The following is a 255,750-nucleotide window of genomic DNA, read 5'->3' on the forward strand; positions in this document are numbered from 1 at the left end:
AACAATGACAGGTATGTACTACAGTTGCGACTTGGTAAATTGCTTGAACTAATATCTCCATGGCTTAGATTTGTATTTGTCACTTCATGCTGCCAATGAATCCCGTCAGCTGGGAGCTCTCTCATAGGTACATCTTTTGGGCCACCTTCTGTGGTCCCTAAACCATTCTTTATGGAGCCAAATCTCTGACTTCCCAGTGATAGCTGTTTAAGCTTTGGTTATATTTCTTTGTATTTTTCTTTCCACATTCACCCAAATAGATTAATTATTACGTACCTTTCTTACTTTGTCCTGTCTGCTAGTGATAACACTGTCTATACTGGAGCATTCATGCCTGCTTCATAGGCAGGGCAAGGCATTTATAAACCACTGTGTGCAGGGCACAGAGGCTCAGATAATCTGTTACTTAAATAATAAAATGAAACAAGAAGCATTTTTGGAAAATCCTGAAAACAATTTAATTGCTCTAAAATAATTTACATGTGGTATATCTTCCATCTTGAGATTTTAGGAAGTCAGTATTCCCCAGTGAAGACACATATTACATAAATGATCAACTACCTAAGGATATCTCATTTGTATTTAAGATTCTTTGGGCACAACTGCAAGCGGAAAGGACTCTATCCCATGGACACAGGGTGTTTCTCCCCACCCTGGGCAGCTGGGCTTCAGGGAGGATGAAAATGGACCCAGGACGCAGGTGGCCTCTCTTTGGTTCTCATCTCTTTCTGCAGATCAGCGTTCTGTTTCTCAGATCCATGTGCTGGAATGTGGCTGCCCCACAGCTCCCAGGCGTACACAGATTCCCCTTTCAGCAGTCAACTTGCCTTTCTTTTTTTTCTTTTCTTTTTCTTTCTTTTGAGACAGAGTCTTGCTCTGTTGCCCAGGCTTGCGTGCAGTGGCATGATCTCAGCTCACTGCAACCTCCGCCTCCTAGGTTCAAGTGATTCTCCTGCCTCAGCCTCCCAAGTAGCTGGGATTACAGGCACGTGCCACCACGCCTGGCTAATTTTTTTGTATTTTTAGTAGAGACGGGGTTGCTTTTCTATTCCCAAGTCCAAAAGCCTATGAAGAGGGCCAGCGCAATGGCTCATACCTGTAATCCTAGCACTTTGGGTGGCCAAGACAGGAGGACTGCTTGAGGCCTCACGTCAAGTTCAACATCAGCGTGGGCAACAAAGTGAGACCCTGTCTCTACATAAAAGTAAAATCAAAAGTCTCTGGAGAGAATTGTGTTGGTCCAGCTCGGGTTAGTTGTCCATTCAACCGGTGATACAGGCAGAGTTGGGGAGTCATGGCTTCTGAAGCCCACAGTATCGACTGGGAGCAGGTCTCAGAGAAGCAAGAATCACTGTGAGCAAGGAGTTGCTTCAAATTAATAGCCTTACAAATCTATTAGAATACATCGATGGCAGAGAGCTTCTAGGGTAGAAGTTTGTACATGCAGGCCAAGGGGAACTAGAGAGGCTGACAAGACATATCTCTGGGGAGAGTACCGTAGCTTTCACCAGTGTTAAAGGGGACCCCAAACCTTGCATTAACAACCTTTAAGCCAGCACATGTGCGTGCATGCGTGCACACACACACGTAACTCGTTTTTTATAATACACAACCATCCTATTAACATGAGCTAAACAATCTAAACCATTTAGTTGTTGGGTAGTACAGAGTTATAGAGGACTGTCTGATATAACAAAATGTGGTTAAAGAAGAACTGAGAAATCTAACCTTTCATAATAAACAGCCATGAATCCAGCTCTAAGTACATTATATTTTATAAGACCTGATGATTTAAACAGATTAAATTATAAAAAACAACAATTGCCAAACTCAGAGAAAACTTAAAGAAAAATTTATTCTTAGAATTTGGGAATGTTTGTTCCATATAGATTGTTTAATTAAAATGTATTTGTTTCTTGATTCTGTTACAGATTGTTTAATTAAAATTTGTTTCTTGATTCTGTTATATACATGGAGAAACCATGTGAAAAGGGATGCTAGGATCTGAGTAAAAGACAAGGGTTTATAGTAAAAACTAATCTTTTATATAACTTTTGGGACCACCTTGAACCCTACTGAAATGTTATAGTTCTTCAACAATTCTAAATTTCATAAAGAATGTCAGGCCAGGTGCAGTGGCTCACGCCTGTAATCCCAGCACTTTGGGAGGCCGAGGTGGGTAGATCACCTGAGGTCAGGAGCTCGAGATCAGCCTGACCAACATGGTGAAACCCTGTCTCTACTAAAAATACAAAAAATTAGCTGGGCGTGGTGGCGCACACCTGTAATCCCAGCTACTCAGGAGGCTGAGGCAGGAGAATCACCTGAACCTGGGAGGCAGAGGTTGCAGTGAGCTGAGATTGCACCATTGCACTCCAGGTTGGGCAACAAGAACGAAACTCCATCTCAAAAAAATAAAACAAAATAAATGCCAGTTTTTCTGTGTGTATTATATTTAATATGCATTGCATTTTGAAATATTTTTTTAATTGTACAGGTAACACATGCTGATTGGTAAAATATCTTGCAATCTGCAAGACACATAGGCATAATCTTTCACATCATAATCTCCTCTCCAAAGGAGCTACTTTAAAAGTTTAGTTACATCTTTTTCTTCTAAAACTTTTTTAGAAAAAGTAAATGGCTTTACTAAAAAGCCATTTTTAGTAAAGATCTATCATATGATTTATAAACAATTTTAAAAATTCATCCATTACATTTTCAGGCTTTAGCATAATTTTCAATTCCTCAAAAACATGTCAGTGTGATTTTATTTTATCTATGTCTCATTTACTTTTCTGTAAGTAGATATAACTTTTCAAAAAGACAGTCAATTCCCCAACTTTTATGTCGTTCTTCAAAAGCATCAACCTTCTCAAGACAACGTATATTGCATATTTTACCTGAAACAAGAAAGAGTAACATGTTAAAATACTATGAAGAATGACATCAGGGATTCTTTTAAAAATACTCAAAATTGGCTGGGTGCGGTGGCTCACACCTGTAATCCCAACACTTTGGGAGGCCGAGGCAGGTGGATCACTTGAGGTCAGGAGTTCATGACCAGCCTGGCCAAGATGGTGAAACTCTGTCTCTACTAAAAATACAAAATGAGCTGGGTATGGTGGCACATGCCTGTAATCCCAGCTACTTGGGAGGTTGAGGCAGGAGAATCGCTTGAACCCGGGAGATGGAGGTTGCAGTGAGCTGAGATTGCACCATCGCGCTCTAGCCTAGGCAACAAGAGCGAAACTCCATCTCAAAACAAACAAACAAAACCTTGAAATTATTTTAAAAACAGTGTACACTAAACATTTTTCTCTTCTTTTTAATCAAAACAGAGGAATGCTAAGGGCAAATTTCCTGAACTCTGAATTGTTATTATCACTTTTAACTCCCAAGAGTAAAAATAAATACACCACTGGGCATGGCGGCTCATGCCTCTAATCCCAGTACTTTGGGAGGCCAAGACAAGAGGATCACTTGAGCCCAGGAGTTCGAGACCAGCCTGGGCAATGTGGTTAAACCCCATCTCTACAAAAAAATAGAAAAATTAGCTAAGCATTGTGGTGCATGCCTCTGGTCCCAGAAACTTGGGAGGCTGAGGTGGGAGGATCACTTGTGCCCAGGGAGGTCGAGGCTGCAGTGAGCTGTGATTGCACTTCTGTACTCCAGCCTGGGTGACAGATCAAGATCCTATCTCAAAAATAAACAAATAAAAAAAAATATACCATCTCTCTAGAAAAGTTCAAATACCTTTAACATAGAGCATATAGCATATATACAGAGCATATTTACAGAGATTAGTTCCTTTTCTAAGATAAAACAACTTTCAATAAAATGGTCTTTATCTTTTAAATTTTATAGACATACTCTAGATACTAATATACTAATAGTTCACAATAGGTTTTTTTTTTTTAGATGGAGTCTCACTCTGTTACCCACGCTGGAGTGCAGTGGCACAATCTTGGCTCACTACACTCTCTGCCTCCCAGGTTCAAGCAATTCCCATGCCTCAGCCTCTCAAATAGTTGGGACTACAGGCACATGCCACCACACTGGCCTAATTTTTGTATTTTTGTAGAGACAGGGTTTCGCCATGTTGGCCAGGCTGGTCTCGAACTCCTGGCCTCAGGTGATCTGCCCACCTTGGCCTCCCAAAGTGCTGGAAATACAGGCATGAGCCAGCACGCCAGGCCCAAAAGAGTTAACTTGACTTTGTTTAAAAAGTTACAGCATAAGTCCACAAACTTACCAAACAACCTTTCAATTTCAGCATGTGGAACATAAAATGGTGGACCTAGGTAAAAGAGAAATAAATTCTGAGTTTATTTCCAATGACGTAGGTGTACTTGTTCTACATACAACTTCATTATCCAAATAGGTGATGATGTGGCATGTTCTTCTCATTCTTCTTTTGCAAATCTCATACTAAAGAAATAAATTGACTTACTGAGAGGATGGCAATGTTACATCCCCATCATATCCATCTTTAGCTTAGATGAGACAGCTAAACCGGTCAAGGGACTTAGGCTCATTGAAATCAGAGTGGATTCCATCAGCAGATTCCTTGGGGGTTTCAACCATCTTCTAGCATACTGATTTTCTACCAACTCCTGCACTCACCCACATTTTATACACCCCTCCCGCTCTGCTGCAGGATATAGAGTATAAGGAAGCTGAGCTTCCGCCCCCTTCTAAGAGCAGTATCCTCAGACTCCACCTCCAGACAGGGCCTGCTGTATTTTCTTCCCAAAGGTTCTTTGTTAGGGCTTCTGTTCATTAATGGAATTTAAATCAGATTAGCAGAGCTAACTTCTGCCTCTATTAATTTCTATTTCCATTTGATTGTCTCTGATTTAATTAGGGACACTAGGTCTCATCTTTTAATGAGTTTTTAAGACCCCAATTTATTCAAGCAGAAACAAAATACTAGCTGGGAACGGTGGCTCACGCCTGTAATCCCAGCACTTTGGGAGGCTGAGGAGGGCGGATCACCTGAGGTCAGGAGTTCCAGACCAGCTTGGCCAACATGGTGAAATCCTGTCTCTACTAAAAATACAGAAATTAGCTGGGTGTGATGGCATACACTGTAATCCCAGCTACTTGGGAGGCTGAGGCAGGAGAATCACTTGAACCCGGAAGGCGGACGTTGCAGTGAGCCGAGATGAAACCACTGCACTCCAGCCTGGGCCACAGAGTGAGACTGTGTCTCAAAAACAAAACAAAACAAAAAAACCAAAATACTAACATATGTAAATATTTACAAAACAAGCATGTTAAAAAGCTCAGTTGAAAATCAAAAAGGTGACTCTTACAAATTAAAAGTCTATGTATTTCTCCAGCCATGACAAAGGTTAAGTTTCAATGTTTGAATGCATTAAAATGAGTCCAGGAGAAAACATACCCCCAACAGATTCAAAACAAATAAAAGAATGCAATAGATAGATTATAAAACTTCAGAAATTAAAAAAGGACAATAATTTAGAGTTTTTCCTGCACAACTTCTGCATCCCCATATTCACTTCTCACCCCGTGCTTGTGTATGTGAAGGCATCTGTCCAACACATCACTACCACTTGGGTGATACGGATATGCAATATCCAACCACATTCCTCCTTCTTCCCAATAGGACTCATGAGATTTCTCTTCTGTATCAGGATCATCCATTTCCCCGCTCTTCTCTAGTCTGAATTGTGAATGGTAAACAAAATGGGAAAGGAATACAAGAAAATCATGTACAATATAGAAGAGAAAAACATGCTTATAGTTCCCATTAGTCAAAACTGGAATTATCTCCATGTATATATGCAGTATGCTTCCTATGAGATAAATTAGGAGAAAATAATTCTTATCCATGTCATAGAATTTATATCAAGAAACTAGGCAACTGGTAAAAGAAAAAAAAAAAACCCAACAACTTTACCTGGATGTTTAGTTGGATCATAAGAAAGAACACACAGGAGATACTGAAACTTCTTTCCCAGGAGGGAAAACATTGTATCTGCATAGCTACAAAGAACACAAGAAGGTATTTGTTACATTTCTCTACACAGGCAAAGGCTGGAGGGACAAAAGGCAGGGAAGGAAGCCAGAAGTTACTTTCGCTGATACTACTGAGTTTAAATTCTCCTAATAATCACAAGAGGTTGATTCTCATTTTAAAAGTGAGAAATGGGTTTAGCAAATTATGGCCCCTGCCTAAGCTGGGAATTGGTCCAGATGGGAATCAAATCGAGGCCTGCTTCCAGAGCTGATCAGAGCAGAAGACATTACATAAGGATGGGTAGAGACTCCTTCTGGCCTGATGAGGTACTCGAGGGCCTGCTGACCTTGGATGCCTGTGTGCTTGAGGACAGTGGTTTCTAGACCAGGCTGGGTGTCAAAATCACTGGGGTGCTTGTTGAAAGAAAAGATGCCTGAGCTCCATCCCCACAGACCGATGCAGTTAGTTTGCCATGGGGCCTGGGATGCTGCAATTTAACAAATATCCTGGGTGACTGGGACCCCTCCAGGGGCCTTATGTAAGAGAAAACACAATTTTTTTCCTCTATTTAGTTAGAAATGAGAGTAACAAGCAGGCCAAAAAAAGGTGGCATGAAATTAAAGCTCTGCAAGTGTGGCATAAACCATGAGTGCAATGGAACTGTCCTTTGAGTAGGTGCCTCAGGGAGCCAGGTCTGATTGGCTCAGAGTGGGAAGCTGATGCTAACAGGACCCATCAATAGACTGAGCAGAAGCCAGGGCTGGACCAGGTACAGACGATGAGTTGACCAATCAGATGACTGACTTGGAAACTGAATTAAGAGACCAAAGAGGAATTGCTAATTAGCTGTGGTCCTACTGAAAGTTGGAGCTTTTGTATTGTATGGTGGTTGGAGCAAGGAGGCTGACCGTTGAAGGCAAGTCAGCTATGTGGGAATAAAAATGGAGGAAGCTGAGGGATAAGGAGAGGACAGGAGACGCATGCAGGGTGGTAGAGAGGCCATGAGAGACAGGCCAAGGACAAAGATGGACACCCTTCCCCACACTGAGGAAGGAGCCTGGGCTCTTGGCACTCCAGTTTCTATGGAGCCTGGCTAGACTGTGATCTATGTCCAGAGGTCTGCCAGAAGTTGGGGAGGCAAGTGCAGACTCTATGAGATGCCCAGGCTCAAACCCCAGCTCCTCTACTGACTGGCTATGTAAGCTTGACAAATTCTTAACCTTTCTGTACCTCAGTTTCCTCACCTGTAACATGAGGATAAGACTAATAACCACCTCACAAACTGTGAGAATTCACCAGTGGATCACTCTTCCTTGTAGGTGAAAGAACCACATCAAAGCAAACTTTTGAACAGAAACTGTTACTTTCTGATTCTCATTTTTCAGAAGAAACTTGCTGTCCCCATGAGGGGGATGTCAGACTGGTTTGGTAGGGTTTCCTAGGACTGAAAGACTTCATTCCTCTTAGAATGTGAAGTTTTTCTCTCTCAACCAGTCTCAAAAAGTCCAGAAAAATGAGGTCTGCCCTACTGGTTTACATTAGGCAAGAACTCGAGAGTCACAGCAGAAAATACATCAGTACTTGACAATGTACAATCTAAGGAGAAGACACCCAGTCCTAACGAAAGCACCAATATAATGTGCTAACATGGTAAGTACTGAGTACCAGCATGTAGATAAAGAACTAAGATACTAAGTACCAGCACATATATAAAATACTAACATAAGGCTGGGCACGGTGACTTACATCTGTAATCCCAGCACTTTGGGAGGCCGAGGTGGGCAGATCACCTGAGGTCGGGAGTTCGAGACCAGCCTGACCAACATGGAGAAACCCCGTCTCTAGTAAAAATACAAAATTAGCTGGGTGTGGTGGCGCTACTGTAATCCCAGCTACTCTGGAGGCTGAGGCAGGAGAATCACTTGAACCCAGAAGGCAGGGGTTGCAGTGAGCCGAGATCATGCCATTGCACTCCAGCCTGGGCAACAAGAGTGGAACTCCATCTCAAAAAAAAACCCTAAGATACTACCAGTACATAGTAAACTAATATCGCCCTTGCTCAGAGTGCAGTTCACTTCTTCCATTCATTTATTTAAACAACATTTATTAAGCTCTTACTAGGTGCTAAATATATATTATATCAGACACTGGGGAAATAACTGACCTCAGGTGATCTGCCCACCTCAGCCTCCCAAAGTGCTGGGTCCGCTCTTGGTCTGCACGTGGTGACTTTTAGTTTGCTTCCCACTGCTTGGTGGATTTTACCATGCCAACCAGAGCCTGTAGAAGGACTAACCTCTAAGGAATGGATGATCATCTTCAGGGAGTGGGAAACACCTACAAATTTAGACATTAGCAGATGGGGTTTCATATACAAATGTGTCTCACGGAGACAGAGGTCTCGGTGATATTTTGAGTTGTTAAAGGACACTGATGTCACATGGGAAGTGCAAAGCAGACACTGGACATGTGATGTGGATGTTTGGGAGAAAGAACAGAGCTGGAAATGTAAAGACTGTCAGAGCGAATACCATGTATAATCTGTTCAGTTACTTGCCCCGCCTCTGGCATACTATCTATTTGGAACATCACAGGAACTTAGTAAATATTTGTTGAATAGCTGAATGAAAGTAACAGAATTGATCTTTAAAGATTTGATTTTTCAGCCAGGCGTGGTGGCTTACACCTCTAATCCCAGCACCGGGTGGCCGAGGCGGGTGGATCAGCTGGGGTCCGGAGTTCGAGACCAGCCTGACCAACATGGAGAAACCCCGTCTCTACTAAAAATACAAAAAAATTAGCCGGGTGTGGTGGAGCATGCCTATAATCCCAGCTACCTGGGAGGCTGAGGCAGGAGATTCGCTTGAACCTGGCAGGCAGAGGTTGCGGTGAGCCGAGATAGTGCCATTGCACTCCAGCCTGGGCAACAAGAGCGAAACTCTGTCTCGAAAAAAAAGATTTGATTTTTCTCTCATAAAATTTTTTTTTCTTTCTGGTAGGACAAATATTGGCAATTTTTGGGTGAGAGCATAAGGCTGAGGATGGTGGTCCCTTGGGGAATCACGACTTTTAGGCATGCAAGGAGGATGGGAGTTCTGGAAAAGAGATAAAGGAGGAGCAGTGAGAAAAAGAGGGAAACAGGAGCATGAAAATTAAGATGCGGCATGGTCTAATTTAAAAAGATTAGGTTTGGCAGTAAGCCTTACTGATGAAACAATTTTTAAAAATAAAAATCTTATTTCACTGATGTGGAGCCTAACCTGTTTTTTTTTTGGTTGTTTGTTTGTTTTTTTAGATGAAATCTCACTCCGTTGCCCAGGCTGGAGTGCCGTGGCACAATCTCGGCTCACTGCAACCTCCACCTGCCGGGTTCAAGCAATTCTCCTGCCTCAGCCTCCCAAGTAGCTGGGGCTACAGGTGTGCGCCACCAAGCCCAGCTAATTTTTGTATTTTTATAGAGATAGGGTTTCACTGTGTTGGCCAGGCTGGTCTCGAACTCCTGACCTCATGATCCACCCACTTCAGCCTCCTAAAGTGCTGGGATTACAGGCGTGAGCCACTGCGCCCAGCCTCCTTTTTGGCCAAGTGATGAGTCTGCTCCATACAACTAAGTAATTCAATATTTCCATGCTATATCCAAGTAAGCACATAAATGACATTATTTTAATTGAAAGAGTATACAGATGTGGTCACATTTTACTCAGTATGCTTCCTCACTCATATTTTAATTTTATTTTCTAACAAGACTCGGTATAATAAGAATGGTCATCAAAAACATCAATAACAATGCTTCAATAATAACAGCTCTCATTTATACAGTTCTTTAGAGATGACAAGGTATTTCCTACATATTTCATTTCTTTCAATTCCCACAAAAATCCTTTGAGGTAGTCTAACAAAGGGATCATGAGTGTGGACTTTATTTTATTTCATTTTTTTGAAATGGAGGGTCGCTCTTGTCGTCCAGGCTGGAGTGCAATGGCGCCATCTTGGCTCACTGCAACCTCTGCCTCCTGGGTTCAAGTGATTCTCCTGCCACAGCCTCCTGAGTAGCTGGGATTACAGGCCACCACATTGGGCTGATTTTTGTATTTTTAGTAGAGATGGGGTTTCACCATGTTGGCCAGGCTGGTCTCGAACTCCTGACCTCAGGCGATCCGCCCACCTTGGCCTCCCAAAGTGCTAGGATTACAGGCGTGAGCCACCACACCCGGCCACAAGTATGGACTTCAAAGCCAAACACTCTGGTTTTGAATCTCAACTCTGTCACATACCAGCTGCTTAACTTTGGACAAGTAACTTAATCTCTTTGACCTCAGTTTCCTCATCTGTATAATGGAATAGTAGCTTATACCTTACAGAATTAAATGTTAAACCACATGAAATATTTTGATTTTTTTGTTTTTTTTTTTTTTTAAATATTTTACAGACAAGGTCTTGCTCTGTCATTCAGGTTGAAGTGCAGTGGTACGATCATAGCTCACTGCAGCTTTGAACTTCTGGGCTCACCCTCCTGCCTCAGCCTCCCAAGTAGCTGGGACTACAAGCACATACCACCACGGTCGGATAATTTTAAAAATATTTTGTAGAGGTGGCGTCTTGCTTTGTTGCCCAGACTGGTCTCAAACTCCTGGGCTCAAGTAATCCTCCTGCTTTGGCCTCCCACAGTGCTGGGATTACATGTATGATCCACCATACCCAGCCCACATAAAGTATTTTGAACAATACCTGGAATAGGCAAGTGACCAGTAAGTATTACCTGGTAATATTAGTGGAGGTGGTGATGATTGTGTTAGTATTACAGAAATATTCCCATTTTGCAGGAGTAAACCAAAGCTTAGAGAAGTTGAATACTTGGACCAAGGCCACACAGCTTGAAAGTGATTGAGCCACAAGCCTTATAGCCTTACACCCAGGTCTCTGTAGTCAAATCCTATACTTTTTAGACAAAGCTAGTATTGGATTTAGGTTTTTATAAATTCCAAACATAATAACCTATTTCAAACTCATAGAAGTCTAAGCTGATTTTCTAGAACCCAGAAAAAGTATAGTATACTAAAAAATTAAGACAGCTAAACAAAAAAAGAAAAATTACTTACCATTTGCGATCACCTGGATTGATGGCAACTAATGCTCCTCTATCCCAAATCATGTCAAATTTGCCAATATTTGTCCTACCAGAAAGAGAAAAAACATTTTATGGGAGAAAAATCAAATCTTTAAGAAGATGAGCAGCGTCCCCCATGGTGCATGCTGGTACTTCAACAATCGTCAAGGTATTAGGATCTCACGTCTGCGTTTCCTCCTAGAGGAATGTGTGGACCTGGGTGTGGAGAGCTGTCCATCCCCTCATGGTTTTAGGAGCCTGTGGCAGCAGCCTCCCCACTCTGTTATGATTTGGGGACATGAAGAAGGAACAAAGGACAGTGTGCAACAACTCTGCCCCCAGCCTCTGGCTCAGGTATCAGGGACTTTCAGGAGATGAGCTCTTATCTCCCTTGGCTACTTGAAATTCATTTCTATTACAGGCCCAGGTGCAAGGTAGAAGACACTGTCTTACTCACCTTTCTTTTTCCCTAGCTGCCTCAGTTTCCCATAGTTTGGGAGCTAACCAAAGACAAAACACATTAAAGTGTGCAGACGAGTGTGTAATAAAAATATCTGCAGAACAGACATTCAAAAAAATGCTTTGTGGATGTTACACAGGAGGAAGAGAGTGAGGAAGACACCTCCACTCCCATGCCTGCACTGCCTGGCAAGCATTCAAATTTTTTAAAGTGCAGATGTAGTATTCAACCTACCTGGGAAGATCAAAAATACTGCAACAGTACAATGAAATGTTCCCCGAAGAACTCTGTAATGAAATAATGAAAAAAAAATTTTTTTTTTTTACTTAGTAAGTACTTGAATAGTCAAGGAAAGAGGGCCAAGCAAAGCAAAAGTTCTAGGGAAAGAATGTGTTAATTAAACATAATTAAAGTAAATAATTTTACTGCACTTTATTGGCACCTTATTTTTTTCTTTTAAAACCTGTGCGAGGTTCTTTTGGGCCAACTCAGAGGAATATCACAGAGGACAACTTTGAAGATCAGTTGGCTGTTACTCACTTCAGAGCTTGCTATAAAATTCTAACAATGTTTCCTCGAGCAGAGTGATATTTTTACTCTGCTAAAGATAAATCTGCAGGTCAACCAATTATCAGGCAGGGTGGTACTGAAAAGTCAGGTATTTTAAGTTATTCCAGAAATGTGCAATTGTGCTGATTCTTCCATTTTTGCTCATTCATTCAGCCAATGAGCATTTATTTGCTGAGTACCTAATAGACAAGACATCTATCCTGGGTTCTTGACAGTAGATTTGAATTCGACACAGTCTCTGACCACAGTGAGGACAGACTAGAGCAGAGAAGCGTGGGCACAGAGAACATTACAATCCAGAATGGCCTGCTCTGTTGTGGTTCTGTGCCTGCGAACTATGTGAACACAGAAGGCAGAGCAGGGGCCTGCCTGGGAGCATCAGGGAGACTAAACAAAAGGTGACTTTTGGCCAGGTGTGGCAGCTTACACCTGTAATTCCAGCACTTTGGGAGGCTGAAGCAGGCAGATCGCTTGAGCCCAGGAGTATGAGACCAGCCTGGGCAACATGGCAAAACTCCAACTCTACAGAAAAAATTAGATGGGTGTGGTGGCACACACCTGTAGTTCCAGCTACCTGGGAGGCTGACATGCGAGGGTCACTTGAGCCTGGGAGGTCAAGGCTGCAGTGAGCTGTGATTGTGCCACTGCCCTCCAGCCTGTGTGAGAGTAAGACCCTGTCTCAAAAACAAACACTTGGAGCAAAATAATCCTAAAAAATAAACAACAACAACAAAAATCAAGAGAATAAAACAAAAAAAGAGGTGACTTTTGAAAGGGTGACACTCTAGGGTGTGGACTGGGGGCACACTCCAAGAGGGGGCAATATAACATAGACTTTAGGATCCTGGGAGCTGGGGTGAAGGGCAGTGTAGGAAAGGTGTGTCAGCACACAAGACTGCTAGATTTTATTCTGAAATGAGGTCCCCACACAGGTTTACAAGTAGAGGAGGAAGGGTCTTTGACAACCAGCCTGGGATCACTGGGTCAGCCCAGAGATGGGTGGGCCTGGAGGCAGGAGAACAGCTGGATCTCAACTTTGCCTGCAGATTGGAATCAAGGGGAGCTTTAAACAGTACTGATGCCAGGGCCCTACCCCTATAGATTCTGATATAATTGGCCTGGGGTAAGACCTTTGGATTGGGAATTTTTATAAGATCCAGAGATGATTTCAAATGTGCAGCCTGGGCGGGGAACTGCTGCTCCAAGAGGGGCCTGGAAGCAGGACTAGCCCTTTTTGGACTGAGTAAACTCCTTGGATTCTTTAATGCTTTGAGAATGAGGTGGGAGGAAGATGTGAAATAAAAAATACCATCAAGCTTCCTACTGATCTGAGCAACAATTTTTTTTTTTTTTTTTTGAGACAGAGTCTTACTCTCTTGCCCAGGCTGGAGTGCAGTGGTGCGATCTTGGCTCGCTGCAACCTCCACCTCCCAGGTTCAAGCGATTCTCCTGCCTCAGCCTCCAGAGTAGCTAGGATTATAGGTATGCACCACCACAGCCAGCTAATTTTTGCATTTTTAGTAGAGATGGGGTTTCGCCATGTTGGCCATGCTGGTCCTGAACTCCTGACCTCAAGTGATCCACCCACCTTGGCCACCCAAAGTGCTGGGATTACAGGCATGAGCCACCATGCCCAGCTGAGCAATTAATTTCAATATTTAGAAAAGAGTACTTTGTGAGACACTGAATATACAGATGGACAATAGATCCTATATGACAATACAACTCTGACCCCACAACTGATTCAGGAGTTAAGAAGAAATTACTAAGGCAGATAGGGAGGATACGGAAGGTTTTCCTCTTAATGAAAAGCAGCCTCAAATCATTTTTCCTTTCTAACAAAGAGCAGCCTATAAAATCGAGCTGCAGACATAGATGCCGGCAGTTTGTGCCAATCATGTTCAAAATGGTGGCTCTATCTTCCCTTCTCTGTCAGCCACCTGTAGAGTAAGAAGCAGACAACATGGTGCCAGCGAAGGGAAGAGTTCATTTGCATAATAAGATTAGGGTGGGGCGACCAGCCTTCCCAGCACGTTATGTAAACATCACACTTGATCAAACCAATCTGTGAGCCCTATGTAAATCAGACACTGACTCCTCAGGCTGCACTATAAAATCCGGCGCTTCTACACCTGGCAGGTTTTTTCCTCTCGGAAGTCCCCTCTCTCTCACTAAAGAGAGAGCTGTTTTATTTTCTCTTTCTCTTTTTTTTTTGCCTATTAAACCTCCACTCCTGAACTCCTCATGTGTGTCTCTGTCCTAAATTTTCCTGGCACAAGACGACGAACCTGGGGAATTTACCCCAGACAAGGTAGCCACTTCACAACCTCTGCAGTGACTTGGTCAATGACTGCCAGCTTCCCTGATTTTTACTACCACACTTCTTCCAATTTAGGATCAGCCAGAGAAAGGCAAACATGCTCCCCAAACCAATCACATAGGATGCCCCGTTCCTAGTTGCCCACCTCCAGCTTCCCTGTGCCAACAGCCTCGCAACAGCACATGCCGGGAGCTTTTACTTTTGTCCACTTTTAAGCTTCCCCACTCCTCTGCCTGCCTTTGAGTCTCTGCCAGATTCTCTCTGCTTGTTCCCACTTGGGTAGTGTTTGTTTATTTACACTGGCTCATTCTGCTCACAGCATAAAGACCACTCCCAAACCTATCATTTTGAGCCCAAACCTCACTCCATGCTTCAGACATAAAACCTTCACCACTCCACAGGTCCCTTAAACTCATCATCTCTAGAAAAAGATTCATTCTTTCTGCCCTTCTCATTTATTCTTGACCATCCAGCCAGTCATCTGAGCCAGAAATGTGAACTCATCGCTCCTTTGGTCCTCATTCGGTCACAGAATCCTGCGGGTCTATCGTAAATGTTGCTTTAATCCATCCTAACCACTCTCTATGCCCCATCACTCTCCTTGCTCAGGGATTCATGATGTCTTTCCTGGACCACTGCCATAGCCTCCTGTCTCTCTGCCAGGAGGCTACTTCCCTTCAAATCACTTCCTATGAGGCCTCATGGGTGATTTAAGTAGTATCTTCCCGAGGTGTCCAAGACCATGGACCCAGGCCCTGCCTGATTCCAGCTCTATCTGTCACCATGCTTCAGGAAGCACCGCCAGGTTGGGCAGGTAACTCCCATCTCTTCCCTTAATACCCTGTGTCTTTACACTTAGCTCCATGCATTACAAATAGCTTTGTCCCTGTTTCTCTTCTCTCCTAAACTAAGAGATTCTTTAGGGGTGGGAGTGAGGGGGGTGTGCTGTGTTATCTTTATCTCTTCAATGTCTTAGGCAGGGTCTGGCACATGATGGGTTCTCAGAAAATGCGTGTTAATAAAAATAAAACAAGCCTAAAAGCTTGAGTACAGAGAGGCTTTGACCTCAGCTTTTATATACATATGTCTATACCTATTTAGGTAGCTATCACCTATATTTTTAAGCCCTTGCTTCTTATACTATATAGTATCTACAGTGAATCTGCGTGCTAAATAGGAACCATCGGACACATGAATGGTATCCTCATAATACTCACACTGAGAAAAACTTTTGTGGGGATATGGATACAATTATTTACCCAAATCAAAACAAACCTTAAATACTTTGGTTCCAGGAATTTCGGTGATTGGTTCTTCTGAGTAAGAAAGATTCTGCTCTGTAAAAAATTCTTGTATCCCAAGTTCACTGATTTCCACACCAACTACACTGTGTCCCCGGTCTGCAAACCTGCATAAAATCATACATTTACACTTAAATTATGTTTTCAAATGACTAAATAGAGGGTTATATTAGAGTAAGCATATATTTTCTTTAATTTAGAGGAATTTATATGAATTCAGGTTCATAGGGTTTCAAAGAACATGCAGGAAAGCAGATCTATATTATTTTCAAACCTTATAAAAATTCTGAAAAACTGACTTATATGAATTCAGGAAACAATAAAAATTTGGAAAATTATATATATCTTTTTTTATGTATGAAACAGTTGGAATGTAATTATAGATATATAACAAAATACTGATTTAATACAAATTGATTTGACTAGAGGAAATGCTTTTCAATTTCTCTAAATCAGCACTGCCCATTAAAATTTTCTGCATTGATGAAAATGTCTATATCTGTCGCTGTCCAATAAAATAGGCATTAGCCACATTGGTTCCTCGTGATTGAGGAACTGAATTTTACATTTTATTTAGTTTACATTTAAATAGCCACATGTGGCTAGTAGCTACTGTACTAAAGTGAACAGGTCTAGAACATTAGCACTCATTTGTATACTAATCTTGTAGTTTCCATTTGCTTAAAATAAACACTATCCAAAAATTTGTATATTTTATCATATACAAATAGCATTGTCCTGGTAATTTTATTTATTTATTTATTTATTTTTGAGACGGAGTCTCACTTTGTTGCCCAGGCTGGATGGAGTGCAATGGCACAATCTCGGCTCACTGCAATCTCCACCTCCTGGGTTCAAGCGATTCTCCTGTCTCAGCTTCCTGAGTAGCTGGGATTACAGGTGCCTGTCACCATGCCTGGCTAATTTTTGTATTTTTAGTAGAGACGGGGTTTCACCATGTTGGCCAGGCTGGTCTCGAGCTCCCGAACTCAGGTGATCCACCTGCCTCAGCCTCCCAAAGTGCTGGGATTACAGGCGTGAGCCACCACACCCGGGCTTTTCCTGGTAATTTTGAGGAAAAGAGGAAAATTTTTTCCTCAAAAAAAATTTTTTTTTTGAGACAGAATCTCACTCTGTCAGCCAGGCTGGAGTACAGTGGCACAATCTCAGCTCACTGCAACCTCCACCTCCCGAGTTCAACCAATTCTCCTGCCTCAGCCTCCAGAGTAGCTGGGATTACAGGTGTGCCCCACCATACCCGGCTAATTTTTGTATTTTTAGTAGAGACGGGGTTTCACCGTGTTGGCCAGGCTGGTCTCGAACTCCTGACCTCAAATGATCTGCCTGCCTCAGCCTCCCAAAGTGCTGGGATTACAGTCCTGGTAAGTTTTATAATGAACAGAATTCAGTCTCAGGATCTTGGACTCAAGAGAAAACAGTACCAGTGGTACAAATATCTAGGCACAGTTATGATTTTATGTCAAGTGAAATAAAAACATAGTTCTGCTATAATGTAACAAGTGCCTTCCTAAAATCACTGCACTATGCTAAATCACGCACTAAAAATCCCCAGGCTGGTGGGGAAAGTGAGGGCACAGCATTTAAAAACTTGGTCAGTGCCACATTAAAAAACAAAAACAGGAACCTAATAATAACAGTTTTATACATGTTAAATGGTTGAGAAATAGATAAATACTACAATATGGCACTTTACGGTGAAAAAGACCTAATGCTCACTAAGGTAGCTGGGGGATGTTGGTGCATTCCATCTATTCATACCTGGTTTAGTTCAACTGGGTGCAGTTTTCTGCTTTTACCTAAGGCTTCTTATAGATGAAATCACACACAAGCAAATGTGAAATTTATTTCATGCTCAAATTTTTCCCTAATATATCAATTGAGTTAGAATTCAGTTTTGAAACAAGTATAGCAGGACTGACTGTACCTTTTATCTACAAAAGAGTACGTACTTTCAATGTGGGCAGAGCATGAACTGTTTAGTTGTAAAATGAAACATATAACTTGTCTTTCATCTTTCGTATTTCTTAGGATATCTGTAAACATACAGGGAGTTTAAAAATTCTCCCTACATTTTTTAAGTTATAAAATGTAAACAAAAACATTATTCAAATTGGCTGTATGTGTTTTTATTTCCCATTCAACAGATGGAAAAATGAAGCATAGCCTACTACAACCTGTAATAAAAACAAAATAAGACCAAGTGTGGTGGCTTATGCCTGTTATCCCAGCATGTTGGGAGGGAGGATCTCTTGAGCCCAGGAGTTCAAGGTTGCAGTGAGCTATGATCATGCCACTGCACTCCACCCTGGGTGACAGAGTGGGACTGTCTCAAAAAACCAAAAACCTAAACCTAAATATCTTAAACATTTTGTTTTAATGCTTTTTGGCCTTAGCTCATGGTCAGTTTTTCTATTCACATCTCATGTCTGTATAGACCTCAATACATAGATCAGTTACATAAATGAAAAATCATCTACTATCATAACTTCTTAACTTCTTACATGTAATTACAGTAGCTCAGTTCATATATATATATACATAAAAATAACTGTATTTACGTATATATACATATATATATATTTTTTGGAGACAGAGTCTCACTCTGTCACCTAGGCTGGAGTGCATGGGCTCATTGCAACCTCCGCCTCCTGGATTCAAGCAATTCTCCTGCTTCAGCTTCTCAGGTAGTTGGGATTACAAGCGTACGCTGCCATGCCTGGCTAATTTTTGTATTTTTAGTAGAGATGGGTTTTCACCATGTTGGCCAGGCTGGTCTCGAACTCCTGACCTCAAGTGATCCGCTCACCTAATTAAAGGTGTGAGCCACCGCACCTGGCCAGTTCTGATATTTTTTGTAATGTCTTTATTACAAATGGCTTTAGACCCCAAATATTCAACAATCACATTTAATTGGCTATTTCATACCATTTTCCTAATGTTGCCTCAGAACCTGTTTGTACTACATTGTTACCATTTATGGTGACATCACATGACAATCTGTTTATAGAGTTAATTTTTTTTGAGGGTAATTTTGAAAGTAACTATCTCTTCTGGCTCAATGAATTGGTTAAAATATATGTCATAATATAGTTTAAATATTCTCAATTTCATGACCACACTTGAATCTTAAAGTCATAGCAGCCCTCTAACAAAGGCTCTCAGCTACAGTTGATTGGTTGCTGGCTGCAAAAATTCTATCATCTCTACTTGAAAATCAACTCCCAAAAAATGCATGCATACTCTGCGTTAGTCACCGATATTTATATTCAGAATAGACCATTTTTTAGGTTATTATATTTTACATTTATTAATATTTTATTTTAAATTTATTTTTTGAGGCAGGGTCTATGTTGTCCAGACTGGTCTCAAATTCCTGGGCTCAAGAGATCCTTCTGTCTTGGCCTCCCAAAGTGCTGGGATTACAGGCGGAGGCCACCACACCTGGCGCATTTACTAACCTTTTCATACATTCTTTTTTCTTTCCTGCTCAGTGGTCAAAGTTCTCAACATTCAAGCTTATAAATAAATGCATATCTTGGCAGGTATGATTGTATCTGTATATTATCATTACAAGAGAGTTCAGTATAGAGAATGATGTCGAGGTGACTTTAGGGTAACTCATAGTAAAAGTGGCTTGTTAAAGTGAATTCTCTTTGTAGAGAATTACTCACAAGAAATACTTTCTTAATCACTGGTTTTATAACAATGATTCACGATAACAGAAACTCCTGTGTTCCCTGGTGGGAGGGGAAGGTTGAGCTGAACTGTGGACTATGAACATTGTCCTGCCAAAAAGCTGTAATTCATTTTGAATTTCTCTGTCCACCACCATTTCAAATATCTAAAAATTAACTTAGCTAAATTCCTAAACCACCTACAAAAACTGAACCACATACAAGGATCCAGGAAATGTAAAAGGGAAGGCTGTTTTTTCTCCCCCCATTGGCTCCAAACTGATTTTTTAATTTCAAAACTCAATCCAGAAAGACTTCATACCTGTTTCTGTTGTTTCTTACTGTTTGAGAATATTATTTCCAATTATATACCCATCACTAATAGAAAAATAAGGAATTTCTGTGTATTTCCTGAAAATGGAGTTTTAAAACTCACATCCTGTTAAATCACCCAAAGAATTCATCATTAAGGCAAGATAATTCTGTTAATGTTTATCTGCTCATACCATTTCATCTCAACCGCTTTTCCGCAAAGAGGAAAAAATACCCTCAGTCCACTCTTGCCTTTAAGGAAAGTATCTAAATGCTTCTTTAATAGCCTGAAGAGGAAAAAAAAAAAGGTTTTAGGACAATTGTATGGTAGGTGAACACTTTTCATTCATTATCTCACTTAATATTCCCAACAACCTTAATAAGCAGTTACTATTAATTATTATAATCTCCAGCTTACATATGAAGAAACAGGTAACTTGCTCAGACACACACCCAGTCAGTGGTAAATCTGACTTACACCCAGGGCTTTCCTGATTAGTAATTAAAAATAATTTTTTTTTCTTGGGGATGTTTTGAAAATTCTTTATTAATTCTCTAAATATGTACTATTTTGGGGGTGATGGAGCCTCTGGAGCCATGGATTTTTCAACATTAATTTCATGGTACGTTCTCTAAACGTGTACTCAAGCCTCGGAAGTAAACCTGAGAAGTGTAACTCCTGTAGTTTCTTGTAATTCCCTCTGTGGAGATGTGGCTCTTCTAAGGCCATCCACATGACAGAAATAACCCAGTGTTTCTGGTATGATGATGATGATGATGATGATGTCATCTCCTGGGGAGATGGGCGTGGCTGCCCAGAACAAGGAATGTCTCTAACAACCACTTTACTCAGCACTGGTCCCATGATTTATTGCTGCTATGAAGACTACTACTACATTGCACAACATCCTAACTCACTTTATAATTTCTCGCAACTTCTTTTCTCCCACCATAGAGATAATTCTTTAACATCTGAACACATCCTATTGGAAAGCAAAGTCAGACACCACTGATTTTCAGTATGAAGAATTGTAAGCATAAACATTGCTTGAGCACCTGTTGTAGGTATAAATATTCAGGGCCAATACATAGGTGCCGTAGGGATCAAAGAACATATTTTATAAATCTAAGATGTCATCATTTGTAAGCCACACCATTATTTACACACTGTGGGAAGAAAAGACTCTGCCAATTAAACTACATCATGCCACAGATGCACTGTGACTCGGGAGACACAAAAATGTGAAGAATTAAATGTGCATCCTAAAAGTTAGTCAAATAATGTGTACTTTTATTATTTCTATCTCAAAGTCACTTTTTGATAGAACATTTCTCTATTGTATACCAAATATTTCTTACTGATGTCCTTGTTCCTGATGAAAAGCAGTCTTGCCGTTCACCCACTTGTCTTGCCATTCTTCCAGAGTTAGTACTTGGTTTTTCTGTACCTCAGTATCCGAGTACTCTTCAATGTCAAGTGAAGTTCTTGTACCATCCATAGTTTCAGAGACACCTTTGTCTCACAAGCATATGTCTTCCGTGCCTACGTGGAAAATATTTGCAATGTTGTCATTTAAGGTCATTGGAATTCTATTGATGAACTAAATGAAAACCTATTATTCTTAGCAGTATGACTTTTTAAAAATATTTCTTTCTTTTTTTATTTCTGGTTTTATTTTTGAGATGGAGTCTCACTCTGTCTCCCAGCCTGGGGTACAGTAGTGTGATCTTGGCTCACTGCAACCTCTGCCTCCCAGGTTCAAGCAATTCTGCTGCCTCAGCCTCCCAAGTAGCTGGGACTGCAGGTGTGCACCATCATGCCCAGCTAATCTTTCTTTCCTTGTTTTTTTTTTTTTCAGAGACAAGGTCTTGCTCTGTCACCCAGGCTGGAGACCCTGGCTTACTGCAAGCTTCAACCTCCTGGGCTCAAGCGATCCTCCCATTTCAGCCTCCCAAGTAGCTGGGACTTCAGGTACACACCACCACACCTGGTTAATTTTTGTATATATATATTTTTTAATAGAGATGGTTCTCATTTTGTTGTCCAGACAACAAAGAACGCCTGGGCTCAAGGGATCCTTCTGTCTTGGCCTCGCAAAGCACTGGGATTACAAGTGTGAGTCACTGCACCTTGCCATTTCAACATCCAATAAGAAGTGATAACAAAAAATTACTTTCAGTGCGTCTGGTGGTAGAATAATACCCCTTAATACACATTACAAGAGATCATTAAATAAACTGAATTCTATCTTAATATTAGTGTTTCCTCTGCTCTCACACCCCAATCATCAACACACAAGATTTCTGTGACCAAATGTGGGGGTTCTTCCCCCAGCACACCAAATATTGGACACCAGTTGGGTATCTTCTGATTTAATTCTGACATTACCTACCTGGAGATAGTGTCAGATTCTATATGTTGGGGGCTCAGTCCCTAAGATTTCCCTCCTCACTTAGACACCAGTTGCAAGTCCAGGCCTCCACTGGCTTCAAGTTGGGGTTCCCACACCCTCCACTTTGGGTTTGCTTAATTTGCTAGAGCAACTCACAAACCTCAGAGAAATACTTAGTTATCTTTGCACATTTATTATAAAGGATACTGCGAAGAATATACTTGAAGAGATGTGTTAGCTACAGGACCTTCACCTGTTGAGCTATTAGGAGGCTCTCCAAACCCCATCCTCTTGGGTTTTTATGTAGGCTTCATCACGTAGGCATTATTGTACTTACTCCTAATTCAACTCTAAATTCTGCCAATTGTCCCAATTTCCTATCAGTACACAGTCAGTCTCTCCAGTCATCAGCTATACTATCAATATCATCTTGGAGAATTCTCTCCTGGAATCTGCCCTGATTATTCTCTAATCTTGGTAGACAGCTAGCTTTCTGGGATCGCTCTTCATCATCATTCTGGAGATTTCCTTCTTGTCTGAATCTCCAGCTTTATTTCATGTCTTCCTCTTTTTTTTGTTGTTATTTTTTAGTGACCACGCTTATATTGGTGAAGCCTAACCTCCAGAGCTTCCTGAAAGAGCACAAGGAAGAAAAAGAATGTTTTTCCATTTTGCATGTATAAAACACGGTTAGACTATTCCTCATCCTTGATGCATAGCTCTGCTGGGTATCAAATTCTTGGTTAGAAGTGTGGGGGCCATAGGGGGTTGGGCACCCTAAAGGTTTAGTGAAGAATCACGCCCACCTCAGCCTCCTGAGTAGCTGGGATTACAGGCATGCACTACCAGGTCCAGCTAATTTTTGTGTTTTTAATAGAGATGAGATTTGACCATGTTGGCCAGGCTGGTCTTGAACTCCTGGCCTCATGTGATTCACCAGCCTCGGCTTCCCAAAGTGCTGGGATTCCAGGCGTGGGCCACTGAGCCTGGCCATCCCTCTGCTTTTTTTATTTCTCCTTCTGGGACCCCTATTATTTGTCTCTAGAATCTTCTGACCCGGTATGGTAAATTTCTCATTTTTTTCTATTTTTCTATATCTTCATGTTTTTGTACTATTTTCTGAAAGATTTACCTTAATTCTCATTTTTTTAACTTCTTCTCTCTTTTTTTTTTTTTTTTTGCTATCAATCACCCAGTGCTTTGGGCGACCAAAGTGGGAGGATGGCTTGACGCCTGGAGTTTGAGACTAGCTTGGGCAACATAGTGAGACTCCATCTCTACAAAAGCAGTTTTAAAATTGGCCAGGCATGGTGGTGCATGCCTGTAATCTTAGCTACTCAGGAGGCTGAGGCAGGAGGATGGCTTGAGCCTAGGAGTTCGAGGCTGCAGTGAGCTATGATGGTGCCACTGCACTCCAGCCTGGGCTACAGATCAAGACCTTGTCTTAAGAAAAAAACAAAAAAAAGAATAGGTATAAAATGAATGAAGGCAAAGAATGTGGGTGGGGCTTATAATGTAGGGTGATGTGAGTGGATTTCATTTGGAAACCTAGATTTATTTATTTATTTATTTATTTATTTATTTATTTATTTATTTATTTGAGGCAGGGTCTCGCTCTGTCACCCAGGCTGTAGTGCAGTGGCACAATACAGCCTCAAACTTCTGGGCTCAAGTGATCCTCCCGCCTCAGCCTTTAAAGTATCTGGGACTGCAGCTGCACACCCTCATGCCTGGCTAATGTCTTTAATTTCCTTGTGGTAGTCAGACTTTCCATAGATGGATCTCCCAATTCCTGTCTTAAGGATTCTGTCGTTGGAGCCACTGTCATATACTCATATAAGAAAAGAAGAGAAGTGGGCGAGGGTCCCAGCATCCAGTTTGCTGTATTCAATTAATCCTCACGTTTCCTGTATACTCCCATGCTCAACTGTGTATCATATCTTCTCAGTCTAGACAGACACTCTTTGTTTTACCCTTTCCAGAGAATAAATCCCCAAAGCCTGCTGGTGTGGTGAGATGTACACACTTGGTTGCAAGAAGTTGAGAAAAGGATCTGGGGATTTGGCCTGTTCTGAACCAGCATTTCAAGCAATCCTCCTTGTTTCAACCATACTCTCACACTTTATGGAGGTACCTGGTGCTGCTAATCCTGAGCATTTGGGGATTCTGTATTGCAAACTGGGCTGCTCAATGGCTTTTCTCATTGCTGGTTTAGAATTCAGCTTCCTTGAAGTTGCAAAATCCTTTCCCACTTGTCCATTTGCCTTTCCAAAATTTTACTAATTTTGTCTCTCCTGTCCTGGCTATCCTAGTACTTTATGCCTTAAAAAAAAATTCTGTTATTTTCAGGAGACAGCAAAAACAGATTAAAGTAGATACTGAACCATAGTTCAATATCCTATCTCTACTCCACACATTTGTATTTTCAAATAATTTTCTACAGCTTCTTTTTTTGCATGGGAAATGCACACTAAGGAAACTGAAAAAAGACATGTACAATGTAAACTAACAATAAAATTCAAAGCCTCTCAACTGACTGAAGGCACACTTTCTTTCCTTTTCTTTCTTTCTTTTTTTTTTTTTTGAGATGGAGTTTCGCTCTTGTTGCCCAGGCTGGAGTGCAGTGGTGCGATCTTGGCTCACTACACACTTTCTTGGCTAACGGGACCCCAGAGTAACCTTGAAAACTGAGTTCTGGGCCAAGAGTAGATAGAGCGTCAGATACAACTCTATACCTCCTCTCTTGCTAACCACAATTAGGCTTTGTTCTATAAGGACTTAAGGGAAACCAGCCCTTTCAAAAGATTCTACCACTGATATCAACCAACCCCCTGATGCTGCCCCTCCTTTTGTGCCTGATAAGAGATCACAGACCACAGAATGGTTCTGGCCAGTCTACTGAGAATGCACAGTAAGGGTTTTTCTGTCCTCTGCTTCACCTTTTGATATAAGAGGGCCAAAAACTCCATCCTGTGATTGTGGTAACACCGCCATTTTTTGTGCATGGTACCCATGAAGCTCAATTACTCATGGGTACTTTCCTCCTTTCATAAATATTCATGAGTCATCCTACAGCTTACTGAATATGTATATTTGGCCACCTTCCTCAGCATAAATTCCTGTTCCCTTTGCCCCTCCCTGGAAGTGTCAGTTTCTGGCTTCTGGCCTGCGGCTACACTTCTCAGCCAGTCAGAATGGCTGCTCTACAGTCTGAAACCATTCATGAGAAAGAGTTCTCCTTTCTAAATTATGAACTTCTCATTCTTCAGCTGACAGACCATAACTGCAGATCCATCTGAATGTATGAGGAAAATGCCTTTCCTTTCAATGTCAACTCTGCAATATTAAGGACAATATAACACCATTATTCTAACATTCCCTTTAAATCATTAGTGAAACTAGTTTGGATTATACTAGCATGCTATTATTGGTGGTTCTAATTTAATGATTAATCTGTGAAATAGCAAACATTGCATAAAAGCATGTATTTCAGGCAAATTTCCCCTTTTGTTGCCAAATTTGGCCTCAGTATGCTTAGGATATAGGGAGGAGGCATTTCTCTCATTACCTGGGAACATGAATTCACTTCTTAGCAAATATTTGTTGACAAATGGCTTCTGCAAGACCCTGATGGTATCAGGAGGTGACTCTGAGTTTTCTGAGAGGTCAGTAGAAAGTATCTGATTTATATTGGGTACAGAAAAGCAAAAGAATGTTGCAGTTTTCTCATTTTCATTCAGAAACTCTGGAACCTAAATTCAAGGCTTCATAAAGCAGTTCTCTACTTAAAAGAGAAGCATAATCTTTATCAGAGTTCCACAGCAGCCTGGAGTAGCACAACTCTATTCCTTTCACACAAACTTGAACTGTCTAACAAAATCATGCACATAACTTAATCATGTCTTAGTTGTTTGTTTTTGAGACAGGGTCTCTCTCTATCCCCCAGGCTGGAGTGCAGTGGTGTAATGACACTTCCGTCTCCAACACTGGGGCTCAAGCGATCCTCTCACTTCAACCTCCTGAGTACCTGGGACTATAAGGGTGCACCACCATGCCTGGCTAATTTTTAAATATTTTGTAGAGACAGGGTCTTGCTATGTTACCCAGGCTGGTCTCAAACTCCTGGGCTCAACGTCTTAGCTGTTCTAACAGTTTCTCAGCATGGACTCCACTTGTATACATCATTTCTAGAGAAATAAAGTTTATTTCTATAATACAAAAAAAGTGCACATTACAAGAATTAAGGAAGGGAAATTTCACAAAAATTTCTGCCCACAAACAAAGTCCTCAAGTTGTTCTAGTCTCCATTCTCACCTTTTCAAAAGCTTCTGCTATAGTTTTGTTTTTAAATTTCATAAAATTGAGAAGAAACTTTCCTAAGGTGCACACATCTTAAAAGAGTATGACTCGGTGAATTTTTTACATATACATACACCTGTGTAACCACCGCAGAGCAAGACAGAATATTTACAGCACCCCAGTTTCCCACATCACCAGGGATCACTCACTATTTGGCAGTACTTATTTTTTCCCAAAAATCACTAATACACCAGGCTGGGGAAAAAACCGAGAGTCCGTTTCTATAAAAAAAAATTTGAAAAATTAGCCAAGCGTGGTGCAGCGAGCCTGTAGTCCCAGTTACCGAGGAGGCTGGGGCGGGAAGATCACTTGAGCCCAGGAGTTCCAGGTTACAGTGAGCTATGATTGTGCCACTGCACGCTAGCATGGGCGACAGAGGGAGACCCTGTCTCTAAAAGAAAAAAGAAAAAAAAATAATTAAAACACACCAGTGCTTTGGAAGCACTTTAAATCCTGGACATTGGATTCAGGTCATTTACTGTCCGACCTCGTTATTCCCAGTTTCCGCTTCTGCCCTGAACCCCACTTCACAGGGCTGATTGCTAGGCTGTCTACGCTTGTAAGAATTCCTGGGAGCCCTAGCACGGGCGCATACACTCCTAGCAAATCGTTCCCTTTCTCACCCGCACCCTCCGCGCCCGAGTGAGCCTACCTCGCTTACAGCTGGTTGCCGGCCATTGCCTCCGCCACCAATGACGTCCCCAGGGGCGGGTACGCCTCCGCTTCCACCTCCGCCACTTCTCCGCGCCCCGCCTCCGCCCGCGCCCCGCCTCCGCCCGCGCCCCGCCTCCGCCCGCGCCCCGCCTCTTTCCCGCGCCCCGCCTCTTTCCCGCGCCCCGCCTCAGTTCCCGCCCCCTCTCCCGGCGCCCCGTCTCCACTCCCGCCCCGTACCTCGTTGCACAGACTCCACCCACTTCCCCAAGCGCCGGGGTTTGCGCAGCGGCGGAAATGGGCAGGGCGGAGCGAGCGCTGCGGCTAAAGCGAAGGCGGGGACCCTACCCATCCCTAGTCCTGTCGGCTCCTCCCACCCCGGGTCACGCCGTGACAGGGGCGGAAGCGGCGGCGGCGGCGGCGGCCGAGAAGAGGCTGGGGCTCGCGGCGCGGCTGCAGCCGTCCTGTGCGCGCGGCGCGCGGCTCCGGAGAGGCGCCCGCAGTCCAGGGCGGCGCGCACCGCCTCGCTGGCGCTCAGAGGTGGGAGGCTCCCCACTCCGGGGGCGTGCGTGGGGGCCGTGGCGGATTTCGGGTGACAGCGTTGCACAAAGCAGCTTGGTTGGGGTGCAAGCCCTCCCTTTCCCCCTGTGCAGCGCCCCTCGCCGTGGTGGGAGGTGGGCGGGTGCCCCAGGGACGGATACCTCCTGCCCCGGATTAAAAGAGGGTGCGGGGTGGGTATCTGTCTGAAGAAGGGGGAATTCCCGGGCTAGGGTGTTGGGGCGTGGGGTCGCCGGGTTCGTCGCGATGTTGCCGGTCGGCTAACCCCCCTACAATGTTTCCTTTCTGTACAGCGGTGCCTTTTCCCCGAGACTCCCGGCACCTCTTCAGCGCAAAGGTGAGCCCCGGGGCAGTTGCTTCTCCGACTTCGAAAAGCTTCCGAAAGCTTCTCGGAAAGCGAGGCGGCTGCAGCTGGCACCGGGAGTTTGGGGCTCCCTCCTGGGGACTGTCAGAGCCGCGGGAGAACCCCACGGTCCTGGAGTAGGAACTCCCTCGCTTGTTCTTCCCGGCCGATAGGGTGCGGCCAGGAGCCCGCACAGCCTTGCAGGTGTTGTAGTAATTCTCTGGCACAGCCACCACGCGTTGAGACTTGATGAGCATTGCCAGGTTGCTGGGGTAACTCCTCTGGGATTGGAGACCTGGAGGAGGGGTGGCCCGATTAGGGTAGCTGTTAGTCAACGGCCGGGCAGCTGACAGGTGAAAGAGGAAGGAAGAGGCCGACCCAGCTGTAGAAAGTTGGGGTTCAGTGATGTGGAAACCAGCCACATAGAAGTCCAGTCTTCCCTTGGGTAAGCCTGCAGGACTCCCCAGTCCACTCCAGTTGGGGAATCCCCCACACCACGTATACACACATAACTCAAGGCTTTGACCAGTTTTGTTTTGTGTTTTTAAATCTATTTTAGTGGCAGAAAGGCGAGTGGGAGAGAAGGCTTCTTCAGGAGGTACATGAGAAAATTACCATCAATAATTATTTGCCTTGCTGGGAGAATCAACAAAAGATATCTAGGCAATTGGGGATTTAATATTGAATCATTGAACTGCATGTTGAATATTGAATAATTCAATATTGAATTATTCAATATTGGGAGGCCGAGGTGGGCGATCACTTGAGGTCAGGAGTACTTCAAGACCAGCCTGGCCAAGGTGGTGAAACCTGGTCTCTACTAAAAATACAAAAATTAGCCGGACGTGGTGGCACACACCTGTAATCCCAGCTACTCGGGAGGCTGAGGCAGAAGAATCGCTTGAACCCAGGAGGTGGATGTTGTAGTGAGCCGAGATCGCACCACTGTACTCCAGCCTGAGCCACGGAGGAAGACTCCGTCTCAAAAAAAAGAAAAAATCTTTTTGAATAAGCTGCTTCAGAAAAACCTAGGGATTATTATAATGAAATCTACATATTGATATATCCACTTATATATTTACCAAAAAATCCCACTTTTTTATCACATTAAAAGAAAACCAAAGCCAAATTTTAAATGCTTGAATTAAAAATTAGAAATATATGTATAATGTTGAGCATGAAACCAATTGGTTATATTTAGGTGTGTTTATTAATTTGAAAAATCAAGAAGGAAGACATTTTAGTATACTAAAAATTTTTTCTTCATTTTAAGACCTAAGGACCCAGCAAGTGGAGATATATAAATTACATCAAGTGCCAAAAGTTCTGAGAATGGATTCATATAACCCTCAATTGTATAAAGTTGAAAATATGCTATCATAAAAACCCTCGATAAGATTTAATAATGGCTTTTATAGCTCATGTTTTCATTTCCTTGTTAACCATTTCTTGAATTCTTTGTTGCATTAAGTACCTATTTTCTAGTATTCAGTTAGATTAAAATGTTTGATGAAATTTCAGGAAACTATACTTTCTTTTGAGAATGCATACCTTCCCAGGTGACAGGGTCAAATGTTGCATGAACCTAGGCTGATTCATTTATGTTCCTAAACCACACATTTGACTTCAGATATTTTTGCTATAATACTTACATATACTATACATTTACAAATACTATATATTTACATATATTTGTGGTTCATGTTATGAATAATGTCAGGTATATTTTATATATAAATGAAGAGATTTGTATATTTATGTATATAATAATTAATATTTATATGTGTCTATGAAGAGATTTGTTAGAGTGGACAGCCTTTTGAAAATAAAGTCCAAAAAGCCTTCTTTGGGTATAACAATTATAGGTAGATAGTCCTTTTTTTTTTTTTTTTTTTTTTGAGATGGAGTCTCACTCTGTTGCCGAGGCTGGAGTGCAGTGGTGTGATCTCGGCTCACTGCAAGCTCCGCCTGCGGGGTTCATGCCATTCTCCTGCCTCAGCCTCCCGAATAGCTGGGACTACAGGTGCCCGCCACCACCCCCGGCTAATTTTTTTGTATTTTTAGTAGAGATGGGGTTTCACCGTGTTAGCCAGGATGGTCTCGATCTCCTGATGTCGTGATCCGCCCACCTCAGCCTCCCAAAGTGCTGGGATTACAGGCGTGAGCCACCGCGCTGGCCGGTGGATAGTACTTTGAACATCATTAGCATTTTCTCCAACAGTATGATAGATGTTGTAGAACTAAATGGCAGTTTATTTAATGCTTAAAGAACTATAGTGCATTTCAGAATATGTAGGGATTATGTGTTCACAGCTAACATAATATTTATTGTTTCTGAGAAAGTGAAGATTAAGTCAAAGGAGGCCGGGCGATAGAGTGAGACTCCTTCACAAAAAAAAAAAAAAAAAAAAAAGTCAAAGGAAAATCATCCGTAACATTGATGTTAGGATGTGTCAAAGTCAATGTAGATGGCAAAATGAGTTTTTCCATAGGATGTTAATAATCCATGAAAAGTACTCTTATGAATGTTAATACAGCTCACAAATATGAAACAATAGGATTACAAGCTCCTTAAAGCTTTTCTCCAAGACTAAGATTATATATCTGGAATTTGTATTTTATGGTTCCACTTTTCCACTTTCAAATTCTTTATCCATAGGTATGTCCTATTTATTTTTCATTTATCATTTTCTGTGTGTATGTGTAGTTAAATCCAATAGATCAAGGAAGGAGATGAATGATAATTATAGATTCTGTATATTACTGAGTACTTATGCTAAGCATTTTTCATTCCTTAATCTAATTGAAAAAAATTCTGTTAGCTCTTAATCTTTCATAGCTGCTACACATTATTTCTCTTGTAGACTTTGGTTCTTAATATATGTTTAACCATGCTGTTATTGGACTAGTTTGGGAAATTTTTTCCAGTAGAAGATACCAGTGCTTCTATCTAATTTAGATCTGTATATTCAGTAGTGACTAGATGGTTTTCTTGATATTTATTTGTTGAGTTGTACTGAAAAGGAATGAATGAGTTTTCTTTTATTTTTTTTGAGATGGAGTCTTGCTCTGTTGCCCAGGCTGGAGTGCAGTAGCACAATCTCGGCTCACTGCAACCTCCGCCTCCCTGGTTCAGGCGATTCTCCTGCCCCAGCCTCCTGAGTAGCTGGAATTACAGGCACGCGCCTCCATGCCTGGCTAATTTTTGTATTTTTAGTACAGACGGGGTTTCACAATGTTGGTCAGACTGGTCTCGAACTCCTGACCTCATGATCCGCCTGCCTGGGCCTTGCAAAGTGCTGGGATTACAAGCATGAACCACTGTGCCCAGCCATGAGTTTTCTTTTTAAAGTGTAATAAGAGATCAAAGTGCAGGAACTGCTAAGAAGACACAGTAAAATGGAGAGGAACATAGGCAAAACTAGGTGGTTTTCCTCATTGAATTTTATAAACATAGTGTGGTTTGTTTATTGGTCATTCATGTGGCATGTTTCTCATTTTGTATCTTTTAATGTGCATAACTACTAATAGGTAATGTTTATTGAGTACTTACGATATGCCAGTTTTGGTGCTTTAAATAGGTTATCTTGTTTAAACTTCATGCCAGTGCTATAGTAAATGCTTATGGTGCCCATTTTATGTGTGAGAACACTGAGGCTTAGAGAGGTTAAGAACTTGAAAATGGTGGCTTGAGCCAGGTGGTGTGGTGACGTGCACCTGTATTCCCAACTACTTGGAGCTGAGGTGGGAGAATCGCTTGAGCCCAGGAGTTCCAGGCTAGCCTGGGCAACATGGCAAGAATGTCTCAAAAGAAAAGAAAGAAAACTGTAGCTTTGTATTTAGGCAATCTGACATACATTCTTACCTACCAAAGTGTATAATAACTTGCTCCAGACTGTTAAAAATATTTGCAGATGCTAATATTTAATGGTCTGATTTTTCTTTTGCAGATTATTTAATGTAATGGCAACTCCACGGGGGAGGACAAAGAAAAAAGCATCTTTTGATCATTCTCCGGATAGCCTTCCTTTGAGGAGCTCCGGTAGGCAGGTAGTGTTCATTTATTCATTCAACAAGCCTTTTTTGAGCATGCAGAATTACTGATTGGGACTGGAGAATTAGAGTTGAAAAGATTACTCCAGCCCTCAAGTTGCTTGTATTCTAGGGGAGAAATTCTCAGTACGGTCATAACACAGTGTGATAACATGATAGAATATACAAAATAGAAGCATTATCTGGCAGAGGGAACTGTAAGTATAAAGGCGTAGAGTGTGAATCAGCATAGGATGTTCAGAGATTCACGGCTGTGTGGTTGCTTCCAGAGTGTGAGGCTGGGGCCAGATCATGCCTGGCTTGGATGTCATTCATAGGAATTTGGACTTCAGCTTGGAATTGGTTGAATGCTATTGGAGGGTTATGTATAGGGCTTTTTGGGTAGGGCTTTTATTCTTTTAAAAGAAAAAATTGAACAATGTAATTCTTTCTCTATAATTTTTCTAGCTTTTTATTTAAAATAGAGGGGGCCAGGCACGGTGGCTTACACCACCTGCAATCCCAGCACTTTGGGAGTCCGAGGCCGGTGGATCACAAGGTCAGGAGATCCAGACCATTCTGGCTAACATGGTGAAACCCCGTCTCTACTAAATATGCAAAAAATTAGCTGGGTGTGGTGGCGGGCGCCTGTAGTCTCAGCTACTCGGGAGGCTGAGGCAGGAGAATGGCGTGAACCTGGGAGGTGGAGCTTGCAGTGAGCAGAGATGGCGCCACTGCATTGCAGCCTGGGCGACAGAGTGAGACTCTGTCTCAAAAAAAAAAATAGAGGGTATAACTGCTCTAAATAAAGAAAAAACAAATCTCAATTTGGGGAATGACTTTTTTTTTTTTGACTCATGTCACTTTTTTTTTTTTTTTTTTTCCAGACAATCTCCTCTATCCCCCAGGCTGGAGTACAGTGACACAATCGTGTGTGCCACAATGCCTGGTTGATTTTTTTTTATTTTTAGTAGAGAGGAGGTCTCGGTATGTTGCCCAGGCTGGTCTTGGACTCCTGAGCTTAAGTGATCCTTCCACCTCAGCCACCCAAAGTGCTGGGGATTACAGGCATGAGCCACCACACCCAGCTGATGTCACTTTTTTCTAAGAAAGACTCATATGAATTTAGTTCTTTGCTTAGACATCTGTTGTTAAAATGCTATTTCTATATCTCTAGCAAGTTAGTAAATTACTTGCACAATGCAGTCACCAGGAAATTGCTGTATTGTCATCCCTAACCTACTGCCATGATGTTTTTGACCTTCATGTTTAGAACTCAGCTGTGATTTCAGTAGTGAACCTTCATCCTTAGTCATTTTGCCATCATCAGTGAAATTTTAACATCAGCTGTGACTCCCTTAGGCGAAGAAGAAAGCAACAGAGACAACAGATGAGGATGAAGATGGTGGCTCAGAGAAGAAGTACAGGAAATGTGAAAAGGCAGGCTGTACGGCAACATGTCCTGTGTGCTTTGCAAGTGCTTCTGAAAGGTCTGTTTAGATGTGTGTCTTGGCCTCCCATTTCTGCTTGTGAGAAGTTCTTTGTGGAAACATCATCCTTGTAGATAGTTTTCCTAAAGATAGATACAGATACTATAAGTCATCTAATCTAATAATAGAGACATTGCCCAGACATTCTGTACACACCACACCCTCCTCAAGGCCCTCCCTACTTATCCCTAGCCTACTGGGAGAGGCCACACCCATGTCAATTTTGCAACACAGTGTCCTCAAATCCAGCCAACCATATCTACCTCTCCAAGGGTTGAGGGTGGGATGGTGTATGTCGTGGTGAGACAGTAGAGAGAACTCATGAGCTTTCTGTAGACACCAGTGTTTGTTTACTTTTCGTTGTGTTTTTCTCTCTCATATAACATGCCACCTCTTCCCATACGCACATACAGGTCTCATAGAAACTACAGCTAACTGCAGCCTTGCCATTTTTATTGTGGGGTGACACAAGTATGATCTTCTTTTTTTTTTTCTTTTTTACTTCCAGAGGAAAATATTCAATTAAGGGTTAAGGTTCAATAAAATCGAGAAAACAAATCCTATTTGTTTTTAAACACAAAGAGGGCCAGGCATGGTGGCATGCGCCTGTAATCCCAGCACTTTGAGAGACCAAGATGGGCGGATCAGTTGAGGTCAGGAGTTCCAGACCAGCCTGGCCAACATGGTGAAACCCTGTCTCTACTAAAAATACACAAATTAGCTGGGCACGGTGGCAGAAGCCTGTAATCCCAGCCACTCAGGAGGCTGAGGCATGAGAATCGCTTGAACCCAGGAGGCAGAGGTTGCAATGAGCCTGAGATCGTGCCACTGTACTCCAGCCTGAGTGACAGAGCAAGACTCCATCTCAAATAAATAAAAAAATATTAAAAATAAACACAAAGACGTGGTGATCGTGTTCATAGTGGCATGATTTTTCATTCTCTTGCTATATTATCAACTGTTTGACAAGTTATCTTTGCCAAATTGCCTGCTTGATGTTCAGATTTCAGCTGACCAGATTCCCTCGCTGTTCAGTACTGGGCCCCACGTTATTCTCTCATGTCCACATATGCAGCCTGCAGCAAGCACAGTGGCATCTGTCCTTTTGTGTCATAAAACCCTATCATTGCCCCAAGGAGTCTTCTTAAGACTGCTAAGCCCCAGGCAGCCAGCTAGGTTAGGTCCCATGGCCTAAGTCCCTGCATCCTTCCTGTGTGTTATTATCTACTAGTAATCCATTCCTGTTTCCCCTGTCCTTAAGGGGCTAAGTGGAGATAATGCAAAATGGGTTCATAGATGGTGCTTGCAAGATGTTTTTTAAAAAATGGGAGGAGAAATGTTTATTCATTACCAAAGCTATATGTTTTTCACTATTTTCAGATGTGCCAAAAATGGCTACACCTCCCGATGGTATCATCTCTCCTGTGGGGAACATTTCTGTAATGAATGCTTTGACCATTACTACAGAAGGTATGTTCACTAATTGTGTGAGGTTTCCCTGGAGAAGGGGACCGTGGCAGGGGCAGTGCGTGTGGTCAGCTGATTAAAGCTTAGTCTCGAGGCTTACTGAATTATTCAGCTCTTTCAGCCATGCCTGTGATGACTGTAACTTGGACGAGAACTTTGATGTTGTAGTTTGTGTGCATGTTTGTGTGTGTGCACACTCAGGGATCAAAAAATATCTGCCATTTCTTTTTTTTTTTTTTTTGAGGCAAGAGTCTTGCCTAGGCTGGAGTGTAGAGACATAATTTCAGCTTACTGCAACCTCCAACTTCTGGGTTCCTTAATAGAGATGGGGTCTCGCCATGTTGTCCAGGCTGGTCTCAAACTCCTGGGCTCAAAAGATCTGCCTGCCTTGGCCTCCCAAAGTGCTGGGATTACAGGCGTGAGCCACTGCACCCAGCGAAACAGTTATTTCTTGAGTCAAAGTTCTGGAACATCTAGGAGATGTTGATTCTATTTTATTGTTTTCGATTTCATTTGTGCTCTAATTTTTATTTTTTACTTGTGTTTGCTTTAGGTTTAATTTTTTATTTCTCTAGTTTCATAAATTAGTAGCTTCAATTATTTATTTTTAGATCTTTCTTCTTTTCCAATAAATGCGTTTTTAAATGCCATAAATTTCTGTCCAAGTAGGTTGTGATATTTCACAAATTTTGACAACTTTTATTTTAATTTAGTTCAAAATATTTTTAAATTTCCATTGAGTTTTCCTTTTTGATCTATAGATTATTTAGAAGTAAATTGTTTAATTTACAAATATTTGGGACACCTCCAGCAATTTTTCTGTTACTGATTTCTAGTTTAGTTCAGCAATGGTCTGAGAATATACTTTGTATGATTTCTACGTTTTAAATTTGTCAAAGTTTGCTTTATGGCCCGTAATGTAGTGTATCTTGGTAAATGTCCTGCATGCAGTGGAGAAAAATGTGTATTTTGCTATTGTCAGGTGGGTCTATCAGTGTCAACTAGACCAAGTTGATTGATAGTGCAGTTCAGGTCATATATATATATATATACACACACATACATACATCTTTCTGATTTACTCCTACCTGATCTTTCAGTTACTAAGAAAAGTGTCTTAAAGTCTGCAATTATAATTGTCTCTTAACATTTCCAACTATAATGCAGATATGTCTATTTTTCCTTTCAGTTCTATATATTTTTACCTCATGTATTTTTTTTCTTGAGATGGAGTCTCGCTCTGTTGCCCAGGCTGGAGTGCAGTGGTGCGATCTGGACTCACTGTAACTTCCACCTCCTGAGTTCAAGCCATTCTTCTGCCTTAGCCTTCCAAGTAGCTGGGATTACAGGCGTGCACTACCGCACCTGGCTGATTTTTGTATTGTTAATAGAGACAGGACTTCATCATGTTGGTATGGCTGGCCTTGAATTCCTGACCTTGGGTGATCTGCCTGCCTCAGCCTCCCAAAGTGCTGGGATTATAGCACTTTGGTGGTAGCTCGAGCCACCACGCCTGGCCGTCATGTATTTTTAAGCTCTGTTGTTAACATTGTACATCTAACATTGTTGTGGATTCTCTCAAAATTGACCCCTTTGTGTAATATCCCTTGTCTTATCCCTGATAATATTCATTATTCACATAAATATGGCTGCCTCAGCTTTTTTAATGTTAGCATGATACACCTTTCTTTGTTTCTTTACTTTTTACCTTTCTGAGTCTTTGTATTTAGAGTAGGTTTCTTTTCTTTTCTTTTGAGACAGGGTCTTGCTCTGGAGTGCAGTGGCGTGATCTTGGCTCACTGCAACTTCCGCCTCCTGGGTTCAAGTGATTCTCGTGCCTCAGCCTCCTGAGTAGCTGGGATTACAGGTGTGCGCCACCATGCCCAGCTAATTTTTGTATTTTTAGTAGAGGCTGGGTTTCCCCATGTTGGCCAGGCTGGTCTCAAACTCCTGGCCTCATGTGATCCTCCCACCTTGTCCTCCCAAAGTGCTGGGATTACAGGTGTGAGGCTCCATGCCCGGCCTAGAGGAGATTTCTCATTTACACTTATAGTTTTTTTGTAATCCCACTGACAATCTCTTTTAATCTGTATGTTTATGCTATTCATGTTTTAAGTGATTGTTGATATAACTGGATTAAAATATCTTGCTAGCTGTTTTCCATATGGTGCATTTTATTCTTTTTCCCCTTCCTCTGCCTTCTCTGATTTTTTTTTTTTTTTTTTTTTTTGAGACAGAATCTTACTCTGTCCCCCAGGCTGGAGTGCAGTGGCGTAATCTCGGCTCACTGCAAGCTCTGCCTCCCAAGTTCACACCATTCTGCCTCAGCCTCCCAAGTAGCTGGGACTACAGGCACCCGCTACCACACCTGGCTAATTTTTTGTATTTTTAGTAGAGACGGGGTTTCACTGTGTTAGCCAGGATGGTCTCGATCTCCTGACCTGGTGATCTGCCTGCCTTGGCCTCCCAAAGTGCTGGGATTACAGGCGTGAGCCACCGTACCCCGCCGCCTTCTCTGATTTTAATTGAGCATTTTTATGATTGTATTGTATTTCATCTACTGATGTAATTTTTAATGGCTGCCCTAGGATTTACTACATACATTAAAAAAATATTCTAGGCTAGGTGCAGTGGCTCACGCCTATAATCCCAGCACTTTGGAAGGTTGAGGTGGGCAGATCTCTTGAGGTTAGGAGTTCGGGACCAGCCTGGCCAACATGACGAAACCCCATCTCTACTAAAAATACAAAAGTTAGCCAGGCATGGTGGCAGGTGCCTTTAATCCCAGCTATTTGGAGGTTGAGGCATAAGAATCCCTTGAACCCAGGAGGTGGAGGTTGCAGTGAGCCAAGATTGTGCCATTGCGCTGCAGCCTGGGTGACAGAGTGAGACTCCATCTCAAAAGAAATTTAAAAAAATAATAAAAAAATAAAAATATTCGGAACTGGTTCCAGCTACTTGGGAGCCTGAGGCAGAAGGATCGCTTGAGCTTGGGAGTTCGAGGTTGCAGCACACCATGATTCATGATTGCAGCTGTGAACAGTCACTGTACTCCAGCCTGAGCAACATAGCAACACCCTGTATCAAGGGGAAAAAAAAGAAAAAAATTTAATTTCTCTTTCAAATAACACTATGCCTTTCTTAGTTTTAGATACTAAAACTGACAAGAATATACCCCTTCTGACAGCCTGTTTTATGGGTGCCATAATAACTTTCTCTACTTTTATAACAAGGCTAGTTATGTTTGTTACGTAAGATTTACTAACCTGCCTCCTGTTTTGAAAAACCTGATTGCTTATAGCAATCGATATATTAATCGATATATTAATTTTTCTTGTTTTTCAGCCATAAGGATGGATATGACAAATATACTACATGGAAAAAAATATGGACTAGCAATGGCAAAACCGAACCTAGTCCCAAAGCTTTCATGGCAGACCAGCAACTCCCCTACTGGGTAAGGAGAGTGATGCTCTCTGTCTGTGAAGTATTTGTGGAGCCAAATGCAAGAGGCATGGATGAAAATGCTGTTTAGGAAATCTCCTATTACATTTATTGTTCCTTCTATGACTATTAAAGCAAATATTTTTTATTTTTATAGAAAGCTGAGATATTTCAACATAGTATAAAAGAGGAAACTAGGCTGGGTTTGGTGGCTCATACTTGTAATCCTAGCCCTTTGGTAGGCTGAGGTGGGAAGACTGCTTTGCGCCCAGCCTGGGCAAAGTGAGACCCTATCTCATAGTAAGACCCCATCTTTACAAAAAAAAATTTTTTTTTTAAGTAGGCAAGAATGGTGGCAGGTGTCTGTAGTCCCATCTACTCATCAGGTTGAGGTTGGGGAATTGCTTGAGCTCAGGAGTTCAAGGCTGTAGTGAGCTATGATTACACCACTACACTCCAGCCTGGATGACAGAGTGAGAGGCTGTCTCAAAAAAAAAAAAATGGTTTTAAAAAAGAAAAAACTAAAGGCTCACCACCAGCTGGTGATAGTCATTGCTGAGCTTGGTACATAGCTTTTTGATCCTTTTTTTCTTTTCATATTTTTGTCTGTTTAAACACAATTTCATGCTTTATATACATATACTGATTAGGTTTAAAATCAGGCTTCAGATACGATTTTTGTAATGTTTAGCTTTTTAAAAATTAATTTGGGCCAGGGCTGTGGCTCACACCTGTCATCCTAGCACTTTGGGAGGCTGAGGTGGGCAGATCACAAGGTCTAGAAATCAAGACCATCCTGGCCAACATGGGGAAACCCCGTCTCTACTAAAAAAATACAAAAATTAGCCGGGCGTGGTGGCGCGCGCCTGTTGTCCCAGCTACTTGGGAGGCTGAGGCAGGAGAATCGCTTGAACCCAGGAAGCGGAGGTTGCAATGAGCTGAGATCGTGCCACTGCACTCCAGCCTGGTGACAGAGTGGGACTCTGTCTCAAAAAAAGAAAAAAAAAATTAAATTGACCTCATATTCTTTTTTCATTTAGTCATTCTTTGAAAATATATTTTCATTATTGCATATATTGTTGAAATATACCACCATTTAATAAATGATTTGCTATTTTTTTTTTCTGAGACAGGGTCTCACTCTGTTGCCCAGGCTGTAGTGCAGTGGCACAATCTTAGCTCACTACAACCTCCACCTCCCGGGCTCAAGCGATTCTCCCACCTCAGCCTCCCTAATAGCTGGGACTCTCCGCACATGCTACCACGCCCAGCTGACTTTTGTATTTTTTGTAGAGATGGGGTTTCACCATGTTGCCCAGGCTGGTCTTAAATTCCTAGGCTCAAGTGATCCACCTGCCTCAGCCTCCCACAGTGCTGGGATTACAGACATGAGCCACAATGCCCAATTTTTTTTTAAGATGGGGCCTTGCTCTGTCGTTCAGGCTAGAGTGCAGTTGTGGGATTATGACTCACTGCAGCCTCGGTCTCCCAGGCTCAAGTGATCCTCCCACCTCAGCCGGCAGAGCAGCTGGAACTATAGAGTGCACCACCATGTCCAGCTAATTTGTTAATTCTTTATAGAGACAGGACTCGATATCTTGCCCAGGCTGGTCTCAAATACTGGACTCAAGCAATCCTCCCACTTCAGCCTCTCAAAGTGTTAGGATTACAGGTGTGAGCCACTGTACCTGGCCAATTTGCTAATTTTAAAAATATTATAAGTAATGCTGAGCTTTGTGCACGCTTAAAGATTTTTTCATTGAAGTAAAATTCGTATAACATAAAATTAACCATTTTAAATTGTGCAGTTCAGTGGCACTTAGTATATTCACAATGTTATGCAATTACCACCCCTATCTAATTCCAAAGTATTTTCATCACGCACAAGGGAAGCCCTAATTCTTGCTACCCCCAGTTCCTGGTAACCGCTAATCTGCTTTCTGTGTTTATGGATTTATCTATTTTGGATGTTTCATATGAATGGAATCGTGCAACATGTAAACTTTTGTATCTGACCTTTTTCACCTAATGTAATGTTTTTGAGATTCATATCCATTGTAGGATGTGTCAGTACTTCATTCTTTTTTATGGGTGAATAATACTCCATTGAATGGATATGCCACAGTTTTTTTAAGCATTCATCTATTGATGGACATCTAGATCATTTCAAGCGTTTAGCAATTGTGAATAGTGCTGCAGTGAACATTCTTGTAGAAGTATTTGTTTGACTACCTGCTTGCAATTCTTGGGTATGTACCTAGAAATATAATTGCTAGATCATATTTGGTAATTATATGGGACCTCAAACTCTTTTCCATAGTTCCTGTACCATTTTTCATTCCTGTCTGTAGCATATGAGGGTTCTGATTTTTCCACGGGTTTGAAGTGGTATCTCATGGTGGTTTTAATTTGCATTTCCCTAATGACTAATGCAACCTTTCGTATGCTTGTTGTCCATTTGTATATCTTTGGAGAAATATCTGTTAACATCCTTTGCCCATTTTTGTTTTGTTTTGTCGTCTTTGAGATGGAGTCTTGCTCTGTCACCCAGGCTGGAGTGCAGTGGTGCGATCTTGGCTCGCTGCAACCTCTGCCTTCTGGGTTCAAGCCATTCTCCTGCCTCTGCCACCTGAGCAGCTGGGATTATAGGTGTGTGCCACCACCCTGGGCTAATTTTTGTATTTTTAGTAGAGACGGAGTTTCATCATGTTGGCCAGGCTGGTCTCGAACTCCTGATGTCAGGTGATCTGCTCGCCTCGGCGTCCCAAAGTGCTGGGATTACAGATGTGAGCCACCTCGCCCAGTCTTCCTTTGCCTTTTTTAAAGTTGTCTTTTTGTAGTTGAGTTGTAAGAATTATATATATATAAATTTTTTTTTTTTTTTTGAGATGGAGTTTCGCTCTTGTCACCCAGGCTGCAGTGCAATGGTGCCATCTCTGGCTCACTGCAACCTTTGCCTTCTGGGTTCAGGTGATTCTTCTGCCTCAGCCTCCCAAGTAGCTGGGATTACAGGCACCCGCCACCACACCTGGCTAATTTTAGTAGAGATGGGGTTTCACCATGTTGGCCAGGCAGGTCTCAAACTGCTGACCTCAGGTCATCTGCCTGCCTCAGCTTCCCAAAGTTCTGGGATTATAGGCGTGAGCCACCGTGCCTGGCCTTTTTATATATTTTGGATACTAAACCCTTATTAGATCTATGATTTGCAAGTATTTTTTCCTATAGGTTGTTGTCTTCCTTTGGTAGAGCCCATTGATGCCCAAAGGTTTTTAATTTTGAGGAAGTTCAATTTATCTGTTTTTTTCTTTTGTTGCTTTTGGTGTTACCGCTTATAATTCGTTGCCAAATTCAAGGTCATAAAGGTTTACTTTCTTTTCTAAGAGTTCTGTTGTTTGAGTGCTTACGTTTAGGTATTATTTTATCTATTTTGAATTAATATTTGTATATGTGTAAAGTAGGGTGTCTAACTTCATTCTTTTGCATATGGATATCTGCATGCTTTTAAAAAATAAACTTTATTTTGGAATCATCTTTTTAAAATTATTTATTTATTTATTTTTTTGAGACAGAGTCTTGCTCTGTTGCCCAGGCTGGGGTGCATTGGTACGATCTCAGCTCACTGCAACCTCCACCTCCCAGTTCAAGCGATTCTCCTGCCTCAGCCTCCTGAGTAGCTGCGATTACAGGCATGCACCCCCACGCCCAGCTAATTTTTTTATATTTTTAGTAGAGATGGGGTTTCACCATGTTGGCCAGGCTGGTCTTGAGCTCCTGACCTCAGGTGATTCACCTGCCTCAGCCTCCCAAAGTGCAGGCGTGAGACACTGCACCAAGTCTGGAATCATTTTAAATTTACTGAGTTGCTAAGATAGTACAGAGAGTTTCCATATATCCTTCATGCAGCTTCCCTTAATGTTGTCATCTTACATACCATGATTATTTGTCAAAGTAAGAAATTAACTTTGGCATAGTACTAATAACTGTAGACTTTATTTGGATTTCATCAGTTTCTTCACTAATGTTCTTTTACTGTTCTAGGATCCAACGCAGCATACCACATTGCATTTAGTATGCATGCTTTTTGACTAACTGAAAGTAAATTTCAGTTTATTTTACGCTGATTTTTTTTTTTTAGACAGGGTCTCAGTCTGTTTCCCGGGCTGGAGTGCAGTGGTATAATCTCAGCTCACTGCAGCCTTGACCTCCCCAGGCTCAAGCCATCCTCTCACCTCAGCCTCCTGAGTAGCTGGGACTACAGGCATGCACCACCGCACCTGTCTGCTTTTGTATTTTTTGTAGAGACAGGATGTCACTATGTTGCCCAGGCTAGTCTGGAACTCCTGGGCTCAAGCAGTCTGCCTGCCTCAGCCTCCTAAAGTGCTGAGATTACAGGTGTGAGCCACCATGCCTGGCCCTGATTGTTTCTTTAGGTTAGAGCTGGAAAACCTTTCTCTTTTTTTTTTCCTTTTTTTTGAGACGGAGTCTTGCTCCGTTGCCCAGGCTGGAGTGTAGTGGTGCGATCTCGGCTCACTGCAAGCTTCGCCTCCCGGGTTCATGCCATTCTCCTGCCTCAGCCTCCTGAGTAGCTGGGACTACAGGCGCCCGCCACCACGCCTGGCTAACTTTTTGTATTTTTAGTAGAGACGGGGTTTCACCGTGTTAGCCAGGATGGTCTGGATTTCCTGACCTCGTGATCCGCCCGCCTTGGCCTCCCAAAGTGCTGGGATTACAGGCGTGAGCCACTGCACCTGGCCTAGAAAACCTTTCTGACAACAAAACTCAGATCCCCTTGGCACTTTCCTCACCCTGAGGAAGTATTAAATCAGAAATTATCCTAATGGGGTGAAAGTGAATTATATGGATGATGGTAATGCAAGGAGGAGAAAAAATACTTAGGATTGCTAACAGGTTGGAGAAGATGACCAAGTGGTGGAGGATAGAAATGGTAACTGAAGATTAGCTCACTTGTTCATCTTGACTTGATACTTCCCATCTAGGTTCAGTGTACAAAACCTGAGTGTAGAAAATGGAGGCAGCTTACCAAGGAAATCCAGCTTACTCCACAGATAGCCAAGACTTATCGATGCGGTATGAAACCAAATACTGCTATTAAGGTATGTTCTCTTTTTGCTTTTGAGTTAATTGATATATTAATGTAGTCAGTAAATAGTAATGGTGTATATGTTTTTCATGTATTGTGTTGATCATTCTGTCAAGGTTGTATTTGCATGCATGTAATAGAACCCCAACTATAATGGCTTAACCAATTAAGGATTTTACTTTTCCGTCATTATAAGCAGTTAAGACATAGGTAAGCAGTTAAGACATAGGCTGTCCAGGGTTGGTTTTGTTGCCCAAGGAAATCTCTTTGTAGCTTCCACTCCAGCCACCTGTAGTCTAACTTCATCCTGAAGGCCACAAGGTAGTTGCTATACCACCAGTCATGTGTCCAAATCCTAAGCAGAAAAGGGGGAAAGGTCAAAGGGCAAGAGGGGAGTATCAGCTGAGCCTGTCCCTCTTTTCCTGGGGGAAACAGGAGCTTTCCTGGAAGTTCCTTCAGTAGATTTCTATTTATATCTCATTGGCGAGAACAGGATCATGCAGCTACTCTGGTTTTAATTTTTTTGCTAGTTTTGGTTTGTTTCGTTTTTATATAATGATGTTGACACCATAAATGCAGCTTCCCTAACTATAGTGAGGACAGAGGAAGAAAATATTTTACGACTGAGGATGTTGCAACACTAAACAAAGCCGGATCCTATTAGTGAGGAAGAAAAGATTAATTGATATGCTTGGCAATTAGGAATCGGCCATCGTTGTTATAATGTGCCTTTTTTGAAATTTGGCAATTACTTACTGTTTAAAAACCTATTATTATTGCTTTAGTGCGTTAAGGGTGTTAGTCTACACAAATGCCACTGGTACCTGCAGTACATTAAAGAATATTAGGAATCCTTTTAATCTCAGAGGTAAAATACTTTGTTTCTAGAAATTGAGATAAAATTCACATATTATAAAATTCACCCTTTTAAAGCATACAATTGAGTGGCTGTGGTGCAGGTTGAGCACCCTAGTCTGAAAATCTGAAATGTTCCAAAATCTGAAACTTTTTGAGCTCTGAGATGATGCTCAGAGGTTCTGCTCAAAGGAAATGTTCACTGGAGCATTTTAGATTTTCAGATTAGGGATGCCCAACCAGTAAGTATGTTGCAAACATTCCAAAATCCAAAACACTTCTGGTCCCAAGCATTTCAAATAAGAGAAATTCAACCTGGGATTCAAAATATAAACATCATATTTTTATAACGCCTGGAATTCAGTAAAAGCCTGGGATTCAAAATATAAACATAATATTCTATTTCATTATATTTATAATAAACTATATAGTTTATTTTCTGTGCCTGGCCTATTCGTTTCTTATGAATAAAAACATATTAGGAGTGGTTGGGCGCGGTGGCTCACACCTGTAATCCCAGCACTTTGGGAGGCCGAGATGGGCGGATCACCCGAGGTCAGGAGTTCAAGACCAGCCTGGCCAACATGTTGAAACCCTGTCTCTAGTAAAAATATAAAAATTAGCCCAGTGTGGTGGCATGTGCTTGTAATCTCAGCTACTCGGGAGGCTAAGGTAGGAGAATCACTTGAACCCGGGAGGTGGAGGTTGCAGTGAGCTGAGATCATGCCATTGCACTCCAGCCTGGGCAACAAGAGTGAAACTCCATCTCAAAAAAAAAAAAAAAAGTGTAATCAGTGAGTTATATCATAAATTTATGTTTAATGTTTGCAAAACTACCAAATGTCTTTCCATGGTTGTACCATACTACAACATTTTGTAGTGTTATTCTTTTTTAAAAAATTTAATTATAGCCATTCTAATGGGTATGTACTAGTATCATTGTAGGGTTAGTTTGCATTTCCCTACTAACTGGTGATCTTGAGTATATTTTCATATGCTTATTGGCCATGCATTTCTCTTTGGAAAATGTCTGATCAAGTTTTTTTTAAATTGGGTTTTATTGATTTGTAGTTCTTTATGTAATCTGGATATAACCATGTATTTTGAATATTTTTTCCCCCCAGTTTGTGTTAAGCCTTTTCATTTTCTGAATAGGTCTTTTATGAGGAATTTTCCATTTTGAAGTGTAGTTTATTCACTTTTTCATTTATGCTTAGAACTTTTTGTGTCTTTTCTGAGAAATCATTGGTTACCTTTCACCTTGTAAACATACTCTGTGATTTCTTTGAGGTGCCTTATAGTTTTCATCTTTACTTTTAGATCACTAGCTCAAGTTTTTTTTTGTTTTTGATGTGAGAGGTAGGCCAACATTCAATTTTTTCCATACAGATATTTAGTTGTTCATTACCGTTTGCTAAAAAGACTGTATTTTTCACTTTGTATTATCTTAGCACCATTGCTTTATTTTATTTTATTTTATTTTAGATGGAGTCTTGCTCTGTTGCCCAGGCTGGAGTGCAGTGGCTCGATCTCGGCTCACTGCAACCTCCGCCTCCCGGGTTCAAGCGATTCTCCTGCCTCAGCCTCCCAAGTAGCTGGGACTACAGGCACACACCACCACACCTGGCTAATTTTTGTATTATTAGTAAAGAGAGGGTTTCACCATGTTGGCCAGGCTGGTCTCGGACTCCTGACCTCGTGATCCACCTGCCTTGGCCTCCCAAAGTGTTGGGATTACAGGCGTGAGCCACTGCGCCCGGCCCTATCTTAGCACCATTATAAAAAAATCAATTGGCCGTATGTGTGTAAGTCTGTTTCTGGACCCTGTTGCATTAATCTGTTTTTTACCCAATGCTCTGCTGTCATGATTATTGTATCTGTATAGTAAGTCTTAAAATCAGGTAGTATACATTCTTCTAACTTTTTTTTTGTTTTCAAGATTGTTTTGGCTATTCTAGGACCCTTATATTTCCATGTAAATATCAACTTCTTAGTATCCAATAAAAAGCCTCTGGGTTTTTTATTGGAATGCATTGAATCTATGGGTCATTTGGAGAAGTGACATCTTTACATTTTTCAGTCCTCTAAGGGGTTGGTAAATGATGGCTCATGGGCCAAATCTGGCTGATACGTATTTATTTTTATTTATTTTTATTTTTCTGTAGGTTATTGGGGTACAGGTGGTGTTTGGTTATATAAGTTCTTTAGCGGTGATTTGTGAAATTTGGTGCACCCATCACCCGAGCAGTATACACTGCACCCTGTTTGTAGCCGTTTGTCCCTAGCCCCCCTTCTACTTTTCCCCCCAAGTCCCCAAAGTTCATTGTGTCATTCATATGCCTTTGTGTCCTCATAGCTTAGCTTCCACATATCAGTGAGAACATATGGTGTTTGGTTTTCCATTCCTGAGTTACTTCACTTAGAATAATAGTCTCCTATCTCATCCAGGTTGCTGCAAATGCCGTTAATTCATTCCTTTTCATGGCTGAGTAGTAGTCCATCATATATATATGTGTATGTATGTATGTACACATACGCACACACTGCAGTTTCTTTATCCACTTGTTGATTGGTGGGCATTTGGGTGGGTTCCACAATTTTGCAATTGTGAACTGTGCTGCTATAAACATGCATATGGAAGTATGTTTTTTGTATAATGACTTCTTTTCCTCTGGATACCCAGTAGTGGAATTGCTGGATCAAATGGTAGTTCTGCATTTAGTTCTTTAAGGAATCTCCACACTGTTTTCCATAGTGGCTGTACTAGTTTACATTCCCACCAGCAGTATAGAAATGTTCCCTGTTCACTGCATCCGCACCAACATCTACTGTGGTTTGATATTTTTATTATGGCCATTCTTGCAGGAGTAAGGTGGTATCACATTGTGGTTTCGACTTGCGTTTCCCCAATCGTTAGTGATGTTGAGCATTTTTTCATATGTTTGTTGGCCATTTATATATCTACTTTGAGAATTGTCTATTCATATCCTTAGCCCACTTTTTGATGGGGTTGTTTTTCTCTTAATGATTTGTTTGAGTTCATTGTAGATTCTGGATAGTAGTCCTTTGTCAGATGTATAGGTTGTGAAGATTTTCTCCCACTCTCTGGGTTGTCTGTTTACTCTGCTGATTGTTCCTTTTGCCTTGCAAAAGCTCTTTAAAGTCCCAGTTATTTATCTTTGTTTTTATTGTATTTGGATTTGGGTTCTTGGTCATGAAATCCTTGCCTAAGCAAGTGTCTAGAAAGGTTTTTCTAGTATTTCTTCTAGAATTTTTGTAGTTTCAGGTCCTAGATTTGTCCTTAATCCATCTTGAGTTGATTTTTGTGTGAGATATGAGGATCCAGTTTTCCTCCCCTAAATGTGGCTAGCCAATTATCCCAGCACCATTTGTTGTAAAGAGTGTCCTTTCCCCACTTTATGTTTTTGTTTGCTTTGTTGAAGATCAGTTGGCTCTAAGTATTTGGGTTTATTTCTGGGTTCTCTATTCTGTTTCATTGGTCTATGTGCCTATTTTTATACCAGTACCATGCTGTTTTGGTGACTATGGCCTTATAGTATAGTTTGAAATCAGGTAGTGTGATGCCTCCAGATTTATTCTTTTGCTTTGTCTTGCTTTGGCTATGCGGGCTCTTTTTTGGTTCCATATGAGTTTTAGAATTTTTTCTAATTATGTGATGAATGATAGTAGTATTTTGATGGGGATTGCTTTTAACTTGTAGATTGCTTTTGGCAATATGGTCATTTTCACAACATTGATTCTACCCATCCGTGAGCATCCATTTGTTTGTGTTGTCTATGATTTCTTCCAGCAGTGTTTTGTAGTTTTCCTTGTAGAGGTCTTTAGACTCCTTGGTTAGGTTTATTCCTAAGTATTTTATTTTATTTTGCAGCTATTGGTAAAGGGGTTGAGTTCTTGATTTGACTCTCTGCTTGGTCGCTGTTGGTGTATAGAAGAGCTACTGATCTGTGTACATTAATCTTGTATCTGGAAACTTTGCTAACTTCTTTTATCAGTTCTAGGAGCCTTCTGGAAGAGTCCTTAGGATTTTCGGGGTAAACGATCATATCATCAGCAAACAGTGACAGTTTGACTTCCTCTTTACCGATTTGGATGCCCTTTATCTCTTTCTCTTGTCTGATTGCTCTGGCTAGGACTTCTAGTACTATGTTGAAGAGGAGTGGTGAGATTGGGCATCCTTGTTTTGTTCCAGGTCTCAGAGGGAATGCTTTCAACTCTTCCCCATTCAGTATTATGTTGTCTGTGGGTTTGTCATAGATGGCTTTTATTACATTGAGGTATGTCCCTTGTATGCCGATTTTGCTGAGAGTTTTAATCATAAAGCGTTGCTGGATTTTGTCCAGTGCTTTTTCTGCATCTATTGAGATGATCATGTGATTTTTGTTTTTAATTCTGTTTATGTGGTATATCACATTTATTGATTTGCATATGTTAAACCATCCCTACATCCCTGGTATGAAACCCACTTGATCATGGTGGATTATCTTTTTGATATGTTGTTGGATTCAGTTAGCTAGTATTTTGTTAAGCATCTACATTAGCTAGTATTTTGTTAGCGTCTATGTTCATCAGGAATATTGGTCTGTAGTTTTCGTTTTTGGTTATGTCCTTTCCTGGTTTTGGTATTAGGGTGATGCTGGCTTCATAAAATGAATTAGGGAGGGTTCCTCTTTATCTTGTGGAATAGTGTCAAAAGGATTGGTACCAATTCTTCAAATGTCTGGTAGAATTCTGCTGTGAATCCATCTGGTCCTGGACTTTTTTTGTTGGTAATCTTTTAATTACCATTTCAATCTCACTACTTGTTATTGGCCTGTTCAGGGTATCTAATCCTTCCTGATTTAAGCTAGGAGGGTTGTATTTTTCCAGGAATTTGTCCATGTCTTCTAGGTTTTCTAGATTATGTGCGTAAAAGTGTTAGTAGTAGCCTCGAATGATCTTTTGTATTTCAGTGGTGTCAGTTGTAATATCTTTTTTTTTCTTAATGAAGTTATTTGGATTTTCTCCTTTTCTTGGTTAATCTTGCTAATTGTCTATCAACTTTATTTATCTTTTCAAAGAACCAGCTTTTTGTTTCATTTAACTTTTGTATTTTTTTTTGTTTCAATTTCATTTAGTTCTTGTCTGATCTCGGTTATTTCCTTTCTTCTGCTGGGCTTGGGTTTGGTTTGTTCCTGTTTCTCTAGTTCCTTGAGGCCACACCTATTTATTTATTTATTTATTTATTTTTAATTTTAAAAATTTTCTGTAGTGACAGGGTCTTGCTCTATTGCCCAGGCTGGTCTTGAACTCTTGGCCTCAAGTGATCCTCCCTTCCCAGCCTCCCAAAGTGCTGGGATTACAGGCGTTAGCCACCGCACCTGGCACCACACCTGTTTTGTAAATATGGTTTTAATTGGGACATAGCCATGCTCATTCCTGCTCCTGGTACCACACCTGTTTTGTAAATAAAGTTTTAATTGGGACATAGCCATGCTCATTGTTATGTATTGGCTGCTTTTATGCTACAATGACAGTATTTGCGACAGAGCCCAGAATATTTACTATGTGGTTCCTTACAGAAAATGTTTCCTGACCCCTTTTCTGACCCATGGGCATGGTATCTGTCTCCATCTTTTTGAGGTTAATGTCTCCCAACAGTGTTTTCTAATATTCACTGAGGATATCTTTTGTGCCTTTGTTCAATTTATTTCTAGATACTTAATTTTTTTTCCTGTAATTGTAGATAAAATTGATTGATTGATTGATTTTTTTGTTTTGGACGGAGTCTCACTCTGTCATCCAGGCTGGAGTGCAGTGGCACCATATTGGCTCACTGCAACCACCATCTCCTGGGTTCAAGCAATTCTCCTGCCTCAGCCTCCTGAGTAGCTGGGATTACAGGCACCCACCACCACGCCCAGCTAATTTTTTTTACATTTTTAGTAGAGATGGGGTTTCACCACATTGGCCAGGCTGGTCTCGAACTCCTGAACTCAGGTGATCTGCCTGCCTTGGCCTTCCAAAGTGCTGGGATTACAGGCATGAGCCACCGCACCCGGCCTATTTTTTATTATTTATTTATTTTTTGAAACAGAGTCTTGCTTTGTCGCCAGGCTGAAGTGCAATGGCACGATCTCGGCTCACTGCAACCTCCGCCTCCCAGGTTCAAGCAATTCTTCTGCCTCAGCCTCCCGAGTAGCAGGGACTACAGGCACACATCACCATGCCTGGCTAATTTTTTGTATTTTAGTAGAGACAGGGCTTCCCCATGTTGGCCAGGCTGGTCTCGAACTCCTGACCTCGTGATCTACCTGCCTTGGCCTCCCAAAGTGCTGGGATTATAGGTGTGAGCCACTGCACCCAGCCAATAAAATTTATTTTTAACTCCATTTTCAAGTTGTGCACTGTTGCAACTATATAGAAACACAATTGACTTGTATATTGGCCTTGTACCCAGAGACTTTGTTAACTTCACTTACTAAGTTTCATAGATCTTTTTCATAGATTCCTTTGGGTTGTCTGCAAATCAGTCATACAAATAATCATGATTGTCTACAAACCTCTTCTCAGTCTTTTTGCCCTTTTTCTTGCCTTACTACATTGGTCAGGACCACCAGTGATAGTGTTCTATAGAAGTGATGAGAGCAGACAACCTTGCCTTGTTCCTGACTTCAGGAGGAATGTGTTCAGTATCGTCATATACAGTGTTGGCTATAGCTCTTTGTAGACATTCTTTATGAGATGGAGCAGTCTCCTTTTCTTTTCCTAATTTGCTGATAACTTTTTATGATGAATAGATATTGGCTAATAGTTTTCCTGCATCTTTTATGATGACCATTGCATTTTCTTCTTTAATCAGCAAATGTAATGAATTATACCAATTTGGGAATGTTGAATCAATGTTGCATTCCTGGGGGAAAAAAATCCATTTGTTTTTAATATATTGTTCTTTTTATATATTCCCAGATTTGATTAAATTTTGTTAAAGATTTTTGCATCTGTGTTTGTCTTGGATACTTTGTTACTTTCCTTTCTTGTAATAACCTTGTCGGGTTCTGCTTTCAGAGTTATGCTGGCTCTGTGAAACGAGCAGTATATCCTCTTTTCTATTTTGTTGTATAGGTTTGATATTACTTCTTTTTTTGTGTTTGGTTGAATTCACTAATGAAACAATTTGGGCCAGTAGTTTTCTTTGTAAAAAGTTAGGAATTACAAATTCAGTTTCTTTAACAGATATATGGCCATCTAGGTGGTTTATGACTTCTTTCCATTTTGGAAGGTTGTGTTTTTCAAGCAGTTTGTCTTTTTCATCTATGTTGTCACATTTTTAACTTAAAGTTGTTTGTACTGTTCCCTTGTTCTCCTTTTAACGTTGGTGGGCTTTGTCTCGGTATCCTTTCTTTTATTCTTGATGTTGGTGATTTGAGAGTGAGGGAGGGGAAGCATTGACCTGAGCCTGGGATTAGATTCCTGAAATTGGTAAGAGCTATTCCAAAATCTTTCAATTTAGCATTGGTTTTTTTTCCTTTTTTTTTTTTTTTTTTTTTTTTTTTTCATAAGGCAGGGTCTCACTCTGTCTCCCAGGCCAGAGTACAGTGGCATAATCCTGGTTTACTGCAGCCTTTACTTCCTGGGCTCAGGTGATTCTGCCACCGTAGTCTCCTGAGTAGCTGGGACTACAGGTGTGTGCCACTGTGCTTCACTAATTTTTGTATTTTTTTTTTTTTTTAATAGAGACGGGGTTTTGCTGTCTTGCCCAGGGTGAGGCCCTTGATTGATTCTGGAACTCAACTTTAAGAGTTGAAGGCCTCTCTGAGAAGAGGAAGAGAAAAGAGAAAATGGGAAGGAGCTGACATGAGGGCGTGGGCAGTTCATTTCCAGGCTGCGTGGCTGCACTGATGGGAGCTGGGAACTGAGCAATGAAAATACCATGAACAGGCAGAGGGGAGCGTGTCCAGCTTGCAGGAACAATATCTTGGTTGCACTAAACTTAACTACCTGTGTCCCAGATTACTTGACAATGAAAAGTTGACTCAGTGGCATTTCATTATAATATTTAAAGGAGAGTTCAGCCAAGCAACAATAAAAAATAGCAGACTATTTTAATAGATTCTACTTTTTGAGCCATTTTCACTCAGCCTGGGTATGCGATGATTCTAAAAGTTTTTTCAGACAATTTTTTAAGATTTTGGATGATTTGTGTAATACTACATTAATCAATACTAGCTGTGATTTTGTTGTTGTGGTTTTGTTTTGTTTGAGAAGGAGTCTTGTTCTATTGCCCAGGCTGGAGTGCGGTGACACCATCTAGGCCTACTCCAGCCTCTGCCTCCCAGGTTCAAGCGATTCTCCCACGTCAGCCTCCCGAGTAGCTGGAACTGCAGGTGCTCACCACCACGCCCAGCTAATTTGTGTATTTTTAGTAGAGACGGAGTTTCACCATGTTGGCCAGGCTGGTCTCGAACTCCTGATCTCAGGTGATCCACCTGTCTTGGCCTCTCAAAGTGCTGGGATTACAGGCGTGAGCCACTGCTCCCGGCCACTCTAGCTGTGATTTTTACATTTTGTTCTGTGCTTTGACTAAACTGTAATTGGAGTGATCCGTAATCTCACCTCTCTTTTACTTGCTGACAATTGAGTGGACAACTTTGACTTTACTAATTGTTTAAATTATGCCTTGCTTTTTGTTTTTTAAATTTTTTCTTGGGTGGTGGTTGTCACTTTTAATTTCTCTAAGTAGTTTTTGAAAACTCGAAGGTTTTCTGTAGAACACTTTTAGACAAATGATACATGTTCATTATTGAAAAATTCCAGCAATATAGAAAAGAACAAAGATAGCAGAAAAAAATTCATGCAGTCTTCATTGTGAATTAACCATCATTGAGTGAGATTCATTCAAGAGTATCTATATAGTGTACCTCTGTGTGTATACAGGGAGAAGGCCTGATTGACAGATAGCTTCCTGTTAAGGAATAGTACTACACACACTTTTTTTTTCTAAGTTGGTTGTGTTTAATATAACATCAATTTAAAATAAGAAAAGGAAGCCAAAGTGAAATAAGAAATTGTTGAACATAAAATATTTCTTTATCCCAAGAAATAAGTTTCTAAAAACTCTCTAAAAGGTTAAGAAAATATGAGAATAAGAAGTGGGAATCAGTTGGGCGCAGTGGCTCATGCCTGTAATTTCAGCCCTTTGGGAGGCTGAAGCAGGAGTTTGAGACCAGCCTGGGCAACATGACGAGACCCTGTCTCTACAAAGAATACAAAAATTACCTGGGCCTGGTGACGCGCTCCTGTAGTCCCGGCTACTTGGGAGACTGAAGTGGGAGGATCTCTTGAGCCCATGAGGTCAAGGCTGCAGTGAGCCAAGATGGCACCACTGCACTCCAGCCTAAGTGACACAGTGAGACCCTGTTTCAAGAAGAAAAGTAAAAAAGTTGAAATCACTCTAACTTGAAAAAATAAAAAAAACAAACTTCATGTTTCAATTTTAGTTGATATTGGTCAACACCCTGCTATGAAATCAGAAAAAATAAATTATATAACACTTCCTTTTCTTCTCTCCCAGTTTTTGTTATGGTTTTGTTTTTTGTTTAGTTTTCTTGGCGATTTTGTTAATTATTTTCTATAACTGTATTCCCTCCATTGTTTACTCTGACTTATATGTTTATGTAGATTTACTGCTCTCTGTAATTTCTTTTACCATAGTTCCATTTTTTTATTTTGATTTGAAACCTGGCTGGCTGTATTTTAACATCAAGCATTTTTTTCCAGGAGGGCCTCAGAGGTGTCAGATTCCTTACATTTTTGAAAACTTAACTACTTTTCTTCTCACCTCACCTTAGTTAAAGCCTTTATAGTCTTTTTAAATTCCAATTTCTATGGATAATATCAAATCTCTTCCCCCAACCCCAGTCACCCTCCTTTGAGACCCCTTCATCTTATTGTTCCAGTATGAATCGATTACTCTCCACAACCTGAACTTTTGAAATATTAATTTAAATTATATATATTGACCCTGAGTAATTTTGGTTTTCAGCGTGGTATGCTGTTAAGGAGAAAGTCAGTGAAGGTTTATTTGTAGAATAACATGAAAAAGAACAATTGACAACTCTGTACACTGTTTTTGATTTTGCTGTTTCTCATTTAATATGTCTTAAAAGATGTGTCCATGTAAGTATATAAAGAGCTCTTCTTTCTCTTCATTTTTATTTCATTCTTTTTTTTTTGAGACGGAGTCTTGCTCTGTCACCCAGGCTGGAGTACAGTGGCATCCTCTTAGCCCAGTGCAGCCTCAAACTCCTGAGTTCAAGTGATTCTCACCTGACTCAGCCTCTCACCACAGGCACGCGACCATGCACAGCTACTTTTTTTTAATTTTTTTGTAGTGACAGGGTCTTGCTATGTTGCCCAGGCTGGTCTCAAACTCCTGGCCTCAAGTGATCCTCCCACCTTGGTCTCCCAAAGTGCTGGGATCACAGGTGTGAGCCACTGTGCTTAGCCCTTCATTCTCTTCAATGGCTGTCTAATAAGTAGTCCACTGAACAGACGTCCTGCGTTTAATTTAGTGCTATTGAAGGGCATTTAGGTTACTTTTAAACATTTACTGTTCCTGACTGTGCTTTAGTGAAAAGCTTTCTATCTGTGCTATTTTTGAGTATATTTGTAAGATCAGTTCCTACAAATGAAATTTCTGTATCAAAGGGTAGATGCTATTGTTTTAATGTGAAATAAGTTATAGACACAAAGAGTTATAATTTATATGTAAGGAGGAAAGAATGAAAGCAAACACTGGTGTGCCTCCCTACTACTCAGTTGAAGAAACAGAGCACTCCCAGTGGCTTTGTCCCTCCCTCCAGTGTGCTCCTCAGTAGTTATTATGCTTCCTCTCCTTCCCTTGCAGGGGTAAACAATGTCCTGAATTTTGTGGGTTTTTTTTTTTTTTTTTTTTTTTTTTGAGACAGAGTTTTGCTCTTATTACCCAGGCTGGAGTGCAATGGCGCAGTCTCGGCTCATTGCAACCTCCACCTCCCAGGTTCAAACGATTCTCCTGCCTCAGCCTCCTGAGTAGCTGGTGCCCGCCACCACACCTGACTAATTTTTTGTATTTTTAGTAGAGACGGGGTTTCATCACGTTGGCCAGGCTTGTCTCGAACTCCTGAACTCAGGTGATCCACCCACCTCGGCCTCCCAAAATGCAGGGATTACAGATGTGAGCCACCACGCCGGGCCCTGAATTTTGTCTTTCTTACTCCTTTGCTTTTTGTTACAGGGTTAATACGTATTTCTGAAACCCTAAGTAACATAAGTTTTGCATATTTTTATACTGGTTACAAATTATATCACAATTGTTTATATTCCTCTTTAACTTGCTCTTTTCGCTCAACATTAAGGTTTTGGAGATGCATCCATGTTGATGCATCTAAGACTTTGGTGTGTTAATACCAAAGAGTAGTATTAGAATTACATTGTGTGAACCTACCTTGGTGTGTGTATTCTCGTGTTCATGAATATAAGGGCTGTTTCTAGTTTTTGGCTGTTACATACAAATGCTACTGTGAGCATTCTTGCCTGGCACAAGGACAAGAATGTCTTTGAAATACAGTCCAAGGACTAGAACTGCTAGGCCATATGGTCTAACAATCTTGTTTATTTAGGCAACTTTTCTTAGTGAAATATACAAACAGAAGACGCACAAATCAAAATGCATAACTCAATGAATTTTCGCCAAGTACTCATTTAGCTGGCTCCCAGGAAAGTAACAGAACACACACCAGCCCCTTAGAAGCCCCGTGTCACTTTTAATCACAGTCTTTAACCCTTGCTCCCCTAGAGTAACTACCTACTTTTCTGACTTACAATCATATAGTTTTGTTTTGTTTTGTTTTTTTGCTTGCTTTTAAGTTTTACATGAATGGTATCCTACACTATGATTGTTCTAGCTTCTTTTTTTTTTTTTTTTTTTGAGACGGAGTGTCGCTTTGTCGCCCAGGCTGGAGTTCAGTGTTGCGATCTTGGCTCACTCCAACTTCCGCCTTCCAGGTTCAAGTGATTCTCCTGCCTGAGCCTCCCAAGTACCTGGGATTACAGGTGCGCACCACCATGCCCGGCTAATTTTTGTATTTTTAGTAGAGACGAGGTTTCACCATGTTGGCCAGGCTGGTCTCGAACTCCTGACCTTAGGTGATCCACCCACCTCAGCCTCCCAAAGTGCTGGGATTACAGGTGTGAGCCACTGCACGGGGCCTGTTCTAACTTCTTTTGCCCAACATTGTGAGATGTGTCCATGTTGTAATGTGTAGTCATAGTTTGTTCTCATTGCTGTGCAGCATGCCATTGTTTGACTATAATACAATTTAAGTGTCCATTGTACTGTTGATGACCTTTGGGTTGTTTCTAGCTTTTTTCCTTTTTTTTTTTTTTTTTTTTTTTTAAGACAAGGTCTCTTGTCCAGGTGGAGTGCAGTGGTGCTGTCACAGCTCACTGCAGCCTCAACCTCCTGGGCTCAATCAGTCCTCCCACTTCAGCCTCCCGAGTAGTTGGAAGTACAGGCATGCACCACCAAGCCTGGCTGATTTTTGCAATTTTTGTAGAGATGGGGGGTGTTACCCAGGTTGGTGTTGAACTCCTAGGCTCAAGCGATCCACCTGCCTTGACCTCCCAAAATGCTGGGATTATAGGCATGAGCCACTGAGCCTGGCCAGTTTCTAGCTTTTTTTGAATACAAATAATGCTCCTTTGAACATTTTGTAATACTTTTGTTGGTGCAGATATACAAGAGTCTCTCTCTGGAAAATATAACCCAGTTAGAATTGCTGGATGTGTCATACGTATTTTCAGTTCTAAAAGATAATGTCAAATGATTGTGCATTTTAAATGTTCGTATTTTGTCACCGCCCTTCGTGGTTGTTATATGCCTTTATTTTCCACCAGGAACATCCTTATGATCTCATGTGCCTGTCTCCCCACACTCTCACTTTTTTTTTTTTTTTGAGATGGAGTCTCGCTCTGTTACCCAGGCTGGAGCGCAGTAGCGCAGTCTCGGCTCACTGCAACCTCCACTTTCCGGGTCCCAGTGATTCTCCTGCCTCAGCCTCTCCAGTAGCTGAGATTACAGGCACCTGCCACTATGCCTGGCTAATTTTTATATTTTTAGTAGAGACAGTTTTTCACTATTTTGGCCAGGCTGGTCTCAAACTCCTGACCTTAGGTGATCCACCCACCTTGACCTCCCAAACTGCTGCTCAACCTCCCGAAGTGCTGGGATTATAGGCGTGAGCCACAGAGCCAGGCCTCCAGACACTCTGATTTATACATTGTTTCATAAAAATGCTTTTCTTTGCCAGCCTGATAGGTGAAAAGAGATATCTTATTGAAGATAAATGGATACCTGAGACTATATTTTATAAGCAACCCTAATTTAACACTTGGTTTTCTTTTGTAGCCTGAGACCTCAGATCATTGTTCCCTCCCAGAGGATCTAGTGAGTATTTCCGGATGGTGTGGATTGGGGTTAATTGTGCCTTTGATGATAAGTGTTACAAGGAAATGATAGTAACAGCTTCATGAATTTCTTTCTCTTTGGTTGCTGATCAGTGACTTTTTAATCTAACATGGTAACTATATTATGAAAATGTTAGCAATAGTGATATTATGGGTAGTCCTGTCCCCAACTTAAAAAATAAAAATAAAGTTATGTTGCTTTTCATTAAAAGGAAACAAAGAGGAAGACACAGCTCTCCTGCCTTGCTCTAGGGCTCAGGCTTGCTGTACTTGTTTTTCAAGGATGACTTTGTGACCTTTTCTCCACTTGAGTCCTCCTAAGAAAAGCACAAGAGGGCCACAATTTGATCGTCTTGGCCTGGATTCAGCTGCAGGAGTGTTCTTATGCATTCTGACCTCAGCATGTTGGCTTTGTCCTGTCCTCATGCAGATATGGCAGGGGGAGCAGTACTTCCAGCTGGCAAAGCTGGTCACATTTCCTCTGTTTTCATAAGACTTTGCTACCTGAGTTGACAAACTTCAGTGTACCATGTAACCAGATTCGGTGACTGTTTCAGAAAAGAGGTTTTTAAATTTTGGGTTTCTTGAGTTTCTAGAATCCTGAGTCATTCTGATTTTCAGTGATTCAGGATTGGATTGTTCTAGATGTCTGAAACTCAGGAACTACGATAGCTTTTCAGGCAAAGACAGCATTGACTTTTAGCAAATCTACTTTAAATCCATTCTGTTATATAAAAGGGTGTTTGCATGTGTATTAGTCCGTTCTCACGCTGCTTGCTATAAAGAACTGCCTGAGACTAGGTAATTTATGAAGGAAAGAGGGTTAACTGACTCACAGTTCTGCATGGCTGGGGAGGCCTCAGGAAACTTAGAATCATGGCAGAAGAGGAAGCAAATGTGTCCTTCATGATGGCTGGAAGGAGAAGTGTCAAGCAAAGGGGGAAAAGCCCCTTGTAAAACCATCAGATCTCATGAGAACTCATTATCACAAGAACAGCATGAGGGTAACTGCCCCTGTGGTTTAATTACCTCCTACCAGCTCCCTGCCATGACACATGGGGATTATAGGAACTACAATTCAAGATGAGATTTGAGTGGGGACCCAGCCAAACCATATCAGTATGTATATATGTGTGTGTGTGTACACACACACACACACACACACACACATTTTTTTTCCAGGCTCCAGAATAGACATTTTTTTTTTCCCCGAATTCCTGGAGCATAAGTGTCAGATTGCATTTAGAAAAGCCTGTCTACCATGGATTGTGGCAGTGTTGCTTTGGAAGCCACATAGACTTTCTTTTTATTTCAGTAGTCATCATGAGAAGGCTCTGATTTGATGACTCCATGTTAAGTCAACTCTGGAACAGTATCACGTATTTGAAGACTGAAAATAACTGCTTTTGTTCAGTTCTACATTTGGCGTCTTATTTTGATGTTTGCAGTGTACTTTTCCCTCTGAAAGTTTTTTAGTAGCCTTTGGCAAAAAGCGGTAATACTTACTACTTGGGAGCATTATTTTTTATGCCCAGTTTCCCAATTTTAACTATCTTGAGGTCCTAAGTTAAAGGCGGGGGGCTTGAATGATAGATGATTACTGAGCAGAGATGCATTTTTCACATCAGACTTAAACCTAGGCTTGCGATCTAGTAAATGGGCACAGCTTTCAGACTCACCTGGCATTGGGGAGCTTATTTTGGGGGAGGGATAAGGGAGGCTGTTGCCATATGTCAGAAAGAATTCTGTCTGGGAGACATTCTTGCCAGGTGTTATCAGCCCATTTTTGTTTCTACATCTGTGTGTGTAGAGCTCTGGAATAGAATTGTTAAGTCTGAGCAAGAAAAAGCATAGCGGGTTAAGGACAAGTGAAACGAAGAGAACCCTCTGTCCCTGGCAGAATCTGCATGTACATTTCTTGTCTGTCCTTGTCTCTCTTCTTCCTGTCTGGCCCATTGCAGAGAGTATTGGAAGTTTCCAACCATTGGTGGTACTCTATGCTCATCCTACCTCCTTTGCTGAAAGACAGTGTGGCAGCGCCCCTGCTGTCTGCCTACTACCCTGACTGTGTTGGCATGAGCCCCTCCTGCACCAGCACAAACCGCGCCGCTGCCACTGGCAATGCCAGCCCTGGGAAGCTGGAGCACTCCAAGGCTGCCCTCTCCGTGCACGGTGAGAGCCATTCCTGGGACTCCCTGCTTTCTATTCCCCGCTCCCCTCCCTGAGGAACGTGTGAGTGAGCAAAACGCAAAGGATTTTTTTTAAATGTGCAGGCTGGGCACAGTGGCTCATGCCTGTAATCCCAGCACTTTGGGTGGCCGAGGCAGGAGGGTCCCTTGAGGCCAGGAGTTTGAGACCGGTCTGGGCAACATAGCGAGATCTCGTCTCTAAAAATAAATAAATAGATAAAAATTATTTTTAAAAATGTATGCGACCTATGATATAAAGCCCCTCATTATTTCATGGAAATGGTTGTACTGTGGATCAGTCACATCATTTGTGTATAGTGTGTGGTTAATTTTTCCTCAGTAGTTTGGAAAACCTGCAACACTCATGAATTACCTACAGGACTTAATGAGTATTTATTTGGAAGTTGGATTGCTGTCTTGTTTAATGATAACATGAACTCTGACTTACTGGGAAAAGGTTTTCAACTATATGAGCAGTCCTTTTTCTTCTGAGTCTTTCTGCCTCTAATTATTGCCACTGGTGATCCCAGCGAAATCACCTACTCTCAAAAAAACTGCAGAGCAGGCATACTTTTGATTATTTACTTTATTTTTTATTTTATTTTATTTTTTGAGATGGAGTCTCACTCTGTTGCCCAGACTGTAGTGCAGTGACACTATCTCAGCTCACTGCATCCTCCAGCTCCTGGGTTCAAGCAATTCTCCTGCCTCAGTCTCCTGAGTAGCTGGGACTCCAAGCACGTGCCACTACAGCTGGTTAATTTTTTTTTTTTTTTCTTTTTGAGACAGAATCTCAGTCTGTCACCCAGGCTGGAGTGCAGTGGCGTGATCTTGGCTCCCTGCAACCTCCTCCTCCCAGGTTCAAGCGATTCTCCTGCCTCAGTCTCCCGAGTAGCTGGGATTACAAGCGCATGCTACCACACCTGGCTAATTTTTATATTTTTAGTAGAGATGGGGTTTCATCATGTTGCCCAGGCTGGTCTCGAACTTCTGACCTCAAGTGATCCGCCCCCTTCAGCCTCCCAAAGTGCTGGGATTACAGACATGAGCCAGTGCACCCGGCCTGATTATTTACTTTAAAGGCATCTTTAAAAATCTACATTAGAATTCTTGGTGTAAGAAGCAAGAATTCTGGATTTCCTACGCCTGGACAGGAACAAATGGCATTTTTGATTATGCAAATAGATTTTTGCACTGTGGTCCTATCTTAAGGTTTTGTTGTTGTTGTTGTTTACCAATAACACTGGAATATAGATGTGGTGGAAATCAAAGCTAAAGTGGTAATTCCCAGGGTTAATGAAGATGCGATGAAGAGGCATTTGACTGCTGTTAGGGAGAGTGTATGTTTACGAAGGAAGATTTGGCAGTGTGCATCAAAAACTTTTAAACAGACACTCTTTGACCCAGCAGTGCTATTTCTAGGAATTTATCTTAAACAGCTAATCAAATGTAAATCCAAAGATAGGTACAAAGAAATTTCTTTTCACATTGCTTGTAATAGTGAAGTAATTGGATGAAATGTAATGCCTAGCAATAGGGAAATGGTTAAGTAATAAGAAAATATACAGCCATTGAATGCATATTTAGTGACACAGGAAAGTATTCATGGTATTGTACACATTAAAAAGCAGGTTAGAAAACGGCACTTTCATAACATTTTTTTCAGTTTCATGAAGGCAAATATCTATTATGTGAATATTCTCTGTTAATAGACACAGAAATAAGGATAAAGTGTACCTCTAAATGTAACTCCACTACTGACATAATCAGGGGTTAGTGATTGTTATTTACTTCTATGAACCTATTCATTTTATAGTCAGAAAAATGCCATAAGAGTTATTTTAGGCCGGGCACAGTGGCTCACACCTGTAATCCCAGCACTTTGGGAGGCCGAGACGGGCAGATCATGAGGTCAAGAGTTTGAGATCAGCCTGGCCAAAATGGTGAAACTCCGTCTCTACTAAAAAAAAATACACAAAAAATTAGCCAGGTGTGTGGTATGTGCCTGTAATCCCTGCTACTGGGGAGGGTGAGGAAGGAGAATCACTTGAACCTGGGAGGCGGAGGTTGCAGTGAGCTGAGATTGTGCCATTACACTCCAGCCTGGGTGACAGAACAAGACTCTGTCTCGAGAAAAAAAAAAAGTTATTTTAAAAACGTACCTCCATGAGGAGTGGGCATTCAGTGGATATAGAATTTGTCTTACAAGATGAGAAAGTTCTAGAGATCTGTGCACAGCAGCATGAATGTACTTAACACTACTGAACTGTACACTTAAAAACAGATAAGAAGGCCGGGCGCAGTGGCTCACGCCTGTAATCCCTGCACTTTGGGAGGCTGAGGCAGGTGGATCACGAGGTCAGGAGATCAAGACCATCCTGGCTAACACAGTAAAACCCCGTCTCTACTAAAAATACAAAAAAAAAAAAAAAATTAGCTGGGCATGGTGGCGGGCGCCTGTAGTCCCAGCTACTCGGGAGGCTGAGGCAGGAGAATGGTGTGAACCCGGGAGGCGGAGCTTGCAGCGAGCCGAGATCGCGCCACTGAACTCCAGCCAGGGCGACAGAGTGAGACTCCATCTTAAAAAGAAAAAAAAGATAGCTGGGCATGGTAGCTCATGCCTGTAATCCCAGCACTTTGGGAGGCTGAGGTTGGCAGATCACTTGAGGCCAGTACCTTGAAACCAGCTTGGCCAACATAGTGAAACCCATAGCTACTAAAAATAGAAAAATTAGCCAGATGTGGTGGCGAGCACCTGTAATCCCAGCTACTCAAGAAGCTGAGGCATGAGAATCACTTGGACCCAGGAGATGGAGGTCGCAGTAAGCCGAGATTGGACCACTGCACTCCAGCCTGGGCAACAGAGCAAGACTCTGTCTCAAAAAAAAAAAAAATTAAGATGATAAATTTTATGGTATGCATTTTTTTACCACAGTTAAAAATAAAATAATTTTTCCATGCTATGGAAATTAAAGTTGAGAATAGCATGAAGAAAGAATGAGAAAAATACTTAATTTATGTACGTTTTGTCTAACTGGGTGGAGGAAGCAAAGGTATTTATGTAGGGTAGAGAGTGGAGCTTGTCTAGGCTTACTTTTTGGTTTGCTTTTGCCCTTTAATTCTTCTGGATTTGGAAGTTACAGCTTGTAGGAGTTGCCCATTTGTGTTACCTATCAGTTCCAGGCATGAACCGATACTTCCAGCCTTTCTACCAGCCCAATGAGTGTGGCAAAGCCCTCTGTGTGAGGCCGGATGTGATGGAACTGGATGAGCTCTATGAGTTTCCAGAGTATTCCCGAGACCCCACCATGTACCTGGCTTTGAGAAACCTCATCCTCGCACTGTGGTATACTAACTGCAAAGTAAGTAAGGGCATGTTAGCCAATAGCACTGGACAGAGGAGGACCATGTTGAAAAGGAGGGGATACTTCATCTGGGGATGGAACCTTTTATGCCAGGGTTTCTCAGCCGTGCCTCTGTTGACAATTTGGGCAGATAATTCTTTGTGGTGGGGACTGTCTTTGCACTGTAGGATATTTAGCAAGATCCCTGGCTTCTACCCACTAGATTCCAGTAATGCTTCCCACCTGTGAAAACCAAATACGTCTATAGACATTTCCAAATGGGGACAGAATCACCCCTTGTTGAAAACCACCACTTTAGACCACACATAGTCAGAATGCTGACTCTCCAGTGGTGAGTATAAGGTGCAAGGTTTGGTCCAAAGAGTTCCAATGGCAATGGCAGGAGGGAAAAACATCAAAGATTGAATTACATACAAATCCTTGAGGACAGGAATTTTTATTCACCTCGGCATCCTAAATCAACCAAGACCAGTACATTTCTTCTGTTGGGTCTAAATACATGTTAGGGCTGTCACACTGTACCCACCTTGAAAAAGGTGAAAATAAATTATGGGGCAGAATGGGAATACTAGCTAAAAACAAAAAACAAAGGGGCTGGGTGAAGTGGCTTGTGTCTGTAATTCCAGCACTTTGGGAGGCTGAGGCAGGAGGATCGCTTGAGCCTAGGAGTTCAAGACCAGCCTGGGCAACATAATGAGACCCCCCCATCTCTACAAAAAATTAAAAAATTAGCCATGTGTGGTGGCACATGCCCATAGTCCTAGCTACTTAGGAGGCTGAGACAGGAGGATGGCCTGAGCTTGGGAGGTCAAGGCTGCAGTAAGCCGTGATTGTGCCACTGCACTCTAGCTTGGGTGACAGAATGAGACCCTGTTTCCAAAAAAACCCACAGAGATTCTCTTGACCCTAGCATTTTTCTGATTTATTAATTTAATCAGCAGTTTGCGTCATTGCTGAATTCAGAACATTGTGCAAGACTGCCAAAGTGATCTTGACTAAAGAAAGATATGCCAGTTTCACCTTGGCATTTCACTGGATTAGAATCCAGAATGAAATGACATAACCTGATTAAGTTATGGCTGTTAATGCAACTATATGAATTATAGCCAGGTGAGTAGGCTGTGCGAGGTAGCCAGCTGAGTAGGCTGTGCAACTTATTTTCCGCCCAGTAGCCTTGAGATAGGTGCTCAGTAAACCAAACTGAACAAAATTGTGGTCAGAGTTTCCTATAAGTAAATTATAAAGAGTGGTGGTGTGGCCCTGTAGTCCCAGCTACTTGGGACACTGAGGCAGGAGGATCGCTTGTGCCTAGGAGTTCAAGACCAGCCTGGGCAAGATAGTGAGATCCCGTCTCAAAAAAAAAAAAATACAACAGAGAAACACCTTGGATTCATTTTTTTTTTTGGTCACATTTCTTTCTGTTTGACTTTGAAATTTGACTTATACAGGGGAAGAATATTATAGAAGTCCTAAGCTTACCTGGATCTATTTTAGTTTTTCATAAGATACAATTTATTGTGTATACCGGCTGGGCGCGGTGGCTCACGCCTGTAATCCCAGCACTTTAGGAGGCCCAGTTGGGTGGATTACATGAGGTCAGGAGTTTGAGACCAGCCTGGCCAACATGGCAAAACCCCGTCTCTACTAAAAATACAAATAATTAGCTGGAGGTGGTGCTGGGTGGCCTTTAATCCCAGCCACTTGGGAGGCTGAGGCAGGAGAATCGCTTGAACCCAGGAGGAGGAGGCTGCAGTGAGCTGAGATCACACCATTGCACTCCAGCCTGGGCAACAAGAACGAAACTCTGTCTAAAAAAAAAAAAAAAAAAAAAGAATTTATATACTTAATACTATAGTGGGAAAACATAAATATATTGGCTTTAAAAGAATCAAAGACTTTGAAATGTGTGCTTTCTTTTTTTTTTTTTTTTTTTTTTTGAGACACAGACTTGTTCTGTTGCCCAGGCTGGAGTACAGTGGCACCATCACAGCTCACTACAGCAGCCTCGCCTTCCCAGTCTCAGGTGATTCTCCCATCTTAGTCTTCTGAGTAGTTGGGACCACAGGCACGTGCCACCATGCCCAGCTAATTTTTTTTTTTAGAGATGAGGTCTTGCTGTGTTGCCCAGGCTGTTCTCAAACTTCTGGGCTTAAACAATCCTCCTGGCTTGGCCTCCCAAAGTGCTGGAATTACAGGCATGAGCCACCACACCTGGCCTTGAAATGATTTTTTTTAAACTTCATGAATACAAACAAATGTATTATCTTCTGCAGCAATCCAAGCCAGTGTTGTATGTGTTATTTCTTGAATATTTGGTTCTGGTGGAGCTGGGGGGTTGGTGACAAGGAGCAGAGGAGAGGCCTGGGATGGGAGCTGCTTGGTGCCTGTTCTTGCTTCCTGACACTGGGTGGAGGTGGTGGCATCATTACTCTTGAGTCTTTGAAACAGATCAAGGTCATGCCAAGGCTGGGTGAGCAGAGAAAGACAGTGTCTTTTTTTTTTTTTTAAGACAGAGTTTCACTCTTGTTGCCCAGGCTGGAGTGCAATGATGCGATCTCAGCTCACCGCAATCTCCGCCTCCTGGGTTCAAGCGATTCTCCTGCCTCAGCCTCCTGAGTAGCTGGGATTACAGGTGTGCGCCACCAAACCCGGCTAATTTTTTTGTGTTTTTAGTAGAGACAGGGTTTCACCATGTTGGCCAGGCTGGTCTCTTAACTCCTGACCTCAAGTGATCCACCTGCCTCAGCCTCCCAAAGTGCTGGGATTACAGGCGTGCACTACCACGCCTGGCTAAATTTCTTGTATTTTTAGTAGAGATGGGGTTTCAACCATGTTGGCCAGGCTGGTCTCGAACTCCTGACCTCAGGTGATCCACCCGCCTTGGCCTCCAAAGTGCTGGGATTACGTGCTGTAAAGGCGTGAGCCACCGTGCTGGTTCCCCCATCCCCCCAACCATCTTGTCAGTCACAAGAATCCAGCTTTTTCTGTGGTCAGTAGGATCAGCAGCCTGGATTTCTGTAGTGGCCTTTGTTGACTCAGGAGTGTGATGTGCTCTGCCGCCATGCACCTGCTGCAGTCGTTCTTGCTCAGGGAAAACCGACACGATAAAGTGTAAATTGCTATATTTTCCTGTTGTCTCCTTCTTTTTCCCCACTGGGCAAACCTCCCTTTGTTCTTACTGTCTTAGTGATAAGTGATGGATTTGAATAACCTGGAGAATTTTTTTTTAAATTATTGTGGTTAAATACACATAACATAAAATTTACCATATTTTTTTCCTTCTTATTTTTTTTAAATGGAGACAAGGTCTTGCTATGTTGCACAGGCTGGTCTCCAAGTTTTGGGCTCAAGTGATTGCTCCTCCTGCCTCAGCCTCCCAAAGTGGTGGGATTACAGGCATGAGCCACCGTGCCTAGCCCTATTCCATCTTAACCATTGTGAAATTTACAGCTCAGTGGCATTAAATACATATATAATGTATAACCATCACCACTATCTAGTTCCAGAACTTTTTCATTATCCCAAGAGGGAACCCTATACCAATTAAACAGTCTCTTCTCATTTTCTCCTGCTCTCAGCCCCTGGCAACCACGAATCTACTCTCTATCTGTATAGATTTGCCTGTAATAGATATTTCCAGTAAATGGAAGCATATAATATGTGGCCTTTTATGACTGGCTTCTTTTGCTTGGCATAATGTTTTCAAGGTTTATCCATGTTGTAGCACGTCAGAACTTCACTCACTTTTATAGCTGAATAATATTTCATTGTTCATATCACATTTTGTTTGTCCATTCGTCCACTGATGGGCTTTGAATTGTTTCCACCTTTTCCCTATTTGAATACTGCTGCTGTGAACATTTTGTTTGAACATCTGTTTTCAGTTCTTTTTGGTATATACTAAGGATTGGAATTACTGGGTCATATGGTATTTTAGGTTTAACCTTTTGAGGAACCAAAAAAAGTTTCAAACATTAATTGGTTTGCCTTTTAAATTGAGAAATTTAAACATTGTATTTATTTATCGTGTACAATCTGATGTTTTGAAATACATATATGTATGTTGTGGCCGGGCACGGTGGCTCACGCCTGTAGTCCCAGCACTTTGGGAGGTCGAGGCGGGTGGATTACCTGAGGTCAGAAGTTTGAGACCAGCCTGGCCAATGTGGTGAAACCCTGTCTCTACTAAAAATACAAAAAATTAGCCGGGCTTGGTGGTAGGCGCCTGTAGTCCCAGCTACTTGGGAGGCTGAGGCAGGAAAATCATTTGAACCCGGGAGGCAGAGGTTGCAGTGAGCCGAGATTGTGCCACTGCACTCCAGCCTGGTGACAGAGTGAAACTCCATATCAAAAAAAAAAAAAAAGAGAAAGAAAATATGTATACATTGTGGAATAGCTAAATTGACCTAATTAACGTATGCCTTACATCATATAGTTACCTTTTTTGTCTCTGATAACTTAAAACTCTCTCCATGATATTCAAGTATATAATACATTGTTATTAACTATATGTTGTAGTTACCATGTTGTAAAATGGATCTCCTGAAATTATTCCTCTTGTCTAAACTGAAATTTTTTATCCTTTGACCAACATCTCCCCGCTATTCCCCCTCCCCTCAGCCCCGGTAATGCCCATTCTACTTTCTGCTTCTGTGAGTTGGGTGTTTTTAGATTCCACATGTGTATGTGAGATCATGCAGTATTTGTCTGTGTCTGGTTTATTTCACTTAACATAATGTGCTTCTGGTTCAACCATGTTGTTGCAAATGACAGGATTTCCTTTTTTTCTTTTAAGGCTGAATAGTATTCCATTGTGTGGATATAGCACATTTTCTTTATTCATCCATCAGTGGACTCCAGGTTGATTCCATATCATGGCAGTTGTGATAATGCTGCAATGAACATGGGAGTGCACATCTCTCTTTGACGTGCTGATTCATTTTATTTGACTACCCTGCAGTGGGGGTTGCTGGATCGTATGGTAGTTTTATTTTTTAGTTTTTTGAGACACCTCCGTACTGTCTTCCATAATGACTGTACTAATGTACATTCCACCAACAGTGAATAAGGGTTCTTTTTTCTCTTCATCATTTGTTACCTTTTGTCTTCTTTGATAATAGCCATTTTAACAGGTGTGAGGTGATTTTCATTGTGGCTTTAATTTGCATTTCCTTGATGATTAGTGATGGTGAGGAGTTTTTCATATATACTTGGACTTTTGTACCTTTGGGTTCCACATCTTGAAAATATTTGGGAAAAAAAATGGATGGTGGCATCTCTACTAAACACTATACAGACTTTCCTTGTCATTATTTCCTACACAATATTATGTAACAACTATTTACATAGCATTTACATTGTATTAGGTATTATAAGTAATCTAGAGGTAGCGTAAAGCATGCTGGAGTCTGCGTAGATTATATGTAAATATTATGTCATTTTACATAAGGGACTTGAGAATCTATGGATTTTGGTCTTCTCAGGAGGATTCTAGAACCAATCTCCTCCTGGAAACCAGGGAGGACTGTACCTGTTGGCCATTTGAGCATCTGCCTTTGAGAAATGTTGATTCAGATCTTTTACTTGTCTTTTAAATGGATTGTTTTCCTGCTATTGTTTGAATTTCTTGGGACTTTTTTAAAAAAGCAGTTTGGTTTTATTTCCAAACACAGGAAGCTCTTACTCCTCAGAAATGTATTCCTCACATCATCGTCCGGGGTCTCGTGCGTATTCGATGCGTTCAGGAAGTGGAGAGAATACTGTATTTTATGACCAGAAAAGGTCTCATCAACACTGGAGTTCTCAGCGTGGGAGCCGACCAGTATCTTCTCCCTAAGGACTACCACAATGTAGGTGATTATAGCTTTAGCGATAGCCTTGCCATTGATCAGGACAAACGCTAGTCTGTTGCTGTTAATAAATATAGTAAAAGCCACATTATCACCATAAAACTTAACAGAAGCAAGGCTTTCGCAGAATGTGTTTCTCCTGAAAGGAGAATATCAAGCACTCTTTCCCCAGATTGTAGGGAAAAAGGGAAGGGAGTAATAAGACAAGTGCCACCACATTCTTTAGGAAAATAACTTTCTAAGGACATCAAAGAAATGTAAATGAACGAATTTGCTCTGCAGTTCCGGAACAACTAAAACAGGACGTTGTTATCATCTGCTCTAATTGGACTTTTGTTTCTTTTCTTTTTAAGAAATCAGTCATCATTATCGGGGCTGGTCCAGCAGGATTAGCAGCTGCTAGGCAACTGCATAACTTTGGAATTAAGGTAGGATTTTGGGGACATGGAGTTAGAACAGATGGTTGACTGCTCCTTTTGGTCCAAATTTCTAAGATTTAGAAACCAGTTCCTATTTTTAGTGAAGAATACTAAATACATTATATGTTTATATTAGGTCCTAGAAAAGTTATAAAACTTGAAATTGATTTCATAAGAAAAAGGTAAATAGAAATTCTCACAGCTTTGGAGATAATTTTAGACTCTAATGAGCAAGTCAGAAGAAATTCTAACTTGGCATTAAAGTAGAAATTCTTTTTTTTTTTTTTTTTTGAGACAGAGTCTTGCTCTGTCGCCCAGGCTGGAGTGCAGCAGTGCGATCTCAGCTCACCGCAACCTCTGCCTCTTGGGTTCAAGCTGGGATTACAGATGTGTGCCATCATGCCCAGCGAATTTTTGTATTTTTAGTAGAGTGGGGTTTCACCGTGTTGGCCAGGCCGGTCTTGAACTCCTGACCTCAAGTGATCTGCCTGCCTTGGTCTCCCAAAGTGCTGGGATTACAGATGTGAGCCACTGCACCTGGCCAAAGTAGAAGTTCTTGACAGATTATTATTCGCACAATAGACATGATGAGAAAAAGCCCGTTTCCGCAGTAGTTTGAGACAGCAAATAGTAGCATGGATATTCATTATTCCTTGTGTAAAAAAGTTTCTGAAATACTCAGTTCTAAGTTTTTTTTTTAAATCTATTTATTTATTTTGAGACAGTGTTATGAGACTGGCTAATTTTTGTATTTTTGGTAGAGACGGGATTTCACCATGTTGGCAAGGCAGGTCTCAAACTCCTCAGTTAAAGCGATCTGCCTGCCTTGGCCTCCCAAAGTGCTGGGATTACAGGTGCGAGCCACTGTGCCCGGCCTCCAGTTAAATTTTTTTATGCCCGTCAAAAACGCCCTTTGCGGAGCTTGCAGTGAGCCAAGATTGCGCCACTGCACTCCAGCCTGGGTGACAGAGCGAGACTCCATCTCAAAAAAAAAAAAAAAAAAAACAAAACGCCCTTTGAATCTCATTTCAGACATGACCCACTGCTCCAGGCCTAGCACATGTTTCAGTTGATTGTTTATTTCAGTATTAGATATTTGGGCCAAGGTTATTTGAGTTTTACTTGGGAAACCTACAGATTATATTACAAGGAAGGTTATTAAAATCCAAAATCTAGGCAGGCTAGTCTTTAATGTTCAGCCTTCCTCTTATACTAAAAAAAAAACTAGAAATGGGCTGGGCACAGTGGCTCAGTGCCTGTAATCCCAGCACTTTGGGAGGCCGAGGTGAGGAGATCGCTTGAGCTCAGGAGTTTGAGATCAGCCTGGGCAACATGGCAAAACCCTGTCTCTACCAGAAAAAAAAAAAAAAAAAAAAAAAAAGAAAAAAACAGAAAATTAGCCGGGCATGGTGGTATGCACCTGTGGCCCCAGGTATTCAAGAGGCTGAGGTGGGAGGATCTCTTGAGTGAAGGAGGCAGAGGTTGCAGTGAGCCGAGATCTAGCCACCGCACTCCAGTCTGGGTGACAGAGTGAGACCCCAACTCAAACAAAAACTAGAAATGGATGGTTCTGTCAGAGAAAGAGGGTAGAACTACAAGGTGCAGCCTTCCTAGTTAGAGAAAGTGAAGAATGTAAGTTTGAGAAAGCAGTTTGGAGAATCAATATTCCTTTCCGCCCCATCCCCAAGTGATGGGGGAGATACCCAGGAGACCCTCCATTCCCGCCATGGGAGGGAAATAGATTCCTCTGAGTAGCCTGAAAGATGGTTAACTTGGGGAACCTCTCCTTGAGAATTTCAAGTAGTTTCTAGAGATCCAGAAGTGAAAGACTGGCCCTGCGATGAATAGGACTCACATTTTCAGGTAATGCAGCTCTGGGAATGTGGCACTAGGCATCCAGGGCTGCAGGTGACGTGCTGCCTGTGCACCCAAGAGCAGCTTCTCATGCCACCAGCATTAGAAATTTGGGGGCAATAAAATAGCCTGGGTATGAGACAGACCTCATTAGGCCAAGCCCATGAAGTAATATTTATATGGAGTGGCATACTTTTTTTTTTTTTTTTTAAATAATATATCTTAGGGAAGTTAAAGCTTATTTGCAGTCCTAAAGGAATTTTGCTATGTAGATATTTCTTAGGAAAAATCACCTAAAGAAGTTTTTAACTGCTTCTTATGGAATACTATTTTATAAAAAGCTTTCAAAGTACATTTCATGTACTAGTTCATTAAATCTTTTTGTTTTTTGAGACAAGGTCTCACTCTGTTGCCCAGGCTGGAGTGCAGTGGCACAATCTCTGCTCCCTGCAGCCTCCACCTCCAGGGTTCAGGTGATTCTCGTGCCTCAGCCACCTGAATAGCTGGGATTACAGGTGCATGCCACCACACCCGACTATGTATTTCTGGTAGAGACAGGGTTTCACCATGTTGGCCAAACTGGTCACAAACTCTTGGCCTCATGTGATCCTCCTGCCTCGGCCTCCCAAAGTGCTGGTATTACAGGCATGAGCTATCGCATCTGGCCTAGTTCATCAAATCTTAGTATCTGGTTTGAGTGATTCTTTCAACAGACCACTCAGTTTTTCCTCGCTAGAGTCTAGATGGATTGTTTTGAACATCTATTTTGGCTTCTCTTCACACTGCCTGCTTTTTAAAGTTGTTTTTTTAGAAATATTTGGAATTAACCAAATATAGAGGCTATTTAACAGTGTCCTTCTACATTTTTATAATACTGTGTCTGATATAACTCTTGTGTCCTATTTAGCTTCCCTGACTGTCTGTCTTTTTAGGTGACTGTCCTGGAAGCCAAAGACAGAATTGGAGGCCGAGTCTGGGATGATAAATCTTTTAAAGGCGTCACAGTGGGAAGAGGAGCTCAGATTGTCAATGGGTGTATTAACAACCCAGTAGCATTAATGTGTGAACAAGTGAGTTTCTTTTAGCTTTGTGTTGTAGATAAAGGAAAGAAAAACAGTTTCAATTTGCTTGTGTGCAGTATTAATATGCTTCTAAAGTAAATTACATATAACAGCCCCCTCATCTCCTATGCAAAGCAGTAAGAATTACACTTCTGCCTTTCTGAGAAGGTAGAACTAGAGGATGTAAAATACTTTTTTTCCTTTTTCTAAGCTATTTAATTTTATTTCCTTGTTCTTTGCAGGCCACTTGGTTATCTCATAATTTTAGAGTTGCCAGATTTAGCATATAAAAATCCAGAATTCTCAATTAAATTTCATTTTCAGATAAACAAGTAATTTTTTACCCAAGTATTTCCCAGTATTACATGGGATATTTTACATGCAATATTTGGGACATACTTATACTTAAAAAAATTATGTATTACTAATCTGAACATCATATTTAAGGAGGCAGCCTGTCTTTAATCTGGCAGTCATAGAGAGTTTATTTGAAGAGTTGGTAGGCCCAAGACTTTTTCTGAAATGTTTATTGATGGTCAATTCAATTTCAACTTCTGCTATGAGTGTTTGTGTGTTTGTGTGTTCATTTACATGAGGGTCCACAGAGGAGACAGAATGTTTGAGCAAGGACAGGCAGTGTCTAGCATCTGAAACATTAGCCAAAAAGTTACAATGGGCATGGCGTAGGAGCTGTTGCTGCCCCTCTCACATTCTCATCAAATAAAATCTTGTAGATTTCATGCTGTTTTTTTTCACTGCCTGACTTTGCTGCCATTCCCCGTGAAGCATATTTAGCTTTATTTTTGAGAGATATGAGACCATTTTCTCCATGAGAGCTCTGTCTGATTTTCAGCTTAGAACCTGTAAATATTTTTTTCCAGGGAAAATTTTCACCTTCTTATTCTTATTATTTTGAAGCTTGGCATCAGCATGCATAAATTTGGAGAAAGATGTGACTTAATTCAGGAAGGTGGAAGAATAACTGACCCCACTATTGACAAGCGCATGGATTTTCATTTTAATGCTCTCTTGGATGTTGTCTCTGAGTGGAGAAAGGATAAGACTCAGCTCCAAGATGTCCCTTTAGGAGGTATGGGGAGAACGGTGTTCTGATTGTTCCATCTCAGTTTCGTTGTTACCTAAGCTTCATCAGCAGTGGCATTGTTCATTTGCGAGGTCGGATGTCGGCAACAGGGTAGCCCTCCTGAGCATTTCTTTTGGACTGATGGATTCTCCAAGTTCTCAGGGGAGGAGAACTTTTTGTAGGGAGGCTTAGATGCTTGTGTTGTGTACACACACACACACAGACCTTACTTTACACAATAGCTGGTGTTTTACAAAATTACCTACGTGTTTAATTTTAAATTTCCCAGAGTAGCTTACTTTTATGGGAACATGTGGTAAGCCCTGTGTGATAAATCATCACCCTGTAATGTCTTTTCTAGGTAAGGGTTTGTGTGTGCCAGGATTTCTTTTTGTTGAGCAGTGAGTTAAGGTTTTTTCCAGTATATTTTAAGAATGCAAGAGTATTACAGTTTAAGAATTTTAACCCATTAGGCACAGTGGCTCACACCTGTAATCCGAACATTTGGGAGGTCAAGCGGGGAAGATCACTTGAGTCCAGGAGTTCAAGACCAGCCTGGGCAACATAGTGAGCCTTGTGTCTACAAAAAAAAAGGGCGGGGGGCAAGCATGGTGGTGTGTGTCTGTAGTCCCAGCTACTCGGGAGGCTGAGGTGGAAGGATAGCTTTGAGCTGAGGAGGTTAAGGTTCCAGTGAGCTATGATCCCACCACTGCACTCCAGCCTGGGCAATGAAGCAAGACCCTATTTCAAAAAAAAAAGGAATTTTAATTCAAAATCTTTTGGCTTTTGTACTTAAATGGGCAATATTAGCCACAACTATTTAGAAAACTTGACCATCCATAGTGGCTCATTTTCACGAGGGTGCCAGCTTAAATTTTACTGTATTGCTTCTTAAATTGATATTTATTTGGCCTACAATTTTGTGACCTGAATGTATTCACTTGTAGTTCTTGGAGGCATGTTGGAGTTTCTTGTAGTGTGAACATTGGAACTCAGTTTGCAAGGTGTTAATTTGCTTCAACTGTATGTTTCTTTGCAAGAGCTCTCAATTCTTCAGGCTGATATACAGTTCATCTCTGTTTGGGGTAAACTTCTTAGTAGCAGGGACTATGTATCTCTTCTTTTTCTCTTTTCCCTTCCCCTCTCCTGTGGCAACCCACCACCTCTAGGAGACCTATGCTGTAATCGTCCTTAGTAAGTTTTGACTGATATACTACAAGAGAACATTTTCAGAAATATACTCTCGTCAACAGGGATCATTTAATCAAATGTTGTAGTGTCCAGACTAATTCGTAAGTTGTTAAATTTCCTGGAGTTGAGAACAGTTATTAGGCTGACGTGCAGGATATTCTCAGGACTTGGTTAGTGTTTTGTACCTGTGTTGCAGTCACTGGCTGGAGTTTTCATTACATGTCTTTCAGAGTCACCATATAAAAATGTTTAATGATAATGCTTTGCCTTACCCTTACCTAGAACAAGCTGTAGGCCAGGCATGATGGTGTGTGCCTGTAGTCCCAGCTACTCAGGAGGTGAGAGGATCGCTTAAGTCCAGGAGTTAGAGACTGTGGTGAGCTGTGATCTCGCCACTGCACCTCAGCTTGGGTGACATAGTGAGACACTGTCTCACAAACAAAACAAATAAAAAACCCAAGTTGTTAAGGTAGGCTCAGCAATTCTTACTGTGTAAGTGGGTATTTCATCTTATCAATAGCTTGTTTAAAAGCTTTGATAGTAGTGCACACATCTCTGTGTAAGGCTATAGTTATATCCTGCCTGTTGGTATCTTAGCTGTCTGAGATCTCATCTTACCAGCACAAAGCTGGGGAAACTCAAATCTAAATACTAAGGGACTAGATTTCATTTCAGAAAGCATGTGCACTAAAGCTGTTTTAAATATTATTTACATAAAAATCACACTGTGCTGGGCGCGGTGGCTAACGCCTGTAATCTCAGCACTTTGGGAGGCCAAGGCGGGTGGATCACCTGAGTTCAGGAGTTCGAGACCAGCCTGGCTAACATGGTGAAACCCTGTCTCTACTAATAATACAAAAATTAGTCGAGCATGGTGGTGCATGCCTGTAATCCCAGGTATTTGGGATGCTGAGGCAGGAGAATCACTTGAACCTGGGAGGCAGAGGTTGCAGTGAGACAAGATCAGGCCATTGCACTTCAGTCTTGATGACAAGCGAAACTCCGTCTCCAAAAAAAAAAAAAAAAAATCACATTGAGGCCTCTCTCAGTCTGTTTATACACTATCTTAGCAATCTTGGTTTTTCTCCCCGCCGCCTCCACAAAACCAACAGGAATGTAGAAACTGCACAGCAGGAAGCGGGGATGGGACTTCTACAAAAGTCACAGAAAGTGGCACAAAGCCCAGGGGTCTAGGAGCAACAAAGACAGGCACAAATCTGGAGGCCTCTTGGGCATCCGCATGTTACAATCTAGTGCAAGAACTGAACATTTTGATGAAAGCCTTGAGCTGTTCTAAAAAAAAAAATATTTGAAGTAACTGATACTCAGTTCTGCTTCTAGTCAGAGAAGTGTGTGACACTCTGTTAAACTTGGGATTACACCTGTAATCCCAGCACTTCGGGAGGCTGAGGTGGGTAGATTTCTTGAGCTCAGGAGTTTGAGACCAGCCTGGGCAACATGGTGAAACCCATCTCTACTAAAAATTCAAAAATTAGCTGGGCATAGAGGCGGGCGCCTGTAGTCCCAGCTACTTGGGAGGCCGATTGCTGGAGCCCCGGAAGTTGAGGCTGCAGTGAGTCGGAATGGCACCACAGCACTCCAGCCTGGGTGACATGGTGAGACCCTATCTCAGGAAAAAAAAGAAAAAGAAAACACCACCAGAAAAAGAAACGTGGAGTCTGTGATACATGTTTTGGATGGTTGTCATCACTGGAACAGTTGTAAAGAAGTAACCTGTACTGAGATGCTTAGAATTAGTCAGACATCAAGCCAGAACCCTCTTCCAGCCCTGCTATAAAGGAATGTAAGACAAAAATGATATCACAGGGCTGTGTCCATATAGTTACAAGGTCCGGTTGAGTGGGACAGATAAGTAAGGGCTGGAGTTGATGACAGGGAGAAATTCTGGGGGCTTGCCACGGCCCGGTGATGCCCGACTATAAAGAATGGATGGGATTGGGTGGGAGAAGGCATTCCCATGAGGGAGAGTGGGAGGTCGCAGACCCTGCAGGGTAGGAATTTACCAGGAAAAAGATTCAAAGCATTACAGCAGAGCCTGCGAGTGGGCAGATCGTAGCTGCTGCCTTTGGAAAGATTAAAATGTGCTAGCTTTGCCTGGCTGTGGTTGGGGAATTTATTACATAGGCAACCAGTAATTGTAGATATGGAGGCGGAGTGCTGACAAGATACAAGCCCATAATGGAATATTCTTGTTTGGGACAGACTGTAGCCAATAGGTTACAGGTCTCTTAGTTGAGGTGAGATGTTGTAAGCATTGACTTTAAGGTGATGGCAGCAGGACCAGAAAGAGAATGGTAACTTCTGTGTGTGTGCATGTACATCTATGTGTGGGGACAGTTTTTCTGTATCTTGAGCAAAAGAGGAAACCACTTCTCAACGAAGCGAAATTGAGACGTTTCTGAAGATATAGAACTTACATAGCTTTGTTTCCGGTTGTGCACATGTACCCTAAAACTTAAAGTATAATAATAATAAAATTAAAAAAAAAGATAAACTTTCTCTTCCTGAGAGAAATGGACCTTATCAAGAGATCTTTTCCCCTCTGACTTTACTTGGGAAAAGACTTTGGAAGTTTTGGGTGTTGCTGGGTGACAGAGGTTGAAAGCAAAGGAGAAAGAATTGGAGAATCTTGTTAAAGCTATTTTTTTCTGCTTTGATCCATTCCCATTACAGAAAAGATAGAAGAAATCTACAAGGCATTTATTAAGGAATCTGGTATCCAATTCAGTGAGCTGGAGGGACAGGTGCTTCAGTTCCATCTCAGTAACCTGGAGTACGCCTGTGGCAGCAACCTTCACCAGGTGCGCTTGGGTTTTGTGAAAGGTGTGCTTTGAAAATACTTGGTTTAGGCCGGGCGCAGTGGCTCACGCCTGTAATCCCAGCACTTTGGGAGGCCGAGGTGGGCAGATCATGAGGTCAGGAGATCGAGACCATCCTGGCCAACATGGTGAAACCCTGTCTCTACTAAAATACAAAAAATTAGCCAGGCCTGGTGGCGCATACCTGTAGTCCCAGCTACTCGGGAGGCTGAGGCAGGGGAATCGCTTGAACCTGGGAGGCGGAAGTCGTAGTGAGCTGGGATCGCGCCACTGCACTCCAGCCTGGAGTCTCAAAATAAATAAATAAATAAAATACTTGTTTTTGTGTATGTGTGTGTGTGTTTTGTGTGTCTAAATATTGAATTTGAGCTGGTTTCGATAAACAGGAAAGAATGATTCTCCTTAAAAGTTTGAAAACCATGACTTCTGAGCATATTAACCCCACAGTGGTTTTGGTTGTTTTTTAAACTTTTTTTTTTTTTTTAAGCAAGAGAAACTCTTCTTCAGATAATGCTTGTGAAAGAAGCTCAATACGTAAAAACAAAGGAAGAGGCTGGGTGCAGTGGCTCCCTTCTGTAATCCCAGCACTTTGAGAGGCCAAGACAGGCGGATTGTTTGAGCCCAGGAGTTCAAGACCATCCTGGGCAACATGGCAAAATCCTGTCTCTACAAAACATACAAAAAATTAGCTGGGCTTAGTGGCATGTGCCTGTAGTCCCAGCTAAGTGGGAGGCTGAGGTGGGAGGATTGCTTGATCCCAGGAGTTCAAAGCTGCAGTTAGCTGTGATGGTGCTACCACACTGCTGCCTGGGCGATAGAGTGAGACCCTGTCTAGGGGGAGAAAAAAGAAATCAATCACTCCAAAGGAAGGAGGGCTATTGGGCTGAATCAGATCAGGGTCTCTTATGTTTTTCTTATTTTTTGTAGAGATGGGGTCTTGCCATGTTGCCTAGTCTGGTCTTGAACTCCTGGTCTCAAGTGATCCTCCTGCCTCGGCCTCCCAAAATGCTGGAATTACAGGCATGAGCCACTGCACCAGGACTTGTCTCTTTACCGTCCTTTCCCTGCCCTCTGCAGAGGGCCTTGGGTCATTTCTGTGGAACCGTGGAGTCGGAAACACTGCTCTCGAGAAGCCAAAATAGAGTATCCTTGCAAGTCTGGTCTGTTTACCTTGTTAAAGTAAATTTAAGCTTGCCTAACTCATTTAACCAACTGTGAACTTAATACCCCAGTATTCTGTATTTTGAATAGAACTCCACGGATGATTTCAGAGGCCCCTTTGGGACCTCTCCATTTCCACTTGGTTCTGCATTGTGATTGGAGTCATGCTATTTTCCAAAATCGTGCAGGGTTTCTATTCTGTAGAGCTTCCATGTTGAGGACAGATAGCATATTTATATATGTTGATCAAATACAGTTTTACCCTCATAGAATTCTACTTTGCCAGAGTTGTCAATATAGAAAATCAGCTTCTATTTTTATCAAGGAGTGGTACCCATGTCCAAGTCATATGGACCTTTTGTTCTCAAATAAACTTTCCTCAAATAAAATTATCGAGATTTCCTCCCCCAGTGGTGGTCTCTGCCTAGGCTGGTCTGCCTGTCCCCTGCCCTCCTGCCTTGGTGGCTGTTCCCACCTGGAGCTCCTCATATTGGCTCTCAGGCACAGGCACAAGGATTTACACTGCTGTGTCCCCAACCTCTCTTGTTTCCCAGGTATCTGCTCGCTCGTGGGACCACAATGAATTCTTTGCCCAGTTTGCTGGTGACCACACTCTGCTAACTCCCGGGTACTCGGTGATAATTGAAAAACTGGCAGAAGGGCTTGACATTCAACTCAAATCTCCAGTGAGTATCAACTGCTGGGAGGCTCTGGCTCGCCTTGTTTGGGGAGGATGTGAAGTTCTGGGCATGCGGCTCACGCAGGAGAATGGGGCTGGCTTTGGTGTTTAGCCAGGGTCTAGAAGTACTTTTGTGGCTCATTCGTAGCCTGTGTAGCATTATCCATGTCAGTGAGGCAGCTGCTGCTGCTTGGAAACCGTAGTGGCCCCAGTGCATTTCTATTAAGAAGAAGGTATTCAAATTGCTTCGCAACTTTCCTAACCCAGTGCAGTTATTTTCACTTTAAAATTTTCCCTTCAAATCTTTGTCTCAGTGCATTTGTATTGTGTGTTATTGTAATCATGGGGGTGATTACTTAACTGTATTTCCCTTCACACCATATTATAACTATCTTCTATATTCCGACACAATGTTTATTTTGTATATTCTGACAGAGTATAAATTCTAACTCCCTCAGTTCAGCTATAACAATTGTTTAGATCTCTGAATGCCAGGAAAAGATTCCCCTTAGCCTTGGAGATGTAAATTCATGTAATATGAGAATCGGAAAGGATCCTGGATCACGTGGTTCCATCCCTCACTTTTTTTCATAATTGCTTTTTGAGCAGGTGCAGTGTATTGATTATTCTGGAGATGAAGTGCAGGTTACCACTACAGATGGCACAGGGTATTCTGCACAAAAGGTAAGAGCTAGGGCAGTACAAGGGTGGGTAGAAACCTTTGCTGCCAGGGGCTTGGAGGGAAGGACAAATCTTTCCTATCAAGGAGTTTGCCTTTGGGAATCTGCCTGGACCCTTGTTGGATTTCTGGTAAGTTATGTATCTCTACTTAATTGTATGTAGATATGCAAAGCTGATTTCATTGCTCTAACACTGTATAGACTCATGGCAGATGGAATTCTGAATTGTGTTCCTTGAGGTGAGTTCTAGGGCACATTAGTCCTGAGAGTTGAACAAGAAAAAAAATTCCTTGGCCAAATAAGTTAGGCAAGGCCAAGTAAGTTTGGGAAGTATTGTATACGATACTCTACTTTTAGGATTAAATAGGAGTTGTATAGGGTTAAATAGAAGTATGTGTATGTATATATATATATATATATATATATTTTTTTTTTTTTTTTTTTTTTTTTTTTTTTTTTTGAGATGGAGTCTCGTGCTGTCACCCAGGCTGGAGTGCAGTGGCGCAAACTCGGCTCACTGCAAGCTCCGCCTCCCGGGTTCACGCCATTCTCCTGCCTCAACCTCCCAAGTAGCTGGGACTACAGGCACCCGCCATCACGCCTGGCTAATTTTTTTTTTTTTTTGTATTTTTTAGTAGAGATGGGGTTTCACCCTGTTAGCCAGGATGGTCTCGATCTCCTGACCTCATGATCCGCCCGCCTCGGCCTCCCAAAGTGCTGGGGTAACAGGCGTGAGCCACTGTGCTCCGCCCAAATAGAAGTATATTAAAGGCTCTGAGAAGTCCTGCATTAAAGAAATCTATTTTACTTTTATTCTGTGCTCTCCACATTTTTTTAAACCACGGAATCCTTCTTCAGATCAGGAAAGTTCTGTTTTCATCTTGAAATCTTGAAACTATCAGAAGTACTTTCATATGGCTTAAATTTTTTGTAAACAGCTTTATAGTAGGTGAACAGTACAAGGTACTGCTGAATCAAATACCTGAAATCACACTGAGATTTATAGTATTGGAGAATAAAGGTGCCTCCTTGGGGTAGAGGGGATTTAGTAAACCTTGAAAATTTAAGTTTAGTTATATCTTAAGTGACTATGAAAAAATATAATTGATGAACTATCACTAGTTCCTAGACTAGCTATGCTTCCTACACTTCAGGTATCTAAAACTTATTTCATAGTCCTTGATTTTCATACAGAAGTAAAGGACTGCATGTCACATGGGAAAGACAGGTCTAGGGAATGAGTTAGTCGGGGCAGGGGATCCTAACATTATTCCTGCCATTAACCAACTCGGAGATCTTGGGCAGCAATCCCCGGGCTGCACGTCGGAACCACCTGGGAGGCGCTTACAAAGAAAGGCTGGAAAGCCCCACCCTGATGCGTTCTTGTTGAATTGGCCTCGCTTTTTTGTTTGTTTTTTTCAGAGACAGGGTCTCAGTCTGTCGCCCAGGCTGGAGTGCAGTGGCACAGTCATAGCTCACTGTAGCCTCGAGCAACTGGGTTCAAGGGATCCTCTCACCTGAGCCTCCCTCGAGTAGCTGGGATTACAGGCATGCACCACCATGCCCGGCTAGTCATGTTTTTAAAGCTTCTCAAGTGATTCCAGTGTGCAGCCGTGGTTGAGAACCTTGTCTGCAGTGACCTTTTCTGTAAGCTCTTAATAGGTTTTGCCTGGTGGTAAACAGTGTTTAAAAATACTACCTTTTAAAATTGCAAGTCACCCGACAGTTCAGCCTCTGCTGTTCTGTAGCTCCACTTCTTGGTGTCCAGGACAGCAAGCTGGTTTTAACTCCCCTGCTTTGTTACTCTCTGCCTGACCCTGGCCAGTACTTGTGCGTTTCTGTGTTTGTATTCCAGCCTTCTGGAGAAATTAGGGCACAGCTTCAGGCTGCACTTTGAAATGTTTAAAACAAATATTTTTATTGTAGCTAGCACGCACCACAGTTTGCATTGGAAGTTTCCCCAAACTTGTAAGAGAATAATTTTCAACCCAACGTGATAGACCGATGAACCTCCAGCAGACTAACTCAGTCTAGGCTGCTTCCATTGACATCTCGCTTTTATTACTTACTAGGATGTGTTTATATCATTTGCCTATTTGTTTACCCAAGGCTTTTCTTTCTTTTTTTTCTCTTTCTTTTCTTTTTTTTTTTTTTTTTTTTTTTTTTTTTTGTTTTACAGGGTCTTATTCTGTTGCCCAAGCTGGAGTGCAGTGGTGCAGCTTGTAGCTCACAGCAGCCTCGAACTCCTGGGCTTGAGCAGTGCTCCCACCTCAGCCTCCTGTGTAACTGGGACCACAAGCACATGCCACCACACTCAGCTAATTAAAAATTTTTTTTTTGTAGAGACAGTGTTTCCCTATGTTGTCCAGGCTGGTCTTGAACTCGTGGTCTTAAGCAATCCTCTTGCCTCAGCCTCCCAAAATGCTGGGATTATAGGTGTGAGCCACTGCACCTGGGCTACTCAAGTTCTTATGCTTTTCAGTGCTATTTTGTCATTAAGAAAACATCTAGATTTGTGGGCGTGGGTGGCTCATGCCTGTAATCACAGCACTTCGGGAGGCTGAGGCGAGAAGATGGCTTGAGGCCAGGAGTTTGAGACCAGCCTGGGCAACATGGTGAGACCCTGTCTCTACCAAACATAAAAAAATTATCTGGGCATCGTGCTGCACACCCATGGTCCCAGCTACTACAAGAAGCTGAGGCAAGAGGATCACTTGAGCACAGGAGTTTGAGGCTGCTGTGAGCTGTGATCATGCCACTGCACTCCAGCCGGGGCAACAGAGCAAGACCCTGTCTCTTTAAAGGGGAAAAAAATCTAGATTTTATTTATTTTCTTGCAATTTAATTGGATAGTAATTGGTTTTTTGTTGTGGTTTGCCTCATTTTTTTTGGTTGCATGGTAATTATCTATAAATAGATTATAAACTTCTTGATGATAGAGAGCATATTTTATACTTTATAAAAATATTTTCATGTGGCAGAAAATAGTGACAAAATCAGAGAACTCTGAACTTCCTGTGATCCTAGAATTGAGAGTTAAGCCAAATATACAAAATCTTTGAAGCCTCAGGTAGATTGGGTGCTTGGTCTTCAACTCCATTCCACTCTGATCCTAGGGTGTCATCCTGTACTGCAGATATTAGAAAGCAAATACACACACTCTTCCCCAACTCCCTACAGCAGGTTTCTAAACATCCATCCAGCCCAGCCAATCTGATGCACTTGCATGAGATGTAGAAGGTGTAGGTTGACTTTCGCTTCCCTTCTGCTGCCTCTGTTGAGAGCACACAATGCTGGAGGTGTTTGGTTCTTCTGCAGCAGGGTTCGTGAAAGTTGCAGGGTTTAGTCAGTAACCACAAGTCAAGAAGGAGGCCGTAAGGCATGCATGTTGCTGGTGCACGTGGTTCTGTATGTGGCATGATTCTGGAGCTGGCAGTAGTAGTAATGGCGTCCTGATTGTAGCAACGATAATGGGGTCTGGAGCCAGAAATGTCCAATTCCCAATGTTTGTGATGTGTTTCACTACTTATGAAGCATATTGATGTATCTTGTAAATTTTAGTTTTAAAGCATCACCCTGATTCTCAGAGGTTAGTGGGGCAGATACTACCTTCATTTTATAGATGTATGGCAGAGATGAGTGGCAGGCTTGGCCACACAGTAGAATGTATTAGGAATGATGCATAAAGTTCTCCTGACTCCATAGTTAGGGCTCTTTCCTCCTCAAGTACTGCTTTTCGGGGTTTTGTTTTTTTTTTTTTTTTGAGACAGTCTCGCTCTGTTGCCCAGGCTGGAGTGTAGTGGCGTGATCTCGGCTCACTGCAAACTCCGCCTTCCAGGTTCAAGAGATTCTCCTGCCTCAGCTTCCCAAGTATCTGGCACTACAGGCACCTGCCACCACACCTGGCTAATTTTTGTATTTTTGTAGAGACAGGGTTTCACCATGTTGGCCAGGCTGGTCTTGAACTCCTGACCTCAGGTGATCCACCCGCCTCGGCCTCTCAAAGTGCTGGGATTACAGGCATGAGCCACCGCACCTGGCCTCTGCTGACTCTTCTTATCTAAGATGATTATTCACCATCAGGACGTTTTTTGCCCACTCTTCCCTGTGGTTGCCACTTCTGCTTAGCCAGGCATTGGCACCCTTGTGCAGTGAGCAACCTGCACAGTTGCACATGGCAGCCCTTGTTCTTGCCAGTATAACAGCATGGGTTGTTGATACCAGTGTAGTGGTAGTGTGAGGTTCTGTTGCTGTTTGTTTGTTAACTGTTAATTATTTTCCACAGGTATTAGTCACTGTACCACTGGCTTTACTACAGAAAGGTGCCATTCAGTTTAATCCACCGTTGTCAGAGAAGAAGATGAAGGCTATCAACAGCTTAGGCGCAGGCATCATTGAAAAGGTGACTGAAATGACCTCATCCTCAGCAAGAAAGAGATTAATGTCAGATGATAGATGTTAACTTCTGATATGGAGAAGTAGTGGGTACTATCTAAATACAAATAAAACTCAAGGATTTCCTTTTCATTTGAGTAATTGTTCGTGAAGAACACAGAAGAATATTATCAAAACGAAAGGAGGAGAGCTGGCTGAGGTCTGTGAGTTTTGACTTTAGGAGAAAGAATCTTGTTATTCACAATTTGAATTTGGTATAAGCAATTCTTTTATCCCCTTTTTTCCCCCCTTCTGCTTTCTTTCTTGTCTGCTTTCCACTCATTGGCCCCAGTGAGGACAGAGGTTTATTTCTCCTGCCTTTAATATCTCCTGTAGCAGAATGGGCCAGTGCTGCAGCAGATTCTGACAGACCTATGAGTAGTGAGAGTTTAACTTAGGGACATACGCCCAGGAGTGAGTCTTAGGAATGCTGGGCATCTTCAGACTAGCTTCTAGGTTGCCAGTGGGTTCCATTATCCATGGGAATGGAACTGAGTGGCATCAAAAGCAAGGAGCTGGGCTGGGCACAGTGGCTCATGCCTGTAATCCCAGCACTTTGGAAGGCTGAGGAGGATGGATTACCTGAGGTCAGGAGTTCAAGACCAGCCTGACCAACATGGTGAAACCTCATCTCTACTAAAAATACAAAATTCGCTGGGCGTGGTGGTGTGCACCTGTAATCCCAGCTACTTGGGATGCTGAGGCAGGAGAATCACTCGAAACCGGAAAGTGGAGGCTGCAGTGAGCCAAGATCGCTCCATTGCACTCCCAGCTGGGCAACAAGAGCGAAACTCCGTCTCAAAAAAAAAAAAAACCCAAAAAACAAAACAAAACAAAAAACAACCAAGGAGTTCACAGGGGGAAAAAAGGAGGTGAGGAGAATGGAAAGAGCGGTATTTGGGGTTGTTCTTTCGGGCAGTGTCTTTGTTTTAGAGTAGAGCTACAGGTTGCTGCTTAGATATTGCCTGTGGTTTTGTGACGACAGACACCTAACCACCTTTCTTCTGCTCACTTTGCAGATTGCCTTGCAATTTCCGTATAGATTTTGGGACAGTAAAGTACAAGGGGCTGACTTTTTTGGTCACGTTCCTCCCAGTGCCAGCAAGCGAGGGCTTTTTGCCGTGTTCTATGACATGGATCCCCAGGTAAAATCATTCGTGAACTGTGGTTTGAATTTCCGTCTTAAAGTTTAGAATTTGATGTGATAATTACTCACCTATCAAGCTCAGGAACTAACGAACATCATGGAGACCCTGGGTCTATGTTTATATTCTGGGAGGACACTTGGACTGGACATTTTCCTATAGGAAAGGAGCCCCAGTATTTGCCATGTCTTCTTAAAGTCCTCATGTTGCTCCCTGGGACATGAATTGGATGCTTGTGGAAACTGTCATTTCAGGCTATGGGGGAATTCCTCTTAGGTGAAGTTGGAGACATCAGAGTCAATGAGTGGTGCTTGAAACTTCCTCTCTGAGGGTCCTCTAGGGAGCTGGGAAAGGGTGTATGATTGGTGAGGGAGGGTGTGAGTGTCAGCAGATGTGAGAGCTGAGGGAAGGAAGGAGAGAGGAGAATGGCATACCCAGAGCTGGACGGGGGTGGTCACTTTCTCTGCCGTCATGTCACTGCCACACGAAAGAATCATGGCTGTTTCTGACTTTCAGTTTCAAGAAACTTTGTCTTAAAAGGTTTCACATAGGAGCCGAGGGCAGATTTTCTTTACCATTTGAGGTTTTTTTATTTTTCATTGTTTTATCTGCAGATTTTCCTTCTCCATCTCTTTCTACTTCTTCCGAAGCAAGCTTTAATTAGTGAACAGCCAAGGGAACCTTAAAGTTGCTATTTACATTTCTTAGTGTTTTTCTTTTCCAGCAGGAAGCAATAGAGTGGATGGATGAATAATGAGTGTTTGCGAGGAAAATGGACTGGCGAGTGACGTGCGGATAAGGGACAGCCAGAAATAGTGACATTTAACTTGTGAGAGTGAGGCTCTTGGCCGGGTACAGTGGCTCACGCCTGTAATCCCAGCACTTTGGGAGGCCGAGGTGGGTGGATCACCTGAGGTCAGGAGTTTGAGACCAGTCTGGCCAACATGGTGAAACCCTGTCTCTACTAAAAATACAAAAGTTAGCCGGGCATGGTGGCAGACGCCTGTAATCCCAGCTACTCTGGAGGCTGAGGCAGGAGAATCACTTGAACCTGGGAGGCAGAGGTTGCAGTGAGCCAAGATTGCACCATTGCACTCCAGCCTGGGTGACAGAGCAAAACTCTGTCTCATTTAAAACAAAACAAAACAAAAAACAAAAAAAAGAGGCCCTTATCTGTGGGAGCTGAGCACTCACAGACCTCCTGCTTTTCCTTTCATGTCTCCAGAAGAAGCACAGCGTGCTGATGTCTGTGATTGCCGGGGAGGCTGTCGCATCCGTGAGGACCCTGGATGACAAACAGGTGCTGCAGCAGTGCATGGCCACGCTCCGGGAGCTGTTCAAGGAGCAGGTGAGAGAGAGGAAGCCCTCCTTGAAAGGGGCAAGCCGTGCTTGCTATCCAGAGCAGGTGTGAAGCCCAAGCAGCCAGCGTCACTGAGAATCACAGGAAGGAAGGCAGAGGCCACAGTCTTCTTTCTTTCAGAGTCCCACTGCCCACCTCAGCACTGAGATTAGTCTGTGAGGGCTGTCATCACAGAGTACCGCAGACTGGCTGCCTTAGACAACAGAAACTTATTCCTCACAGTTCTGGAGGCTGGAAGCCTGAGATCGAGGTGTCGGCAGGGTTGGTTTCTCCTGGGTCCTCTCTGTTTGGCTGGTAGATGCTGTCTTCTCCCTGTGTCCTCACATGGGCTTCCCTCTGTGTGTGTCTGTGTCCTCATCTCCTCTTCTTATGAGGACACAAATCAGATTAGATTAAGGCTCACCCCGGCGACCTCACTTTAAAGTAATTACCCATTGGAGACCATGCGACGAAATACAGTCACATTCTGAGGCACTGAGGGTTAGGGTGTCCACATGGGAATTTGAGGGAGACACGGTTCTGCCTGTAACAGTGCCCTGTACCTTTTTTTACACAATTGTCTTCCTTCCTTTTTTTCTTCTCACATCATACACACTTCCCTTTTTTTTTTTTTTTGTAAGGATATAAAAGGCTCGGTATTTTCTACGTGGATTCTATATTTACTGAAGCCCTAGAAGCTTTGACTACAGCTTTCCTTTTAAGAGGAGCCTTGGCCAGCTTTTTTTAATATCGCACACATGCAGATAGTCTCTTTTCTCCACGGAGCTCAGGATACTTTGTTTGCCAGTGTACTAAATCTCACCATCTCTGGAGATTTGTAAATGGCCATGGCTTATATCTTTTTGAAATAAAGGAGCAGAAATAGAAGTGAAATGACTCAAAAGTTATGTAAGTTAAAGAGAAAGGGGCATTCAGATATGTTGCTTATTTTATTTCATTTTAATTTATTTATTTTTGAGACAGAGTCTCACTCTTTCGCCCAGGCTGGAGTGCAGTGGCACAATCTTGGCTCACTGCAACCTCCACCTCCCGGGTTCAAGCGATTCTCCTGCCTCAGCCTCCCGAGTAGGCTGGGATTATGGGTGTGCTCCACCACACCCAGCTAATTTTTGTATTTTTGGTAGAGACAGGGTTTCACCATGTTTGCCTGGCTGGTCTTGAACTCCTGACCTCAAGTGATCCGCCTACCTCGGCCTCCTAAAGTGCTGGGATTACAGGTGTGAGCCACTGTATGGCCAGCCTTGTTGCTAATTTTATATGAGAGGATCTATCTAATGATGCAATCCCTTGCTTGGGGTTTTTGTTCAGAAGTTTGTTTTTTACATTAGTTGTTTGGAACTTAGCTTACCGTTTCTATAGAAATATTGTTTATCGTGTTGCTTGTTGGAGGCCAGCTGACAAATTACAGTCGCTCTCTCTTACTCGAGGCTTTGCTTTCATGGTTTCAGTTACTGTGGTCAACCAAGGTCTGAAAATATTTGATGGAAAATTCCAGAAATAGATTCATAAGTTTTCAGTCATGCACCGTTCTGAAGAGCGTGTCCAGTACCTCCACACTGTAGACATTGCCTGTCCATTAGTCACTCAGGAGTCATCTCTGTTATCAGAGCCATGTTCACATACCTTTTATTTCAGTATAGCGTTATAATTGTTCTATTTTATTATTGTCATTAATCTCTGTACCTAATGTATAAATGAAACTTTATCATAGGTATGAATAGGAAAAAACATAGTGTGTATAGTATTGGTCCTATCCATGGTTTCAGGCATCCCCTGCGGGTCATGGAACATATTCCTGGCGGGGAAGAGGGGACTGCTGTATTTTAAATTGAGTGAATGTGAAACATAACCTTGTATCACTGTTTTGTGGAGAACCCTGTTGAGAATTCCAACCTGTGATCCTGAGACTCCATCCTTCCCTTTTCTTCTTGGGCCAGAGACTCCTTTCTGCTACCACACGATGGAAAAGGGAAGGCCCGAACTCTTAGCCATGGGTGATAGCCCCCAGTAGAGGGAGAGTGTGTCCCGGGCAGAAGGAGGAGGTATAGAAGTGAGGGAATTGTGTGTGGGTGGGGCAGGAAAGAGAGGATAAGACACAAATACCGGCTTGGGTAGATTTAAAGGCAGCAGGAGGAACATCTTGAGAACTACTGTTTCAGAATGATACAGGAATAGACTCAGGTCCTAAACAGGGGGCAAAATGTATGAGTTGGGTTGTACCATGTCTATCTCCCTTCTTTTTTTTTTTTTTTTTTGAGATGGAGTCTGGCTCTGTTGCCCAGGCTGGAGTGCAGTGGCGCGATCTCGGCTCACTGCAAGCTCCGCCTCCTGGGTTCACGCCATTCTCCTGACTCAGCCTCCCGAGTAGCTGGGACTACAGGCGCCTGCCATCATGCCTGGCTAATTTTTCTATTTTTAGTAGAGATGGGGTTTCACCGTGTTAGCCAGGATCGTCTCGATCTCCTGACCTTGTGATCCACCCGCCTTAGCCTCCCAAAGTGCTGGGATGGGACTACAGGCATGAGTCACTGCGCCCTGCCATCTACATCCCTTCTTGATCCTACTTCATAATTCCTTTCTATTGGACATAGGAGGTCCCAGATCCCACAAAGTATTTTGTCACTCGGTGGAGCACAGACCCATGGATCCAGATGGCATACAGTTTTGTGAAGACAGGTGGAAGTGGGGAGGCCTACGATATCATTGCTGAAGACATTCAAGGAACCGTCTTTTTCGCTGGTGAGGTATGGATCTTGATTCCAAACCCAATTATTTGTATTTTGATTTCTGTCTTTCATCTAAAATGATATCTGCCCAGAGTTTAAAAACCAATTCAAATACTGTCAAAAGTCTTATGACCACAGACAGCAGAAGCCTTCTCACCATCCTCTTGCTCCCAGAGGCAGCCGTTTTTAACCTTCCAGCTATTCCTTCTGGACTTCACTTCATATTTTAAAAGTGTTTATATTGCCATCTCTCTTTCTTTTTTGTTTTTTTGAGACAGGGTCTCGCTCTGTGGCTCAGACTGGAGTGCAGTGGTACAGTCCTAGCTCACTGCAGCCTCAAACTCCCAGGCTCAGGTGACCCTCCCACCTCAGCTTCCCAAGTAGCTGGGACTGCAGGCATGTGCCACCAAGCCTGGCTAATTTTTTTTTTATTTTTTGTAGAGACGGGGTCCGCAGTGTTGCCCAGGCTGGCCTCAAACCCGTGGCCTTAAGCAGTCTTCCCACCTCAGCCTCCCAGAGTGTTAGGATTACAGGTGTGAGCCACCATGCCCAGCCTATGATGTCATCTTCTGATTTAACATTAGACAGACATTATTGACTGCCTCCCTATTGGGTTAAAGACTTAGCCCATTTAGTCTCTGCACCATTTGCTCAACATGGTTATTTCACACTTTTCATTAAATTGGTATTGGTATTTACATGGCTGTGTAAATGTCATTTACTGCTGAGCCAAGAAGGTGTCCACTGATACCTTCTTACACAGTTTTCTGTTTTCTTGGCAATTATAATGGCTCCTTTGGTCATTAGCTTAATTCCTTTGGTACCTCTCCCCATGTCTCCCATACCCTGGGTTTGTCTCTCATTTACAGTTGACACTGTCTGAGCTGGCCAGCTAGCTCCAGTCCTTGAAATGTCCCCTTCCTGAGTCCTCTTCCCTCTGCTCTGGTCCACACTGGTTGACCTCTGAGATTACTGCAGAGTGTCCTCCTGGGTCTCTCTAATTTAAATTTAATTTAATTTAATTATTTTATTTTAAATTTTATTTATTTTTTTGAGACGGAGTCTCTCTTTGTTGCCCATGCTGGAGTGCAGTGGCACGATCTCAGCTCACTGCAAGCTCTGCCTCCTGGGTTCACACCATTCTCCTGCCTCAGCCTCCCGAATAGCTGGGACCACAGGCGCCCGCCACCACGCCCGACTAATTTTTTGTATTTTTAGTAGAGACGGGGTTTCACCGTGTTAGCCAGGATGGTCTCCATCTCCTGACCTCGTGATCTGCCTGCCTCAGCCTCCCAAAGTGCTGGGATTACAGGTGTGAGCCACCGCGCCTGGCCTGGATCTCTTTTAAAATCACTCTCCAGCATTGGGCCTTTATTTCTAAGATCCGTCTCTTTCTTGATTTACTTCTGTTGAAAAATGTTTTGCTATTCTGATTTCTGATCCTTTTACTTCACTTTCTTATCTGCTAAAATAAAGATGAGTTTTTTCTCTTTCTTTCTAGAGATTCTGTTCCATATCTTGGAACTTTTGAATTGAGCATCTAATTTTTCCTCTTTACTATTATTCATCTCTTATGCTACTTTTGGGGGAGATTTTAAAATCGTCCAACTCTAATTGACTTTGAAATTTTTGGCTTTTACTTTATGAGCACTTTCTTGTTTGCAGAATGTTCCTTTTTTGTAGCATCCTCTTGTTACAACTTGTTTCTAAGGTTTTAAAGCTTTGGATGATTTTGCTTTTATGCTCCCTCCCTCCCTGGTTTCCTCAGTCTCAGAGTTCTTATTTTGTGTGCTGCAGTCTTTGCCTGCTACATGTCCAAATCCCCGATCCATCACCGTTGACTTAGATTCGAGCAAGGCATTTTTTTAAAAGCTTTGTGAAAGCTCCAGCAAGCTTATCAACCAGTGGCCGGATTCCCAAACATCACTATCTGGGAACAGTTAGTTTCCTGTGTGGTGGAAGCTCAGCCCCTGGCACTGTGGGCGCTGGAAGCTTCATTGTTAGTTATGAAGGCTTCATTTCACTTCATCCCCATTTTATTTGGTGCTTCGCCCTGATCTCTAAGTCACATCTCTGAGGAGTTGCAGCCGGTCAAGTGGGGAATGTGGTGAGGGATGTATTAATAATTGCTCTTTATAGTCTTTAAGCCAATCCTGTTTTCACCCCTTGCTAACCTCTGCCTCCATGGTTCCTCATACTTCCAATGGCTGAGATTTTCTAAGGATTCTCTGGGATGAATTGGTTTGCTTTTTGTTAAAACCCCTGCCCCCAACCCCAAACTTAAAATGAATTGTTACCACTCTTTCACCTGTGTTCCTACTTCGTTTAATATGGTTTAGAAGTACACGTCTCATTGTTTCATCTAAAATATAGTTACCGTTTTTGTTTACAGAAGAATAACATTGGCCGGGTGCGATGGCTCACGCCTGTAATCCCAGCACATTGCTGAGACAGGTGTATCACCTGAGGCCAGGAGTTTGAGACCAGCCTGGCCAACATGGTGAAACCCCGTCACTACTAAAAATACAAAAATCAGCTGGGCATGGTGGCGGGCGCCTGTAATCCCAGCGACTCAGGAGGCTGAGGTAGAATCGCTTGAACCTGGGAGGCGGAGGTTGCAGTGAGCCAAGATCACGCCACTGCACTCCAGCCTGGGAGACAGAGTGAGACTCTTTTTCAAAACAAAACAAAAGAATGACATCTAAAAACCAGATGACTTTGATTACTCCTTGGCCTATGAAGACCTTACTCTGTGGCAAGGGGATAAAGGCTGCATGCCAGACAACAAATGTCAGCAGCTTCGGAGAGACGGCTGTTTCAGGCTACTGTGCCTTAGGGTCATGAACATGGCTTAGATGGCTTCTTGCTTTCCTTTGCTGCTTTGATGCGATTATTACCTCACCTTTTCCTTTTTTTTTTTTTGAGATGGAGTCTCGCTGTGTCGCACAGGCTGGAGTGCAGTGGCGCGATCTTGGCTCACTGCAACCTCCGCCACCTGCGTTCAAGCAATTCTGTTTCAGCTGGTGTGTGCCACTGTGCCCAGCTAATTTTTTATTTTTTTTTAGTAGAGATGGGGTTTCATCATGTTGGTCAGGCAGGTCTTGAACTCCTGACCTCAGGTGATCCACCTGCCTCCCAAAGTGTTGGGATTACATGCGTGAGCCACCGCTCCTTCTTCTAAAAACCTATTTCTGAGGCTTCCTTCCCTCACTGCCACTTTCTCCCCCCACTAGTCACTATATTCCTGCTGATGTAATCACTCCCCCATTCATTGAAGCCTTTGGCCCCTGGATGTTTTCCCTTCTATCCAGGCATCAGTTTAGGTGACTACACTTCACTTCACCTCTCCATTTCTTATCCTCCATTTTCTGCTGTCTGTTCAGCTCCTCTTCAGCTACCCCTTTCCACAGCCACATCTCAGACCTTGTCATAATTACTTAATCACTAATTCAGGCCTCCTCCTATCCTGTCCTCCCCTATCCTCCTGGTTTGCTTATTGTTCCCACCATAGCCATTCCTTGAGTGAGGTTCTCCTATTATTGAGTCGTTTTACTTCCTCCCAATCCAACAGCCCTCACTCACATTGTCTTTTTCTTATTGAACTTACGGTCCCTGGTATATCCTTTGAGTAACGTAACTCTCTACCTATTTTTTTACCCATCTAGCAAAAGTCCATCTGTGGCTTGGCTGAACTGCCATTCATCTTTTGTACTTGTTTCGCCTGTGATTGTACCAGCTACATTACTTGTCTGATGGGAGGGACTGTGTCTTAATTGTTCTTAACTCTAGTACCTATCACATATACTTAGTATTTTAAAGAGTGCTGCGTAGTACTTCAAGATAGCATACAATGAGTGAATTTGACAATGCATGGCCAGATAACCAGAAAAGTTCCAGTGTTACGATGGGTGAGTGTGAATATGAGCACACAGGAGTGGCACAAATCTTTATGTTAGACCAGATAAAGTCTAACCTTGTTTTACCTTTTGATATCAACTCAACTCTATGCATGATCTCAAATTATGTAATTATGTTTTACAGGCAACAAACAGGCATTTCCCACAAACTGTTACAGGGGCATATTTGAGTGGCGTTCGAGAAGCAAGCAAGATTGCAGCATTTTAAGAATTCGGTGGACCCAGCTTTCTTCTGTACCCCAGATGGGGAAATTTGAATCACATGTTAAACCTCAGTTTTATAAGAGGGGGAAAAAACCGTCTCTACATAGTAAAACTGAAATGTTTCTAAGGCGATATGATAATGCAAACCTATTTCATCACTCTAAAAGCACTGACCTCAAAAAACCTTATAAGCACTTAGATTTAATTGCATTTTCCATAGGTTCAACTACTGCTGAAAGTCTGGATTTCAGAATAAAGCAGAATGTAAGTTTCAGTTGAGGCCATGGATTTGATTGTTCCATGGCTGGAAGTTCCCTTTAGATTTCACATTTTATATGGCTGATCAATTTTCATACATTGAGAAACCAAGTCAATCAAGCAGGAATCATTTAAAAACCAGATAAAGCCATGTTTTTCTTCTGTGACAATTTATCAGTATCTTTACCAATGAGCCTTAATTTTTATATAGGTCCAATATTGAGCTTTTACTTAAAATTTAGATAGAACTTTTTTTTGGATACAGCACAAACTCCAGTTGACAGTAAAATGAAGCTTCTAGGTATTTTGTATTGTACATATTTCCTCCTACTGGGTGTTCAAAAGAAATTTAAATTCAAGTACCTTTTGTGATAAAATGTTTTAGATTTGTGCACCCATTGGCAAAACAGGAAAGTTTCCAGATAGGTATTGTATCATTGAGAATGCAGCACAGATAGTGTGGGCTTCACACTATAGACACAGAATATAGCTTTTTCTTAAAGCCAAATTTGGGTGATAGGACACTTTAAATATCCTTAATTTTGGCAACCACTAGCAAAAAAACTTGTCAGAATAATTTAACCAAGCCCCTCTCCACTTCTTTTATTTAAAAGCACTGATTCAATTGCTAGGAATATTTTTGCAGATTTTTCTTTACAGTATTCCATAGGCAGGTCCACTGGAAAACTGCAGAAAAATGTGAGCTCTCCTGGTAAATAGTATACATTTTATAAGCTATATTTTAAAGGCCTAAGAACATGGCAAGTATTTACTTTTATCTTTTTTTTAAAAACACTCATGACAGAAAACAGTTTAATAATATCTCATTCTAAAATAAAACACTGGTTGCAGGGTCTTCAGGATGCCTATTTTGCCAAGAAACTTCAGTATACAGGTTAGAAATATGCTTTTGTTTTTGAACAATAATATACTGGTTTGCTTTAAAGAAGGGACTAAATATGACTTTAAAGAGACTTCAAAATATTGAGTATTTTAAAAATTTAAAAGTAGGTCAGTTTATAACGAGTAAATACCTAACACACCAAGAATGTGCAGTGAACCTCAGGCATTTAAGACACCTCCCCCACCGCCCGCCCCCCGCCCCCCCCAATCAAAGTGTGGTCCCAAAACAAGCCAACAGCTGTATATCTCAAAAGTTAACCCAAGACAACTCTGATATTTAGGTTATTTGTTGAGACTCATTGGTACTGACTGGCAAGTATTCTGCTTTAAAGTATCATGTATTAAAATGTTTAGACAGCATGTGTTTTAAAGTGATAAATGCAAAATGTTAAGTTTGAAATGGTTAACAGTAAATTATTATGTTAGTTTCCAGGCACTTGAACTGTGCTACAAGTAGGGGAAAACCTACTTTAAAGTATGGTAAATGTGTGTTTTAAACTTCCTATCAAGTGACATACTTCATTTGATTTTTTGTTTAAGAAGCCATGGTACTTTTTTCTTGAGTTACTTTGGATATGTTTTTTCAATGCCATCTGAAGATTTTGTAATTGAGTAGCAGTAAATATACAGATTTACAATGTTTTAACTACAGTTCATGAATAGCTGGTTGTGTAAAACTAATAAAAAACTAGACTTTCACATGTACTCTGTACTGTAGTGGTGATACATCCATTTAATAAGTGTGCGTACTCATCAAGAACTTTCATACAGAACAACTCCATTTCCTCACTTCCAAATACTCTATGCATGACTACTTACCTTCTTTATAGCAAATGGTCATAAAATTAACCTTAATTATTCAGTTTTGTGAAGTCACTCCAAGAAAATGGTCCATTACCACAAAAGAGTATTCCAAATTGTATAGGTTATAGGGCTGAATCAATTTAAAAATCCCTTTTCAGAATTATTCCCCATAAGGAAATGCTATATACACCTATAAGATATCAAATGCAAGTGACTTAAAACACCAGTGATTTAGATTTATTTTTATTGACAAGGTTTATAAGAACAAATATTTAAAATCGAAGGCCAATTATTAGGTCTCATTTAGTTGCTTATTTTGTTCACTTGTATTTACCTTTCCCTAGTGTCTGAGTAACTATCAAGAAACAAACCTGTGAAAATACCTGTTAACATTCAACATATATTTTTATATATTTCTGTTCTATGATGCAAAGATATTTTTCAACACTTAATTGGTGCAACAAATGTGTCATTGTGTCATAAACAGCATGTTTTAAAATTCAGATTTAATAAACTGATTTAAGACAGTAAATTTGAAAGACAAAATTAAGTCTCATTCAGGAGTGGTCCATTATGTTGATCATCTAGAATCAACACTGATTAACCAAACTCTGAAAGCCAAGAGCCCCAACTCCAGAGAAACATTAAATTTCTTTAATGTAAAAGTATATTATTTTTGAGACACACTTTGTCAGAGACATCCACGATTGCCTGCACATTATATTCTGGCATTATAATCTGGTACTTTAGTCATAATCGTGAAGCTGGCTAGGTTTCCAGTAAATATCAGCATTTTATATGGGCAAAAGCAGTTAATAAAAATCAGTTCATTTACTGTAAGCCAAATGTGCTTGTACTTAATCCCACCCTTTCCCAAAGTTTTTGAAGCTTTGATAGGTTGATTTTTGGTCTGTCCTTATATAATATAAAACGTACCTACAGACACTTTTACAGAGTTAATACTAAAATTACAAATTGATGACACTTTCGAGGCAAAGCAGGGTAACTGTTCCTTCAGTGTTGCCATCACTGAATTGACTTTCACTGTTCCATCATACTGTTTGGCTGAACACTGACATTCCATAGTCTACAACTATAAAGATACCTACCTATGTGAGTTTAAAAAGTGATCTGCACAAAAGAAATAAAAAAACTTTATATACAACCAATTGTTTTTTAAAAATACAAAAATAACATCTGTCACTTTTGTCATGCTGACAATTTGACATATATACACATGCAGGAGAAAAGTTCCAATTCAGTGATCTGGACAACTGTAGCTTGTATATTTTTAATATGATGGACACACTGCCGCTGAATTTTCACACTGACAGAGATGTGTATTCAAAATATTTCATATACTAAATACTACAATCTCTGTATGTATAAATCCTGGTGATAATAGTTTTTGTTCTACTTGATTAAAAGTATGCCTTAAGCAAGCTAATATTAAGTGCACTAAAAACCACAACAGCTCAAGAATCTATGACCTTATATAAAGAAATCCAAAATGTACAAAATACAACTATAAAAGCAAGGAACAATTAATGCCATGCAAGATTTTAAACTAAAAATGGCATAGAAATGCAATTTAAAACAGCAAACTCAAATTCACATAACACTCAAGATAAAAAGGTCAGCAGTAAGTTCTACTAACGTTGCTTAACAAGGATTTAGAAAAGGAAATACATTCTCTTTGCTGGTATAATGGTATAAATCAGATCTTCAAATCTATGGGAACGAGTCATCTTCTCTGTCCTCTATCTCAAGAAATTAGCTGTAATGAAAGAGAAACATTATTTTGCCATAAATCATAAACCTTTATCCCATTTTTTCCACATCTATTTTACTATTTTGTCCTTCAAAAATCAGTTGAGATCAATACAGAATTACAGCTACCTGCTGATCTTCCCCTCACCTTTGCCTCGTAGACAGGAACTTCCTCAAGTATTTGTGAGAGCAACGTTGAGATGCCCAGCTACCCAGGTACACCATGAGGCCACATCATAATCTGAGTTCAGGTCTTATCACTAACTGTTCAAACTTTAATTTTAAGCTTTAAAGTGGGAATGAGAAGAAATAAATTTCCCTATTATGAAGAAATGTGAGGATCAAATGTGATATTTAGTGACATGAATATTTTGAAAAATATGGAGTATTTTATGTAATTACTTTTGTCTTATATTTCTAAAGTCAAACTTGAAAGACTGAAATATTTACCTCTTTTACAGTTGTTTTTATGAAATCTTTTCTTTCAGTTAAATCATAAGTAGGATAATTTTCATAGACCTATGTATAGTGAAAAGGAAAAATAATGTTAAAAGCAGATTTTAAAATCCAGTAATATTGTCTTTGAATAAAAGCAGGAAATCTGCTACGTGCAAATAGCCACAACCATCCCAACAGTACTCTGGTTAACCCATATGGAATTCTATTCCAAATGAGTATTTTAATAATATTGTATATGATGTGGAAAACTAGCATGCAAACATTCTCAGTGTTTTCAGGCTGAGAGTCTGGAATGAATTAACTAACCATAAACAAGCCAGATGTGATGGCTCACGCCTGTAATTCCAACACTCTGGGAAACCTAGGTGGGAAGATCACTTGAGCCCAGGAATTCGAAACCAGCCTCAGGCAACCTGGTGAGACCTTGTGTCTACAAAAAATTTAAAAAGTAGCCAGGCATGGTCATGCATGCCTGTAATCCCAGCTACTGAGGAGGGTGAAGCAGGAGGATGGCTTGGGCCCAGGAGGTTGAGGTTGCAGTGAGCTGTGTTGGTGGCACTGCATTCCAGCCTGGACCACAGAGTGTGGGGAAAAGAAAGAGAGATCAGATGGTTACTGTGTCTGTGTAGAAAGAAGTAGACCACAGGAGACTCCATTTTGTTCTGTACTAAGAAAAATTCTTCTGCCTTGAGATGCTGTTACTCTCTGAAACATGTGCTGTGTCAACTCAGGGTGAAATGGATTAAGGGCTGTGCAAGATGTGCTTTGTTAAACAGATGCTTGAAGGCAGCATGCTCGTTAACAGTCATCACCACTCCCTAATCTCAAGTACCCAGGGACACAAACACCGCGGAAGGCTGCAGGGACCTCTGCCTAGGAAAGCCAGGTATTGTCCAAGGTTTCTCCCCATGTCATAGTCTGAAATATGGCCTCGTGAGAAGGGAAAGACCTGACCGTCCCCCAGCCCGACACCCTTAAAGGGTCTGTGCTGAGGAGGGTTAGTATAAGAGGAAGGAACGCCTCTTTGCAGTTGAGACAAGAGGAAGGCATCTGTCTCCTGCCTGTCCCTGGGCAATGGAATGTCTCGGTATAAAACCCGATTGTACGTTCCATCTACTGAGATAGGGGAAAAACGCCTTAGGGCTGGAGGTGGGACATGCGGGCAGTAATACTGTAAGGCATTGAGATGTTTATGTGTATGCATATCTAAAGCACAGCACTTAATTCTTTACCTTGACTATGATGCAGAGACCTTTGTTCACATGTTTATCTGCTGACCTTGTCTCCACTATTATCCTATGACCCTGCCACATCCCCCTCTCCGAGAAACACCCAAGAATGACCAATAAATACTAAGGGACCTCAGAAGCCGGCCGGATCCTCCGTATACTGAACGCTGGTCCCCTGAGTCCCCTTATTTCTTTCTCTATACTTTGTGTCTTTTTCTTTTCTAAGTCTCTCGTTTCACCTAACAAGAAACACCCACAGGTGTGGAGGGGCAACCCACCCCTTCAACAGAGCAAGACCCTGTCTCAAAAACAAAAAACCCCAACAAACATGGGTAAAGAAAACATCCAGATAGATCTTAGATAACAGAACTAAGTTCTTTATGTTGGCAAGTCATCTGCCAAGTGTCTTTTAGGGAAAACTTCTTTCTTCTCCAACCCTTGTTATTATCCAGCACCCTACCTATGATTCCACAACCTGAAAAGCAATGAACTGCTTCCTCTACTCCACTGCTCAGTCCCTCCCTAAAGTTAAATCCTAAGACCCAGGTGGTCTCAAGAGTCCTGTACTCCTAAAATTTGACTAAATTTCTGCCTTTTGTCAATTTTCTCAGTCCTGTTATACTTGCTGCTTGACTCAGGTCCTGACTCTATAAGCTCACAGTCTGCAAGCACCCTGTAGGCTTTACTTCCACTGTATAGTTCAGGGTCAGCAACTTTTTCTGTAAAGGGCTAGATGGTACAAATAGTTTCAATTTTGCCAGTCAGTTTCTACTCTGCCAGTCAGTTTCTACTCAACTATGCGTTGTAGTGGCAATGCTGCCATAGACAATAGTTAAATAAATAGATGTGGCTGTATTACAATAAAATTTTGCTTACAAAACCAGGTGACTAAGATAGAATGGATTTAGCCCACAGGCTGTAGTATGCCAACCCTCTAAAATATAGTTCATCATTTAAATTACTCTAATTGTTTGCCCCGGGAGGTTCCAAGATGGCCGAATAGGAACAGCTCCAGTCTACAGCTCCCACCGTGAGCGACGCAGAAGACGGGTGATTTCTGCATTTCCAACTGAGATACCAGGTTCATCTCACTGGGGCTTGTCGGACGGTGGGTACAGGACAGTGGGTGCAGCCAACCGAGCGTGAGCTGAAGCAGGGCAAGGCATCGCCTCACCTGGGAAGCGCAAGGGGTCAGGGAATTCCCTTTCCTAGCCAAAGGAAGCTGTGATAGACGGCACCTGGAAAATTGGGTCACTCCCACCCTAATACTGCACTTTTCCAACAATCTTAGCAAACGGGACACCAGGAGATTATATCCCGCGCCTGGCTCGGAGAGTCCCACGCCCACGGAGCCTCGCTCATTGCTAGCACGGCAGTGTAAGATTTAACTGCAAGGTGGCAGCAAGGCTGGGGGAGGGGCGCCCGCCATTGCTGAGGCTTGAGTTGTAAACAAAGCTGCGAGGAAGCTCGAACTGGGTGGAGCCCACCACAGCTCAAGGAGGCCTGACTGCCTCTGTAGACTCCACCTCTGACAGACTGCCTCAAGTGAGTCCCTGTCCCCTGAGTGGCCTAACTGGGAGACACCTCCCAGTAGGAGCTGACTGACACCTCACACGGCCGGGTGCCACTCTGAGACGAAGCTTCCAGAGGAAGGATCAGGCAGGACAGTATTTGCTGTTCTGCAGCCTCCACTGCTGATACCCAGGCAAACAGGGTCTGCAGTGGACCTCCAGCAAACTCCAACAGACCTGCAGCTGAGGGTCCTGACTGTTAGAAGGAAAACTAACAAAAAGAACATCCACACCAAAACCCCATCTGTACGTCACCATCATCAAAGACCAAAGGTAGATAAAACCACAAAGATGGGAAGAAACCAGAGCAGAAAAGCTGAAAATTCTAAAAATTAGAGCGCCTCTTCTCCTCCAAAGGAACACAGCTCCTCGCCAGCAATGGAACAAAGCTGGACGGAGAATGACTTTGATGAGTTGAGAGAAGGCTTCAGACGATCAAACTTCTCCAAGCTAAAGGAGGATGTTCGAACCCATCACAAAGAAGCTAAAAACCTTGAAAAAAGATGAGACGAATGGCTAACTAGAATAACCAGTGTAGAGAAGTCCTTAAATGACCTGATGGCGCTGAAAACCATGGCACGAGAACTACGTGATGCATGCACAAGCTTCAGTAGCCGATTCGATCAACTGGAAGAAAGGGTATCAGTGATTGAAGAGCAAATGAATGAAATGAAGCGAGAAGAGAAGTCTGGAGAAAAAAGAGTAAAAAGAAACAAACAAAGCCTCCAAGAAACACGGGACTATGTGAAAAGACCAAATCTACATCTGATTGGTGTACCTGAAAGTGACGGGGAGAATGGAACCAAGTTGGAAAACACTCTTCAGGATATTATCCAGGAGAACTTCCCCAATCTAGCAAGGCAGGCCAACATTCAAATTCAGGAAATACAGAGAACACCACAAAAATACTCCTCGAGAAGAGCAACTCCAAGATACATAATTGCCAGATTCACCAAAGCTGAAATGAAGGAAAAAATGTCAAGGGCAGCCAGAGAGAAAGGTCGGGTTACCCACAAAGGGAAGCCCATCAAACTAACAGCGGATCTCTAGGCAGAAACTCTACAAGCCAGAATAGAGTGAGGGCCAATATTCGACATTCTTAAAGAAAAGAATTTTCAACCCAGAATTTCATATCCAGCTAAACCAAGCTTCATAAGTGAAGGAGAAATAAAATCCTTTACAGACAAGCAAATGCTGAGAGATTTTGTCACCACCAGGCCTGCCTTACAAGAGCTCCTGAAGGAAGCACTAAACATGGAAAGGAACAACCGGTACCAGCCACTGCAAAAACATGCCAAATTGTAAAGACCATCGATGCTAGGAAGAAACTGCATCAACTAACGAGCAAAATAACCAGCTAACATCATAATGACAGGATCAAATTCACACATAACAACATTAACCTTAAATGTAAATGGGCTAAATGCTCCAATTAAAAGACACAGACTGACAAACTGGATAAAGAGTCAAGACCCATCAGTGTGCTGTATTCAGGAGACCCATCTCATGTGCAGAGACACACATAGGCTCAAAATGAAGGGATGGAGGAAGATCTACCAAGCAAATGGAAAACAAAAAAAACAGGGGTTGCAATCCTAGTCTCTGATAAAACAGACTTTAAACCAACAAAGATCAAAAGAGACAAAGAAGGGCATTACATAATGGTAAAGGGATCAATTCAACAAGGAGAGCTAACTATCCTAAATATATATGCACCCAATACAGGAGCACCCAGATTCATAAAGCAAGTCCTTAGAGACCTACAAAGAGACGTAGACTCCCACACAATAATAATGGGAGACTTTAACACCACACTGCAACATTAGTCAGATCAGTGAGACAGAAAGTCAACAAGGATACCCAGGAATTGAACTCAGCTCTGCACCAAGCGGACCTAACAGACATCTACAGAACTCTCCACCCCAAATCAACAGAATATACATTCTTCTCAGCACTACATCGCACTTATTCCAAAATTGACCACATAGTTGGAAGTAAAGCACTCCTCAGCAAATGTAAAATTTTAACAAACTCTCTCTCAGACCAAAGTGCAATCAAACTAGAACTCAGGATTAAGAAACTCACTCAAAACAGCTCAACTACATGGAAACTGAACAACCTGCTCCTGAATGACTACTGGGTACATAACAAAATGAAGGCAGAAATAAAGATGTTCTTTGAAACCAATGAGAAAAACGACACAACATACCACAATCTCTGGGACACATTTAAAGCAGTGTGTAGAGGGAAATTTATAGCACTAAATGCCCACAGGAGAAAGCAGGAAAGATCTAAAATTGACACCCTAACATCACAATTAAAAGAACTAGAGAAGCAAGAGCAAACACATTCAAAAGCTAGCAGAAGGCAAGAAATAACTAAGATCAGAGCAGAACTGAAGGAGACACAGACACAAAAAAACCTTCAAAAAAAGCAATTAATCCAGGAGCTGGTTTTTTGAAAAGATCAATAAAATTGATAGACCGCTAGCAAGACTAATAAGAAAAGAGAGAAGAATCAAACAGACGAAATAAAAAATGATAAAGGGGATATCACCACCGATCCCACAGAAATACAAACTACCATCAGAGAATACTACAAACACCTCTACGCAAATAAACTAGAAAATCTAGATGAAATGGATAAATTCCTGGACACATACACCCTCCCAAGACTAAACCAGGAAGAAGTTGAATCTGAATAGACCAATAACAGGTTCTGAAATTGAGGCAATAATTAACAGCCTACCAACCAAAAAAAGTTCAGGACCAGATGGATTCACAGCTGAATTCTACCAGACGTACAAGGAGGAACTGATACCATTACTTCTAAAACTATTCCAATGAATAGAAAAAGAGGGAATCCTCCGTAACTCATTTTATGAGGCCACCATCATCCTGATATCAAAGCCTGGCAGAGAGACAACAAACAAAGAGAATTTCAGACCAATATCCCTGATGAACATCGACGCAAAAATCCTCAATACAATACTGGCAAACCGAATCCAGCAGCAAATCAAAAACCTTATCTACCATGATTAAGTGGACTTCATCCCTGGCATGCAAGGCTGGTTCAACACACGCAAATCAACAAACGTAATCCATCATATAAACAGAACCAAAGACAAAAACCACAAGATTATCTCAATAGATACAGAAAAGGCCTTCGACAAAATTCAACAGCCCTTCATGCTAAAAACTCTCAATAAATTAGGTAGTGATGTGACGTATCTCAAAATAATAAAGAGCTATTTATGACAAACCCACAGTCATCATATTGAATGGGCAAAAACTGGAATCATTCCCTTTGAAAACTGGCACAAGACAGGGATGCCCTCTCTCACCACTCCTATTCAACATAGTGCTGGAAGTTCTGGCCAGGGCAATCAGGCAGGAGAAAGAAAATAAAGGGTATTCAATTAGGAAAAGAGGAACTCAAATTGTCCCTGTTTGCAGATGACATGATTCTATATTTAGAAAACCCCATCGTCTCAGCCCAAAATCTCCTTAAGCTGATAAGCAACTTCAGCAAAGTCTCAGGATACAAAATCAATGTGCAAAAATCACAAGCATTCCTATACACCCATAACAGACAGAGAGCCAAATAATGAGTGAATTCCCATTCACAATTGCTTCAAAGAGATTAAAATACCTAGGAATCCAACTTAACAAGGGATGTGAAGGACCTCTTCAAGGAGAACTACAAGCCACTACTCAACAAAATAAAAGAGGACACAAACAAATGGAAGAACATTCCATGCTCAAGGATTGGAAGAATCAATATCTTGAAAATGGCCATAGATAATTTATAGATTCAATGCCATCCCCATCAAGCTACCAATCACTTTCTTCATAGAACTGGAAAAAACTAAAGTTCATATGGAATCAAAAAAGAGCCCGCATTGCCAAAACAATCTTAAGCCAAAAGAACAAAGCTGGAGGCAGCACACTACCTGACTTCAAACTATACTATAAGGCTACAGTAACCAAAACAGCATGGTACTGGTACCAAAACAGAGATATAGACCAATGGAACAGAACAGAGCCCTCGGAAATAATACCACATACATCTTCAACCATATGATCTTTGACAAACCTGACAAAAACAAGAAATGGGGAAAGGATTCCCTATTTAATAAATGGTGCTGGGAAAACTGGCTAGCCATATGTAGAAAGCTGAAACTGGATCGCTTCTTTACACCTTATACAAAAATTAATTCAAGATGGATTAAAGACTTAAACATTAGACCTAAAACCATAAAAACCCTAGAAGAAAACCTAGGCAATACCATTCAGGACATAGGCATGGGCAAGGACTTCATGTCTAAAACACCAAAAGCAATGGCAACAAAAGCCAAAATTGACAAATGGGATCTAATTAAACTAAAGAGGTTCTGCACAGCAAAAGAAACTACCATCAGAGTGAACAGGCAACCTACAGAATGGGAGAAAATTTTTGCAATCTACTCATCTGACAAAGGGCTAATATTCAGAATCTACAAAGAACTTAAATTTACAAGAAAAAATCAAACAACCCCATCAAAAAGTGGGCAAAGGATATGAACAGACACTTCTCAAAAGAAGACATTTATGCAGCCAACAGACACATGAAAAAATGCTCATCATCACTGGCCATCAGAGAAATGAAATCAAAACCACAAGGAGATACCATGTCACACCAGTTAGAATGGAGATCATCAAAAAGTCAGGAAACAACAGGTGCTGGAGAGGATGTGGAGAAATAGGAACACTTTTACACTGCTGGTGGGACTTTAACTAGTTCAACCATTGTGGAAGACAGTGTGGCGATTCCTCAAGGATCTAGAACCAGAAATACCATTTGACCCAGCCATCCCATTACTGGGGATATACCCAAAGGATTATAAATCATGCTACTATAAAGACACATGCACATGTTATGTTTATTGCGGCACTATTCACAATAGCAAAGACTTGGAACCAACCCAAATGATAGACTGGATTAAGAAAATGTGGCACATATACACCATGGAATACTATGCAGCCATAAAAAAGGATGAGTTCATGTCCTTTGTAGGGACATGGATGAAGCTGGAAACCATCATTCTCAGCAAACTATCGCAAGGACAGAAAACCAAACACTGCATGTTCTCACTCATAGGTGGGAATTGAACAATGAGAACGCTTGGACACAGGAAGGGGAACATCACACATCGGGGCCTGTTGTGGGGTGGGGGGGACGGGGGAGGGATAGCATTAGGAGATACACCTAATGTAAATGACCAGTTAATGGGTGCAGCACATCAACATGGCACATGGATATATATATATATATATATATGTAACCTGCACGTTGTGCACATGTATCCTAGAACTTAAAAGTATTAAAAAAAAGAAAAAAATTGTTTGCCCCTTGTTCTTTCCCTGCAAAACCCCAATCCCGAATTGGTCTAACCACTCATTTTTCTATGGTTAAGCCCAGACTACAGATTGCTGTGGGAAAATAACTTTGAAGAGACTGGTCTCATTTTCAGTTCATGGCATTCATCTTCAAAGGCTCCTCCCCCTGGAGCTCCCAGTCAGGCTCTCTCCTTTCATTTCCACCAATGGCAGTTTCATCTCCTTATTCAAGTGTCTCACACTGCTACTGTCAGCCAAAAAGCCATTATTATGAATTCCTTCAATTTTCTGACAGCACTTTCCCCTCCAGTTGTATCTGGATTCATCAATGGTTCTTAATTTTGCCTCCACAGGACCACCCTTCACCTCTCCTGTAACTTCTCCTTTCCCACCAAATTGCTTTCTCCCCTCCACCCCTACTACCCATTAAAAATACTTTCTCACCTACTCCCATTTACCTACTATTTTCCTTCCAAAGACAGCTGCTTGAAACAGAAGTTACTTTGTTCATTTTCCTCACTATTCATTAATAACTCTTGCTTTTACCACCCTATGTCATCGTCTCCTAATTGCAGACTCCAAAACAGGTCAGTTCCTTCTCACCTGACCTCTCCATGTTATTAATCCCTTTAAAAAATTTACATGAAGGTATTCACAAAAATCCTTCTAATGGACAGAACTAATTTCTCTTTGACTTCCTCTCCACTCCACACTGTCATTTTAATGATGATATAACTGGGTGTCCTGCCTCTCTCATCTCATCCTTTGCTATTGCATTGTTCTTAATGTTTCTAGGATAACTTTTAAAAATAAAAATATGATTGCGTTATGCCCCTGCTAAATCTCAATAATCTACATAGCCTCTGAATTCCTCATTTATTTCAGGAAGAAACTCAAACTCTAACATGGCATATTTAAGATCTGCAAAACTCTAATATTTTCTCCTAACTTCTGTGAGGACTTCTTTCCAATCCTAGTCTTGAGACATGTTGAACTAATACTATTCCTTTCAATTATTGTTTTGGTTAATGTGTTATTGTTCCTCAACTGTATAGAATGGGTGATGCTCCACTAGGAAATTCAGTTAAGAGCTCTTCCAAGATGCTTTTCCAGATTCCCCCAGCCTCAAGTAGGGTGCTTGTTCTGTGGCACTGCAGTACCTTCCATATTCTAACACAGCCCTCGCTTACAATATTTTAATTACTAAAATATTTATCTCTTTCCATCCCACTAGACTGTAAGCTCCTCTTGAAAGCTAAGTAATGGCTTCTCTGGTTCCACCTGTAACATTAAAAAAAATTTTTTTTTGGTAGAGACGGGATCTCACTATGCTGCCCAGGTTGGTCTTGAACTCCTGGCCTCAAGCAGTCCTCCTGCCTCAGCCTATCAAAGTGTTGGGATTACAGGCGTGAGCCACCACATCTAGCTTCTACCTGTAACATTTAGCCCAGTGCCTGAAATGTAGTAGAGAATCAATGAATGGTGAATGAATGAACAAAATAATAATCAATGTCCTTTAAAAAAGCACAGACTATTTCACTTTTGGTACATTCCAAATTGTAATTTTATTTTACCCCAACAGACAAGTTTCTAAAATTTCCATAGAATCCCTATGGAATCATATTCAAGACAAGGCCACTTTATTTCCTGAGAAGTATTAGAAATATTAGAAAGACGCTGCAGAAGTCTGAGTTAAGAACCTAATCTATAACAGCTCATTTATCACACTAAGAAGAGAATAAGACGGTTCATGAGATTCTGCTTCTTTAAACTAACATAAACTAAGGATACATCAATAGAAACAACCTACAGATCAGAAAAAGTTTCCTATGTGGTTTGGAATGTGTCACTTTAATTTTATTCACTCTAACTTTATTCATTTTAATGTTGTTTATAAAATAACTCTATTAGGACAGAGACTTTGACTATTTTAAGTGGTATCCCAGCACCTGTAAGGAGATCTGGCATATAGTAGTTCAATAAATCTTTCTTCAATAAGTGAATGCACGTAAGTATTTAGCTTCAAATTCAGAGATAAGTGAAAGAATTTTTCTAGCAAAAGCAAAATAATCTAAACATTTGTCTAATTACCTTTTTGCAAATCTGTTTCATTGTGACTTCTTCCAAGTTAGCACTGGCCAGTAATTTCTTTATTGTTTCCTTTAACTCTTCATCTGTAGGGGGTTTCTTCAACTTTTTAATTAAAGGTTCATCATCTGAACTATCCTCAGACTCACTTTCTAAAAGTAATATAATAATAATAATTTTTCTTACATAGTAAATTAACATTTAACAAAGGCTGAGATGAATTTTAAGCTTTCAACAGATTCTCAAAGGGGTACTGGATCAAAAAAATTATAAATCACTACTCTACAGTTACCTATAAAACATGCATACAAATTTTAGTCAATTTGAAAAATCAAAAACTATAAAAAACTGGTATACAGGTTAGGCATCCCTAATCCAAAAATCCAAAACCTGAAATGTTCCAAAATCCAGCTTTTCAGAGCACCAACATGACACCACCAGGAGGTAATTCCATACCCGACCTCGTGTGACGGGTCGCAGTCAAAACTTGGTTTCAGGCCAAGGGCAGTGGTCCAAGCCTGTAAACCCAGTGCTCTGGGGGGCCAAGATAGGAGACTCGCTTGAGTCCAGCAGTTCAAGGCTACAGTGAGCTGTAACGGCACCACTGCAATAAATAATTTATTTAGTTAAAATATTAAACTACCTTCAGGCTATTTAAGATGAATATGAAACATGAATGAATTTCATGTTTAGACTGGGTCCCATCCCCAAGATATCTCTCTCTCTGTCTCTCTCTCTATATATATATATTGCAAAATCTGAATCACTTCCTGTCCCAAGCATTTCAGATAAGGGATATTCAACCTGTATTACTTCTCCCCGCAATGTTCTCTGCAGTTTACCTGTTTCTCCCACACACTTAAATACTATGTACAACATATTAATATATGCTATATCTTTAAAGTTGCTGATTAATGTTATTTCTAACATACCTTTTTTGGAACTGTTTTGATTCTTCTTGGTGGTGCTGCTATCTGCTTTCTTAACATTGGCACTTTTCACAGATTTTTTACTTTTAGAAGTAGCTTTCTGTTTAGGTTTTTCTCTTTTGGCTGTCTTTTTTGGTGGCTGTTACAAAAGAAAGTAAAAGTACACATATTGATGAGATTCAATGCTATCCCATCCCATCCCTCTACTTCCCCTATGCCCCTTAATAATATTAGAGAAAACCAATATATTTGGTATCAGCAATTAAAAATTCTTTTTGAGAGATGACTAATATACAACAATTTTATCCCAACACAAGTCTAAGCATGACAAATCACAATCACACACACACAAGAGTTGCCCATATTTATTCAACACTATGGATAAACTACATATGCATTACTCTACTTAATCTTGGGGGGGACCCCTAAATATAGATAATATTATCTTCTCTTATTTATGTTCTCTCTCTTTCAACTGGAATCTTTTTTTTTTTTTTTTTTTTTTTTGAGACAGAGTCTTGCTGCGTCACCCTGGCTGGAGTGCAGTGGCCCGATCTTGGTTCACTGCAACCTCTGCCCTCCCGGGTTCAAGCGAATTCTCCTGTCTCTGCCTCCCTAGTAGCTGGGATTACAGGTGCTCGCCACCACACCCGGCTAATTTTTGTATTTTTAGTAGAGATGAGGTTTTGCCATGTTGGCCAGGCTGGTCTTGAACTCCTGACCTCAGATGATCTGCCTGCCTTGGCCTCCCAAAGTGCTGGGATTACAGGCATGAGCCACCACACCTGGCCTAGAATCTTGTGTTCACTGATGTTTCCCTAACTCCTAAAATAGTCTCTGGTATACAGTAGTTGCTCAATAAATACTTATGACTATATGAGGAAACTAAGGCTCAGTGTGGTTACCTTGTCCACAGTCACATTAATAAACATGCAAGATTCAAATATAGATGTGACTCCAGAACTTGTGTTCTTAAACACTAACCCATAGGTGATTAGACACAAACAAAATACATAAATATGGATAGATTAAAATGACAGGCCAGGCATGGTGGCTCATGCCTGTAATTCCAGCACTTTGGGAGGTCAAGGCGGGCGGATCATGAGATCAAGAGACTGAGACCATCCTGGTCAACATGGTGAAACACTGTCTCTCCTAAAAATACAAAAATTAGCTGGGTGTGGTGGTGGGCACCTGTAGTCTCAGCTACTCAGGAGGCTGAGGCAAGAGAATTGCTTGAACCCTGGAGATGGAGGTTGCAGTGAGTGGAGATCATGACACTGCACTCCAGGAGAGAGACTGTCTCAAAAAAAAAAAAAAAAAGACAAAATCAGAGTTCATACTTTGTCTCATGTGGAGCCTGTGAAATTAGAAAGCATTAATTCTTAGTTTAATTAATGTTCCCAAAGGAAAAGCTTCCTATTAAACATTCCAAGATATTTTAAATTCTCCCATTTACACACTAAAACTACTGCGATCACTTGACAGAACGTTTCTCCAAATGTTTAACACTCTTGATTCCTGAGAGTTATCCTAAAGCAACCTGGTTTTTTTTTTTGAGATGGAGTCTCGCTCTTGTTGCCCAGGCAGGAGCAGGAGTGCAATGGCATGATCTCGGCTCACCGCAACCTCTGCCTCCCGGGTTCAAGTGATTCTCCTGCCTCAGCCTCTTGAGTAGCTGGGATTACAGGCATGCGCCACCACACCCGGCTACTTTTGTATTTTTAGTAGAGACGGGGTTTCTCCATGTTGGCCAGGCTGGTCAGGAACTCCCGACCTCAGGTGATCCACTCACTTTGGTCTCTCAAAGTGCTGGGATTACAGCCGTGAGCCACTGTGCCCGGCCAAGTCAACCTGTTTTTAAAGACATAAGCACTGTGTTGAACCTATCCTTTAGATTAAAGTATACACATCAATCTGTTCCAAAAGTGGCCTCAAGCTATTCATTGGATTTTAGTGTCTTTTTTTTTTTTTTTTTTTTTTTAAAAAAAAGAGATGGTCTCGCTATGTTACCCATGCTAGACTCAAACAATCCTCCCACCTCAGGCTCCTGAGTAGTTGGGACTACAGGCACACACCACCTCACCTGGCTGGATTTTAGTGTTTGTCTTTCTTTTTGCTAATATACCATCACTGTACCTATTTATACAAGCCTATCATCACCCTGCACTACCTCAACAATATACCACTGGCTGGGAAGCATGTAGTTTAACTGCTACTAAAAAATACATTTTTAAGGTGTCAAGGGGCTGACATGCTTCTAAAAGTAAGTACATGAATTTCCCATGGACTTTTGCGATTTACAGGCCATTTTAACTTACTTCCTAATCCTAAGAGATGTTCTAGATGGTGTGGGGCTATGGGACAAGTATCAATGATTTGTCGTTTTTTTATGACGAACTTAAACTAAGTTTTAAGGTTCATTAAGTGTCCACCCAGTTCATGTGAACTATATATTAGGCTCTGAAAGGGAATCCTAAAAATTCTTAAGTTCTTTAGCACACTTAATACACAGAATACAATAATCATGATTATATATCATTTTTTAGTTAAACGGTAATAAAATCTGGACTTGCAGGTACAAGAAAGTAAGTTATTACTGAAAGGGTTGAAGGTTGAGCAAAAGAAACAATATCATCAATAATTACTCAATCTCCATTCAAATTAGAAAATCAGAATTAGATAACTAAAATACTTCCAAAGCCTTTTAAGGCTTGCCATTAAAATTTTAGATGTGATACACAACATGACATCATTTTAAAACCTGCAAATTGTGAGTAGTGACAGTTTGTCAAAGCATAAACATTTATAATAATAAATAACAAGCCATCTCCATAAAATCTTACTTCTGTATAACAAAACCACATCTTTCTACATTTCATATCTGCTGTAAAGGATAATGTTCTACAGTTTTTCTAAACGGACAACCAGGCCTGTCATCTATTAAAATTTCTAAAAGACTGCAAATATACTGCACAAGCACTAAAGAAAAATATACGACATAATAGTTCAAAGAGTACAGGCTCTAGCAGCAAGCTGCCTGGTTTCAAATTCCAGCCCCAGTACATCTCTGGGCCCTTGTCTCATTTACAAAACAAAAGAAACAATAGTTCCTATGGTTTTATGGGGAGTAGATACATTAACAGATGAAAAGTATTTTTGGTAGTACCTGGCAAATAGTAAACACTAAATATTAACTATTATTACTGAGTGCTTCCTTTTGCAGAATGAGAAATTCTTTGATTATGCAAATATAATTTCCTCCAATAACTTAAACTTTCTAAGTGTTTTCAAAAAGCAGGGTGCAGTGGCTCAATCCTGTAATCCCAACACTTTAGGAGGCTGAGATGGGAGGATCACTTGAGGCCAGAGGTTCAAGACCAGCCTGGGCAAAATCAGAAGACCCTATCTCTAAAAAACTAATTTTCTTTTTTTTAAAAGCAGGGCAGATACACAGACTGGAAATTATAAACACAGTGAGACAAACTCAATAACAACTGTATTAACTAGCCATGATATATCGCACTTACTTCACTACATTATAGTAGATACGACATGGCCCGCAAACATCTATAGTAATACGTCATGTCATTTATACAGAATTTCATTTATCTTTAGCAACCAGCTGTAAATTCTTCTGTGACAAAGTTAAGGTAGGAATTTGGTAAAGTCTCTTTTTTAGATTAATGCTGAGTTAAGAAATCATGAAAGCTGAACAGTAAAACTACTAATGAATTTGTATCTTGTGCTTTAGTCCTGCAGGTTTTCATCACTTCGGCTGCCCTGAAGGTTATTAGGTATAGGAGGAATAGGTCTCTGGAAAATGGGGGCATCTCAAAGGACATACCTTGGTATTAGGACACAATGGACAATTTTTGTCTGTCAAGGTAAATATGGGTAACCAGAATTTGGAGGTAACAGAAAAAAACACAGGGAGAGCTGACAAGGCAAGTTAAACAATGTCCCCTTTAATTTTACATGAACTTTCAAATCTTCATTACTTTCATTCCTCCCCTGTACTTAGGAAAACCCCACTCATGATTCTAAACCTAGCTTAACAATTACCTCCTCTAAATCTTTCACAATACCATCAATTTGATTAATCCATACTCTCAAAGTACTTGGCCTGCAATTCATTATCCCTACTTTATGGAAGGTATTGTGAAGCTGTAAGAACAAGGGTGTTACAGCCAAACATCCTGATTCCTGAGCACCTGTATATGTTTTTGAAGCTCCAGAGGTGACTCATCTAGCTATACCACATAAAATGAAAAGCACATTTATGGACTAGATTTGTCACCAAGACTTTTCTTTGAAGTGCCAGATAGTAAATATTTTCAGCTTTCCCGGCTACATATAATCTTTGTTGCATATTCATTTTTTTAAACAATCATTTAAAAATGGAAAAACCATTCTGAGCTTGAGGGCTGTATAAAAACAGGCTGTAGGCTGGACTTGGCATACAGGCTACACTGCCTGCTGATTCCTAGATTTTGAATTATTGGAGCTATATACAGTAAAGGCAGGAACCAGACAAAGCAATCAACAGGACAATTCCTCCAATTATCAAGTTTTTAATAGCTTTTAGTTTTAAGTTCTGATAAGCACAAGTGGATTTATACTCATTAACTTTCTTAAAGCTATTGCTTAAAATCAAATTTTGATCTAAATCAGGAATTCTAGAGAGAACTCTGAAGATAGAAGTACATAAACAAGAAGCTTTAGAAAGAATAGGAAGCCATGCACGGTGGCTCAACCCCGTAATCCCAGCACTTTGGGAGGCCAGGAGTTCGAGACCAGCCTGGCAACATCGTGAAACCCCGTCTCTACAAAAAATTAGTCAGGCGTGGTGGCATGCACCTGTGGACCCAGCTACTAGGGTGGCTGTGCCACGAGAATTGCTGAACCTGGGAGGTGGAGGTGGCAGTGAGTATCGATCGTGCCACTGTACCCCAGCCTGGGCAACAAAGCAAGACTCTGTCTCAAAAAAGAAGAAAGAATAATACGGCAGTCTCCCTTTATCTATGGTTTCTCTTTCTGCATGTGGTTTCAACTACCTGTTGTCAACCATAGTCTGAAAATATTAAATGGAAAATTCCAGAAGTAAACAACTCATAAATTTAAAATTGCATGCTGTTCTGAGTAGTGTGATGAAATCTCATGTCATCCTGCTCACTCCTGCCCGGGATGTGAATCATCCCTTTGTCCAGCATATCCACACTGTAGATGCTCCCAGAACCTTGGCCCATTAGTCACTAGCAGCCATCTTGGTTATCCTATCAACTGTTGCAGTATCATTGTGCTTGTGCCCAAGTACCCTTATGTGACTTAATAATGGCCCCAAAGCCCAGAAGTAGTAATGTTGGCAATTCAAACATGCCAAAGAGAAGCCATAAAGTGGGTTCTTTTAAGTGAAAGCTCTTTACTCAAGGAAAGAAAAAAATCATATGTTGAGGTTTCTAAGATCTATAGTAAGAACAAATCTTCTATATGTGAAATTGTGAAGGGAAAAGAACTTTGTGCTGGCTCTGCTGTCAAACCTCAAACTGCGAAAGTTATGGCCACAGTGCAGGATAAGTGCTTAGTTATGATGAAAAAGGCATAATTTGAGGGTGGGAAACGTGAACAGAAACATGTCCCAAATGACAGCAATCGGGCTTGGCATGATCTGCAGTTTCAGGCATACACTGGGGGTCTTGAAATGTACTCCGTTCAGGTAAGAGGTGACTACTGTGAAGAGAAAGCACTAAAAAAGGTTTCTTATATATTTATTATAACCTCAAATACAAAAATGAGGAGACATACCTCACCTCTCATGGAGTCAAGACTAAATGAGATGCAAGATGTGAAAGCACATGGTATATACACTTTGAATAGTTTCTTCCTTGCAGTTGCTAATAAATGCTTACTGAGTGGTACTTCCTGGAAGACCAGAGGACGTGTCTCATTTTTTTTTTCTCCCACTTAGTAAAATGCTCAGGTATAGAATAAGATAATCATTTTGAATGAGTGAGAATAATGAACCTACCACCAAACATATTAGTCACACAACAATGCCCAGCTTCATGGGTTCTCTATAGCATGGGTTCAACCTACATTACCTTAGTTTCATCTCTCATTGCTCTACTTCTGGGCACACAACTCTAACCACGAGTTAGTCAAAGGCACCCTGCCTTCCCTGTTCCTTATCTTTGTTCACACGTACAACTTTCCTCTCCATTCCCAAGGTCAACTTGAATTGGTAGTACTTCCACTTCTACCCAAAGCCTTTCCTCAAGAGGCATGAAGATTTTCCTTCTTTAGAAATCCTATAATGCTAAGTATCAAATGGCATTTGCTTGGAAAATATCTTCTGTAACCCTAACAGCATTTAGCATACTCCCAATTCACTGACTTGAGCAATCAAAAAGTGGTTACCTCAGAAATCAAAAGCCAGTGGGCAACAGAGCAAGAACCTCTCTCTACAAAAAATTTAAAAATTGCTAGCCACTTGGTGGCAGGATCACTTGAACCCTGGAGTTCAAGGCTGCAGTGAGCCATGATCTCACCACTGTACTCCAGCCTGGGCAACAGAGTAAGACGTACGACTCTGTCTCAAAAATAAGTGAAGTACTGACCCCCATTTTAAGTCTCTTTCAAAATATCTTGAAAACTTTAGTGATTATAATAAAAATTATATGGCATTGAGGAAATAATGTTGAAAATACTCACAATGGTTAACATCTTGTTATTTAACCTAAGTGGAGACAAGACTGAGTCTTTTAACAAAATGGGGGGAAAATTAGGTTAAGTTTTTTTAAAAAAAGAATAAAGAAAAAGCTGATTTCCAAATTGTCATGAGATTTAAAGATTCGAGTTTGCTACTTCTCTATATGCTGAGTGGTTCAATCAGGACCATCAACTATTTCAGATGTTCTAAAGGGGAACAAATAAAAATGAACAGCTGCCATTAATGTCAGATAGTACAATGTACTATAACCTAAATTTTTAAAGGATCAGTAATACAGAAGTTTCAAAAACGTGAAGGGGATTCTCCCTGTCTCTGATAACCATGAAGGTACAGAATCAGAGGAATGACATAAGCACTTTTTGAAGGAAGGCAAAAAAAATCTTGGGAAAGCAAGGCTTACCTATGATTTATAGGCAGCAGGGCTCTTGAAGGAGGGTCTCCAAAAAAGACGCCTGTCACAGAGCCAGAATTCTGTCCTCACAGCAGAAAGGTTGTACTGGGTGAACAGATGAACAAAATAAAAATTAGCTTAAAATACACTATTCTTTCAACAATTTGGCTGAGAAAACTCAGAATGCCAAGAGGAAAGAATGTGCAAGTCTAGTTATATTTCACAGAAGATTATGAAAGCAAGTTTAAATGGGTTTTAGTATGGTGATTATTCAATTCTGCCTTCCAACGAAAGGTTTAAATGGTTTATACAGATTTTGCAATTCCTCTGATCAACGTGTGAGAGGAAGAGATAGTTTAGTTTTCTAAAACACAATGTGAAAGGACTAACAAAACTTTCACATTCACCTTACCACTACCAGATAATCCCTTGAATGGTCCAAATAGATAGTTTACCAAAAATTATAATGGAGTTTCTCTGACTTGGCAAACATTGTAAGATGGCTCACTGAACCACCCACTTTTGATCTGCCTTCCTCTTATAAAGGTAGGAAAGCTGACACCTAGATCTCAGAGCTTCTCTTGCAGTTAGGTGGGCAGACAACAAAGTGCTGGCTGATGCCATGTATATGGAGATCTCTGGTAAAAGGCATCCCATTCAGGGAAAAAAGCCAAAACATCACTAGAAGAAAACCTTTTGCTCTTCCTTATCTGGAACATGAATACAATGTCTAAAGGTAAAACAACCACCTTGTGATCATGAAGTTAATTGCCATATACTAAAGATGAGAGATCAGGAAAGGACAGTACCCACATCCTCAATTCCTTTCTTGAACTGCTGTACTGGCCCTAGAATGTCCCTGTCTGTGGGCTTCTTGTCATGAAAGAAAAATAAACTCCTGTTTCGAACATTATTAGTAAGGCTGACAATTATTTCAGCAGAAAACATTCCTGATAACATATGGCAACATTCAGATAAATTCTAAATACTCGTAAAACTCCACAGTTTGTTTCATACTTTCGAGATACGTATGCGCTATAAAAACACTAGAAAATAAAAATTGAAGACAGAGGTATTAGGATAAGATGAAAAAGAAATAAAATATGCTTTTAAAGAGTCTAAAAGACTGTTAGAATTGTTTTCTCCAATATGTACTATTTCCCCCTTTTTTCTGTACTCTGCAGTAATTTCTCTATGCCTCAAGGTTAACACCTGTGAATAGCATGACCAAATGTGGTTTATGACCAAATGTGGTTTAACCTCAACGGCTCATTGATACGGTTTGGCTCTGTGTCCCCACCCAAATCTCACCTTGAATTGTAATAATCCCCACGTTGTGGGAGGGACCCAGTGGGAGGTAACTGAATCACGAGGGTGGGTTTTTCTCATGCTGTTCTCATGACAGTGAAACAGTCTCACCAGATCTGATGGTTTTATAAAAGGGAGTTGCCCTATACATACCCTCTTGCTTGCTGCCGCGTAAGATGGGTCTTTGCTCCTCATTCGCCTTCCACCATGATTGTGAGGCCACCCCAGCCATGTGGAACTGTGAGTCAACTAAACTCCTTTAAAATTACTCAGTCTTGGGTATGTCTTTATTAACAGCGTGAGAAAGGACTAATACACTCATTTTAGCAATCCTGCCCTGAAGAAGCTAATCCCACATAGGAACCAGCTGATTTTCATAATCAATTTAGAGAAAATAACCTGTTTATTTTCCTATTTCTCATCAAAAGAAAAAAAGAAAATCATCCACCACTTCCTTCCCAATTGCTCTCCTTTTACTGTTCTAAAAAGCCAATGTCCAAGAGACAAGCTAATAAGGAAATTCAAAATGGCTCTTTTATAAAGGGATTTCTTTCTGAAGTTACTCTCACAAAGAATACTCTTTTATTTAATTACAAGGAAAAGAATTGCAAAACTATTGTGACTCACTCACTGCATATCATAAAAACAGAGGTAGAGGTACAGGTACAGAAAACCTCAAACAAGTGCTTTAGCAATTATCAGCTAATATGCTAAATCTGACATTTTCTTTTAAATTACTTTTGTAAAACTGTCATTTCAATTAACTATATGGATTTCAGTGATTTCATCTTAACACTGAATTTACTTATAAACACCTTAGTCTTCTACACATCTAAAGTTAAACATGAAACTAGGAGGAAAATAAATACAATTTAACCTCATATAATTAGCCAAAGGAGAACTATAAACTTACTCGGCTTGCATAAGATTTCTTACTTCAACAATGAATAGAGTATATTTGACTATACAGTTCAAAATCCTCATTTTACAGAGGAAACTGAACAAAGTAAAATCAATCTACCCAAATTCACAGTTATTTACTCCAAGAAAAACAGAACAAGAAGCTGATCTTAATGAATAAGAGTCTTTTATTTATCAAAGAAAAATCTGTGTCAGAAAATAAACAGAATATTAACTCACTAATTTCCTATCATAAAGAAATCTACAGGCAATCCAAAACTTCTGTGACTAACTTGCAACTTTTCTTTATGGCTTCTTAGAAAAGAGGTCCTTCCATAGTAATGACCAAAAATAGCTCCATTTATGAAGTTCCTAACATGGCTGACATTTAGAACTGAGTCTTCATAAAATGGAATAAGGAAAAACAAAGTTGCCACAGATACACTGTTCCTCCTGCCAGAACTTACCTTTCAAAGGCCTTTCACAGAAACTGAATCAGCAATAAAAAGCTGAAGACAGTGCTAAATTTAAAGCAACAATGCTTGTTGGAGAGACATTTATCAGGGAAAAAAAAGGGGGGGAAACAATTTCTCAGTCCAAATTTTATTTTACATTTTATAAAATCTGTCAAGTACTAGCAAAGGTAGCAAAAAAATCCCTCTAATAAAATATGATATAGCTTTTATATTGTGTGATTTCATACACCTAATGTCTGAAAGCATTTTTACATTTTCTTCTCCCATGGATTTTCATCAATTGACCTGGGTTTCTAGTCACAGACCCTAGATTAGGGCACTACAGAAGGTAAAGGTTTGATTTATAGTGAGATGGTTCCACTTGTGATTATTATCCTGGAACCAATATGGGTATAAATCAGGTATCATCTGCATACACCAAGTTCAACTACCTCTACAGAACTATGGGACAACAATTTAGAAAGCGAATTTTAAAAGTGAGTATAAAATGCTCTCGTTTTTTTTTTTTGAGACGGAGTTTCGCTCGTTGCTCAGGCTGGAGAACAATGGTGCGATCTCAGCTCACTGCAACCTCTGCCTCCCCGGTTCAAGCAATTCTCCTGCCTCAGCCTTCCCGAGTAGCTGGGATTATCGGCATGCACCACCACGCCCAGCTAATTTTGTATTTTTAGTAGAGGCAGGGTTTCACCATGTTGGTGAGGCTGGTCTCGAACTCCTGACCTCAGGTGATCCACCCACCTCGGCCTCCCAAAGTGCTGGGATTACAGGCATGGGTCACCATGCCCGGCCTGCCCTCACTTTTTAACCTGCACCTAGTAATGACAAGAAGATTCGATTTAGAAGTTTTACTTGTCATAAAACATCATTTTAATTCTAATAATAATAGCAACTAATACTTACATACTATATGCACCAGGCACCGCTCTAAGTATTTTAAATAAAATCCTTTAATATGACCCTATGAGGCTAATACTATTATCACTCCCCATTTTACAGATGGGAAACTGAGGTATAGTTTAAATAACTTGCTTATACTAATACAGTAATAATCCAATATAGAGGTCAGATTTGAACTCAGTTTCCAGAGCCCATGCTAACGTCTCTATGAAAAAATTAGACATTTATATTCTATGATAATGTTTCGTGCTTTAACTCTGCCCATAAAGAGAGTTTAGGAATCTGAATGGCACACAGTAGACACCAAATATTTCCTGAATGAAGATACTATCAGTTTAAAAATTTCCACTGTTATATATATACATACAAACAAACATGTTTTCCTCCCGGATATCCAATCCATAAAGACCTTAATGCTCAGATTACTTATTTTCCTTTGTGCCAAATATATATTAAGATATTTATGAAGCACCTACTAGATTCGTAACCCTCTTTCTTAAATGATGAAGCATTTCATACTTAGCTTTATAGAAGTCTTTATAAAATTTGACGCTAAAACAAGCATGAATTGTAAATAACTCAAGACAAACATACATACTAAACACCCACACATATCATATAATACCAGAGTTCACTATATCTTTATTCCTTCTAATTCAGTGGAGATGATTCCCTCCTTGTCTCGCCCCAGGGACATTTGACAATGTCTGAAGAACATTTTTGGTTGTCACAAGGGGAGCTTGGGAATATCACCCACAATTAAGAATCATCTGGTCCAAAATGTCAAGTTGACATTATCCAAGTCCCTAAATAAGGCAAGGTTGATTACCCAATCTATAGAGCAAGTTCCAACCTTTGAACGAAAACATCAAAGTTAAAATACAGTCTACCAAAACATCATTAACAATAATAGAAACCCATCTCCTGTACCCACTCTCCATGATCTACCTGACTGAAGAGGTTAACCCTCTTATTTAACTGCTTCAGCAGTTCTCTTCTTCATGAAGTTTCACTTTGGAAACTAAGAGTCTCAACTTTTACAAATACTCCCAAATAAAAGAAAATGACAGGTAATACAAAATTTATCCACTCATTATATAAACTTCAAATGCTGTTTATTCTCACTACATAGTCCCCTAAAGGTTGAGGGGGGGAAAAAGGCCCTTAAGTCCCTTGCTTTTTCCGTAAAATAAAATGATCCAAGTCAATTATAAAGTATCAATATATTACGAAAAAAATCCTCGAAGAATCTGCTCCTATGTGGTCCTATTCAGGATATGCACCACTTCCGCTTCCCTTCCCATTTATCTACTCTAGTCTTCAACGTCCAGCTCAAGGCCCACTTCAAATCCAGTCCACACCAACCTCACTCTTTTCTGACTCATACTCTGACATGGTAATGAAACTAAAAGCTCTTTAAGGAAAAGAAATGGGTTCATACTTAATCATTTCTGCATCTTCAGAATTAAAAACAACCAATAAGGAAGTGTTTTCTGGCTGTACCTTATAGCAGAAATATTTAACTCTCCCCATGGAAAGAAATGATTTAAAAATATAGTAAAATATTTTACCTCCTCTTCACTTTCTTTATCTTCATCATCTGAAGACTCTTCCTTGTTTTTCTTTTCATCTTCATCACTACTAGATTCATCTGACAGAATTTCAGGACATTTGGTTCGCTTAGCCTTCCTTGCCATTCCAGAACTGTTCCGTTCCTTTTTACTGCCTTTGCTACAAGTTTTTTTAGATTTCGGCAATGGCTGCATAAAAATTTATAAAGATAACACCAATGAGGTATAATATTTCAATCAATTCTCTTCTTGAAAACTTATCAACTCAATTTCTTATTCCTCTCTCAAGAAATTGTATTTACAAGCCCAGCAGCTTTGCAGAGAATAATCTTTAACCGTGTCAGGTTAACCTAAAACTGTGTTACTAATACCATTTGTGTTCTAAACACCTAGCAAGACCCTTCTCAATTGTAGAGAAATATGTATTCTAGGTTCTGACATGGGACTAGAAGCTCAAGACACATTATGTTAAGCTCCAACGGCTGTTAATACTTTGTCATGATAATATTTTAAGTTAGATTTGTAATTTATTTCATCCCTACAAGCATTAAAACTGTCACTGCCAACCCAGCACTTTGGGACGCCGAGGCGGGCAGATCATGAGGTCAGGAGATCGAGACCATCCTGGCTAACACGGTGAAACCCCGTCTCTACTAAAAATACAAAAAATTAGCCGGGCGTGGTGGCGGGCGCCTGTAGCCCCAGCTACTCGGGAGGCTGAGGCAGGAGAAAGGCGTGAACCCAGGAGGCAGAGTTTGCAGTGAGCCGAGATCGCGCCACTGCAGTCCAGCCTGGGCAACAGTGTGAGACTCCGTCTCAAAAAAACACAAAAAGCAAAAAACAAAAAACTGTCACTGCCAAAGAAGCTCCTTGCTTTAGAAGGCCCAACACTCCAATCGAAGGAATGGGAGAAAAACCTTTTTTTTTTTTTTTTTTTTTTTTTTTTGAGACAGAGTCTCATTCTGTTGTGCAGTAGCTGGGATTACAAGTATGCACCATCACGCCCAGCTAATTTTTGTATTTTTAGTAGAGACAGTGTTTCACCATGTTGGCCAGGCTGGTCTCAAACTCCTGACCTCAAGTGATCCACCCACCCTGGCCTCCCAAAGTCCTGGGATACAGGCATGAGCCACCACGCCTGGCCCATAAAAAAAATGTATAACTTTATTACCAATTATACATCCTGAATTTATGAATGAACTATACGGTTTATATTCATTACTTCTGGCCTCTACTTTCAACAATGTCAGGCTCATATTATCACTGATGCCTATAAGTATACAATAAATGATAAGTATGTTAATTATGAAACTAAGAATATGCTGCTATTATTCTGATAATCAATTAAACCATGTATATTAAAAGCAGAGATCACCTGATGAAAATGAGTTGATTACAGTAAACAATAAATTTAATTTTTAAGTGCTTTCTCAAGGAAGTTTTGCTAAATTCTAAAATTGAAAACCATAAAATTACCTAACATCAAGAATGTTAAAATGCGCATTACAGAATTAATATTTATTTCTGGGATTGAGCATCTTTTATATTCTTTTATTTCTACCTTTGTTACTTTATTTTCTGCAATAAGCAGAAACATTAAGGTAAAATTCCATAACATAACCTTAAGGTATCCAATTGTGTAAATGTTTGTGATAACTTTAGGCAATATTTTTCTTGCAGAGACTAGAACGACAGGTCCTTTACCTCCCAGGAACCTCCAGTCTAGGGGTCACTGTCACCTACACAAAAATTAAGAAAAAGTGGCTGCTTTGTATAATATGGTACTCTTGAGCTCTCTGCAAAGAAACCACAGGATAACCTAGATTGCTCCAACAACGTACCCTTCTAAAGGCACACTAGGAAACAGCAAAATTAGGTCACTCCAGGAACTTGAAGTTGGTGGATCAAAGACATTTCTCAGAGAAGATTCTCTATAAGAAATCGTGAATGCATACACATATCCTTGCTATGTGAGATACTACCATTAACAACTATTATCAGAACCTTAATCCATGTGGATAAATTCTTTGATAGCACCGTTTGGAGAAAAGGTAACTCTCACTGTCCAAGCTCTTACTACTTGTTACATGATCTCCAGGTCTCAAATGTATTAGAAAAACATAATATCCCTCACAATCTCAGCTCAGAAACCAGACACAGGTAGCAAGGATGTAATCTGTATATCGAATTATTAGTATGAGGACTGAAACAGGTTCTGGATAAATCTATCCAGGAAAGTGAAAAGATGTTAAGTTATTCAAGCAGCCAATAAAAAAAAAAATGCAATTCCCAAAAGTAAACGAGGAGTTTTAAAACCAAAATCCAAAAAGTAGTAATATACAAATGCCTTAGAGTTTTCCTATACTACTCCAAAAATAGTTAAATCTATTAATCAAAATCCAGTGTCAACAGCATTATCTCTTTTTGGAAACAAAATCTGATTAACAAATAAAATAAGGTAAAGTACAATAGAAGGATAGGAAAGCAATCAATGATTAATGTTGTGTTGATTAAACCATTGAGAAATTGTTAAAGAGGAGAAAAAGGAAACTTCTTGTAGCATAGAAAATAGCTCTAGGCCAGACATAGTGGCTCATGCCTGTAATCCCAACACTTTGGGAGGCCAAGGTGAGAGGATCACATGAGCTCAGGAGTTTGTGACCATCTTGGACAATATAGTGAGCCCTTGTCTCTAAGAAAATGTAAAATTTAGCCACACATGGTAGCATACACCTATAGTCCCAGTTACTTGGGTGGCTGAGGTGAGAGGATCACCTGAGCCCAGGAGGTCAAGGTTGCATTGAGCCATGATTGTACCACAACACTCCAGTCTAGGCAACAGAGTAAAACGCTGTCTCCAAAAAAAAAAAAAAAAAAAAAAAAAAGAAAATAGCCTGAGCTCGATACTATCAGATTAAGGAGTAATCATCACAGAATCACATATGAAAAACTGACATAAGAGTTAAGATTCTATATGACAAGAAAAAACAGATTCTCACAGTGTGGTTCAAGGACTTTGGGGTTTCCTGAGACCTTTTTCGGAGTCTCCGAGGTAGAAACTATTTTCATAATAATAGCAACACTATTTATCTGCTCTTTTCACTGTGTTGACATTTGTACTAATTGCAAAAGCAAAGGAAAGCAAAGGTGGGTAAAATTGATGGCACCTTAGTACTAATCAAGGAAGCAACATATATTAGTCACTGTATTCCTCACAACCACACACCAGCAGAAACAAACAAGGCAAATGGTTTCACTTAATAATGTCCTTGATAAAACAATAAATACTGTGTTAACTCTCAAGTACATGTCTTTCTAATATCTGTGACAAAATGGAAGATATACATAAATATGGCTACAACTGAAGTTCAATGGTTTTCTGAAGGAAAAGCATTTGTGTATCTGAGTTGTGAGCTAAACACGCTCCAAGCTCCTTTTTCATAGAACCCCACATTTTTTTTTTTTTTTTGAGACAGTCTCGCTCTGTCGCCCAGGCTGGAGTGCAGCAGCACGATCTCGGCTTACTGCAAGCTTCACCTCCCAGAGAACACCACTTTTTAAAAGAACAAATATGGCTAACTCAGACTTAGGTATTTGATAGAGATGTTTTCAAACATGAACAAGGTGAGCTTGTCACTTCAAGGAAAACTGAGAGCATTTATCGCCAATGATAAACGTTATGATTTCAAGTGGGAACTAGAATTCTGGAAAATTCACATCTACTACTGTGAACTTGATAGTTTACCAAGGCCTAAGTAATTTTTCTGATGAGATGATATTTATATTAATGAGCATGATTTAATGACAGTGTTCAATAAAACGTCAACATTTGGAAGACATAATTCAGGGAACCAATATTTACAAGCGGTAAATGCATGTTACAAAACTATACATACAAGACCCAAGTTAATTAACCTGGTTTCAGACCTACATTAAACATTACAACTAATCTTTAGGAAACTACAACTTATGTAGAGTTTTGGTATTGTATGGTATCAAAAAGAGAATATACACAATTATCTAAAAAGACTTTAAAAATATTCTTTTTATGTGAGGCTCGGTTTTCTTCATATACTTATTATTTTGAGAGAGGATCTCATTCTGTCACCTAGGATGGAATGCAGTGGCATGAAAATAGCTCACTGCAGCACTGACCTCCTGAGTTCAGGCTTCCACCTCAGCCTCCCAAGTGGCTGGGATTACACGAGCGTGCCTCAGCGCCTGGCTAATTTCTTCTTGAGACAGTCTCACTCTGTCACCCAGGCTGGTCTTGAACTCCTGAGCTCAAGTGATCCACCTGCCTCGGCCTCCCAAAGGGCAGGGATTACAGGCATAAGCTACTGCATCAGGCCCTTCATAGATTTTAAACAAAACAATACATTGCAAAAGACTGAATGCGGCCAGGCACGGTAGCTCACGCCTGTAATCCCAGCACTCTGGGAGGCCGAGGCGGTCAGATCACCTGAGGTCAGGAGTTCGAGACCAGCCTGGCCAACATGGCAAAACCCCGTCTCTATTAAAAAGACAAAAATTAGCCAGGTATGGTGGCACACGCCTATAATCCCAGCTACTGTAGAGACTGAGGCAGAAGAATTGCTTGAACCTGGGAGACAGTGGTTGCAGTGAGCAGAGATTGTGCCACTGCACTCTAGCCTGGGCAACAGAGTGAGAATCTGTCTCAAAACAACAGTAACAACAACAGTAACAACAACAACAACACAAAAAGACTGAATGCAGAAGCAAATGGTAATCAAGCTGTTTTCTCTTAAGCCAGACATTAAACAGATGTACAAAAACATAAAATGCCACTCTTTCATTCTTTTGAAAAGTTATTTTTCCTAGAAAATATTATTTTTAACATTTTAAAATAAAAATTTTTCAGTTCTAATGTCAAATACAGTGAAGATCAAAATAACTCATATTAAAAAAAGCTCTTGGGGTCCTCACTAATTTTTTAAGAGGGCAACAGTATCCTGAAACCAATAAATTGGAAAACCACTGAGAAAAAGATAAATATAAAAATATCTGTCATAACAACCTAGTAAATTGCTTCTGAGGAAATAGTGATCACCTTGCCTCACACTAAATCCTTAAAAAGTACAAGTATAGCTATAGTAAAAGTTAGAAAATAAGAAGTATTTTGTCTTTAAACAAGCCAATTTAAAACACCAAAAATCATCATACCCCTTGCGTTTGTAGTTGTATAACAAAAGTTTACACTTTAACTGCTGTTTATCTGTCCTCGTGCAGCTAATGGTAATAAGGACCAAGGGCGGACGAAAACGAAGTCCTAGAGCTATTTTCTGGTTTTGATTAATGCCATCTCCCATCAGAGATGGCATTCCCCTGAACTCCTAGGCCTGCTAGATCTCTCACACTTCCTTTCCTGTCAAGATGGGGAAGAATATAAAAACATTTGCTGACAGACCTAAATCACACTAAAAAGGCAAGGTCATGTAACACTTCAACAGACATTTTAAGTCACCTATGTCATTCGTTACCATTAAATAATTAGGGCAAACCTACTAGCTTTTAGGAAGAGTGAGAAAACTGTAAGGCCATTTTACTTCCCTGTCTGGCTCCTGGGCTCTGCTGCAGATTCTGGAAACCCAATATAGGAAACTTGTAAGAGTTAGCTTTTAAATGTCACTTTTTAATACTTTATTCCAGGATCTAGGAAAACATCCAGTTCTAATATACTCCCTATTTTGTCTTCACTTGATTACAGGTTGCACCCCTTCCCTCCAGCCTTGCACCTCATCCTCAGCCCAACCTCTTCCTATTCTTCCAGTGTCTTCTAGATACCTAACCCTGACTACTAGTACTTTCTGTCCCTTCTGACATTAATTCACTATTCTTAACCTTATATCCCTTGTATCTGATTTTCCGAAGCAACATACCCCTATGGCATCTATATTATTTCTATCAGGAAATTACTGCAGATACGTCAACAGAAGGTATAGTCTTTGAATGTAGATATGAACGAATACTGACAGCAATGCTGTTATTAATCAATTTTTGTTTCATATAAAGAGGCTATGAATAACTGATTTATGAAAAAAATAAAAATTGATCCTCACTTTGCCAGAAGGCTTTGGATGCATTAAGAAATTCAAGATCCTCTTCACTAGTTCACTATTTACACCTGATCTCTCCAAATCAAGAACCTCACAGATGCTCTTTAACATGGCATTTCTAAATCTGAAACAGAAAATGGAAGAAACCAAGGTGTTAATATAGGAAAGCTTACATATGTTCTCCACAATATAAAGGGAAAGCCAACCAAATTGGCTCAGTTACATACATTTAAAAAAGTGGCCAATGCTTCTATGAATCTTTTTTCTTTTTTTTTTTTTGAGACAGTTTCGCTCTTGTTGCCCAGGCTGGAGTGCAATGGCCCAATCTTGGCTCACCGCAACCTCCACCTCCCAGGTTCAAGCGATTCTCCTGCCTCAGCCTCCCAAGTAGCTGGGATTACAGGCATGCGCCACCACAGCCGGCTAATTTTGTATCTTTAGTGGAGACGGGGTTTCTCCATGTTGGTCAGGCTGGTCTCAAACTCCTGACCTCAGGTGATACGCCCGCCTCAGCCTCCCAAAGTGCTGGGATTACAGGTGTGAGCCACTGTGCCTGGCCCGAATGTGATTTAACATTAAAAAATAAACTTAAAGCATATTGATCAAAATACAGTATTTATAAAAATAACTTACTTTTTCAACATTTCTTCCTTCTTTTTATATTGGACACTTCCTTTTTCAAATGGAAAGCCACTGAACTGACCCACATTCTTCTTTAATGAGGACACCTGAAAATGTTCCTTATTATTAATGGTATTTATTACCCAGTAATGTACACAAGAATAAATTCAAAGCCAATTCAAAGTCAACATCTTTATTTTCATACCTGTCTGTAAGTTACAATACTGGCTGAACAGTCAACCAATTCAATATGGGTTCAATATTCAACATTTCTTATTCAAAACTGAAAAATGTATTTGTCATTAACATATTAACATTATAAAAATCCTACAAACTTAAGTCTCTGAAAAGAACAATTTGAACAAATTTTCACTGGGGAGTTTTTACCACAACCAAAAGTTACCTGACAGTACCAGGGGATGTGGAAAGTTACTATTTAAAAATATATCCTTTTCATAAGTAATAAAGTTACTAGTAATTCTTCTTTTCCAAATCAAGAAGGACTTTATTCTTTCAAAGTAAAGAATAGCGAGTACCACAAAAAGCTAATACCGTTCACTAGTTATGGGACTTGTGTAAATTAAATTGGTTTAAGGATTAAATGAGATTAACAGACTCACTGAAAATAAATTATGTCATGCACCAGACATTCTATTCTACTTCAGACATTCTAACACCCAACTTTACTTTGCCCACGTACAACCTAAAGCAGTTCCCTCGATTATATAATATACTAAGTCATATGTACAGTATAATAACAATCCTTTAGCAAAGAACTATCATCCAATTTATCAGGTATTTGCTAAAAATGAGATACAATTACACCAAATTCACTTTGTATGAGATTTGTATGAGATACAAATGATTTTGCCTCTTATTTGTATGAGATACAAATGAGATCATATGTATGATCTCATACAAATCATACCGACATTCACTTATTCTGAATGTCGAGAAAATCCAAAAACATGAATTTCTTTCAATACATTTAAAGGTCACTAAAACCTTTCATCACAATTTGGATTTCGTAATTTGAAATTTCAGTTTGGAATAAAAACTACTACAGGAGAAAGAGCCCTAGAGCTGGGCATACTGGCTCACACCTGTAATCCCAACACTTTGGGAGGCCAAGGTGGGAGGACCACTTGAGCTCAGGAGTTCAAGACCAGCCTGGGCACATGGCAAAACCCTGCCTCTACAAAAAGTAAAACAATTAGCCAGACACAGTATGGTGGCATGCACCTGTGGTCCCAGCTACTTGGGAGGCTTAAGCGGGAGGAACACTTGAGCCCAGGAGGTTGAGGCTGCAGTGAGCCATGTATTGCACACTGTACTCCAGCCTGGGTGACAAAGTGAGACCGTGTCTTAAAAGAAAGAAAAAAAAAAGAAAAAGAAAAAGAAAAAAGAAGACAGAGCCCTGGATATTATAATCCAAGTGCTAATATCCAGCTGTGTTTCCTGTGATAAATCATTTAATAAGTATATACCTCAGTCTGCTCAGTCATAAAGTGTGGAAATTGAACTAGTGGATCACTAACATTTACAGAAATTGATTCCATTGTGAAGTAATATACAAGTAGGTTTAAAGTGTAAAAAGGTCTTACAGTGCCTGGCCTGTTGTAAAGCAGTTTGTGTAGATTTCTAAGTTCATCGGTTTTCTTCTTACTTAGAAAAAAATGTATCCTCTCAATTTCACAAAGTTTCTGCCCCTTTCCTGGGGAAAAAAAAAAATCACAATTAAATACCTATGGCTTACTAATACATTTACAAAGTTAATTTAATGAGAATTATTTTCACAGCATAATTTACATGTAACTCTGCTCTTACAGAGCAAATTAAATAAAATTATACCAAAAGTATAAAACACTACCTTGCTGATACTAAGCTACAAACCATCATTTTCACAAATTTAGGCACTTTCACCACAAAATGAAAGGAAGCTAGAATAAACTTACCTTGTGCAATTGTAAATGGCTCTCTCTGTAAGGAAGAGACTTGCATTGTCAACCTCTCTACTTTTTTCTTTTCCCTCTTGCCTTCCACGATGAGACTCTTTTCTAGAAATTAATTTAGTATTTCTTAATTAACAAAAAGCTTAAACATTGTATTAACTTTATTAGATACACATGTAGAACAAAGTCCCCAAAACCTAATACTTTATTCTTCTTCTGAGCATGGTTTTGGAAAGCAAATGACATAAAAGAGGAAAACACTTGATTAATTAATAGAGCACCATGAAAATTTTTTCAGAGTAACATTTTACTCACCTGGCACTCACAGGGACTCAGTTAAAAAAAAAAATTAGAAAGCAAACTAATTTTTATCCAACTAAAATTATTGCCATTACAGTCCAGTCACTTCGTTTGTGAAAAAAATCTAGCTCTGTTTAATCTTTGGACATAATTCTATTTAATAATTGAGATTCAGTTTGCTGTACTTCAGGAATAATCAAATTTAGACTGGGAGATTAAGAACTTCAAAAGATATATAGAGAACAATAACAATTTAGTAAACTGACAAAAGAAACACAAATAAAGACTTCCAGGCAGAACAGCCTGAAGTACGTGGATAGGATAAAACTCTCCAAGTTTACATTTAATGCAATCAACTGGGAGAGCATTACTTTGTAGTTTATGAATAACATTCCTAATGATGACCATAAGTCACTCAAAGTTAAATTGTTTAGTCACAAAAATCTACGGTGAGGCGCGGTGGCTCATGCCTGTAATCCCAGCACTTTGGGAGGCTGAGGCGGGCGGATAACGAGGTCAGGAGATCAAGACCATCCCGGCTAACTCGGTCAGGAGATCGAGACCATCCTGGCTAACTCAGTCAGGAGATCAAGACCATCCTGGCTAACGTGGTGAAACCCCATCTCTACTAAAAAATACAAAAAATTAGCCAGGTGTGGTGGCTGGTGCCTGTAGTCCCAGCTACTTGGGAGGCTGAGGCAGGAGAAAGGCATGAACCCAGGAGGCGGAGCTTGCAGTGAGCCGAGATCGCACCACTGCACCTCAGCCTGGGCGACACAGCAAGACTCCGTCTCAAAAAAAAAAAAAAAAAAAAAAAAAAAAAAAAAAAAAAATCTAGAAAACAGGTAGCATATACTTCAAAATTCAAAACATTAAGCTCCATTTATCTAAAATAAAATCATTTTTTGAATGAAATAAAGTCAGATAAAAGAATACTATATACTGCTCGAGGTTCTGCCATTTATTTAATGCCTGTGTTGTGCAGCTGCACTCAATACTAAGAGGGGATAAATGGATGATAAAAACTGCGTATCTTTTGAAAAAGATGCTACTAAAGAAATGAGACATAAATATACGCCAATATAAAAGATAACAAAACATCTTAAGAAAGATACACAAATAAATTGCTGTGCACTGAGGAGGAATTGATTATTTTGGGACTAGAGAAAAAGGAACAAAGCACGTGTGCTGGCTTTTAAAGACAGCTTAGATTTAGTAATGTAAGGATTCGCACAGAAAGAATACTTCAGGAGAAAGGGCTATCAACAGGTATATTCTGGCCATGTTGTACAGAATGAAGACCAAACACACTAAAACAACCCCTACTATCACTCAACTTCATCAACTTAGTGATTTAAACTATTTGCTTGTCTCTGATTACTAACTACAAGCTAATGACTTCCCAGTCAATCTCCAAGCCACAACTTTCATCTGAGATTCATATTAACTAATATTGCCTCAGTATCTGTGAGGGATTGGTTCCAGGACGCCCCTCAGATGCCAAAATCCATGGATGCTCAAGTCCCTTATTTTTTAAAAAAATGGTGTAGTAGTTACATGTAACCTATGACCATCTTCCCATATACTTTATATCATCTGTAGATTACTCATAATGACTAATACAACTTAACTGATATGTAAATAGTTGTTATACTGTATTGTTTAGGAATAATAAAAAAATCTGTACATGTTCAGTACAGATGCAACCATCCATTTTTACCAATTTGTGGTTGATTGAATCCACAGATGAGGAACCCACAGATATGGAGAGCCAACAGTATATGCCTGTCTGTCATCTGGACAGCTACAATTCATGTCCTACAGGCACCTAAACTCAAAATATTCAAAAGAAAAATCATAATCATCTCCAAACTTGCTCACTTTGTGAATTTTTTTCAAAAAACATTAATACCATCCACCCACCTGCCAAAGACAGAAACCTAAGAGTCATCTTTTACTAGTCATTTCTCTCACTTCCCTTTTCCCCAAAATCACTGCCAATTTTGGCTAATCTGACCCCTTTCTTAGGACAGACTTCAGAGGATATATGAGAAAGCCTGGGTGCCTGGGCAGAAGCCTCCTGCAGGGGTGGAACTCTCACAGAAAACTGCTACTCAGGGCCAGGCGTGGTGGCTCATTCCTGTAATCCAGGCCCTTTGGGAGGCAGAGACGGGCAGGTCACTTGAGCTAAGGAGTCTGAGACCAGCCTGGGCAACATGGTAAAACCCTGCCTCTACAAAAAATACAGAAAGTACCCGGGCATGGTGGCGCATGCCTGTGGTTCCTGAGGTGAGAGGATTGCTTGAGCCTGGGAGGCAGAGTTTGCAGTGAGCTGAGATCATGTTACTGCACTCCAGCCTGGGTGACAAGTGAGACCTTGTCTCCAAAAAAAAAAAAAAAAAAGAAAGAAAACCTCTACTAGGGCAGTGTGGAGTGGAAAGGGGAAATGGGGGGTGGACCCCTAGATTCACCACCAAGGCTCTATTGGCTAGTGGAGCTGTGGGAAGGGGGCTGCCACCTCCAAACTCCAGCATGGTAGAGCCACAAGCAGCTTGCATCCTGAGCTGCCCAAAGCCTTGGGACCCCTCACCCCTTGCACCAGCGTGCTCTGGATGCCAGACATGCAGTAAAAGGAGATAATTTTGGAGCTTTAAGATTTAAAGACTGCCCTGCTAGGATTCAGACTTGTAGGCCGGGCGCAGTGGCTTACGTCTGTAATCCTAAAACTCTGGGAGGCTGAGACGGGCGGATCACCTGAGGTCGGGAGTTTGAGACCAGCCTGACCAACATGGAGAAACCTTGTCTCTATTAAAAATACAAAATCAGCCAGCTGTGGTGGCATATGCCTGTAATCCCAGCTACTCGAGAGGCTGAGGCAGTAGAATCCCTTGAACCAGGAGGCAGAGGTTGCGGTTAGCCGAGGTCAGGCCACTGCACTCCAGCCTGGGCAACGAGAGCGAAACTCCGTTTCAAAAAACAAACAAACAAACAAACACAGAAAAACAAAAACCAAACAAAAACCAAACCAGACTGTGTGGGGCCTATTGCACCTTTCTTTTGGCCTTTCTCCCTTTTGGAATGGGAATTTTACCCAATGTCTGTACCATCACTGTATCTTGGGAGTAAATAACTTGTTTTTGATCTCACAGGCTCATAGGTGGAAGAAACTCATCTTCAGATGAAACTCTGGACTTACAGATTTGGGACTTCTGTGTTAATGCTGAAACAAGACCGGACTTTGGGGGACTACTGCGAAGGCACAACTGAATCTTGAAATGTGAGAAACATATGAGAGTTGGGGGACCGGGGGTGCAATGATATGCTTTGGATGTTTGCCCCCTCCAAATTTCGTGTTGAAAAGTGATTTGCAATGCTGGAGGTGAGGCCTGGTAAGGTGATTAAATCATGGGGGCAGATCCCTCATGAACGGCTTAGCATGGTAATCCGTGGTGGTGAGTGAGTTCTCTCAAGATTTGTTTAAAAGAGCATGGCACCTCCCTCTACAACTTGCTCCCACTCCCAAATGAAATGCCTGCTCCCCCTTTGTCTTCTGCCATGATTGGAAGTTTCCTGAGGCTTTCACCAGAAGCAAATACTGGCGCCATGCTTCTTGTACTGTCTGCAGAACCACGAATCAATAAAACCTATTTTCTTTATAAACTACCCTGCCTCAAGTGTTTCTTTATAGTAACGCAAAAAAAAAAAAAAGCCTAATACAGAAAGTATTTCACTGTCTGGCTTCCATGATGCCTCAGTTCTAAAGTTAAATATTCAGGGTTAAGTAAAATAAAAACTTTCACAATTCTACTTGTCCCACAAACACCTCAAATTAGTAAAAAGAATAATAAATCACAGCTACAATAAAACTATTAGGGGATAAAATTTCTACAACATCATGTTTTTAAAAATAATTTGTCTAGAACAAAACATGGGATTCTTTCAACTACCAACTCTTCCCCAAGCATTACTGTGTTGGCCACTTACAGTATATTTACATGACTTCTCTAATTTTTTCCTGACATGAAGAAAATTCACCATTTCTTTGGCATCTCAACCCTGCCCCCACCAGAAGACCAAAATACAAACAAAAAATTGGAGAAAAAGTGCAGAGCCTCTTTGGCTAGCAGCGAGATAGTGCAGCCAATTTTGTTGTTGTATTAAAAATAATTTTAAAATAACATGTTGTTAAGCAATAGTTTATGTGAAAACTTATATTTAAAAAGCCATGCTTTACTTAAATATGCCCTTCTTAGGGCACATACCACTTTAAACAAACAAAAGGCACACCTTGTAATCTTAACCCAGATTGTGACCACAGGCTGGTTGAGGCTTAAAAAAAATCCGGGTTTAGGAAGAGCGCTTCAACCTCTTCCCAAGTGTGGCTGAGTCGTAAACATATACGAAATAACCGCAGACTAAGCTAATATCAAAGAATGCTAAGAGATGCGACTCGGATTTTTAAATGTTTGGAAACATGTCAAGAAGCGGGTACACCTGAAACAGACACTGCATGCATCCTGGATAAACTGCCGCAGCACACTCCTCTATTCAGTCAAGTTTCCGTTTCACACCTCCAGTCAAATCAGGGCTCATATCGCCCTCCCTTAAAACAGACACAGGTTCGAAACCGAGACAGTGCTGGGCTCACATTTAACTTTCTTTCAGAGTTCACTTTCTTCATTTTTAACTACTTTCTCAAGTAGCAACAGCTTTCACCGCTGTTTGCCAGGGAGGGAAACTTTTTGGTAAATGTAAAAATATTCGAAAGTATTCAAATACTTCCGGGTCTAGCCTTATAACTTCAGTCTTAACGGGCTGCACCAAGACCTTACAATAACTTCAAAAGGCAAAAGATGTGTAATGAAAAGGACAAAATTAGAACATCCACTTAGCAACTTCAAAGGTGCACACACACAGGTAAAAAAAAAAATCAAATCCAAGACCTACAAACTTCCCGTCAAATGATGAAATGTTAACGAACGTTTAGAGCGGACGAGAAGTCGGCTGCACTCCAATACATCTCTACCACGCTAACAAATACTTTAAAAACCGGAATACACAAAGTCAATTCTACGCCATCGCTCAAAACAAAAGCAGATAAATTGTGCACACATTCTCGCTGAAAATCACTCCGACTTCACGCCTCTAAACACCAAAAGAGCAAGAAAACTGTTTCCTGGGTGAAAAATACAAAAAAACTTCGGTCTGAAAAATTCATCAGTTGGGATGCGACTCCCCCCACCTTTTTCCTCCTCCTCCTCCTCCTCGTCGTCCTCGTCCTCTTCCTCCTCGCTCTCCTCTCTGGGACCGGGCATTTCGGGTTCTTTCTCGGACGCGGGCTGGGTGGGGGTTCCCTCCCCCTCCGCAGCAGGGGCCGAGGCGGACATGCTGTGAACCTGCATGCGGGAAGAAAGCCGGACGTCTCGGTCCTCCTACTCCCGCAGGCAGGACCGGGCGGCCACCCTGAATGATGCTACCCTTCCCGCGGGACACCTGCCCTGAAAGTTGCCTCCTCCCATAGCCGGGACCGCAGCGCTCAGTCCCCAGGGGCGGCTTCCCTCCCGCTCCGCCGCCGCCGTCCAGGGATTCCCGAGGCGGGAAACCGCGCCCGCTGCCCCGCGTGCGCGCGCGCCCGCCCGGCCTGCGCTGTTCCCGGCCCGGCCCGAGCTGCCGGCCCTCCACGTCCCCTCCCCCGCCCCAGGCCGCCGTCCAAATGGCCGCGTCCCTCCCCCGTCGGCCGCGGCAGGGGCGACCGGGCCTCCGGCGTCCCGAAGCAGCCCTTACCGCGGATTTCGGCCGCCGCGGGCCTGGCACGCGAGGGCACGAGGAGGTTCTGGGAGGCGGCGGCGGCCGACGCCGAGGAGAAGGCGCGCGGGCCGCTGTCTGGCGTGACGCTCGCGCCGCGCGCTCGGCTCCCCAGAATCAACAAGATTTTCAAAATGGCGGTTCGGGAAGGAGAGCGGGAATGCGGCGACCAATCAGGGCCGCGAGCTGGGAGTTGGCGGGCGCGGGGCGGGGGAGGCGGGGCGGCCGGGTGCCTCCGCGGGAAGCTCGGGCGGGCGGGACCGCGAGGGGTCGCCTCGGCCGCGGGCGGAGGGATGCGCGCGCGGGGCTCTCCCCGGCTGCGCCTGGAGTGTGGTCGGCGCTCGGGCCCCGGAGTGCGGGCGGGCTGTGTCCCGCGGGGCGGGCGGGAGCGGGAGGCGAGGCGGCCTGGCAGCGCGGAACGGAAGGACGCTAGGGGGCCTGCGTGTTTATTGTTTCCACGGTCGCTTCCTGGAAAAGATGATGAGCAGTCCCGGGCCGCGGAGGGGCGCGGCGGGCGCGGTAAAGAAGTTTAGAGATCTCCGAAGTCGCTATCGACAGTGTTACTCTGAGGCGGAGGAGAATTAATCAGCGGTCTCATCAATGCTCCAGAAATCATGCTGGGTGATAGATAACTCCCAAATCTGTATTTCTGAGGACCGCATCGCTTGTAAGGTGCACCGAAAGGAAAAAGATCCTACCTGCCACGTTAAAGGTTCACATAGCCAGCCACATAGATTTACACCCCTGTAAATATAAGGGGAGAGGCTCCCTCCCACCCCATTCCTTCTCCTCTCCTCTCTCACACACACTCTCTGTTTTATAATAGAGGAAATATGTTATTTGGCCGGGTCCAGACCCTTCTCCCAGAGTTCTAGGTCATCTATGCAGATGCTTTTTACACATTCAACACTGCAGACACTCAAAGCAGTATCTTCCCTGCTCAATGCTGCCTTCTTTTGTATGTGATTTCCTTTATTTTCTCCCAACTCTTCAACCACTAGCTCACCTGAAGGATCCTTGTACTCAGTGGACTTAATAGAAATGTGATCAGTGAAATTTGCCTGGACTCTGGGTTGCAGGACAAAAATTAGACATTTCCTTTGAATCTTCCCTTTTCCTTTTGTTCCCCTTCCAAAACATACGCGAATAGTGTCATTTCTACCCTCAAACGGTATGCCATTTTCCACACTATTTATCCCACTCAAATCCTATCCACACTCCACAGCTCATCTCTCCTTCTTGCTGCCTGCAACGTGGTTGGGAGTGGGGGGTTGTGTTTCACCCCTATTTGTGTTACAGCTCTTTCAATCCTACCATTTGGCAGGTCCTGAGTTCTGGTCCTGTGTCCAGGAAGAGTGAGGCACGCAAACAACTGGAGGGTGAGCAAGGTGGACAGGAGCTTCACTGAGGGACAGAACAGCTCTCCTGAGACCTGAAGTGGGTTGCTCCTTTCTGCAGGGGGGTTGTCCCGACTAGCGTCCTGCCCTCAGTGGAGAGGAGACCCATAGTGGGCAGCTCCTTTCTGCAGGCAGGTGGTCCTGACGAGTTGAGGAGACCAAAGTGGGTAGCTCCTTCCTGCAGCTGGTAGGCCTGAGCGCTGGCTGAGTCTGGGGTTTTTATGGGCTCAGAAGGGAGGAAGTGTGTGCTGATTGGCCCATGGGTGGGCCCAGAAAAAGCACCACTAGTTTTCACTCTGGGCTGCAGACTCTACCTGGAACTGGCCACCAGGCCCCCCAGGCTTCAGGCCATCCCTGGCTTGAAGGTGGGCAGGGACCTACCCCTTTCCCCCCAGGAACGTGTCTGCCTCCCACCATCAACATGTCATCCATGGCGCCCAGGCTGTTTGTGCTGAGGGGTGCCTGCAGGCCCACGCGGAGCCACCCTCAGCCCCACCAGCCTCTTTCTCGCACTTGTTGGTGCCCAAAGTCCAGAGAGGGCCAAGGCGGCAGGTGGCTGGTGTGTCAGTGCTGCCCTGAACACGTGCACACCCAGCTGGGTTGCAGCAGCGCCCGTGCCTGGCCACAACTTTGCTCCGCCTTGGAGTGGGCCCTGGGAGTGGGTAGAGAGAGGGTAGAGGCCTGGGAACAGGCACATTCTTTTTTTTTTTTTTTTTTTTTTTGAGACAGGGTCTCACTCTGTCACCCAAGCTGGAGTGCAGTGGCGTGCTCTTGGCTCACTGCAACCTCAGGAGCAGGCACTTTCAGCCTGCAGGGGCAGGGGGTTTCCTGGGCCCCCAAGAGTGCAGGGATGGCTGGGTGCAGAGCTGCGGCTGGACGGCTGCAGCTGTGCCCAGGAACATGGGTCTCCCGCCTCGCTGACGTGGTAGGGGACGGGGCTCTTGCATGTTCCTGGCGCCCGCTGTCTCTGAGGAGTGGGCAGCTCTGGCCACGCCTTCCATACTGCAGCTGGCATCCCCTCAGCAGCTGCTCCAGACAGGCTGTCACTGCCATCAAGACAACGAGCAGGTGAATATATATTCTATGACAATTAGTGATAGCAGTAAAGCAAGTTAAAGAAGATAGGAAGTACCAGTAGGGTGGATGGGATTTTGTTTTATATATTCAACAATGAAGCAATGACTTATTAATAAGATGACATTTGAAGAGATCCTAAGAAAATGGGAGATCTGAAGACCCACTAGGTTATTCCAAAGAATGCTCTAAAGTTTTGGATGTGGGGCACGAGAGTCAGGTAGAAATCAGTGATGACCTTGGGGTTTTTGGTTCAACAACTGTGAGAACAGGAGTAGCTATTCGTTGAGATGAGAAAGACTTCGGGGGTGGGGGTGGGCAGGATGGTTTTAGAGGGGAAAGTGCAGGAGGTGGGAATGAGTTGTTTTGTTTTAGACATGTTAGTTTTGACAATTCAAAATGGAGATTCAGGAGTGGCAGTTGGATTTGAGAGTCTGGCATTCAGCAGAAGAAACTCTAGCTCAAGAAATAAATATAGCAGTTGTCAACATGTAGATGGTATTTAAAGCCCTGAAACTGAATGAAATCACTAACAGGGAACATAGGTAGGGATAAGGGGATATTCAAAATTGTACCTTGGAGCTCTCCAGTGTTGAGAGGTTCAAGAGTGAGAGGGGAACCAGCAAAGGAGAAGAGAAGAGCAACTGTAGCCAGTGAAGTGGGAAGAGACTTACATGAAAATTGTGTCCGAGAAGCCAAGTGACAAAGGAGTGTTTTTGAAGGAGGGTGATCCACTGAGTCACATGCTGATAAAAGGTCAGGTAAGATGAGAACTGATAATTGACCACTGGAAATACCAATGTTGTGTTATCAGTGACATGGACTATTCTGTGGGGTGGTGAGTCTAAATGTTCCAGGAGTGGGAATACAGAGAGACAGGTAGGCAAGGAATGGATTCAGACACTCTTTCCAGGAATGTTGCTGTACAGGAAAACAAAGAAGGAGCAGTAGTTCAAAGGGAGTTTGGTTTTGAAGAAAAGAGACCCATGTTTGTATGATGATGAGAATGAATCAGTGGAGAGGGGAACATTGATGATACAAGAGAAGGAGACAGTAGCTGAAGCCAATCTACAGTAGGTAGGTCAGGTTGGGTTCTCTGTAAGCAGAAGCTGAAACAGAATTTGGGACACCAGGTGATTATTAGAGGTGAAGAACTGTGAAGGGAAGGGGGAAGAAGTAAGATTGGGCAGAGGAAGAGGTCAAACTGCAAAGCTGGCTTGACAGAGCTTCAGACAGCTACGAGGGGAGTTCTGGAGTGAGTGCTGCTCTTCAGGGTATTCTGAGTGGCTGAGCTTTTATATCGCCATACTGCTCAGTCACCGCATGCAGGCAGCCCCAGGAAGGGTGTTACCTCGACTGAAGTGATTCCACTTTAGTGGCTTTGGCAGATCCTGAAGGAGCTGACAGATGGAGGCTGCCTGCTAACTCTAGGGTCTGCAGCTGGGCAGCAGATCCTTCCTTGAAGAGGCATCTGGGTGACACATCTCCATGTCTGCCACAGGAGATGAGGGGACATGGGATCTAGTGCACAAGTAGAAGAGTTGTCCTTGAAAAGGACAATGGAAAGCTGTTCCATTGTAACAAGAGGAAACACAGAGGACATCAGTACCCATGCAGGGCAGGGGTTGGCAGATGTAAGTGGGAGTTTTTGAAGTTTTTATTTCTTTAAGTTTCTCAGTAAAATCCGGGGCAACATTATTGACAGTGAGTGAGTGTGAGAGAGACTGTTGAAGGTTTTTGGACAGGAAATGTGAAGTGATCATGTAGAAAAATGGGAGATGGATGGATTAGGGAATGTCGTAGGCTTGCCATGTAGCTGCAAGGACTCACTGGGATCAATGGCTGTAAAGTGAGAGTGAGACCAGTCAGCATTATTGTTTTTCTCCGGCCATATTCAGCTACCTGGGAGTAAGTACGAAGATGGCAACAACAGCATCCAAAAAGTGCATTTAACCAGGTTGGTATTTTGCTAGGCAGGTAAGAAAGAAGGAGAAAACGGTGAGTGAGTTGAGGATACACACAGGACAAGGAAGATAGTGATGGACCATAGAGTCTGAGCTGAGTAAGGAGGGAAGTAAAGACATGAGAAGGGCGAGGCTTAGTGAGAAGGGTACAGGACCGATCAGTAATAACTTTATTTCTGTTTATTACATTTATCACTACCAGAAAATTTTGTTTATTTATTGTCTATCTTTCCTACAAAAATGTAAACTCCCTGAGGCTGCAGGGACTTTGTCTTGTTCATCACTGTATTCTCAGCACCCAAAACAGTGCCTAACACATAGTAAGTATTTTGCTGAGTGAATGAATGCCAACCAAAATAAACCCGTATTATGAAGATCCAGAATTTTTTTGGTTAATGTGATGAGAAAGTATATTAGGATAAAACGGGCTATTTCAATGGCCTAATGGCAAAGTTTGTTTCTTGCTCTATAAATCTCCCTGTCAGTTCAGGCAATTCTCCAGGGCTTCCGTTTGTGTGGTTTAGTCATTGCTCTAGGCTACTTTGATCTTGTAGATCTACTATCTTAACACAAGTCCATCATGTTCATGGTGGTAGGGGAAGAGAGCAAGAGGAGAACCCATACCTGCTGTTCTGTGGTTCTGCTCATTGGTCAGCTCAGTCATATGATCCCACCTAACCACAAAGAATTTAGACAATATAGGGGCACACAGGAAGTAGCTGATGAGTATTGCTGTCTCTGACACAGAAGGGCTAATTGCAACCATATCTGGGACAATCGGGATGAACAGGGGATGTGCCTGAGAATATGTTGGTTTTATTTTGGCAATTATTGAAACCCTGGTTCTTAAACACTTCCCTCCTTTTGCCTGTGAGAAGTTTTTATATAAACTGCACACACATACCGATCTTTCTCATGCACATAATCTAACTCTTGCATACACAGATCGATTTTTCCCAGAATGTAAGTTTCAGGGGCAGAGGCCCTGTGCTTCCTTTTATTATTCCCTCCCGGTGCTTGGCATGGTGCCTGACACATAGTAAATACTTTAAAAAAATTTGTTTAATTAAAGTGCACCCCCTTTTGGTTCTTAGTCTGGCATGAGTTTGTTGTCTGGATGCTATTTAAAGACCATCCAGGCTGGGCGCGTTGGCTCACGCCTGTAATCCCAGCACTCTGGGAGGCCGAGGTGGGCGGATCACCTAAGGTCGAGTGTTCGAGACCAGGCTGACCTACATGGAGAAACCTCATCTCTGCTAAAAATACCAAAATTAGCCAGGCGTGGTGATGCATGCCTGTAGTTCCAGCTACTTGGAAGGCTGAGGCAGGAGAATCGCTTGAACCCGGGAGGCAGAGGTTGCAGTGAGCTGAGATTGCACCATTGCACTCTGGCCTGGGCGACAAGAGCGAAACTCCATCTCAAAAAAAAAAAAAAAAAAAGTCCAGTAATATCAAGTCAGTAAACTAACGTGGCTTGAATAAGCTAATGAACAGATTCTTTTTTAAACCTGGTTATAAATATAAATATAGTGACACATTTGGTTCTTCTAAAAACAAGATATCATACTCTATTCTGGTGGAGTGAGTTAGCCACAGTGTACGGTGTAGCTATTTAAGATTGGGTTTGGAAAATATCTGAATGCAACAATATCCAGTTGGTTGAATAAAGTGGATGTTCTGGCTTGACAATGGTCAGGGAGGACCCCCTCAAGGCAAGCAGTTGGAGGAGGTAAGGGAAATGGTGAGGCTTAGAAAACTTGGAGAACAAAGGATGAATGGCTAACAAACTTTTGCTCCTAGTAACTAATTTTGCTCTAACTTTAAGAGTATTATTTGTAACACATTTCTTTAATATATCTTATCAGCTGTTCCATGGAATGAGACTAAAGGAATAGAGAAGCATAGAGCCTTGGTATTATTGCCCTTATTTGCTGTTAAAACAAAACAGGCAGGTCATCTCTATAGGAGGGGGCTTTTCTACTAAGATTCAATACTCAGGTTATATTAATGCCCTTGGCCAAATCATAACATCAGAGTCAGAAAAATGATTTCTATTGCAAGTTGGCTAGATATCAACATTGTCACAAGACTGTCAAAATGGGGTGTTATTTTCGAAAATAGATATGTGTAACTCTAAAATATTTCTATAAATCTTATTTTTTCCATTTTTTGGTTTTCTTTCTTTCTTCATTTTTTTTTTTTTGTTTCGTTTTGTTTTTAGATGGAGTCTCACTCTGTCACCCAGGCTGGAGTGCAGTGCCGCGATCTTGGCTCACTGCAACCTCCGCCTCCTGGGTTCAAGTGATTCGCCTGCTTCGGCCTCCCAAGTAGCTGAGATGACAGACGTGTGCCACCACGCCCAGCTAATTTTTGTATTTTTAGTTAGAGACGGTTTCACCATGTAAGTCAGGCTAGTCTCGATCTCCTGACTTCAAGTGATCCGCCCGCCTCGGCCTCCCAAGGTGCTGGGATTACAGGCGTGAGCCACTGTGCCCGGTCAAATCTTATTTTTAATCTAGACTTTAATAAGTAAAACATTTCTTGTTATAACTCATTCTTCATTTCAGGAAATTAGAGAAGGTTTGGGAGAGTACCTGACTGACATGCAGCTTGGATTTAAAAAATTAAATTTAGAATAAACAGACGTTTTCAAATTAGGAAAAGAATATTAGAAGGTGATGCTACCTCCTAATAATATATATTTTGAAAAATGCATGTGTCTCTCTCCCATTCACATCTCAATATAACACAATGGTTCTCAAGTGAAGCCAGGACATTTGATAGTGTCTGGAGACATCTTTGGTTGTCAAAACTTAGAGGGGGTGCTAGTGGCATCTTGTGATTAGAGACCAGAGATGCTGCTAAACATCCTACAAAACACAGGACAGCCCCGCAACTTTTTTTTTTTTTTTTTTTGAGACAGGGTCTCACTATGTTGCCCAGGCTGGTCTCGAACTCCTGGGCTCAAGCAATCCGCCCGCCTCGGCCTCCCAAAGTGCTAGGATTATAGGTGTGAGCCACCATGCCCAGCTGAACATTATCTTCTTGCACATTCCTCATGCTTATGTTTCTGAAGTTGAGACTCCCTCCCCTCCCTGCTATTTTGTGCTTCCTTAATACTTTGTTCATATCTTTATTAGGGTATTTATGAAATTATAGTGTTATTACTTATTTACATGTCTGCCTTCATAGTAAACATTTACCCTCAACCTTCTCAAAGATCCTTCCATCCGCATTTCCAATCCTGTGGCCACCATCCATAGAATTAGATGAAGAACTCTTTTTAGGCATGTTTTACATCATGACTCTGACCTGAGTAAAGCCAGTTAATTCCCTACCTGGGAATTTGGAATTATTAGAAAGATGGATTCCACTTGGTAATTGGATCTGTAACAAATAAAGTTAGGAACTGTAGGGACATGTTTTCTGCTGTGTGAATTGGAGAAGCCCTAGTCTACAGAGAGAGAGAAGAGTGAAGATGAAGGAGGGTCAAATAAGGCAATGTGATGGCTAATTTTATGTGTCAACTTGATTGGGCCATTGGATGCCCAGATATCTGGTTAAACATTATTTCTGGGTGTGTCTGTGAGGGTCTTTCTGGAAAAAATTAGTATTTGAGTTGGTGGACTGAATAAAGCAGATGGCACTCCCCAGTGTGGATGGGCATCATCTAATCCATTGAGGGCCCAAATAGAACAAAACGGTGAAGAAAGATTGAATTCACACTGGGTGGCTGCTTGAGCTGGAACATCAGTCCTCTCCTGCCCTTGGTGCTCCTGGTTCTCAGGCCTTCAGACCAAGGCTGGAATCTATACCCTTGACTCTCTGGCTCTCAGTCCTTTGAACTACACCCAGCTTTCCTGGATCTTCAGCTAAAATAAAAAGAGGAGAGAATAAATAGAAATAAAAAAAAAAACAAAGGAAAATTGAGAAAAACCAAATTGAAATGACAGACAGAAGGTAGCAAATCATCTGAAAAAATACTATGAATCGAGTGACCTAGGGGTGAAATGTTTGGCTGTCTTGCTGTGGCTCTGCCCCCCTAAGGCCAACCAGCCTTTCCCTCTTCCTTTCTTCTTGGCCTATTTGCTCTGACTCAGGTGGGAGGATCCATCAGGGGAGCCCTGCTACCTCCTAGCACCCTAGCCCTAGCACTCTAGCCTTCCATTAAGTCTTCTGAGTACAGCCCACCATGGTTACAGCGAGGTGGCTCAGCTCCCAGGGACAGCCATAGCTGCCTAGACCTTAGTGAATCTAGAGAGCATGGCCTAGTGGAAGGAAGTAGCATGAACCTTGGTTTGTAAAAATGTTTAAATTATTTCTTTAAAAGCTAGTCAAATGAAGCAATGGGAATGGAGAGGGAACAAAGAGATCTGTAACTGGTTGAGATTAATTAGTTATAAGCAACAGTGCACTCAGACCAGCCTAGCACGGACTTTGACTTCAGACAAATAGATGCAAATTGAGGAAGACCATAAAATAATTAGAGTGAGGGATAATAAAAATAGCCGGGTGCGGTGGCTCACACACTTTGGAAGGCTGAGGCGAGTGGATCACTGGAGGTCAAGAGTTCGAGACCAGCCTGGCCAACATGGTGAAATCTCGTCTCTACTAAAAATACAAAAATTAGCCAGGCGTGGTGGTGGATGCCTGTAATTCTAGCTACTTGGGAGGCTGAGGCAGGAGAATCACTTGAACCCGGGAGGCAGAGGTTGTGGTGAGCCGAGATAGTGCCACTGCACTCCAGACTGGGCAACAGAGCGAGACTCCATCTCAAATAAACAAACAAAAAGAGAAATAAAATAACTCTCTCAAAAGGAGAGGGAGAAGAGGCAGGAGCATGCTGGTTTGCTTTTAACATGGTAGGAAATTGGGGATGTATATCAATGTACGTCTTATGTGTCAATTTCCCTTTAATTTATTCCACTACTCAGTTACAAATCAACATTCTTTTATCTTTGAAGTGTGTGAGATAGAGTCACTGTATAAATATTTAGTTTTAAAAAGCCATTTTCTCTCTCAATTCTATTTACCAATATGTTTCTCAGTTTTTTACCATCAGTGACCCTCCTCCCTCCACACTTCTCTTCCCTTCCAGGAAAGCTTGTCTCTTAGGAACTTGTCATGGGACTGAATTTAGATTCCATAAAGGTATGAGGATCTCTACATTGGTATTGATTGATTTTTAAGACTGGGTCTCAATCTGTCACTCAGGCTGGAGTACAGTGGCATGATAATGGCTCACTGAAGCTTCGACCTCTCTGGCTCAAGGGATCCTCCTGCCTCAGCCTCCTGAGCATGTGGGACCACAAACACATGCCACCATGCCCAGCTAATTTTTTTATCTTTTGTAGAGATGAGGTCTCCCTATTTGCCCAGGCTGGTCTTGAATTCCTGGGCTCAAGTGATCCTCCCACCTCACCCTCTCAAAGTGCTGGGATTATAGGCAGGAGTCACTGTACCTGGCCTGGTACTCATTGATTAAGTGTCCTTTACAGAGATCTTCTTCCTGATTTATCCTCTTTCCTCTCATCCCTACCTCCCATCCTCATTAGTTCTCTGCCTGCAGCCAGGAGTCTTTTGTTTTTTTAATTGATCTCATTATTATGTTGCCTATAACACTTAAATGCCTCCCCATCGTCTGTAGGATCAAGTGTAATTTTTTAATTTATTTTTTTAGAGACAGGGTCTTGCTTTGTCACCCAGGCTGGAGTGTAGGATGCGATCATAGCTCACTGCAGCCTCGACCTCCCAAGCTCAAGAGATCCTCCCACCTCAGCCTCCTAAGTAGCTAGGACTACAGGCCAATGGCACCACACCTCGCTAATTTTTCAATTTTTTTTTGTAGAGATAGTGTCTCTCTATGTTGTCCAGGCTGTTTTGAACTCCTGGCCTCAAGCAGTCCTCCCACCTCAGCCTCCTAAAGCAGCCTCCAAAGCTCACGGTATGAAACGCGGTGCCTGGCCTAATGTAGAATTTTTTTAAATTTTTTATTTTAAAAAAATATTTTAAAAATTTCAGTAGCTTTTGGGCTACAAGGGATTATTGTTATATGGATGAATTGTGGTGAAGTCTGAGATTGCAGTGCACCTGTCAGCTGAGTAGTGTACATTGTTACCAATATGCAATTTTTTATTCCTGACCCTCCTACCCTGCCCTGTTCTGGGTTTCCAATATCCATGATTACCCCTCTATATGCCTTTGTATATCCATAGCTTAGCTCCCACTTATAAGTGAGAACACTTGGTATTTGATTTTCCATTTCTGAGTTACTTCACTTACAATAATGGCCTCCAGCTCCATCCAAGTTCCTGCAAAATACATTATTTCCTTCTGTTTTTAATGACCAAGTAGTAGTCCTGGGTGTGTATGTACCACATTTTCTTTATCCTGAAGTGCAATTTGTAAAACATGGTCTAGACGACTCTACATGATCTGACTTCTGTTCATCTCTCTAGCCTTGTCTCTACATTGTTCCTCCCAGTCTCCCACCCCAAAGAAAAGATCCTCCAGCCATAGTGAATGGCCATGTTCCTTCTTACCTTTGGCTTTCTCTCCATGTTGGTGCTCCTACTGGAAAACTTTTTCTTCTCCTATTTTCCTGTTCTGGGCCAAATTACCCTCACTCTTAAGGTCTCACCTATACTGCCCCGGATGTGTCATCCTCCATCAGAGCATCTACTTTTCACAGCCTGTTTTCTTGTCTACACCCTCCTTTTCTTGTCTACACCCTCCTTCCCAATCGGCTTGATGAGAGCAGGAATGTTGTCTTTCTGATAGCTCTTCCATCCTCAGCACCCAGTGTTTATTGAACGCTTGCTAGTGTGAGACTGGCAAGTATTTATTCTGACAGAAGAAAAAAGAATGCCAGGCCAGGCGCAGTGGCTCATGCCTATAATCCCAGCACTTCAGGAGGGCAAGGGGGGAGGATCATTTGAACCCAGGAGTTTAAGATCAGCGTGGCCGACATGGCGAAACCCCCTTTTTACAAAAAATGCAAAAATTAGCTGGACATGGTGGCGCGTACCTATAGTCCCAGCTACTCTGAGGCTGAGGCAGGAGGATTGCTTGAACCCAAGGTCGAGGCTGCAGTGAGCCATGACAGCACCACTGTACTCCAGCCTGGGTGTCAGAGCAAGACCTTGTCTCAAAGAAAAAAAAGAATGCCTGTGTAGTCTTTGGTTGACCTCCCTCCTCCCTCTTCACCTCTTCTTACATCAGCTAAGCTGGTTCTTTCAGTTGTAGTAACTTGATTGGTGAGTTTATCTTCTGATATCTGCCTTCTATCTAGTAGACAAACCTGACAGTTTTTAGTAAGTGCCCATTTTTCAGCCTTCAGATGAGAAACTTATTTGATAAATTTAGAAAAAGACAGTGGATTAATATGGTGTCTCTTTAATAGATATTTGCATTTTCCAGGGCCCTGTTACAAACTGGTTGAGAAGTTGATTCCTAGCAGCGTTTATAATATGACTATGAATAATGCTTTACTGCCTTTAACATATTTCATAAATATATACTATTAATATATTGATAGGTGAATGAGTGAGTGGAGTGCCATTTAACAATTCAACTTCCACATTCCCAGTAGGGGTTATGTCACTCTCTGGCTCCTGGGAGTTAGTGATACCGTCATGTTTCTTTGTTATTTTTAAATTACTTTTTTTATTTTATTTACTTCAAAGTTTTTTATTAACTTTAAAAATCTTTTCTATTCTTTTATAATTTATTTATATTATGCCCTCAAACATCCTTCTATCCAAGATACCGTCATGTTCCCAGGATCCCTTCCCGTCGTTCTTTTTCTCTGCCCTTTGCTGGTTTTCTCCATTAGAACTCTCTTCTTTGAACACATCCACCTGCTTCTTTCCAGAACCTGAGCCTCAGAACTGAGTCTTAAGTGAGAACAGAGGCTCCGGGCATGCTCGGTAACCAAAGCCAGGGTGTAATTAACTGCTCTTGCCCTGAGGCAGGGCCCTTACAGGTGGCAAGTACCAGCGCTGCTGGGAAGAGACTTGCTCTGTCTTGTGCAGTTGAACACACAACTGCTTTCTGAGGCCAATCTAACCTCCTGGCAACCCAAGTTTATAAAGTGGGGATGTCTGCATTTTCAAAACAATAAAACGTAAGGAGTTATTTTGGACAAATTAAAATGCCTGGCAGGAGATTCTCAAGAGTTCAACCTATACACGAATATCAAGTGTTAAATAATGCTGTGGTTAAGACAAAAAAGAGGACGGAGCCAGGGTATGAATATAAATGGTGCCCTACTTTGAACCTCATTGGGCAGATCAAAGATTTTTAAAAGGTTTTCTGAAGTTGCCCAGCGCCTAGAATTTCAAGGACCGCATTCGCTGCCTCCTTCCTAAAGAGGGTGCGTTTGTGGGGAAGGTGAGTGCGCGCGCGCGGAGGGAGGGCCGGCCGCGGAGAGGGGCCAAAACTCTTCGGAATCAGCAGCCAGAGAGGCTCTGAGGGCGCCCGCGGGGCGGAGGGGAGCGGGGCAGAGGGCCGCCGGGGCGAGGGCCGAGGAGGGGTCCGAGACGCGCCAAGGGGCTGGTAGCTAGGCGACCTGAATGTCTTCCATACCTGAACCCGCAGCCTGAAGAAGCTGATAGCGGACCCCGAGCGCGCGCGCGCCTTGGCGGGAGCCCTGCGCCTCCCGGGGTCTCCCTGCTCCTTACTTGGACCTCGGGCGCAAGGTAAGGAGGGGCACGGGGTGCAGCGTTCGCCCTCGAGCTGCCTGGAGCCTCTGCGAGGGGCCAGTTCGGCCTCCCCGAGGCTGTCACCGCCTCCCCTTCTGCTCCTTCCCTTTCTCCGTCCCCAGGTCCCCTCCGCGCAGAGCTGAAGCCGCGGCGGGCGGCCCACGGGGGATCAGACCCTCGGGCATCCGCGTTTCCCCTCCGCCGTCCGCCGGACCCCCACCTCTTCTCCAAGCTCCACTCCCGACTTTTCTTCCCCGCCCCCGGGAAGCTCTGGAAACCCGCACCCCCGGCTCTGAGGTCAGGGCTGGCAGGAGTAATCCACCCTTTCCAGGTGTGTGGCGCAAACACGGACGCAAAGATCTCCCCTAGGGTCTGTAACAATTTCCAGGCTGAAAGGTGATAACTCCTTCTCCTTCCATAACATACCTTCCCCCCGCCCCCACTTCCTTTACTATCCTAACTTTGGGAGGAATATTGATTCTTGATCAAAGTAAATGCACTGTCTTACCTTTGGTATCGGCACAGGCTGAGGTGGTTTTTTCCCCCCTTAACTATTATGATAAGTGTACAAGGTTTTCAGGGTGACTGCGGTGCTACAACTTTATAACAACTTAAAGCAAAAGCTCTTAGGCGCTGGGGAAAAAAGCTGGACCCCACTCTGAAATCTCGATTCAGAAATCTGGTGTGTGTGCGTGTGCGTGCCTGCATGCGTGTGTGTGTTCAGGCTTGAGTAGATTTAAAAAGCACCTCAGGTGATTGTGATGCCCGCCCCCGCAACATACCCCCAAGTATCTGTAAGGTCCGCAAAGAAGAGAGAGGGGCCACCCACTGTGGCTAAGCATCAGTTGAAACTATTAGTGTGAATTGAAAATAAAAACAGTGAAAGGGATGAAAGCCAGTTCCCCTCAAGTTGATTAATGTGATTGGTGCGGTATCATTGGATCTGAGAAGGTAATTTTTTTAAATTTCGTTTTTATTTTTTGAGACGGAGTTTCGCTCTGTCGCTCAGGCTGGAGTGCTGTGGCCCGATCTCGGCTCACTGCGACCTCCGCCTCCAGGGTTCAAGTGATTCTCCTGCCTCAGCCTCCCGAGTAGCTGGGATTACAGGTATACGCCACCATGCCTGGCTAATTTTTGTATTTTCAGTAGAGACAGGGTTTCACCATGTTGGCCAGGCTGGTCTCGAACCCCTGACCTCAAGTGATCCACCCGCTTCGGCCTCCCAAAGTTCTGGGATTACAGGAGTGAGCCATAGCGCCTTGTCCGAGACAGCAATTTTGGAAAGGGAGAGTTAACATTCATTTGAAACTCTGATATAACATTGGGGGAAATGCATACTTCTAGGAGACCTGGTTAAACAGCTTTTAAATATCAATTTTTAAAATATAAGAATTCCTTCACAAGTACCCTGACAATTAGAAGGGGCTGAGGCCCATTCTCCAGAGAATCAGAAAATCTTCCTTCACTGCTCCCTTGACTTTTTGTCGATGATGGAATGCAGCCCATTGACATTTTTACATTTTTCTTACTTTAAGGCTAAAGACTCAAATGGACTATTATCTCTAGGAACTAGAAGGAACAGTGATCATATTAATTAATTTAGATCCTGTTTTCACTCCTAATTATTTGAACCAAGTTCTTCTATCCTGAATTGATTAAGAGAGTCTGTAAATTATATCATATTTACAGAAATACTAAATGTTTCTCCATCTTGAACTTTGTCATCGATGCATGTCTGCTACTTTTCATATATTCATATATGTACCTGAACCATTATAAGTACTTATCCAACTATCAGAAGGTAACTACCAGGGAAAATAAAGATTTTTATTTTCTGTCTTTTGAAAAATTGAGGTGAAGGACCAATTTTTTAAAGTACCCTTAAGTAGTTATAACATTAAAGCTTACATTTCTTTTTATGAAACCAGATGCCTGTTATGAAATAGGGATGATATTCCATACCCGCTTTCAAGGATATTAAGGACAAGCAGGAGGCTGTCTGTAAAGCATTTTGAACTTTTAAGAAAAGAATCACTGTCTAGAGATTGAGCCAATGTGATTGTTTTCCTGGCAAACTTTTTCTCCTTTCTAAAATTAACTTTCCCCCAGGAAAAATAGTGCAGATGCGCATGATTCGGTCAACCAAGTCCAGAAAATACTGTCTGAATTTTAAAAGTGACCTTAATTCATCCCTATAGATCTAATGTTTGCAACCTATGCCACAAAATATGCAGAAATATTCATTGCTTGCTGACCTTTGCAAAGTGTTAGCTTAGTAAGGGTAGTCATGGACAGAGCACAATATAAAATTTATTGGTTTAGGCAAAACTATTAACATTATTTTCCTAAGGTTTTTGTGGACGTGTGTACACTGGTTCTGGGACTTCTATAAATATGTATATGTTGCATATGTTTTTAATAGGAACAAAAACCCACAATAATTTTTTATTTGTGGCAGAACACTGTAAGCATTAGGTTTTGATTACTTTTTGATGGAAATTTTAAAATGACAGAACTGAGAGCTTCAAGGAAATAATTTCATAAAGATCTATTTGGAACGAGAAGACCTTTTTTTAAAAAAAGATGTTTGAAGCCCAAAGTCTGTATGCTTAGCCTCCATAGAACGGTCCTTTGTGAGTGAGTAAGGGTGGTAGATCCAGTTTTGGCAACCTCAGACGATGGATGATTAGACTCTGCCACTCTTCTCCAGACCTTTAATTTGGTCTGTAACTTGATGCTTCACTGACCCTACGCTATCCCTGCCACGCTAACTCACAGAGGAATTGTTGGCACTCTGAATTGAATTTTTTTCCCCTCCCATCAGTTAGAACATGTTTGCATAGGTTGCAGAATGCAGTTACATTTTTAGCTCAGTATTCTAAGAAATAACTTTGGCCACGGAGAGCATAGCCTTAGTGCAGCCTACACTACAAATTGCCTTATTTCATTGAGCTATGATAACTTACCAATGATTCAGCTATGTAGAAGTAATAGCGTTATAGAGTATTAAAATTAGAAGGCACTTTAAAAGTCATCTAGATTTTAATCATTTCTTTCTACAGATGAATACCGAAGTGCTCATAAGTATAATCCAAACTGAGAATAGACATTGAATTTTATATTCTTTCCAATTCTTGTAGTAATGAGAATTTTGTTCATTTGAAATGAATTTATATATGAATTTAATAATGTAGCAGTGACAGCAAAGTGGTTGCAAATCTCAGCTAGATATTCAACAAAACTCAGAGTGTGGCATTAGGCTGGGAGCAGTGGCTCACAACTGTAATCCCAGCACTTCGGGAGGCTGAGGCGGGAGAATTGCTTGAGCCTGGGAGTTGGAGACAGCTTGGGAAAGATGGCAAGACCTGTGTCTACAATTAATTTTTTTTAAAATAAAAATTTAAAAAAAGCATGGCATTAAAGGCAATGTAGGTCATTTACAAAGGCAGTGAACTACTCTATAGCAGCATCCTAGGTTTTTCATTATATTGAATGGAACTACTTCAACTGACTGACACAAGAAAAGAGTAGTACACTAAGAGAGCTGAGTGTAGAGAGAGGAAGGAGTAAGGTCATGGGTGTGTGAAGAGCATGACTTAATAAATCAGCCAATCATTCAGGAATGGTTAGCTTTCACACCCTATCCCGGAGATTTTCATATGAACTAATGGAAACTATCACTGGAGGTTCTAGCTCTCAAAATTCTATTTCCTTTTCTTTTTTTTTTTTTTTTTTTTTTCCTGAGACAGGGTCTCGCTCTGTCACCCAGGCTGGAGTGCAGTGACGCCATCTAGGTTCACTGCAGCCTTGACCTCCTGGGCTCAAGCAATCCTTCTACTTCAGCCTCCTGAGTAGCTGGTACCACAAGTGTGCACCACCATGCCTGGCTATTTTTTTTTTTTTTTTTTGTAGAGACTGAGTTTTGCCATTTTGGCCGGGAGCAAACATATTCAGCCAGCCAAGTCCACACTGGTCCAGGCTCCCAGGCTGGTCTCAAAGCCCTGAGCTCAAGCAATTCACCTGCCTTGGCCTCCCAAAGTGCTGGGATGATAGGTGTGAGCCACTGTGTCCAGCCTCAAAATCTTATTAATTAAAGCTTCTCCTGGCAGTAGTAGTACTAGTTTTTTGTTGTTGTTCTTCTTCTTCTTTTCTTCTTCTTTCTCCTTCTTCTTCGTTCTTCTTCTTCCTACTTTTCTTCATCTTCCTTGTCTTCGTCCTCTCCCTCCTCTTCCTCCTCCTCTTCCTCTTCTTCCTCTTCCTCCTTCCTCCTTTCTTCTTCTTCTTTCTTCTTCTTTTTATTTAAGAGACAGTGTCTTGCTCTGTTACCCAGACTGGAGTGCAGTGGCACAATCATAGTTCACTGCAGCCTCGAACTCCTGGGCTCAGGCATTCCTCCGGCCTTGGCCTCCTGAAGTGCTGGGATTACAGGCACAACCCACCACACCTGGCCTGGAAGTCCTACTTCTTGATGCTTTTGTCTTTCAAGATCATCTGTCTTGAAGATCTACTCTCACTAGTTGTAAAATAATTTGTCCTCATATATAGGCACTGAAAGGATTGAATTCAATCTTGAGAGAACATTTAGAGAGATATTCTTGCTAGTACCACAATTTACTACCATTTATTGAGGTACTTTACCTACATTAAGAAAATATCTTTACGGACCTAAGAAGTAGCCATTATTATTCCCTTTATACAGATCTGTGATTCAGAGAAGGGAGCATCTTGATCAAGGTTGCATACCCTTCTAACATTCCACATTGCTTCCCTAATAGATACAAGCTGTGGAGTGAGTCTATAGATGATTATATACTCATTTTAAGATATCTGGCCAGGCGTGGTGGCTCACGCCTATAATCCCAGCACTTTGGGAGGTCAAGGTGGGTGGATCACGAGATCTCCTGATCATCCTGGCTAACATGGTGAAACCCAGTCTCTACTAAAAATACAAAAATTAGTCGGGTGTGGTGGCACGTGCCTGTAGTCCCCGCTACTCAGGAGGCTGAGGCAGGAGAATCGCTTGAACCTGGGAGGCTGAGGTTGCCGCGAGCCAAGATCGTACCACTGCACTCCAGCCTGGGCAACAAAGCAAGACTCCTTCTAAAAAAAAAAAAAAAAAAAAAAGATATCTGAGCTATTTCCTAATTCTGAAAAGACTTTGCAACTAGGGCAGAGATCTTGGTCTGTTATGTTTGGTGATATATCCCAAATGCCTAGAAAAGCACTTGACACATTTAGGAAATACTTGTGGAATAGAAATGTTTAGTTTGGTGTGATCCTTCCAGATGTTTTACTATGAATTTACATGCATATACACAAGCCTAGAAAATAATAGCAAAAAGGTGTGTTTTTATATCTCATACATGAACTTCAAGATAATTCAGGTGTTACCTCAAAATTTCCCTCAATCACAGCACTTAGTGCACTGTATTGTCATTGTCTAATTATTTGTCAGTCTCCCTCATTAGACTGTGAGCTCCTTGAGAGTAGGAAGCATGGTTTTTTTTTTTTTTCATCTCTGTATCCCCAGGGATAGCACATAGTAGGACATAATAAATGTTGAATGGTTAAAAAATAAAAAATGTGTTCCAAAGCAGAATGAATCCTTAATAATCAAGATGTCTTTAAACATACATTTAAAAAAATAATTTCATAAACTTTTGGTGATTTACAAGACATCTATAATATGATAAATTTGCACACTCTCCATTGCATTTTTTTTTTTTTTTTTTAAACAGAGTCTTGCTCTGTCACCCAGCTGTAGTGCAGTGGTGTGATCTCAGCTCACAGCAACCTCTACCTCCCAGGTTCAAGCCATTCTCCTGCCTCAGCCTCTGGAGTAGTTGGGACTACAGGCTCATACCACCACACCCGGCTAATTTTTGTATTTTTAGTAGAGATGGGGTTTTGCCATATTGGCCAGGGTGGTCTCAAACTCCTGACCTCAAGTGATCCGCCCACCTTGGCCTCCCAAAGTGCTGGAATTATAGACATGAGCCACTGCACTTTGCAGGTGATTCTTTACTGCACGATAACTTTTTATTCGAGGCTTTTTAGGAGTTCTGTCTTTTAGTGTCATCATCCTGCCAGAGCAGTTATAAATTAAAATGTGTACTACTTTATTAGAATTTACTTTATGTAAATTAAAATGTATACTACTTTATTAGAATTTACTTTATGTCTCCTTTATGTTATAATCAGGAGGTTGAATTGTTTTGTTTTTAAAGTATGTATGTATTTGGCTATATTTTCTATTTCACTTCAAGATATAAAAGGGGTAGCTCACAAAATATTTGTTTTAAAAATGAACATTAGTCTGGTAGGGTTCAAGAGTCATTGTTCTATACAAAATATTTATTAATCTGAGACAAATCTAACAATTTAGCAGTAGTACAAATTTTACCTTCAGTTCCATGAATTTTTATATATATATATATATATATATATATATATATATTTTTTTTTTTTTTTTTTTTTTTTTTTTTTTAGATGGAGTTTCATTCTTATTGCCCAGGCTGGAGTGCAATGGTACAGTCTCGGCTCACTGCAACCTCTGCCTCCCAGGTTCAAGCGATTCTCCTGCCTCAGACTCCCAAGTAGCCAGGATTACAGGTGCCATGCCTGGCTAATTTTTTTGTGTTTTTAGTAGAGTCAGGGTTTTACCATGTTGTCCAGGCTGGTCTTGAACTCCTGACCTCAGGTGATCAGCCCGCCTTGGCCTCCCAGAGTGCTGGGATTACAGGCTTGGCCAGAATTTATACATTTTAATCTGCTTCTTTTGGCCTTTGTTATTTATTATGCTTTGTTATTTATTATGGCCTATGTTATTTCTTACATGAAGAGGTGAACAATTGCCTCATTACAATGGAATCTTAACACTTCTACCCTAGGAGAAAGCCTTGCATCTGGAGAGGGCTCTCTTTCTCTTTCACTACCATTCTTCCAATGCATTTGTTTCCATATCCCGAAAGGCAAAGGCTATTCTCTGAATTAGGAGGTTCATAGAAAACCTTTGTAAACACTTTGAAAGGCTCTACTTTGGGCCTAGTACAGAAAGCAACTGGCCCTCAGCCATTCTCTTGGCAGGGGTCAGCTTCCTGGTCTGCAGCTTGGGAACGTTGACAGAATGTGTGCCCCTTCCCACCTTTGTCCCCTTTTTTGGAGAGTGCGTAATTAATGCCTCATGAAATCTTGCTTTAAATTTTCAAGCTAGCCAGGTATGGTGGCTCACACCTGTAATCCCGCCACTTAGGGAGGCAGAGGCGGGAGGATCGCTTGAGGCATGGAGTTTGAGACCAGCCTGGGCAACATAGCAAGACCTTGCTTTTCACACACACACACACACACACATACACACACACACACACACACACACGGAAAAAAAGTCAAGCAACTGCTTTTAACAATACTTTCCCCCATAATATTTAATTAGTCATGATTTGTTTTCTTCTAAAGTCATACTCTCAGCCAGGCATAGTGGCTCATACCTGTAATCCCAGCACTTTGGGAGGCCAAGGTGGGTGGATCATGAGGTCAGGAGTTCAAGACCAGGCTGGCCAACATAGTGAAACCCTCCTCTATTAAAAATACAAAAATTAGCCAGGCATGGTGGCACACACCTGTAATCTCAGCTACTCGGGAGGCTGAGGCAGGAGAATCACTTCAACCTGGGAGGTGGAGGTTGCAGTGAGCTGAGATCGTGCCACTGCCCTCCAGCCTGGGCGACAGTGTAAGACTCTGTCTCAGGAAAAAAAAAAAAAAGTCATATTCTCCATTAGCATACTTTATCATCATTTAAATATTTTCTGGGAAACCATGTGAGCAGAAAGAGGTAAGAGTATTTGGAGAGTATTACATTTAAAATTGTTTTTATATCAATTTAAATTTATAAATAGGCTTATGGGCCAGGCACAGTGTCTCACAGCTGTAATCTCAGTATTATGGGAGGCCGAGGTGGGAGGAGGATCCCTTGAGCTCAGGAGTTCGAGACTGGCTTGGGCAACATAGTGAGACCTTGTATCTACAAAATTTTTAAAAAATTGATGAGCGGGTGTGGTGACTTATGCCTGTAATTCCAGCACTTTGGGAGGCAGAGGTGGGCAGATCACTTGAGGCCAGGAGTTTGAGAACAGCCTGGCCAATAGAGTGAGACTCTATCTCTACTAAAAATACAAAAAAAAAAAAAAAAAAAATAAGCTGGGTGTGATGGCGCATGCCTGTACTCCCAGCTACTCAGGAGTCTGAGGCACGAGAATCACTTGAACCTGGGAGGCAGAAGTTGCAGTGAGCTGAGATCGCGCCACTGCACTCCACCTTGGGCAACAGACTCACTTGGGCAACATGTCTCAAAAATAAATAAATAAATAATAAGTAAATAAATAATTAGGTGTGGTGGTGCACGCCTGTAGTCCCAGCTACTCGGGAGGCTGAGGCAGGAAGATTGCTTGAGCCAGGGAAGTTGAGGCTGCAGTGAGCTATGGTCATGCCACTACACTCCAACCTGGGCGATAGAGGAAGATCCTGTCCCTAATAAATAAATAGGCTTATGAAAAAGGTTAAGGAGCATTTCAGGCAATTGCCTTATTTTACATTTTTGGTTGGGAAAATACAGAGGACTTTAAAGATGAATATCAAAACTACCTCCAAATCTACCATCCAGAGATAACCACATTTAACAATTTGGTATGACTTTCATAGTTATTTACTACAATAATGTGTGTGAGTATATATGTGTACTAATTTTGTTGTTACAGAATTGACACTTTTTTCTATGCATTTTGCTTTTTGACCTACTTTAAAAGAATTTAACAATATATCATAAGAATTGCCCATGCTATTGAGAGTGTTTCTTTTGTTATCTGGATAATACTATTATGTTTGCTCACTTTCCCTGTGATAGTTTGGAAGGTAGTTCTCATATTTTAAATATCCACTACTGCTGCCTTTCGGGTTTTTGTTTGTGTGTATGTATATATGTATATGCTAATGTTTTTGTTTGTGTGCGTGTGTATATATATATATATATATATATATATATATGCACATGTATATGCATGTTTTCCCTAATCAATGCCAGGAGAAAACGGTATTTATTAACTTTATTTCTGCAAGATGGGAAAGTTGGCACATTTACTACCTCTCTCTCCAACTCCCACGTTTCCTAGTTTTTTGTTGATACAATCTAGGATTATTTAAATCAATTATTATCATTATTAATAAATGCTGAAGTCATATATTTTCTTTTTGTATTAGGTTATTTCTTGCTTCTGGCTTTATTATTTAAAAACTGTAAAATCGACAAATAATTGTACATATTCATGCAGTACATAGTGACGTTGTGATACATATAATGTATAGTGATCAGATCACAGTAATTAGCATATCCATCATCTCAAACATTTATCATTTCTTCATGTCGGGAACATTCAGTATCTTCCTTCTAGCTATTTGAAACTATATACATTCAATATCTTCCTTCTAGCTGTTTGAAACTATGTATTATTATTAACTAGAGTCATCCTACAGTGGTATAGAACACTAGAACTTAGTCCTCTTTCCTAGCTGTAATTTTGTTCTGGTGAGCCCAGATCGCACCAGTGCACTCCAACCTGGGTGATAGAGTAAGACTCTGTTCCAAAAAAAAAAGAAATGCATTCTGATTTGCTTTACCACTTCAGGGAGAAGGGAGAGAGCAAGACACAGACGATATTAGAGAAGGGAATTTGGACTTTACAAAATTTTCTTTGCTATAAAATGTCTGAATTTCATTAACATATAAGCCTTTTGTTTCAGTCTGCAAATGTTTATACATTATCTTATTTTATCCTTAAAACAATTGCTTTAGAGTCAAATAATCATAACCTCTGAATTCAGAAGGTTGTGGACTGAATACTTCCCTAATGATGGAACTTCTTGCGGATTACTTAAGTTTTCTTAACCTCATTTCCTTCGCCTGGAAACCAGCGTTTGAACTCTGGGAAAAGGTAACATCTACCTCATAGAGTTGTAAATATTGTGGGAGATAATTATATAGGAATTGTCAGAACCCAGACTGATGATAATAGCCATGCCCTGAGTTAGCCCAGGAGTGTGAAGCGGAGAGACCTTCAACAATGGAACCCTGAGGACATAGAGGAGAAGTCAACAGGAGGCTGAGAAGGAGTAGCCAGAGGGTAGGAGGAAGACTAGAAGAGAGTGAAGTCGGGGAGTTAAAGGGACTATAGACATTTAAGATGAAAAGAATAGTCATTAGTGTCATGTATTATGACAAAGAAATTTCCGGTAGCTTTGGCAATTAGGAACTTAGTGTGAGCTCAGCCACAGGCAGTTTCAGTAGAGATATGCAGGTAGAAGGAAGACTGTAGTTGGATTGATTAATGAGGTTAAGGAAGCAAGGAAAGTGTAAACAGCCAATAAAAAAAAAAAAAATGTTTCTCCCTTAGGAGAAAGGGAAAGCATAGAGAAAGGAGAGAGGTGGGTCAGTAGCTAGACAGATACTTAAGATTGGGAAACTGGATTTAGATTTGAAGGAATAGCAAAATTTTTTAAAAATTTAAGGACTAGGCTGGGCGCAGTGGCTTATGCCTGTAATCCCAGCACTTTGGGAGGCCGAGGCGGGCGGATCACTAGGTCAGGAGATCGAGACCATCCTGGCTAACACAGTGAAACCCCGTGTCTACTAAAAATACAAAAAAATTAGCCGGGCATGGTGGCAGGCGCCTGTAGTCCCAGCTACTCGGGAGGCTGAGGCAGGAGAATGGCGTGAACCCGGGAGGCGGAGCTTGCAATGAGCCGAGATTGCGCCACTGCACTCCAGCCTGGGCGACAGAGCGCGACTCTGTCTCAAAAAAAAAAAAAAAAAAAATTTAAGGACTAAAAGTTTGCCATATTTAAATTTTTTCAAGTAAGGATATTAAAAATACTACTATCTAGGCTGGGCATAGTGGCTCACACCTGTAATCCTAGCACTTTCAGAGGCTGAGGCAGGCTGATAGCTTGAGCCCAGGAGTTTGAGACCAGGCTGGGCAACATAGTGAAAACCTGTCTCTACAAAAGATACAAAAATTAACCAGGTGTGGCGGCATGCACCTGTAGTCCCAGCTACTTGGGAGGCTGAGGTAGGAGGATCGCTTGAGCCCAGGAGGTTGAGGCTGCAATGAGCCATGATTGTGCCACTACACTGCTGCCTGGGCAACAGAGTGAGACCCTGTCCCAAAATGAATGAATAAATAAATAAATAAAATTACTACCTAATATTATTTCAGAAAAGACAGAAAATACTAACATTTAAAAATTGAATAACCTAACTTTGTGAGAAAGTTAGTATCTCAGTGAAGATTTTCTTTTCCTGCTTAAGAGTGTCTTTTCCCCGCTGGTTGAAGGTTCCATCTCTCCTTGTTTAGGGATTTGGCTTAATCAGTTTTCTTCTCTCAAATACTTTCAACGTCTTCTTCTCTATTGACTCTTTTCCATTAGCAAATAAGCATAGTCTACTCACCTATCTTAAAAAAAAGCACAGGTCAGCTGGGCACGGTGGCTCATGCCTGTAATCCCAGCACTTTGGGAGGCTGTGAGGGTGTTTGGTCAGGAGTTCGAGACCAGCCTGACCAATATGATGAAACCCCGTCTCTACTGAAAATACAAAAATTAGCTGGGCGTGGTGGCGGGCACCTGTAGTCCCAGTTACACGGGAGGCTGAGACAGGAGAATGGCCTGAACCCGGGAGGTGGAGGTTGCGGTGAGCTGAGATCGCACCACTGCACACCAGCCTGGGTGACAAAGTGAGACTCCGTCTCAAAAGAAAAAAAAAAACACAGGTCAAAGTTAGTGAGAACCTAAATGAAAGTTGTGGCAGAGGGGATTGGGAGGAGGGGCTAGATGGGATAGATGGGATATAAATAGTGTTAATGGGACTTGGTGACTGATTGAATACGGCAGGTGAGAGATAGAGGGAGGAATCTAAAAATAAATCCTAGAGACCTGGTTTGGGTTTATGGTACACGGTGCAGTCATAGAAAAGGAGGAGCAGGGCTGGGAGAATGAAAACCTGTAACTTCAGTCCAATGTGCCTTAGGGTGTGTAGGTCAGGAACTCTGACTCTGCCTTTGAATCCTGCTCCTGTATCCTCCTAACTAAGCTTCCATTCTACCTCAACACCCATTGTCATGACTCCTTTTCATAGTTGGCCCTTAAGCCTTCATTTCTGGGGTTATTTAACTATTGGGAGTTCAAACCCTGCTTCCTAGAGTTTGTGAGCCAACAGAATGTGTTTGTTTGTTTGTTTTTGTTTTCATTTTTGTTTTCTGAAAACAAATGAAAATGAACTAGTTGATAGAAATATGAGTACACTTGTAAATAGAGGATGTTAAAATGGAACTGTTTTAGTTTCCGTGTTAGCTGTGGCCTAAGACAATAGAAGCCGCCTTCCAAAGTCAGGTAAGAATACAAAGCAGGTGGAAAAGGAAGCACAGGAGAACAGGTCAGCATTGTCCTCCAACCAGGTTAGCTCACTGACCACATCCAGCCAATGAAACAGGTAGGAGAGGCCAAGAAGATAAAGATTAGAAGATGATTTTTAGAGAGTTGATGATGGGCTTGAGTCCCTCCCTCCTGGCCACCATGGGAGAGGGGTGTAAGGTCCTTGCCCCTTCAACCTACATCTAGAGATAGGAGTTTTATGCAGACCATTTGGAGTACTTAATGTGCATCCCCCCACAGATTGAAAGGCATAGTGGACCAGTATGCATGCCTGAGAAATCTAAAGAACAAGAGACCTGCTGGCTGGCTCCTCTGATGGTGGAGCAAAAGAGATGTAGCACATTGTCTTATAGTTTGATAGAGCACAGAGTTGTTTCCCAGAGACCAAAGGTAGACCACACAGGTCACTGACGGGGCCTGGGGTCATCTCAAATCATGTGTAAGCATGCCTTTTGGACCCCAGCAAGAAACAGCCATAAGTAACCATCTGCAGAAAGCAATCTGCAGGTGAAATATCTCCAGTGATGAGAGTGGGCTGGGAGCGTCTCTACTTCCCAACTTCCCATCTCCACCACTACCATCCCACCTGGGCTCAAGAGAAGAAGTAAGCTTTATTTATTTATTTATTTATTTATTTTTTGAGATGAGTCTCGCTTTGTCGCCCAGGCTGGAGTGTAGTGGCACAATCTCTGCTCACTGCAACCTCCGCCTGCCGGGTTCAAGCAATTCTCTGCCTCAGCCTCCTGAGTGGCTGGGATTACAGGCGCCCACCACCACGCCCGGCTAATTTTTTTGTATTTTTAGTAGAGACAGGGTTTCACCATCTTGGCCAGGCTGGTCTTGAACTCCTGACCTTGTGATCCACCCGCCTCGGCCTCCCAAAGTGCTGGGATTACAGGCGTGAGCCACCGCGCCCAGCCCGAAGTAAGCTTTAAATGCCCACCAAGCCTGTAGATCACCAGCCTTAGGTCATTGCAATTGTCTTAATCAAGGAAGAACTTTCCTTCTGCCTCTTCCTCTCCCTACCGCTTCCCCAGAATGAGGGATTAGTATCAGAAACTGGGGTTGCCTAAATTAGCAATCTAGCTAAGGAGAATACAATCTTCCCATGTCTACCTTCCCCAGTACAAGTGGCTGGCGTTCGTTCATTCAGCAGGCCACAGCTGAAGGAGGAGGAGAGGTTTAACTTCACATCAAGTTGGAAGAGTTGGAGTGCTATATTAGATTGGACACATCGATTACAAAACTGTGACTGATTTTCTGGACTTGGGGTGACTTGAAGTGTTTTCATCATTTAAGAATAATTAGAAAAGTCATGGCAAGCTGGCTGCAGTGGCTCACGCCTGTAATCCCAGCACTTCGGGAGGCCCAGGTGGGTGGACTACTTCAGCCTTTAACTCCTGGGCTCAGGGAATCTGCCCACCTCAGCTTCCCAAAGGGTTGGGATTACAGACGTGAGCCACTGCACCCTGCCCGGATCTTCTTTACTCAGATTTACTCAAACTTCAGATGTTAATCTCTCTCTCTCTCTTTTTTTTTTTTTTTTTGACAGAGTCTTGCTCCATCACCCAGGCTGGAGTGCAGTGGCATGATCTCGGCTCACTGCAACCTCTGCCTCCTGGGTTCAAGCGATTCTTCTGCCTTAGCCTCCCAAGTAGCTGGGATTAGGCACCTGTCACCACACCTAGCTAATTTTTGTATTTTTAGTAAAGATGGAGTTTCACCATGTTGGCCAGGCTGCTTTCAAACTCCTGACCTCAAATGATCCGCCCACCATGGCCTCCCAAAGTGCTGGGATTACAGGCGTGAGCCATCGCACCCGGCCTCAGATGATAATCTCTTGCACAAACACCCTCACAGATATATCCAGAAATGATGTTTGACCAACTATCTGGGTATCCCATAGTCAAGTTGACACATAATATTAATCATCACAAAGAGACAGTGGAGAAAACAGACCCCTTCGGTATAATAGTCATGTAAAACCATCTATAGATTTTCAGTGATATATGATTAGCAAAAGGATAGAAGAGAAGGGCAGAGATGGCTATTTTATGAATTAAACGTATTCACAGAAATGTCACAATAACTTTTTATTTCTTAAAATGATGCTAGGAGCATTTAAATCAGTTTACGTATATATTAGGTAATTTTATTTATTTACTTTTTTTTTTTTTTTTTTTTGAGATGGAGTTTCACTCTTGTTGCCCAGGCTGGAGTGCAATGGCACGATCTTGGCTTACTGCAGCCTCCACCTCACGGGTTTAAGCGATTCATCTGCCTCAGCCTCCCAAGTAGTTGGGACTACAGGCACGTGCCACCATACCTGGCCAATTTTTGTATTTTCAGTAGAGATGGAGTTTCACCATATTGGCCAGGCTGGTCTGGAACTCCTGACCTCGTGATCCGCCCGCCTTGGCCCCTCCCAAAGTGCTGGGATTACAGGCATGAGCCACCGTGCCTGGCCTATTTACTTATTTATTTATTTATTTATTTTTTGAGATGGGGCTCTGTTGCCCAGGATGGACTGAAGTGGTGCTATCATGGTTCACTGCAGCCTTGAATTCCTGGGCTCAAGCGATCTTCCTGTCTCAGCCTCCTGTGTAGCTGGGACTACAGGCATGTGCCACCATGCCTGGCTAATTTTTTAATTTTTTGTAGAGATAGGGGTCTCCCTATGTTGCCTAGACTGGTCTTGAACTCCTAGGGTTAAGCAATCCTCATGCCTTTAATGCTGGGATTATGAGCATGAGCCACCATGCCTGGCCTACATTAGGTCATTTTATTTTTAAAAATTATTTAATAAATTATTTATTTGTGAGACAGGGTCTCACTCTGTCACCCCGGCTGGAGTGCAGTGGCATGATCTTGGCTCACTGCAACCTCTGTCTTCCAGGCTCAAGCAATCCTCCCACTTCAGCCTCCCAAGTAGCTGGAGCTACAGATGCACACAACCATGCCCAGCTAATTTTTAAATTTTTAGTAGAGATGAGGTCTCCCTATGTTGCCCAGGCTGGTCTTGAACTCCCAGGCTCAAAGGATCTGCCTGCCTCGGCCTCCCAATGTGCTGGGATTACAGGTGTGAGCCACTGTGCCTGGCCTACATTAGGTAATTTTAAAATGAGGTTTACAATCTGTTCTACAGCTGGGGAAATGATCTGAGATATTGCCTGGGTGTAATAAGCACATAAGACATTCTTCTCCTTCTGTTCCAGAGAATCACAGAAGCAATAAACAGCTAAGATTTATTGTTCACCATTTGTATTCTGCTACTGATCAATTAAAACAAAACAAAACAAATGTGTGTGTTCCTGTAAAACAATAAAGATGATGCCCATTAGCCAATAAAATGTAGAATAAACAAGAATGCTAATGGCTTTCTCTTTTCAGCTTTTAGGAATTTTAAAAGGGCTTTAAATTAGCTTTTAGATTATCTTCCCAGAATTTGCAACATTATTACTCAATCGAAGTCTTTTAATGGCAAAGGAGTGAAAAGGGACAATCTAAATAACATTTCTATTAATGTGTTCCTAAAAGTTGAAAAGACAACTTGAAAAACACGTGTGAGTTGCACATAAAATGTTTACAATGGTGGGGAACACATGCAATTTATTTCATAGAAGTGGAACTTTGGACCCAGAGGTAGGCTATTAGATTGGCCTGGAAAGATGGAAGAAAGATGACGACTGGGCACGAAGGCATGACTCAGCCTTCTGTGGTTCCAGTGTAAAACCTTCCTGTGCCTGTAGAATTCTAAGGGCAATGCCGTGTTGCCCTGGTGTGCTGCTGAATGCCTGCTATCCTTTAGTATAGTCGTAAGAGCATGAGTGCTAGAATATGCCTCAGGCATAGTCCATTTTCTTTCTCTTTCTTTTTTATTTTTTTGTTTGAGACGGAGTCTCGCTCTGTCACCCAGGCTGGAGTGCAGTGGCACGATCTTGGCTTACTGCAAGCTCCGCCTCCCGGGTTCATGCCATTCTCCTACCTCAGCCTCCCGGTAGCTGGGACTACAGGTGCCTGCCACCACGCCTGGCTAATTTTTATTTATTTATTTATTTATTTTTTTTTGTATTTTTAGTAGACACGGGTTTTACAGTGTTAGCCAGGATGGTCTCAATCTCCTGACCTTGTGATCCGCCCGCCTCGGCCTCTCAAAGTGGTGGGATTACGGGCGTGAGCCACCGCGCGTGGCCAGGCATAGTCCATTTTCTATTATTGCTTTTTCCCCGTGGTAGGTAAAATGCCAAGGTGTGGCCCAGGATTCCTACCTGCTGGTATCTACACCCTGTAAAGGAAGGGTCTCCTTGAGTGTGAGTGTGACTTGTGAAGATGATGGGTGTGAAGACATGGGATGGCGTGACTCCCATGATTACATTACATCGCATAAGACTCTGTCAAAGCTCACTGGAAAGCAGCTCTCCCACTGGCTTTGCAGAAGCAAGCCATTTTGTGAGAGCCATGAGACCGGGACTCTAGAGCAGCCACTAAGTCCTGCTCTAGAATTCTGTAGCCATGAAACAACTTGTCCTAAGTTGTTTCATGGATACAGAAAATGAATACACCCCCTATTTTCTCTAGTCTACACTCTTAGATTTATTATAAGTGTTACTAGAAATTCTGTTTTTGTGCTCCTTAACTTCATATATTTCCCATTAAATTTTTCTCCCTCTGTATTGTGCCCTGGGCTTTCTTCAGCTTTATCTTTAATTTCACAAATTCTCTCTTCAGCTGGCTGTACTGATCAGTCTCTGCTTTGATAATTCAGTGTAACGAACCCCGGCAGTGACTTAATAGCCGATCCCGATTTCTTGCTCACATTGCACGTCAGTGGCTGCAGGTGGAGAGCAGTGTCTCTGCTCCAAGGTCATGTAAAGTAGACCTTGTGTACCTTCTCACTCTGAGACCCAGGCTGAAGGAAGAGAGCAGCTCCTCTCTGGGATGTGAGGTTCTCATGGTGGGCAGTAGGGCTGACTGAGCCTTGAAATGCTTCCTAAATCCTCTGCTTACGACTGGCTGCATTGTCATTTAGGCCATTGGTCAAAACAAGTCAGTGGTCCAGCCCAACATCAATGAGATGCAGAACTAGATTCCTCCCCAGGGGAAGAAGCAAGGAGTATTTTTGAATAACAATACAATCCGTTATAATGGCCTACTTTAGTTTTTTATTTTTCCATTAATTATATTTTTAATAGATCTCTATTGGTTCTTTTTGAATCTCCTTTTATTTCATAATGTCCTTTTCTTGACTTACGTATTCTATTCCATCCATTATCTTTTCAAACATTTTAAAACCATTAACATTAACATTCTTAGTGCTTTATCCTTTGTACTTTCAATGGAGTCAATTATCTTTTTTGTTTCATCTCTCCTGTTTTTTGTTTGTTTGTTTGTTTGAGATGGAGTTTCGCTCATTTTGTCCAGGCTGGAGTGCAGAGGCGCGATCTCGGCTCACTGCAACATCTGCCTCTCGGTTCAAGCAAATCTCCTGCCTCAGTCTTCCAAGTAGCTAGGATTACAGGCATGCACCACCATGCCCGGCTAATTTAGTATTTTTAGTAGAGATGGGGTTTCACCATGTTGATCAGGCTGCTCTCAAACTCCTGACTTCAGGTGATCCTTGATCTCCCAAAATGCTGGGATTACAGGTATGAGCCACCATGACTGGCCTAACTCTTTTTTTTTTTTTTTTTTTTTTGAGACAGACTCTTCCTCTGTCACCCAGGCTGGAGTGTAGTGATGTGATCATGGCTCACTGCAGCCTCAACCTCCCAGTCTCAAGCAATCCTCCCACATCAATCCTCTCACCCAGCTCTCAGTATAGCTGGGACTACAGATGTGTGCCACCATGCTGGGCTGATTTTTAATTTTTTTTTTTTTTTTTTTTTGTAGAGATGAAGTCTCATTATATTGCCTATGCTTGTCTTGAACTCCTGGCCATAAGCGATCCTTTTGCCTCAGCCCCTCAAAGTACTGGAATTACAGGCATGAGCCACTGCACCCAACTTCTGTCTTATTGCTAATTCCCTCTTTCTCAGGGTGGTTCATTGGCTCATGAGCCTTATCATTTTTGACTCTAACTTCATCAACAGGTTCCACATGTTCTGTGGTGCAGTGGTGTTCCTGTGAAGCAGTTTTATATTTCATTTGTCAAGTCCTGCGTATTTTCTTAGTTTTGGACCTGGTTTCCAATCCTGTGTAGTTAAGGTGCACTTGAATTCCTTTCATCTACCTTGAACAGGCTTAAATCTCTAATTTCTCGTGAGTGATTCTTTTTCCATGCATAGTCCACAGCAAGTGGCAAGCTTTTGTACTGCTTCCCTCTTGAGAGGAAGGTGGTATTCTTTTTTTTATTCGTTCCTCCCTTCTGACTTTATATATTAAAATAAGAAAAAAATAAAATATATGTATATGTATATATACACACATATACATAGACACACACACATTATATATATATATGTATACATGTATATATATTCTTTATAATTTACATTTTTTTAGACGTGGGGGTCTTGCTGTGTTGCCCAGGCTGGTCTCAAATTCTTGGCCTCAAGAGATCCTCCTGTCTCATCCTCCCAAAGTGCTGAGATTACAGGTGCCAGCCACCATGCCCAGTCTATTATTTATATAAGGTGTTTAATTTCAGCTCCATGTGGTAGATAAATGCCACACTGGAAAGTGGGTATCCTATTGTCATATTTGTACTAGGTCTTCAATTCCTACTCAACATTGTGGGTTTTGAGTTTCTTTTCTGTTTCTGAGGGATTGCCCTTTCTAGCTTTCTGCCCAGCTATGCGTTTAAAAATATTTTGTTGGCCAGGCGCGGTGGCTCATGCCTGTAATCCCAGCACTTTGGGAGGCTGAGGCCGGCGGATCACCTGAGGTCAGGAGTTCGAGACCAGCCTGGCCAACATGGTGAAACCCCGCCTCTACTAAAAATACAAAAATTAGCTGGGCATGGTGGCATGCGCCTGTAATCCCAGCTACTCGGGAGGCTGAGCCAGAAGAATTGCTTGAACCTGGGAGGCGGAGGTTGTGTTGAGCCGAGATCGCGCCATTGTACTCCAGCCTGGGGCACAGAGCAAGACACCGTCTCAAAAAAAAAAAAAAAATTTGTTACATTCAGCCAGGCATAGTAGCCCATGCCTGTAATCCCAGCACTTTGGGTTTTGGGAGTCTGAGGCAGGCAGATCACTTGAGGCCAGGAGTTCGAGAGGCCTGGCCAACATGGCAAAATCCCATCTTTACTAAAAATACAAAAAAAATTATCCAGGTGTGGTGGCACACACCTATAATTCCAGCTATTTGGGAGGCTGAGGCACAAGAATCACTTGAACCCAGGAGGTGGGGGTTGCAGTGAGCCGAGATCGCACCACTGCACTTCAGCCTGGACGGCACAAAACTCTGTCTCAAAAAAATTGTTACATTTTATTCAGAGCTTATGTGTGTTAACATAGAAGGGTGTGGGATGGGGTGGGCTTCCCAAATTAGCTCAGCATGCCTTATTGCCTAGAAGTCCTTAAATTCATTTTGTGACCTTTCCCCACAAAATCCTATTTGAATTTTTATTGGAATTACACTGAATCTATACAGTTATTTGGAGAGAATTTACGTATTTAAAATAGTGAGGCCAGGTTTAGTCCTGTAATCCCAGCATTTTGGGAGGTCAATGTGGGAGGATCACTTGAACCCTGGAGTTCAAGACTCCTGGCTAATTAAAAAATTAAAAATTAAAAAATTAGCTAGTCATGGTGGAGCATGCCTGTGATCCCAGCTACTCAGGAGGCTGAGGTGGGAGGATCACTCAGGCCTGGGAGGTTGAAGCTGCAGTGAGCCATGATTGTGCCACTGCACTCCAGCCTGGGTGACAGAGCAAGACCCTATCTCAAAAAGTAAACAAGCAAATAAATAAATAAATAAATAAAATATTGAATTCTCTCATCTATGAATGTGTGTATATCTTACCATTTATTTAAGATTTCTTTTTTCTGTCCTACTGAAATCATGCATTCAAAAGATAGATACTGTGTACTTATTATTAAATTTAGATCTAGGTTTTATATTTTATTCTTGGCTTATTATTGTGTAATTTCTGGCTTGCTGAATAACCATGAGCAAATTATCTAATCATTATAGTTTTAATTTGGTTGAACTGTTAAATTACTATTATTCAACTCAAGTGTTTAGTAAGTACAAAGCAATGAACTTACTGGATAATTAAGTTGTTTAATATCAAGATATTACAGTTCAGAAAGATAAAATATACATTTATCAAAATTACTCAAGATGCACATAACTAAAACTTTTTGAAACATAAGTAAAAATAGAAACTGCAAAGAGAGGAGTAAACTAAATTAATAAATATGATTTTGTACTTGATGCATGCCAGAGTCAGAATTTGTAAAATCACTGATTGAAGGATGGAAATTGGCCGGGTGTTGTGGCTCACACTTGTAATCCCAGCACTTTGGGAGGCTGAGGTGGGCGGATCACCTGAGGTCAGGAGTTTGACACCAGCCTGGCCAACATGACAAAACCCTGTCTCTACTAAAAATACAAAAATTAGCCGGGTGTGGTGGTGGGTGCCTGTAATCCCAACTACTTGGGAGGCTGAGGCGGGAGAATAGCTTGAACCTGGGAGGCGGAGGTTGCAGTGAGCCGAGATCACACCACTGTACTCCAGCCTGGGTGACAGAGTGAGACTCTGTCACAAAAAAAAAAAAAAAAAGAAGGAAATTGTGGAACTTTGAGCAGACTTAGGACTGTTGGTAGACAGGGGTGTTCAGTTTTAGGCAACAGACATTAAGTGAGCTGGGTGATCTTCATTCTTAGGGTGTGGTTAAGAGTCAAAGACACAACAGAAACATTAAGTTTCCAAAGAGGCCTTGTAGAGGTGTCAGTGAAAACTCTCTGCCAAAGCCCATCCCCGTTTCTAAACATGAAATCTGTGAAATACCATGCAGATCCAACATTAAAGCCTTCTCAACAGTTGTACCAGAAGATGGCAACCACTGTGGTTCTTCTTTCACTACAGTGCCACTATGTAATCAATACATTATTATTGCTTACAGAGCCTTATTGATTTAACTCTATAGTGCTCTTTTCTCATTGGCTCCATTTATTAATATAGACACTTAGAGCTGGAGGGAACTTCAGAGATTTAGAATTTACAAACTAAAGATGTGTATCAGAATCTTTTTGTGGAACATTTTGTTTTCTTTTCTTTTCTTTTTTGAGACAGAGTCTTGCTCTGTCGTCCAGGCTGGAGTGCAGTGGTGTGATCTTGGCTCGCTGCAACCTCCACCTCCCGGGTTCAAGCCATTCTTCTGCCTCAGCCTCCCAAGTAGCTGGGATTACAGGCGCCCGCCACCATGCCTGGGGAATTTTTTTTGTATTTTTAGTAGAGACGGGGTTTCACTGTGTTAGCCAGGATGGTCTCAATCTCCTGACCTCGTGATCCACCCACCTTGGCCTCCCAAAGTGCTGGGATTACAGGCGTGAGCCACCGCGCCTGGCCAACATTTTCAAAATACACATGACACCTTCTGAATTAGCAGGTCTGGAGTGCGGGTGGGTATGTGTGTTTGGAAGAGTTTCCTAGGTAATCTGACAAAGTGTTCTGGTTAGGAATTATTTCTCTAGTCTAACCCCTTAATTGTGTAGAGGAGAGACTTTACTTGGAAGAAAAATGCTTCTAATTTAAGATTGCCTTCGTTAACATAGGCAGTTAGAAAATTTAGGCCTTAATGATTCAATTTCTCCAGTTCTTTCTGAGCTCCTATTTCACCACCATCAAGCTGTAATTTTGTTTCTGACTTAAGGACTTGGGGTTTAGGTAGACCTCTATTTTCAAAACAAATCTCTTTATCTCTATAATGTGATGAATGAACAATGCTCTACAGTTTTGGGTTTAGGAATCATGATAAGCTCTTTAATTATAATAATTCAAGTTAGTTGTAAACAGGTGCAGCAGGGAGACAGCCGACAGACCCACTGGGCCCAATGCTGGAAACCATTCTGAAGTTTTTCAGTGTCTATGGGGCAAAGACTTAGCTCTGGCTGGAAAAAAATATATATAGATATATTTTTTGACAGAGTTTCGCTCTTGTTGCCCAAGCTGGAGTGCAATGGTGCGATCTTGGCTCACTGCAACCTCTGCCTCCCGAGTTCAAGTGACTCTCCTGCCTCAGCCTCCTGAGTAGCTGGGACTACAGTCATGCACCACCATGCCTGGCTAATTTTGTATTTTTAGTAGAGACAGGGTTTCTCCATGTTTGTCAGGCTGGTCTCGAACTGCCAACCTCAGGTGATCCACCCACCTCAGCCTCCCAAAGTGCTGGGATTACAGGCGTGAGCCACCGCACCTGGCCAGGAAATAATTTTTCTAGATCGACGAAGTTTATTTTACATTAATGTATATCTGAAGTAGTGAATGGCATGTTCAATTTATGACCTGGCATCATCTCCCACCCTGGACACATTTAATGACTTTTCAAGTCAGATTTTGGAAATATGGTTAACCAGACTTGGGGTTTCTGCAAATATAAGTTTGCTTTTTCAGAAGGGTAAAGTAGGCTTCTGTAGACAATTGAAAAGCAAGAATGTCTGTCCTTTCCTCACATTGAATATTAGGAAGAAACCCCACAGAGAATCTTAGCATTCGTGGAAAAGAAAAGAGTTAACTTTAATCTTAGTTCGGACCATTCACTTTAGTTTATTAGTAGCTAACCAGGCTCTTTTTCACATTGGGCCCCACATTCAGCTTCCTTAACTACACTGATTGAGACAGGACCACCCAGGTTGAAGTGCAGTGGTTCACTCATAGCTCATTGCAGCTTTGAACTCCTGGGGTTAAGTGATCTCGCCTCAGCCTCCTGAGTAGCTGTCACTACAGGTACGCACCACCCATGCCTAGCTATTTTTTTATTTTTTGTAGAGATTGGGTCTTGCTATATTGGTCAGCTGGTCTAAAACTTGTGGCCTTAAGTGATCCTCCTACATCAGCCTCCCAAACTGCTAGAATTACAGGAATGACCCACCATGCCCGGCCCAGATCAAGATGTTTACTAACATAGGATCTAAATAGAGTGTCTTGGCTTTAAGTGACTAGCTTCACAATCTACCTTTTGTTAGAACGGATTAGGGAGTCATGTATCTAATTTCATATTTTCCTTTATCAGACAGGAGCTTATACTATTATCTTTCCATATTATATAAAACCAAGTGTTTCTTTTTCTTTCAAGATCAGCCTAATGATCAGGAATAAATAAGAGTGCCCATATCTCATCAACTGGTTGGACAGGATGACTTTAGTTCACATTAAGAGTATGGGCCGATTCCTATAAGGAAAAAGTATAATGCTACATTATTGCTTTGTAGAATTTAGAATTCCCTCAACCCTATAAGAAAAGGGACAAATACAAGTATAGAGAAATAAATAACAAAAAGATTGTGTATCAAAACATAGTAAAGCACAGTCAGGTCTAGAATGAACAGAAAACTTTTGCTTTGGTGAGAAAAGCTGCTCCTAGATGTTGGTGTAAGATTCTTTGGTGCAAGCCAAACAACATACTATAATTCCTTGAACAAAGTGAGATTTTCTGCTTCTGTGACTATTAAGAAAGCACAATAAAAAAAGCAACAAAACAAAACAAATGCCAACCAAGAAATAATTATTTTTGTATGGTTTTTTGAATTAAGACTTTTTTTTTGGAGACGGAGTCTTGCTCTGTTGCCCAGGCTGGAGTGCAGTGGTGCAATCATGGCTCACCGCAACCTCCACCTCCCAGGTTCAAGTGATTCTCCTGCCTCAGCCTCCTGAGTAGCTGGGGCTACAGGCACGTGCCACCATGCCTGGCTAATTTTTGTATTTTTAGTAGAGGTGGGGTTTCACTATGTTGGCCAGGCTGGTCTTGAACTCCTGACTTTGTGATCCACCTGCCTTGGCCTCCCAAAGTGTTGTGATTACAGGCGTGAGCCATCACGCCTGGCCTTTTTTTTTTTTTGAAATGGAGTCTCGCTCTGTTGTCCAGGCTGGAGTGCAATGGCGAGTTCTCAGCTCACTGCAACCTCTGCCTGCCGGGTTCAAGAGATTCTCCTGCCTCAGCCTCCTGAGTAGCTGGGATTACAGGCACCTGCCACCACACCCAGCTAATTTTTTGTATATTTAGTAGAGACAGGGTTTCACCATATTGGCCAGGCTGGTCTCGAACTCCTGACCTCAGGTGATCCGCCCACCTTGGCCTCTCAAAGTGCTGGGATTACAGGTGAGCCACTGCCCCCAGTCTAGTTGTTGCATTTTTAAGAGAAAATATTTTGACTTTAGTATTGCTAACGCGGTAAAGAGTCCTGAACGCTCTCATAAATTCATGTAAATTAGGATTGTAGGTCTTATAAGGCCAGATAGGACCTCAAAAATCATCTAGTCTCACCCATTCCATATTTTACAAATGAGGAAACTGATGTGACCTGCCAAGGTCATCACTTAGCTGGTGGTGGAACAAAGGGTATTGCAGGAGGTTCTTGATTCTTAGTGACATTCTCTTTAACTTCTTTTGGCTTATGATTTAAAAATTAAGTACTTCATAAAGTGTTGTGTATTCAATCAGAGGGGGTCAATATTCAGTTTTTTATGTTTCAGAAATAGAGGGTATGGTAGCTACGCTGTTCTCCGAATATGTTCTGGCTTTCTGTCTTCTTGTTTTTTGAGGGTCGAGGTCTCACTCTGTTGCCCAGGCTGGAGTGCGGTGGAGCAATCATAGCTCACTGCAGCCTTGAACTCGGGCTCAAGCCATGCCTGGCTAATTTTTAAATTTTTGTAGAGACAGGGGTCTTGCTGTGTTGCCTGGGCTAATCTCAAAGTCCTGGCCTCAAGCAATCTTCCTGCCTCGGCCTCCCAAAGAGCTGTGGTTACAGGCGTGAGCCCCTACACCCAGCCACTGCTTTCTAGTATTGCATTTAGTGACCCCATGTGGTTGGATGGGATGTTGTGATCAGTTTGACCAATGATTTGCAAGCAGAATTGTATGTCACCTCTAATTTTTTTTTTTATTTTTTAAATTGACAAATAAAAATTATATGTAGTTATGGTGTACAACATGACATTTTGATATATGTATATATTGTGGGATGGCTAAATCAAGGTAATTAATGTATACTGAGGAGGGGTTCTTAATCCATGAAGCTTTCTGGGGATCTGTCTCTGAGTGTTTACTTGCAGCAGCATCCCTGTTGAGCCAGGACGGACATTTGGCATGAATGAGAAAGCCCTTTTTGTTTTAAGTCACTGGGATTTTGGGGTTATTTGTAACCTCAGATTACAAACCTGTAAAGAGTGTTTTCTTAAAAGGAAGCCAATGCTTCTAATTTAGGCTGTGGCATTAGAGGGAAATGAATTTAGGCAACACATCTGGCAATTTAGGGCAAAAAAAGTGATAATGAAAATTTTTTGGTTATTGAGGGTATTTTTTTTTTTGAGGAGGGAATGTTTCTGTGCTATTATCTTTATTCTCCACTTCAGTTTTTTTTTTTTAAATCTCCTGTGGTAGTAAACTATGCATGGAATTACTGTCAAAATCAATCTCAAAATTAAAATTACAACCAGGATTCAGTAAATTAAACTAAGAGTCGAGGAATCTGGGTCCTGGTTTTCATCTTGCCACTGCATGACCTTCAATCTATCTGGGTCTCAGGACACTCTCTTATCTATAAATAGGTGTTGAAACAAATCATCTTGAATATCTTTCTAGCTCTGTTAATCTGTAATTCCAGGAAATCAAAGTAACATGCTGCTAGCTATTTTAGGTTAGGGATCTTAAACACAATTTTAAAATATAAGAACTAGGCCTAAAGGTATCTTGGTATAACAATTTAAAGAGTAATGAATACTCGGATTCATCTGAAACTTGAACTGCCCTGAAACATGATATTTCGTACTTTCATGGTCCTATTTCTTCAGTGAGTACTAGCCATGATTTTTAAAATGTACTTTTACTGGGCACGGTGGCTTACACCTGTAATCCCAGCATTTTGGGAGGCCGAGGCGGGCGGTCGTGAGATCAGGAGATCAAGACCATCCTGGCTAACACGGTGAAACCCTGTTTCTACTAAAAATACAAAAATTCCCCAGGCATGATGACATGTGCCTGTAGTCCCAGCTACTCAGGAGGCTGAGGCAGGAGAATTGCTTGAACCCGGAGGCGGAGGTTGCAGTGAGCCGAGATCACGTCACTGCACTGCAGCCTGGATGACAGAGTGAGACTCCATCTCAAAAAAAAAAAAATTACTTTCCAGGTTTTTCTGATATTTAAATGTATTTTTCTTGTATTTAAGAATGAATTATTTCTTTTTAGTATTCAGAAAATGTTTCCCAAGGATGTCGTGGAACTGTGCCTGTTTTGTTTAACTTGCTTTTTTAGTCTCACCAACATTTCTTGTAGAGATGTGGATGAGATTTTTCAACTTTATCTAAACTTACCTTACTCTTCCTGAGTTCTAAGACTTTGGAAAAATATTGACAGGCTCAACATTAGCCTCTCTCTCTTTTTTTTCTTTTGAGACAGAGTCTCACTCTGTCACCCAGGCTGGAGTACAGTGGCACCATCATGGCTCACTGAAGGCTTGACCTTCCAAGCTCAAGTAATCCTTCCACCTTAGCCTCCAGAGTAGCTGGGACTACAGGTGCATGCTACCACACCCAGCTAATTTTTTGTATTTTTTGTAGAGATGAGTTTTTGCCATGTTGCCCAGGCTGGTCTCAAACTCCTGGATTCAAGCAATCCACCGGCCCCTGCCTCCCAAAGTACTGGGATTACAGGCGTAAGCCACTGTGCCTGGCTAGCCTCTTTTTTTGATGGAAGTGCAAAAATGGCTGCATTTAAAGGTTCAGCTATCAAATATTTCGGAATGTTTTGTTTGCAAGTCAATTTTGGCTAGAAGGCTCAAGTGACAAAACCATTAGGATCAATTGTCACATGTCCTAATGGTAAAAGTGGTATCACTGGTTTCTTGCTCTGGCTTTTTGACTTCTGTCTTCTTAGAACCAAAAGTAAGCTGGCCACAGAGCCACAAAGCCATAGCCCCTGGCCGAAAGGTGCCCATCTTAATTATTTTAATTTCATTGTTAACAAATTGGTAAAGGGACTAGATGATCTATGAAAGCCAGTCCAGTTGTTTGACTTTTTGTAAACACTCTTCTGGATTGTTCATTTTTTACTTATTAATTTTTTACACTGCAGTTCACTACTAGAGTTAGTGTTGTAGCATCATACTCTTTATCAGAGATATTACATGATGAGGAAAGTTGCTCATAATGATTGTCATTAATCTTGGTTGTAAAGTATACTTTTCACAGAATCAGAAACTGCCTGAAAATATAAACCTATTCAATTATACTGAGCCTTGTTTTAAATCAATGGCAAATAAAATGCTCTTTATATAAAATTCAATTTTTTTTTTTTTTTGAGATGGAGTCTCGCTCTGTCACCCAGGCTGGAGTGCAGTGGCGCGATCTCGGCTCACTGCAAGCTCCGCCTCCTAGGTTAAAGTGATGCTCCTGCCTCAGCCTCCCGAGTAGCTGGGACTACAGCCGTGTGCCACCACGCCCGGCTAATTTTTTGTATTTTTAGTAGAGACGGGGTTTCACTGTGTTAGCCAGGATGGTCTCGATATCCTGACCTCGTGATCCACCCGCCTCGGTCTCCCAAAGTGCTGGGATTACAGGCATGAGCCACTGTGCCCGGCCTATAAAATTTAATTTTTAAGAAAGCAGAGGTGTGACGTTTTGACTGGTGTTACTTATTTTGCATTCCTTTTTTTATTCTTGTTTTTTTCTTTTGAGATGGATGGAGTCTCGCTCTTGTTACCCAGGCTGGAGTGCAATGGTGCAATCTCAGCTCACTGCAACCTCTGCCTCCAGGGTTCAACCGATTCTTCTGCCTTAGCTGGGATTACAGGTGCCTGCCACCATGCCCAGCTAATTCTTTACAATTTTAGTAGGCACAGGGTTTCACCATATTGGCTAGGCTGTTCTTGAACTCCTGACCTCAGGTGATCCACTCACCTCGGCCTCCCAAAGTGCTGGGATTACAGGCGTGAGCCACTGGCCTATTTTGCATTCCTAAAACATTATTTTCATTTTCTGCTTCATCTGAATCTTCATCCACCCCGCCCCCAACCCCTTTTTTTAAGAGGCAGATTCTTGCTCTGTCACCCAGGCTGGAGTGTAGTGGTGCCATCATAGCTCACTGTAGCCTTGAACTCCTGGGCTCAAGGGATCCTCCTGCCTCAGCCTTCCAGGTAGTTGGGACTGCAGGTGCATGCCACCACACCTGGCCAATTTTTTTTTTTTTTTTGCATTTTTTGTAGAGATGAGGTTTTGCTATGCTGCCCAGGCTGCTATCAAACTCCTGGCCTCAAGCGAGCCTCCCACCCTGGCCTCCCAAAGCTCTGAGATAACAGGTGTGAGCTACCACACTCAGTCAGAATCTTAAATGCAAAGGCAGTTTTAATGGTCTTACCCAAAGAAATAAAAACCTAACATGAATACAAACATTACTCAGTCATAGGAATTCTTATTAAAAATCCTATGTACAAAAGCACTATTCAGTGCCTTAAAAAGCTGGAAATGGTTATCTTAGAGATATAATCTTATCAACTTAGACTAGTAATCCTCCCTGCTCTTAAATATTGGCTAATATATTCAAATTATTTATTTCCGTAGGTTTTTGGAGAACAGGTGGTATTTGGTTACATGAGTAAGTTCTTTAGTTATGATTTGTGAGATATTGGTGCACCCATCACCTGAGCAGTATACAGTGAACCCAATTTGTAGTCTTTTATCCCTCACTCCACCCCCACCCTTTCCCCTGAGTCCCCAGAGTCCATTGTATCATTCTTATGCCTTTGCATTTTCCTAGCTCAGCTCCTACTTATGCCTGAGAATGCTCAATCTTTGGAAATATGGAATCCTTCACAAATTTGCGTGTCATCCTTGCGCAGGGGCCATGCTAATCTCCTCTGTATTGTTCCAATTTTAGTATGTGTGCTGCTGAAGCAAGCATGCTAGTGTAGTATAGTGCAGTGTTGGAGAAGATGATTCAGAATCTCCAGATTTCAGTTGACTTTGAAGAATGCACAAACCCCCAAGGCCAAGGTAATGTGCTGGAAGCTTTCTGTGTATTTGCTAACCATGATCTTGGGGTCTCTGGATAGGTATGAGAGGAATGTGGGGTGAGGTATTTGGCTGACTCATCTATGCCACCACACTCAGACAGCACTCAACTGAGCTAAACCAGAATCTGCATGTCACAACTTGGGTGTCTTAATTGCCAAGGAGTGTGAATGGGGTGGAATGCAATAATGGAGGATGCCCTGAAAAATGGTCCGATTTGATGGTATGCGAGATATGTGCATTTTGCATGATTATTTTCAGCAGAACACTTGCTACTTTAGACATTTATTTTTAGCCTTCTGAAAGCTAGTAATGTTGTTTGCTTGATTTGTTATATTCATTTTTCAGACTATTATTCAGGTTCAGTGAATAATATTAAGAAAATCCTAATAATTATATTATTCTGGGCTTTTAGTTAATAGACCCATAAGATTTCTCTTAGCTCAGCAACTACTCACAAAGGGAATCAACTATATTCTTATAGTACTCTACATCTGAGGTAAGTGCAGGTATTTTTCATTCACATTTGGGAGTTTTGTTTGTTTGTTTGTTTTGTTTTTTTTTGAGATAGAGTCTCGCTCTGTCACCAGACTGGAGTGCAGTGGTGTGATCTCGGCTCACTGCAACCTCTGCCTCCCAGGTTCAAGTGATTCCTCTGCCTCAGCCTCCTGAGTAGCTGGGACTATAGGCGTGCACCACCATGCCTGGCTAATTTTTTGTATTTTAGTAGAGACGGGGTTTCACCATGTTGGCCAGGATGGTCTCGATCTCCTGACCTCATGATCTGCCCCCTTTAGCCTCCCAAAGTGTTGGGATTACAGGCGTGACCCACCACACCTGGCCTGGGAGGTTTTACAACATGTTTAAGTAACTGTACCTAGCGCACCCTAAGGGAATGTTGCTAATAATAGGTCTGATGTTTGGGGAAAAGTGTTTGAGCTCATCAAAATAAAAGCAAATAAAAGAACAAGGAAACAATAATTCTTGTGTAAGTGTTCTGTTAACTTGTCTATGTTGGGCTCAGATGGGAAAAGCAAGCCACTTCTCCTGGCTGAATGCTGGCTGCCAGCTTGCATCTGCCGCTGCTGCTAAGTGTCAGTTATGCAGAGCCCCTGACCCCTTTCCATTTTCAGAACAAGAATAGAACTAATTGTAGCATCAGGATGCAATGCATTCCAAAATATATTTCCTCTGAAGCAGTAATCTCTTCCACATCCTGCAAAGCAACTGAGAAGGACATTTTTTTTTTTTTTTTTTGTCACTGAGAATATTTTTGACATTGGATTTGAAATTCTAAACCTCAAATGAGCTGGAAAAAATAATTCAAAGAATCCAATTTGTATATACTTCAAATATTTTAATAATGAATCCATGAGACCATCTACATTCTTTTGCTGTGGTGAAATTGTGCTGTGGTAACTTGCACTTAAAATAAGAAAACCAGTTTTAGAGCGCATTTCCTCATGATGGTAGATGCCATAATGGTGTTGGATCGGCCCAAATCACAAACTTGGTAAAGTTTGCATCTTTCTCTCTTTCTTTCTTCCTTTCTTCCTTCCTTCCTTCCTCCCTTCCTCCCTCCCTTCCTTCCTTCCCTCCCTCCTTCCTTCCTTCCTCTCTCCTTCTCTTTCTTCCCTCCCTCCCTCCCTGCTTCTTTCCTTCCTTCCTCTCTCTCTCCTTCTCTCTTTTTTCCTTCCTTCCCTCCCTCCCTCCTTCTTTCCTTCCTTCCTTCCTCTCTCTCTCTTCCCTTCCTTCCTTCTTTCCTTCCTTCCTTCCTTCCTTCTTCCCTCCCCTCCCCTCCCCGCACCTCTTTTCTTTCTCTTTCTTTCTGATATAGTCTTGCTCTGTCACCTGGGCTGCAATGCAGTGGTGTTGCGATCACGGCTCACTGCAGCCTTGACCCCTTGGGCTCAAGCAATCCTTCTGCCTCAGCCTCCCAAGTAGTTGAGACTACAGTTGCATGCCACCACGCTTGGGTAATTTGTTTTTGTAGAGATGGTGTCTCACTATGTTGTCCAGACTGGTCTTGAATTCCTGGACTTATGCAATCCTTCCAACTTAGTCTCCCAAAGTTCTGGAATTACAGGTGTGAACCACTGCCCCTGGGGCATCTCTTTTCTTCATTATATTTGTTCTTTAAGTTTCTCTCCTGCTCAGAAACCCTTACCCTCATTCCGATCAACTTCCAGTATTGGACAAAGTTCTTCCTTAACCACATTAAAAAATCTGATCTCGAAATACCTGTATCCCCATGTTTATGGCAGCACTATTCACAGTAGCCAAGATATGGAATCAACCTAAGTGTCCATCACCAGATGAATGGATAAATAAAATGTGGTGTATATACACACAATGGAATACTATTCAGCCATAAAAAAGAACAAAATCCTATAATTCATGGCAACATGGATAAGCCTGGAGGACATTATGAGTGAAATAAGCCAGGCACAGAAAGACAAACACTGCATGTTTTTACTTATATATGGAAGGTTAAAAAGTTGATCTCATAGAAGTAGAGGGTAGAATAGTCATTAATAGAGGCTGGGAAGGGGAGTGGGGAAGAGGGAGAGCGGTTGGTTAACAGTTATAAAATCATCAGGCCAGATGTGGTGGCACATGCCTGTAATCCCAGCACTCTGGGGGGCTGAGGCAGGAGGATCACTGAAGCCCAGGAGTTTGAGATCAGCTTGGGCAAGATGGCAAAACCCTGTCTCTATTAAAAAATAAATAAATAAGTAAATGCTGAGACCAGTTCAGTCGTGGAGATCCTAACCCAGTGGCGCTAGAGGAATTAAAGACACACACACACACAGAAATATAGAGTATGTTGTGGGAAATCAGGGGTCTTACTGCCTTCAGAGCTGAGATCCTTGAACAGGGATTTACCCACATATTTATTGACAGTAAGCCAGTGATAAGCATTATTTCTATAGATTGTAGATTAACCAAAAGTATTCCTTACGGGAAACAAAGGGATGGGCCGAAATAAAGGGATGGGTCTGGCTAGCTATCTGCAGCAGGAACATGTCCTTAAGGCACAGATCCCTCATGCTATTGTTTGTGGTTTAAGAATGCCTTTAAGCGGTTTTCCAGTTTTCCGCCCTGGGTGGGCCAGGTGTTCTTTGCCCTCATTCCGGTAAACCGACAACCTTCCAGCGTGGGCATCATGGCTATTACGAGCATGTCACAGTGCTGCAGAGATTTTGTTTATGGCCAGTTTTGGGGCCAGTTTATGGCCAGATTGGGGGCCTGTTCCCAACGAGTAAGTAAAAATAAAAACAAAACAACTGATAGGAGGAATGAGTTCTAGTGTTCTATCAGCACTGTAGGATGACTACAGTTAAATTAACTTATTGTATATTTTAAAATGGCTAGAAGGGGCTGTGTGCAGTGGCTCACACCTGTAATCTCAACACTTTGGGTGGCTGAGGCAAGTGGATCACCTGAGGTCAGGAGTTCGAGGCCAGCCTGGTCAACATGGTAAAACCCTGTCTCTACTAAAAATACAAAAAATTAGCTGGGTGTGGTGGTGGGTGCTTGTAATCCCAGCTACTTCGGAGGCTAAGGCATGAGAATTACTTGAACCCAGGAGACAGGGATTGCAGTGAGCCAAGATCGCACTACTGCATTCCAGCCTGGGTGACAGAGTGAGACTCCATCTCAAAAAAAGTAAAATAAATAAATAAATAAAATAAAAATAAAACAGCTAGAAGAGAGGATTTTGAATATTTCCAACACAAAAAAATGATAAATGTTTGAGGTGAATATACTAATTACCCTGAATTGATCATTATAAAATTATAAATTGATAATTTATAATCAATCAATTTATATAAATTCAATCAATCAATTGAATTTATAATCAAAAATCACTGTACACCCCACAAATCTGTACAATTATGTGTCAGTTAAAAAAATAAAAAGGAAAAATAGCAATAATTACATGGGCAAATAGAGCTTGATAGGGCTGTAAAAAAATCTGATCTTCAGAGGAATGTAAAACTAATATACACAAAGGCATCATTAACCAATAATAATGAGTGGAAATAGGAAACCTCTAATTTTGATGCCCAGGACTAACTTCTTCTGACAATAGGAAAGTTTTTGTAGTTTCTGCAGGACTTGGAGCCACAAGACCTGAGTCTAAGTCCTGGCTTAGCAGCTCTCTCAGCACTTTATCTTTCTCAGCTTCAATTTATATCTATTACTTGGGGGCTGCCATGATTCTACGAGATGGCATGTGTTGAAGTGTTTTATAAAACATGAAGCCGGCCGGGCACGGTGGCTCACACCTGTAATCCCAGCACTTTGGGAGGCCGAGGTGGATGGATCACAAGGTCAGGAGATCAAGACCATCCTGGCTAACACAGTGAAACCTCGTCTCTGCTAAAAATACAAAAAATTAGCCGGGTGTGGTGGCGGGTACCTGTAGTCCCAGCCATTCGGGAGGCTGAGGCAGGAGAATGGCGTGAACCCGAGAGGCGGAGCTTGCAGGGAGCCGAGATCGTGCCACTGCACTCCAGCCTGGGGGACAGAGTGAGACTCTGTCTCAAAAAAAAAAAAAAAAAAAAGAAAAGAAAGAAAACATGAAGCACCCTCACTCCGCAGTGTTTTTAAAAATTGCTTTAAAATCATGCAAGGAACAGCAACTAGGAAGTCAGAGGCCCAGAGTTTAGTACTGCTTTGCTACTCCCTAACCTCAGAGACCTCAGAAAAATCTTCTAACCATACCAGGCCTGTTTCTTTGTCATAAAAACCTCCAGGTTAAACCAGAATATCTCTAAATTTCCTTTCAACATGAGGCATTTTATAGTGTCATGAATTCAAATTGTTTGCAAAGAAAACACTATGACATCTAGTTCCAAGAACACAGAAGGTGGCATGAGTTTGAACTAGGAGGTCAGTAGAGGGATAAAAGAGATGGTCATAGTGGAGGAACTGGGGTTATCCTCCCAGAAGAGGCTGATGCGAGCTATAGAACAAGAGGTCTGTGTGGCAGGATGCCTAGTAAGAAGGTTGGGATGGGTTCATGGCTTTGGGGTAAAAGGTTGCAGGAATTTGGGAGCTGAATGAACAGGGATTATTAGGCGTTTGCGGAGGTGCAATGTTGTCCTGTGGGTAGCATATAATGCTGCAGGGATTTTGGTGGTCAGCAATGCAGGGGTGAAAGTGGCAGGAGGAGGGAGTGAATGACAATGACAGTGAAGACAAAGACTACCTTCTAACCTTTTCTCTCTCTTGAATCCACTGGGCAGTGAGAGTGATCAAGTTAAAGTGTAAATCCCATGACTTCTCTCCCCTGCTTAAAATCTTTTCATGGCTTTCCTTGTATTGAGATTATGCAAATTCCTTATCATTGGCTTTCAGGTCCCCAAGGGATTTGGCACTTGCCTATCTCTCCAACCACCTCCAACCCTCTGTTTCCATTCCACCTCTTCCTGAATTCCAGCAACACTGAGCAGCTTGAAGTCACCAAGGTATACCTGCAGTAGGGCTGTTTCTCTGTGGTTCTTTATAGGATTCACTGTGATTCTTGGGGAGTTTAGCTTAACTATTTCTTTAGACAAGCTTTCTCTGACCATGCTACATGTAGTACTCTCTTCCCATTGTCTAAGCCCTTTGTTTCTTAAACAGCCACAACCACAGTCTATAATTATTGTACTTTTTTTTTTTTTGAGGCGGAGTCTCGCTCTGTTGCCCAGGCTGGAATGTAGTGGCGGGACGTCAACTCACTGCAACCTCTGCCTCCTGGGTTCAAGCGATTCTCCTGCCTCAGCCTCCTGAGTAGCTGGGATTACAGACATGCACCACCATGCACGGCTAATTTTTGCATTTTTAGTAAAGATGGGGTTTCACCATATTGGTCAGGCTGGTCTTGAACTCCTGACCTCATGATCCACCTGTCTCGGCCTCCCAAAGTGCTGGGATTACAGGCGTGAACCACTGCACCCAGACGATATACTTGATCTTTTGTAGCTTTTGCTTCAGTTAACACATATGTATCATTGCTTTTCCCCCCTTTATCACACTCATCCCCCTTCCATACAGCTCAAATTTGAAACTAATGTGTGTTTTATTATTCACTGTATTTATTGAAGAGTTTTAAATCCTGTTCATCATTTTATTTTATTTTTTCTTTTTCTTTCCTTTTCCTTTTCCTTTTCTTTTCCTTTTTCTTTTCAGACAGAGTCTCACTCTGTCACCCAGGCTGGAGTGCAGTGGCGCAATCTCAACTCACTGCAATCTCTGCCTCCTGGGTTCAAGCAATTCTTCTGCCTCAGCCTCCCACGTAGCTAGGATTACAGGCATGTGCCACCATGCCTGGCTAATTTTTGTATTTTTAGTAGAGACAGGGTTTCACCATGTTGGCCAGGCTAGTCTCGAACTCCTGACCTCATGATCTGCCCGCCTTGGCCTCCCCAAGTGCTGGGATTACAGGCGTGAGCCACTGCGCAGGGCTTTACTTTTCTTTTTGAGATGGAGTTTCGCTCTTATTGCCCATGCTGGAGTGACTGCAGTGGTGTGATCTGGGCTCACTGAAACCTCTGCCTCCCGGGTTCAAGCAATTCTCCTGCCTCAGCCTCCCAAGTAGCTGGGATTACAAGGCCTGCCACCACGCCTGGCTAATTTTTTATATTTTTAGTAGAAATGGGGTTTCACCATGTTGGCCAAGCTGGTCTCAAACTCCTGACCTCCAGTGATCCCCCTGCCTTGGCCTCCCAAAATGCTGGGATTGCAGGTGTGAGCCACCGCGCCCGGCGTGTTCATAATTTTAAAGAGCAGTATTTTCAAAATTTAACAAAACCATGTTGCTCTTTCCTTTAAAAGACCTTTAATTAGTCAAGCCTGTGCATCCTTCCCAGGGAGCTTTTCCTGCCGTTGACATTGGTGGTATTCTTTTCTGCCTATGAGTTAGGCTGACCCTGCCTTTTTCAGGCATCATCCGGTATTTATCTTTGGTATAAAAAGTAACTGTTATTCTTGTCTTTCACTGCCAGCATTGCAGACTGGGCATTTAAATGCTTTGGATTGTGTGTTTGGAGAAGCTAACAGCTGCATGTGCTATTTCCAATACTCTTTAAGATCCACCCAGGACGTGACCATGGGAATGCTTATCATGTTTTTGGAGGGGAGAATCAATGTAAAATTGGTGAGTAATATACAGAGGTGAAAATTAGGTGAGAAATTCTTCAACAGATTGTAGGCTTGCCATCTGATATCTAGAAAAAACTGTATTCCTCTGAGCAGCTCTCAGAATGCTCATCTGCCTGAACTTGGGGGCAGCCACAGATAGGGAGTGCTTTGGAGGCTCAGTAAGTAACATCAGTATGTTTCCAAAACAAACAAGCAAGCAAACAAATCCCACTCTCTCCTGCCTTATGCATATATTGGGGAACAGCACAGTTGCATAGTCTGTAAATTACTAACCAACCAACCAAACACACAAAAAGAAAAGAAAAACCTTGATTTTTCTCTTTAAAAAGAAAACAAAAATTTGGATTAACTAGGGAGCAATGGGCAAAGTCTTCCCTTCATTGAAGCATTGAAATACACAGCTGAATTGTTTCTAGTTGTTTATATGCACCTCAAGCTCAATCAGAAATGATTCATCAACACTGTTTGGATTAGGCTGAGAAATCCTTGTTATATTTTAATAGGGCCAATTTCATGGCTTTTTCTCATGGCCAATTTCATGGCTTTTTCTCAAATGACTTGCAACCCAAAGTCTAACAGAATATAAAATATGAGATATTTCCATATTCTTTTCTGTTTTTTTTTTTTTGAGACAGAGTCTCCAGGTTGGAGTGCAGTGGCGGCATCTCGGCTCACTGCAACCTCTGCCTCCTGGGTTCAAGCGATTCTCATGCCTCAGCCTCTTGAGTAGCTGGGATTATAGGCATGGGCCACCACACCTGGCTAATTTTTGTATTTTTAGTAGACACAAGGTTTCACCATTTTGGCCAGGCTGATTTTGAACTCCTGATCTCACGTGTTCCACCCACCTCAGCCTACCAAAGTGCTGGGATTATAGGCGTGAGCCACTGCTCCCAGCTGGAATATAAAATCTCTATTTCTGTCCTTTTCATTTAATAATATTAAATTATTTTATATTGTAAAATTTTTGTTTGGGAAGGAGTGTTTAAATTAGAATTCTCTTCCTTGGCTATAAATACTTTAAAGCCCATCACTGCTAGACTTTGACCATTGTTTGTCTGTTTTGTTGTGAGGTGTGGGGTGGGCAGGCAGCATGGTGGTATTTACTTAACTACTGGATATGAGAAGATACTTTAGGCTTGGAAGGATGTAGCAGATGCTGTCAGTGTCCTGCCCACTTCCTTTAAGACCTTATCATTTCATTGTGCTTTAGAGTTCCAACTGGTAGTATCTGGAAATGCTGGGGAGTTCACACCAACCCCCAGAAGTCCTCAATCAGGAGCTGATGGGAGTTGGGGTATAATTACTCCAGATCCCCCATCCCTGGATGGAATGATCGTAAGGGCTATGTTTGCCTTCAGCGTTTTCTGCTGAAGTTAAATTCTAGCTTTGGCTTAACAACACATCCTTAATTAGCAATCTTCCCTTTCCTGCTCCCCTACCAGCCATCCCTTACCTCCCTAATGAACTATTTGCAATCATGTCTTTGTCTTAAGTCAAACCATATTAGGATTTGGGGGATATCTAAATCCAATACAAACCTCTTACTTTTAGGTAACATTTTATTTATTTATTTTTAATTTCAATAGTTTTTGAGGAACAGATGGTTTTTGGTTACATGGGTAAGTTTTTTAGTGGTAATTTCTGAGATTTTGGTGCACCCATCATCTGAACAGTGTACACTGTACCCAATGTGTAGTCTTTTATCTCTCACCTCCCTCTGTCTCTTTCTCCCCACCCCTGAGTCCCCAACATTTATTATATCATTTTTATTAGGTGACATTTTATTTATTTATTTATTTTTGAGACAGAATCTTGCTTTGTTGCCCAGGCAGTAGTGCAATGGCACGTTCTCGGCTCACTGCAACCTCTGCCTCCGAGGTTCAAGCGATTCTCCTTCCTCAGCCTCCCAAGTAGCTGGGACTGCAGGCACGCACCACCACGCCGAGCTAATTTTTATATTTTCAGTAGAGGCGGGGTTTTGCCACTTTGGTCAGGCTGCTCTTGAACTCCTGACCTCAGGTGATCCACCTGCCTCTATCTCCCAAAGTGCTGGGATTACAGGCAGGAGCCACCACACTTGGCCTAGGTAACATTTTAATCTATTATCCTAGGTAGATACATCCTTAGAGTAATCTACTTAACAGGTACTTTATATATTTTCACTATCTGCTAGCATATATTGCTAATTGTCTACTAAATAATGACTTTCTTTTTGAAGGGAAACCTTTTGTACATATAAGATGTAACTGAAATGATTAAGATAGAATGAAAGCATTGGAAAAATAAGTACCTAGGTTAAACACAATGGTATTTTAAGAGTTTACCTGTACAGTGGTTCACACCTGTAATCCCAGCACTGTGGAAGGCCGAGGCAGGTGGATTGCTTGAGCCCAGAAGTTTGAGACCAGCCTGGGCAACATGGTGAAACCCCATTCTACAAAAAATACAAAAATTAGCTGGGCATGGTGGTGCGTACCTGTAGTCCCAGCTACTTACGGGGCTGAGGTGGGAGGATCACTTGAGCCTGGGAGTTCGAGGCTGCAGTGAGCTATGATCATGCCACTGCACTCCAGCCTGGGTGACAGAGTGAGACCCTGTCAAAAAAAAAAAGGCCAGGTGTGGTGGCTCATGCCTGTAATCCCAGCACTTTGGGAGGCTGAGGTGGGTGGATCACAGGGTCAGGAGATTGAGACCATCCTGGCTAACATGGTGAAACCCCGTCTCTACTAAAAATACAAAAATTAGCTGGGCATGGTGGCACGCACCTGTAGTCCCAGCTACACGGAAGGCAGGAGAGTTCCTTGAACCCGGGAGGCAGAGCTTGCAGTGAGCCAAGGTCATGCCACTGCACTCCAGCCTGGGCAAAAGAGCGAGACTCCATCTCAAAAAAAAAAAAGAGTTCATAGTCTCAATAGTGACACTTAAAGACAGAGAGGAATATGTACCAAGTGCTAAATATAGCACAAAACTTATACTTTTATTGTTACATTTCATAGCTTAGTCTATATTATAGGATAGCCAGAGACAATTTGTAATTTTAATGATGCTAAGGTCTGAGGTCAAATACCATTTAATTCACATTAATGCAAGAGCTATACATTATGGTCTGCCCCTTGAGTGTCTAGGATACCATTTAAAACAACAACACAAAAAGGTTTTCCAGAACTGGAGATTACACATACAAAAGACACATGTAGTTTGAAAGACATGGGGTAAGCGTGACTCTCTTAGGTATGAGGGTCATTCATTGCTTGGGTTTAGAGCTATCAACCTAAAATAACCAAAAGGGTCAGAGTTCAAAGAGAGTTTATTCAAGTGCAGACTTTGAGATGACCACTCAACCATCTAGGATGCACATATTCCAAAGAATGGAAGCCAGTGTTCTGAAGTGTAGAATCATGGGACCCTTTATACAGACATAGATTAAGGAAGCTTAACAGAATTTCATGATCTTTCTATATAAGGATTAATGCATAGTTACAATGATCTGATGAATTGAGGTTGTCTTTTTCTTTCAAGAAAGGTATATTTAACAATCCATGCTGAAGATTTTGCATCATCTGAGTTGAATTAGGTGAAGGACAATAAAGGAGGCAGTTAATCTGGAACAAAGATCAGTGATTGGAAGAGGAAGAAGTCTTGTCTCTGGTCCTTTCTGGTCATTTACAGAACAAGAACAATGAGGAAGAGACTTGATTTAATTTAAGAAGCAGAAGTTACAACTACATGCTATGTGACTCAGATCACAGTCACATCTCTCTCAAGGTGTTTTCTGGGTTCTGGCAGCTTTTAAATTTTACTTATTTTCACATAGCTATAGTCTGCCCTCCAAAATGTGCTAGCTGTCCTGAAAATGCACATCCTTGGCCACATGGGTGATGGGGTCAGAGGTCACGATGGACCTGCATTCATGGTTCTTTTTTTAAAATTTTATTTATTTATTTATTTATTGAGACGGAGTTTCACTCTGTCGCCCAGGCTGGAGTGCAGTGGCGCGATCTCGGCTACTGCAAGCTCCGCTTCCCGGGTTCACGCCATTCTCCTGCCTCAGCCTCCTGAGTAGCTGGGACTACAGGCGCCCACCACCACGTCTGTCTAATTTTTTTTATTTTTAGTAGAGGTGGGGTTTCACTGTGTTAGTCAGGATGGTCTTGATCTCCTGACCTCATGATCCGTCCGCCTCGGCCTCCCAAAGTGCTGGGATTATAGGCATGAGCCACCGTGCCCAGCCAAATTTGTAGTTCTTAACTGGAAGTGCATTCCACCTTTGGTGGGCCAGTAGTATGTCCTGTTGATGTAGGGAAAGATGCAGAAAAAAATGGTGAGTGGGGAGTATGGGCTGAGACTGGAGACATTCTTGTTCTGCACTTATTGTCATCAGGTGGAGTTTTCTGTGAAATGAAGATGCTAATAACGACCTTTCAGAGTGGTTGTAGAGAGTAAATTGATTCAAGCACAGTGCCTCATAAATAGTAAGCTCTTAAGATATGGTAGCTCTTTTTTCTTCTTTTTTTTTTTTTTTTGAGACAGAGTTTCACTCTGTTGCACAGGCTGGAGTGCAGTGGTGCGATCGTGGCTCCCCGCAACCTCTGCCTCCCCGGTTCAAGTGATTTTCCTGCCTCAGCCTCCCGAGTAGCTGGGCCTATAGGCGCATGCCACCATGCCTGGTTAACTTTGGTATTTTTAGTAGAGATGGGGTTTCACCATGTTGGCGAAGCTGGTCTTGAACTCCGTATCTCAAGTGATCCGCCTGTCTTGGCCTCCCAAAATGCTGAGATTACAGGTGTGAGCCACCATGCCCTACCTGGTAGCTCTTATTAGGGTAATTTATTTTCCAAACCAGTACACTTAGGAAACGAAAAAGGGTACTAAAATAATACATACAATATAATTTACATATGTTTGAATATAATTTCTAAATTATTTATATATTGGATGATAAATTAGTTTTATTATATGCATAGGCCAATAAAGTAGTTCTATTTAAAAACTTTTGAAAATGAAATTCTTTCATTTTTGTTTTAAATTTTTTTTTTTTTTTTGAGATGCAGTTTTGCTTTTGTTGCCCAGGCTGGAGTGCAATGGCTCAATCTCGGCTCACCGCAACCTCCGCCTCCTGGGTTCAAGCGATTCTCCTGCCTCAGCCTCCCGGGTAGCTGGGATTACAAGCATGGGCCACCATGCCCAGCTAATTTTTTTGTATTTTTAGTAGGGACGGGGTTGCTCCTTGTTGGTAAGGCTGGTCTCGAACTCCCCACCTCAGGTGATCTGCCCGCCTCAGCCTCCCAAATTGCTGGGATTACAGGCATGAGCCACTGCACCGGGACGAAAATGAAATTCTAAAAAGTAACAACTATCTATGTATATTAAAGCAAAATTAAAAAAATCTTTAGTCTTATCAGAATGATGAAAATAACGTAAGTGGTATGATTATTTTTGTTACATAGTACATGCTTAATCAGTTTCTTAGTCTTTTTTTTTGGAGACAGAGTTTCGCTCTTGTTGCCTAGGCTGGAGTGCAATGGTGCAATCTTGGCCCACCGCAACTTCTGCCTTCCGGGTTCAAGTGATTCTCCTGCCTCAGTCTCCCGAGTAGCTGGGATTACAGGCATGCGCCACCATGCCTGGCTAATTTTGTATTTTTGGTAGAGATGGGGTTTCTCCATGTTGCTCCAGCTGCTCTCGAACTCCCGACCTCAGGTGATTCGCCCGCCTCGGCCTCCCAAAGTGCTGGGATTACAGGCGTGAACCACCGCACCCGGCCTTTAGTCTTATCTGTCTCAAATATCATGTCATTTTTCTGACACCGGCATTTTTTGGAAGAATGCATTTTTTTCTTTTTTTTTTCCCAAGACAGAGTCTTGCTGTGTTACTCAGTCTGGAGTACAGTGGTGCAATCTTGGCTCACTGCAAACTCCACCTTCCAGATCCAAAGGATTTTCATGCCTCAGCCTCCCGAGTAGCTGGAATTACAGGCATGTGCCACCACACCCAGCTAATTTTTGTATTTTTAGTAGAGACAGGGTTTTGCCATATTGGCCAGACTGGTCTCGAACTCCTGGCCCCAAGTAATTCACCTGCCTTGGCCTCCAAAAGTGCTGGGATTACAGGTGTGAGCCACCACGCCTGGCCAATACTGCTTTTTTTGTAAAATAGACTTATTTTTAACTTCTCATAATACCTGGATCTTTTTTGAGGTTATACTGCATGTGAATAAAATTGAGGTTGACTCTTCTTCTCTGTAAATCATAATTTACTTGAGAAATGTAATCTCTCTAGAAGAGCTAAGTTATCTGGTAAAAATGGAGTGAATTCTGCTCAATGGGAAGTGTTCTTAATTCTAATTTTTTTTGTGTTAAAATGTATAAATAATTGGCTGAAATATACTTCCTGATTACTGTTCTTTTTGCTTCCATTCAGAGTACTTTTCTTTGCTTTTACAAATATTTTTGGAAGACAAATGTCATCACATAAATTATCTCCATTTATGATAATTCTGATGTTTCCCCAAACTGAGATGCCATAAATTCATAGGCCTTCTTAATTTTGTTCCATTCCAGTGGACAACATAAAAGTTTCTCTCCATATGTAGAAATATTCCAAAGAACAATTATAGAATCTCAAAACTAAATCTTGGACAGGATCTGAGGGCAATTCATTTATTTCCTATAACTCTGTTGCTGTAGATCGGATGTTTCAGTGTCTTCCTCTTTGCAAGTTTGGTTTTTAATAGTTGTAATTACCGAAAAACTGAAGTTTGTTTTTTGATGCTCCTTGAATTCTTTGATTAAAATTTCTAACTGATATTGAACAAAATGCACCCTAAATCTAGAGGACTAATTATGAAAAAGTTCAATATCATTGGTCAGACACAGGCTGATTTACTAAATAGTTCCAATGGATGATGGGTAGCAGAGAGGAAATAAAGTTCAGTACTGCCATGCTGAGGTGTTTTGTTTTTTTTGTTTTGCAATCAACATCAACTTATCAACTTTATTAAAAAATTTTGTAGTTTAATAAGTTGGCATCTTCAAAATTTGTAAATTTTTACAAATATGGTTTCATTGCAGTTGATACAATAATGCAACTTCTTTGGAGAAATTATGACTTCATTTACACTGTAACCAACTCCAGCTGTAGTTCTGCATCTTTAAAATTAGATGCCTTAATTTTTTTTTTTTTTTTTGAGATGAAGTCTCGCTCTCGCCCAGGCTGGAGTGCAGTGGCACGATCTCGGGCTCACTGCAAGCTCCGCCTCCCGAGTTCACGCCATTCTCCTGCCTCAGCATCCCGAGTAGCTGGGACTACAGGCGCCTGCCAACACGCCCAACTAATTTTTTGTATTTTTAGTAGAGACGGGGTTTCACCGTGTTAGCCAGGATGGTCTCGATCTCCTGACCTCATGATCCACCCGTCTTGGCTCCCAAAGTGCTGGGATTACAGGCGTGAGCCACCGTGCCTGGCCTAGATGCCTTAATTTAAGAAGATTTTTTTTCCCCCCAAGACAGAGTCTTGCTCTGTTGCCCAGGCTGGAGTGCAATGGCATGATCTCGGCTCACTGCAACTTCTGCCTCCTGGGTTCAAGCAATTCTCCTGCCTCAGCCTCCCGAATAGCCGGGATTACAGGCATGCACCACCACACCCAGCTAATTTTTTTTCAGTACTTTTAATAGAGACGGGGTTTCGCCATGTTTGCCAGGCTGGTCTCGAACTCCTGACCTCATGATCCGCCTGCCTTGGCCTCCCAAAGTGCTGGGATTACAGGCGTGAGCCATTGTGCCTGGACAAGATATTGTTTTTACCATGACATCATGTTCCACCAAAATGTTTATATAGATTATCACTGCAAAAACAAATACTTTTACCTTAAATATTGAAAATTTAAATTTATAGTGAGTCATAATTATGTCAGATATGTTTCATCTTAAACAGACTACAATTCCAAAAGCTTTACATTGATTCCATGAATTAGATAAAAAAATTAAACCATTATTGGAATTAATTTAATTGATCTTTCTAGGTGAAGCCTTAGTAACACTGATATAAAATTAGCAACAGTGAAATTTTTATAAAATTCTTCTATCAATCTTAACACATTATAGCTTTTGCTTCACTTTTCGTGCATGAACACAAAAACATGAAATAAAAATTGGCAAAGTCAGTGTAGGAGAATAATTACTGGATCTAAATGTCATGTGAGCACCTTACACAGCTGTGTGTAATAACTTGTAAACTTTAAGTACAGGGTTCCCAAAATAGCTACTAATTTTATTTTTCTTTTAAAAATAGAAACAATCTTGCTTTGTTGCCCAGGCTGGAGTGCTATGGTACAATCATAGCTCACTGCAGCCTCAAACTCCTGGGCTCAAGAGATCCTCCCATGTCAGCCTCCCAGGTAGCTAGGATTACAGGTGTGTATCACTACACCTGGCTAGCATTTTTTTTTTTTTTTTTTTGCTGTAGAGATAAGGTCTTGCTATGTTGCCCAGGCTGGTCCTGAACTCCTGGCCTCAAGTGATCCTCCCACCTCAGACTCTTAAAATGCTGGGATTGCAGGTGTGACCCACTGCACCAGGCCACTGCTAATTTTTTATGTAGATTATAACACTTCAGGCCCACACCTGTAATCCTAGCACTTTGGGAGGCCAAGGCAGGTGGGTCACTTGAGGTCAGGAGTTCAAGACCAGCCTGGCCAATATGGTGAAACCCCATCTCTACTAAAAATACAAAAATTAGCTGGGCATGGTGGTGTGCGCCTGTAATCCCAACTACTTGGGAGGCTGAGGCAGGAGAATCAGTTGTACCTGGGAGGCGGAGGTTGCAGTGAACCGAGCTGAGATCACGCCACTGCACTCCATCCTGAGCGACAGAGCAAGACTCTGTCTCAAACAACAACAAAAACCCAAGAAAAGAAAAACAAAAAACTTCTTCAGATTTGTGTTTTAGGGTTTTCATTTGCTTCTGGATATCACTTTGTCCTCCATGGGTGTGGGGAGTGGCAAATGATGACATTTTATGCAATTTCACATTCATCAACTTACTTGAGGATAGAAAATTCCTCACTTAATATTTTACGAAGTGTAAACTTTCACTTTTATTTATTTACTTATAAAATAGAGATAGGGTTCTGCTATGTTGCCCAGGCTGGTCTCAAACCCCTTGGGTCAAACAATCTTCCTGCCTTGGCCTCCCAAGTGCTGGCATCACAGGTGTGAGTGATTGCACCTGGCCTAAACTTTCCCTTTTGAGCTTACTGTTGTTGAAAGATTTCTTGCAAAATAAAAAAGCACCACCAAACAATAACATAATACTTTTAGATGCACCTCATAGAAGAAATAACCAAATCATTTTGGTCAGATTGGTTTCTCTGTGTCCTAAGGCAGTACTTGCAGCCTCGTTTCCCTGTACATATTCCTCACACCCCTAACCTATGATTTCTCACATATCTCAGGGACCCCACCAGCTGTGCCTTGGTGGTTCTGTGCATTTTATAGACCTGAGCATGGGCCATGGCAGACCTAGTCGGTGAATCCCAAGGGTTCAGAGCAGCAGCTGTTGGAGAGCTCTCTTGCCACCATAAGTGCTATCCTTGGACAGAGTTGAACTTGGAGGCTCTTGTCTGAGGGTCTTTTTTTTTTTTTTTTTGGTAAGCAAGTGCCTTGCTGTTTTTGAAAGGGAAACGTGTTAGTTCCATTGCATGTGGAAAGGATTGGGGAAAATAGAAATGGGTCCACACTAGCCGCCTTACAGATTTAACCGCATGTGACATCTTGGCTTGTGTGTCATACAGTACTAGACAAGACCATGGTGGAAGCTGAAAACATAAAGGGCTACTAAACCAATCCTAGCTTATTTTAGTGCAAATATTAATGGTGACTCTCCATTAAAGTGAAACAATCCAGGAAAATGTTAAACCAGACAAAATAGCAGGATAATACGCCTAAACCAGGGCTGTCCAGGGCAGAAAAAGACCCTAGTTATAAGGATGGCACATTATCTCGGGAGTTTTTGCATAGGAACACTAGAGGGCGCTTTAGACTATAGTTAAGAATCCTGCTTTGATTTACAGAAGGAAACTTACTGTATCAGATTGATGTTATAAATTTCAGCAGTGGTTGGTTTATACATTGGTATTCCTAGAACATGGAAAAATGCAATACAAATGTTTTCGTGTTCCCCCTTCCCATGCTGGAGTGGTTACGATAATACTGTTTGTGTTTTACTTCAGATTAAAATCTTCAGAAGTGCCCTTTAGTTGTCAAAAGTGTCAAACACTGGGGATAAAAAGGTCACACACTGTTAGTGAGCAATGAAAATTTAGTATGATAAACTGATTCAGAAAACAACTTGCTTTGAATGTTCTTGATGTGCTAGGTATGTTTTCCTAAACCTTTTATGCAGGACACATTTAATTTTTTATTACAATTCTGTGAGATAGGCACGACTGTTATTTACTTTGTAGATGAGGAAGCCGAGGCACTCGGTGTTGAAAAGACTGCCCAGGGTCACATGTCTTGTGCATAGATAATGTGCTGTTAACCGTTGTACTGTGCAACTGTGCAACACAGTTGCATGGATAATAATTAGTGAATAATACCTCTATGAATGAATGAATAAATATTATGTTACATAGATACTAAGCATATGGGAAAGGAGTAGGGAAAATTGCACTTCATATTTTTTTCCTAGTGGCTGGTCCAATTATTTAATGAATCCCATTCCAGCTCTCAAGAGTCCAGTGGAGTCCACTCAGGGTTGGAAATGGATTTGTCTATGTTACATTATGGCTTACCTGAAAATAGTGAATGGGAGTTCACGGTCACTCAGTCATCCAACTCTTGAGAATCTGGCCTGGGGATGGAATAGAGGAGCATGAGGAACCAAGAGTGGGAGGAATGGGGTCCACTTTTGGAGAAAACAAGAAAAATGCAAGGAGGAAAAATTGCTTCAGCTCCCTGGCAGACTCGTTCTCTAAGACCGACTCAGGAGACGGTGGAGGCTCTCTCTGTGTCCCTCCAGGGGCTGCTCCAGGAACCAGGCTCCTTTGGGGTGACAAATACGTCCACCCCTAGTAGAACCAGAGAATATGAATAGATGCTGAAGTCCTAGGACTAAAACTGGTTTCAGTGAGGAATGGGGGAGGTCCTACTACAGGTTGGGGAGGAATGGATGAGATTGTCCCCCTATTTAAACATTTCTTTTGTTGTATTTTTTTATTATAGTAAAATATACATAATATAAAATTGACCATTTCACCAGTTTCACGTGTGCAATTCAGTGGCAATAAGTAATTCACAATGTGAATGACTTTTTTTTTTTTTTTTAAGACAAGATCTCACTCTGTTTCCTAGGCTGGAGTGCAGTGGCACTATCTTGGCTCACTGCAGCCTCCTCCTAGGCTCAAGTGATCCTGTCACTGCAGCCTCCTGAGTAGCTAGGATCATAGGTGTGTGCCACCATCCCTGGCTAATTTTTGTATTTTTTGTAGAGACAGAGTCCCACTATGTTGCCCAGGCTGGTCTTGAACTCCTGGGCTCAAACAGCTCTCCTGCCTCAGCCTCCCAGAGGTGCTGGGATTACAGGCACGAGCCTCCATGCCCAGCCTGTGAATTACTTTTTCATAATCACAAATAGCAACTCTCCATTTCCTCCTCTCCCCAACCTCTGGAAATCACCGTTCTACTTTCTGTCTCTAATGAATTTGACTACCCTAGGTACCTTGTTAAGTGGAATCATACAGTATTTGTCCTTTTGTGACTGGCTTATTTCATGTAGCCTAATGTCCTCCAGGTTCATCCATGTTGAAGCATGTGTCAGAACTTAATTTTTTGGTTAATGTTAGAAGACTGGAGAGGAGATGGAAGGACATGTTCGGGCTTGCACTCCTTGGGTGGCAGTGGGAGAAAGACAGTAGGTGTGGGATGCCTTTCTCCTGCCCTTCAGGAAATATCATGCTTCCTTCTAAGGCCATCAAGTGGTGTGATTGATCAGGCAACAGAAAACCAGCCTCCCATTCCCAAAACCTATCCCCCATTCCTTCTCCATACTGCCTAAAATACACAGACTTGGAGACTGGTTTGATTTAACAATGAGAGTGCATGGGGAATTGAGGTGGGGAGAAGATGCTGTCAATTATTTACTTTATTAAGTATTACTGTAATGTGAATTAGAATATCAGATCATTTTCCACCTCTGTCTACCCCAGTTGAACTAATGAAGCAGGAGTTATAGAGTTGGAGTGGAGAGTAGAGAAGGGATGCCATTTTGGGCACGTATATGACAGGCTCATACCACACAATGTGAGCCTCAGGAATCCGGGGAGAATGGGAGAGAGAAGTTTTTTTTTTTTTTTTTTTTTTGAGACGGAGTCTCACTCTTTCACCCAGGCCTGACTGCAGTGGCGCTATCTCGGCTCACTGCAAGCTCCGCCTCCTGGGTTCACGCCATTCTCCTGCCTCAGTCTCCCGAGTAGCTGGGACTACAGGCACCCACCACCGCACCTGGCTAATTTTTTGTATTCTTAGTAGAGACGGGGTTTCACCGTGTTAGCCAGGATGGTCTCGATCTCCTGACCTCATGATCCGCCCGCCTTGGCCTCCCAAAGTGCTGGGATTACAGGCGTGAGCCACCGCGCCAGGCCAAAGCGGGTGTTTTAAGAGCCCCCAGCTCTGGTTCTAGTACCAGACCAGCTAACAATGCTGCCCCGATGCGAAGTGAAGGGGAGCTGGGCATGGGTGTTCACTGTGTGCCTTTCACAGGATACGTCTACTTGGAGGGTGGCCTAAAGCCTAGTTCTCCAACCTGTAACCAGGAGGGCTCTCTCACAGGAACCTTGTTTATACTGGCAGATACCCACGTGGCTCTTGTCTGATCGGGTCCAGTTTATGCCTGTCTGACTGTCACTCTGCTGCTGGGAGCCTGACTTTGTGCTCTCCTTGGTGCCTTGGAGAAAATCAGGCCTGGGGCAGCCCCTAGTTCTTCAGATGGAAGGTGCAAATTCAGTACAGCACCCTCATAGGAAACAAGTCCAAAGATTTTCACTTAAACAGTTCCTGGGCAGGGAGAGCACCATGAGTCTTTGGTCACTAGGTCATGTGAGGCAGGAATGAGGGATCAGGTGGAGAGAGAGAGAGAGAGAGAGAGAGAGAGAGAGAGAGAGGGAGGGAGGGAGGGAGGGAGGGAGGGAGGGAGGGAAGAGAGAGAGAGAGAGAGAGAGAGAGAGAGGAGAGAGAGAGAGAGCGCGAGCAGCTAGCAGTATATTTTGCATAATACAGTGTGGGCCATTTTCAATTTGAGGGTAAATGCATGAATGGTCCCTTTAAAGGAAGCAATGGGAGAGTGGGGAGCCCAGGGGGCTAGCGGTAGAAATGCCTCTAAGTTCTTATCTCTGGCCACCAGCTCCAACCATTTGGGTGTGATGTAGAAAAGAAAAAAAGGAAGAAGGACAGAGGAGCCAGCTCTGCTCTTGCTGGTCTTAAGCAGGACCAGATGGGACACGCCCCCTTACGCACCCAGCTGCTGTTCTCGAAGGCACTTAAGGGCTCTAGCTCACCTGGAGTTTTGAAGGGGATGCGGAAGAGCTTGATGTTGCAGCCTTCCTCTCTCCTTGGCAGAGTCTCTGGTGATAGAGACATGGAAGAAGTTTCCAAGGCTGGCCCTGGGTCAAGCAATGCAAAACAGAATTTATTTGTGGAGAAAGTTTATGTTCCATTCAGCTGTAAGTTACAATGGCCATGACTCTGAGAGGCTGTCTCATAGGTTTATATAATTTGACACTCATAGAAGGAGAGGCCTCCTTTTACCTGAATGTTGTTCATTCCTAGCTTTTTATCCTTGGATTGGTTGGTGAAAAAGCAGCCAGCCTTGACTGAATTATGTGTGGAGTTGGGAGAGAGGAAGGAGGTTTCTAGGTCTGTGTTGGTGACCTAATTCTGTATTATGTTTTCAGCTTTGCTGACCTAATTCTGCATTATGTTTTCATTGAGTGAGCTTTTTATTTTTATATCCCTTTCTGGTAACGGAACTACCTTTAAGACTTTCAGTTTTTCCATGTCCCAACTTGCCACATTTTACGTGCACTTGAAAATTCACTCCTTAAGCTATTTTTCATTCTTTCAACCCAGTAGGAATAATATTGCCTGTTTATTATTTGAATAGCAGCATTACTGCTGGTATTATAAAGTCGCTGGTCTTGAGCATAATTTGTATGTGTAATAAGTTAATATTTGTTGTCAAGGCTTTAAAGGGGCTGTGTCTTTGGTGTTGGATTTTAATAGTTAATGAACCAATGGAATCTTTTTAGTTTTATTGCCTTCCTTGGGTGATTAGATATGCATCATCAGACCTGGTTTGCTTTCACCAACGCTGAAAACAGGTTCCTTGTTAAACACGTCAGTTACTTGTTTCTGGAAGTTACATTTACCACATACTGTGATGACTGGCATTGTTTTTTGGGTTTCCGTTTCAATGAAAAAAATTACTTGAAAAATGTTCTCTTATATTTTGAAACTGTGATACTCATGTTAGCTTGTGATTAGCACTAGCATTTGAGGAACATTCTAAATTCAATCTCTCAGGCATTTTGGTTTCTTTGTTTCTAAAACTTGTTCAATTATGCCTGATTTCCACTGGTAAGACATAATAACTCTTTTGTGCAAATTGGATGTTTGTATCACTTCCCTGCTTTTTAGTAAACTTTGAAATTCTTTTCAATTCCTGAAACTAAGTGGGAATAGTAACTAGATTAACCATGGCTTTTTTGTTGTTGTTGTTGTTGGAGAGACTGTAGCCTTGACCACCCAGCCTCAAGTGATCCCCCTGCCTCAGCCTCCTGAGTAGCTGAGACTACAGGTGCAAAGCACCAGCCCACCTAATATATATATATATTTTTAATAGAGATGAGGTCCTACTGTGTTGCCCAGGCTGGTCTTGAACTCCTGGCCTCAAGCGATCCTCCCACCTCTGCCTCCCAAAGTGCTGGGATTATGGGTGTGAACCACCGTGCTCAGCTAGCTTTTAAAAATAATGAGCATGAGGCAGGTGGATCACCTGAGGTCAGGAATTCAAGATCAGCCTGGCCAACATGGTGAAACCCCGTCTCTACTAAAAATACAAAAAGTTATTTGGGAGGCTGAGACAGGAGAATTGCTTGAACCTGGGAGGCAGAGGTTGCAGTGAGCCGAGATTGTGCCATTGCACTCCAGCTTGGAAGACAGAGTGAGACTTCATCTGAAAAAAATAAAAATAAAAATAATGAACAGGACATCATTGCTTGAAAATTATTTCTAAAAATCAGGACATTCCAAAAATAATGGTTCCTTTGAAAGTATTAAGCCCTTCTTGTTGCAGGCCTTGTGGGTGTGATTGGTTTGTGTGTGAGAAAACCATGCTAAATGTAAATAAGTACATTTAGTAACTCTTTAAGGAACAATTAGTTCCTTTTCCCAGGATAAATTTATTTTACAAGAAGTGATAAAGTGAATATTTTGTAAGAAGTATAATTTTAAAATTATTTAATGTGATTTTTTGGCACATCTAATATGCAAATATAGTATTTATATTTCCCTTTCCCGTTACTAAAGGGAAAAATAACTCTAGTGAAGAAAGCGGAAGAAAGGTCTTTTTGGTCTCTGCCCTTCACTCTGACTGTATTTCTTTGCTGTAGCTGTATTAACTGAGTAGTTAGCTCTAATTACATAGTTCATCTTTGCAGCAGCCTCAACTGATTCAGTTTAAAATCAGATTAAAACAAAACGTCCTTCTTCTTGTGTGTGCAACCCCATAATTTAGACTGTTCTGAGCTTTTAAAAGAATGCTTAGCCAGTTTTTTTCTCCAACCGTAATTTGACATAATTTCCTTAAAAAGCAAGGAAATTATGCCACATTTAAAGATCCTAGATTTAGTTGTCTAGGGGCTGTTTCTGATGATCAGGATAAATTAAGTGGACCACCATGCAATGTTTTCTTGTATGAGTAGTGGCGAGAGCCAGGGGTGGGAGATGAGGGGTTAGTTAGTCTTAAACAGCTCAGCAGGAAGAGTTGGCAGAGTTGGGATTCTGCATCTTTGACCTTTTAGCATTTCAGTGGGTCTTTGTTTTCATATGGACTTTTCCCTCTCCTCCATTTTCTTCCCCTTTTTTATATAAACTTTAAAAAATTGGTAATATTTAGATGCCCTCTGAGCTTTGGAAAGGCATTTTTGTTGTTGTTGTTGTTTCAGTCCATTGGGTACATTTAGTTCTGCTGTATCTACATCAGAAAAACCCTAAGTGTAATAAAGCACGTGAAGTATTACATTAGCTCAAGTTCCTTCTTGAGTCACTTCAGCTGTGGAGTTTCTCTTCCTTTTGCTACTTAGAAAATTGGGGCCTTTGGCTGGAGAATCACTTGAACCCAGGAGGCGGAGGTTGCAGTGAGCTGAGATCGTGCCATTGCACTCCAGCCTGGGCGACAAGAGTGAAACTCTGTCTCAAAAAAAAGAAAAGTAGGCTTTGGAATCAAAGAGTCCCCAAGCCACAGAAAGCTCCACCATAGCTCCAAGTCCTGCAAACCAAACAACTTTCAACTTCCCCATGTAAGTCCGGCATTTGGTTTATGATTTGGCAAATGCTGAAAGGAGGAGCTTTCACGCCAGCAATTGTAAGAAGGAAACTTAGCACTAGCTCCACAGCATAGCAGAGAGAGAACTATGTCAACTTGAAGATTTATATTAAATAGAGAAACAAGGGATTGGTTTAGATATATAGATGACTTATAAAGAGGAAGTTTGGGGTGGTGATTAAGGCCAGATCATTGGCTTTAGATAAATCTGATTCAAAATCTGGATGAGCATCATTAACAAGTCAGAAAAACAATAGATGTTAGTGTGGATGTGGTGAAAAGGGAACACTTATACGCTGCTGGTGGGAATGTAAATTAGTATAATCTCTATGGAAAACAGTATGCAGATTTTTTTTTTTTTTTTTTTTTTGAGACGGAGTCTTGCTCTGTCACCCAGGCTGTAGTGCAGTGGCCTGATCTCGGCTCACTGCAAGCTCCACCTCCTGGGTTCATGCCATTCTCCTGCCTCAGCCTCCCAAGTAGCTGGGACTACAGGTGCCCACCACCACGCTCGGCTAATTTTTTGTATTTTTAGTAGAGATGGGGTTTCACCGTGTTAGCCAGGATGGTCTCGATCTCCTGACCTCGTCATCCACCTGCCTCGGCCTCCCAAAGTGCTGGGATTACAGGCGTGAGCCACCGTGCCTGGCCTCAGATTTTTTAAAGAACTAAAAGTAGATGTATCATCTGATCCAGCAATCCCACTGCTGGGTATCTACCTAAGGAAAAATAAGTCATTATATGAAAAAGACACATGTATGCATGTATTTACAGCAGCATGATTCACAATTGCAAAGACGTGGAACCAACCTAAGTGCCCTTTGAGCAATGAGTGGATAAAGAAAATGAGATATACACACACACACACACACACACACACACACACACACACACACACCATGGGATACTACTCAGCCTTTAAAAAGAATGAAATAATGTCTTTTGCAGTGACTTGAATGGAGCTGGAGGCCGTTATTCTAATTGAAGTAACTCAGGAATGGAAAACCAAATACTGTATGTTCTCGTTTATATGTGGGAAGTAAGGCATGTTCACACAAAGGCATACAGAGTGGAGACCCAGAACGGGGAGAATGGGTGAGGGATAAAAAACTAGATAGTGGGTACAATGTACACTACTCGGGTGACAGGTACACTAAAATCTCAGACTTCACCACTATGCAATTCATCCATGTAGCCAAAACCACTTGTACCCCAAAAGCTATTGAAATAAAAATAAAGTGATAAACATAAAAAGAAACACAAAACAACAGCCCACAAAATCTGGCTGAGCCACTGACTAGCCAGGTGACCTTGATCTATTTAAGAGTTTTTCATCTATAAAGATAATATATAATGTTTAAGGGGGTTATTGTGGGAATAACATACCTATTGTGATGTCTAACACAAAGTAAGTTCTCAGTAATGGGTTATTTTTCGTCAATATTTTGTCATGTGTGTGCAAAGTGAGAAATAGACATTACAAATTTCTTTGTGGCTGTCTAGTTGAACTAAGAATGATGGATATTGTCTTCAGCATTAAATGTACCCATGGATAAGGTAAATTGATGTGATATTCAGTGGTGCTGATAGGCTGGAGGCAATTCTCCCACCTCCTGCCTGATGAACTCCTGGTTTTCCTTTAAACCCCACTCTTTGTCAATATCCCTGACCCTCCAGATAGCTCTTTCCTCTCCTCTGTTTTGCCTTTGTACCCAGGCCACTAGTCTGTTGTTACCTTTATCATGGAGTTCCTATGTTCTTCCTCCTGGACTATGAGCATTTGAGACAGGGATTATTTTATTCATATTCTCCCTCTTCCCACCCACTGTCTAGCACAGGGCTTGGCATATCCATTAGTTGGATTGAAATTGATTAGATTTAATTGAATCAAATCCTGTATAGAAAACAGGGTCATACCAAATATTTGGGGCTCACAAGGCTGTTGACAAAGTCTGTGAGATGCCTCATTTTACAGCCTTGTTTTTGATTCCAGGCCCCAATCTTAGTTAAGCACCAGATTATACATCACATCTGATATCATTCAAGACTCTTAATTGTCATTGCAGACAACGTGGTGGCATTCAGCTGCGAGCAGATGTAAGGTTTCTTGAGGCTTTACTGTTGGATTTGCTGTTCTCAGGGATATGAACAGCTGTGTGGTTCAGGCTTCTGGAATTAAGAGAGCCAATGTAACAATAAGGAGTAAGAGCTCAAGTATAAGTCAGGAATCATGCTCAGATGTCTGGGTTGCCTGGTGAGAATGTTCAAATGGATTTAATACTTTATCTTGACCAGGTGCAGTAGCTCATCCTTGTAATCCCAGCACTTTGGGAGGCTGAGGTGGGAGGATTGCTTGAGCCCGGGAGCTCAAGACCAGCTTGGGCAACAAAGTGAGATCCTGTATCTACAAAAAATAAAAAATAAAAAAATTAGCTGGGCATGGTGGTTCGTACCTGTAGTCCTAGCTAGTTGGGAGGCTGAGCGGGGAGGATCGCTTGAGCTTTTAGGATTTTGAAGCTGCAGTGAGCTATGATCACGCCACTGTGCTCCAGTCTGGGAAAGAGTGAGATCCTGTCTCGAAAAAAAAAAAAAACCTTTAACTGCCAAAAGGGGTATTTCTTTATTCACAGCCTCTATCGATGTACAGGATTACTTTTGTATCCTTCAGTATCCTTTTTAAGAAAATGGCAATAAGTTATTCCACTTATGGTGCCCATTGCTATTATTTCTTTTTACAATTATAACAAAAATAATTTTGTCATATAGAGAAGGATGGTGTTACAAATTAATTTACATGAGGTCAAATTTTCTAGGTAGGCTACTGCTTCTGGGATAATTTTCCACATAAACTTTGCCATCTCTAATAACTTTACTTGTACTCCTATACTCAAGTAAGCAAATCCTGCTTTTATATAATGACATGTTTCTGGAAAACCCGTATGTAATCAGAATCTTTGGAAAACATCTAAAATACATAATTTTGAACATGTGAGCTATCCATTTTCTTTTCAACAGGCTTACACCCCAGTTACCTTCTCTTCTTTTTTTATTCTTAAAACGGAAGTGAGAAGCTCCCATAAAGGGATATTTGGTGTTCTGGGCAAAGGATGTTAGATGCTTTTCCCACCCATCCGATGCCTTGTTTTGATTAACGGAGGCATAGCTTAGCTCCTTTCATCCCCAGAATAACTTTGTTCCAACCTCATGGGTCCTCCTTGGTCCTAAAGACAGTTTAAGATGATGTCAGATAACACCACATGTAAGACCTCTGCTTCCCATAACTTTGAAGTCACAGGCCAGCTTCTACCCAGCTGGAACTGAAATAGCAAAAGGTTACCTGCCAAAGGCCATCCAGGAACCACTTAGGCCAAAGATAAAGACATGGTTTCTCTGATGCAGCCTGAGGACAGGGTAGATGCAAATCGTATCTAGAAACAGGCTTTGGGCGCAGTGACTCACATCTGTAATCCTAGCACTTTGGGAGGTCAAGGCAGAGGATCACTTGAGGCCAGGAGCCCAAGACCAGCCTGGGCAACATAGCAAGACCCCATCTTTACAAAAATAAATAAATAAAAAGCTGGGTGTGGTGGTACATGCCTGTAGTGCTAGCTACTCAAGAAGCTGAGGCAAGAGGATCAGTTGAGCCTAGGGGTTCAAGGTTACAGTGAGCTGTAATCATGCTGCTGCTGCACTCCAGTCTGGGTGACAGAGCAAGACTGTATCTCTAAAAAAATAAAAAATAAATTAGAAACAGGCATATAATATGTGCTTGAATAATATGTGTTGGCTAAATGAATGAGTGCCTCACTGTTACTGGTAAAATCAACTAAGAATTTCTGAATGTCCCTTAGATTGTTCTTAAGGAGTAGTATCATCAAATTCTTAGACTCCCTTCATATCCACATGCTTAGATATAGTCACTGCATTCACTTGTAGATTTTCCCAAATGTATTTTCACAAGAGCTCTTTTAATAGTGGCTTAGATAGAACTTCTCTATAATTCATTCTATTTGTTCAAAGTATGAAAGTAATACCTGTGATGGGATGACTTGTTATCTGGATATCACTGCCATACTGTTATAAGCCAGCCTGCCCCCCAAATCCTTTAATTTTCCTTGCTTTGCTTAGTGCAGGTGAAGCATTCCTGCCCTTGGCCTCCTCCCACAGAGCCAGTTTTCTGCTGGATGGCAGTAAGAGTTAATCAGATATGCTCATCCGAGCACAAGCATCAGCCAAAGTGTGTGCCACTGTCTGACATAAAACGAAGATGTTTCCTGAAGATGTTTAAGGAAAGCAATTAATTGTGTGAATTTCAGGCTAATGGGGGAAAAGTTCCATGGCATTTCCAGAGGAAATTCTGGCTTCAGCATTAGAAAGATCAGGATATAAATCTGGCTCCTGAAATTTATTTGCTGGCTGATCTTGACCAAGCCCTCTGAGAATCAGTTTCCTCATCTTAAAAATGGGAATGATGATTCTAATTGGCAGGATTGGTTGTTTATTTATTTATTATTTTTATTTTTTTGAGACAGAGTCTCTGTCTCTCTGTAACCCAGGCTGGAGTGCAGTGGCACAATCTCGGCTCACTGCAACCTCTGCCTCCTGGGTTCAAGCAATTCTCCTGCCTCAGCCTCCTGAGTAGCTGGGATTACAGGCATGCACCACCACGCCTGACTAATTTTTGTATTTTTTAGTAGAGATGGGGTTTCACCATGTTGACCAGGCTGGTCTCAAACTCCTGACATCAGGTGATCCACCTGCCTTGGCCTCCTAAAGTGCTGGGATTACAGGCGTGAGCCACTGTGCACAGCCAGGCAAGGTTGTTTAGTTTAGGTGGAATAACAGATGTTAGCATGCCTAGCATATTATAGGCTGTATTAATTGGCAGGTATAATTGTGGTGTATAGAGCCATTTTAAACTTCTCTGAAGTTATATTCTGTATGTGAGTTTCTGCCTGGATAGCTGATGCCAAGAACTGGTTTCCCTTGGAGTTAATAGGAAAACTCTTTCAGTTGGAATTGGTATCCAGACACTTAAGGATCATTAGTCTGGATGTTGGTTTTATTATTTGTTTCATGTATGTTGTTTTATTATTCTTAAATTATCTCCTTTGGATTTATTGGCGTCTTCTCCAGTGTATGTCATGCTAACCACATAGTAATTTGATGGTTAAAGGGATGAGGCATTCACTTGGAGACAATAGCATTTCCCTGATAGGAGGTCAATGTTTACCCTTAAATAAAGGGGTGGTTTTACATGTGTTCATAATAAAGGCAAGAAAGTATTACTTTGGATGAGTCTCTTACATTTACATGTACAGGGTCTAGAAACTACCCTAAAAGAGGCACACAATTATAACTTGAATATATGTTAAGATGATAAGCCTTAGGTTTTTCTACTTGCAGGGCTTGGGGGTGGAGGGGGGAACTATTATTTCTCCTTACATGAAAAACCCCAATTAAAGTATTAAGGAGATTTAGAAGCCCCTGCTAAAGGCTCTGAGAAGATGATCTGGGCTGTTTATTAACCCATTAATCCAGTGTACTTAATTCCTTTTGGCTAAGGGGGAAATGTTTTTTCCCCTTAATTTCCACACTAAATGAAACACTTAGACTCTGGTATCTATTTTTCATGAATGAATATGAGAGGTGCAAAAGCCATTTAATTTGCCTGTCAGTTTCTTTATAAAATGAGGGAGCTGGACCAGGCAGTCTTCTGTGCTGCCATTCTCTGAATTGTAATGCAAATTGGAAGGATTGAATGACTATGCAACATCTGTCAGTCACTCCACACGCTTCAGACGTCTGGCCTCTAGAAGATTGTAAACTTCTAATATTCAAAGGGAAGAAGTTGTTTAAACTGTCATACATGGAGTGAAAAAGCAGTAAGAGAATTTTGATTTTTCAGTTTGCTTTTTTTTTCTTCTCCACCGGCAAGTCATTGCTTCTTCATAAAGTTTAGAAAATGTTTCTGTTGAGTTGTTCTGGGTGCCTTCTCAGGAATGTTGTGCTTTTCTCTGGTAGAGAATGTGCTGTGTTAGCTGGGCGCAGTGGCTCACACCTGTAATCCAGCATTTTGGGAGTCTGAGGCAGGTGGATCACTTGAAGTCAGGAGTTCGAGACCAGCCTGGCCAACATGGTGAAACACCACCTCTACTAAAAATACAAAAATTAGCTGGGCATGGTGGTGCACGCCTGTAATCCCAGCTACTCAGGAGACTGAGGCAGGAGAATTGCTTGAACCCAGGAGATGGAGGTTTTGAGATGCTGTCTCAAAACAAACAAACAAACAAACAAAAAAATGAGCGAGAGAGAATGTGCTGTGTTAAAAACTTTTTTTTTTCCCTTCTATGGAGCTTTTTGAGATGGGGTCTCTGTCACCCAGGCCGGAGTACAGTGGCGTGATCATAGCTCACTGCAACTTTGAACTCCTGGGCCGAAGGGATCCTCCTGCCTCAACCTTCTGAGCAGCTGGAACTACAGGTTCATGCCACCATGACTCACTGATTTTTAAAATTTTCTGTAGAAACAGGGTCTCGCTTTGTTGCCCAGACTGTTCTATGGAGATTCTTAAAACTCTGCCCACTGCAGCCTACTACACTATTTTCTGTAGGTTTTGTTACAAATTTGCTTCATAAAGCTTAAAAATGCAAAGATCAAGTAGTCTGGAATTAATTTGTAAGTGACATATAAGTTCAGACTTCCTGTCAAATTTGACTTCCTCTTCTATTTTTAAAATTTCACTAGTTTTTACTATATATTTTGGTGGTAACTTTGAGAGAAACACTTTGAGAAAAACATATTACCTCTCCCAAGAGTTTACAAAGAATACATATATCACATTTTAACAGTTAATGAAATACTTTACTCATACTTAAACTCATTTAACCTTCACTTAAATCGATTTAAAGTCTCACAACACGTTCGTAAGGTTAAACATTATTATATTGATCAACTTTTTATGGATTAGGAAATGGAGATGTAGGAAGGTTATGTTAAAAGGGAAACTTTAGAAAATTAAATTCAGCAGAGCTTAATTGAGCAATGGATGATTCAAGAATAGGGCAGCCCCCCAAAACCCGAACAGGGTCAGAGCACTGTGGCCTGCAATATGGTCAGGTGGCATTTATGGACAGAAAACAGGAGTGAGATACTGAGACTGCTGGATTGGTTGCAGCTCAGCGTTTGCCTTAGTTGAAGATGGTCTGGTCAACTGGCTCCCTGCGATTGACTAAAGCGTGGCTGTTGTGGTTGGCTGAGACTCAGTGATTTATTATAAAAGTATACAGATGAGGAAAATGAGTCTTAGAAAGGCCAATACGTTTCCTAGGAAACCATGGCTAGTACGTGATGGCACAGTGATGCTCAGTAGGAACTCCGACACAACTCTCCAGGGTTTCTTTTTCTTTTTTTTTTTTTTTTTTGAGATGGAGTGTCGCTCTGTCACCCAGGCTGGAGTGCAGTGGCACGATCTCAGCCCACTACAACCTCCACCTCCCGGGTTCCAGCGGTTCTCCTGTCTCAGCCTCCTGAGTAGCTGGGATTACAGGCGCCTGCCACCATGCCTGGCTAATTTTTGTATTTTTAGTGGAGATAGGGTTTCACCATGTTGGCCCGGCTAGTCTTGAACTCCTGACCTCAGGTGATCCACCTGCCTTGGCCTCCCAAAGTGCTAGGGTTAGAGGCATGAGCCACCATACCCAGCCAACTCCTGGGTTTCTTAGATGAGTGTCTTTAAGTGAGATGCCTCTCTTATGTCCTTTCAACTAAGCAAGGTATATAGGTGCCAGATGAATGTGAATGTGAAAAGACACTTGAGTGTTTGCTTGAGTGTCTAATTAAATTCCCTTTATTTTTATGGCTTTAGACAAGGATATTCACAAATGCATGTGAGTTTGGTTTTCACCTTAGGCAACTTCCATTCTTTTCACAAATGTTTATTGAATATTTATGTTCCATGCAGCATACTAGGCACAGTAGTGAACCAACTGTAGACACAATCTCCCCTCCTGTGACATATTTGTCTAGAGACATAGACAAATAGGTCTTTAAATACCATGTACTATTTGCTCTCATGAGGATTTGTCCAATTTGGGAGAAAGGTTAACTTCTTTAAGCCAGTAGGTGTTTTCCATAACATTTTTTTTTTGAGAATTCACCAGATTTATTGCCCATGGATGTACATCAAATAGTTCTTAGAAACAATAGATATGTTTTTCATTAGATATGCCTGAGAATGTACTAAACATTTGGTGGTGTTTCTTCCTTTGAACATTAAGTGAGTTTCAAGCAGGTATTGCGTTGTTTGCCAACAGAGAAGTCATGCTCAGCCTAGCACATAAAGGAGATTATGACTTTATAATATATGAAGGGAAAACAATAGGTATGGATTTTAAGTAGATAACACTAAAGATGGGAAATGTAAGTACAATTCCCTTTGAAGCAGTGTTAAATTACAAATGCTGTCTACTATTATTTCTTGGATGAAGAAAGTAAAAAAAAAAAACTTGAAACATTAGTTCTGATTTTTCCGGTATACATCATCTACTTAGCCCTACATGTCCAGGGAAGATAAAACATACAGTGGAAGGTTTGAAAAATAATAAACTCATCCGTTGATTTCAATCAGGTAATTAATTTTTTGGTAATGCTTGCTTTACAGATTTGCAGATAAATCATGGCAGGAACTCAATAAAAAAGAATGAAGTGTAGGACAATTTTAAATATTATTATTTATTGCCATCAGTGAAAGTCACTACCTGTGTTTCCTTTTGTTCACTGGACCCTCTTTTAGGCATGACTGCATATCACCTCCTTATCTGCTCTCCTCACAACTGTGATGCTGTCACTCACACTTGACCCAACCTACTTGCTCTTGGCCTTATAAGGGAATGCATGTCTGGTAGAAATCGTAGCATCTCTATCTCAGCTTTGGTTAAGGGTGGAATTCATCTCCAGAATTGTATACCTTCCAGTACTACTTTATGCTGTTGGGCCCAAAGCTGTCCATAACCCACACAACACCACCCAGTGGCTTATGTTCTAGGATCAGAGCTATAAAATCCAGAAGGCTCATGATGCTGCAGGTTCTTTGCCAGCCCATCTAGACGTCCCTGCTACCGTCTGAACTTTTATGTTCTTCCAGAAATCTTATTGTTAGCCAGGTGCAGTGGCTCATGCCTGTAATCCCAGCATTTTGAGAGGCCAAGGCTGGTGGATCACTTGATGCCAGGAGTTGGAGACCAACCAGGCCAACATGGCAAAACCCCATATCTACTAAAAATACAAAAATTAGCCAGGCATGATGGTGCATGCCTGTAATCCCAGTTACTCAGGAGGCTGAGGCATGAGAATCGCTTGAACCTGGGAGGCGGAGGTTGCAGTGAGCCAAGATCATGTCACTGCACTGCAGCCTGGGTGACAGGCTGTCTAAAAAAAAAAAAAAAACAACAACAAAACACTCAAAATCTTATTATTGAAACCCTAACCCCTAAGGTGATGGTATTTGAGGGTGGGACCTTTGGGAATTGATTAGAGTATGGGAGCAGAGTCCTCATGAATGGGATTCATATTCCTATAAAAGAGATACCAGAAAACTTGCTGCTTCTGTCTTCTGCCTTGTGCAAACACAATAAGAAGTCAGTACCTATGAGCCAGAAATTGGGCCCTCACCAGACACTGAGTCTGCCTTGATCTTGGACTTCCCAGCCTCCAGAACTGTGAGAAATAAACTTGTTGTTTATAAGCTACCCGGTCTATGGTATTCTGTAATAGCAGCCTGAATGGACTAAGACTCTCTACTTCTCCACTTCTCTGGGATTTGTTTTTGTGCATCTAGTCCTGGTTTTTTTTTTTTAGACTCTTTCTGTTTAGCTATTGGGCACAGAGTCCAGTATTGCTAAGGCCTCAGTGTTTGCCCCAGGGCCTGGCAAATAGCATTGGACCTCCAGAACCCTGGAGCTCAGGCAAATTTCCTTGAGGCTGAACTATAGTGTGACTCTTCTTAGATGGGTTGTTTGGGATTGGCATCACGTGATGTCCCTAAGCAGGTAGATAGGAAAAAGCTGATGTTTAACAGCCATTTACCATTGTTTTCCCTAAAGACAGTATTTTCAGGCCACTGGCCAAATGCTTAAAACTCCTTGGAGTAAGGCATTGGGTTTGCAGCTCCTTTCTCCCCCTGTGCCACTACTCAGGAAGAAACCTAAGGCAGGACAAGGAAATTGTGTTGTGTTTCCCTGCATGAGTTAGAGACATCAGATTCTTTTTAAAGGCAGCATCATGTCTTGTCATTCCTTAAAGTGGGTGGACCTCAGCCACTTGTCCTGACTTGTTGAGATTTGCACTGAGAAGCAGTATGTCTGAATGAAACTCCTGTCCTCTACTGAGACCTCAGGAAGCCCTGCCTTTTCTCCGAGCCAAAGATCTCCACAGCTCCACCACCTCCAAGAATCCTTTTACAGCCAGCCGCAGTCACCCTCTGCCCGGCCTCCTCTCGCCCCAGCACGCACCCCCACAACTGGCTGTTTCTTCAGTCTCCAAATCAACTTGGAAGGTTTCTTCGGCTGCTTTATTTGTTTTTCTTTTTTGCATGGTGCTCTGCACCATGCAAAACAGTTTGGTTCTCTCCATCACTGAGTGAGGCAGTATAGTGTGTTCATGACAATAGGATTATATCTGACTTGCAGATTAAGTGAAATAATATACGTAAAGCCCCAAGCCCAGCACTTGGTATACATGGTAGGGATGTAATAAACACTAACTTGCTTGATTCTTTCTCTCTCTGTCTCTCTGTGTGTGTGTGTGTGTGTGTGTGTGTGTGTGTGTGTGTGTGTTTCTGGCAGCAAGTGATGTGTGGACAGGCTCTTCAACTTTTGCTTGGTGAGCAGCATGATAGTGTTATGATTAAGAGAGCAGACCTTGGTCCTCTACTGTTTGGGTTCAGATTCATTCTCTAGGTAACTTTGGCTTTGACTAAGCAAACTTAGTCAATTTACTTAGCCTCTATGCCTCCGTTTTTAAAAAGTCTGTAGAGTTAGCACTAAGAATAGTTCCTAGTCATAGCACTGTTATGAACATTAAATTAGTTAATAGATGAAGTGCTTGTAATACCATGTGCCTGGTATGTAGCACTAAGTGTTAAATCTGGGAGAAATGTCCTGTTGTATTAGTAATAAAAGTGGGACCACAGAGGCCATGTTGTATAAAGCAGTGGGCTTTCATTCCTATGCAGCATTAAGGGAGGTGAGTTCCGTCTCTTTGGGAAGACCCAGGTCATATTGGAGCTAAATTCATGGAATAGGGGCTTCAAAACTGGAGTCAAAAATCCCTTGAGTTGTCTCAAAAAAAAAAAAAAATCCCTTGAAGCAGCTTTGCTGGGATCAGTATTTCTGACTCAGTTGAGTAAGACAGACACATTTCTCAAACCCCATCATAAGAATCACCTGGGGCACTTATCAGACACACCGACTAGGGCCTTGCCCCAGACCTACTGAATCAGAGACTTCAGGGAGGGGCCTTGGAATCTGATGTCTAACAACCCACACAAATAGTACCACCTGGAAACACTAAGTCGCCTGGGAAGCTTAAGAAAATGCCTGTTGCCTGGGTCTCATGCGCTGGATGTTCTGATTTGATTGTTTTGGGGTTTTGGCATACAGGCATGGGACCTTTTTTTTTTTTTTTTTTTTTTTTTGAGCTTCTCCACTGTATCTAATGTAAGCCAGGGTTGAAAACCACTAAAATCCTATATAAGTCAGTATTTTTCAGAATCTGTTGGGGGTGCGTGTTAAAAATGTAGATTTATAAGCCCCAGCCTGCTGAATTGGACTCCTGGTAGTTGGGGTAGAATGAGGGTGGGAATAGAGGGAGTGAGGCCCTGGAATTTGCATTCAAAACACTTTCCATATGATTTTTCTGCATGCAGGACTTTGAGAGCTACCTGCTGAATAGTGGTTTCCCTTAGTAGGCATGTGTGAAAATAGCTGAATGAATGACACCTAATCATTGCAGTATTTCCTTTTCTTCTCAACCAATCTGTTAGAAATTTCTTTATTCAAGTCAGGTGCAGTGGCTCACGCCTGTAATCCCAGCACTTTCAGAGGCCGAGGCAGGCAGATCACTTGAGGTCAGGAATTTGAGACCAGCCTGGCCAACATGATGAAACCCTGTCTCTACTAAAAATACTAAAAGTAGTCAGGCGTGGTGGCAGGTGCCTGTAATCTCAGCTACTCAGGAGACTGTGGCAGGAGAATCACTTGAAACCGGGAAGTGGAGGTTGCAGCGAGCTGAGATCAGCCACTGCACTCCAGCCTGGGCAACAGAGCAAGACTCTTGTTTCAAAAAAAAAGTATTCATGTACTGTAGGGAAATTCATTACCTTCATTACTTGCTCTCTTTTGATTGGTATAGAGTTTCTAGTAGTTGCTTCATTTTTAATATATTCTGATTTACCCTGGCAGAAATATATGGGAGTTTTTTATTTACATTCCTGGCCATGTGAAGGTATCAGTTCAGATGATGAAACCTGATCAACATACCACAGAACACGACTGGCTGAACAGGTTGTGTAGTTCGGCACAGAGTAGCTGTATTCTCAAGGCTGTTAAAGCAAGGGTCTGACACCACTAAGTGTTAGTAGTGGGTTGATATCTATTATGGAAATGGATATGTAAAGCAGCCAAAACCCGATGGCATGAAATAGTTACATAGTCAACCTCTCTTGAGATCTAATTCATATTCCACTCACCAATAAACTCTGATACTTGGACTTCCCATATAGCTTGTCTAGACCCTTGCTGTTTAAAGTGGGGTCCATGGGCCAGGAGCACTGGCATCACCTGGGAACTTGTTAGAAATGGAGACTCTCAGACCCCACTCCAGCAAGCCTAGCATGTTGGGTTTGCCTGATGATGTGGCATCCTGTTTTTCTATATCATACTCATTTCTATTAGTGTGAGTCAGCATCCATGAGTTTGATTAACGTCAAGACACTGATGAAGTCATTGCTGAGCTTGTGAGGCTGAGAGCCGACCCTGGGCAGAGGTGAATTTATCAAGAGAATATCCCTAAAGGGGTGGCCCATTGGCTGCCTTCAGGTGACCTCCCTTCTTGTGGGGTGTACTTTAATTTTAGCATTGAGACCCACTACAAATTGCCTCAGATAACAGCAGGGGGCTCATTTCCATTCTGGCATGTGCACTCCAGTGAACTCCCCTTGTTCCCAGATGCATGAACATGCTTCCTCAAGCTGCTTTTCAGCCAGCCTGGACTTCAGCAGTTTGTGAGAGTCTTTGCAAATGGTGAAGAAAGAGTCTTGTTGAAATCCTATTCGGTACATCTGTCTATGAATTATTATAACTTTTTTTCAGGCTGGGTACCGTGGCTCACAACCATAATCCCAGTACTATGGGAGGCTGAAGGTGGAGGATTGCTTCAGTCCAGAAGTTTGAGACTGGCCTGAGCAACATGCAAAACCCCATCTCTAAAAAAAAATAAAAAAATAAAAAAAGCCAGGCATGGCGGTGCACAGCTGTGGTCCCAGTTACTTGGGAGGCTGAGGCAGGAGGATCACTTGAGCCCAGGAGGTCGAGGCTGCAGTGAACTTTGACTGCACCACCGCACTCCAGCCTGGGTGACAGAGCTAAAAACAAACAAACAAACAAAAACAACAAGGATTTTTTTTTTTTTTCATTTTAAAGACTACTTATTCAGAGCAGTTTTAGGTTCACAGCAAAATTGAGAGGAAAGCATATGGGATATTCCATATACTCCCTGTCCCCACACATTCATGGCCTCCCCTGTTCTCAGTATTACCCACTACCTCTGGTATGCTTAATAGTTTTTAATTGAAGTACATGATTTATTCACACTTCGTTAGTTTTTTTTAAGATTAAGAACATTTATTGCATTTATTTTCTTTTTTTTTTAAATTTTTTTAGTATTTATTGATCATTCTTGGGTGTTTCTCGGAGAGGGGGATTTGGCATTAGTTTTTACCTGATATCATTTTTCTGTTCTAGGATCCCATCCAGGATACCATACTCTATTTAGTCATCATCCTTCCTTAGGCTGATCTTGGCTAAGTTTTTCAGACTTTTCTTGTCTTTGATGACGTTTTAATTTTGGGGAGTACTTTCAGAGTATTTTTAGACTGCCCTTCCATTGGGATTTGGAATTTGTTGGATGTTTTTCTCATGATTAGATTGGGGTGCTAGGATTTTAGAAGGAATACTGCAGCAGAGTGTCTTTCTCCTCACATCATATCAGGGGTACCGACTACCTCTTTAAAGACAATATCTTCAAATACAGTCACATTTTGAGGTGCTAGGGGTTAGGACTTTAACATGTGAATTTTGGGGGAACACCATCAGGTCCATAACACTCCTCAAAGGAGTCTCGGATAGATACACATTTTTGCAAAACATTAACAAGAAAGGGCAATCATTAGTTATGTTTGTTTTTTTTTTTTTTTTTTTTTGAGACAGGGTCTTGCTTTGTCACTGAGGCTGGGATGCAGCCTCAAACTTCTGGGCTCAAGTGATCCTTCCCCTGCTAGCCTCCCAAGTAGCTAGGACTACAGGAGTACATCACCATGCCTGGCTAATTTTGGTTTTTGTTTTTGTGTGGAGACGGGGTCTCACTATGTTGCACAGGCTGGTATTGAACCCTTGGGCCCAAGTGGTCTTCCTGCCTCAGCCTCCTAAAGCACTAGGACTACAGGTGTGAGCCACTGTGCCTGGCCTGGTTATGTTCTTTGGTTTGCCTTACTGACACTACCATTATTGCCATGAGGCAGAAGTCTGACCCCTCTAGGACAGTCTAAGACACAGGCATCTGGGGATGGGGACTTGGAAAGCAGCCACTTTGCAATGGGAATGCTATGACTGAGGATTCTCGGCTATGGGCAGCATAAGACCACTGGGTACCCAGTGGGTATGAAGGAAGTGAGAAGAGTTTCAGGGCAAGCTGTATAAGAGGTTATGTGACATTAAATAGGAAGTTTGTAGTAACCTACTTTTTATGCAACATGGCTCTGCCTGTTATTGAAAAGCATCTTACTTTAGCTGCTTGACCACTGAGAATCTATAAGAATGACCTCAGGGTCAAATATATGTAAGAAAATTGGGTGATTCATATTGCAACAGTGACTACTTCTTTGCGTACCTGCCCCTCAGTATGAGGTAGAAGAATCTCCGTCCCTGTTTTTAGCTTAGGATTATTTAAGAGACCTCCTGGCTTGATGCATACCTGGCCAGAAAGGGAATGAATGACTGTTGTGCACTGAATGCATATCCCTGCATCATAAGTCCAGTTTCTGAAGCTAAGTTTGTTATGACCTCTTGGACAACAGATCCCACCAGTAAATGTGGTTAAATGTCTTTAGCTTATTCAGCCATGGCAGAAGGTAATGGTGTCGAGTTTTTTGTGTTTAATGTCATACACTCATCATCTAAGGCCGGTAACAACTTGGGACAACATAAAAAAATGAGGTTGATTCAAGTCACAGAGAGAAAGTTTAAATGGAGAGAGCCTGAACTATGTTGCTGATTTCTTTTCTTTTCTTTCTCTCTGATGGAGTCTCACTCTGACTCCCAGGCTGGAGTGCAGTGGCACGATCTCGGCTCACTGCAAGCTCCGCCTCCTGGGTTCAAGCGATTCTTCTACCTCAGCCTCCTGAGTAGCTGGGATTACAGGTGCCTGCCACCACACCCAGCTAATTTTTGTATTTTTAGTAGAGACGGTGTTTTGCTGTGTTGGCCAGGCTGGTCTCAAACTCCTGATCTCAGGTGATCTGCCCGCCTCAGCTTCCCAAAGTGCTGGGATTACAGGGGTGAGCCACCGTGCCCAGCTGCTGATTTCTTAATCTGTGGCAAGGACTACTAGTTGCCTTTCCAAATTCCATTTTCAACTTTTCCTTTAGCAACAGAACATTAGCTTAGTTAAAGGCTATACTCAGCCTCCTTTGCGGTCAAGCTGATGTAAGTCAAAGTGTTGTGGGAAGCTCCAGAAAGGCTATTGAACTTGGCCCTTTAAGAAAGGGTAGACATTTTGTTTCTTTCTCCTTTCCTCTTTCTGCTGGTCTCAGATGTAATGGCTGGGATTCTAGCAGGCATCTTGGACCGTGAAGTGATATTGAAAATAGAAGCCTGACGTGAGATCACAGAGCAGGAAGACAGAATAAGCTCAAATCCTGAGTGACTCAAGCAACTGCAAGGCATGCATGATTGTGTGCAGACTTGAAAAGTTTATTTATTTAAAAGCTTTATTTATTTATTTTTTGATACAAGGTCTACTCTATTGCCTGGGCTGCTGAAGTGTAGTGGTGCAATAATAGCTCACTGCAGCCTTGAACTCCTGGGCTCAACCGATCCTCCTACCTCAGCCTCCCTAGTAGCTAGTACTACAGGCACACAACACCATGCCCAGCTAATTTTTGTATTTTTTTGTGTAGAGATGGGGTGTTGCTATGTGGCTCAGGATGGTCTCAAATTCCTGAGCTCAAGTGACTCTCCTGCCTTGGCTTGTTAAAGGGTTGGAGTTACAAGCATGAGTCACTGGGCCTCGCCAAAATTTTTTTAATATGAAAGAGAAACCCCTCCTATCTTAAGACACTGTTCTTTTTTTTTTTTTCTTCTGAGATGGAGTCCTCTCTGTCACCCAGGGTGGAGTGCAGTGGCACGATCTTGGCTCACTGCAAGCTCCACCTTCTGGGTTCACGCCATTCTCCTGCCTCAGCCTCCCGAATAGCTGGGACTACAGGCGCCCACCACCACGCCCGGCTAATTTTTTGTATTTTTAGTAGAGATGGGGTTTCACCATGTTAGCCAGGATGGTCTGGATCTCCTGACCTCGTGATCCGCCGGCCTCAGCCTCCCAAAGTGCTGGGATTACAGGCGTGAGCCACAGCGCCCGGCCTGAAGTAATTTTTGAGATTGGAATGATAATGTGGATATCAGCAGATTCTGAGACTCAGAAAGCATCCAGATAATGACACTGTCCCTGAAGGCTGCACTCTCTGGCTTTACTTCTGAGGAAATAAGTGGAACTCCAGCCTTCCACACTTCCCTCCCTCCACCAAATTGAAAGGTACTTCTCAAAGTAATCAGCGGAAATTACAATGAGCTTAGCAGCAGAGAGCTGGAGGCTAAATAAATGTGCCTTTAAATTTGACCTGTAGGTGAGCTGGATTGAGGCAGAACAAGGGTGGCTTTTAGATTTTTATTTTCCCTGAGCACATTTAATGCACGGGTAGCTGGGGAGAATCAGTGGGGGATAAAAACCCAACCTGATTTCCCAGGCTATCAATTCTGTCTACTTGACAGTGATTTCTCCCTTCCCTAGAGTGTTTTATAGGTTCTGTTAGTTGCAACCCTTTTTTCAAAGTCTTAGAATACTAACCTTTAATTTTATTTTAGAATGCATACTATAAAGATTGTGATTTATGGATCAATGTCTCATATTCATGAATAGCACTAGCTCATGGTATTAATGGGGAAAGGCAGATGAAATGGAAAGGAGCCGGAGGGTAGGCTGTGGTGGGGCACACTGTGAGGGGCAGAACTTGGGAAGCGGCCCAGGCGCTGAAGTCTTACCATGTGCTCCAGCAGTATGGACATTCACCCTTCGCTTCAGTGTCTTTGATATGTTGGCATGATTTCCTATTAAGAAGACCCAAATCATTTCAAATGACTGGTGATGTGTGTGAGAGTTTGCAGAACTGTATGTGTCTATGGCTGTGGAGAAAGAATGGGGGGGAACTCACTTCATTAATATTTTACAGTAACAACTACTTCTGAAAGGTTTTAAATGTAACTCGTGAAAAGCACCAACTTTCGTACATAACATTTTCTCCTTTCGAGATTGCTAATTTGTGGTGCAGTTTGCTATAAGATCATCTTGTTTTGCACTCTATCAATTTAATTCTGTTCTTTTATTTAAATTGCTCTGGTTCCTCCCTGTCCTTCAACAATCATTATTATTAGTAGCCTAACCACAGGTATATATCTAATGTTGTCTACTCTAATTAAAATACACAATTGTTTTCATGTTTGAGTGTTCATGCATCTCATATAATTTATTCCTTTGGAGTCTATCCAGTTTGCAAAACAGACAAAATTTTGAATGATTAAGGGCTGAATAAAATATTTTCTTGCCATTGCAAATTCAATTATGTTTTGTACTTTGCACTGGATAACAACTTAAGTTTCCTAAAAAGGCAAAAAATTTCAACACATCAATAAGCTGGACATGTACTGCATGACATTCCAGGTTCTTAGAAAATGAGATTGGAAATAGAACAAATGAATTGTGTCATTAGCACTGCCTCTTACTGGTTCCATGAAAGGAATAAAAAGGATTACTGCTTTACTCAGTAAGGGGAAAACTCTAAGACTTAGAACTTAAGGTGGACACAGCCTCTCTTAATTTCAAAGGAGCTACATTTTGAGCCAGATTTAGTGTGACCAGTTGTTCCAGTTTGCCTGGGATTGGGGGTGGGGGGTGGTTTTCTGAGACATAAGGCTTGGTCTTTCTGGCCACCAGCCCCCATCCTGAAGCTACCTAGGAGCTTATATGCTCCTGTAACTATTCAAAAAATTCCAAAAGTGTTTGGAGTTCTGTGCCAGGACCTGGGGACATAGACCAAATATGTTCCTCATTACACCACAGCTCCAGATTAGACTCATTCTCAGCAGCTCCCATGATAAGTATGACAACAGTATTTACAAATATCCCAGGGTTTTTCATCACTCTCCTAATGAAAACACTTAGAGAAAGTGAAAACAGGAGTGTGTGCCCCACTACAAAGTCTCACCTGTGAGTCTTTTACCTCAGGAATATTGTTCCTTAGGTTAAGTCATGAGAATTGTACTCTTGGACTCACGGTCCAATCCGTTCCCTCTTTTTCAATGTCCTCGTACTGTAATTTATCCCAGCTCTCTCAAGTATCTTCTCTCTCTCTCTGCCTTTTATTTTGCTCTTAAATATTCATTAAAAAGAGTATTCATTTATTTCCACGTCCCTCTCTAGGTTCCCATTGATTTCTTCATCTTTAGAATCAAATTTCTTGACCATGTTGCCTACTAGTCATCTTCATTTTCTTATCTCCAGATCACTTTTCAGCACTTTCCAAGCTGGTGTTCATCTCTTCCACTTCTTGAAACTTCTCTTGTCAGTGTTGACCTCTAACATTCCTAATCCAATGGACCCTTTTGGTCTGTTCTTTCTTGAACTTTCACCACTGTTCCACTCTGTGGTCCTCTTTTTTCCTCTTGGAGCTTTCTCTTCACTTGGCTTTCATGTATGACACCCACTTGCTCACTTGCTTTTCCTCTTACTGCTCTGGCCATTCCTTTAAAAAATGCTTTTTTGGGGCTGGGCACGGTGGCTCATGCCTGTAATCCTAGCACTTCGGGAGGCCAAGGCGGGTGGACTGCTTGAAACCAGCCTGGCCAGCATAGGGAGGCCCTGTCTCTACAAAACAAATTAGCCAGTGTGGTGGCATGTGCCTGTAGTCCCACCTACTCTGAGGGCTGAGGTGGGAGGATTGCTTAAGCCTGGGAAGTGGAGGCTGGCAGTGAGCCATTTTCATGCCATTGCATTCCAGCCTGGGCGACAGAGCAAAACCCCATCTCAAAAAACCAGAAATTCTTTTCTATTTCTTTCTTCTTTTTTCATTATTGTTCCTAAGAGGATAGGTTCTAAGCTTTCTTCACCTCAAACTTGTATTACTCTCATAGATTAAATCACATTTATGGCTTCAATAACCATAAATAAGCAGACTACTTCTAAATCAGTATTTTTACAGACTTGGTGTCAAAAAGCCTACTAGACATTTACACTATACATTTTATCTAAAATTCAACATGCTTAAGTCTGGATTTGGGTTTTTCCCTCCAAAACCACCCAATTGCTTTGATCAGAAACAAGGAAGTAACTGTTGAGTTCCCCCACATCTTCAACATTCTACAGATTCCCCACGAATCATTGAAAAGGGAAGCATCCTGCGTATTGCTTAAGAGAGCAGTTTTCTCATAAGTAATGTGTGAAGCTGTTCACTTCTCTCCAAACTCATTGCTACCATCTGCTCATCTCTCACCTGTACTGTAACAGGCTCTCACCTGGAAGCACTTGCATTAAATTTTGCTTCCGTTCAACCAGTTTCTTCACTGCAGCCAGGATGATGATTTAAAAAAAAAAATACAGATCTGGTAATGTCAGGTTGCCTAAAAAAGCTGCTCATGGTCCCTTGGTTCAACTCTCAAATTTACAAATTCCTTCTTTATTATCTGGCCAATCCCTTCACCCTAGTCTCAAAACACTCTTCCTCAACCTTTCTACAATCTAGCCCTATTGAATTTTTTAAACTCTTCAAACGCACCTGCCCAATGCCCTTTAAATATGCAGTTATCTCTGTGTTGAAACTCTTTATTTTTTGATACCTGGTCATCCAGGTGTCAGCTTAAATGTCAGTTTGCGGGCCAGTGGTTGTCAATTCTTGGCTCCAAATTAGAATTAGCTGGGAAAGTTTTTTGTTTTTTTTTTTTAAATCAATGATCCAATTTAATTGCTCTCCGATAGGGTGTGAATCAGAGTCACCTAGAGGGCTTGTTAATCCCTGTCACCTGGTAATAATGGTACTGCTATCTGGGAACCACGCTCTGAAACCAGTGCTCTAGATTAGACTAAGTTTGAGCTCCAGCAAAGTGCTTTCACAGCACATGTGCAGCCTTTAGCACACATGCCTATCATACTTTATTATTATTGGTTTTAAAAAATTTGTCTTTCCTGCTGAAAAGAAGGGCAGTTCTTCCTTTGTTTGGCCGGGCACCCTAGCTTTCTTGTTTACCTTGGTATCCCTTAGGGTCTAGCACTATGACTGGCGCATAATAAGAATTTACTTAATATTTGTTGAATGAATGAATAAAAGGCTAAGTTTGGGTAAGAAAGTGGTGTCTAGATTATCCATCAATCACTTAAGGCAGTATTTTTTTTTTTTTTCTGAGTCTGCTTGCTAGAGAATAAGGCAGTAATTAAATAGAGGTGAGACTAGGGTTTGGTATCTATTTGTAACTAGTTTCAAGTTTGTATTTTGGTTTATTCATTCAATATCTGATTGAGGACAGAACATGTGTCTTGAGATGCTTCTGCATCCTAATTCTCGCCCTCATCTCCACCACTATGCTGCACATACGCGAAAGGCAGTAAGCAAATATATTTTGGATGATTGTGATGCAAGACAATCCCGTGAACATCTGGAACTTATTTGTGGTGTGTATATGTGTGTGGTTACATGTTTGTGTGTGTGGTTGTGTATATTTTAGAAATGTCTTAAGCAGAATCACAGAAGAACAGAAGTTGTAATTGTATAGTACTCCATTTCTAGACAATTTAATTCTTTAGAATTGACTATCCAGAAACTTCCTTCAGCCTGGATTGGGTTGTTGTAGATTGAATTGCTTTTTTAATTTTTATTTTTTATTTTTGAGACAAGGTCTTGCTGTATTACCCAGGATGGGGTGGAGTGGTGTGAAAATAGCTCACTGCAGCCTCAACATCCTGGGTTCAAGTGATCCTTCCTCAGCCTCTTTAGTAGCCGGGGTCACAGTTGCTCACAATCATGCCTGGCTAACCTTTTATGTTTTGTAGATATGGAGGTCTCATTATGTTGCCCAGGCTGGTATTGAACTCCTGCCCTCAAGCAATTCTCCCACCTCAGGCTCTCAAAGTGCTAGGATTATAAGTGACCAAGACCAGCTGAGTTACCTTTTTGAGGGATGTTCTAAAGTAGACCCAAACACTTTTATTGCCTGCATGCTGTCTTGAATGTATTATTTATTGAGTGAAAGATGATTATAAATCATAGTTTGTATTTACAAAATATTATATGCTTATTTATAGTTATATTTATTGAATACTTTCTATATGAAGCATAATCTTAGAAAAGACACACATTTTCTGCCCTCCAGTTTTGTATGAGAGACGTGTGAGTAAGCCAATGATTACAATACAGCAGTGTAAGTGCTGGAGTAAGCATAGTAAATACGTAAAGACTACCTTGGGAATACCCAGGTCCTACTCCCAGACAAGCAGGGACCTGCCATGTTGTGTTTTAGCAACACAGGATGTTAGTCTGAGTGGCAGTGGGGGTGTTAAGGCAGGTTATTTCTTGTCTGTGGGCCACACCCAGGGGCACATTCTGAGATTTAGAGAATGTGAAGAAATGCCAAGAAAAGAAATAGATCAGACTGTTCAGTCCTTGGGGATTCAGAGATGTGGTTCAGTAGGACCATGCACACCAGAAAATGTGCAAAACTTCATATGTATATGTGAATCTTTTGAAATGAAAGCTCACGGTTTGATCATGTTCTCAAAGGGGCCTATGGTTGCCACAAGAATTAGAACCATTGTTCTAATGTATAAACTGATGGAGGAGGGAGATGAACTGATGAAGTGATCCTGTACCGGGATTTCCCTAGGACTTTTCCCCAAATTACAGAAGTCATCTGTTGCAGATGATACATTAAAAAAATTTGTAAGTCAAACCATACTTTGAATATGCTAGGTTAACTCACTAAGGAAACTTGGGTTGAGTTATTTTGTGAAGTAAGAAATTGAAGAAAAACATCTTTGTGTATTCATAAGTTCTGTTTTTTTTTTTATGTAGCCCTCCTATCAAGATGGCCAAAGCAATACCACTACTGCCACCATGATTACTACTCCAGTGAATTGTTCTAGAAGCTATACTTCATGTTTATTATGTGCCAGATGCTGTACATATGTTTTTCTGATTTTCACAGCAACTATATATGACAGTTGTTATCTGCATTTCCTTTCTTTTTTTTTTTTAAATATACTTTAAGTTCTAGGGTACATGTGCACAATGTGCAGGTTTGTTACATATGTATACAAGTGCCATGTTGGTGTGCTGCACCCGTTAACTCGTCGTTTATATTAGGTATATCTCCTAATGCTATCCCTCCCCCCTCTCCCCACCCCACGACAGGCCCCAGTGTGTGATGTTCCCCACCCTGTGTCCAAGTGTTCTCATTGTTCAATTCCCACCTATGAGTGAGAATATGCGGTGTTTGGTTTTCTGTCCTTGCGACAGTTTGCTCAGAATGATGGTTTCTAGCTTCATCCATGTCCCTACAAAGGACATGAACTCATCATTTTTTGTGGCTGCATAGTATTCCATGGTGTATATGTGCCACATTTTCTTAATCCAGTCTATCACTGATGGACATTTGAGTTGGTTCCAAGTCTTTGCTATTGTGAATATTGCTGCAGTAAACATACGCGTGCATGTGTCTTTATAGCAGCATGATTTATAATCCTTTGGGTATATGCCCAGTAATGGGATGGCTGGGTAAAATGGTATTTCTGGTTCTAGATCCTTGAGGAATCGCCACACTGTCTTCCACAATGGTTGTAATAGTTTACAGTCCCACCAATAGTGTAAAAGTGTTCCTATTTCTCCACATCCTCTCCAGCACCTGTTGTTTCCTGACTTTTTAATGATCGCCATTCTAACTGGTGTGAGATGGTGTCTCATTGTGGTTTTGATTTGCATATCTCTGATGGCCAGTGATGATGAGCATTTTTTCATGTGTCTGTTGGCTACATACATGTCTTCTTTTGAGAAGTGTCTGTTCATATCCTTTGCCCACTTTTTGATGGTGTTGTTTGATTTTTTCTTGTAAATTTGTTTAAGTTCTTTGTAGATTCTGGATATTAGCCCTTTGTCACATGGGTAGATTGCAAAAATTTTCTCCCATTCTGTAGGTTGCCTGTTCACTCTGATGGTAGTTTCTTTTGCTGTGCAGAATCTCTTTAGTTTAATTAGATCCTATTTGTCAATTTTGGCTTTTGTTGCCATTGCTTTTGGTGTTTCAGTCATGAAGTCCTTGCCCATGGCTATGGCCTGAATGGTATTGCCTAGGTTTTCTTCTAGGGTTTTTATGGTTTTAGGTCTAACATTTAAGTCTTTAATCCATCTTGAATTAATTTGTGTATAAGGTGTAAGGAAGGGATCCAGTTTCAGCTTTCTATATATGGCTAGCCAGTTTTCCCAGCACCGTTTATTAAATAGGGAATCCTTTCCCCATTTCTTGTTTCTGTCAGGTTTGTCAAAGATCATATGGTTGAAGATGTGTGGTATTATTTCTGAGGCCTCTGTTCTGTTCCATTGGTCTATATCTCTGTTTTGGTACCAGTACCATGCTGTTTTGGTTACTGCAGCCTTGTAGTATAGGTTGAAGTCAGGTAGCATGATGCCTCCAGCTTTGTTGTTTTTGCTTAGGATTGTCTTGGCAATGCGGGCGCTTTTTTGGTTCCATATGAACTTTAAAGTAGTTTTTTTCCAATTCTATGAAGAAAGTCATTGGTAGGTTGATGGGGATGGCATTGAATCTATAAATTACCTTGGGCAGTATGGCCATTTTCAAGATACTGATTCTTTCTATCCATGACCATGGAATGTTCTTCCATTTGTTTGTGTCCTCTTTTATTTTGTTGAGCAGTGGTTTGTAGTTCTTCTTGAAGAGGTCCTTCACATCCCTTTAAGTTGGATTCCTAGGTATTTTATTCTCTTTGAAGCAATTATGAATGAGAGTTCACTCATGATTTGGCTCTCTGTTATTGGTATTTGGGAATGCTTGTGATTTTTGCACATTGATTTTGTATCCTGAGACTTTGCTGAAGTTGCTTATCAGTTTAAGGAGATTTTGGGCTGAGACGATGGGGTTTTCTAAATATACAATCATGTCATCTGCAAACAGGGACAATTTGACTTCCTCTTTTCCTAATTGAATACCCTTTATTTCTTTCTCTTGGCTGACTGCCCTGGCCAGAACTTCCAACACTATGTTGAATAGGAGTGGTGAGAAAACTGTCTTGTGCCAGTTTTCAAAGGGAATGCTTCCAGTTTTTGCCCATTCAGTATGATATTGGCTGTGGGTTTTGTCATAAATAGCTCTTATTATTTTGAGATATGTCACATCAATACCTAGTTTATTGAGTTTTTAGCATGAAGTGTTGTTGAATTTTGTTGAAGGCCTTTTCTGCATCTATTGAGATAATCATGTGGTTTTTGTCTTTGGTTCTGTTTATATGATGGATTACATTTATTGATTTGTGTATGTTGAACCAGCCTTGCATCCCAGGGATGAAGCCAACTTGATCGTGGTGGATAAGCTTTTTGATGTGCTGCTGGATTCGGTTTGTCTGTATTTTATTGAGGATTTTTGCATCGATGTTCATCAGGGATATTGGTCTAAACTTCTCTTTTTTTGTTGTGTCTCTGCCAGGCTTTGGTATCAGGATGATGTTGGCCTCATAAAATGAATTAGGGAGGACTCCTTCTTTTTCTATTGATTGGAATAGTTTCAGAAGGAATGGTACCAGCTCCTCTTTGTACCTCTGGTAGACTTCAGCTGTGAATCCATCTGGTCCTGGACTTTTTTTGGTGGGTAGGCTATTAATTATTGCCTCAATTTCAGAACCTGTTATTGGTCTGTTCACAGATTCAGCTTCTTCCTGGTTTAGTCTTGGGAGGGTGTATGTGTCCAGGAATTTATCCATTTCATCTAGATTTTCTAGTTTATTTGCATAGAGGTGTTTATAGTATTCTCTGATGGTAGTTTGTATTTCTGTGGGATTGGTGGTGATATCCCCTTTATCATTTTTTATTTCGTCTATTTGATTCTTCTCTCTTTTCTTCTTTATTAGTCTTGCTAGCAGTCTATCAGTTTTATTGATCTTTTCAAAAAACCAGCTCCTGAATTCATTGATTTTTTGAAGGGTTTTTTGTGTCTCTATCTCCTTTGGTTCTGCTCTGATCTTAGTTATTTCTTGCCTTCTGCTGGCTTTTGAATGTGTTTGCTCTTGCTTCTCTAGTTCTTTTAATTGTGATGTTAGGGTGTCAATTTTAGATCTTTCCTGCTTTCTCTTGTGGGCATTTAGTGCTATAAATTTCCCTCTACACACTGCTTTAAATGTGTCCCAGAGATTCTGGTATGTTGTGTCTTTGTTCTCATTGGTTTCAAATAACATCTTTATTTCTGCCTTCATTTCGTTATGTGCCCAGTAGTCATTCAGGAGCAGGTTGTTCAGTTTCACGTAGTTGAGCGGTTTTGAGTGAGTTTCTTAATCCTGAGTTCTAGTTTGATTGCACTGTGGTATGAGAGAGAGTTTGTTATAATTTCTATTCTTTTACATTTGCTGAGGAGTGCTTTACTTCCAACTATGTGGTCAATTTTGGAATAAGTGTGGTGTGGTGCTGAGAAGAATGTATATTCTGTTGATTTGGGGTGGAGAGTTCTGTAGATGTGTATTAGGTCCGCTTGGTGCAGAGCTGAGTTCAATTCCTGGATATCTTTGTTAACTTTCTGTCTCATTGATCTGTCTAATGTTGACAGTGGGGTGTTAAAGTCTCCCATTATTATTGTGTGGGAGTCTAAGTCTCTTTGTAGGTCTTTAAGGACTTGCTTTATGAATGTGCATACTCTTGTATTGGGTGCATATATATTTAGGATAGTTAGTGCTTCTTGTTGAATTGATCCCCTTACCATTATGTAATGGCCTTCTTTGTCTCTTTTGATCTTTGTTGGTTTAAAGTCTGTTTTATCAGAGACTAGGATTGCAACCCCTGTTTTTTTTTGTTTTCCATTGGCTTGGTAGATCTTCCTCCATCCCTTTATTTTGAGCCAATGTGTGTCTCTGCACGTGAGATGGGTCTCCTGAATACAGCACACTGATGGGTCTTGACTCTTTATCCAGTTTGCCAGTCTGTGTCTTTTAATTGGAGAATTTAGCCCATTTACATTTAAGGTTAATATTGTTATGTGTGAATTTGATCCTGTCATTATGATGTTAGCTGGTTATTTTGCTCGTTAGTTGATGCAGTTTCTTCCTAGCATCGATGGTCTTTACAATTTGGCATGTTTTTGCAGTGGCTGGTACCGGTTGTTCCTTTCCATGTTTAGTGCTTCCTTTAGGAGCTCTTGTAAGGCAGGCCTGGTGGTGACAAAATCTCTCAGCATTTGTTTGTCTGTAAAGGATTTTATTTCTCCATCACTTATGAAGCTTAGTTTGGCTGGATATGAAATTCTGAGTTGAAAATTCTTTTCTTTAAGAATGTTGAATATTGGCCCTCACTCTCTTCTGGCTTGTAGGGTTTGTGCCAAGAGATCCACTGTTAGTCTGATGGGCTTCCCTTTTTGGGTAGCCCGACCTTTCACTCTGGCTGCCCTTAACATTTTTTCCTTCATTTCAACTTTGGTGAATCTGACAATTATGTGTCTTGGAGTTGCTCTTCTCAAGGAGTATTTTTGTGGTGTTCTCTGTATTTCCTGAATTTGAATGTTGGCCTGCCTTCCTAGGTTGGGGAAGTTCTCCTGGATAATATCCTGAAGAGTGTTTTCCAACTTGTTTCCATTCTCCCCGTCACTTTCAGGTACACCAATCAGATGTAGATTTGGTCTTTTCACATAGTCCCATATTTCTTGGATACTTTGTTCATTTCTTTTTACTCTTTTTTCTCTAAACTTCTCTTCTTGCTTCATTTCACTCATTTGCTCTTCAATCACTGATACCCTTTCTTCCACTTGATCAAATCAGCTATGGAAACTTGTGCATGCGTCACGTAGTTCTCATGCCATGGTTTTCAGTGCCATCAGGTCATTTAAGGACTTCTCTACAGTGTTTATTGTATTTAGCCATTCATCTAATCTTTTTTCAAGGTTTTTAGCTTCTTTGCTATAGGTTTGAACATCTTCCTTTAGCTCGGAGAAGTTTGTTATACTGATCGTCAGAAGCCTTCTTCTCTCAACTCATCAAAGTCATTGTCCGTGCAGCTTTGTTCCGTTGCTGGCAAGGGGCTGTGTTCCTTTGGAGGAGAAGAGGTGCTCTGATTTTTAGAATTTTCAGCTTTTCTTCTCTGGTTTCTCCCCATCTTTGTGCTTTTATCTACCTTTGGTCTTTGATGATGGTGACGTACAGATGGGGTTTTGGTGTGGATGTCCTTTCTGTTTGTTAGTTTTCCTTCTAACAGTCAGGACCCTCAGCTGCAGGTCTGTTGGAGTTTGCTGGAGGTCCACTCCAGACCCTGTTTGCTTGGGTATCACCAGCGGAGGCTGCAGAACAGCAAATATTTTAGAACGGCAGATGTTGCTGCCTGATCCTTCCTCTGGAAGCCTCATCTCAGAGTGGCACCCAGCTGTATGAGGTGTCAGTCGGCCCCTACTGGGAGGTGTCTCCCTGTTAGCCTACTCAGGGGTCAGGGGCCCACTTGAGGAGGCAGTCTGTCCGTTCTCAGATCTCAAACTCCATGCTGGGAGAACTACAACTCTTTTCAAAGCTGTCAGACAGGGATGTTTCATTATCTGCATTTTCTAGTAAGGAAACCTAGGATCAGACAGGCTGTGAAACTAGTAGTGAGTTTTATGTCCTTACTCTGGACTAGACAGCTGATATTCAGGGGAGCCATGATGTGAACCCAGCATTGGTAGATTCAAAAGTCTATGCTCTTTTCATTGCAGAATCATCTTTTAATTTTTGGTAATGTGGTTTTACTCCAGGTGTGTCTAGTTTCAAATAACTGAAATAAATTTGAACTACTTTTTTAAAAAAGGAAAAGTTGTTTTAAAGACAAGGAGTCTCTTGAGGAACCTAAAGATAGGACTCCAGCTGGCTTCTAGGAGGAACTGGAACTGAGAACTGTTTAGCTAGAGTTCTGTTCCTCTGACTCTTCCCTCCTGTCTTGCACATCTGCTTTATGTTCTGTCTGTAGTTTTCTCTGCTGCTTGTGTAGATGACAGAATATGGGTGCTGCACAGCTTTGACCAGGCACAGAGATGAGCTGTCCCTAAATCCAAATTCCTAGTAGGGAAAATCTGATTGACTCTGCTTCATTTGTATTTTTATTTATTTTTAAGACAGGGCCTTGCTTTGTCACCCAGGCTGGAGTGCAGTGGCACCATCATGGCTCACTACAGTGTTGACCTCCTGGGTTCAAGTGACCCTCCTGTCTCAGCCTCCTAAGTATTATAGCTGGGACTACAGGCACATGCCACCAGCTAATTTAGCCCAGCTAATTCTTTTCTTTTCTCTTTTCTTTTTCCTTTTTTTCCTCCCTTCCTTCCTTCCTTCCTGCCTCCCTTCCCTTCATTCTTTCTTTCATTCTTTCCTTTTTTTTTTTTTTTTCAAGGTCTTGCTCTGTTGCCCAGGCTGGTCTCTAACTCCTGGCCTCAAGCAATCATCCTGTCTTAGCCTCCTAAAGTGTTGGGGTTACAGGCATGAGCCACTGCACCTGGCTGGCTCTCCTTTCAACAGACATCCATCGTGAGTCCAATCAGCTTTTAGCCAAGAAGGCAGAATTACATAAACCAGACATGGCTGCCACTCATGGCACCAGTTTTGACTGGTAGGAATGTGTGACTCTAGTCTTTTCTCACTCATCTGGTATGGCTGCAGCCTATTCTGTGTACTCTGTTACATGGAGAAGTCTAATAGTTTCCTTTCCTGTTTGACCCATGATTATAGCTCTTTGAAGAGCAAATAAGACTAGGACAGGTGTGGCCAATATGCTGACATGTCAGTGATTTTCTTCTTTTGAAACACATCCTCATTGTTTCCACAATCTCATTCCTTATAGCCTGATTTTCCCCCACCCCACCCCACCTGTCTCATATAGGAATACAGTTAGAGTATCTGCTCAAAAGAAATCACCCACTTTCTTTGGAGCTCAACTTTTCACTTGGGCTACAGCTCCAACTGACTCCCTTTGCCAATATAAACCCCTCCCCAAACTTGTTGTGCTTATTCTCTATGATAATGTTGAGAGTCCTTTTCCCAGTTGTCACTACTTATCCAGAAGTTGGTCCACTTTTTCTCATTGGGCACACTGAGAAGAATAAATTCACGAGGGCTCTTAGGAACAAATGGTGGTCACCAACTCTTTTCTCAATTGAAGTAGCTCCAATGGAAGGGGGTCAAATCTCAACACCCAGTTACATACATGTATACTTTCTGTTTTCTTCTACAGCTGTAAAGAAAAGGAAACTCAAGAGGAAAAAATTATTGTTACATTTTTTGTAGGTGGTCCCAAACTTACGAATGTTTAGGGTTCCTAAATGTTTAGCGTTCTAGTTGTTTAGAACTTGGAACTTATTTTATTTTGGATACAATACTGTACTTGCTGCTTTAGGTTTCTAGCCAAACTGCAAATAATAATTTGGCCTACAATATAGCTGATTTGACCTTGAATTATGACCTCGAAATTTACCTTACCCTTAAAATTAGAGTCTGAACTCTTCTGGTCAATAGCCTGAATTCATTAGCTTTCTAGATACTCATTCCCCTAAGCTTCTCTAAAGTTTGGTACTCCCTGGAACCTCTGTTTTCCTCTTACTGTAGAGGAGGTAGGGGGACAACATAGAGGTATGTAAGTGGATGATGGATGTGGGCTCCAGGTATTGAAAGATGTAGTGGCAGTAGATGGTACAAAAAGAAGGATAGGACTGAGTAGAAAGTAGTGAGTTTTATGACCTTAGTGATGCTCAAAAAAAGAGGAGGCTGGTGAAGAGGAATAGGGTGGAAAGAATGGCTGGCTGCAATTGTTGATAAATAGATATTGCATGTAGTCAATGTCTACATTTAAAATATTAACTATTTTTTGTATGCAATTCTTTGAGTTGCTCTTCCCGCCCCCCCCCCCCCATTATTTTTTTTTATCTTACTTATTTGTTTGTTTGTTTTGAGACAGGGTCTCACTCTGTCACCCAGGCTGGAGTGCAGTGGTGTGATCATGGCTTACTGCAGCCTCAACCTCTCAGGCTCAAGTGATCCTCCGGCTTCAGCCTCCCAGGTAGCTGGAACAACAGATGCATGTCTCCACACCCAGCTAATATTTTGATTATTTGTAAAAACGAGGTCTCCCTATATTGGCCAGGTTGGTCTTGAACTTCTGGGCTCAAGTGATTCTGCCACCTTGGCCTCCCAAAGTGCTGGGATTACAGGTGTGAGCCACTGCGCTGTGCCTATCTTTCTTCTCCATTAACCTGCAGTAAATAGAGAATAAATTTTACAGCATTCATCATTTGTTTAGCTGGGTCCCTGAACTTGCCTCCCTGGGATAAGGCACCATGACTGCACAGATCCAGCCAGATAATAGAAGGTGTGCACTGGCTTCTCACTGCATGGCTATGTAGTGTAATCACAGCGTGCCTTTGTGGGGCTCCTGTTTATGTGGCTTTAGTAGATGATTTCATCCTCTTTTCTGACTTGGAACCAGACAACTTTACATTCTCAGCAAACAGATGGACAACAGGGTTGAAATAAGATCTTGTACTGAAATAGTCCTTGAGTCATACTCCTTGACTGTTCTCTCATACGGGAAACTTGCCTCTTCCTTCTTGCAGAAGGCCAAGGCTGAGAATTCAGTGTACTCAGAGTTGCTGGACTCTTTTCTCAATATATATTATGTTGGATATTTTTCTTCTTGGTCAAGATTGAGAGTCTGCCAGTATAAGAATATTATCTAATTTGTTTTGGCAGAACACCTGGCCTTTTGCCCCAAGCAGATGTTTAAAAATAGAACTAAAAGTTTTGCATTAACTTGTTTTTGTCCTCTTTCCAAAAAAGATCCTGACATGAGAAAAAAGGGGAGCTTGATTTTACCTATGGTTTTATTTGGGAAGCAAGGGTGCTCTAGTTCAGGGGTGTCCAATCTTTTGGCTTCCCTGGGCCACATTGGAAGAAGAAGAATTTTCTTGGGCCACACATAAAATACACTAACATTAATGACAGCCAATGAGCTAAAAAAAATTGCAAAAAAAATTGTATAATGTTTTAAGAAAGTTTACAAATTTGTGTTAGGCTGCATTCAAAACCATCTTGGGTCACAGGGCTGCAGGCTGTACAAGCTTGCTCTAGCTGAAACTCACCTGACTTGGTCATTGGCTTCTAGTGTACATTGTGCCAGTAACTGTGTGACCTTGGGAAAGTCAGTTCGTCTTTCAATGCTGTTTCCCCATCTGTAAAATGGGAGTGATAAAACCTCAACTGAAGGGTTGTTGTAAGTATTAAATGAAATGACATTTGTGAAAGTATTCAGATGAGATAATAGTGCTGTATTAACATAGATTTTTTTAAAGGTACAAAAAGAATTATATTAAATCAGTAACATACATTTATATGTATGAGGGAGGGATATTTAAAATTAAAATATTATATAATCACAAGAAAGACCTTGCTCTTCCCTTGGGCATCCAAGAAAATTAAAGCCTGTTTTATATCACCAAAATGAAAAAGACGCTTGATAGAAGTAACAGTGCTCAATGCTTGGAACCCAACTCAATTCATACTCTTGTTAGATAAGTCCAAATTCTAAAGGCTACAAAAATCCTGTTAAATCAAGGGGAAAAAATTAATTTTAGGATAAAGTTATTCAAGATGAAAGAAAGGCATGTCTTCAGTGAGAGAACTGCCTGCTGTCGGATGATATCTTGCTAATGTATTTAAAGATTTTGGACTTTTCAATTTTCTTGATTTTCTGGTAGCCAAATCCACCACCACCCCCTTGCTTTTTCTGCTTGGCTTCATTGCAGTTGATGTTCAGATCAACAAAGGGAGTCACCTTGAAACCAAATGACAGAGCAACTTGAGGCAAATTTAAGTTATTAACATTAAAGATCTGTTTCAGAGAATGGTAATCATAGGCTTGTATGTACGGCTTATATGGTTTCTGGGCTGACTTACGAAGAAAGTAGTTCTTTTCAATCAATTTCTCAAGCTGGGACTTAATGTCAGAAATTTTAGACCAGAAAAATTCTAATAAACTCAATGGAACCTTGGATTGTTTCAAGTAGCGAAGAAAACCCAATTATTCTGGGCACAAAATGAGCAGGGCATGCCCTCTCCCATTTAGGCCTCTGGCTGTTCTGCCCACACAATGAATATATTCCTTAGGGTCATCCGGAGGGTCATACTGAACAATCCAGTCAACTTCAGGAATGTCCAGTCCTCTTGTTGCCACATCCGTACACAATAGTGTTCCTGAATCTGGGTTGCAGAACTGGAAGAATGTGGTTGTACACTTATTTTGCTTTTGCTTTCCATGAATGGCCACGTAGGGCAAATCAATGTAGTTCAGCAACTCATAGGGGTATTTCACGGACATACAAGATGAAAAGAAGGCCATAAGCTTCTTCTTTTGTTTCTTCTTAAGGAATGTAAAGAGCAGAAGGAATCTCTTTTTGGAAGGACAAACAACATATCCCTGCTCAAGACCATTCACTGTTGCATTAGCTTTATCATCATCAACACCAAAATACAATGGCTCCTTTTTCAGAGAAATCCTTGCCAGGCCTTCAACTTTTTGAGTTTGGGTGGCAGAAAAGAGCATAGTCTGTCTACATGTTGGCAAAAGTTTAATAACTTGCTTTAATTCCTCTTCAAACCCAACATCCAAGATATGATCAGCTTCATCAATAACCAGACACTGCAGGTTTTTATACATAAACCCTGGGGTATTCTGCATATGGTCCAGCAGACAGCGTGGTGTGGCCACAATGATGTTGATCCCATTAGCAAGTTTCTGTGCTTCAGCAGATCTGTTACTGCCACCCATTATCAACCCATAGGTATGTACCTGGCAAGTCTTTAGCTCCGTAAGAACACCAAAAGTTTGCATGGCTAGTTCTCAAGTAGGAGAGAATGACTCCCGTTCCATTCCTGGGCATGAACTTTAACTTAACAATGAGTTCAACTGCAGGGATGAGAAAAGCCAGGGTTTTACCACTGCCTGTTTTTGCAGCTGCCAGAAGTCCCTGCCTTCCAGAAGTGGTCTGATACTTTTGTGCTGAATTTCAGTCATGTTTGTAAAACCCATTTCTTTTATTGCCTTCAGAGTGTTTTCATTGACAAGATTATGTAGAGAAACAAATGAAGTATCCTCAAAAGCTCCTGTCAGTCCCAGGGGCAGGCTGGGCACCTCACTATCATCTTCATCATTATCTGGCTTCTCCACATTATTTTCTGTTTCTTTAGGAGTCTCTGCACTTTCTTCTTCAGATTCCCCTTTGTTTTCAGTTTTTGCTTTTTTTGTATCAGGCACAACATCGTTCAGCATTTTTCTCTTTTTCTTCTTCTTTTTCTTTTTTGATTCTGAATTGGGAGACTGCATTGCTGCTTCTCCATTGATTAATATGGTGGATTTCTGGGGAGATTTTTTAACTTTTATATTTTCCACTGCTTCTTGAGACATGTCTCCATTTGGAGCTCCTGATAAGCCCATGTTCATAGAATGTTTTGATTTTTTAACCTTTCCACCTCCCATTGTTTCTTCAGACACATTTCCATTTTGAGTTTCTGATAGGGTCAGATTTGAGGCCCCCTGCAACTTTAGGTTCTGCTGCCGCAATTTGAGGTTCCGCTTTTGTATCTTCTTGCACAGGAGTTTCATCCGCAGGTGAGACATGCTGTCCAAGAAGTGCCTAGACCACGGCGCCACACAGTCAACATAGATTTTTGATATGGTTTGGCTGTATCCCCCACCCAAATCTCACCTTGAATTGTAATAATCCCATGTGTCAAGGGCAGGGCAAGGTAGAGATAATTGAATCATGGGGTGGTTTCCCCCATAGTGTTCTCATGGTAGTGAATAAGTCTCACAAGACCTGATGATTTTATAAATGGGAGTTCCCCTGCCCAAGCTCTCTTGTCTGCCACCATGTAAGATGTGCCTTTGCTTCTCCTTTGCCTTCTGCCATGATTGTGAGGCCTCCCCAGCTCTGCGGAACTGTGAGTCCATTAAACCTCTTTCCTTTATAAATTACCCACTCTTGGGTATGTCTTTATTAGCAGCATGAGAATGAACTAATATAATGTTGTTTAATTTTCAGAGATTAGAACTATCCTTCCTCTATAACAAAATAGTTCATAATGAGCAAGGAGTAATTAATCCACTTAAATATTTACTTATTCTAAACTAAGTATATTTGCTCACTGCCTTTTATTCAATCCTTGCTGGAGAGAGTTAATAATGTTGACCTGTGATTTCATTTTTTTTTTTGAGATCTGCTTGATTTATTCCGATTATTTAATACACAGTGACATAACTGTGATCCCAAAGAGTGCAGAGTTAAAGCCTTCAACTGCAGCTGAGGAGAGGGCAGGAATGGTACACCTGCGGATGATGGTGAGTCAGGAATGATGGGCAGGGGGCCATGACCAGGATAGCCTCCTCCCCAGGGCCTGGGACAGGGGAGTGGCCTGAGGAACAGGACCCAAGGGTAGCCCAGTGCCAGGGAAGGGGTCAGAGACCTCCCCCTGGCCTAGGTCTGGAGCTCAGAACTGCCACATGGCTGAGGGGGCAGCAGCCTGGGAAGGACCAGAGGCAGGGCCAGGAGAGCACCATTTCCTGGGGGGCTGAGGGCAGGGAGGTGCCCTACAGGAGAAGCCAGGAGGGGCCACCTGCTCCTGGGGTGGGGGCCAGGCTGGAGCAGGCTGCAGCAAGAAAGACCTGAGGCAGGTGCAGGGCCTGAGAGCCTAGGGGGATGGTGTGGGGGTGCTCCCAGGGCAGCCTGGCCCAGGGAGCAGTCCTGACTCAGCAGAGGATACCCAGGGAGGGGCTGCAGACCCCTCAGGACCTCCCCTCCTCTCTCCCTGGAAAGGAGCTGGGGAACCTGTAGTGCAAATCTGTGGACCACTCAGTTATGGAGGGAGGCTGTGCCTGAAGGGGGGACACTGGGGTGCGCCCCGTCCACCATCTCGGCCTCCACCACTGTCCTCAGTACAGCCGCTTCTCGTGAGAGCACAGGCCATGGACACCACCCTCGATCTGGGCCAACACGGTCTGCTTCTCAAACTTGAGCCCTCCTGAGTACATCATGGACCAAAGGACAGACAGTCTGTGGCCCCGATATCCTGGCAGCCATGCTGGATGCCCGCTATGAGGTAGGGCATGAACTTCTAAATGGAACCTTTGTACTGGATGGAACACGAGACACCCTGCGTGATCTTCACCTTATCCCCCTCGCTGAAGTATTGTTTCTGGCTGCTGCTGCTCTTCTCCATGGCATCCAGTGAGCCCATGCCCTGGTGCTTCTTTTTTTGTTTTGTTTTGTTTTTTTTTTTTTTTGAGACAGAGTTTTGTTCTTGTTGCCCAGGCTGGAGTGCAATGGCACAATCTCAGCTCACCGCAACTTCTGCCCCCCAGGTTCAAGCAATTCTCCTGCCTCAGCCTCCAGAGTAGTTGAGATTACAGGCATGCACCACCATGCCCAGCTAATTTTGTATTTTTAGTAGAGATGGGGTTTCTCCATATTGAGGCTCGTCTCGAACTCCTGACCTCAGGTGATCTGCCTGCCTCAGCCTCCCAAAGTGCTGGGATTATAGGCATGAGCCACCGCGCCCAGCTCCCCAGTACTTCTTAAGCCGCACCCCGTCTGAGAAGTACTTGCAGGGGGCCTCCGTGATGGCAGCCAGCAGGCAGCCCATCATCACTGTGGAGGCTCCAAGTTCCAGGGCCTTGACCACATGCTCCACGGTCCTATGATGGGCACACCAAAGCGTTGGGCATACTTGGCCACCTTGTACACAGCAGTGCCCTGGGGCCGACCGCAGGCCATCACTTCCTGGGTGATGCAGATGGAGCTGCAGCCCATCCCCACGCGCAGCCCGTCCACACCAGCATCAATCAGGTTCTTTCCCTGGGCTGCTGTCACTATGTTCCCCCCAATCACCTGGAGGTTGGGGTACTTCTGTTTGATGTAATGCACTATGGCGATCTGATACACTTGAGTTCCCTTGGGATGAGTCCAAGATTATGAAGTCGTCGCCCGCCTGGGTGAGCAGGTCCAGGCAGTATTTGCCATCCTCATGAGTGCCCACAGCTGCATATATATGTATATGCTGCAACATATATATTGTCCAAGGTCCTGTAGAAGGACACCCACAGCAGCTGCTCGTGGGAATCCTTGGAGGCCAGCGGGTAGTCTCGGTTCTTCTTCAGGTCGGTGCAGGCGATAATGGCCACCAGCTCATCGAGATCGTTGACGATAGGCAGCTTCCCTTTCTTGCTACGCTGCAGGATCTCATTTGCCTCTTTCAACATCACGCCTGCTGGAGCCACCACCAGCTCGATCCTTGGCATCATCACCTCACTGAGGAGGGTGTTGTGATCCTTCTCAGCAAGAAAGTTGATGTCCGCGGAGGTGATGATGCCCACCAGCTTGCTACCCATGATGTCCGTCTCAGTCATCGGAATGCCAGAGAAGCCATGCCGCATCTTGGCCTCCAGCACATAACCACAGTGTGCGAGGGGCTCAGCACCACCAGGTCTGTGATGAAGCCCCCCTGTTCAAACTTCTTGACCTTCTGCACCTCTTGGCCTGGAACTCTGGGGTGCAGTTGTGGTGAATGAAACCAATACCTCCCATCAGAGCCATCGCAATGGCCATGTCGGCCTCTGTCACAGTGTCCATGGGGGAGGAGATCAGCGTCAGCGGCGTCTTCAGCGTGATCTTCCGGGTCAGGACTGAGGTCAGGTCCACCTCATCAGCTATGAAGTCTATGAATCCTGGGAGAATCGGGACGTCGTTGTAGGTGAGGCCGTCAGCGCTGGTGAAGAGCTGCTGTGGGATGAGCCCGTCCTCAGGCACGTAGCCGGTGCAGCAGTTGCTCAGATAGTCCGCCATGCTGCGGGAGACCCCGCGACCCCACGTAAACACCCGCGCAGCCGCTGCTGCTGCTGCTGTTGTTACTGTTGCCGCCATTTTTTAAATATAAAATATAGTCTAATTCAGGGCATGCTGTGGATCACAATGCCTCATCCTGCTCACTTGGGGTTATTTATTGCCGTCACACTTTCTGGTAAGAGACATAAACTGATGTAATATCAAAGGAACACCATAAGCCATTTGAACTGTTGAACTGATATAATCATGAACTGGGCAGGTGGCCATCCAAGTTTACAGCATTCTTTTGGGCATGATGGTATCTGATTTCTGCTTTCTTATCTCTCTCCATTTTGATAGCCTCAGGTGTATGCTGCAACATATATATTGTCCAAGGTCCTGTAGAAGTATGTGTAAAAATTGCAGGTTGAAAAGATTGGAAAATACTTTTAAGGATTAACCCTATGTAGTAACATTGTTCACTCTCAAAAGTTTTGTCTCAGTACGTGGATTACTTCCATCAAAAGAGGATTTTGGATTGGTTATTTTCAGCATAACCACTGAGAATGAGAGCTTCAGCCTGTGTATGCATTAGGTCCTACAAAAGGAAGACAGATACTGGGCAAGGATCCCCTCATCCTGATAGAATGGTTTGGGAGCCTTGCACCAAAGTTTCTCTTATTTGTTTTGATTTGTTCTCACCTTTACATAGGGAGGTGAGGGTAAACTAGTTATGACTGAACTGCTTATCTTTATTCACAGTGCTTATCAGAGGAGTATAAAATACTTCTTTTATCTTTTGATACAATTAGAAATTTATGTGTTATTAACATATCATTAATGAGCTTCTTTGGGTTTAGAAGGCACCAGAAATTAACAAACAATTAGGAATAAAATTAGGGTTTACTTTCCATGATTATCTTTTGCTTTTATTATAGCTTGAAAAAGTTTATAAATAAGTTGTTTTAAAGTTTTTTTAAAAATATTTTTTAAGACCTGGGGTCTCACTATGTTGCCCAAGCTGGTCTTGAACTCCTGGCCTAAAGCAATTCTCCTGCCTCAGCTTCCTGAGTTTTAAAGTTTTTATTTTTTTATTTTTATTTTTTAATTAAAAGCCTGGGATGGAGAAACTTGTTCTCTGCCATCAACAAAGCTTACCTCTTATCCACCTCTCTGACTTTGCTCATGTAATTCCTTTTGCCCAGTAGGCCCTTCTTCCTCCTTCTCTCCATTGTCTTCCCACATTTCTACCCACTAAATCCTCCAGGTCTTACAGGGCTGGGCTCAAAATGCTGAGTGCCTTCCTGAAACTCGGTGCTACTCTGACCAGCTGACAGGCCTAATTGTCTTTTTTGACACCACTTGAAGTCTTATGTTTTATTTATCTTTGTATTCCCAGTACCTAATAAATAACCTGTAGATAATAGGAGCTTTAGAAGTGTTTGTTGAATAGAGCAATGAAAGTAAGAGCATTACAGAAGACAGGAAGCCTAGAACAGGGTGTCTAACTATATGGTGGGGAAAAGTGAGTAGGAGGGAGATTCCAGAAAAGATACACCTTGAATGACATGTTTTTCTGTGTGTGTGTGTGTGTGGGTGGGATGAAGAGCTATTGGTCAGGTGGAAAAGGTAGGGAAGAATGGCCTTGGTAAATGGAGAACCAAGGAATCTGTGAATGTGAAATTTAGAGTACTTAGAAATATTTAGTATGGCTGAAACCAAAATGCAAAGTGAAGATGGAGGAAAAGAAGATGACTCTGAAATGACAGGCAGGTTGTATATTTGAACTTTGTGCCAATTAAAAAATCATTTAGGTTAGTAGTTAGAATTGCCTCTGTGATGCTCAGGTCAATAGTATAAATAAAAGTCAGGTGTGGGATTAGCTTTCATGAGCTCATTTGATTAGAAGAGCTTGAATATTTAATTCATTATGTAACAATTACCTCAGAGTAAATGGGCTGGGCATGATGGCTCACACCTGCAATCTCAGCACTTTTGGGAGGTCAAGGCAGGAGGATCACTTGAGGCCAGGAGTTTGAGACCAAACTAGGTAACATAATGAGATTCCTGTCTCTATAAAGAAAAAAAAAAAAAGTAAATGGGTGGGTATAACAGTTTGTGTTTGAAACAAATGTTTGCTGAAATCACAGACTGAAACCCTAGACATTTTAAGGTAATTCTTCCTGACATAGAGGTGAAAATACTGGAGTCTCAATTTAACCCTAAATGGTTAAATAGTGAATGTCCCATTTTGTGGGACAACTTTATAGCCAATACTATGCCTCAGTGAGGCTTTCCTGTTGTATCAGTTACTAACCATTTAAAAATGTGATACTTATCAGCTTATAAGTAGATAAGCTTTTTTTTTTTTTTTTATAATGACTACTTTTGTAAAGATTAAAAGAAATAATGTATGTAGAATGCTTAGTACCAAGTACCATGCCTGGCATACAATAGGTATTCAGTAATATAATATGTTTTTTTTCTCAAACTCCCAGAGAGCTGAGGAAGCTTCCACTTTATCATTATGAACTTTCAGAAGAAATAACATCCTGTCTCCAAGTGTACCCTTGCTAAAATATCCGCTAATTCTTTTGTAGAAGTTTGGAATTTCCTTGGTGATTTTAAACAAGATTTCCGCTCTCAAGTGTGTTCATTGTACGAGTCCTGTATCACCAAGGCTGATCTGAGTACAGAATCGTCAAGCCTCAGTGGGACTAAATATTTCAGGATTTCTTGTATTTGAAATAGTTCTGGCAAGGCACGGTGGCCCATGCCTGTAATCCCAGCACTTTGGGAGGCCAAGGTGGGTGGATCAGCTGAGGTCAGGAGTTTGAGACCAGCCTGGCCAACATGGTGAAACCCTGTCTCTACTAAAATTACAAAAAATTAGCCAGGCATGGTGGCAGACACCTGTAATCCCAGCTTCTCAGGAGGCTGAGGCAGGAGAATCGCTTGAACCCGAGAGGCAGAGGTTGCAGTGAGCTGAGAAAAAAAAGAATTAGTTCTGATCTCTTTCACCTCAAGGGTTCAATGAATCATGCGGAGGCCTTCCTGATATATGAGACAGATAGTTTTCTTTTGGATTTATGGTTGGGCAGCAGGTTTGCCTGAGCTACTAATACTGAGTAGGAATTGAGATGCCAGGTTGGAAAATGAAAACTTAAACCAAGTTATTGCTGGGCATAACTCAGGAGTATTGCATGCCTTTGGTTTGTCTTGATTAAATTCCAAGGTGATACAATCATCAGGCTATTAAAAATAATCATCTGACTATTAAAAATAATTAATTGCCTTGTTTTCTACTTAGCGGTATAATGGCTCCAGATTTGTAAGTTAGAATGCATTTTGCAATGGGACAATGAAACAGGGGCAATTGTTACTGTGATTTAATGTTTAGGGGGCAGGGCAGGTTGCCTGGCCACATCACCATGAGGCTTTTCAGGGAGTATTTCTTTGGATATGTGTAATTTTCCAAACCCCAATAACTAGAAAAATAGACTTATTAACCTACTTGGCCAAAATAAAGTAAAACTATAACAAATATAAAAGTAGAGGTTTTGTAGATCACATTTCTTCACCACAATCCAATTAAATTAGAAACCAATACTAAACATATGACCAGAAAATAACTACTTGAAAACTAAGAAACACTCTCCCAGATAAACCTTTGATCAAAGAGAAAATATAAGAGAAGCAAAAGGTTCTTTGGAGAGGAATAACAAAGTATACTTTATACCCAAATCTTTAAGGCATAGCATATACTCAAAACTTTACTTAGAAAAAAATTTATACCAGTAAATATCTTTATTATTCATGAAGAAGAGGACAGCAAAACACGTACCTGCCTCCAACACCTCATAAACAAAACAAACAACATACACACAAGGTAGGAAGAAGGGATGATAAAGTTACAAGTGAGAATTAATGGAATAAGGAAAAAATGTAGGACAGTTAAATAAGACAAAATACTGGAAAAAGTATAAGAGCAAGAGTATAACAAGATTAGGAACAAGGAAACAAATGCATTACAGATGCATGAAAGATGGGAAGAATTATAAGAATTATACATGGACACTCCTGGCTAACACGGTGAAACCCCGTCTCTACTAAAAAAATACAAAAACAAAAACAAAATTAGCCGGGCGTGGTGGCGGGCACCTGTAGTCCCAGCTACTTGGGAGGCTGAGGCGGGAGAATAGCATGAACCCGGGAGGCGGAGCTTTCAATGAGTGAGATTGCGCCACTGCATTCCAGCCTGGGCAACAAAGTGAGACTCCGTCTCAAAAAAAAAAAAGGCCAGGTGCAGTGGCTCACACCTGTAATCCCAGCACTTTGGGAGGCCAAGGCACGTGTATCACGAGGTCAGGAGACTGAGACGATCCTGGCTAACATGGTGAAACCCCATCTCTGCTAAAAATAAAAAAAATTAGCCGGGCATAGTGGCGGGCACCTGTAGTCCCAGCTACTCGGGAGGCTGAGGCAGGAGAATGGCGTGAACCTGGTAGGCAGAGCTTGCAGTGAGCCAAGATCGCGCCACTGCACTCCAGCCTGGGCAACAGAGTGAGACTCCATCTCAAAAAAAAAAAAAAAGTATACATGCACACTAGGAGCAAAACTATGGAAACTAATGTGAAAATATGGAAGAAACAAATAACTCATAAGCAAAATATAAATGACCAGAATTGATTCAAGTAGAAGACTCAAAAAGATCAATTACTGTAGAAGTCCCAGCCTCTTTGTGTCCCATTTGATATTTGCTCTGAGTTTCTTATTTTTAAGGAAGTATTATGTTAACAAGGCATTAAAATAAGATGGGATGGTGGCTCTCCACTTTGTATACCGGGTTTTGCTGTGGTCTCTTCTAGTGGTGTGTAAGGTGCTTGTGTTGTGAAGAGTAATTTTACTTGTGTTTAAATTTGAAAGGTGATGCATATAACCCTGCTTTCCCCCCATTTCTCTTTCAATGCAAGTTAACTTACACCTCCCTTTAAAGAACAGCATGCCAAGAACTGGCTGATAAAATGAAATATGTTCCTACCCTGGTGGCTGAGGACAGCCAACTCCTTCCAGTCTAGATGATGCTGGGAGAAGTACTTGATGCTGCTACCTCTGTGAGCTACTTGGTATACCAGTCAGTTGTACCATGGTCCCCAGAGGGACCTGCAGAAAGCTGGAAGTGGCCAGGCTGACTTGGTGGGTCAATTGAAAGTGTGTAAAGTCTGAATGCTCTTGGTATATGGTTTTGCCATTTTTGTATGGTGTAAATCTATAACTACTGTTTTAACATTTATTTTGGAACAGTCCCTTTTGTCAGGAAATGAGCTAAAAAAGTGAAAGTTTAATAAAAAAATAAGTAGCAAATTTCTGTTTCTCAAGGATGTTGGTGATGAATGTGTGATTCACAAATCTACTGAAGCTGCATCAATGTCTACTTCAAAAGTTTGTAATTGTTTTTAAGAATACTTTGCCCAAAGACAATGATTTAACACGTGTGGGCTGCAGGAGGTGTCATTTTATTTCATTTTGTGAAGCATGACTTTTCATTTAAATCAAATGACTCTTCTAAATAGATTTTCGCCATTTTCAATTTTAAGTTTTCTTATGAATATATAAAAAGTGAAGTAATAGCTGTTAATGTGTTTTGCTCCATTAGCAGAAAAGGAATTTTTTTTTTTTCTATAGTGACGAGGTCTTACTGTGTTGCCCAGATTGGCATTGAACTCCTGGACTCAACTAATTCCCCCGCTTTGGTTTACCAAAGAGCTGGGATTACAGGTGTGAGCCACCATGCTTGGCCTGGAATTTTTTTTTTTTTTTTTTTTTTTTTTTTTTGAGACAGTGTCTCACTCTGTCGCACAGGCTGGAGTGCAGTGGCACGATCTTGGCTCACTGCAACCACCACCTCCCGGGTTCAAGCAGTTCTTTGCCTCAGCCTCCGAAGTAGCTGGGATTATAAGTGCCCCCCACCACGACTGGCTAATTTTTGTATTTTTAGTAGAGATGGGGTTTCGCCATCTTGGCCATGCTGATCTTGAATTCCTGACCTCGTGATCCACCTGCCTCGGCCTCCCAAAGTGTTGTTTGTTTGTTTGTTTTGTTTTTTTAATCAAGATACATGTTGGGGAGATTTATTGTAAATCAATCGATGAGACATATGACTCATACTCAGGGATGTTACTGGAACTGGCTTTTTGGATCTTGCCATCACTAGAGGTAATGCTTGATTTTTTCACTGACCATAGAGATGTTTCAAAATCAGTGACATAAGCTGCACTCTATGTCCACTGAGGCCAACTGCAGCAACAAATGTATTGAAGTATTCAGTCCAGGGCAAAGATGCATGTTCCTCCGGCTTTTACTTTTGCTGTAAGGGCAGAAGTAAAGAAACATTTATTTTGGCTAACATAAAGTCATTATAAATGAAGCAGGAGGGCCGTGGAGGATAAAGAGCAGTAGCCTGACAATATTAGTGGGGAAATTAAGAAATGGTGTGTGCTTCATGTCGGCAGAGGTGCCATGAGCAGGATTCACATGTGCATCCATTGTGGTCATTTCTGGACTACCTGGTGGGAATCCTTGGAGAGGGGACTCCTCTCCAAGTGCATGAAATTGTTGAGCCCTGAGTGCCATAGTGAGACAAAAATGGAGCATAAGCAACACTGACAGGCTTCAGGTTCAAGTCGACGACAAAGAAACAATTGGAATACACTGTAAAGGCAGGCCATCCAACCTAGATTTCCCCTCAGTGAAGAAATCCCTTTCATTGTGTCCTGGAAAAAAGTACAATCAGTAGGATAGCCCCGTGGAAGCTTAATGTCAATCTATGGATTGGCTTCATCACAAACTTCCTAGGAAGCTTTAGATATCAACATCTCCCAGAGATTTTGATTCAGTAGGTCTGAAGTGGGGCCTGGGATTCTGTATTAAAAAAAATTTCAGCCAGGCATGGTGGCTCATGCCCATAATCCCTGTACTTTGGGAGGCCAAGGCAGGAGGATCACTTGAGGCCAGGAGTTTGAGATTCGCCTGGGCAACATAGGGAGAACTCTGTCTCTTCAAATAACAATTAAAAAAAATTAGCTAGGCGTGGTGGATGGTGGCACTTGGGGTCCAAGCTACTAGGGAGGCTGAGGCAGGAGGAGCACTTGAGCCTGGGAATTTGAGGCTGCAGTGAGCTGAGATGGTACCACTGCATTCAAGCCTGGGTGACAGAACGAGACCCTGTCTCAAAGAAAAAGGAGCAAGGTGAGCAGAGAATGGGAATGATGAAATGACCCAGATTTGGGGATTGGAGTGACGATGGAAGATTAAGGAATTAAAGGATTGTAGGATGCTAAATTCCAATCCCCAAATGGGAAGAGAAAAACATATTTACTATTGATTAAGTGGAAGTGGATCATCATAAAGGTCTTCATTCTTGTGGTCTTCATGTTGAGTAGGTTGAGGAGTGACAGATTGGTCTTGCTGTCTCAGGGGTGGCAGAGGTAGAAGAAAATCCACACATAAATGGACCCATGCAGCTCAAACCTGTGTTGTTCAGGGTCAACTGTAATTCAATATAAAAATAGATTTTTTTTTTTTTTTTTTTTTTTTTGAGACGGAGTCTCACTCTGTCACCCAGGCTGGAGTGCAGTGGCGCAATCTCAGCTCACTGCAACCTCCGCCTCCTGGGTTCAAGCGATTCTCATGCCTCAGACTCCCAAGATTACAGGTGGGCGCCACCATGTCTGGCTAAAAAATAGGAATATTAATAATATATTTAGTATAATTTTCCCCAAGCTTGCTAGATACTGGAGCACTGAAGATAGAGTATGTTCTCAATTACAATTATTATTTACAGAAAAGAGTCAATTGAAGGTGTCACAATTTCAAATTTATTAACTATGAAATGTACCTTTGAAGAAGATTACAGGAATATTTAGTAAATTAAAGATATTGACCAGGCGGCAGTGGCTCATGCCTGTAATCCCAGCACTTTGAGAGGCCAAAGTGAGAGAACCGCATGAGGCCAGGAGAAGTTCAAGACCAGCCTGGGCAACGTAGTGAGACCTTGTTTCTTACAAAACAAGAACAACAACAAAACAATTCAAAAATTAGCCAGACATGGTGGCATGTGATCATAGTCCTAGTTACTACAGAGGCTGAGATGGCAGGATCTCTTGAGCCCAGGAGTTTGAGGCTGCACTAAGCTATGATCTTGCTACTGTACTCCAGCCTGGACAATAGATGGAGATCCTATCTCTAAAAAATAACAATTAAAAAATGAAAGATATCATATTGAAAGTATAACATTCTTCATAAAAATAGCAATGAGTCAGTATTAGTGATAAACTGATGAAAGTATCTGAATATGTGCCAAGAATAATTATTTACCTTGTTTTATATATATATGTATTTTTTATGTGTGTGTATATATATATGTGTATCTATATACGTGTGTGTGTATATATACATATATATATATATATACATATATATATATATATACTTTTTTTTTTGAGACAGAGTCTCACATTGTTGCCCAGGCTGGAGTGCAGTGGCACCATCTAGGCTCACTGCAAGCTTCGCCTCCTGGGTTCAAGCGATTCTCGTGCCTCAGTCTCCCAAGTAGCTGGTATTACAGGCGCACACCACCACACCGGAATAATTTTTGTATTTTTAGTAGAGATAGGGTCTCGCCGTGTTGGGCAGGCTGGTCTTGAACTCCTGACCTCAGTTGATCCACCCACCTCGGGCTTCCAAAGTGCTGGGATTAGAGGCATGGGCCCCCCAGCCCCTTGTTATGTTTTTAATATAAACATTAATCAATATAAAAATATTTTAGGTTGGGTGTGGTGGCTCATGCCTGTAATCCCAGTGCTTTGGGAGGTCGAGGTGGGAGTATTTCTTGAGACCAGCCTCGGTAATACAGTGGGACCCCATCTCTACAAAAAATTTAAAAAATTAGCTGGGCATGGTGGCATGTGCCTGTAGTCCTAAGGCTGGAGAATTGTTCAACGCTGCAGTAAGATATGATTCCACCACTGCACTTCAGACTGGGCAACAGAATGAGACCCCATCTCTTAAAAAACAAGTTTAAGAAAAGTTTTATTTTTGAAGATCATTTTTGAACTATTTTATTAGTCCAACAATACAATAAAACCAATTATTTTGTCAATTAGTGTATATTTTAAAAGTTCCATCATTTCCATTATTTATTAGCATCTTCTTTCATTGTCAAAGTGTCCTGGTTTGAATGAGAAATTTATGGTCATTCTGTCTTTAAAAGTCAGATAATTACAATGTTATTCAACCTATCCCAGATTATAGAAAAAAATAAGTATTCCCCCAATTTGCTTTATGAAGCCAGCATATCTTGAATACCAGTATAGGATAATACAATATGATCAAGAAAGTATTATTCCAGGAATATGAAATTGGTTTCATATCAGAAAATCCAGCCACTTAGTCCATTATATAAAAACTATAAAAGATTAGTAATATTGATTGTATCAATAGTCTCTGAAAGCCATCTGATGAAGTTCTATTCCTAATAAAGTACTATTCCTAACAAAACTCTTAAGGAGGAATAGAAGGAAATTACTTAAACGTAATAAAGACTGTTTGTGAAAAAACTAGCAAACTTCATTATAAATGATGAACTATTAAAACAATTACATAAGAATCTAGATAGGAAAGCCTATGATCAGTTTTTTTAAATTTATCATTACCTTTGGTGTTCTAACAAATGCAACAAGACAAAAAGTTGTGTTTTTGATATATTTACTGGAAAATAAAAAATAAAAGCATCTTTTTTTGTTGTTGTTGCTGACATGATTGTGCACATACCACCAAACATGAGACTAAATTTAAAAAGCCACTCTAGTAGAATTGGTAAAATATTTGGGAAAATGGCTGGATGCAAGATAAATATATGAATTGAAATCTTCTGTTTTACCAGTGGGCACTAAGAAATGGGGATATGTGTTCCCTTAAATGATATGATAAAACTCTAAAAATAAACAATATAAAGTTCTTGCAATTCAGAATAGAATAGCAACTTAGTGTTAAAAAATTACATAAAATGACTATAAAGTTTTATATTGTCAAATGCCCTATTCAAGAAAAGTATGAAAAATAAGAATGCTATAAAGTCACTGTAATCAAGATAGTATTGGCTTAGCAATACACAAACATTAGAACAGAATAGATTCAAAAATAGTTGCTTCAGAGTAGATAAATCAGAATACAGATAATATTTGATACATATTGTGGTCCAATTCAGTGGAAAAATCATGAGTTAACAAATTATTCTGGCATAGGTAGTTCTCTATCTGGTTAAAATACAACAGGACTCATCATAAATGATACAAAGTGAATTCCCTGATGGATGAAAAACAAATTTAACAAATTACCATTTCACAGGAAAATCCAGAAAAACACACATGTACAAGCTAAAGCTTAGGAAACCTTTTAAAGGATGGAAAACCCAGGAACTATATAAGAAAAGGAATAAATATCAGATATATGCAGTCAAAACCCATTGTGTGGCAGCAGTAATGTTAAATCAATAGACATCAGCTATGTCTGGAAAAAGTATTTGTAAAATATACTGCAGGAAAAGTACTATTAACAATAATTTACAAAGAGCTCTTATAAATTGACAGGAAAAAATTTAAGCTGTACTAAAACAAAATGGATAGAGGGAATAAATAGATGGTTCACAGAGTTAAGATAGGGGTGTGTGTGTGTGTGTGTGTGTGTGTGTGTGTGTGTGTGTGTGTGTGTATCATACATAGTCTGATGAAGGAGCACAGAGAAAAATGCAAATGGTTAGAAGACCCCCTAGGAAAATAGGTGAGTGAGGAGCTGATGTGAATAGAAAGTAAAAAAAAAATATGTATGATGACACTCTTCTTGCAGGACTGTTGAAGGAGATGGGCATGTAAACAATGAGAGTGCTTTATACGTGCCACAGAAGAGGAATACAGGAAGCTGGGCTGGAGGAGGGAGGAAAAGACTGTGCATTGGAGTGGAGATGACCCTGGGCAAGGTGTTTTTCTTCACTATTGGCCTTCTGAGATAATTCCTTGCATCTGGGGTCATGGTGACTTTCATGAGATTAGCATGGTTTTGTTGATCAGGCGTAATAAGAATTTAAAAGTTATTTTCGAGACCCTTGGAAAAAGGTGCTTTGCAAAGACATGTCACTTGACTGTGATGATTGCTTATTTAAACCCACGGTCATGTGTTTAATCTGAATGTGACTCCTTTTCAGGGGAATGAGAAAGATCTATTTTAGGACTGCTGATATGTAAGAAGGACCTCTCCGAGGTTCCTTTTTGTTGGAGATGTAAACGTGGTGGCACACAGAGTCTGTGGTTGTTGCTGCACAGACTAAGGCATGAGATGTTTCTCGAGGGCTGTCCTGTGACATGTGCTGTGGGGAGATGTATTGAAACAACAGCCAACCCTCTTGAGACATATTCTCAAGGTATAGGTATGGAGGGTATAGAGGGTGGCAGGTACCCAGTAGTAACTGTAGAAGGGAAATAGACTTTGCCAGCATAGGGGATATTGTGTCTCCTGTAGGATCCAGGACAGGGTCCCTCCCCCTTGAGGTACCTGCATTTATTTCCCCATGCAGTGGTTCTCTGCTCCTCTCCATACTCCATCCATCCCTGGCTTCCATGTTTTCACTTTTGTTTCTTTGATCTGTTGCAGATGGTAGTGTTTGTTAACTCTGTCTGGTTTCCTGGTTTCATTGGGGACTTGGTGATTCACTATTTTGCGGGAAGAGGGAGGAGATGGGGAAAGGAGAAGGTGGAGAAAAGAAGGACGTGACATTTCTGTCATAGAGAAAACAAGTTTTTAAGGTGCCTTTCAAAATAAAGTCCTGCTGGAAAGTTAACATCTATAATATTCCTACCTGTGACTAATTTGGTGTCTGTAGGGTGGAGTCTGAATTCCAAGAATTGAGTTCCCCATCTGTTAAGCCAAGAAGTAATTTGAATCTTAATTCAGGGCAGTCCTCTGTGTCAATGCTGGATGCAAATGCACAGTACGAAGTGCTTCATTTCCTGTAAACTAGTTAATACATTGGCTGTGGTGATGACTATGGGAACACTGGGGATTTTTTCCCCCCAAAATTGATTGTCTTATGCAGGAATTTGGAGGTGACAGTAATAGCAGGATTACCGTAAACCTTGCAAACATAAGGATTATCAAGACAATTTCTTCTGACTCTCTAGTGGAGAATTTTAATTCAGGGCTAGTGCAGAATCATTTTTTTCTGGAGAGAGTGAGGTGCTGAACTCCACGATCTCATTGGTCCTTAACCCTAACTTGCTAGTGGTGTCATATAGGATATGAGAGTCCTGGACGACAGAATCCCGTGGAGTCTTGATCTCTCATTCAGCTCTCTATCCTGAGTCATTATGGGCTCTCATGTGGAATAATGGCAATGGCAGTTGGACATGATTCTGTTTTTTTCTTGTTGGGTCCCAGTTGGTTTTGACTTGCTCTGTAAAGCGTTGAGATACTTCATGTTAAGTATGAAATATAACCAAGATGACATGTCTCAAGTTTTGTGAAACTTATGTTATCATACTACATGACTGGATGTATGTCCTATATGTGTATGTCCTATATATGTGTATGTAACTGGATGATGTCCTCTGGTCACAGTTTTACTTTCTTTTTTTTTTTTTTTTTTTTTTGAGACAGAGTCTCGCTCTGTCACCAGGTTGGAGTGCAGTGGCACAATCTCAGCTCACTGCAAACTCTGCCTCCTGGGTTCAAGTGATTCTCCTGCCTCAGCCTCCCAAGTAGCTGGGATTACAGGCATGTGCCACTATGCCGAGCTAATTTTTGTATTTTTAGTAGACACAGGGTTTCACCATGTTGGTCAGGCTGGTCTCGATCTCCTGACCTTGTGATCCACCTGCCTTGGCCTCCCAAAGTGCTGGGATTACAGGCATGAGCTACCGTGCCCGGCCCACAGTTTCACTTTCTATGTAGTTCGATATCTGTTCTTTGACTGCTGTGCTACCCTGAATACATCTCTGGCATAGTTTCTATCATACTATTTTGTAATAGTCTTATTTTGTATTATCTTAAGCTTAGTTCTAGATGTGAAACACTCAATAATGCTGAACGAATAAGATCCACCCCGTTAGATGCAATAGAAAAATGCAAATTAAATTGTAGCTGTTTGGAAATGAGAAATGACCAAACTGTCAGAACACCATGACCTTTGCCTTATATCTGTTCCTGTGGAGAGAGATCTGCATCTATTGCAGAAGCTGGTTTCCCAGTACTTGCATTCTTATAGCTGATTTATTGAGACCGAACAAACCATTAAAAAAATTATGTTTTAACCACAGGATGTAAGGAAGATGTAAAGTCTAAGGTATGTGTTTCTAACGTAGGTACTAAGGTAGAATAGAAGGATAATATCAAGAACAACTCTAGACTTTTCTTTATTGATTAAAGAGAATAATTTTCCAAAGAAGAAATTCTACTTGTTGATTCTTATATAGGGGTAGAATGCACTTTATAATATATACCTATTATATGTTATATATTATGTAGTAGATACATATTATTTCAGTATCTTACACATATATAGGATCTGTAAATTATATTTATTTTTTGGCCTCACATGCAGGGAAAACTTTAAGTATGTTTTAGATTTATTTTGATTTGCTTTTATATGACTTTAGGTATATTATCAGTTAATACAATTTTTTTTTTTTTTTGAGACAGAGTCTTGCTTTGTTGCCCAGGCTGGAGTGCAGTGGTGCGTGATCACGGCTCACTGCAACCTCTGCCTCCTGGTTCAAACAATTTTCCTGCCTCAGATTCCTGAGTAGCTGGGATTACAGGCATGTGCCACCATACCTGGCTAATTTTTGTATTTTTAGTAGAGATAAGGTTTCACCATGTTGGCCAGGCTGGACTTGAACGCCTGACCTCAAATGATTCACCTGCCTTAGCCTCCCAAAGTGCTAGGATTACAGGCGTGAGCCATTGGCCAGGCTGGTCTTGAACTCCTGACCTCAAATGATTCACCTGCCTTGGCCTCCCAAAGTGCTAGGATTACAGGCACAATCTCTGGTGAACAATTTGTAATATGTCATTGCTCAGAAAGTTAAAAAATATTTTTGTAGATTGTAGTGTCTGGATTTTACATTTCAGTTTGAAATATGAAATGTTACATTTACTTATTTTTTTAAAAAATATATGTATTTATTTATTTATTTGAGACAGGGTCTCACTCTGTTGCGCAGGCTTGGAGTGCAGTGGTGTGATCACAGCTCACAGCAGCCTCGACCTCCTGGGCTCAAGTGATCCTCCTGCCTCAGCCTCCTGGGTAGCTGGGACTACAGGTATGTGCTGCTATGTCTTGTTAATGTATTTCTTATTGTTTGTAGAGACAGGGTCTCACTATCACAGGTGCTCAGGCTAATCTTGAATGCCTGGGCTTAGGCCATGCGATTTTCCCAAAGTGCTAGGATTACAGGCGTGAGCCACTGTGCCTGGCCTACCTTTATTTTTGTAGTATAAAATAAGCAATTTTTTCTTAGACTTGTTTGAGGGCTCCTTTTTTTTACCTACCCTTTAAATACTGATGTTCTTTTGGGTTCTCTTTTTTTAACCCTTTCTTTTCCTTCCCCTTTCCCTTTCTTAGATAAATAACACTGACTGAGTTCCTAATGTGTATCAGGCCAGGACCATGGTGTACAGCTGAGCAGGTTGTGCAGTACACAATTCCAGGAGCTGCCAGTCACTGCCTCCACCCCAACCACCACCCTGGCCCATCAAGATTTGTATCGTGCAGGCATCTCCGTGTATCAGGCACTTTGGTAGCTACTTAAAAAAACCACTTTTACCCTCACAACAGCCTATGAGATGAATGTCATCATTCTTATTTTATAGATGAGAAAACTGAGTTTCGGGTATATTAAATAACTTCATTAAGGTTACATAATAATGAGTGGGTAGTGGAGTTTGCCAAGGTC

General features: G+C 41.6%; 3 protein-coding genes, 1 long non-coding RNA gene and 3 pseudogenes across 39 annotated transcripts, besides 18 other annotated features; 2 read left to right on the forward strand and 5 right to left on the reverse strand.

The window, feature by feature from the left end:
* Positions 434–27,292, reverse strand: TPMT (thiopurine S-methyltransferase). 5 transcript variants are annotated; one of them, NM_001346817.1, is given in 10 exon segments: positions 434–2,903; positions 4,256–4,300; positions 5,927–6,012; positions 11,086–11,160; positions 11,788–11,840; positions 15,719–15,851; positions 19,946–20,038; positions 21,111–21,294; positions 22,398–22,776; positions 27,156–27,292. In NM_001346817.1, coding segments are annotated over 8 exon segments (738 nt in total). In that variant the 5' UTR covers positions 21,251–21,294; positions 22,398–22,776; positions 27,156–27,292; the 3' UTR covers positions 434–2,790.
* Positions 18,843–20,042: an enhancer, noted in NCBI's record as "P300/CBP strongly-dependent group 1 enhancer chr6:18146951-18148150 (GRCh37/hg19 assembly coordinates)". NCBI's record gives its function as "activates an origin of replication core promoter dependent on BRD2, BRD4, P300/CBP, MED14 and CDK7 cofactors, with strong dependence on P300/CBP, by STARR-seq in HCT116 cells {active_cell/tissue: HCT116}" and the evidence as "EXISTENCE:reporter gene assay evidence [ECO:0000049][PMID:35650434]".
* Positions 27,246–27,805: a silencer, noted in NCBI's record as "silent region_16969". NCBI's record gives its function as "represses an Ori minimal core promoter by ATAC-STARR-seq in GM12878 lymphoblastoid cells {active_cell/tissue: GM12878}" and the evidence as "EXISTENCE:reporter gene assay evidence [ECO:0000049][PMID:35858748]".
* On the forward strand, positions 27,545–95,977 carry KDM1B (lysine demethylase 1B). Of its 29 annotated transcripts, none has more exons than NM_001439117.1 (23): positions 27,545–27,694; positions 28,006–28,049; positions 32,006–32,105; positions 33,450–33,577; positions 34,958–35,047; positions 38,390–38,501; positions 43,486–43,602; positions 52,182–52,208; positions 57,895–57,933; positions 59,915–60,125; positions 63,320–63,504; positions 69,180–69,356; positions 69,710–69,784; positions 72,562–72,699; positions 73,609–73,780; positions 77,660–77,787; positions 79,521–79,652; positions 80,252–80,329; positions 84,611–84,727; positions 85,779–85,904; positions 87,130–87,252; positions 89,856–90,008; positions 94,032–95,977. In NM_001439117.1, exons 3-23 carry the CDS (start codon positions 32,019–32,021, stop codon positions 94,113–94,115), a joined length of 2,499 nt encoding a protein of 832 aa, NP_001426046.1. In that variant the 5' UTR covers positions 27,545–27,694; positions 28,006–28,049; positions 32,006–32,018; the 3' UTR covers positions 94,116–95,977. The 29 variants fall into 29 exon arrangements, with proteins under 29 accessions (NP_001426046.1, NP_001426047.1, NP_001426048.1 ...); NM_001439118.1 differs by having other exon boundaries at positions 80,255–80,329; NM_001439119.1 differs by lacking the exon at positions 52,182–52,208.
* Positions 28,246–28,485: an enhancer, noted in NCBI's record as "active region_24117". NCBI's record gives its function as "activates an Ori minimal core promoter by ATAC-STARR-seq in GM12878 lymphoblastoid cells {active_cell/tissue: GM12878}" and the evidence as "EXISTENCE:reporter gene assay evidence [ECO:0000049][PMID:35858748]".
* Positions 48,398–48,598: a silencer, noted in NCBI's record as "peak5710 fragment used in MPRA reporter construct". NCBI's record gives its function as "represses an SCP1 promoter by STARR-seq MPRAs in K562 erythroleukemia cells {active_cell/tissue: K562}" and the evidence as "EXISTENCE:reporter gene assay evidence [ECO:0000049][PMID:32103011]".
* Positions 83,789–83,838: an enhancer, noted in NCBI's record as "active region_24118". NCBI's record gives its function as "activates an Ori minimal core promoter by ATAC-STARR-seq in GM12878 lymphoblastoid cells {active_cell/tissue: GM12878}" and the evidence as "EXISTENCE:reporter gene assay evidence [ECO:0000049][PMID:35858748]".
* Positions 87,186–87,235: a silencer, noted in NCBI's record as "silent region_16970". NCBI's record gives its function as "represses an Ori minimal core promoter by ATAC-STARR-seq in GM12878 lymphoblastoid cells {active_cell/tissue: GM12878}" and the evidence as "EXISTENCE:reporter gene assay evidence [ECO:0000049][PMID:35858748]".
* Positions 87,446–87,565: an enhancer, noted in NCBI's record as "active region_24119". NCBI's record gives its function as "activates an Ori minimal core promoter by ATAC-STARR-seq in GM12878 lymphoblastoid cells {active_cell/tissue: GM12878}" and the evidence as "EXISTENCE:reporter gene assay evidence [ECO:0000049][PMID:35858748]".
* DEK (DEK proto-oncogene) lies at positions 95,983–136,653 on the reverse strand. Of its 4 annotated transcripts, none has more exons than NM_003472.4 (11): positions 136,508–136,653; positions 135,966–136,119; positions 130,427–130,528; positions 130,076–130,185; positions 128,484–128,578; positions 127,854–127,974; positions 121,774–121,962; positions 109,504–109,639; positions 108,575–108,723; positions 98,297–98,365; positions 95,983–97,853 (listed from the first exon to the last, which is right to left on the reverse strand). In NM_003472.4, exons 2-11 carry the CDS (start codon positions 136,108–136,110, stop codon positions 97,842–97,844), a joined length of 1,128 nt encoding a protein of 375 aa, NP_003463.1. In that variant the 5' UTR covers positions 136,111–136,119; positions 136,508–136,653; the 3' UTR covers positions 95,983–97,841. The 4 variants fall into 4 exon arrangements, with proteins under 4 accessions (NP_003463.1, XP_024302312.1, NP_001128181.1 ...); XM_024446544.2 differs by lacking the exon at positions 136,508–136,653 and adding an exon at positions 136,221–136,336; NM_001134709.2 differs by lacking the exon at positions 130,427–130,528.
* Positions 98,898–99,410: an enhancer, noted in NCBI's record as "NANOG-H3K27ac hESC enhancer chr6:18227006-18227518 (GRCh37/hg19 assembly coordinates)". NCBI's record gives its function as "activates a minimal SCP1, AML or CMV promoter by ChIP-STARR-seq in naive and primed H9 embryonic stem cells {active_cell/tissue: H9 hESC(naive and primed)}" and the evidence as "EXISTENCE:reporter gene assay evidence [ECO:0000049][PMID:30033119]".
* Positions 99,411–99,924: an enhancer, noted in NCBI's record as "NANOG-H3K27ac hESC enhancer chr6:18227519-18228032 (GRCh37/hg19 assembly coordinates)". NCBI's record gives its function as "activates a minimal SCP1, AML or CMV promoter by ChIP-STARR-seq in naive H9 embryonic stem cells {active_cell/tissue: H9 hESC(naive)}" and the evidence as "EXISTENCE:reporter gene assay evidence [ECO:0000049][PMID:30033119]".
* Positions 114,561–114,855: an enhancer, noted in NCBI's record as "tiled region #13525; HepG2 Activating non-DNase unmatched - State 17:Gen3', and K562 Activating DNase matched - State 14:Gen5'". NCBI's record gives its function as "activates a minimal TATA promoter and a strong SV40 promoter by Sharpr-MPRA in HepG2 and K562 cells {active_cell/tissue: HepG2 | K562}" and the evidence as "EXISTENCE:reporter gene assay evidence [ECO:0000049][PMID:27701403]".
* Positions 117,753–117,812: a silencer, noted in NCBI's record as "silent region_16971". NCBI's record gives its function as "represses an Ori minimal core promoter by ATAC-STARR-seq in GM12878 lymphoblastoid cells {active_cell/tissue: GM12878}" and the evidence as "EXISTENCE:reporter gene assay evidence [ECO:0000049][PMID:35858748]".
* Positions 132,540–132,659: an enhancer, noted in NCBI's record as "active region_24120". NCBI's record gives its function as "activates an Ori minimal core promoter by ATAC-STARR-seq in GM12878 lymphoblastoid cells {active_cell/tissue: GM12878}" and the evidence as "EXISTENCE:reporter gene assay evidence [ECO:0000049][PMID:35858748]".
* Positions 135,777–136,328: an enhancer, noted in NCBI's record as "NANOG-H3K27ac-H3K4me1 hESC enhancer chr6:18263885-18264436 (GRCh37/hg19 assembly coordinates)". NCBI's record gives its function as "activates a minimal SCP1, AML or CMV promoter by ChIP-STARR-seq in naive H9 embryonic stem cells {active_cell/tissue: H9 hESC(naive)}" and the evidence as "EXISTENCE:reporter gene assay evidence [ECO:0000049][PMID:30033119]".
* Positions 136,214–136,273: a silencer, noted in NCBI's record as "silent region_16972". NCBI's record gives its function as "represses an Ori minimal core promoter by ATAC-STARR-seq in GM12878 lymphoblastoid cells {active_cell/tissue: GM12878}" and the evidence as "EXISTENCE:reporter gene assay evidence [ECO:0000049][PMID:35858748]".
* Positions 136,334–136,693: a silencer, noted in NCBI's record as "silent region_16973". NCBI's record gives its function as "represses an Ori minimal core promoter by ATAC-STARR-seq in GM12878 lymphoblastoid cells {active_cell/tissue: GM12878}" and the evidence as "EXISTENCE:reporter gene assay evidence [ECO:0000049][PMID:35858748]".
* LOC124901270 (uncharacterized) lies at positions 136,655–141,343 on the forward strand. Its single transcript, XR_007059486.1, has 2 exons — positions 136,655–137,200; positions 137,853–141,343. It is a non-coding gene; the product is annotated as an uncharacterized LOC124901270 (long non-coding RNA).
* Positions 136,734–137,013: a silencer, noted in NCBI's record as "silent region_16974". NCBI's record gives its function as "represses an Ori minimal core promoter by ATAC-STARR-seq in GM12878 lymphoblastoid cells {active_cell/tissue: GM12878}" and the evidence as "EXISTENCE:reporter gene assay evidence [ECO:0000049][PMID:35858748]".
* RNU6-263P (RNA, U6 small nuclear 263, pseudogene) lies at positions 179,098–179,201 on the reverse strand (annotated as a pseudogene).
* Positions 185,588–185,761: a silencer, noted in NCBI's record as "fragment chr6:18313696-18313869 (GRCh37/hg19 assembly coordinates)". NCBI's record gives its function as "represses an EF-1alpha promoter that drives an FKBP-Casp9 reporter gene in an ReSE screen in HepG2 liver carcinoma cells {active_cell/tissue: HepG2}" and the evidence as "EXISTENCE:reporter gene assay evidence [ECO:0000049][PMID:32094911]".
* Positions 203,052–203,101: a silencer, noted in NCBI's record as "silent region_16975". NCBI's record gives its function as "represses an Ori minimal core promoter by ATAC-STARR-seq in GM12878 lymphoblastoid cells {active_cell/tissue: GM12878}" and the evidence as "EXISTENCE:reporter gene assay evidence [ECO:0000049][PMID:35858748]".
* On the reverse strand, positions 235,219–237,584 carry DDX18P3 (DEAD-box helicase 18 pseudogene 3; annotated as a pseudogene).
* On the reverse strand, positions 238,139–240,842 carry IMPDH1P9 (inosine monophosphate dehydrogenase 1 pseudogene 9; annotated as a pseudogene).

The sequence above is a fragment of the Homo sapiens genome, chromosome 6 (assembly GCF_000001405.40).
Source record: "Homo sapiens chromosome 6, GRCh38.p14 Primary Assembly".
Classification (NCBI taxonomy): domain Eukaryota; kingdom Metazoa; phylum Chordata; class Mammalia; order Primates; family Hominidae; genus Homo; species Homo sapiens.

Excerpts from the sequence above, each read along its gene's own strand:
- TPMT (NM_000367.5), bottom strand. The coding sequence starts at position 21,250 with ATGGATGGTACAAGAACTTCACTTGACATTGAAGAGTACTCGGATACT. Across the intron at positions 4,301-5,926 it reads TGATCCAACTAAACATCCAG|GTCCACCATTTTATGTTCCA; the intron begins GTAAAGTTGTTG and ends TCTTTTACCTAG. Across the intron at positions 2,904-4,255 it reads TGAAATTGAAAGGTTGTTTG|GTAAAATATGCAATATACGT; the intron begins GTAAGTTTGTGG and ends TTCTTGTTTCAG.
- DEK (NM_003472.4), bottom strand. The coding sequence starts at position 136,110 with ATGTCCGCCTCGGCCCCTGCTGCGGAGGGGGAGGGAACCCCCACCCAG. Across the intron at positions 128,579-130,075 it reads TTTACAACAGGCCAGGCACT|GTGTCCTCATTAAAGAAGAA; the intron begins GTAAGACCTTTT and ends GAACATTTTCAG. Across the intron at positions 127,975-128,483 it reads AAGGAAGAAATGTTGAAAAA|ATTTAGAAATGCCATGTTAA; the intron begins GTAAGTTATTTT and ends TTTCTGTTTCAG.
- KDM1B (NM_001439117.1), top strand. The coding sequence starts at position 32,019 with ATGGCAACTCCACGGGGGAGGACAAAGAAAAAAGCATCTTTTGATCAT. Across the intron at positions 77,788-79,520 it reads GTGGCAGCAACCTTCACCAG|GTATCTGCTCGCTCGTGGGA; the intron begins GTGCGCTTGGGT and ends CTTGTTTCCCAG. Across the intron at positions 85,905-87,129 it reads TCTATGACATGGATCCCCAG|AAGAAGCACAGCGTGCTGAT; the intron begins GTAAAATCATTC and ends TCATGTCTCCAG.